This window comes from Corvus hawaiiensis, chromosome Z (assembly GCF_020740725.1).
Source record: "Corvus hawaiiensis isolate bCorHaw1 chromosome Z, bCorHaw1.pri.cur, whole genome shotgun sequence".
Taxonomy (NCBI): domain Eukaryota; kingdom Metazoa; phylum Chordata; class Aves; order Passeriformes; family Corvidae; genus Corvus; species Corvus hawaiiensis.
Window position 1 is genome coordinate 68,930,150 of NC_063255.1, and position 243,920 is coordinate 69,174,069.

Sequence of the window (243,920 nt, forward strand, 5' to 3'; positions counted from 1 at the left end):
GGTGGTAATAATGCCACCTGCAGCATCTCTGTATACTCTCTAATCTTCTCATTGCCCCAGGTAAAACTTACACTTCCCATCCTTTCCATCTAAGAGCACAAACTCAGGAAGAGAAAAGAGGCTCAGCAATAGAAAAGCTGTTGCCTTTAATCACAAAGAAGTCTCTAATTGAAGACCAGGGAAGAGTCTTTTAAATAAGACCACGTGTTAGAAGCAAATGCTGGAGATGCAAGGGGAAAGTCAGTCAGTAGTTTTTCAAACTAGCTCATATTAAGAATTGGTTACTACATATAATACAGAAAGCATCATTAAAAACCATTGACCTGCCATGAGCAAAAAAACCAGCTGCACCTTTTTCTGCCCTCTCTGATGCAAACAGCACAGTCTCCTGAGTCCTTCCGTAACCTCCTAGTTGAATTTCAGTAAATTTTTAAGCACCTATTTTTGTACAAGACAAGAAATTGATACAGGCTCCAGGAATTTCTTTGCTAAATTATCTTTGGTTTTAAAATGTACTAACTCAAGTTTCACTTACCTCAATCAGAGATGGCAGCAGCAACACTGCTATATGTAAGCATTTCTACCTAAACAGGTCTCTGCTAAGACATATAAGTGGAGGCACAGTAGCAATAAAACTTACTGTCCTTGTCCCCCTTAAAAAAATACCATCTAACTCCTTGCCATCTGTGTTGGGTTGACCCTGTCTGGATGCCTGCTGCCCACCAAAGCCATTCTGTCATTCCCCTCTTCAACTGGCCAGGGGAGAAAAAATATAATTAAAACCTTTTGGGTTGAGATAAGGATAAGGAGAGATTGCTCATGTATTAATTACTGTCATGGACAAAACCAACTCAACTTGGGGAAAATAAATTTCTTACCAGTCTGGACTAGGGAAATGTGAACTTAAAAAGAAACCTTAAAAAACCTACCTTCCCTCACCCCTCCCTTCTTCCTGGGCTCAACTTCACTCCTTATCTTATCTACCGCCTCCCCTCCAGCAGCACAAGGGAATGGGGAGAGGGGTTTGTGGTCAGTTCACCTCAGGTTGTCCCTACTGCTCCTCCCCCCTCACACTCTTCTCCTTCCCCAGCATGAGGTCCCTCCCGCAGGAGGCAGTCCTTCATGAACTTCTCCCATGTGAGCCCTTCCCACATGCTGCCCTTCTTTACAAACTGCTCCAGCATGCCTACCTTCCTCAGGGTGCAGTCCTTCAGACACAGCCTGCTCTAGCATGGGACCCTCAGGGGTCAAAAGTTCTGCCAGTAAACCTGTTCTAGCATGAAATCCTCTCTCCGTGGGGCCACAGGTCTTGCCAGGACCCTGCTCCAGTGTGGACTTCCAAAGGGGTTGCAGCCACCTTTGGGCATCCACTTGTTCCAGTGTGGGCTCCTCAGTGGGTGCATCTCTGCTCTTCCATGGATCTCCATGGGCTGCAGGGGCACAGCTGCTTCACCATGGGCTGCACCATGGGCTACAGGGAAATCTCAGCTCCAGCATGTGGAGCACCTCCTGCCCTTCCTTCTTCACTGACCTGAGACCTACTGAGCTGTTTCTCACAGTCTCAATCCGCTCCTTGCTGGCTGTAGTTGCTGTTTCCCAGTATGTTTTTTCCCTTTGCTAAATACGTTATCCCAGAGGTGCTACCACCGTCACCATTGGGCTCAGCCTTGTCCAGCAGCAAGTCCACCTTGGAGCTGGCTGGCACAGGCTCTGTCAGACATGTTGGGAAATTCCTGACATCTTCTCACAGAATGCACCCCCATGCTCCTCCTGCTACCAAAAACTGATCATGCAAGAGCAGTAGACTTTCTCACTTGAGAAAATGCCTCATACAAAGTTTTGTGGTTTTTCTTTCTCCCTTTGCTAAAAAAAATTGGTATTATAAAGATTAGTATCCCTTAGCCATAGAAAATGAAAGAGTTTTGTAGCCCTGAAGAAACAGGACCAGGATAGAGTGCGTAACTGTCAGCTTGAAATACTAAACAGCACTGGGGTACTTTCAGGACAGATTTACTGCATCTTAGTAACAGATCACATTATTCTGAAGTATCACTTCTATGAGTGGAAATTATCACTACCAAGAACAACCAAAGGTCTGTAAAAACACTGAGTTAAAGCAGATATTATACCTGAAATAAAACTCAAGGTCACACTGTAAACACGCATTAGTGTGCCCCATACACTCCACATTTACTGCCCTAAAACTGGTTTTCTTATGTTTATACATTCTGACTTAAATGCCACAGTAATGACATTAAAGTAATAGAAATACTCAACAGGCCAAGTCTGTTTTAATTACAATTACAGATTAGATGTCTAATTCCTAGTCTTTCCTTTCACATCCTTTTATTCCCATGTCAAAGAAAACACATAGTGAGGCATTTATGTTTGTATATACTATTCTCCAGACTCCATGTCTAGCCTAATAAATTCATTAACAAGACAAGTAGTACAAATGTTGGCTCTGCATCTCTTTCACTAAAGCTCATTATTTCCTTTTCTTCCTTACTTAACTTGTCAATGTTGGAATGCATTCAGCATTTTTGCTGTTTTCAGCCACTAATAAAACAGGGGGCCTGGACATACACACCAGTGCTGACAGCCAGGAGCAGTACTTGTGCCTGGCTCATGCATCCTTCCTGAATGGGAAAACTAGGTCAACTGATAGTCCAGATTCTCCATGTGACAAGCATGGGGCAGGGGGGGTAGAAGAAGGCCAGCAGAACAATGCAGAAGAAATCAGTACGTGTAAATGTATGTGTACTTCAAATTTGTGAAATAACTTACAAGAGGGATCTCTCAGAAGTGAGGAAAAGAATAAAGAGGAAAAGAATATCTAAGCTTTACTAAGGAAAACAAAATGAAACCAACAAACAAAGAAAACCACCCAAAAAACCCCCGCAAACCATGTGAGAGCAGGTAAGTGCCTATAATCTAAGTTTTGTCTCAAGTAAAACTTATTTGTCTTGCCACAAACTAGGTTCAGCCACTTTCCTCACAGGTAATTTGTGGATCATGCCGTGGGTCCATTTTAAGCAATGGCGGACCTACCTGTGTAGAGAGCAATGATGATGATGAAGGTGTTACCTACTTCTACAGTCTAATCACTTAACTGTGATACAGGCATCAGTATGGCAACACTACTGAATGCAAAGCCAAAAAACAGAGACAAAACTATTCAAAAGTTAAAACGCTTATATTTTTACTGTTCTTGTCTTTGGAAACAATGGAAAGCATTCCTCCTTCCTTAGAGATCTGCAAGAGTCCCTGGAAAACCCAAGAAACCCAGCTGAAATTTAGTGTTGATCCTGTTGTGAGCAAGAGGCTGGACTAGAAGATCTTCCAGCCACATCAATCCATGATTGATTTTCATGAACTGCCTTTCTACAACCCTGAATAGCCTCTAAAGTTACTTTCAGAAAAGCAGAAACATCTAGAATTCATTAGAAAATCAGCACTTCATAAAGTTGCAACTATGTCTGTACATCTCCCACTTCCCCACCCAGCAAACACACTGCTTTAATGGCTGATGCTGCATCCCACTGTGCCACATCCACAGCTGCTTCTCCACCACCTTGGAAACATGAGGTGCCTTATTTAAAACTAGTTAAATGACAGGCATCATTCAAACCAATTAGTCAATTAAAATAGCACAAAGTTGCATGTTAATTAAAATTATGTATTTTGATGAAGTTTAATGTGCTGGTGGATCATTTCTATAAATTTATGGTAGATCAAACAACTACAATTAAACCCAAATGTGTATGTGTGTACATACATACATAAATCCAGTTTAAATAAATACAAAATTTCAAATATATCATTAAGCATCAATTTATATGTACAGAAGGCTGTAGCTTGGCCCTCTGGGATCCTAACATTCTCTTTTTTTAACCTTTTTACCACACGGGGAGTCTATTTTACATGCAAGTATTAATGTATGAATCTGTAAATACTATCAATATTTGATTTTCTACAAAGTGTCTATAAATTACATCAAGTCGGGACAGCCTTGGGTAGACATGGCATGTCACTGAAGTAAGCAACACAGACTTTAAAAATAATCCCCATTTATTTCAGAAACAGTACATTTAAGAAATACTTGACCTGTGCAGCCACAGACTCCATAAATAGTTTGATAAATAATTAGTACTGTGCAACCAAACCCACAATACCCACAGGTTTCAAAGTGCTTAGCAAGACAACAGAATATTATGGTTCCCATTTTACAACAGGAACAGCTGAAACAGAAAACTCAGGTGGCTTGTCTGAGGTCATACTGAAAATCAGTGTCACAAATGTGGAAAAAGGCCTGAGAATCCTGACTCTCAAACCAATCCTAAGCCACAGATGACTTCACTGTGACTAAATTTATAAGCAGAAACTGAAACCAAAAAGTAACTTGGCTCATTCAGGTCAAATGAGGAACAAAGATTGCCTATAGATACGAGTCATTACTGCAGCAATCTGTAGATCAGTAAGACCACATACAGATATCCCAAAGTCACTCATGGGGACAGGCCCCTCAATAAAGACAGGTGGCTAGAAAGAAGAGAGTGGCATGGAGAAAGCTAAACCCCAGGGTCCACTGAAACCACCGAAACGGAACTTGTGGCAGAACAACACACCAGGGAACCTCCAGCAACACTCCAACTGGCATGTCTGAGTTGCAGGAGTTTCTGTGGGGACCCGTGCTCTTGCAAACACTTCCCTCATTCTGTAGCGTGGGAAGCCCAGCTGCAAGAAGGCTCCTGAGCCACTTTATTACCAGGAGGCCTGGTAGGGCCATGGCAAGCAGGGGCTGTTGGAGAACTCTTGCTCTACAGCTGAACCAGGGCCCATTCAGGCACCTGTCAGCCTGGGATCATGGTAGTGCAAAGCCACAGGACTTGCACAGAAAAACACTTCATGCAGGGTCTTCTGTTCTGCAATATGGCTATTCTTATGATTACTGCTCAATTTTGTGTGTTCTGCACTTCAACAAAGCACCACACTGCTGAACACTAACTAGAAATAGCACTTGTTATCCACGGTGCATAGACATACTGTCTCAAGATGACTGGGATTTCACAGAAACATATTCCTACAGGCAGACATAGAAATGAAGATTGACCTCTTTTGGCACTGATACCTCCCCCAGGTGGCTGCAGAGACTGCCCTTAGGGCACACAAGTATTCTGCCTTTGGAGAACACACAACTGTGTGCACTCAACAGTGCACAGCTGTTCCAACCAACTTTCACTGTTCATGAAACCAGCAGTGTTGGCACAGCATATGCTTCGTAGAAGGAAAAGCAATGCACAGGTTAGCGGAGAGAAGAGAAAAATGGTACACACAATGCAGTATATATAGGGATCTTCTTTCCCTTATAATCATCCAGTCATATTCACACTGCAAAGATCTGTGCAGCTCCCCAGATGAGAAGAGTGGAACTTTCAGGTGAGGTCACATGGCTCATTTGGTGTCATGCTGATCTCTTGGTTTTGTCTGTGAGATGGGCACTTGCAGTTTTCCTGAGGTAGCAGGTGCAGAGGTTTTTGCTTTATTCCCTTAAGAAAAGCAAAAGTGAAGGAAAAGAGGACAGGCAGACAGAAGTGCTGGAGTTTCTTACAAAAGATAAAAACGCACTTTAAGTAAAATACATTTCTGAAACACTCCACTGGGACAGACAGCACAAGAGCCTCCAAAAGCAAACTTCACCATCTCAGAATCACCCTGAAGACAATTACATGTTTATTGTGGCAAAACAGTTAATCAGAGAGAAATAACTTTTCATAAATAAATAGCTGAGCACCTGGCTCTGCAGGGCCCTGGACATTATATAGAATGGACGTTTTTCTCACTGCCATCCTGCAGCAGGTCAAGGCAGCAGAACTGCAGGTGCTGTGCTACAGCACCACACAGACAGCAGAGAGCACAGCACTGCTATATCAAGGCCTTTGTAGAACTTAAGTGCAGAAAGTGTTCATCAGAGGACAAATGCACCCACTCCTTCTGTTGTTCTGCCACCTTTTCTGCCAAGCATTTTACCAAGACAGGGTCTACTTTGGAGTCGATCTTGTTGGCGAACCAGTGCCCATAATTCAGAAGCCATCTTAATTCTCCGGCCCCGTAGATGCAGACACTGCGAAGGTGAGTACCAGTGCATGGAGGATACAAATAGTCTTCAAAATAATTCCATTTCACCAGACGAGTTTTGCTTTGTAAGTCTGTTACATCTTGGGATGACCTGGGAACTTCCCCAGGGACCCCGGGAACACGTACAAGAGTGGCCCAGAAATGTTCATCTGGAGAGTACGTGTCCCTTGACCACTCAAAAAAATCTTTTGCAAGTGAGCTTTCAAGGGTATATTGAATAAATTCTCGGCTTAAAACAAAATAGGCACTGCCTACAAATATCTCAATATTATGAGGTGGCGGATTCTTGGAAATGTTGGTTTTTACAGGCATCTGCATGTATTCATAAGGCACTTTCATAAGTTCATAGTGGTAAGTAAATCGTTCTCTTTTGCTACTGCTTGGCTTTGAAGTTTCCAGCATGTTTCCTCCACTGAGTTTCTTCAGTTCAGCGACCAACTCAAAATTTGATCTCAAAGGGAAATCTTGGCCACACAAATTGATAACATACTTCCAAGGAACTGGAGAGTCCATCAAATCAGACAAACAATTAAAATCTGCTTGCAGACGTGAAATATGTGCATAGTCCACTGTCTCCAATTTTGATGCAATGAAAATATTTGGGAAACATTTAGCTATATTGTTCAAAGCAGATTTGAAACTTTTTGCTGCTTTTCGGTCATAATGGATGCAGTAAATATTTTGACGACTGTACAATGAATGTATGAGTCTTTCTACCATTGCTGCATCTTTGTGAACAACCAAAGAATAAGCAATTGGAAAACTCTCCTCCTCTGGAGAAACAGGTTTTAGGTGGTATTTCCTAAGTGAACGATACACATGGCAGTCACTTGTCATTGCTACAACATCTTCATCAGCTAAATCAACTATTTCTTTTCTTCGTATCTCTAAACTCTTGCCAATTTCATGAGGATCTTGTTCATATATAGATGAACAATTAATTTCATACTGGAACTCATTTCTAGGGTACGTATACCTGTTTCTAACATAAGGAGAAGTGCTCAAGAAGTGCTCAACCAAGTAAATGTCTTTAGAGGGAAAAAAGTGTCTTTCAACATGGAGGAGCTTCAACAGTGCAATCAGCCACCCAGTAACACACAGAATCAGGATCTTCCTTTGTGAGGGACATTTGTAGGACCACTTGCATCTCTTCATTCTGCAAGAAAAAAGAGACAAGGTGTTATTTTAAATCAGAAATCATCAGAGACAATTCCAACCTCTAAGAAAGACATGAGTGCACCAGTCTGCCTACAGCATAAACACCACGTTATGAGGACGGGGCACTGGTAATCTCTAGTTTCTTCTTAATCATCATTTTGAAATTTCATTCCCCAGAATGAGCTGAGTGCAGGCAATAAACCAGATGATCTCCAGTTAAATAAGAGTACCAGAACAAGACTCCCACTGGTTTTTTTCCAAACCATTTTAAAATTTATAATGAGCCACAAAATGAAGTACAGCAACCCCTGTACTGGCAAAAACATTACTGTCATCCATTTGAGTAGGAAGTATTGTTTATTTTCCTGAGTAACTACAAGGGATTCAATGAGAGCAGCACAGGGATCTCTAATAAGTCTGCAAAGAATATGTGCTTAATGGTAGATATTAGTATTGTTTTTAAAAAAAGGCATGAAACAGAAAGCTTTAGAATTCAAACACTGCATCCTCATTATCTCTAACACTGGAGCTGGCTCATAAAGATGTCCAAGGGGAAATTAATTTCCTTCCTGTCCTATGCCAACAGGATGTGATGAGCCCAAAGTCCTTTCTCTCTTCAGATTTCTTCTGGAAAATACTTCTAACTTGCCCTGAAGATAGAGGTGGATAAAGACATAGCACTTTCATGCACTAGTGTGAACATATAAGCAATGTACCATTCTAAAGGCAGAAGGGTAGTAGTAAGCAACAGTGCATCTGTCCTGCTCTCTGCCATGTGACCCAACCTTGGATGTGACCACAAAAATACACGTGGCCCCTTTTTATACAGCGTGTTATTTAAAAACATTCCTGTGTAGCACATTAACAACTGAGGTATCACCACAACAAAAGCTAAACACCAAGATCCTCCTCCATATAGCTTTGCTTTACTGGCTGATTGCAAGCAGCATTGTTTCTATCCCTGAATTAAAATTATACCAGAACCACATACAAGGGCAACAGTAAACTTAGCTCTACTTAGCTCAAGCAAAGCTCTACTTTGTCTTTCAATTGAACAGCTCCCAATATTTTCTTTCAAATAGAAGATGTTCCAGCATGCTTCCAGAGTCAATAAAATGGTGAGGCCAGTGGAAGTGGCTCAGGTGACTGCACATCTCACGTATGCATGTAAAATCAAGTACTGAGATGTGCATTCAAATATATTGCAAGACTAACTTGGGCATCTTTAGCATCCCCTTAAATGTCAAGTCTTGTAAGCTGTAGCTACATTTAAATTGCAACTTGTCAAGGCAGAGCTTTTTCATTTGTCTGTTCTCCCTTGACTTTGCCTTTTTCTGTGCATCTTTGTCCTTAATATTTCTATTCCAGGGCAACAGAAAGAAGGAAATCTTCTTGTTTCACCAGGGGGTGCCATATACAAACCAGGGTAAGCCAACACATACCTATTTTGTAGAAACCAAAGCTCAGCAACTCTCTGCAGGTTTTAAACACAGTTTCCAGGTATGCTAACAAAGAAAGAGAAAAAACAGATCTATCTCATAGAATCATAGAATAGAATAGTTTGAGTTGGAAGGGACCTTAAAGATCATCTCATTCCAAAATCCCTGCCATGAGAGCAGTGAACCTTCCACTAGACCTTGAATACTGTCAGGGATGGGGAATCCACAACTTCTCTGGGCAACCTGTTCCAGTGCCTCGTCATCGTCAAAATGAAGTGAGGCATTCGTATCTCTACGAAGCCAAAAATCCCAAATTCCCTCACAGCAAGAGGTGTTTTCCTCCATATCTTCTTCAAATTAATCCCAGCCCAATGTCTAATCTTAGTTTCCCCTTTACCTACTTCCTTCATGTATCTGTGTTCCTGGAGAAAATCACTCTCAAAAGCTGCTCCTAACCAAAGGAAGGTTTTCAGCCATATGATAAAAGCCCTGTAGAGGGAAACACAGGTAACCTGCCCCATTTTTTTCTCTGGAGGGAGAAGACCTGTGTGATGTGGCCTTTCTGTGAAGCCCACCCCATGCCTCTGCCCAGTGTCTCCCTGGCTACCAAGGACAACACCTACCACCCCTGGCTGAACAGGGATTGCCTAATTCAAGGAGCAAATCTTCTCTTACTTTCTCCTTCAAAAAGGTGTGTCTGGACAAAGAAAAATGAGGCAAAAAAACCAACACATTCCAAACTTCTCCAAAACCTCTCTATCTGTGTGGCCAGCTTCTGCCCAGTGCCAAACATTCTGTTGCTATGAAACCAAACAACGCCATAGAATCTTAGAATGTCTTGAGTTGGAAGGGACCCACAAGAATCATCAAAGTACAACTCCTGGCCTGGCACAGGATACCCCAAGAGTCACACCATGTGCCTGAGAGCATGGTCCACCTCAGAGTATTGAACTCTGTCAGGCTGCTGCTGTGACCCCTTCCATGGGGAGCTTCTTCCAGGGCCCAGCCACCCCCTGGGTGAAGAACCTTTTCCTTATATTCAACCTAAACCTCCCCAACACAACTTCAGACTGTTCCCTCAGGTCCTGCCACTGTCCACCACACAGAAGAAATCTCAGTGCCCACCCACCCCTTTCCCCTCACGAGAAAGTTTTATGTCATGGTGAGACCTCCCCTAGTCTCCTCCAGGCTGACCAGACCAAGTGCCCTCAGCTGCTCCTCATACGGCTTCCCCTCCAGACCCTTCACCATCCTCGTGGCCCTCCTTTGGACACTCTCCAATAGCTTTATATCTCTCTTATCCTGTGGCACCCAAAGCTGCCCCAGCACTGGGGGTGAGGCCGCCCCAGTGCAGAGCAGAGGGGGACAATCCCCTCCCTTGCCCGGCTGGTGATGCTGTGCCTGATGCCCCCAGGACACAGGTGGCCCTCCTGGCTGCCAGGCACTGCTGACTCATGTTCAACTTGCCACTGACCAGGACCCACTGGTCTGTTTCCACGGGGCTGCTCTCCCAGCCTTTTGTATCCCAGTCTGTCTGTACCTCCAGGCTTGCCCTGTCCCAGGTGCAGAATCCAGCACTTGTCTTTGTTAAACTTCATAGGATTGGTGATTGCCCAGCCCTCTAATTAGTTGAGCTCTATCTGCCTTCAACAGCTCCTCCCAATTTAGTGTCCCAGTTTATACCTTTGAGTCCTGCATCCAAGTCATCAATGAAGATGTTGAAGAGCACAGAGCCTAAGGTGAAGCCCTGTGGAACCCCACTGGTCACAGGCCACCAGCCTGATGTCACCCCATTCACTGTAACCCCTTGTGTCTGACCCGTCAGCCAGCTGCTCACCCATGGCATGACATATCCAGAAGGATCCTGTGAGAGACAGTACCAAAAGCTTTACTGAAATCCAAAAAGATCACATCACCTGGCTTCCCTTGATCAGCTAGGTGAGTTACCTTGTCATAAGAATTAGTTTGTCAAGCAGGACCCTCCCCTCATGAAGCTGTGCTGACTGCAACCAATGATTGCATTGTCTTTCAGGTGTTTTTCAGTAACTTCCAGAATAATCTTCTCCATAATTTAATCAGGCACTGGACTGAGACTGACAGGCCTGTAGTTACCAGGGTCATCCCTCTTGCCTTGAAGGAATTCTTCCTCATGTCCAGCCTGAACCTTCCCTGGTGCAGCTTGAGGCCATTTCTTATCCTGTTGCTGGTTGCTTGGGAGAAGAGGCTGACCCCCACGTTGCTACAGCCTTCTTTCAGGTAGCTGTAGAGAGCAGTAAGGTCTCCCCTGAGCCTACTCTTTTCCAGGCTAAATAACCCCAGCTCCCTCACTCCTCATATGACTTACTTTCTAAATCCTTCACCACCTTTGTTGCCCTTCTAAATCATTTTTCTCTCACCAGTATAAAGCTAATTTCAGTAAAAGGCTGAGATTTCTTGAGGAACAGTGTGAGACCAGATAACTAAATCTCTTGGGACAGAAGGGTCATCACAAACCTCACTGGGTTTTTACTCAACTTCAAAACTCTTTATTTTTGACCACATGAAGACTCAAAGCCCTACTCAGACATCGAGGTGTACTGTACGCACCCTCCTCTTCGGAGAAGCATGGAATGAATGAACATGGCACATGAGAACAGGAAGCTATTGCTGCCCAAAGTGCTTATCTTGGGTAGCACTGACCAGATGGTAACTCTGGTTATCTTGCCCACAAAAACATTTTCCTCGGGTGATGCCATACAATACACAGGCAAGGTTCCATCTTTTGTATCAAGATTTTCTATTATGATTTTATACTATGAGCTTGGCATTGACATGTTGCCTTGTTCTGTAAAAGGTGTTACTTGTCTTTTCTACATGTGAGAAGATTCTTGAGGTACACTTGCTTGACCCAGGACTTGAGGAGGGCAGAAGCCCCAGGTCTTCACCCAGCATAAGACTTCTGTCCAGATCCTCCCCAGGTTATACAGCCCTTTGATGAACCTTGGGTCCAAGGAAATCCTCTTCTCCTGCCTCCGCACCACACTATTAATAAAACTCCCAGATTTTACCCTCTCCATGTGGGCCAGAACAAACACATGCACTTGTATCTGATTAACAGATCCATTATCAATTTATTATGTCAAAAAACCTGCACTTCCCTTGTCACTAGCAGTGTAATGCAAAACACAAAAAACCAATTTTATTAAAGTCTGGCAGTTGTCTCTCCCTTCACAACTGCTGCTCAAGTTCAGAGAAGATGTATGAAGGCTAAGTATCCATCCCTCAGGACCAGCTACAGCTCAGCCTCACAAAGATCATGCCATCAGCTGCAAAGTCTGCTGTCTCAAAGTTTTATGAATTCATAAAGCCATGCCCACTACTCAGGATCCAATTGCAAAATGAAAATGGGTGAAGTTGTCAGGAAAAGCAGGAAATCCTCTCCCCGGGTCCTCAGACTTCACATGGGAGGACTCCCACTTCAGGAGTGTGGTCACTGGGAAGTGGCCCAGCAAAAAGCTTCCAGTCATGAACCACAGACACTAATTGCAACTCTTCTGATTAACAGCAAGGTTCTAAGTGTGTCTTCTGTGATACTGAAGTTTAAAAATGTTAGGCAAGGGTAAGGTGTTCTGCTAACACCAGATGCAACCTGGTTGAAAAACTCTGAACATGCTGCTCTTTGAATCATGTGAAAAACTGAATGATTTTGCATTTCACTGGCACCCCCAAGAAACACACGCATTGCCTCACATCAATGTATGTCTTATAAACTCAACAGAAATACTTCCTATTTCAGGATTTTTTGTTTAAACTGAATTGAGTTCTAAAAGAAATTCAGTTTTGAATGAGAACAAAATTTTACAGAGGGCAACAGTTCACATATTGGCTTGTTTTACAAATTAGGGTATTTTCATCAAAATTAGGATAGATTAGAACAATGTTTTCTTCTTCATTTGCATCTTTTAATAACTAAAAAAGCATTCTTTTCTGTAAAAATTTATAAAAGCAGCAGTGGGACTCCTTGCCTCCAAGGCAGACTCTAAGAGGGAGTGATGATGTGCCCAAAAAACTATTCTGCTGTTTCACCTGAGCACTGTGTAATTTTTGTTGCATTCTGATCTAAATACACAGGCTAAGGCCACTGTGCACTATTGGTTATCAAGGTTATTGCAATATTGAAGGTATGATTCCTATATTACTTAATTTTTGTTATTAATAGTTCCATAACATTGAATATCTAAGATGCTGTGGAAACAATACCAATCAGTGTAGGCTAGCTTTAAATTGGTTTTGAGTGTGCCCACCAGAATGCTCACTGTATTTACCAAATCAGTGTAAAGTGAGCCTTATAAACTTTGCATCTTCTCAGTGCTATGCAAAGAAATTTTTGTGGGCCAGCTGGTAAACTGCGTATCTGGGTAGCATTGGATACCTCTTACCAGTCCAGCATCTTTTCCCTGGAGGGAAGCAAACCACACATACAGAAAGAGGAGCAGAGAGAAGTCTTATCCACCACCTCCATGTAAGCCCACAGCCCTTGAAAGAAAAAATAGGAACTGCTGTTGCTGTTAATTGGAAGAAGAACACAGCAGTCAGGTGAAACTGTACATTATCAGATCTGGTGGTCCAAACTGCTCTGAAGAACCTCATGTGAGCACATACATTAATTCATTTGGAATAACATTTGTACAAAGTGTACATCCCTTCCTTCAGGGTAAAATTAAGCTCAAATTAACACTCCTACTAAAAAACTGTACACCCTCACACATTGTTTCATAGAATTACAGAAACATGGAAATACTTGAATTGGAAGGGGACTTTAAATGTCATCTAGTCCAACTCCTCTACCATGGGCAGGAACATTTCCACTAGACTGCTTGAGGTTGTCCCACAACATCTGGTCATACTTTATGCTAGGAAGCAGAACTTAATGTGGTGAAACTACCCAGACTACTTCTAGATTTGGTCTTGAAAAAACCAGCAGAGAACCTGTTCTGCATCCTAGTTGCTCTACTATGCACATGAGACACACCTTGCCCAAGCTAAGATCTGAGGCCCTCTGCAGGTGCTGGAAAGATGTAAGATACAAAAGGATCACCAATTCGTCCCAAAGCATGAACCATGAGATGGGCTGGATGAAGCATCCCTGGTAAAGTCACGGTCACAACAAACAGAAGCCAGGAAAAAGCCCAGCTTTTGCATGACAACTGCCAGCTCTGCCAGCTCTGCTTGCAATGGCACAGCCTTGTTGCACCTCCAGTGCGAAGAATTACAGGAGCAGCAGTATTTCACCCATCTGTGATCCTCTGCCAGGAACACCCAGCAGCTCCTCCATCCCAGAGTGGCACTCAGAAGCAACGGAGAAAAGCCAGGAAGATGCTCTAGCCAGCGCAAGTCTGAGTTAGCTCAGAGAACCAAGATCCTGCTCTGGCTGACCTCCAATGTCTCATATACACCAGCGCTGCAGCAGCTTCAGCCCTCCTTCAGGCCACCCCTCTGTAAATGTTTAAGGAGACATTTGAGCAACTCAGAGGAATGGACAGGTTCCATTCATGAGCACAAAGAAATTGGCAGGCTTTGGGCTCACATTGTGTCTCTGAAAGTGTGTTTCCACTTTAGTAAGACTCTAATAATATATATATGGAGACCTTGTTCCTGTGAGAGACCAGGGCTTTACTGCAGCAGCTCACACTATTATTTTTGTTTTTTCTGTAAACTCAGTGAACCCAGACTCCCAGTCTGTGCAACTTTGTGATACCAATGTCAGTCTTCCACAGGAGGAGTCTAGAGCTCCCTTCACATTGAGCAGGAGCAAATTACCAACTCTCACATTTCTCTTGCTCTGCATGGTGAGTCTCACCTGCCATCCACATAGTGCAGAGTTCCCAGTTTGTTTGTATTCAGAGCACACTGCTTTATTAGCAGCTTCTGAACTACCTTGTTTGAGAAAATACAGAATTTTTCAACTCCCTAGCACTTCAGTCCCTTTCCTCATTGTGTCTTTTCTGATACAGCTTGTGCTGCATTAAACTCAAGTGCTTCAGAGATTAAAGGTAGAAGCTTCTTACAATGGGTGGATCTGCAATGCCTAGAAGATCCCTGAATGTCGCCTGCAGGTTGGAGCCACTATGAACCATCCGGCTCCATCACAGGAAGCACAGAGCCTGGTGGAGCCAAGATACGAGATGTACCTCCAGGCAGAAGGAAAAAACTCCTGCTTTGAAGGTTGGGTTTTGTTCAGGAAAAATGAAGGGATCCATGCTCAAAGAGGGCTGACACCATGGAGAAGGAAAAGCATTCCTTTGATGTTGGAAGCAACAGGCTCAGCAGCAGGCATGCGGGCAGGGCTACCTGAGGAAGACTGTAACTTGTCTGCCTGTAATAACCAATGCATCACAACTTTCCTGAGGAGCACAAGGCATGTATCAATGTCCACTGGCCCCTCTGCTCTGCCCTCTCCCAGTCCTTCCCAAAGGACCTGCTCAGTAGCAAGCAAACGTCCAATCTCAACCACCAGCTACACTGAGCTACAGAAAACAAAAGGCAGGCTCTCTCCTAATGCATAGTGCTACCAAATTTATCATACTTCTTTTCTACTTTAGCAATACTGATCAAAGAAGTCTGTGACTTTCGATAGATGCCACAAATTACTTTTGGTGTCATGCCAGATGGCCAGCTGGAAGGAACCATCTCTTGTCTGTTGTCACATCAGCTTGGGACTGGTTTACCCAGGGCACAGACTGACAAGAAATGTTGACTGCTACTAGAATAGGGATTATTGGAAAGTTCAGGCTGTGAGGAGGCAGTGCTCTCTCCTCAGTGGATCTGAAATACATAGTGCTTGCTATGAAAGCTGTTGTGAGCCAGCCTACTTCTCTGCTTGCCACAGAGCAAGAGTTATGTGAAAAGGTCAAGTTTGAGTGTAAGTCTGTGGAAGGAGACAAAAGAGAGAGAGCAGATGTAGGGGAACAGAAGTGCTTTTACCCCATCATGTGATTTTCTCTTGCATGAAGAAACCCTTCTGCATATGTACAGCATGAACCAAGCTCCTTGCTGTCACCTAGGTAAAAAAACAAAAAGGGAATGGGTGCTGAGAAGAGCAGGGGCAGCAGAACAGAGGTTGGGAAATTATGAAAAAGGAGAATGGAGAGAGGCAAAAACAGTGTCTACACCTTTCCTTGGAAACCAGGTCACAGTGTATTTCAGCAGCTAACACCATTACCACATAAAGCAGGAACTATGGGAACAATTCCCTCTCCTCTGGGTAAAAACACTTTAGAAAAGTTCTCCCTGATAAAATATCTCTGTTTGCTTAATACACACCTGCTCCCACAGCAATGCAAACTTGGTGGTTTGCATGACCAACTCCGTGGAAAAATTTAGTTAGCTCCTCCTGGTTTTCCCTCTGGTCTATACAAATCAAGTCTGGGTCTTGATAGGTCTATGGGAAAGACAGAGGGGATGATGTTCCTGGGAAACTGGGGAAGTGGAAAAGTAATCATGTGCTTTCCTAAGCTATTTATTTTATTTTTTAGTAAACTGTCTGTCTGAATTAAACTTTTAACACTACTTGACTATTCAATGCTGCTAACTAGAAAAGTTAATTTATTAATGTGCTAATTTTTTTACTGCTGCTAGCTGGTTATTTCCATTGCAAAATTATCTATTGATAGGGATCATGGGATTTCTGTAGGAGTACTTTTTATTGGCATTAAATCTTAATTAGTTGATTCTATCAAGTTTGTCTGGTTTTCCACCCACTTGCCCTGCATGGGAGCCTCAGCCTGTGCCCCTCTAACACAGTCACACCACCAGCCTCATTCTACACAGCTCACCCCCTTGTTTTGGCTTGCCTAGCTGATGTAAGATTACTTACTTTTCACTTACAGTTTCTCTGAATGATGAACAACTAAAGAGCTAAGTAACTACAATTACTTACACACTTAATTGCAAGATGCGGAAAACTATGTCACTACTTTTAGACCTAATTAAATGATAAACCTGCTGATTTTAAGACCCTGAAGACTTAAAACAACATAATGTCCCAATGAAAAACAGTAAGAAAAGACTACAGTTAGCAGAGTATGGTTTGTGCTTCTGGAAGAGGAAAGACAGGTTCTTGCCACACACATGGGAAACACAGACCTGGCAATTATGAATATTGCACACGACTTTGTCCTGATATTAATCATGAGGAAGGACTCTTTCTTGCATAGGATCTGTATTTCCCAGCAGAACTTTCTGTGCAGACACTAAGTTGCTTTGCTTGTCTGTTTGCCACTCAGTTCCAGCTCTCTGTATACTCTTTAGAAAAGCTGGATTCTCCTTTCCAGTTGCCTCCAGTGGCAATCTCCATAGTTTCAGTAAAATATCTTACATTAATTTCAGCGTGTTCATGTCCCAGAGATATGCCAAGGTAAAGAAAGTCAATGTCTCAGCTCTTTGGCTAGGAAAAGAGGCAAGCAACTTCTGCAGGGTCATACACGCAGCACAAAAGAGAATGTGGTTCCTCTGCAACCCCAACTAATCTGAGCTGCTTTACAGTAACTTTTCATGAAAGCTCTTTTGCTGGAGGCCTGAAAAGAAAAGTCTCTCAGCAAATCCCTTGGTACACCTCATACTACTGCACCATGCCAGTCAGAGGATTTGCAGCCCTCTTAAAGCAAAAAAGTGTTAAGAAGGCCCAGAGATAATCAGTCATCAAAATTCCCAAGCGTGATGCTCATACATTCAGAATTCTAATTCTCTGGCTTTGTGAGATGGGGGTGTCCGTGCTTGCCAAGGACTTAGTGTACTATAAAGGCAGAAGTCAAGAAAACAAACAAACCATCAAATCCCACTAACAGAGTTTACTCCCTTCTGATTTGTGGCAATCTAGAGTTTAACAGCTTTGTTCCACCTATATGGGAGTTTAAAGCAATAGTACTACAGTGGAGACAGGGTTAACATTTAAACTATAGTATAACACAAAAATTAGGCCCAAAGGGACAGAATTTGTGTTCATTGGCAAGGAGAAGCACTGTAAAAGATGGTGGAAGTTTCCTGTTAGACAGGGAAGCAGGAGAAACTGCACTACACTGCAGAAAAGCTCCCATTAACAGCTCAAAATATTTCTCCATTTCCTTCACCTCCTCGCCAAGCTGCCTGCAAAGTCTTCTCTGCAACCCCCCACTGTAAATCAACCTCTTTAAGTCATTTCCTCCCCCTCCTCCCCCCTCACCAAAGTCACAGCTTGTCATATCAGCAAGATCACATCAAAGAGAGCTGCACACCTACCTCCTGGACTTAGCTGTGGTCTCTTCCCCTCCTTAGGATGCTCTGTCCCAGGACATCAATATGGGCACAGCCCGCTCAGTGGGCGAACAAAGTCGTGGTGTCTGCTCCATTCTGCCACTGCCTGCAGCCTCCACCAGTATCAGTGCTTCAAGTCCATATGAAGTTGGACATACAGAAGTAGTAGGGATGACATTATTTCTTGCACAAATTACAAAAGAAAATTGTAAAATGTTAGCTGAAAATTAATGAACATGGAGGCGTTGCACGGTAAGTACTAGGGCGGGTGGGCATGAAGGGTAGCAATGTCTGCAGTTGTGATATAAAAAGCCTCTGCTTTTTAGCAGGTTGGTTGGGAAGGTTTTATTATTATTATTATTATTATTATTATTATTATTAAGCTGTGGAAGGCATTATCTGTATAAGAAGCATGTATTTTTGTTTACTCACGTAGCATTTCTAAGCACCAAGAAGGCAGGGACAAAGAAACACCATAAAAAGAGCAGATCACATCAAAGCAACGTAATTTCCTTCTCCACCAGAGTAAAGAGGACTTGGGGAGAGGCAGGAAAGCACTGGGACATGAGGAATCTGTCAAAAGCCTCACCAAGTTTAAGATACACACGGTACTTCTGGTACCAAGACTCCAGGTCTCAGAGGCCTGCTCCCTCCACAAATAAAATAGCTCTGACACTAAGCCAAGGTGAGAAGTTTGGGCTACTGTTATGACACTCACAGTCCTCATGATACTTCCTGAAATTCTCCTTAGATCTGATGACCTGCATTGCAAGTTCACCTATACATAAGTACTTTGTATGGTATACAATGCCTCTGTGGCAAGAAATACATTTCTGGGTTATTATACCTAACTTTTCTCTGTGTGATGCTTAAAAAGAAATTTGAGGAACTAAACACTGTACTATTTGCGTATATCACAAACAACTATCATGGTATTTTCCCTCGAGGAAAGCAGCAGTATTCCTAAGGCATATGTAGCATTCTCCTCCTCTCCATCCACATTTTGACCAAAATACTGTGCACACTAGCCTCCTCTTCATCACCAGTCTTCCAGCTGATACAGAATTATAAACTGCACTTTTGTGACTGAAGTAGGCTGAGTCTCATAAGCCCCAAAGAGGGCTCTGGGTGTCACAGATTCAAGGGATCCTGCAGTCCTGCCTTAGCTTGTTGTCCCCAGCATTGCAAAATTATACAGAGAGAACAGTATCCAGATTCCTTAATATGGAATATTAATACTTAGTATTGGCACACTGTGTTTGCATAAGATGCAATGTGGCAAGACAGTAGCTGGGTCAACTTTACCTCTTTTCAGTGTGGTGGGAGGGTACAGTGGCCAATTGTACCATGTATTATAAATTGATTAAAAAATTAAGAAAATGGGACATTTTCTGTGAGAAAAAAGCTCCCAACACATACAAAACTGGAAAAGGTCTGCAGAGGGCTATGCATCTTTTGAGTAAGATTTAGGGTGCTGACTTGTCCCTGCCTGGAAATTAAGCATGCAGAAAGACCTCCACCAGCAAAGAACAATGCACCACAAAAACACACACAGGCCAACTGCACTCCACAGTCAATCCAAAAGGAAATTGATTGGCACCAGGGAATCCTGCACAGGCCAGGGGCTAGCTACTTGACCCACCAGACAAGCCATGCAGCAGTTAGATACTACAACAGAGCCCTGTTGTAGGAGGATGGGTGGGTCTCTGACAGGCTGGTATGTACCCTGTCACCTGCCTTTGTCTGAGTGTGGTGCAATTACAGAGCTCCTCTTTCCTCACAGCTGGCTCTCTTGTACTAAAAGCAGAGGGACCTCTGCCTCACACTTGGTCACATCACAAACCCTGGTGAAGCCTTTTTCATTTTTTAGTGTTTCAGTGAGATGTCTGATGAGGCTTGACTTGTTGACAATTACGCAAAATGCACTCCCTTGCTGGATTCGGCACCCTGCTGGTTATGTTGCAGAAATGAGCTTTTTATGACTCATCTGGTACATTTCTTAGTTCCTTTATCAGTATTTCTTGGAAGACCTCAAAAGCTGGAGTCACCATATGACTCCTGATGACTCTTTCTGTATCTGTAACTCCTACATAAATGCTTTAAGCTGAATTCCTCTGAACTCACCTGGACTACTTATTTCAGGTACAGTCTCTTGCCTCTCACCAAGGCATTTATAGGATCACAACCAGGCTGTTGACTGACTAGAATAATTTGCACATATTAGGCCATAAAATAGCATGCATATTATAGGTTATGAACCACAAAACCCACAGAACCAGGTACATAAGCAGTTTTCAGTGTGTGGATCCCATTCTTGGGGATCTGGATCCCCAGTGTAATATCACACAGAGGTGGTGCTAACACAAGCATCTGAAACCTGAATGTATTCCTTATCACCATTACAGCTTTTCAAAAAGTTATAATCCTTAGGAATTACTAATTTATATGATACATATGTCAAAAAGCATTAGCCAGGTTTGTTGGTAATCTTTAAATGCCTTTACAGCTGGGCAGTATACACAAAAATACAAAAAAACTGGGCCAAAACCCACCACTAACAGATGTACAAAACCAGAAACCACAGTTGCACAAATGTAGTAGCATTTCACTTCGCTGTCTATGACCATCTCAGAAAAACTACATGCATGAAAGAACAATCACATCATATCCATGGAGCCCATCCAGCCCAGGATGTTGTCTCATAGTAGTCAAAAGCTGATACTTTCTCCTGGAAACAGCAGAAAGGACAAGTATTCTTGAACAGTTTCTCCGCATGCCCTTTCCGCTTCCATTTGCTTACAGCTTAGAAGTTTTCAAAGACAGTTTACAAATGTCTGTTTCTTCAGAAATTTTGAGCTCTTTCATCTAGTCATTTTTGAACCTACACAAGCTTTCTGACATACAGAGACTAGGGAGTGTGGGGGTGGGGGGCAACATGCTACAGCTGACTTGAGCATGGTGTAAAAACCACTTTCTTGTATTTGCTTTCAATCTTTTGCCTTCCAGTGTCACTTGACTGTTGTAATTCCCTGTCTGAAAGAAGCAAACAGCTCTTCCTTGTTAATTATCTCCACTTTGGTTGCAAGTTTATCTACCCTCTCTACCTCTCAGCTGTTTCTCTTACAAGCAAGCAAATGCAAAATTTATTTATGCAAAAAGGCTACTGTTAAGGAAATGTGCCTATCTCAAAATGAAACAGACTGGTTTATGGATTAGATGTTTGGAATGAGTTAGAGGATGTTCAATGGAGCAGAGCCCCAGGTGGGACACAGTGGAGGTTCCCCATAAGGTCTTCTTTTTCTAAGCCTTACTCTGGTATTAGTAAATTTGTTCACCCGCTAATGAGGGGCAAGATGCTACTGTCTCTCTTCGAGAAAAAAGAAGAAGAAAAAAAAAAAAAAGGAAAGAGTTCTGACAGATTCTTCCTGTTCTTACTTTCTGTTTTCTCACAAGGAAGAAGAACCTCTTTCCATCCTAAAGAAATGACTAAGTGCACTTGGCAAATTTGAACATAGCTACACGAACGTTTTGAGCAATTTACTGAGAAACGAAAAAATGCCAACATCACAGCAACCCTGACTCCTCTTACCAAACCTCACTCTAAGTTGGTGTAACTGTTGCTTCTGGAAAGAAGCTTACGCGGCTGCAACATCTGGGCACGCCGCCTACCAGCCGGGCTGCAGGCAGGTGTGTTCCCCGGCTCCGGACACCCGCAAAATCCCCCCGTAACTAACTTTTAAAACAAACGGCGCCTTCTTACCGGAGCTCTCCCGCAGCACCAGCACCGACCCTCCTCCTCCTGCTCCGGCCGCCTCCAGCGCCGCGCCCGGCCCGGCCCTCTCGCCCCCGCGCAGCACCGCCCCGCCTGCGCTCCCGCGGAGTCACACAGTGCCGCCCTTTCCTCCCCCTCCCCCTCCTCCTCCTCCCAAACTCCGCGGCCGCGGCCGAGCATCCAAGTTTGTGCCTTCGGCGAAGCCCCCGGGAGGGGGACGGGAGCTGCTGCGACCCCAATGCACCGCTCCTCGAAGTTAGGGCTCAGCTTCGCGGGCCGGGACCCCTCGTTGCCGCTGTCCCGGGACGTGCCCACCGGCCGCGCACTCACCCGAGCGGATCGCGGCCGTCCCGGGGCGGCGCGGTGCTCGGCTCGTGTGTGAACGGGTGTGTGATGGGTGTGCGGCACAGCATTTTCCTCCATGACGTGGAGGAAAAAAGAAGAGCCGCCGCCCGCCCCGAAACCTGGCGGGCAGGAGGAGGAGGACGAGTGGGAGGTGGCGGTGAGGTCCCCGCCAGCACCTGGGACCGGGAGGAACCTGCCGCCTCCACGCCGCCCCTCCGGCAAACGCGGCGCCGAATTCCTCACGGCTGCCCTGCGGAGGCGGAGCAGCCGAGGAGCTCCGCAACCTCGGCCGGGAGGCAAGACAGGGCTGCGAGTGGGCTGGGCTGGCGACGAGCCCCCGGCCCGAGCTCCTCATCCTCTGCTCGGCTGCCCCGAGAGCGCACAGCCCTGAAGCGGGATGAGCTGCAGCGGTCGGGTGGGCACGAGGGCGGCAATGGCTGCAGTTCTGAACTGATAAGCTGTAGCCCGCCGTTAAGCCTCTGCTTTTGAGCAGGTTGGTTGGGGAGGTTTTATTATTATTTTTTATTTAGCAGTGAAATAACTTGCCGCTGCACTGGAATACTGCAGCTCCCCAACGACTTCCAGGCAAAGGTGTTTTAAGGTCAGGCCGAGCTGTTGGCTCTGCTCGCAGAGAGCCTCGGGCCCTGGTGCACTGGCTCGGTGGGAAATGTAGAAGACGCCACCACACCAGAGAGCATCTGTCTGCTGCTGTAGCGCTGACCCTGCAGATGGGCATCGCTGTGACAGCTCGGCTTAAGGCTGGTAATTGATTGCATAAGCCACCGTGACCAAGTTGTAACTGAGTGTTTGAGCTCTCACTACAGAAAAGTGTAAGTGAAATCAAAAGGCCACAGATGATACAAAACTCACCTGTGGGTTACTCTGCTACAGCAGTATTGGAGTAAGTGATAAAACCTTCTGCCACAGAGAAAGCCAAAGCCTTAGTAAAAACAAATACCCCAACAAACAAAAAACCCCACATCCATAACCCAGAAAAACATATAGATACAAAAATCACATAAAAGTTTTTTGAATCCTGTTCTGAAGTCCCATTCCTTAGAAATGTTTTACTCCCTTCTTGTGTCATGTTTTTCTTGCTACAGCCAGTAATTTAGCAATTCAAATTTCAGATCACCTAGATAATTTCCTAACCAACTAGTCAACTGACTACTGGTGACCAGAAAAAGGGCCCAAGTCTTATGTAGGCAATGCTCGTTCTCTTGATTTAAACAGTGTATTTTCCTCCAGTATAGTATTAAGGTTTGAAGACCAGGAAAAAAGTCTTTGTGTCATCATGACAAAACACTTGCCAACTGCAACTGCTTCAAGAATTTATCCAAACTCCTATGGCAGCATTATTCATCTCTCTCCCTCCCTCCTAGCTGCATTTCCACCATCAAAAACCCAAGCAGTATTTGTGCCTTGAGTACTGTAAGTACCTCTTCCAAGCTGGTTTTCGTTCCTATTATATTCCCCCCTGACCTGCTCTGCTTTGCCTGGCAAAAAGGTGCAATGTTTTGTGTTGATCCTCTGCTTAGAATCAGTTTAGTTCTCTTGGCACCTGCCTTTACTTCTCTTCTCTTTTCCATGTGTTTCTCTTGCTTACAGAGCTTCATGACCTCTGATCTGTGTTACTCAGGAGGTCACATTGGTTCCTGCTGGCCTTAAAATCTATGGATGTTGTGTTGTATCATCTACCTCCCAGCTGCTTATCTTCCTCTTTACTCATTCTTTTGAGTCTTGCATTCTTCCTTACTGGTATTAATCTCCCCGCTTAATTTTTTTTCAATTCCATCTCAGCAATAAATAAATAGATAATTCTGTGGAAATATGAATCTGAATTCGTGGCTTTTGTTCACTGCATCATCTTTTTCTCCTTCTATTTCCCATGTGAATATTGAGAGCAGTCAGAATGCCAGGAGTTTTGTCTTACTATTTGCATTATATCCTTTTTTACTTTAGCCTGTACCACATAAAGTAAGTGCTAACTTACAGCCTAGAAATGGAGAAGAGGTCTACTAAATAAAAGAACTGAATCATGAAAGCAGCAGGAGGGGCTGGGAGAATAAACTGCCACTTGTGAGTCGAAGCTTTTTTACTCTGCTGCAGTTAGCATCACTAACAGCTGCCTATCTTTGACCAGTGACAACCACTTACAGTTTTATGCAAAAATCACTTAAAAAGTATAAATTTAAAACGAGAAAACATGATGGTTTAAGTTTTTTCTAAGTCTTAATAGGTCTTTACACAAAGACCAAAGGATTCCAGCAGGGAGATTAGAGAATATTCACAGTTTTAAGATTTGGGGAGCAGAATCATATATTTGTTAGTCATATTAAGCCATATATTGTCAAGCTAATGCTTTTCTCAAGATGCTTATATACAGTTTAAAAACTGAAAAAAGCCTCACTGGTAGATTACTTTTACATACAGCATCTGTACGAGACAGTGGTTTTCATGTAGCACTTTGCATTTTTACTTCTTTGCTCAGCTTGAATCAATTCAATTTTCTGTCACTGCATCTTAGGATTGCCTTAGGTCATGTAATCACATTAATATAATGGACCAAAATATTACTGTCAAATTCTCTTGTACATTAATTTTATTAGACATCTTGCAACAAAGAAAAAAATGTCAAACAAACAGGTAATTCAGAGGTCATTTTAACAGTCAAATCTCTTTTACTTTTCAGTGAAAGTGCAGTATTTGAATGAGCACTTCCTTTGAAACAATATGCCTTCAGGTTTGTTTTGCTGCTGCAGTTGTGAGACCACTCCATTTTCTTTCTTTGTGAAACTGACTTTACAAAATACCTGTTACTAAGGAGCTTTTACCTTTTTTGACTTCCAGGCCATTTGCATTTCTTTAATATTACAGCCCATGAGGCTATGATTGCTCATGCATCCTAGGGCACAGTACTCTAGCTCTCTGCACATCAGACCCCTCTCACTTCTCCAAACAAACTTCTGTTTAAGACACTAATAAAATCTTTGCAGAAGAGCTCTTCACACTCCAAATAGCTTGCTGACGTTATGTATTAACAGGAGATACTTCCCATCCTATTCACTGGAGTTAGGAGCAGCAGATACTATTATTCCATCTCTTCTTATAATCCAAAGAACGAATGAGCAAGAATGCCACTTGAATGCAAATTAACAGTCAAATGTGTTACAAATATGCTGCTAAAGCAGATTCAAACACTGTAAAATTAAAACAAATAGAAATCCTCCAGACATTGGGATGAATATGTAAGATACTGTTAACTGGCGAAATTCGTGTTCAGCAAACAGGCTAATAGCATTTCCTGTCCTATGCCAGCACACTTTCTGCCTATCAGAGAGATTTGGCTGGAACATGAATGGAATTTTCCTGAGCACTTCCAGTAGCTAAGATTCCCCTTTTAACCTCTCTGAGAACCTGCTCCCATTCTCAAATGTTTATATATATATATATATATATATATATATATATATGCCACATAAAACAAAGCTGCTGATGATTTTGAAGGCTGCTTATCTTGATTTTTTGCCTAATCAACAGGTTATGTTTTTACACAAATATGGACTGCCATTTCTGATAGCCCACGCTCAGCCAGAGCAGTTCAAGGTTTCAGTGTAAGAAATGACTGTCAGTGTTGATGCCTGTCTGTTTCTGTGCTGCCCCATCAAGCATGGGCAGTTACTTTATTCTTAAATTAAAACTTAAAAGTTCATACCACGTTATCAACCTGGAGTATAATTCACAATGAGCATCACTGTGTAAGTCTTATCTACTTCCCCATTTCTTAATCTTGCAGCACAAAATTAAATATTGACAGTTATCCTTACTTGCTACTCAGTACTTCCCTGTTCCTCACGTACCCAAACAAACTTTCCATCATTCCAAGTGCTGGAAAAATGATTTATCAAAATGACAGTAACAAAGTACTTAGTTCTAAAAGCTCAATTGTTTACTTTTAAGTGATGGCAAAGAAAAAAGTTTCAGCACTCAAGAAGTCTTCAGAATCCAAAATTTTTGCATTCTTTGTAGAAACTCCAGTACTTTTCCATTGCAGAGCATGGTAGAAATTCCTCTTTATGTACCAGTACTGTCTCATGGAATTGAAGATAATGTGTCAGGCTTTCCACTGAGTTGAACTGGACAGAAGAGCCTGTTGAAAAGGAATGCAAATGATTACAGAGTGTAAATTACAATAATGGAAAGCAATCACTGGCACTATTACCTAGAAAGGTGTTTGCAGTTTGTTAGAACCTTGTAAGCACTAGTGATCCCTAAGAATCTGTAATGTCCTCTAGGAATCTTGTGGGGTAAGGCTTGCGACATCTTACCACTACACCTCACTCAGACTCAGCCTTCAATGAGACAAGGGTCATACTACACTTCCTGGTGCTCAGCCTGAGAAGCCATTCCAGACATTTCCAATTATATAATAGGAAAATGCAGTTGTTCTTTGATACTGCTTGAATTTCACGTATTATGTCCACAAAGAGACACGTTTAAAGTACTTTCCCAAAATAAGGAATCTCTCCCATAGAGAATGACCATCCTAAAACGACTTTATAAAAAGGAAAGTGTACACCTGTACAGAAGAAACTGCAGGACTGAACAATAAGTATTTGCAATATTCAAGTATTTGCTGGACTGAATTAACTATTGCAATGCATAAGTTCAGGGCACTTGTGTCAGTACAGGAGAAGTGGAACTTTTTTCACTGTTAAAAATCAGTAACAAAGTAACTTTGTAAAGATCCACCAGTAAGAAATATTAGAAGACATTGCTCCATAACAGCACAGACTCCAAAAGGCACTTGGAACTGTGGATTTCAGAGTTACTTTAATACATCTTTCATCCCCACTTTCTCCCTTCAGTATCCTTGCACAAAGTAACAGAGCTGCTGAGCTGCCACAACCAGCCCAACACAGAAAACTGCCAGTGAGGGCAGAACTGTCACACATAGCAGATGGTGTCAAGAGAGAGAACTCTCATGGAAGTGGAGATGGTTTCTGTTTAAAAAAACAACAAAACCAAAACAACAAACCACAACAAAATACTGCGTCTAAACAACATTCAAGTGTCTCAAGAAGCAAAACAGGATACGTATTTCAGGATTATTAGATCAGTCAAGATAAATCCTTGTCAAAATGCAGAGAAAACATGTTTGAAATGACATCAGTTGGCCATTTAGCTTGTACTTATTACTGGGCGCTCATATGCCATCCCAAGAATCTTTCTTTGTTACCACTGTTTTTCATTTGTGTCACTACACTGATTCTAAAAAGCAAAATATATTCACTGAATGGACAACATCATTGGTGCCAGTGATAAAACAAACAGTGCTACTTGGCAGGTGTTAGACCTTTTAATTCCATGTCTTGGTGCAATTTCCCTGCCATTTCCTGAGTTCCAGGAGCACACCCAAAGCCAGCGAAGTAGCAAAGTGCTATTAGAAGGAAAAAGCTGGTGTTCAGGAGTACAAATAGAGTCTGGTGTGTGAGGATGTGTGTTGTTCCAGATCCATGACACTCAGAGCAAAACTTCTGACTCCAATGACGACAGGATTGTATTTGGTATCTTACAAGCTCGGTACATGTTCAGTACACATAACACAGTACATAATGGGACAAAATGTATGATCTGATGTCTGGAATATATTTAAGTATCATTGACTGCAACAAAGATGGTCAGGCTGCACACAAGACCCACGTGAAAAGTTACATCACAACACTCCTCACACTTACAAAGCAGCAGTCAGTCACACCAGAAGAAGCCAACTTATACACTCATTTAGAAGTTATGTTTTAAAGGGCACAAGGAATACTTGGATAAAAAAAATCACATAATAGTTTTAAGGACAAGTTCACCTAAAAATGATCTTAAAGTATGTCTAGGATTCTTTTTAATAAAATAAACTGGCAGAAATTGAGATGAAATGTTTTCATTAATGCTGAGTATATGGTGACATGATAGGCATGACTTCAACCTGCTCTAGTTTGTTGAAAAGAATGGGGGTTTTTGTTCTGAAATGTCCACATTTTGTATGCAAGTAGAGGGAAAATTCTTAGCAAAGCCCAAAGTTAATTTAACATCCTGTATTGATAAGATAATAATTGAAGAAAAGATGTTCTTTTCTGTACTGCAATGATTTAACTTACTGACTAAAAATTCTCAACTCAAATATGAAAGTGTAAGAGAGGTAAGACCAAATAAATCTAATGAAGTAACTTTTTTTAGCAGCAGCTAACAGCTCTCTTTGTTGATTCCTTTGTGTCAAATTTATGTTTTACCTATTACGGATTAACATTTTGTCAAGTAAACATCAGTATTCCACCACAAATACTTCGCCTGAGTGAATAATTAAAATATCTAATCTCTATAATCTCTACTTTTCAGTAATTTTAGATAACAGTCAACATCTAGCAAAACCACAGTAATTTATACATTCTAAAACTGCCTTTCTCAGTTCTGACACCAGTGCTTGATAATGAAGCTTCTATATGCATAGACAGTAATTTTTCCCCAGTAGGTATGAATCAGTGTTTTGGTCCCCATGTTTCTTCCTCTGACACAGATGATTAATGGCCTTTGCATTTTACTTTCTCAAGTCTTTCTCCCCTTTCTCTCTCCTTTTGCTATTATATTTAATCTTCTGATACCCACTTTGATGTTTTCTTCCTGCATTTTGCTGACTGTTAAGTCTTATCCCCTTAGAAAAGACTGGCAGTTTAGAGGCTCTAAGCAGCCAAGAAAGGTTCCTATACTGTTATCCAAAACTCAGTACCTCGGGTACAAAGCAAACTTAGTAAATTTAGACACACAGGCAGGGTCTTTCTCTGCTTTCCTAACCTTGCTGTCCTATTCTGTCAGTTTTCTGTAATCTTCATGAACTGTAAGATAAAGTATCAATATCAGAATGAGCTTTTTTTCCAATAAATATGGGGAAAACACATGTGTCTCTTGGTAGTTTTTCCATCCTACTTATCAACATCTCTTCTGTCTTTGAAGGCATCTATTTTAGTCTTATAGTTTTGAAACCACTCCGAACATTTTCAACTTCTGTTTCCATTTTGTTGCATCTCTACCAGACTTGTCTGCCATGGCTGCTAAGAATCTGAAAATTGTATTTAAGGAGAATTCCCATTAATGGTGCAACTACTGAGTGTCTAAAGGTTGCATAAAGGTTAGTCAGTGAAGATAAGATTGCCACGTCAGAGCAGAGTCACTATTTTCTCATCATTAAAATAGCTCCTGAAAGATCAGGTCTTAAAAATCCCACCAGTATCTACCTTATTTTTCCCAAGCAAGAAAGTACTACGGCTATCCAAAAACACAGTTAAGCATTTTATAACTATTTTACTGGTGCAAATTATCTGTAAAAGAATTTAAATGCTCTTGTAGTTTAGGTAACATGTTTGAGTAAATTTACAGGCATCAGTAAATCCAGTTTAAATACTTCTGTAAAACAGGTAATGATTATTATCAGATCTGATGGAAAGATGAACTGATATGCAATATCTGGCAAAGTCACAGGATATTTCATTCTTCTGACTCAAAAGGATCTGGTTCAGCTCAGCTAGTCTAGACACGGGCTACAGATGCGTAAGCAAAGAGAAGATCTAAGAACAACACACTTGAAGGTGACAGCATTTGATCTAGGGTGCCAGAGAGAGGTATTAATAGAACAAAAATCTGTCTTAAGTGCTTTCAAGTTTCTTGGGCCTTATCCACACTCCCCTCAAGAACTTAGAAAAGACCTGTCACAATCCAGGAGTTCCAATATGCATTGCCAATTCCAGCCAAGAAAGGCCTCAGAAATGACAGCCAGCACTTCACGTAAACAACATTTTTGGGCCATCTGAATCTTAAAAAAAGGCTGCTACTGAATTGAGGCAATAATTCTGCCCACGCTGGTGATAATTTTGAAAATAACTTTTTTTTTAGATTAAGTGTTCCCATTACCTATTACACTGAACCTGGACATTAGGACCCGGATTAACACCTGAAATTTACTAACTAAGGTGAAAAGCTTATCAGAGCAGTTCAACATGGTACTGGTTTATTATATTCTACAATTATTAAGGATGAAGAAGAAATCTCAATTAGAGGAATATGAGCTTTAGGCCGGTTTAGCCTGAAACTAAAGCTTTCCTATGCCTTATTTCCCTTTAACCCAGATATGTAGTGGCCTGGTATATAGCTCTTTTTTTTCCCTAAGATTAGAATATATCAATGGTTCCTGTTACAGACACATCAATAACTTATTTTACTCAATATTTTACTGAGGCTTGAGTGAAATCAAGTAACTGCCTTTTGTGTTCTTCAGGGTTTTTTTTAATTTGTATTCATAACTTATCAAATGGAAAGAAAAGTTGATCGAGACCTGGTATTTTGGAAAGAGATGTGTGTGGACAGATTGCCATTGTAAGACCAGAACTTTCTCTGACAAAATACAATGTTTTCCCAGTAATTTAATAGTTTTTCCCCTTTAAATGCATTCACTTTTCTTCAGGTATCCCCACAGTTCTTGATTCACTTCTCATGATATAGATGTCAATTCTTTTTTTCTCTTGTAAATGCTGGAGTCCAAGGTCTCTGTCCTTACAAACCAATCAGTAAGGAGTCATCTTTTTCTAATGATCAGATTAACCATGTCGGTCAGACACCTAAAGTTACGGTGGTGTCCACCCACTACAGGATATGGGCCAGCAGAGATTTTGGCTAATTGCATTGTGATCCTTTGTGTCCATCTCCATCCCAATGTTAAAAGTACCTTTTCCCCAAGAATTAATCTATCAAGAGACCTAAATTATGCACGCTGCATTTTTTGCATTGGTAATTATGAACCTTTGAAAAAAAAATCAAAGGTTATTTATAGCATCGTTATAATAAATAAATCATTTCAGTTCGGAAGCTCCTTAATGGACTATAATGACCAGATAATTCATAGAACCGCTATAACAGTGCCAGAAGGACATAGAGCATCTCCTGATAGTACCTTAGCCTATGTTTTTTTCCTTTACATACCAGGTATGACTCACCATGGATGATCTATAGGTTCAGTTCATCATCTGCCTATAACGGAAATTTTTATAGCAGTAATGTGGAATTTAATTCATACTTTCACAATTCATCATCCTATTCCACTGCTTCTAGATAAAACACTATATTTGAGAAAGAAACATTTCTTTCTCCACTCAAGGGATAGTATTCCTCAGAAATTCATGTTTTCTTTTTGTCCTCCAGTGAGATTGGCAAAACCAATGTCATAAAGCAGAAAAAAATACTAGGTGTTTAGAATCATTCTTCTTTCAAAGTATTCCGTAACAGTGGCCTTTCTTGTTGCACTGTGTCTGCATGGGAAAAGGACTTGCAGGTATGATTAAAGACCAAGTATTCATGACTTTTATTCTAAAGCATCAGTTTCAAGGTTTACGCTGAAATCTCAAATTACTTTATGTTTTATGTGGTAGAAAGTATGATTCTCACAAAAGCACCCAAAGATGTTATACTTTTTCAAGAGACACAGTTAATAGCTCATCTGTTTCTAAATGACTGAAAAACGTATAACAGAAATATTATTTATAGCTTTCTTTAAAGCATTGTCCAGATAAGTGAAATGAATATATTATTTTCCATTAACTTTCTGCCTATATCATGATCTTATACTATAACTGTTTTTTGTCTTCTCCTACATATCCTGGAGTATATGGCTGTTCCACAGTACCAAATACTTAGTATGTGACACATTCTGAATGATTATTTTTCATGGACCTTGGATTGGTGTATCAAGATATTGTTAGGTTATTCATTTAACAATGGTGGCAAAGTCAAGTCCGCCAAGGTACTGTAGAAATCCAGCAACGTTTCAATAGCTGTCTCAGAGAAACAAAATAACAATTTAAATCTTAGTAGCTCTTCTTTGATATAGATGTAACATGATTTCTTCCCCAGAATGTGAAAAAGGTATAATTGACATACATGCCAATACTGAGAACTGTGTACATCCTCCCATAATATAATCTATATTCAAGACTGAATTTATAAAGAAATAAAATAAAATAAGTACTTCTAAAATGAAACAAAATGGCTGGTCCCATTTTTCTCACAAAAAATATTTTTACACAGCTATCCAGATGACCTTTCAGTTTCTCAGTTAAGTCAATCACCCTATTTAAATATCAAATTACCGAGTTTGAGCTCAACATCAACAAAGGCGTATACTAGTATCCTTTCTTAAAAGGCACAAAGATTGCACGAAAAATAATTGTAGGAGACTATGTTTTAGTATGACTAGAAGGGTGTAGGTTCCCAGCATATGATTCTTTCTTTTTAACTTATTATGTTATTGTTGTAGAGTTGATTATATAATGATTCACTTGTATACTCACTTGAAAAGAAAATGGTTCTCTAAAATTTTTTCTAGTCATTTTAGAAAACCTGAACTTCATGTGCCAAGATAGTACATAAGAACTTCCAGGTCCAAACTTGGGTGATAAAAGCCAGAACACTTTAAAATTCTTGCAGTTTATAGCAGACTGAAATGCAGATTGGAAGAACCAGAAGACAAGTTATAAATCAAGTTTCAGTTCAGGTCAGAACAGCCATTTGAAAAACCAACCTCTCCTGTTTTTCATGCACTGGCAAAATCTACAATGGCTGTGATTCATTTGTTGAGTTTTACGTACAACCTCAGAACAACTTCTAGAGCCTTCTCCTACACTATAATCATGTGCTGTTTGAAACACTGAATTGTTTTGTTTAAAAGCTTTGTCCTAACACTTTGTTAAAAGTGATTCCTGAAAGAAAACAAGATAAAAGTGTGATAAAAATCTGAACACTTCCCAAGGTAAAATCATCAGGTAATCTCCTAAATACTTTCACCTCAGATTACCAATGTGGTGTCAAAATAGTCTGTCTTCTCTGTTTAAAGCAAAGCAGCAGGTGAAGCCAATGCCTCTTGAAGCTTGATGTGTATCACACTGCCTTGCATTTATTGCTTTCCTAAGGAAGACAAGAAAAGATGTGTTCTAGGAAGATTATCTACAACATTTCTGTTTGCCTCAGTCTTTTCGCAGTCTCCATGGGACCACCAAAGCAGATGAAAATGTTATAGTGCACCTGATGAATTAAGAAGATGGGTCAGTTATCAAAGGATTTTTTTACAACTTGTTTCACAATGTTAAACGGCCAGAAAGTCAATGTAAGTTCAGAAAGTTCAAAGCACTCAACTAGCAGTCAGTTTCAGTACTCTTAGCTGGATTTAGGGGAACACAGTTTCTGTATCAAACAAAAAGGAACAATGGTTACAAGTGTTAACAAGCAAGTTTCCAACTAGATATATGGGGGAAAATTCATCAAGAGCATGGTTAAGCATAGGAATACCCATGCCTGAAAATAAGCAGAATTTGACTGGACAAGGCATTGAGAAACCTTATCTAACTTGGAAACTGGTCCTACTTTGAACAGAAGGCTGGACTAAAGACCTCCAAAGGTCCCACTGAACCTATGTTAGCCCATGATTCTGCGCAATCACATTATCATCTGGTTTCTTCTGAAGTGATTTTCCAGTTTCAGAAGAACCTGGTTTACAGGTAAGAAATACAGACATTAAATACTTAGAATTGGCTTCCATGATATGCAGTCCCTAATAGTCGTTTCTTCCTCCACCCCCTCCACCTCCCCACAATTTTTGGCCCTCTGAAATGTGATTTTTGTTTGACTCTTGCTGGCCACATACCTCAAGTCTGAATCAGTCATGTGACATTCTACCTTCTACCCTGCTAATAGTCAAATAACAGCAGGTAGAGGATTTTGGAAAGCAAGAGGAAGGAAGCCTATACCTCAGCCATGGTATGCAGTTACTGGAAAATACAGCTTTGTAAATTCTGCAGACAGAACTGTGTACTTTGCAAAGTATGTCAGTACATAAAGCAAATGCCTGGAACTTTACAGTATTGGAAAGTACTTTCAAGTATTTTGTCTGTAAGCCATAAAGAAGAGAAAACATTTTAATAGTTGCATCTTGAAATACCCCAGAGACTGAAAAATATTACAGATAGACATTTTTGTCTACAGTCTCACTTTTCTTCCCAAGTACACAATACAAAGAATATATACTTCATCTCCTTGTCTTTCAGAGTCACATAAATGGGGACATAGTGTAGTTGGTGAATATTCTACTACAGGTAAGGAGGAGAAAATATATATTAGATGTCAGGGTTTTATTTTTGTTTGTATGTGGTTTGTCCACTGGGGGTTTTTAAATATTTCAAGTACTTCTCTTTCACATTACTGTCGCCATTATTGATGGTATGATAAGATACTACTTCAATAATACCCAGTCCAAAAAATTCACATATACAGAGTCAAGCTCCTTAAACCATGCCATTTTCCCTAGAAATAATAAACTTGAGGTTCTCAGTTTACATCTTGACTTTTCAACCACTAATGTTATTCATCATTTTTTCCAGCTTTCCTCCAAAAACATGAAGATGAGAATAGTAAAGTTTTCTAGTGAACATAGTTTCTGACATAGTTGTCTAAGCCTAACCAGAACTCGGGGTTCTGATGTGGAGTACACTACAGCACAAAATATATCCTTGTACAATGGGCTAGATTTGTCGTTTGGACTATGTTACAAAGTATCTTTGATGGTTCAAATATGCATATGAGATCCCTGTCCTGAAAAGTTTACAATTTAAAGTATAATGGAAGACTGTTGCAAATATGCACCTGTAGTTTTTTCTAGTAGCTTAATTTTACGCTTGTCTAGGATGGTACTGACATACGTAACAGCTAAGTTTCATTTTACTGGAATGATTCACATGGATTTAAATATTCTCCTGTTAAGTCAGCCATTTCAACATCACAACTTGTACTGGTGCACAGTACAGGTAGACTGACTAGCAAAAACCCTGAAATTAATTACTTTTCTATCATTTTCCAGGACTAGTAAACCACACAAAGTAAACTAGTTTAAAGCCAATTTACACAGTTGAGCTTTACATTCAGATTTTATTTAGCACAAAGTAAAACAGCAATGGCATTGTTTATGTGTCCAATTCTCTGGAAACAGAACTAGAGGGCAAACCAATGCAGCAAATCCATCAATGGGTTATGGGCCTTCTCATAGCACTTGCAAAATTTCATTTAAGAAACTTAATGAAACACTAACCCTGAGACATTTGCTTGCAAAGGAATTTCCTTCTGAAATAGGAGTTTGCTTTTTACAGTTTATTTTTAAAAATTTGGTCAGACTGTGAAACTTGAGGCGCTTCTCCTCAGACCTGTATGCCAAAGATTTGAGATCCACAAGGCAGAGATGTCAAAACTGAGATGGTGATTAAGTTTTTTATGTATTATACTGCGTGTTCAGCAGCTTTTTTTCTTCAATTGACAGAGTAATTATAGTAGGTATGAACAAAAACTTATGTATGGAACAACATTCCTGTAAATTTCCAATTTATTAATTTTTATTATAATATATATCTTTAATTTTGCATTATCTCCACTGTCTGTTAATAGTTAGTTTTGCTGCAATATTTCTCTACACTCTTGCTGTAATTTTTCCATTTAGGACTGAGCACGCAGATGGTAGGATGGCAAAGACCATACATGCTACAAAACCATTATTTTGTGGCCATATTTTCTGAAATACGGCTACTAGCCAAACTAGTAGCAATACTGCAGAAAATATCAATGTGGCTGTTCATTTGTTCAGCAGAGAAACATAACTCCTATAAGCATAACCTTTGTTACTGTTCAATTCATATCAAAGAGCAGTTCAACCTGGGTTTTTTGATATAAGTAAATGTGAAAGCAATCTACTACATAATCTATTTTTTGTAACTTCAAAGACCACCTTCGTCCAAATATTCTGCCCTGTCATTAAAGATACTAAGCCTGTTTGCTTCTATTGAAGAAAAAAAAAAAAAAAAAAAAAAAGTGGGACAACAAAGCATTTTCTGCAGAGGTTTCTCAGCTTAATTCTTTGCAAAGTAGTTGTTCGGCCAGTGTACAGAAGCATTAAGAATTACTTAAAAGTGTGGATGCACTTTCAGTTTACGATGACCGACAAAGATTAGATTCACTTCTGTCTTACTGCCTCCCACAGCAGACCTGGTTTGGCACTGATACCCATGCCAGTGCAGTGTTATCTGGCACTGGGGTTTGAGCTGGTCACTCTGACTTTGCACTGTGGTCAGTCAAGGTTGTCCCTTTGTAGTGTAATCACAGGTGGTAGAAGCAAAAATACCAAATCAAGTGCAATAGACACTATTCAAATCATATAAATATTATAGATAGGGTTGAATGAGCAATCAATGTAAAAATGCAATTCTGGAAACACAAAGTTACAAGCTTGGTCAATTACACAAAGGTCAGAGCATCTTCAGGAGTATTTCCACATCACCCTTTAAATTAGATTACATGAGGTTATTTAGCAATGGTTATGTATCATATTTCTCTATCTAAATTCAGAAGACATTTCTCTATGCTATTATTTTTTTGAGACATTTAACTGAGTACTCAAAATTACATGAAGTTATTTTGTTAACTACATCAAAATAGCAAAATGTTTCTAATTTGGACACAGGAGAGTCGACCATACTGAGCTCTGAAAAACGTTGCTATTGGGTCATTTAGATCAATCCAAACCCTCAGCAGCATCATCATTTTTCCCCAGTACTCTTTCCCTCCCACACACAAATCAATTCCATGCCACCTACTTTCCTTTTTCCTTTCGTATCTGTTTCATAGCCCTTGCATCCACCATTAGGTTTTTTAGACTGCTAAAAAAACACTTACTCATAAATTCCCTGGCAACAGCTGCTTCTCCTGCAGCACACACCTCTCACAACTTGTGTTTGTGGCAAGGATGGAGTGTTTGGCTGCATATTGCTCAGGTCAAAGCTCCTAAGAGGCTGAGCAATGGAGCCACTACCAGGACTCTGATAGTGCTGGGGTCCCTTGTGATAAAATTCTTTCCTGAGAGCATGAAAAGATACTTTTGCTCAAGAACAAAAAGTATCACTGAACACTGAGGATTCAATGCACAGAGAGCTATGCTTTTTATTTTTCTTAATTCGTTTCTCTATATTTTCACTTAGCCTTACACCAGCTAACACTTTTAAGGGCAGACTCGACTTAGCTCCTTTACCAGCCCAGCAGTTGCTGCTGTAAGATGATTGGGGCTTTCTTTTTTTTAAATCTGTATCTTCCTTGGCAAAATTACAATAGACACCACAAAACTCTCAGTTGAAAAGTAGCCTACTAAATGTATGTGTTTCATTGCTTGCCTTATGGAAAACAGAAACATACCATATCACATATTATCACACAACTTTCTTACTTGCTTTCAAGCATTCCTACAGAGTTCAGTTGATCATTTTATACTCCAGACATGAAATAACACTAGCATAAACCTTCCAAAACAGCTTATGGTTCAGCCATTAATAAATTGTTTGGATTCCCTTAAAAACACTCTTCTTCCATACAGCTTTGGGACCTTTCACAAACTAAAGGTGAACACGAGCTGTTTTAATCTTTACAGGTGGCTAATGGTTATTAAAGGCAGTAACGGATTGCATCAGCACAAGAATTGGACTAGTCATGCTGTTTTCCAAAGACTGTCTTTCTGAAATAGCAATCTGCAAAATGAATGTGCATATCACACTTACTGTAACAACTGAATAAGCTTTTCTTTTAAGCCACTTTCCTGGAATTTCAATGTGAAGTATCTAACTCCAACATTTGATCTGCAACTTACATCTGTTCTTCAGCCGACATCTGCTTCTGAATCCTTGTTACTCTTGGTCATTTTTAGAAAACAGTATGTCATCATTACAAGTATCAGAAAGTTCAGAGAAATTCTAAGCCATATAATAACTGTTTCTTCTGTTCTTCTATACACAGATAATCTAAAAATACTGCTTATTTGCTTAATGTTTAGTTTTCACTCAGGCTTAAATACAGTAATTCTTGCTTTCTGCTAGCATGATCCTAGAAGAGACTAAAGACTCAGACTCAAATAAGGGACGTACACTGAAATTTAGTTAGGATTTAGATGACCAATTCCAATATTGCAATCTCTAATGCTTCTATTAAATAACTGCATTGGTCTGGGACTGCTTTACTTCATGGGCTCTTCAAGTTTTTTGTACTAACACCCCTAAGGTAGCTAGAAGTCTGATGCTTTATAAATCTTATTAATCTCAACCAAGCTGAAAAACTGGATAATTTCTTATGTTGGCCTCCACAGAACAGTAACTCTTCTCATCTTGACATGTGGCCTTGATTTGTAGAGGTTCCTGGGACATGCTTCCTAAACTGGGCTGTACAAAAAGTTCATTGGTAGCTGCTTCTTTCTATTACAAGATGGCTAGACGCAGCCACTACATATATAATTTTCTTCCCACTTCTCTATGCTCTTCATACAGCAGCTCAATGAACACTGGACCAAGGTATGGGAAGCTACAAGGAGAGTGAGGGAGGAGTATTTAAAGTAATAGCATTCTCCTCCAAAATTGCTCAAGGCCCCAGTCTTCTTTTTTAACAATGCTCTGGGAGGCACAGAAAAAAAATTAATTCCTTAATACAGTAAGAACAAAAGAAGTTTCATTCTCTAAAAAGCAGAAAAAAATTCTACTGTATCATACACACAGATTCTAAGCATATTAGGAAGATAAAAGAGTGCCTGGGAATATCTCCAGGCAAGCAGTACAGAATAGTTCATATCCATACCAGCAAACTTTTGTCTGCTTTTGAACAGGCTGGCTGCAGGCAAAGTACCTGTTGGAAAGAGTACTTGGAACAAGGTAACTCAGGAACAGAGTGCTTAGAAACTATTTGAGGGTTGCCCAATGACCAGCCAGAACTGTACTCACAAAACAACAGGTTAATCCTCTTCTAAAGCAATTTAAGGTACTGTTTAATGTCCTACATATCCATGTAGTATCAGAAACGGAACTGAAACTGGGAACACTTTGACTTTCCCTCTCTCAACTTCTCATCTAAGACTAATGGCTAGGCAGTGGTTATTGTCATCTTAAATTACACGTTGCAAAAAATCCTCCTTAAATACTCTTTTCCACATGACCCTGGACTACTTGGGAAAAACACTTACTGATCTTCAGGCTGATTTTTGTTTGTCAGGAGTAGGTTTTGAATAAATTGATTTCTCTGTTCTAGAAGTTACAATGGTTATCATACATTTTTCAGAATACAAATAATTCAGAAGAACTAGTGAAATTTTTAAAGGCCTATTAAAAAGTTAGGGAACTAAATCCCGTCTTAAGTCACTTACACCTGGTACAAACTGAAGTTACTGAGGCAAGGCAAAATAAACTCATCATCTGGATGCTCTTAGCCAGAAGCAAATACCAGTAGAACATGGTAGTTTGACTATCAAGTTAGTTCTTTTGAACTATTATCTTTTAATTTACTTTCAGTATGTTAACAACAGACCGACCCTGGTATCTCAGTTCACATGAATTGCAGCGTCTCTCCAAATCAACAGAACCAATCCCAAAAGCCCTAAAAGCTTTATGGACTCCAAGTACAACTGGCTGTCAAGGGGACTTGTGTTTCCCTGAGAACACACTGCTTATCAAAATTGGACTGAAGTTCTAAAGTCTGAACAAATTGTTCAGTGTCATTTTGTCATATCAATGCACTTTGTTTCTTTTCACTATTTATTTTTAGAGAATAAAATATCCTCCTAATTATTAGCGTTGCGTGGGCATACTGGGATTTTCCACCACACAGGTAATTCAGTATGATTTGAAGATGTGTATGAGATTAAAGTTTATGCTAGTGTATCTGAGATTGCAATAGAATAAAAAATATTAAAATAGCTTACTAGAAACTTCACTTTATAGTAAATATTTTAATATAAAGCATTACATAAAAATTTTTTACATAGCAACCAACTAATCAGTAACTATTCTCTTCACACAACAAATTTATGGAAGAAGTGTACATTTTTAGATTTCATGTACAAGTTCTGGCACTATTTACATTTCAAGATCAAGATCTGTGATAACCATATACTGCAGAAAAAAAATCAGAAAGCAATACAGGAATTTGGGGCTTTAAGTTCTTTAGAAATCACTTTCTGCTGCTTTTGGTCATGGAGAATATTAGATTTTAAGTGGTACATACCCACAGGCTTTCCTTCCTGCGTTGGTAACTCCAGGTCACTGGAATCTGATACTTCATCAACACTAAATTTTGACAATTCTGTCCCAAGATACGTAACCTGTACAAAGAAATCTAGATGGATAACTGATTGTTTTAACTAGTATTTTTGGAGGGGTTTTTTTGCTAGTCGTAAAAACTTTTCTTATAAAACTGAGTTTATGCACTTATAAGTCTAATTTGCATCTGTCAAGATCAAGGAGAAAATATGCTAATTTGAATTCTAAATGAAAAAAAACACAAGCACAATACAGCCCATCTGCAAAGCCCTTTAAACTCTGCCAGTGTTTTTGCAACAGTCGTGCATGACACCCTGGTATTTCAATAAGTTTGCTCCTTTTTATTCCAACTATCTTTCAGCTTTTTCTATCAATCCTTATCATCTTTAAAGCTACTCTTTCAAGTCCCTGCTAGTTTACAGTGTGAGCATTCCACATCCTTTCAACACTCATGACTAGTTCATCACTGTACAGCTACAGCTATGTAGCTCTTTCTTTGCTGTTCATTCATTACGAGTTAGAAGACATTTAAAATTTAGGCTTGCACCCTCTTCTGCTTTAAGAACAGTAAGGAGATCTAGACTAGTGAATCTTGTTATAGCCATTCATTATTGTGAACTTTGGGAATCAAATCAGGCATACCTTATTCCACACATACTTCCACGTCACAGAAATATCACTTCCTAGTATATCTTTAATCCACTGAACTGGATTCTGCAGTATTTGTCCCTTACTGGTTCTGATCTTGCCATTCTTTAAGAGTGTAGCTTTATAACTAAATTCCTAAAAAATGAGTAAGAAATAATTTCAATTCATAAATTAATAAATATGGAATAAAATCCTTGAAACATGAAAAATTACGAAGAACAATATAGCTGAAAATTGCAGCTAATTCTGTTTTTCTCTGAAAAAAGGTTAAGTAATCTAATGCCACCATCAAAAACTGTGTAAAATAAGATGATTTATTCCACCGTAACAAGATGCTTTAGCCAATCAGAGGACAAATCTCCCTGTGCATGCTTGTCAGAACTGTATTTGTATCTTAGTTCCTCTTATACATAAGGCTTTGAATTCATTTGCAATAGTGAACTCAGGCACTTACACAAGGCAAGTCTGTGCAACAAGAAACTGCAACAGGAGGTACATGTATGTCAGAGTGAAGTTTCAGCAACCATTCAAACATGAAACATTTGCACAAAAATTTCACTTATATCAGGGGATATCACTTACATGTTTTAGGAGGAACCTGACAGCCCAACCTTATGCAAAATTAAGTACAAAAGAACTTACTGTTAATGCCTCTTTCATAATGTTAATACAGCCCAGTTCTGCAAACATTTACACCTCTCCAGAAGCACAAGTTATAGTCATTTATAGTTGAGTAAGTCGTGATTTTGTCATATTGGCCTCAGTTGGACAAACACAGTTAAATAATGCAACCATTTGCTGTTGATGAACTCTGTTAGAACTTAGTAAGGTCACTTACCATTCATAAGGTTAAACAATCCAAAGAGAATGATACACTAGCAAATATTGAACCATCTCCTACCATACCCACTGGATTGAGGTGGCTTTAAGAATTTAAATTAAAACTATTAACTCAAATATTTCAATGAGCACTCAGCTGAGTTCACAGTTTCACAACCTAGGTCTACAGCATTCAACAATTGCATTTTGCCTGCAGAAAGCTAACCTTAAGTAAGGACTATGTACCAGCTGTATGTTGTTACCAAGTACATCTCTATAATGATAAAGAAAGGAAATTTACTGATCATCTCCTCTTTGCAATGCAACAGACACTGGCTTCTAAATTTTGATTTCTATAGCACTGTCTTACAAGACATAAATGAGTGTCATTTTCATCCTAGTAAAGATCACTGACTTCTCTACATGCCAAACACCAGTATTTACAGCACAGGGTTATAATTCCTTAGGATCCCCATGCATCAAGCTGGTGTCACAGACAACTGTCTTGAAAAATTACAGTACACATACTGAACTCTTCATCCTTCCACTTAATCATCTTGCAGTTCAAAGGAATATTACATGTTCTTTAAAAAAAAGAAGCATGTCTCCATACCTATCATATGGCCTAATGTACAGCCTTCTGACCTACACTATTCTATGTTCCAGAACACAAGACCACATGAAATGGCAGCTCTCAGCAGAAAAGCATTCCTGAGCAGATTATAGGTATAGGAAAAGGAGCTCTTGCTACATTAACTAAACTGGTGAGTTGGTTGAAAAGAACTTTTCATGTTTTTATCAATATGCTGCCCTGGAAATTACCTAGCTGTGTTGGTTTTGTACGGCCTGGTTTTTGGTAGCAGGGGGGCTACCGAGGTGGCTTCTGTGAGAAGCTGCTGAAGTTGCCACCGTGTCCAGCAGAGGCAATCCCTGATGGCTCTGAAGATGGACATGCTGCTGGCCAAGGCTGGGCCAATTAGAGATATTGGTAACTCCTCTGTGATAACATATTTAAGAAGAAATAAAAACCAAAGTGGGACACAGTTTTTTCCTAGCCAGAGAAGAGGAGGAGTTGAGAACATGTGAGGGAAACAACATGGTGACACCAAGGTCAGTGCAGAAGGAGGGGGGGTAGGTGCTCCAGGTGGCAGAGCCGAGGTGCCTCTGCAGGCCATGGTGCAGACCATGGTGCAGCAGCTGTGCCCCTGCAGCCCATGGGGATCCACAGGGGATGCAGAGATCCACCTGCAGCCCATGGGTGAGGTGCCCCTGCCAGAGTGGGTGGATGTCTGGAGGAGGCTGTGATCCAGTGGGAGACCCAGTGGAGAGAGGGGGCCCTTGCTTCCAGGCCAGAGCAGCCTGTACTTGGAGAACTGCACCCCGTGGAAGAGTGACCCATGCCACAGCAGTTTTGGGAGGACTGTTTGCCCATGGGAGGAATTCCCATTGCAGTAGTTTTGACAGGACTGCTGCTTGTGAGATTGGAACCACATGGAGAGGTTCACAGAGAACTGTCTCCTGTGGGAGGGACCCCATGGGGTAGCAGGGGAAGGACTCCTCTCCCTGAGCAGTGGAAGAAGATCCTGGGTGATGAACTGACCAAAACCCTCACGCCCTGTCTCCCTTGGCTGCCAGTGGGAAGGAGGGAGGGGACTGGGGAAAGAAAAGGTGTTTTAAGGGCTTGTTTTTACTTCTCATTATCCTCCTCTGATTTTTTTAGTAATAAAATTCATTTTGTACTTCTAAGTTGAGCCTGTTTTGCCATTGGAGTGTTTTCTCCTGGTCCTTCTCTCAACTCATGAAGCCTTCATTAAATTTTTATCTTCTCTGTCCAAGCTGTGGCAGAGGAGGGCAAGTGAACGACTTTCATGGGTGCCTGGCATTTGGCCAGTGTCAAACCACAGCCCTAGCTCATATCTGGGAATTCAGTCAATGATTCCCTCATATGCTCACTACTAAGCCAGGACCTTGGCAGTTGCTGTGCAAATCTACTCTGCATTTGGAGGGACAGGGACGTGCTTTTGTATTAATAAAAAAGGCTTTTCTTTTTTTTCAAATATGGTTCATACCATACCGCAAGCTCACGGAACCAGCAAGCATGTAAGCAAGTATTTTTGCATGTATTTGTGCCTATTACAGCACTATGAAATCTTTGATGTCACATTTTTTATTTGAAGGATTTGACAGTTGTTTCCAAGAATGACATTAAGTCATAACAACAATTACATTCCTGCTCCTTCCAGTATGAAAATCAGGTGTTACACAATGTAAATCAGCGAAAGATTCCACTCAGGTTCTATCAATAAGAAATATTAGCAAACCGGTCAACCAAAGTTAAACACAAATTTTACTTATGCAGTATTTTGGGTCTTAAAATTATGGACTGACAGAAGACTTCATCCCTAGCATTTTCCTTTTAAACTTACGAACAGTTATCTATAACCAATGAATAAAAATATTCACTAGTTAAGTGCTGAAGATGCAGACTAAACCATTAGAACTGCTGTTTCCCCATTTTAGTGTGTGGGGTATTTTCATTATCCACTAATATTATTTCTCAAAAATTACCTGCAGTTTGAATTCTAAAACATTTTCTCCTGGCTTTATCCTTCCCAATTCAAGCAGATCTATCAATTGATGCTTTTTCCTAGTCCTCTGTCCATACCTCACTTGGCTTTGTTCCCATTCCTGATTGCTATAGCTCTGTGAAGACTTCTCACTGACATTTACTGGAGAATCTGTATTTGAGGTAAGATTAGTAAGAACCAGGTTGGCATTAAATGAATTCTCATTACTCTGAAAGGCCATTTGCTGCAAAGTATTAGAGAAGTTCTTTGTAGATGCTAACAAAATTACTTGCTGTGTCTGCTTCTGCTGGAAAGCTTCTTTCTTATTCATGTATCTGTGTAGATCCTCATGTGAAGGAACCTGCTTGCAGTCACTGGTTGTCTGACAGACATTGACAACAGTGCTTCGGGGTTCTACAGTATTTAATGTGTGGGTCATTGAAGTGAGATTTAAATACTTGTTTCCTTGTTCTACAGTTGCTACACAATCAATGTCTTTTTGCTCTGAGCACTTTGTTTTAATAGTGGAAATAGCAGGTTCTGAAGGCAATGTCATCACTTCCGCAGCATTTGTCAGCTTTGACATGTTGTCAAAGGGATATTCTCTTAACCTGTTTTCAGATGCCAAAGCATGATCAGAAGCCCCTTTGCTTGTAAGTGCTTCTTCATCTGCTCCTGTCTTATTCAAATAGATGTGTGGCTGCTGGATGCATTCCTGAGCTGAAAATCTTTTTTCTGGAGAGACATGTGCTTCTACTCTCTTTCCATTAGGTGTGTTGGCACCAAGCCCCATACTAAATGTTACTGCATTAGGACACATGATTTCATCAGCAGTTAAACTTTGTCTTGTATCACTTCCATGAAAAATAACTAAGTTTGAGATTTGCTTCTCTGATGATGAACTGAACATTTGCTTTGTTTTTCTGTAATTTTGTATTTTCTGCACTAATTTTTCCTGGTTTTGGGCAACAGTCAACAGGCTCTTTTGCCTAAAAGCAAGGTTAACTAATTGTTTTCTCAGTGCACCTTTTTTAAATGATTCCACTGAAGCCCTATGGAAAATAAAAAATAAGGACATTTGAGTTACTGTAAATACAAAATTAAAACATTTTAATAGATGTAACCCACAAAGAACAAGAATATTTTTCAAAGGACTCTGCCAACATTTAAAATCTGAACAATATTTTAATCATGTATGAAGTTTAATGTTCAAACCCCAGGTTTATGGACAACAAATTGCAGAATCTCACAATAGGATGCAGAATTAAGATGCAAGGGGGAATCCCATGGAACTGGGATGTTCATCATCAAAACTTCAGAAACAGCCTTGCTTATACCAGTCCTTAATTCAAAGGATATATACTCCTATACCACCCTCAGTTCAAAGAATCAAAACTGTGCCTGTATTATCGCCAACTGCTCTTTTATCACCACAAATCATAGTAGTGCATTGAATTCAATGTCTTCAAAGGTCTACCTTGGAGCCTTTTAAAATGAACTCAGGATAAGCTACTGAAGGATGATACTATAAGGATTTTTTTGTGGTGTACACAAAAGATTTCAAAAAGTTTTCAAAACAAAAGATTTCATAAAGCTACAATTGTAATAATGCCACATGACCTTTAAGTAAACAGGCCAGAACAGTTTAGGATGGTGCCTGTGTAATCTGGGAATGCCGCATCCCTTCATCAGACCCTGCTCCCAGACTGAGCCTCCTTCCTGTGAGACTCATTCCCTGGGGGACTTTACCTCCTTTCTGCTGGAAGGGAATTCTTTATTTACCCCACGTTCTTTAGCACAAGAGCCATCACCTCAGCATAATACTCTTTTCTCCTAATTCCCCCTCATGGGATAAGTCGTATCACTACTGCTCTGGCACCATTTTGGGAAGACAGAGAAGTAACATAAGCTGTGGGAAAAGGAATTGCAGTATGGTTTGCTTTTCAGCCCACCCACTGCAGAAGTGCCACACAGGTAACACCATCCCAGTCTCAAAAGAGATGGTTGAGGGGATCAGGACAAAGGTACACTAAGACAAGATGGTTCAGAACAAGGACAGGAAAAACACAGCTTGACAGTGTTGCTGTCTGCACTGTGATACTGCTTGGTATCACATGTGCTTAGAATACATGATACTATCAATATATCAGCATACAGTCAATCACTGAGTAGTCCATGACAACTATGGACTTCAACACAGACCAGTGAGGCTTCACACACTTTTCTAGAAGTTTTTCCTCTGGGAACTTTCATTGCTTTATTGCTATACAGGTACAGAAGACACGGCAGTGTGACTAAAATTACAAAGTAGCTAACAAATATGATAGTTATTTTTTTGCTAATTTTTCTCAGGTAGGAGATATATCTTAGTACCTTAGTACAGAAGATGCTAGTACCTACATCTTAGTACGGTAAAAGGAACAATGTTAGTAGTACTTCTCCCTGAGCCAGCTGATTGAACAACTGGAAGACGGAAAATGTGATGATGCCTCCTGATCTTCTATAGCTTGTGTGACAAAAGTTATGAGCCAATAATTAAAAATAAGATGTTCCCCATGTAAGTAATAAAAACGAAATATAATGTGATTTGTAATATAGCTCATTACTATTGATGGATGGCTGTTGCATTAGCTGCAGGGTATCTGCAATACCCAGAAATATTTATCACTTCACTCTGGAACACAATCTCACTCTCAATATTAGAAAACAGGTACGTTTGTGTAGCTATTAATTTTACTGTCCTTGTTTCTTAATTCAGTCACTGTTTTGCTCACAAGGATGATTTGGAACCCTAACTCCTCTTCTCATAAAATCCGTTTTTTTGTTTTGTTTTTTTAAATTATCTATGTAAACTGTGTATCTTACATTTTATAACTGGCCAAATGGCTTGTGACAGAAATATTTCAGTCTCTTTGCTCAACCAGACTCTATATTTTGCCATGGGACTACCTGAAAGCTGTACATTGGTTTTTCATGACCAACCAAATCCTGCCCACACAAACAGAATGGAAACATCCTCATCAGCTGGCCTAGAAAGAAGCACCTGTTGAATAGGATACTACATTGTTAGGTGAGCACTTGCCACATGACCAGCCTTGAGGTAGTCCTTCTCAGAAGGAAGTAAATGAGGCCTTGTGAGACCCAGCATCATAAAGCTGATAATTCACACAGTCCACGCTCACACTAAGATAAGCAATCCTAGCTCATGTTTTAGTTGTTCTCACAAAAAAATGAATGTCTGAAAGAGCACTTCAAACCATTTCTCTAAATTGCTCTTGTGGCTGTTGGCTGAACACTCCAAATCTAGGAGTGCTAAAGAAACAAACCAGTGGTAGGGACACTCCAAGTAGTGTCTTGAGTTGCTACTACTCTCCTCCATGATGCTGCAAAATGAATGTAATTGCTCAATACCTCCATTTCCTAATTTCTGCTTAGGTATCATGGCTCCATGGGGGGAAAGTCCTGCTTATCAAACCTGATCTATTTTTACAACAAGAAAACCCACCCAGTTATCAAGCAAAGCCAGGTGATGTAATCTATTTGGATTTCAGTAAAGCTTTTGATACTGTCTCTCACAGGAGCCTTCTGGACAAAACGTCCAGCACACAGCTGGATAAACACATCATGTGATGGGTGAGCAGCTGCCGCACAGGTCAAGCACAAAGGGTTACAGTGAACGGGGTGACATCAGGCTGGTGGCCTGTCACTAGTGGGGTTCCACAGGGCTCCATCTTAGGCTCTGTATTCTTCAACATCTTCATTGATGACTTGGATGGAGGACTGGAAGGGATACTAGGCAAGTTTGCAGACAATAAAAAACAGGGAGGAGCTGTTGACTCCCTTGAGGGCAGGGAGACCCCACAGAGAGACCTCAACAAATCAGGGGACTGGGCAATCACCAGCCGTGTGAAGTTTGATAATGAAAAGTGACGGATTCTGCACTTCAGACACTTCTGCACAGGGGCAACCCTGGATGTATGGACAGACTGGGGAATGAGATGACGGAGAGCAGCACCATGGAAAGGGACCTGGGGGTCTTGGTCCATGGCAAGCTGAATTTGAGTCAGCAGTGCCTGGCAGCCAGGAGGGCCACCTGTGTCCTGGGGGCATCAGGCACAGCATCACCAGCCGGGCAAGGGAGGGGATTGTCCCACTCTGCTCTGCACTGGGGCGGCCTCACCCCCAGTGCTGGGGCAGCTTTGGCTGCCACAGTATAAGAAGGACAGTACTAGAGAGTGTCCAAAGGAGGGCCACACAGATGGTGAAGGGCTTTGAAGAGAAGCCATATGAGGAGCAGCTGAGGTCACTTGCTCTGTTCAGCCTGGAGGACACTGAGGGGAGACCTTACTGCAGTCTTCAACATCCTCATGAAGGGAAGGGGAGGGACAGACTTTGATCTATTCTCTGTGGTGACCACTGACAGGACATGAGGGAAAGGCCTGAAGTTGTGTCAAGGGAGGTTTAGGTTGGATATAAGGAAAAGGTTCTTCACATAGGGAGTGGCTGGGCACTGGAACAGGCTCTCTAGGGAAGTGTCACCAGTAACAGCCTGACAGAGTTCAAGAAGTGTTTGGACAATGCTCTCAGGCACATGGTGTGATTCTTGGGGTTGGTGCTGTGCAGGGTAGCAGTTGGACTCGATGATCCTTGTGGGTCACTTCCAACTCAGCATATTCTGTGATTTTGTATTTTTCCACACCTTTTGTATTGTTCCCTACCTATTTTCAATGCTCACTGTGAGCAGAGCAACTGATAAGCATGCATTAGCTAGATCTTGAAGATCTTCCTTCATGTAATAGAGGTAACTGAAGCCGATACCGATCATGCTTCCAAAAAATCTGAATGACAACCACATATATTTACTTTCATGCCGTTATATGCTGATCTCTTAACAACTACTACTACAAAGAATAGCTTTCTTTGAATAAAATACTTGTATTCTACTTACCTGTATTTTTTAGCAAGGGTATCCCTCTCTGTTTTCTGGTTTGCAAGTATTTCATTCAAAGTATGTTGTATCTGAGACAGGCTTTGCATATACAAATCTGTTTAGTATTTTGAAATAATCAAAATGATGATGGCAATAAACAGTAGAAAATAATTACATTAATAGCATTTTCAAATACACAGCTGAAGTATGAAGACACTTTTAGAGCAGTACCTTATACTGTAATGCATACTGGTAGCTCCTTACAATTGGAGTACTTTTAATGAAATACTTATAGAAAGAGTTAAATACAAGTTTAACTTAAAAAAATAGCTGAAGTACTGGAAGATTTGAAGTGCAAGTACCTTGTTAAGGAAATTGGTAAGAGAAAGAAGAATAAATTAAAGAACTACCCTATGGACGATAAGCACTGAGTATTTTCAAGCTCTTTGTGTTGCAAGTAGCTACATAACATGACAATCATATTGAAGCTACCTGCAGAAGTTACACAATCTTAACAGGTGCCTAAAACTTCCATCTGAAGTATTACAAGATTGTTTCAAGTTACACACAATGGTATAAAAGCATATCTATCCCAGTTTTACATCATTTCTAACTAATATAGTTAAAAGATAAATTGTCTCTTTTTGTTAGTTATATTTTTCTAAAATAAGAAGAGCAATTATAAATTCTTCTTTATACACCCTATCTCTTAGACATATAACATGAGGGTTAGAAGTCACATCCAGTGGATACCACTGGGATAATTAGCTAAAATTTTAATCTAATTCCTGAGATTCTAAAAGTCAATGCAAGCTTTACATAATCAGGAAAAATGAGAAATTACAGGATTGAATTGGAATTTATAAAATGTTTCCCCAAACCTTTTTCACAGTACCTACCAGTATTTGCCTACATAGTAATATGTGAATATTGTTTTTATTAAGGCAGATTAATAGAAAATTTGAATCTGTTACTTATAGTAGGTTCCACTTCATGGAAATACCTTGAGATATTACTCTATGTTTTAAGTTTGTCAGTGTACTTCCATGTTCTTGTTCAGTCTTGTGCCTCATCAATAGTAATGACTACGACTTAAGTTTAAGAGGTGCTATATTACTAATGCTTTTGTCAGTAGTGGTAACAGATCAGCACATTCATTCCTATCATACCCCTGAACAAGAGAAGTCTGATTACCCCCGAAAAGGAGAAGTCTGGTAGTTCTTTTTGCTTATTTATGGAATTGCGCAGATCTCTGTGCACAGGCTTCTGTCTATTGTATCATCTACCTATTTGTCAAACATTTTTCAAGAAAACACCTATTTTAATAAACAGTCCATATACCATAAATTTGAGTTGGAAGCTATCAACCTGCATAATTCCATATTGCACATTTACTTTTAAAGGCGTAAATTTACTCGTAAATATAATTTGAAAGCTCCAGCTTGTATTTAGGAACATAAATTTAAAACCAAACAGTTTCTTTCTGTCAGGAAGCAAAACTGTTTCATGAGTATGAGATGCTCCAGTTAAACAGCCCTGCCTAGATGAGCAAGGGCAGCTGGGGAGAGAGACCTTGGTCAAAGGCATTCCGGCAGCAAGCTATGCCTCTTGAAGTGTCATAACACGGACACAATAGACTCCAACAGCTACACAGCAGCAGCATCATGATCGTCTAGGAAGTCACTGTTGCTTAGTAAATTCTTGAGATTAATCTGAGCTGAGATTTGATAGCCTAAGACAAATTACACCTCTGGGCATCAGCATTTCTGAAACTGTCCATCACTCACAGTGTCTGCCATAAAGAATTCTCTTTCTTCCTCTCATAAATTATTTCAGACTCTTGGAAGTCTAGCCACACTAGAATGAAAATGCTGCATCTGCTACTTTACATCCAGACATAGCCGTTCTTGATCAAGCAGGCATTCATGTAACTGAATAATGCTGCCAAAAGTATGCATTCTTATCTAATGATCCCTTTTTATATAATTATGTTGACATGAGACATGCCTCCAAGTGGCATGCCTACCTTTTCTGTTATAATATTCATTCCTGTGCAACTGAAGTACTTCAGGAAGTGCCCATACCTGAGAAGTGTTATTAAAATCTTATTCTCTGAAGCTGTATTTTCCAGAGGAGATATTAAAATATATTATGTGCAAGCACATTTTAAAAACAATTATATTGCCAAAGATATTTACCCACTAAAAATAGGTGAAACACTTCAATTTATGTCTACCTGCATCTTTGGAAGTTCTCAATTCAAACAGCAACAGTTCTTCCTGCTTCTTTTCTGTATCTTGTATGGCAGCAACAGACTCCTGTTAATAAACACAGAAATTACCGTAAGAAGTAGAGCCAAGCGCACCATACAAAACAGGCCAAGATACATGGCCTGCAGTTTAAGTATTGGTGGACTCAAGTCATTCCAGGTTGGGAATTACTGCGTAAAGGCAATGGGGTGCTGGTAGGACAGAGGTATATAGTGCCAAGGACATGCTCTGCAATGGGCTGTCACAGTCTGGTTTTGCTGTGGCATTCAAACTAGTCCATGCTCAGAGTCCTCCAGAAACCTCTGAGAACACAGCAAAGATTAGACAATGAATTTCACCATGACAGCATCATCTAGACAATGCAGACATAGCTTACAGACATTAGCAAGAGCTCTCCTAACAACTTGTGCAAAAATCTTCCTTGTTGTTTTATGTTAAGATAAACATTATCTAAATATCTTCATCATCATCATGACAATTCATTACTGTTTCAAAAAGAACCATTCTGGAAATGTAATGGAAAGCCTCAGAACTCATGACCTTTTTTCTATTCATGTAAGCAGTAAGAAATGCGTGTCAATATTGACAACTTTTTGCACAATAAATTTAAATTTAAAAGGAATCGTGAACAGAGAGAGGTGATAATTAGCATACTTATATACGTAAACCATAACTTGTCTACTACAACTCTCTGCATGATGCTGTTTTTACATACATTTTAAAGGATTATTTAACTTGTATTTTTATATTTTTCAGTCAGCAAATGTCACTATGCAGTAGTATGCTACAAAGCAGTTTAACAAAACTCTGTTATCTATACTTACCACACTGTATTTCTCATGTTGTGGCTCCAAAGCTGCATAATCATTTTTATAGTAGTCGTAACAATGATGTTTTGATTTCCCCTCTCCATAATTAAGAAAAAATAAATAAAATTTTAAATTAATTTGCAGGAGCATCATAGGCTGGATTAACTAATATAGGTTACAAAGATGCAACAGCAGACCAAATAATGAAAAGTATCTTGTATATGCAAGTGAGATCAAATTTAGGTAACATAAAGAAATGAAAGGTACCACTTTCAAAACTACTCATTTCCCTTCCTGTGAAGGGAAATATGGATAATAACAAAAATCTGAAGATGCAAATACGTTCTTATACCTCATTCTCTCAGAAAAAACCAAAACCCATTCACGCATCCTATTTTCTGTAAATAAATAAACAAGTAAATATCATTCAATAGTTAATAGAATTAAAAATATCAGTGCCATAATATTTGGATGTATGATTTTTCCTTACAACTACAGGGTAATCCTACGATTTATATTTTAAAACTAACATACCAGTAACTTCAATATTTTGAACAGGAAGTAGAGAGTCCGTAGCACCATACGACTTCAGCAGATCTTTCATTTCTTCATCACAAGCTTGATTCAAAGCACTTTCTCCTGAACCATCCCTCTCATTGGGATTCGCTCCATGCTGCAGCAGAATCCTGACTGCCTATTACACATTTTTGTTATTTGTACAGTGGTAATTCTTGTTGTGGACTTATAATACAACTATATGTGTTATATCTAACACACATCACAAATAATCCAAATTCAAATAAGATACTCTACAACTGTTACACTTGGAATCCAAATAAAACAAATAATTGGCTATTATCAACACAGATTTCTATCTTACATTTCTTACATTTTTCCATTAAAATACACAAATAATTCACAAATTTTCATTAAACCTTTAATTTTTATGGTTTTTTTATGGTTTCATGGTCATACAGAACAATCACAAAACACCATGTATCTAAATTAAAGGGAGCTGGTCAATTACATTAAGACCAAAGTGCAGAAAAGAAGTGCATTTCTTTCTTTAATATTGGTTTTGGTTTCATGAACTGATAATTTTTTTCCTAATTACAAAACACTTGCAAGTTTGCTTAATTGCAAAATGTGGAAATTAGATTAGTGGCACTAGGGGAATCATCTACACCTTAAATTCAGATCATATGAAAGCACTGATGAGGTCAGAACTTGGATGGTAAAAGAATTTTCATATGTATGAGTTCTCAAGTTTAGCATTTCTTCTTATTTCTTACACTCAGAGTGCAGTTAAGGAGGAAAATATATCAGAAAGAGAATGATGACTTGAAGTTCAGGATGTTCTCTGATGTTTTTCCCCCAAAATATTGAATAATACAATTACATCTTTGCAAGAACCCTACTGATAGTTTAGCTCCAGGCCTGTGAAATCATCCCCTTTGTTTTACCCTGGCTCATAGAAAAAGATAAATGTGATGAAACGTGAATTGTCCTGACAGAAACAGAAGTAGTATATTTAAGCCAATCTGGCGTCACCTTTACACTTCTATTCCCCAGAACTCACTCTGCCAAAAGAACACTTTATTTATTTTTGTGCAGTGCTGGGCACCACAAGTTAAGAAGATTGTGAAGGTCCTTGAATGTGCCCAGAGGAGGACAACAAAGCTCATGAGAGTGCTGGGAGACGTGTCCTGTGAGGAGCCACTACGGACTTTGGGCTTGTCTAGTTTGGAGAAAAGGAGGCTGAGGGGTGACCTCATTGCTCTCTACAGCTTCCTGAGCACTGGAAGGGGGGAGGGTGATGCTCACCTCTTCTCCCTGGGATCCAGTGATAAATGAGTGGGAATGGGTCTAAGCTGTGCTAGAGGAGAGAGGTGGTCAGTGTCCCAAGCCTGTCAATGTTTAAGGAGCATTTGGACAATGTTAACATGATTTAACTTCTGGTTGGCCCCAAAGCAATCAGGCAGTTGGCCTAGATGATCACTGTAGGTCCTTTCTAACTGAAATAGTCTGTTTTCTAGAACCACAGAATGGTTTGGGTTGGAAGGGACCAGTTAATAAAAAATTGTTGATTTTTAAACAACAGGCCCAGGATCTTTTCTTCACAAAAAGAATTTTTTTACAATGAAGGTAAGGGGACACTGAAACAGATTGCCCAAAGAAGTTGTGGATACCCCGTCCCAAGAAATGTCCAAAGTCAGGTAGGACAGGGCTTAGGGAAAGCTGACCTAGTGAAAAAATGTCCCATCCAGAGCAGGGGGCTTTATGACTATGTGCTACACTCCTCTCCTGCTTAAGCCACAACCACCAGGGGCAGCTGTGATAGCTGCATCCAGTTTACTCCAGACTTTGGGGGACCTAGAGCACTGTCTGGAAAAGTGACACAGGCATCTTACTGGTATGTAAATATGACCGTAAGTCAATCATCTTACTTCAAAAATAGTGCACAGCCCAGGGCCCCTTGAGCTCTCTCACACAGCAATGGGCGGCACACCAGGACCCCCACTTGAATAGGGACACCTCTCAAGTGTTACTCCTCGAGGCTGAGAAATTCCTTGCCACAAGAGATTCTCCATAATTGATGCTGAACTTTGAAATCTTAGCTAAGTGATAGAAAGGACTGCTTGTGCACATATAGACCTTTAGACATAAACTGCTGACTAAGCCTGGGACTAAGTCTGGATCCAGCCATCTGAGAAGGAGTTTAGAAAGCAAGGGGGTCCCTTCTGAACATCATGAGTCAACAGGAGGGTCCTCCTTACAGTTCGGAACCTGTTCTCTATGCAGTAAATAACAGAATTGTGTTACACAACTGTCACATTTATCAGCGAACTTTGACAACTCACTGCTTTATATCAATAAAGTGTAATATTGCTTCTCTCTTAAGTGTGAAGTGCATCACTCCCATCTGCAGGAGCACTGAACTAATCAATGAAACTGAGAATGTTCAACTTTAACACTATTTTTAAGAAGCCCGAAACTGGGAAAGAACCACAGGGAGTTTCTGAATTTTTATGATTTGTCTGCTGTACTAAAAAAGTCAACAAACTGTACAATTTCAACTGTCACTATTGAAGAATATTTTTCTCTAATTTTGATCACTTTAAAGAATACTGGTTTATTTCCTAAATGCAAATCTACACTAAAATTGTGTTAGTAACTTTAATGAAATAGGGATTTTGCTTTGCTGATTCTCTGTTGGAAATTGGTGTCAGGACATCTCATGTAGAAGAAAAATATACCTCCAAATAATTGCCAGAAACAGCATCGTGTATTGGTAAAACACCACAGAGACTTCTGCTGTTAACATCAGCACCTGCTTTCAGTAATTCTAAGATCACATCAGTAAATCCTCTGTTGGAGGCTTCATGAATTGCTGTCCAACCTAATTAAAGAAAGATGACACATACAGTATGCATCTGATTTGGAAAGATCTCCAAGGTCACTAATTAGTAACTCTACATTTTGCTGCATTTAAGATAAGTCATACAAATAATAATCTTGACATGCCAAGGTAAACTATTTTGTGTGTAATTCAGTTTACTTCAGAGAAAAACTTGTCCAGTATTAAGTAGAAAAACACTGCTTTCTTTTCTACTGCAGTACTAAAAATAATAAAAGAAACAAAACACTGAAGTAGAAAAACTAAAAACTCAGAAGCACAATATTAATAGTCTGATTTCTAATACCAGTAGCATTTTATAATATCAAGTCTGTCAGGCATCTAGAATAAAACACTATCCATTTTGAGACTATGAAAACAGAAACGTGTTATACACTTAGGTAGGAAAAAAGAAAACATAATCTTGTCATCTGGTTTTTGTCTTACTTCCTAGGGAAAAAAGACCTGTCTGAATGTGCTTCACACATGCATACACTGTTGTGCATAAGCTCCACCAAACTTTCCAGTTCACTTCTGTACACATCTCTGAAAACGTCCTCTTCAGCAGAGTAGCAAGATCCTATTAAAGCCTATGCTGAGAAATAGTCTGCATTACCTCCATGCTGACAAAAAAGCCAGGTATTCATTCTGTGTGCTTGCATTTGCTCAATGAGCTTCTTTCCCCCTCAAAATTTTAAGTCAAGAATCCATAATTTTAATAAAATGACACAAATTATATAAACATATATGTGCTACAGATTATGTAAAATTGTAACATAAAACAAGCCTGTAAGAGAGTAATTTTCAAACCTGCGTAGTCCTGTTCATTGACACAAATTCCAGATGATATTAGAGTCTTCACCAAAGACACATCTCCTCTCCTAGCAGCAATATGCAGCTGAGTTTCCCCTTTCTCATTTCTCCTAATTTTCATCTTTCTCCCGGCTCTTGTATTACGGGCACCATGTACAATTACAGCTTCTTCCCTGGTAGATTCTAAACAGATATTGGGTGTTCATTAGAAATTTTTTTCCACAAAAAATGCTTAACTATAAACAGAAAATTTAACTTCATAATTGATTTGAATTGATGTAAATGTGTGCAATACTGTTGCTTTAATTATTCAATAACATCAACTGGCTATATCAAAAGTTTAAAAGGTACTGTAGAAGGTCCTGTGTAACAGGTCAGATAACAAACAGATCCTATACTAAAGAATTTCCAGTTAAAACCTAGATGATTTAACAAGGGTACAACAAATCAGGAATCCACAAGAAAGGTAACAAGGTTGAAATTTTATACTGTATAGAGGCAGGGAATATGTTAGGTTTCTCCACGGACTACTTTCAGGTTGTGAGGCTGCTAAATATATAAATTACACACACAAAGATATTTCAGAAACTATAAAAAAGTAGAGACTTGAGCATCACTTCTTATCAGTTCCTAATTCTGTATCAGGAAAAAGACAGCTGTGTGTATATGTGTGTGTGTGTATATATATATATATATACACATACACATATATAGTTATATATCTACAGCTGGAAGAACATAAATATACACAGACACACACGTTATTTTTACAGCCGTGATGTGAAAAACTACTGTAGACTGATTACAAGTCTTTGAGTAATGTCTAGTGGCATAGATAAACTGTCTTTTAATTTAAGCTGTGCACGATTGAAGCCATAATTGCAAATAAACTTGATTTAATCCTTATTGGTTCACAAAGCAAACAACATCAGCCATCCACTTTAATGATATCATGTGATCATCAGAGAGGTTCTAATTCTGAAGCTTCAGGTAACAGACCTACTAAAGTGTAAGAGATACAATGGAAAAAAGAGATTAATGAAGTACTGATTATGTGTACAGAGTTAAGGACAACCCCCTCTTCAAACTGCTACCAAAAAGACAGGATATGTAAATCCTCAAAAGCTCTATCATGCATGCCAACTTTTTAAAAACTCCTGTTCCTTCTATTACAATTCCATACCACCACGATATTTTTTAAAAGTTTACACTGTTCCTTCTCTGATTTCTTGAAAATACGTAACTTATTCAAAAACCACAAAAGTGTAACATTTTAAATAAGCATTCTGCAACACTTATCCATGGCTTTTTTCTTTTTATTCCTATGAACAGTTAGTTGTGAATCTTCCTCTTCTCATCAAACAAGCTGTTTCCTCAAGTATTTTCAGTCAGCATTATCCATTAGTATCAAACATCTTCTGTGCTTGACAGCTGCCTTTCTTCAGGTGCCTCCTGCTTCTGGAGAATTTGCTTTTCTAATGTTTCTTTTAAAGTAAACTATGGAGCTTGCCATACAAGACTATTTGGAGGAACATGAAAGACAGACTGAAGTGATACTAGAACAGACATACAGTGAGGATATACCCATACTGATTTTAAATGAGCTTGCTCACTGTAGGCTGTTCAAACCTGGGAGAAAGCATTCAGGAAACCCTCTTTGCACTGAGGGTGCTTGGCCTACACTGTATTGGCAACAAGAAAAACTCAAGAGTTCCTTTTTAAATGAAAATTTGAGACTCTAGAGCACACAAAGGCATCACATTATTAAAATACTCCTCGAATCTGAGACCTACTTTACCATAAGATAATGTATTGTGTTTTGTCTAAAAGCTTCTGGGTCTGAACTCCCAAAGCAATCATCCACTTTCTGATTCTTCTTTTTCTTCCCTTTTGATCTAGGGGAGAATGTCCTAGGGACTTTTTAGAGATGTTGAAGGAAAAAAAAGGCACACAACAGCCCATTAAGCTAATGAACCTTAGCAATATTGGCTGCAAGTGAACAGAAGTAATTGCAAAGTTTTCCAGTCAAATTGTCATGCACAACAGTTTGCTTCATGGCTGTTAGGAAACATTTGCAAAAGCATGATGGGACATTGGTTTGTGAATCACAAAATACTAGTTCTCTGTGGGATGCATTGCCAGGTGGGTCACGAGCAGGAAAGATCCAGATCTTGGCAAATACAAAGTCCAGTCAGAACAGTACAAAGATAAAATGAAGAGATTACCATAACCAGCAATCAGGTTATATTAGGCTGACATCCCTCAGCAACTTCAAGGACATTGTCCTTCAATACCTCAACACTGTCTAGGAGCAATTATTTCCACAGGTTGAGCTATAAGAGAAGAAGCAAGCTGTTTGTACCTTCCTTCTGTATAAGCACAATAGAAATGTTGGGAGCCTAGTAAGTGACTGACTGTAGATGAAAATGACACTGTGTTATTTGTGAAGAAAAGATTTTTATTCAAGAACAGAATAATATAAGGAAGACCAGTGAGACATAGGAACAATCAGATGAGATAAAAAGGTCAGTTAATGAAGAAAAAGCACCGGAGAGTAAAAACATCTCAAAACCCCACAAATCAGAAAGCATCATCCCATTTTCCACTTTATTTCTACAGCAATCTGAATGCCATTGTCCTGGACTCCAAATTTATTAAGGCCTTCAACTGTATAAAGGGCTATACTTTCTTGCACCACCTCTGAAATGGCAACACTCTCCTGGTATAAAGGGAATAATTAATTTTATCTGAATAAAATACTACCTGAAGAATCTCTTATGAGGAAAAAAGTAACTTGGGACATGCTATCCCAGAGGAGACCAAAAAATAAAACACAAATGTTTGGAATAAATCTTTTTAAAATAATAATTGTGCAAATAGGAGGCAAAAAAAAGGGTTTTAAGAGGGGAGGGATCCTATTGGAACTACAAGTTTTGGTTTTAGCAAGTCTTGAGTACTACAGTTCTCTGGTTCCAGAAAGAACCAAAGTATACATGATGAGTGCTAGCTTTATCAAAAAATCAGTAAGTGAAAATATTTAGAGGTTAAAGATGAGTTGGAGCAGCACTCTATCATGATGGTAAGGCTACAAGATAAATGCAAATCTTAGACATGGGATGAAAATGCTAAACAAAAAGCTGCATGTGCAGGCAGAAGAGAATACAACTACTGGAGTTGTATTCTCTTATTCTCATACAAGTAGGTTTGTATCTATACCACAGCTAAACCCAAAGGTACCAGTACAATCAGAGTCTATGCTAATTTGTCCCTGATGAGGATATAGCCTATAAAATAGAAATGGATCTTTGTGTGTCAAATATACGGACAGCCCTGTTCTTTGATCTGTGACACGTAAAACAGTTAACTAAAGACCAATCTAGTGTTACTTTAAACTGCCGTTTATGTAACATACTTAAGTAAGGATCAGCTTGAAGCTCTCACTTATGATCCTGCCTCCCCTCAACCACAATGCTGAAAGACTGATGAATGTAACATAAACAAAATGTGCATCCTGTAAAATGGAGTGCAGAAATTCTGGAAATATTTCAGGGTTTAGGTATTTAGTAGAGTATTTGCTCAGCATGCTATATATATCTTTTGTCAAGTTTTCCCTCACACATTTCAAAAAGCCTTCCTCATGTACATTTGGAAAAAGAACTCCATTGGTTTATAAAGTATTAACTTCTCACCTGACTTCTTAGATGTTTGCTGTTCTGATGCTTGACTCAATTGTGATTGATTAGATGAAAGCTTGTTGTTGCTGCTGCTGGAATATGAGGCTGCCTTTGCTTTTTGCCTTGTCTCCTGAGGATTTGCACATGCTGGTTCTGACTCCTCTGTCTGTAAGGAAATCTATCAAAACAAAGGCAAAGAGAGTTTTAAACTTAGGGCTGATCCATTTGGTTTTTTTCCATTAACATCAGATTACACTTGATTTGTCAAGTTTTGCAAAAAATCGTTCTGAAGGTGTTCTCGCATCAGTATTTAGACTCCTGTCACTCAAACTACTACTGCTACTCTGCATGAGACTATGCTGATCCCTGCCACATCCTGTTGTAACTTTAAAACACACACATTGTGAGAGAAAGCCAAAGCAAGTCAGTATTGACTGAGAATCAAGTTCTGTTAAATCAGCAGTCCTAGAAAGTTGTGCACACACTCTTTCTCCAGAAACCATGGATGTGAGACAACACAAACTGGTGATCTCCCCTTTACAAGCAAGTTGCTGAGCTTCCACCAGTGCTGCCCTTTTATTCTGCAAATGAGTTTCCACTGTACCATTGCCGCATTACATTCCTGTTACAATACCACCTGACTTAGTTCAGTTTCCCTAGAACATTAAGTAGGATGCTACAATTATGAACAGATACAACAGTAGTCTGGCCCATTTCATTAAGTCCATCATCAGTGAAATATGTTTTCTGTAAAGTTCCTTGGACTGTAAGTGCACTAAACTTGAGGTCCATGTAACATAAGACATTATTTCTGAATAGTTTTACTCTTGTAGCCTCTGCTATAACAATAGCCTTTTTGGAACTTTTTTCTTTTTCTGCCTTCAGAGAAGGGTTCCTGAAGAGCTTTATTCTTGTGTTTTTCACCAAAATCGTTTTTCTGCTTTGTTCATGTTTAGCAAAACTTCCTTTGATGCTCCAATGTTATCATGTTGAAGTACATCTGCATTTAATTCTATCTCTAAAACAGGCCATATACTTAACTTCATTTTCTGATAAATTGCTTTATTATATACTAAAAGAAAACTCTGCTGCCATAAAATTAACTGATTTTCTCTGTGCTGCTTTTTAAGACAGCAAGACCAAGAAATTAAGGAACTAAGAAATATGTGTAAAAAAGTGTAAAAATTAATGGGTAAAATCCAACAATAAATATTACTGAAGTGCTTTAAACTTTTATTTATTTTTGAAATTTGAAGTGAGTTTTAATTAATAATCTGCCTTCAAAACTTCCTTGCTTCTGTGGTCATAAACCAGAGCTGCAGTTTCACATTTCCGACAAGCCTGTCTACAATTACTCCAGGAAATTATAAAGAAGGGCAAATAATACATCAAAACCACACAGAATTAACTCATGGCAACCTCAAAACACAGCTGGTCCAAAGGCCAGTGACTAATTAGGGTTAGCATTATCCTTCTGATTACTTTATATTTGGGGACACACTGTAACATTTGACACAACTACTGAAATTATCAGTTACACAGTTACAGTAATAGGTTTACATAATTAAATGTTTACAGCACCTTCTTTTTCAATCATTTAATGTTTTAAAGCATAATCTAAGACTATACACCATGGATGATGTTACACCACAACATTTCAAAGGAGACATAGGCTGCATAACTGTGAGTAACAAGGACAGTTATCATAACCACATAAAACTTCAAAAGCTCCAAAAGATGTATCTATGCACGCTACACTCTACATCTGAGATGTTATCTGTTATCATTGTTCAAAGGAAGAAAACAGAAGGGGAGAATGCAGCTCTTAGCGCCAAAAGCTGTTGCATTATATCCAAACACTGCCCCAAGTGACTGATGATGGTGTCTTGTCTTCACGAGGCACCAGCTCCCTCATCCTACTGAGATCTCACAGCATAACTATGCAACCTCTGTGCAAGTCAGTGTCTTCCCAACCCTTTCCTCTCAAAACCCAACACAACTTACTCGACACAGAGGCAAGACATAACTATCCTACTGCTACAAGCCAGGCAACAAATGGCAGTTTCAGTCAGGTTTCTGCAAGCACAAACAGGCACTGCAGTACCATGCTTTCTGTAAATTAGCTCTGCAGCACTTGCAAAAACAGCAAGAACCACCATCCATGAGACACAGCTGATTGCCTCTGCCCTCCATCTTCATGTGGCTGTACCTTTATCCCAAGCACTAGTAAGGATGAGCATAACATTGACTATCACTCGCAGTCCCTGCTGGATGTCTCCAGTACATTGTGTGCTGGTTTTGAAACATACTTCAGAAACAGTCATCTGCTTTAGTTTACTGAACACTGTCATTAAGCCCGCAACTGTTCACCATGAAGTTAGAATTCTTTGTAAAGAAGTACCTGGTGCTGGCTTGCATCTTCTATACACTGAGTATTTAACATATTCTTTGAATCATCTCCACCTGATATGAAAATCAAAGACAGAAAGAAACCAGAATTGAAAAGAGATCATAATTTACTTTGCATACATATGATCACATGTCTGCAATATTGCATGTACATTACTTACGATATTCATCTTTCAAGAAAAATTATCAAGCCCTTAAGGGTTTTATTGGAATCTAAAACATATCAATATATAAAATATTTATCAAATTTTGTAGTCTAATCTTGGTTGCAAATAGCCTCTTGTTGAAACCAGCTTTGGTGAGAGTAAAGACTGGCACATACTTCCAAATTTTCTTGATGATTAGTGACCTGAGCAATTCTTTTTGAAACTTAGTGTAATCCCTGGCTCCTCTCCATAAGACTTAGTGCTTCAGGATACCTAAGGAATCTCAGAGCAGCAGGCTGAGAGCCCTCACTAGCACCCCATCCATCTAATCTTCATGTCACCTGATAGCTTCTCATGGGGAAGTCTTAAATTATCCCAGTCTCCCTTCAAGTCTAGTTTTGAGCTCTGTCCACGAGCCCTGCCATCTTATGAGCAAAGACCCTCTTCCTTCTCTGAGAAAGGTGAATGCCATCTGATGCCAGAAGGCCTGGTGACATCCAGACCATGCCTTTACTGAAACGCCCAGAATTTTGGCAGTGACATTAGCTATGGAGTCATGCATTAATAGACTGGGTTTTTCTGCTTCTTCCAACAGCCCTGCTCACAAGCGGAAGAAGAAAGGAAAAAACTGCCTGTCTACCAGATTCCCTTATCAACTATCCTGAGGCTTTGAAGTCTCTTTTGATTATCCCTGGACTTAATGTTACAGCTTTATTGCCATCCATGTGGAAAAACAGTAATGGATAATAGTCTACGGGATTGGGACTCCTTCTGACTTAAACATACTACTGCCCACACTGGCTCATGGGTGTCCATAGTCTTAATCCTTGCTCTAATCAAGGTTTATCTTGTACCTGCTTCTGATCAAACAGCCTCCTCCAAACTTTCTTCACAACTTAGTTCGCAAGACTGTACAAGACCCAACTCTCTCCTTAGCCAATCACTAGCTCTAATCCAACTGTCTCCTTACAAACTCACTGGTTGTTACCTACCGTAAAATTTTCCTGTACCCAGCCCTAACAGCAGTTAAGGCTTGGCAACCCCTAAGATCTAGATCTAATCCTAGTTTCCCATTTCTTATCTTACGGATCCTTCAAAATTCAGATTTTATGCCAATTTAAACCAAATTTTATCCCTACCTCTAAACCATACCTCATGCATCAGCAAGTCAAGAAATGCTGCATCTTCCATTTAGATAGACAACTATTGTGTTTCACACCTTCATTTCAAATTTAAAGGTAACCCCAGCCCAAGAAACAGCTGGACCTCACCATCTTTTATACTCTGTCAATGTACAGCAACCGCAGAGGGTAAGGAGTGCTCACTGGTAACTCTGGCATGAGACAGTGAAGGCCACAGAGTTACTAGAAGTAATTAAGCAAATACAGTTCAATAGATATTCTAAGTTTCTCCATTTACTGGTGACAATATGTCAGAATAATTCTTTCCTACCTGCTACTGAATATCTTCTGGATTTTGCTACATAACTTTTAAGAAGTTTCCTCATAGATGGGTCAGAAGTTTCTTCTAATGCACACCTTCCCACCTGGTTTTTTAATAAGGGATCAGCTCCATACCAAAGTAATAAGTTCGCCATCTAGAAGAATAAGTTTTTCAGATAATTTCTGTTCTGACAGTATTTTTCATAATCCTTATGGATTCTCTCTCTTTTACTTGATAACATGAGCAACTAAAATCAAATCCCTCTTTATTCTAGTTCATAAATGCCAAGCATTCCCCTAGATGCATCATTATCCTATAGTCTTATTATTTTTATTATTATAAATTGTTCCAGTTATTAATCTGATGCCATTAAGATAAGGTCTCCCAAAACACAGGGTAGGATTCATCCTCCATAGCTCTTAACTGGCAGAAAATAACAGGTGATTTTAGGGTTCGGATCAGCTTATACATTTAGGATATCTACTTTAGGAGAAAATAAATTGTGCTCTAGATGTGTGTATTGTGACTCCTGTGACTGCAAGGGAATCTTGTTAAGCATGGAGTGGTTTGAATAGAAATCAGGCAGGGAGGAGTTACTTGCAAGCTCCTGAATTTACCTATAATCCAAAAAGGCCAGCCCCATACAAAAACATTATGTGACCTTTTGGACTCAAGTACAATAATTTCTATTCCTAAATCATATTTTGTGTTCAATTTGGAATATACCTCATAATGACCTTCTTTAACTGCATCTTGCAAGGGTGTTATTTGCTCCCTTTGTGTAGCATTAACATCAGCTCCTGCTTTCAAAAGCAGATTTGCTATCCCATAAAAGCCTTCCACGCTTGCTATATGTAGCGCAGTCAAGCCTACGAAAAAGAAAAACATGTATTTCACATTTGGGTGAAAAAATTTCTAAAAATTTATGTCATTTTTAGGTTGTCTCTGATAAAGACTTCACAGAGTATATTGAAATAGTAAAAACTGATGCGTTCCAGTAAGATGTATGAAGAAATGTTTATGAAAATATCACAAGGGTTGGGAGACCTCATGCTTTTGACAAAATTCACACCTACTGAGGAAGTAGATGCTGGGGTAACAACATTAGTTTTAGATTTGATAGTTCCGCTATGAAAGGAGAGATTAAAAATTATTCATCCCATATTTTAGTAATTTCTCCTGGAGTAAAACATATATGCTGTTTTAAGGACAAGTTAATTTTTCACGGCACTCTTTTATTTTCATGGCTATACGGAAGAGGGTAAGTAAGAAAGAAGTGACAAAAATAAAGACATGAATTATTTACTACCAAACAAAAACATTTTTAGGACTATCAAGAATGGTTTGAGTGTTCAAATAGATGAAAAATCCCTAGTGAAATTCCATATTCACTCCCAGGTATATGGAAAAAAACTGTAGGACAAGATATGACATGAATTCTACTCCATGAAGGACCTGTTTAGGAAAAATATGGAATACAAGTCTTTGAACTGGGTTTAGCATAGCCATGCATCAGGTCCTTAAATACGCAGGGTGAGAGACATAAGGGAAAAACACAGACGATTTTCCACTTATTATTTTCCAGCTCTGAAACTAACATGCCCTCCAGAAGATCACTTTCATGGATAGTGTCACTCTTCAACAATTTTCCATTATCAAAAGGTTGTCAGGGCCTAATTCACATACGAAATAGGTGAATTAATAAGGCTTAATAAGATTGTTTCAGTCCCATTATGCAAAATTATCTTAATTTCACTAGAGAGAGAAACTCTTGAGGCTCTTTTATACACAGCCTAATCCTGAATATTGTTTATTCCTAGTAACTAGGTTTATTATGAAATCTGTTAAGGAGATAATAAAAGTTGTCATTTAGGGGATGTACTAATTTCTCCCTCAGTAAAAAGTATGCTCTACCTGATATAATAATAAGACCCAGAAAAACTGCACCTGCAACACATTCAATTAATAATCACTAGAGATTACCAACATGAGCATGCAAGGACACTGTGCAGGCTCCAAATCAAGGAGAAACACAAGTCTCACTGCAACTGTTTCTCAGATCCCTTGGGATACTGTGAGTCAAGACTCAAACTTAGAGCACACGACAGTATCTCTAATATGCTGTCCATATCCTACACGCAGATGTCCAGGAAATACAAAGGAGAAAAAAAACCAAACCAAACCAAACCAAAACAAAACAAACAACAGAAGATCTCAATAATTCAGTTAGGTACTGAGCAGAGTACCAGAGCATAGGAATAAGGAAAAAATACTAGACTAAGAAGCTTTGAAGAAGGAGAACAGACACAGAGGCAGAATATAATATTCAGAACAATGATTTAAAGAGACCAAGATGAAAGTGCATGTCAAAAGGACATAAGCCTGGTAAGTCTACTTCTTTCTGATTACACCTGCCTCATGGAAAACAAAGGAAGCAGGGCCAGGTCAACCTCTCATCTCTTCAGGGAGTATAATTAAAAGATATTTTGTGCAGCTCTGCTCCTTTTGCACCAAAAAACCAGCAGGAAGAGTCTGGGGGATGAAGAAATGGTGGCCTAGCAAAATATGCAAAGGCAGGAAAAGGAAGCAGCTGTGACATCAAACTCTAAAACCAGTGCACTTTAGTACACTCGCCTACTGTGGCTGCAGCTGAACCCACACTATCAGCACTTCTCGGTTGTCAACAGAGGGCTTTGAACCCCACCAACAAAATATTTTCTCATCTGCCTCTAGCACAAGTTAGAATATTGCAAGTCAATGTTAGCTCAAATGCCTGTTCTGTAAAAGTCTGAGGTTTGCCACTGACCCCATCTACCTCTCAATATATCCCAGAATACAGAGAATTTCAACCTTAATTTTGGTCTGTTATGTGCTTGCATTATGCAATAGCCTGTAACTGCAGAACGTGTGTTTTTTTCTTTCCCACAGGACAGTTGTGAAATCCTAGCTGCTAGCACAATATGGAAAGACTGTAAGAATGAAGTTTTCTAGCAGAAGAGTCTGCAAACTCCTTGTTACAGGAATTTTTCAGAGACTAATGGATGAGACAGGGAAGTGCAGATTAGGAATAATCTTATATTTGAAACAACCAAGTAATAATTAAGGTGAAGTCTTTGGCACAGAGTATCACCCACAAAAGTGAGTAAGGTAAATTGCTTGAATCAAATAGCTGGCTGCTATTTGTCGAGATTTTTTTTTTCCCTGCCCAAGATGAAGAAAAAATGGAAAATACCAAGTAATCACAACTTTAAAAATTTAAAACAGTGCTCAACTTCACTCAAGATGTAAAGGGCGAAATCAAAGTTCCTGAAAAATTAAACTGGAAAATCTATATCTTGATGTCTCAAGTTCGCCACTGAAATGGACAATGAATGGACCCCAACTTTAAAACCTATGAAGTTGATTATTTAATTAGGGACTGTTTTGTTATAAGCATGCATGGAATCATTGAATTAGGGCTATGTAAACCTAATTGCATCACTCTGTAACTTTTTTAAGTGCTTACTTTTCCCTCAAAATTTTCTTTTCTTGTATACTTTTGTAACTAGATCTACCTGTTTTTCCATGAACAAGTACTAAGTTAAACCAATAAAAATTCAATAACCAATTGACCAGTCACAAACCTACAACCTTGCCCACTGCACAAACTTGTAACATATGGTTTTATTAGTTATAGGCAGGTACTTGTATTGAAAATAGTATTTTAGTACAACTGCAACTTACCAGCATAATCCTGAGCATTTACTTTTCCACCGGCTTTTATTATCCTACGTACAAGATCTATGTCCTGGTGAATAACAGCTCTATGCAGTAAGTTCTCACCATACGCATTCCTCCTGTGGATTGTTGAAAGTGAAAGGGGGCGAGTTGGATTTACAGAATTCCTACCAAAGGCTTCTCGTTCTGAAAAATAATGTTAAAGATCAGTTGCACAGAAAAGTATCTTTTCTCTTTTATCTTGGCTTCACTTTATATTACAGTTAGTAAATAAGCTTTCTGAAGAAACAAATGTTCATTCAATCTAGTAAAAATGAAAATCTCAAAAAACACATCACAAATTGAATAATAACATCATTTAATAAAAGATGTCATAGTGCATTTCATAACAAAACTCCAATTGAAATTCAACACACAGAAATATGACTATGTAGAAGTGTTTTAACTTCAGACTTCTTCCTTTCTAGTGACATTTTTGCAAGGTGTATTGCTTACCAATGGATGATAAAACCACTATTCCACATACAAATCATTATAAGGTGATCATTTCAATAACTAGTCAGTAATTCAATAATTTAACTTTTCTTAAAAGTCAAATTTATCTACCATTCTTTTTTACTCATCTGTTTTTTAAAACCTCTGGTTTGTGAGCAAGTGATTGAAATTAACTCCCTCAGGTTATCTTTTCTCATTACTTCACAACCAGCTCAGTCATTTCTGTAAAGAGTGAATATGAGGTCTAAATGTAAAAAAAAAAAAAAAAATTTAAGAGACTGTTTTTAATGTTTAGCTTAGTATTTTACAAAACAAACACTATTTCCCATTATGCAGTCATCACAGTTTTCAGCTTGGCTGAAACTATATCCAGTACATAGATGAGCTGTCCTGTACTTCACCAGCAGTGCCATTCCAGCATCCCTTAAAACTGTGGAGAAGAGCATCCTGGCTACTGCCTCTGACAAAAAACAAGGAGGGAAGAAAGACGGGAAGGAAAGAACAGGAGAACCACTTGCAGATAAACATAGTGCAGGCCTAGGCCATTAATTCATCTACTAATGAAAACTCTTAGAACAGCAGGCTGTTTTACATTGCTCCTCTCCAGAAGCTGTAGCAGAAACGCCCCATTGGCTCTAAAACTCCACCCTGGTGCCAGTGATGCCTTAAAGAACCTAGAAATGAAAAAACACACTTTTGAGATAATATTAGTACAGGAGGTAATATAAAGGCTGGCCTTTATTGGAGGCCTCCAGGGGCAGATATGGAAAATGCTGCCCCCTGCATGGGGTGAATACAGTTTTATAAGTTTAGCAAATTAGCATAACTGACAAAAATCCCCATTTAGAGACATAAGTGGTGAGGTAATTCCCCCCTGGTTCAATCCTTTACTAAATCCTCTCCCCTTAGATAGGAACTAAACTTTGTTTATGAAAATGTGTTTTGAAGAGCTGGTTTCAACCTTGGCTCCCAGGAAGAACCGAGATAGGATAGGGGCCTTGGACTCCCAGCTTGGAGCCTCTGGAATGTGTTTTGTCTTTCTGCCTATCGGGATAGGGAAAAGGTAGGGAAAAGCACTGAGGCTAACTACAAATACAATAATGGGCTACAGAGCTACAAATACATGTATGAAGAATATAGAGAATACATAAAAGCAAAAAAGGCAAAAATCAATTCAGCATCACCAGAAATAGACCTTAAAACCCATAGCTGTTCTAGAGCTGTAACTCACACAGCTTGATGTTTTGTGCATTGCTATACACTGTGAGCTCGGACTAATTCCAAACATTCTTAAATTCTTGAGTCTGTGTAGATTTTTACAATCTAATAGATAGGGGTTTCCCTCAGCTAAGCACATAGTCCCTCTCCTTTACCTGTCCAGCCTTGCAAGAGATCAATCATTTAAGACATGCAGTCACTAGTCAGAACTGATCTAAACCAGCCAAGCAGTTCAGGAGGGATTAGACTTCCACAGACACAAACAAAACAATGTGCAGTTCTATGTTACACTTTACCTCATTAAAATCTTCCTTGAAGGGATCTATTTCCCATCACTTCCACTTGCCTTCCCTAGAACTTTCCATGTGCCTGACCTTGTGCAAAACAAGTGACACACACAGACCCAAACCAAAGCTTATCATGGTGGTGTTTTTAGACTGAATTACCAAACTAAGATGACCAATGGGCTCTTGATAGGTCTGATGTGAAAGGGATGTAAGCTTGCCAGATTGGTTTAACATGAAGCTACCTCTATAGGCAATTAAACTCTTTCTGCAGAAACCATACTAAAGAATCAGTAACTTGTTTATTGAGTGGAAACTAGCAAGTCAATTTAAAAGAGATGAGCAGTTAGTCATTCAACTTTATATCTCATCAAAATGGTGCTTCTACCATGAATTATTAAAATCCTACAAAGAGAACTAAATTCTGTTAATTGGAGGTGGACTTCTTCATGTTTTTTCAGACCTATAATGTAGCTACAATTGAAGTTACAATTCAAATACTTACAAGCTTTGTAAGACGTTTAAATGATTGTAGGTAAATGGAAAAACCCTATCCGAGTGGACTTGAACAAAAAAAACCCAACAGATAAGACCCAATCTTAAAGGTGCTGGAGTGAACATTTAAGTCAGGAAATTCTTTATTCTCCCACAAAATTCCTCTTCAAGGTCAAGAATCTCTCTGCATGTACCTTCAAAGGATGAAAAATAGCAATCTTTCTCTCTAACAAACCGCATTGCAAATAAAAATACTTCAAAAGAGTGCTCTGCAACTGTGGTAGTAAAGGCCCTATAATCTTGTAGATAGGGTAACAACAGCAGGCATTCAAAATAGAATAAACTGTTTTGTATAGGTCAGTTCTTGAGGATGGCACAGATGCTCTGACAATGATGTTGCACTCACAATACTAAATGGCAGAAGGATATATAGATGTAGCTTAGGATCTACCTTTTCATTCTGCAGAAAAATATTTCTCCTTTTCAGAACACACCATATTTTTTTCATACAAAACACTGCAATAAGAATCGCATCCTGAAAAAAATCTCATTATTCTTAAGGAACTTATGCAAACAAGTTAACTGTTAGGTTGCTAATATAAGGGTTTTCAGAAGAAGGGAAATTATCAATAACTTTAATTATTAAAATGAATGTTTATACAATATTTATAAAAGAAAACCATGCTATAGTTTATTGGAAAAATTATGAATTATATTTGATTCAGTATAGTTGTTCAAATAATAATCTGTATGATAACAGCACATATATCTTACTCCGTTTGTTGTCGATTCTCTTACTCCGTCTCCTCTGCTTAGCTTCTGCATACTCATTCAGAATTATTTCTTGCCATATGATGGTTTCTAGGTCCTGCTTGTCTTCAGAAGTAGATTTCTGAATTTTACTGACAAGAGATTAGCTTAGAATCAACAAAAATTCTCTATATAAATCAATGTTTTCAGTAGAGCTAAGAATATGAATGCATTTGATTTCAAAACAAACCCTCGCAGCAGGTAAGCACATAGGCTAATTTAGGTAGTACTAAATAAGGAGTAAATCAGGAGAGAAACTAACTCCCAGATCTGTAAATAGCAGGTAAAACCTTTACTTTTGATCATTTAAAGTCATTCACATGACAAATGAGTACTCCACATGCATCACATCTATTACATTAATATATTAAAAATTTAAGAATTATTACGCATAATTTCTCATACTCAAAATACTTAGGTTTGTTTCTTGTTATACTGCCGCTGTGAGCCATTCCCTGCTGTCTGTTCTAGTATTTGGTGGTGAGAGGAAACAATCTCTGTACTTTCCTGAGGAGGTCTCACTTACCTTGATGTTGTTTGGGCTGTTTCTACACATGCTGCAGACTTCACTGAATGTGAATGTCCCTCACCAGTTTGCTTTTCACTAAAGGTGGCATCCAAGTAAACTGAAGTTACTTCTTTCTCTCCCTGCTGACCACCCACAGGCTGTGACAAAAAAAGAAATATCAGAAGCAACTGGTACGCATGAAGATAAAACAAAGGCTGTATATAAAAGAGCTCCAAGAACACTCTTTTTTAAATTGTATGTGTGCTCACAGAGAATTAAGGGGTTGCTTAAGTGAATAACTGGAATTCTACAGATATGAAAGACAGACACTGCCATAGGAGAGGCAATCCTGAAGTAGTATGCCATGCAATGTGTTCCTGGCAGAATTAGCTGAATTAGGCTACTAAAGAATCACAACTTAAAACATAAATCTAGGCTGGATGACAGCAAACAAAAGCTGTTCTATCTGAAAGTTATTTGATTGGACACTTGAAATGACAATAGATTAATTTTAGTTTCCTATGGACATGAGCTCCTGTCCTAAAAAACAAGATGCTGCTTGAGATGTCTTAAAATAGCCCATCCCATGTCACTGTTGCAGAAGCCTAAAAATTTACACAAGCTGAGATCTATGTTTCACCTGACGTTCAGCAACTCCCAGCTGAGCAGTTATTTCTAAAGACATACCATCCCTGAGCTGCAGCCACTACAGATGAGAGTCAGTTCACTTACCTTCAACCTTCTAAAAGCCAGCCATGTAGATGACACTAGGCATGCTCATTACTCCACCACTTGTAAAGAGGAAGAGCTACTCTGAGATTATAGTGATTCACCTCATCCTATGTTGTGCAAAGGAGAACCTAAATGACTCATGTACACCAAAGACTTACCTCTAATCCCACCCTAAAGATAGGTCACCACATGGAAGTTAATTTGACTTACTTGAGTTTATTCACTGTTTTAGCCATGTGAGTGTGACATGCTGCTATGTGTCTCTCAAGCTCCTGAAATCTGGGTACTCATTAGTTTATTACATAATTGAGTAATGCTGAAAGCTTTTAGGATACATCCTCAGCACACATGCATAGAAATTCTTTCACAATGATGTGGGAGAACTGGTTAGTCCTTTCTTGGGATACAAATAGAAATGGAGAATGTGCTGATTAATCTTTTTAATTGACATATTTAGCAGAGAGGTTACTGAAGAGGGGAATTGCCTTCTTAGAAGTGATCCCCCTGGGTCAAGAGACAATGCATGTTAACATGGGATCTGGGGTTGTTTAGCCTGAGGAAAAGAAGTCTCAGCAGTGACCTTATTGCTCTCTACAACTACTTGAAAAGAGTTTGCAGTGAGGTGGGGGCTAGTCTCTTCTTCCAGGTGAAAAGCAATAGGTCAAGGGTAAGTGGCCTCCAGCTGTGCCAGAGAAGGTTTAGATTGGGTATGAGGAAAAATTTTTTCATTGGAAGTGTGGCCAGGCACTGGAACAGGCTGAATAGGGAAGTGGTGGAATCACCATCCCTGGAAGTGTTCAAAAGACATGTGGATGTGGCACTTGGGGACACGGTTTAGTGGTAAACATAGTGGCTCTTGGTTGGACAATTGGACTCAATGATCCCAGAGGTCTTTTCCAACCTTAATGATCCTATGGCAGCTGGGGAAAATCAAATATATTAGCTTAGAAAACTATCATAGCAATACTTTCCATGGATCCACACCTGTGATGGGAACAGGGTTAGAGAAGGAGAAGAAAACATTTCAAAGAAAAAAAACCCACACTTGCTTTATAAGAGACCATATACTAAAATATATGGGATATTCAGCATCCTGATTGCCTCTACAACTCAGTACAGGCTTTCCTCTTTTGGATACTTGCTTCACCACAAAAATACTCTGAAGAAAGAAGGGTGAGAAAAGACTACAGTTAACTTCAACAGTTACTAACAAATTAACTGGGATTTTTTTCCTCAGTCAATTGTCTCCTTACTTTCTGCCTTCCAGAACACCAGATAAAGGCATAAAGAAAAGCTGAAGTTGATTATTATTTGACAAGAGGTTAGAGATCTCCACTTCCACAAGACTCTGCTTCACAATTTTAACTGCAATTTTGAGTAAATCTAGACATGAATCTTCACGCAGCTGTGCTACAAATTTCTTCACTAAAAGAGCTTTGTAAAGTGATGTGGTTGTGAGACAGTTGGCCTACAGCACATTGAAATTAGCCATCTTTGTGGCACATTTAATTACACGCTGATAGTAGTATTCAATTAATACTACTAGGAAAACACAGAATGAACCTATAGCTTTTGGATGCTTTATGCCATTGTGGGGATGTAAAGCAGTTGTAAAACCACCTGAAATAGTCAGCTTTATATGACTGATCATTGATTTGCAGCTCCAGATTATTCAAAGACAAAACAGAGCAGAGAATCAGGTTACAGGTTTACAAGACATGCTTAATATACTCTGCAGCATAAACCGATGTCTCCTATCTGTCCTTCTCTTTCCCTTATTATAATCTAAACAAAAAGAGATTATGGCTGTCCTTTCATGCTCCTCTCTGTATTTTTGCATTGGTGTAATTGAATAGAAATGACCTGTTACAGAACACCTTCACAGCACACGAAGTAACAAGAAGGATCACATGCTGTATCCATACATACCATCTTCAGGGGAGGACAGGAACATAAATAGATGCCTCAGTTTTTTCGCAGAACTAAGCACAATAAATACACTTCTAAATACATGTGTAAAAAATCCTCATTGAATAGTCTTCCTAGTCTACAGAAAAGACATAGCTGTTACCTATTTTGTAATACTTGCAAAGCATTTACATGTTACAGCAGTGAGAACTGTGACAAAAGAAAATAGCACACTATTGCCTGGATCAAAACCAGAACAGGATGCAGTAGGAACCTGGAACTGGAATTGGCTGGTTAATGCTGGTATGCTACAATGAAATAACAGAATAGTGTTTTGGAGAGAACATGAGACACAGAAGACATAGAGGGGGTCCAGGAGTTTTTAAAAATCCCATGGTAATTCTAGGTTTCTACATCAGTGAATAAATTAATTTTACTAGGATTTCCCATCCCAGCAAGCTCAGCTATTTTCATAACATGGATACATCCAAACAGGAAATACAGTACCCGACTTTTAAAACAAAAACAACTGAAATTATTTAAACATGCAAATTACTGATGCTAGTTTATTCTTTACTAAGATTCCCATCTTCAAGTAATTTGGCTACTTTATATATACTATATAATACTTAATGATAAACATAAAATTTCAAATATTAATTAAAGTGTGGGTATACTTGCTGATTCGTTGTGCTCTGTAAGTTAGATCCTGTGAAAGCATTTATTTCTTCCATCTGAATTGTACCAAGTTGAGGCTCCATCACGTTTATTATTTGCGTACAGTCGTCATCTAGCTGCAGAACACTGGGTTCTGAATTTACCTGCTCTTCCTTGGCGTTAAGCTGTCCTTCATTTGGCACTGCAGGAGTGGCAGCCTGTACCATTGATCCTGACAAGCCATTCAGAGGTGCCACAAGCTCTACTGGCAGGGCATCACTGCTCTCAGATGCTGATGGGTTGATGGAATAGTCATGATCCTGACACTCTAACTTGCCAGGCAATGGGTTTTTAACTTTAAGACTCTCAGAATCACTAGGGTATCTCAACAAATCACTGATGTCAACTTCACTAGTCTCTATATTCTGTTCAGTGAGTACGTCCATGAAAATCTTCCCTGGGGATGACAGTGAAAGATCTGTATCATTATTAAGGGAATGCTCTTTTACTGTGTTATCTGTGCCAATAATGGTCATGCAGGTTCTGTGGCAATTATCTAAAACATGTGGAAATGTATCTTCTGGTATCTGTTCCTTTAGAACTGTCACTATGTCTTCGACAGGAGCATCTAGACAGAGGCTGCAATCTTCATTACTTAATTTTTGTGATATCTAAAAATTAAATAAAAAAGTTTACAAAAAGGAATGAAGCAATTCTTTCTAAAAAGCATTTAACTAACATTCACTTTAGAAGTCATCTCTCTTTCTAGATATGTGTGTACATTTATTATCAATTTTTGCAAAATCTACAAGACTCAAAGCCTTCCTTCATACAATCTATTAACAAGAGTTAGACTGAGCTCTCAGTTTCAAAAGAAGTTTCAACTTCAGCTGTTGACTTCTATAGCAGTGAAAATCCAAGCAAAAGAGACTAAATCTGTTCTAGTCAAAGATATTATGCCATTGACAATAACCTGAGGATTTCACAAGGCTTTAAAAAAAAAGTCATTAAAAGTTGCTGTCACATAGGAATAATGAAAGTTAACATAGTCACAATAACTTAAAATACCTTGTTAGTAAAACACAACATAGGAGTTTTGATTATGTGTTTATGTGGATCCAATATAGGTATGGAGGATTTGCGTCTCACAAACTTCAGTTCAAAACCTGAGGATTTTGAAAAGTTTGCTTGGTGTGGTTTTCACACTGAGTACAGAACACGAAATCGTAATTGTTCTTGGAAAAGTAATATTGCTACTGTTTTTCTAATCCCTTTGAGCTACATTCAACAGATGCACCCATTCTTACACGAAGAAATAGCTCTTCCATTTTTTTACCTATCCCTGTTTTAAATGCTCTGAAGAAAAAAATATGATGGCTCTACAGACCTAAACCATATTTTCTTTCTATATAACATTTGTATATAATAATGCTCGTACTTAGAAATACTGGATCTAAGAAAATCTCTTTCAATGCATTCTTAGACTCTTGCTGCCAGCAAGTGGCAATACTGGGCAATGCAAGAAACCTTTAATCACTGGTGACATGATTTAGATAAAGCTCACACACAGGGAGGCAGAAAGGGCAGAAATCTGACAGCATAGACTCACATTCAGTTTGCAAGCCAGTATAAATCCCTGATTCTTTGTTGAAAAATTATCCCTCCACCAGCTATTTCCTATCTTTTACATGCACATCAAATTGTTTCTAAGTACTGTCTACTTCTTACTTTGCTCTATTGAATTACACTTTATTTTTACACCACTTCTCTAATTCATCCAGACCTTAAACAACTGGGGGAAAAAAACCAACTCCACTGACGAAACTTTGTCTGCTTGAAGAACTATGGTATAAACAGCATGTGGATGTATTATAAATTTCCCAAGAAAAATGCTCAGTGCATTTGTCGAAGGGCGGTGAAATTTTCCAAAATCCTAAAAACCCCAGCGTCAACTGAAATTCAACCCTTAAATGTGACATTTTCACAAAACTCCAGACACAGTAGTCCAGGTGGAGTCTCACAAGAGCAGAGCAGAGGGTCCACCAGGATTCCAAAGTCCTTCTCGGGCAGAACTATATTCCTGTCAGCTAGTCTCAAGCTGTACTGGTGCCTGAGCTTACTTCTCCCCAGATGTAGAACTTCGCACTTCCCCTTCATAAATTTCATCTTCACCCAGTTTTCCAGTCTGTTCAGGTCCCTATGAATGACAATACACAGCTATCTGGTCTATCAGTCATTCCTCCCAGTACCACCTCTGAACTTGCTGAGGGTGCAGTCTGTTCCATTTTCCAGGCCACTAATGAAGACATTGAACAGTACGGGTCCCACTATTGACAGACTAACTGCAACAGAAATCAGTGCTGCTACGTCATCAAAACCAAGAAAACTCAGCAAGACTAACTGTGTGGTGTCAGAATTCTATGCATAGATAATCTTAATTTATAGATTTATTTCGTATTTTCAGGGATACACAAAACTAAGATATTCAGTGACTCACTGCTGATTGTCAAGGTGTGTCTCTGTCCTGATCTTGCTTCAAATCAGTACATGGAAGCCTGTGATGGCCATTGATTCATCTCACTAAAGATCTTTCTGCAAGACTCAGATCTTGCTAGTGCCAACATCAGCCAATAACCAAAAAGTAAAATTCACTGCAGTGATTATTTCCAGCCTTCTTACTCCAGGCTCCTAAAATATCCTCTCTGGAGATACTCTCAATGCATTCAATCTGCCTATTCTCCAGAAGCTATTAATAATAGGCAATCTGTGTTTCAAGGCTCTATTTTAGAGTTTGTTCTATTGGACTAAGTCTGTACAGTGAGAATGTTTCATTTAATAAACTTATAGTTCTATATTAATAGTTGTATATTTTTCAGAAAAGAATATCCTTGGAGATTTCATTTTTTCTCTTTGTTCTGAGATGGAATACTTGACCCTGTCATTGCTCGTATTTGCTGGAAGACGTGGACAAGAAGGACAGTAGAACAGAAACACATTTTACTCTGATAAGGACAGTAGAATAGAACAGCACAGCCTTGGAGAAATAGATAAAGGATGTAACTTAGGCAAACAGAAGCCATGCAAAATGCAAGCAGGATGCCAGCTCAGCTCTGCAAGGCTGACAAAGTAAAAGTTATGCAAAATAATGATATTATGCCTACTCAAAAGCAGGGGTCAAGGAACAGTCACCTAAAAAGGACACGGGACGCTGAGTAACACCAAGGAAGACTCCAAAAAACCATGTAAGGACTTCTGATAAGGGGTGCAACTATGTAAAATAAAGTAATAGACACACATCAAGTAAGGGGGGATAGCTAATGAATGCGTGATCAGTGTGTAAGATAAATACTCTGTTCACCGGATGCTCAGGGAACTCAGTTGGAGGAAGGATCCTCCAAATGACCACTGCTGCAGTAAAGATTGTCTGCTCTCTAATACTCAAAACTGTGTTAGAATGTTTCTCTCTGGCCAATTTTGGTATCAATACTGGTCTCAAATCTGCCTTTCGTGAATTCTACCAAGTACTGCTTTTTCCCTGACATAAACCTCAATCAGGATCCTTGAAAAAAGCCAAGTAAAATTGATTTATATAGAATCCTAACTTTTTATTTGTAGGTACAAATCAATGGGACTAAATGGAACAGTCATAATGATATGATATCTGCATTAAGCAGAGTCTTTCACAGCAGAAACTCTGCTACTACCTATTTCTGGCCACAAGTAACACTCTCCCAAATGAAAGGACAGTTACAGATAACCTGTTCCTCCTCAGAGACCTTCCAAATGCAATGCCTGTCTCATAGCTTTCATTGGTGGGAAACATTTTAAACTGCTAAGTGTCTTCATTACTTTAGCTTAAGTAACAGCCCTCACAGATTCTGTCTCATGATGATGTCTTTTCCCACCTCACTGCTGTGCTTCCACCCTTGTGTTCTGCAAGCTTAGCAACTACAGTTCTTACCTAAAAAACAGAAAATAAACCTTATCTTCAAAGTTTTTTCACCTAATCTGCTCAGTGTCAGTGTCAATAGCTACGTATTTGCTTACCTTTTCTTCTGAATCTTTCTGAAATCCATTCAATTTGATATCTAAATTGAGGAGAGTAGACAAATATTTCAGTTTTACTTTCCACTCCCAAAAGTTCTCATAATCTCTAAAAAAAAGGGCATCATTTCTTAATTAAGGCTTAAGTTTCAAACCTTAAAAATTACTATAGTCATGTTCCCTAAGTGGAACTGACAATAAAATTTCTAGTTAGGCTCTTTTAGTCACCAAATTATATCCCAGAGCTATTTTGTCACATTTCTTCACTGTGGTTTAGAGTCCTGTGTTGCCAAGGCTCTCAGCAGGTGAAACTGCCACCCATTTCACATGATGAGACCTATCCTCTGCCCTCTCTAATTACAGTGCAGTTAGACAATACTGCTAAAACAATCCAGTAACTTACTGCCTCTGGATAGGGATGATCCCAGACCCCTGCCCTCATCACCCTGCTTCATTCATGTGACTCCCTGGCAATTTCCTAATCAGAAATAAAGTGAATGTTTTACTGTTGGATTACCAAAAATAAGCTCAAGTGCAAGACAGCAAAACAGATGGGGCAGTCCCGCATGTCTGGGAGCACTGAGGAATGGAAGTACAACTTGAGTAGCAGCACATGACATACAGATCTGGGGAATAGTAGCATTTTTGTTTCTCTTCTCTTACAGATGCCTCTGGTTCCTGGACATGTTAGAAAGAAGCAAGTAGGAAGCTTCTACGACCTTTTTACCTTACACATCCATAAGGCATTTAAGCACCATGTGGCCTGTAACCTTTGTCAGAAAATTCCACAGCAATGAAATAATTTTAAACTGGATATATACCACTGGCTTGAGGAAACAGTTATTTCTTCAAACAATTCTAAAAGATACTTACAGAAACAGAATTTGCAGTCCATGACTACAAAAACTGAACAACTGCTGTAAAAAACACGTATAGTCAGATTCTATGTAAACCTACATGGATACCCATCTTCAGCTTCTCAAATTATTTTCTCAAATGACTTTGCCACAGCCAGAGCAACTCCTAGTTTTGTACAAATACAACATACCTATAGAATTATTCTGCTGTTCTTCTTCTGCAGAATTTAATGAAAAACCAGGCTTAGAAATATTTTCAGTAGGTGATGAATGGTTTATCCAACCCCTAGAATTAAATAATACAATAAAAAAGTTCTTAAGGAATTGCAATTTGCTCATCTTACAAAAGTTTTTACAGTATTTTGAGGTGGCCACTACCTGTGGAAACAGCTGCAGTTATTTTAGAGGTATACTTTTCTTTACAAGGACATGCAATCAGTAAGACTTCTGGATTTCCCACATGGAGCCAGCTATGTTTGCACATTTGTTCTCTAAGTGAAAAAAATGTCTTTTTCTATCCTTTATTACTTTTTTCTATATTTCTGTTATAAACCTATCTTCTACTGAAATCTTTCTATACTTTCTAGATTCTGGAAAGACTTCATAGAAATTTTTTCAGGACAAAAAGGCTTAATATTATTTATTACAAGTTCTTGTTTATTTGTCTAATGGTTTTCCCCAAGTTCTGTTATTCTTGTTGGTTATGTTCTTAAACCATTTAAGGTAATATCATCAACAAAAATAAATCCAAGTACAGCTTGATCCATACTAGACACCGAACTACTGCTGACATAAATATAGATCCTTCACTAAGTAAACATGAAAACTGTTTCTCAGTAGAACACTGGGAATAAAATATCATTAAAAAGTATATTGTACATATACAACAGAGTTATTTAATTACATTATGCCTGACTGGAATTCCTGTGTGATGTATTATACTCACTTCAATAGAGACTGAGACTGGTCAGACATGTGTGCCTCTTGAAGTATCTGAAAGAAGAAAAAAATTAACAAGTTAGTAAACGAAATACTTAATTATGTATTTTCTCAGTTTTATTGTAGGCTTATCTTCTTCCTTCTGTAATTTAGCTGGGAAATGGAAGTCTTAGATCCAATCATTACATACACTACTACTAAGATACAAAAGCATTCTGCTGAAATCTATTTTTCATTTGGACTATTTGACAAAAATGTTGAAAAATAAATCAAGACTATAGAAGAAAATGTTCACCCACAAAGAAAACAGACTGTTGCAAGTAAGATACAATTGCTTCAAACTTAAGATGTTTATACACCAAAGGACCAAAACACAAGGTATTTTAATTTCAACTCACAGTTTTAATCTTTTTTTGTAACAATTACTTTTTTTCATTAAATAAGATGGTGCTGTTGCAAAGACTGTGATGTTTAGTATACTGCTCTCAATATCCCTGTAAATATCCTATTAAAGGAACTTCAAGACTTGCACATAAGCCAGTTCTGAGTGGCAGGGCTGCCACAAGCAAACACAGGAAAGAGCAGGTGGGTAAGGAGAGAACTGATGTCACAGGAGGAGCCACATTCCAACTCTTTATTACAAAGACCTTGGATGTGCTTTTTGTGCCTTTGCCAATAACGCAGAGATCTCCTTCAGTATGGAAAAAGAAGCCAGTATACAAAGTCTAAGGCAAACTAGGAATGATTAAGATAGTCAAGTGAACTGCAGAATGGTTCTCTCACTGATGAGCTAAGACCGGGTTTTGCTGGTGAACTATCCACACACTGGCTGCAATTTTAAACAAATCATTGTCTTACAGTGGACAACATTAACAGCACTAGAAGACTCTGAGAAAGAACACGTTGGTGTGGACACTAAGTGACAGATTCTCTGGCTTACACAGGGTACTAGCCACACAGTAAGAACAAACATCTTAACAATGGTTTCAAGAGCAACACATGGAGATTGCCCAGTAGCAAGGACTGCTAAAAGGCTCGCTGGAACAGGACAGACTCTTTAGTTTGTGCAACAAGTATTGACTGATGTAATTCCAAAACATGGCAATGAGATAGTTCGCAGAAAGTTATTTATTTTGCTTAAACAGGCCCTTCAGGCGAGTCAGCCTAAATATTTACACAGAACATTATCCAGAGACCAAATAAAGTCAGAAGAATAATGGAACAACTACTAAACCTCTCTATCTGGCTAGCATTGCTCAGACAGATGCTTTAAAATTTTAGTTAACTACCATTACAACTCAGCAGAAGAAGCTGTTTTGTCTGCTAAAAAATTTGGTTCTAAGCAAAATCAGTATATTGCTCACTGGTTGAGAGATCTTCTCAAACCATATACGTTACACAAACAGTATTTCTGGCCACTGACTGAAGTACTGGGAACGGCCTTTCATCCTGCCCTCATTTTTGGTGAAGAAATTCCTGCAAAAATCTCAATAATTTTTCTCACTTGAAAACTTATTTATACAGACAACTATATGAGGGTACTCTGGATGTTTTCCAAAAAAAGACTAATGCTTAAAAGCTGTTAGGTATTACCTAACAACTTTTGGTGCACTTCATCAAACACTGTAAGACAAAAAAAGTATAAAAAAGGAGAAAGCACTCACTTAACAAATCTTAACAAACCTGTCTGAACAAGCCATAGAATAGCATCTTAACAGTTAACGAAAATGACTTGTTGAAAAGAACCTGGATCCTACAAAATCTGTATATATGTCTACTGCATCTCTGGTAGAGAAAAATTCTTAATTACAATTTTTTACATGATGGAATCAAAGACAGGACTGCATATCCTAAGTCTCCCCCAACCCATCTGAAGTACAAAGAAAGCTAAGACTCTCTAAAACAACTGGAACAGATGTTACATTTCCTGAAAACATTCACAGCTATCCACTCTGTACAAACACCATACCACATCACATCTTAATGCTTTATTCATATATGATCATTTCTGAGGACAGAGTAGAAGGAAAGCTTCTATGGAAGTACATTCCATGTTAGCTCTTGAAGTGGTTGAAGAACCACATTGGTGCAATGTACATGTGTGGGTATCAAAGACAACAGGCCATGGCCATTCCTTAGAGTATTCAGTAAGAACTTAACATTTTATACTGTCCCCGAGCTGTACATGACCAAGCTGCCAGTGTCTTGCTATACGGGTTTCACCAAAACAAAAAATACTAAGAATTGCCCAAACTATTTGGTGAAAAGTACTAGGTTTCTTTGCTTTTCTGACTTTTTCTTTAGTGGACTAGGCATTTGGCCTTAGATTTGAGATTGGCTAATCTGGTGAGAACCATGAAACCAAAGACTAAGGTTAAGAAACAGTTAGTCTGATCATCTCCCAGAGGGGAAAGGAAAGAGCAAATGTGCACTTCTCTCGTTCCGTCCATCCTTAGAAAATGATGAAAAACTTCAGTCAAGACAACCCTCAGACATGCAAGGAGCAAAATAAAGTTATGGAAAGAAGTTTTTGAAATAACAGCATCTTTTGGATTTTGTTCACTGTTTCCCACACTGTCAGTTGAGACAAATTTATTTGCAATTCTAGAATGAGCTGTAAAAACATTCACTTCAGTGGGAAGCCTGTCTTTTTTCAGTGTACCTTTAGTTATATAGGAGGCAGTCTAGCCCTTTTTAGAAAACCTCTCTTTTACTGGAATAAGGATACACATACTGTGGGCTTCAGACTGGTGAATCCAGTCAGTGTAACGGTCACAGTTAAAAGCAGAGAACCTGTTTGTCTCTAATTGTTTCATGACCCTGTCATATGCAGGTGGAAAGCTAATTGCTCAACTGAACAGAAGTTTATGGGCTAGCTTCCAACCACGGTAAGTACATTAAAAGATACGATAATTAGCAGATTAGGAAATGCAGAATTATGCATAGAGTAAAATAATTACCCCATCATCATGCAAGTAGACATTTTATTCTGCATTTTGGATTATTATCTTTCCTTTTGAAAGAAACAATTGATCAATCATTGGATCACAGCTAATCTCATCATGAGTAACCCAGGGCGTATTCTGGCACAGTCAACCCTTATGATTATCCTTCAGCTCCTGAAAGGAATACGTTAAAAAGTCTGTGCTCCACAACTTCTTCCTCTTTGTCCTGGGCTTGTTCCTCAAATTTGAAAGGTTATAATCTCTTGAAATAGCAGAGAAGAGTCTTTGATACATTCCTGCAGACTATGTGCTACAAAGGTGACAAGATGGAACCCAATTCTGCTGTAAGCCATGGGACTCTTTTGCGCATAATCAAGGGGAGGCCCAGTGGGTTTATTAATAATTACTCATTAGATATGCTTAGAGAAGACATTGTCATTGCTGAACTTACTGGATTTATCTGTTCCTCCTTATGATAATATGCGCGGTCACTGAATTTCTGTGTAAAACAGATTTCTGGTGAAAAAGCTCCTAGAAAAAAAAAAAACAAACAAAAAAATCCCCAGTAATTAAAATTTTGATTGTCTTAATTTCTTTGTAATCTTCCATAATTGTGTAACCTTTTACATAACTCAGTAACTGAGCTACATGCATCAAAACTTCTGATATGCAATGGATTCAAGTGGCTAAACAGTCTATCACACTAGATTTTGAAACTACGTGAATGAAACAGAAATTAATAAAACCAGCCAGCAGTGGAAATTTATTTCACTTAGTGTTCCAGGACCCTCCCTGAATTTACATTGGAGATTAAGTCTTTCCTCTTATTTTTTAAACTAGCAACTGCTATTTTGGTAACCTACCAGATCCATATGACTAAAAATATACTTCTACTCCTAGATGGCATATTTTCTTTAATGACTACACAAATGAAGACCTTCTCTCCAAAAAAAAAAAAAAAAAAAAAGAGAGAAACCCTTAAGGTTGGACCCTGTGCTTGAGAACTAAGGTGTTGCTACTGACACTAATAAAACACTAATCAAATTAGTATTTACGCTATGTATCTCATCACCAAATTATTACTATACAAGTATGCATGAAAACATGAATGATGAAATTCTAATTCCAACTTACTAAATGTAATATGATGCAGGCAGAATGCTAAAAATACCACAGTCTATTACAGTTGCAGAGACAAAACTCCTCATTCAACCCTCAGACAAATGCCCATTCCACAAACTGAACAGAGTCAAACAGACATGGCTCAAACCATGTATGTTGAATGTTGCGAGGATTTAATTCCAGTGGACAACCACAGGGAAGTTCAAAATGGGATGATGCTTCCCTCCTCACTTAAAACTATTAAGCAACTATAAAAGGTTCAGCATTAGGAAATCACAGCCAGTGGAGCTTCTGCAGATTTCAATGGGCTGAAGATAAGATTTGTATTAACTTAGAGAAGGTTGATAGAAAAAATTATGGTCCTCTCACATCTTCAAACTGGCAAAAAGATAAACACAACCAAATGTGGAAGAACATCATGTGTCACTTAAAGAATACTCAGTCTGAAACATTGCTGAAATAAAACCTATAGGATGCAAGTCAAATGGATTATATAAAAATGTCGAGGAAGTACTGTGAAACTGTTATGTAACTAAAACATGCTTGCTTGTGCAGTCTGCTCTATGGGAGTTATTAGCAAATATTTTAAGACCTTAAATGAGTGTGCATTCGTTTATGCCAAAAGTAATTTAATGATACACTAAGCATAATGGACTGAAATATCCCTACTCAAACTTTTTATGTTAAAGAGAATAGATATACTAACAATATAAAAGAGGTTTTTAAAATAGCATAAGCAGCTATAGTTGCAGATGACTTATGCCTATAGAATCCATTTATTTTATTCTGCTCAAACACGTACATACAAATATATACATGTAAATAAAAGGATATTCTTAAATATAGCTCAAATGCTTCCCAAGCCAGGGATTCTCAGTCATAGTATACACAGGAAGAATAGAGAACTCATGAGCAAACCTAATCAGATATTAAAAATGTGTTGAAGAATCATTTAAAATATGAGCTAAAATTATGGATGTAATAAAACAGCACACACAGTTCCTAAGAATGAACTTCATGCAACACCCAAGTTTAAACGTAGACTTAGGCAAAATCCAAAGCAACAGTTTAAGGAAAAAAACAACACAGACTGAAAAAAGAGTTTGTCCTACCTTTATTAATACTTATCTCAGCTGTTAAAGCAATGTCCTTGTTAAGAAAAGCCAACCTTAGCCAAACAAATAAAATAAAAGGTCGTTAAGCAGTTGTAAGCATTACAGTCCTATAAACTCAAAGGGCATCTGAAAGCACCCATCCCAGCCTCTGCCGTGGGGACACCCCTGGGCGAGCGCTGACACAAACAGTAAAAACCCCCCAAACCGTAGGGATGTGTGTGATTTTCTGCATAGAAAATCATACCTAGTGAGGCACATCGCTCCTTTAAGTATTTCCAAGAACTATCGTGCCACAAAGCCGGCATAAAGATCTGCATGTGGTTTCAAATCTTTGCCATGTCTTAAAGGATACAAGAGATAATATCATGAAAATGACATCAAGGCAAAGCTGCAGGGAAATAGAGTCAGCACAAACTGTATTTAATAGTGTTTATTTTCTCTGAGTTGTTTTCTGGGACACTTCACTTCTGCTGACTAAAATGTTACTAAAATGATGGGTCCGGAGGCATAGGCTCCACGGCACACAAGGTGTGTGAAAATAAACGGAGCTATTAGCAGACCTAAGAAATACTGGGTCGAAGAGCATATAAAATGGCTCTGAACAGAGGGAAGGAAAAAAGAAAGAAAAAAAAAGGACTAGGGGAATGAGAAAACAAAACCCTTCAGCTCGGGCGCGGCCCCCCTCAGCCGCCGCCCTCGCACAGGCAGGTGGGCAGGTGCCGCTCGCAGCCACACCGTGTTACCACCTCCTCCTACGGAACTCCTCTTCCTCCACATCACTCTCCGTCACAGAGCCCTCCACGACGGTCTCGTCGCTGTCCGTGTCGCTGTTGCCGCCGCTCCCCCGCCGCTCCATGGTGCGGCCGCTCCGCTCCCCCGGCGCCTCCTCAGGCGGCGGCCCGTCCCCCTCAGCTGCGTCCGCCATCTTGTGGCGGCGCCTCGCTGCCCCTCGGGCGGCACCGGCCTCGCAGCGCTTACTAGACCACAGAGCCCTAACAAACAGCGTCCTGCGTGTCATAAGATGGGGCTCACTGCTCCGAATTTGTGCGCTTCTGACGCTGACATCTCAAGAGTCAGAAACGGTCATTTGCCTAGAGAATTACAGAGAGTGAGAAGGGGGTTGTGAAACAATGTCTTGCCTTACCAGTGAAAAAGGCCGCACCACCTCAAAGAGGGGAACCCTGAAGGAAGGATTACTTAGCTTTTACCACATAGTGGGGTCTTAGAATTACAGAATGTTAAAGGATTGGAAGGGACCTTAAAAATCTAGTCCCAACCCCCTCTGCCATGGGCAGAGACACCTCCCACTACACCAGGTTGCTCAAGGCCTTGTCCAACCTGGCGTTGAACACTGCAGGGCTGGAGCATCCACAGCCTCCCTGCACAACCTGCTTCAATGTCTCACCACCCTCACAGGAATTACTTCTTCCTAATATCTACCTTAAATTTCCCTTCTGCCCATTTGTACCCATTACTCCTTTTCCTATCACTACAGATCCTGACAAAAAGTTCCTGTTGAGTTGTTGGATCCTGCTGTGCCTATTGTCACCTGGCTGGCACCACAGGTTCCCGTGCTGTTTGTATGCAAGGGACCGGTGCCAATTCATAGGCTCTTAAGTCTCACAGTGAGAGATCTCGACTGCTGACTCACAGACCACCATCTCAAGAAAACCACCTACTTGAGAACAGGTGAGCATGCAGACATATCGGCATGAGAAACAAGAGAATCATTCAACCAATAGAAGGTAGAATATTAATTAATAAGGGAACTAACTTGTAACCAATGAACTGTGATTTCTTTGTTTGCTACAATATATATATTTAGTGCGAAGTTTCAAGAATTGATGTCCTTTATTTGTGGAAAACTCCACTTTGTACCCTGTTCAGAATAAACAATGTCTCCTTTCTAAACTAGGCTCTATGTCTGTGTTTAGATAGTTCCTAAACTGGCAACACTTCTCCAGCCATGGTTAAGTAGCTTACTTCATTGCTAACTGATGAACGGTTCATGTGCTTGTGAGTGGGAACAAGTTTGAGGTAACCAAATTATTAATTGACAGTATTTTCAGCATTTGCAGCAGCACTCTTCAGTGGTGGTCTGAATTATAACAATGTTTTCCTCAGGCAGAGCGGTTCTGGCTCAGCTTTGTGGGTCACCTCCTGTGCAGTGGGGCAGCGCTGCTCCCGTGGCCTCTCCCAGCACGAGGCCTGGCTGCAAGCAAGCCACCGCCAGAGCTACCGATGCGAGAACTCAATGTCAGCACACGTGGTGTCATGTACTTGCAGAGACTACAAACCCCAAATCACTGTAGTGACTCCTGCTCCCAATGACCTTGATAAAATTAGCATTTTTAGTATTTGCCAAATCATGTTGATGGAAAAAGTAGGAAACACAGCAAAGATACTAAGGATCATCTTAAATTATATATGAATTACACATAATTGTTGAAACCGTATGAATTGCTGTTTTGCTTTGTCTTAGTCATATACGTATGCAGTTACAGCAATTGCTGCACATATTAACAGACGAGTCTAGAAATCTCACTGCTAATACTTTACACTTTTCAGCTAATAAAGGTGAGATACTGAAAAAAGCACTAGTGTTAAGAAAGAAGCTATCAGGGAAGATGGCTATACCGCAGTAAATTAAGATTTATAAAAATCACATCGAAGATGAGAATGAAAAGTGTATTTACATGGTAAAAGACTGCGCTGGCATGATTTCATCATTGACAACTACTTTGGGTGAAGTTCTTCAGAAACCTTTTCATCAGCACTTTCTTTTTTGAGGATCACATTAATGCTTCACGGCACAGTGTCATGTGGAGCTACTAGAAATATTTCCAAGTGAGGTTGCACATGCAAGATGCAGTTTGGGGAAGAGCCAGGGCGCGGATCATCCACTTCAAGAACTGCTGCAGGTATTTGTTTCGCAGCTGAACATGCTCAGCCCCAGAAACACGAACGGCCCTGCCGACCTGCAGTGCTGTTTTGCAGCCACCCGACTAGGTGCCCAAGAGAATCACACAATCGTTAGGGTTGGAAAGGAGATCATCTAAAGGTCACCTAGCACAGGTTACACAGGAACGCATCCAGGTGGGTCTCTCATGCTTCATGAACCAAAAATTGCACTTCCTCTCTGGCCGAAAGGCACAAATACAAATACATTGCTTTGCCTTCCCCCCCCCCCCCCGCCCCCCCCCCCGGGAGTCAGGGGCACCGCTGCTTCCCACAAGCAGGATCTGGGAATTTCCACGCTTTTAACACCTCAGCAAAGCGCGTTATCACCGCGCGGTAATGCAGGCGCACAGGGCAGCTCGCCCAAGCCCCAAAGCGGCGGCCCCGCCGGCCCTGAGCGCGGCCCAGGGCGAGCCGGGGAGGCGGCGGCAGCGCTCCATCAGCGCATGCAAAGGAGCAGCTACCGCCGCCCAATCAGAGGCCGCGGGGCGGGGAGCGCGGAGCCCCATTGGCGGGCGGCCCATGGCGCGATGGCGTGTTCGGCGCTCCTGATGGCGCGTGGGGCCGCGCGGCGCTCGCCGGGCCGTTGCCGCGGCGACTCTCCGGGTGACGTCCACGGGCGGGGCGTGCCGCGCGCTCGCCATTGGCCGCGCGATCGGGCGATGGCGGCGCCGGCGTGTCCTTACGCGGGGGACGGGGCGCGGCGCGGGGCGGGGGCGGCGGGGCGGAGAGGGGCTGTCGGTGCAGTCCGAGGCGCGGCAGGACGGACCGGGGAGCGCGGCTGGAGTGAGGTGGTGAGCAGGGGCCGGCGGGGCTGCGGGCGGTGGGTGTGGGGCTGGCAACGCGGGTCCTCCGTGCCCGGCGGGCGGGCCCCGGCTCTGGGCCCCGAGTGCCCGTTCGGAGAACGGGAGGGTGGCGGCGGCGCAGGACGGGAAAGGCGCCGTCGCCATCGCCGCGCGTGGGGAGCGGTGTCCGCCCCGCCTCACCGCGGCCCTGGGTGGCGTGCGGGGGATGCCCGCGTCGCCGTCCCAGTACCTTGACGCCGCCGTGCTGCCCGCGGGCTGTGGGGCGGCCCCGGCCGCGCCGCAGCAGTGCTGAGCCCCCCGCGTTTCGCCGGGGGGCTGCAGCGATGGGCCTGCAAGGGGGTGGCTTTCCCCTCCTTGAAAAAACTGCCTCCCTGGCAGTGTGTCAGGATCTGAGTGCTGTCCTGTAGGTTCCAGGTGAACTCTGCACAGGTTTTCGCTTGGCTGTTTTTGCCGCTTGATTCCTGTAGATATTGCTGAGTCAGGTGGCAAGAGATGAGAAATTTGTGCTGATCTAATAGATGGTGTTGTAGAGGATGGCTCTGAGGTTAGTGAGAGCTGTGTGACAAACCTTAGGAATTTTAGAGGCTAGTCGTACAGTTACGTGGTTGATAATTGCTCTAAACCATTACGTACAACCGGTCTAGTTTGCTTTTTACACTCTGGTTAATTTTTTGAGGGGGCCACATTTGGGGTTTGTTTGTATTTTGCATTCTGTTTTGATTCCCAAAACGGATTGCTTTATTTTCTAGTCTCATAGAAATTTTTGATTGAAAACAAAGGCGAGCAGGATTTATGAAATGTCCCTTTTGAACCACCATTTTGAAACTCAATAGAATTACATAAATGTTAAATTTTAGCTTTATATTTAGTGTTACATCATGCTACAAGTCAGTGTGTGTGTATAAATATTTTAAACAGAGTTATCAGCTGATGTTATACGCTGAAATTTTTTTTTTTATAGTTGACTCTAAAGCAAGATCAGCATGTGAAATCATCAATATTTTCTAGAAGAGTCAACTGCATAGCAAAAAGCATCTTGCACTTTGGGCAGGTTAAATAAACACGAAAACTTAAAAGAATCCTTTTAGGTTAGGAGCTAGTATCACTCAGTTAACTCCAAGATGAGTCATGAGACATAGCAGCAGTTAATAATAAAAGTAAGATATTATGGATCATTATTGTAATAAATGAATTAATGAGTTTTCCCCCATAAATGTGAAAAACAAATTCTGAAGAAAAGATTTTGAAATCTTTCTAGCCCTCCTAATGGTTTTTTTTGATTGCCAGATAAATTGTAATTCCAATTTGCCAAATTAGTTGTATTAGCAGTATTACTAGGTACAGGACTGGTAGAACTCTATAAAATCATTTAGTAACTACTAGTTCTGATTTTCCTGAAATAGAGTGGTATTCAAAATTATTTGTATTTTCAGAGGATGTTGCAATGCCTTTTTTATTTTTTGTGTTGTTTCAAAATCTTCAGCACAGGTATACTTCTGGCTGGGTTATTTTATTTTTCCTAATTAAAAGATAACTTCCATTGTGCTGAGGAGAAATGATAATACTAGTTTGAAACAGGTTTGCAAGAACATAAATATACAAAACAGAATGTAGATTATATGATATAGGGGAAAAGAAGAGATAATATCAGCTTTAAAAAGAGGAGTTTGGTTTTTAATTTTATTTTTTAAAAGCATTTGATCAGGAAGTGAAATAATTTGTTCATAAGGAAGGCAGTCTTCTCAATTATTTTCCCCATTTGACTCCATGAGCCACAAACATCCTGCCACACCTTCATGGTGGAAGGATGAAGAAAAATAGTTAAGTGCTGCTGGTGCTCATGTGAGTCAGATTGGTATTGGTGGGAAACCAAGATGATTCTGGTATCTTCAGGAACACTTAAGCAGATAGATTTGCCCTATTATTTTCTCCATTGAACGTCACCTTTGTTTTTAACGTCCAAGCAAAAGAAATAATGCCAGAAGCCCTATGGATGGATTGTTGCATTTAGGACAATGCAAAGGGATTTTTTTAATCCACTTTGAAGTGGCCCAGTGTAGAGCCCTCAGTCCTCCATGGAAATCTTGCAGTGTTAGGTAAATACTGAATTATAGATTTTTGCTGTTAGCCAGGCTATTAAGCATTTTTTTGAGCTTTACAATGCAGTTTTGTAAGCTATTGTTTTTGTGCAGTGAGGAAAGGAAAGTGCATTTACTAATGCATGTAAGAGAGAATGTCACGCCATTTTGTTTCTATGCTATAAAACACAAGTAAACATCTTTGATAAGCCTGCACAGAGCAGGTAGACCAGGATGTGGTCTGAAGGATGTGTTCAACATTCATGTTGTTAGTTACACGAAATACAGCTGTGAAAATTTCTGGTAAATGTTTGTTATCTGTTGGAAGCAAAGGAATGATGAAATGCACCAGTAACCAGGAAATAGTAATGGGTAGAAGAGAACTACCGCAATACTGTTATGTGAGGACTTGCATGCTTCAGATGAAGAGGGAATATTTTTGAATGTAATTAATTTGTATCACGGAATAATACTGAACAGAAAGTAGGGAAGACACAGTCAGAAATGCAGTTCCTGTTGTTGAACATTACCAGTAATGGTTAATTGATAATTTTTATAGCTCATCCGTATTTTTGATAGGAAGAATGAGTACAGAGAAGTAACGGAATTTGGTGAGTGCTTACATAGATGGTAAAAAAAAGAATTTTGAGTCACAGCAATATCAAAATTGTATGATAGGAAGATTCTGAGAGATCTGGTGAGAGTAGGGAGGCCTTACTGTTAGAATCACAGAATCTTCCAGTTTAAAGGGACCTGCAAGAGTCATTGAGTTTAGCTGTTAAGTGAATGGTCTATATTGGGATTGAACCCTCAGCCTTGGTATTATTAGCACCATACTTTATGAATGACCTAATCCCAGTGGCAAAGACCTTGAAGAAACCAGGGAGATGTGTATTACAAAAAAAAGGTTGAGAAGACAGGAGCAGATCATATTATATTTCGGAATATTAGAAATAGATGTGTTTTACATGGAAGGTTGAAGGAAAGGTGAAGATTAGTTTCCTTACTCATCTCTGACTTACGTGGTTTTGCCTTTTATTTCCTGAAGGATGTCTTGTAGGAAAGTGTAGAGCTCTGTCTTTTTTCACTGAATCTTGTACTTATATAAAATATTCCATTTTTGCAGGTTTGCTAAGTATAGAAAAACAGCCTTGAAAATGCTGTCCAGACTCTTCCGAATGCATGGCCTTTTTGTAGCCTCTCATCCATGGGAAGTCATTGTGGGAACAGTGACTCTCACCATCTGTATGATGTCTATGAAGATGTTCACTGGGAATGATAAGATCTGTGGCTGGAATTACGAGTGCCCCAAACTTGAAGAAGTAAGGATTTAAATTAATTTTATAGTACTTGGTGTTAAATCAGTAGATCCAGGGTTTTCTATGGAATATGATCAGGCTGATGTATTAGGAGTAAAGTAGCCATGCAGAACCTTCTTCATTGCCTTCTTTTCTCATTTTGGATATTAAAGCTGTATGCAAACAGTGATGTACTAATGAACAAGCCTTTTAGTATTTTATTTTTTAAGGCAAGACTAGCAGTGGTATTTATTTTATTCTGAAACTTCACTTTTAGTGCAGCATCACAATGGATTTTTTTATTACTGAAACTTAACAAGTTATTCCTTAGTGTAAAAGCTAACTAAATTGCTTTATATTTCATACAGGATGTTCTGAGCAGTGACATCATCATCCTGACAATCACACGCTGCATAGCAATTCTTTATATATATTTCCAGTTTCAGAACCTAAGGCAGCTTGGATCAAAATACATTTTAGGTATTGTATCTGATTTTTGTATTTGCTGTATGTGTTTTAATTGTTGGGGAGGGTGACTTACCTAAATTGGTAACAAACAGTAACGTTTTAATCCTTATGTTCAGAACAGGGTTATTTTAATAATTTTCTAGATAGCAGAAAAAATGTTTTGCCTGTATCAAAGTGTGGGTTTTTTTATGAAAGGTTGTGTAGGATTATATAAACACTGAAAATGTCGTTCTCAAAATAACTGTTTATTGTGTGAAATACTTAAAATTACAGAGCTATTTAAGCCAGTTTTAATTTTGCTTAAAATAAATTGAGAGGATTTATGGCTTTTATTTCTGAGACTTACTTTGAATGCGTTACCAATTTTAGATTTTAATATCTATAAAAATAGCATCTACTTCAGTTTGTATCTTGACTGCTGTTAGTGCACTGAGGCAGAAATTCTCATTCGTCATGATTGATCTAAAAGTGGGTTGGTTCTTTATCTTTTCCAATATATATATGAATGAAAAATTTCCTCTTCTCTTGTTTTTTAAGGTATTGCTGGCCTCTTCACAATCTTCTCAAGTTTTGTTTTTAGTACAGTGGTAATTCACTTCTTGGATAAAGAACTGACAGGTTTAAAGTAAGTAGTGGATTGGTATTCTGGATTTCGTGCTTACTTTTTTTTTTTCCCTGTACCGTAAACCTTGAATTTTAAAATATGCCTCTTTTTTTTCAGCGAAGCTTTACCATTCTTCCTGCTTCTGATTGATTTGTCAAGAGCAAGTGCATTAGCCAAATTTGCACTCAGTTCCAACTCACAGGTCAGGGGAGTTATTTTTGAGGATTTTTTTGGTTGGATGGTGTTTTACTTTGGGTTTTTTGTTTGTTTGCCTTACAATGGAGATTTTTAATTTAATGTTCAAAACTGAACTTCATCCCATGGCAGGGGATTAGAACCTAGGCAATCTCTAAGGTGCCTTTCAAGACAAACAATTTTATAGTTGTATGAGTAATTCAAGTGGAGAGACATACAAGCAAATACTGTCTTGGGGATACATAAATAACAATTGGATTCTATCCAGATTCTGTGTTCTCTTGTCTTCAAGCCAGATCAGTGTTCAAGTGAACAGTAACATGGTAAAATTAGTGTGCATAGCCATGTGCACTGTTAATTGTCTGCATGAGCATGACTTCATAAAATTGAAATTTTAAAGCAGCAATGCTTACAGCTCTTCTAAGGAGGCTAGAGTTCCTAGGCAAAGTCTGCCTTAAAATGGGTATTGACAGAAAAAAAGTTAATTTCTAGGGCACAGGAACAATATATAAAGACACATCTAGTGCTACAGTGTTGCTACTGAATAAAGCGTATTTCTAGGCCAAATGTTGGCAGAATGAATGTAACATATGTGCAAACAGGAACATCCATGCTCTAATACATTTAGTGCTGCACAGTAGGAGAGATGGACAGGACATCTTGCTTGTCATAGCCAGTAATGTTTGTTTCCTATTAGTCCGAGTTCAATCCCAAAGTGGGAGTAATTAATACTTACAAAACCCTGTACATGGCATTTGCACATACTAATTCTGACAAAATATTATCTATTATATTTTAATTTAGTATATATTATGCTGTACAGTTTCTATATATGCAATATAATGTGTTCTGTATTATTTTATGATAACTGCAAGTACAGAATTTTTACTAATTTTCAAGAAAATATTTTACAAATAGGTTTACTCTACAGGTTTTTTTTTTCTGTCTGTTGCCCCAAAAACACCAAACTCTCTAGAGCAAACTCTCTAGAGTTTATCATGCTTGCCTTCTGGAGGAAACCCCTTTTCCCCTAGCAGAAAGCTTTATGCCTTTTTTGACCTCTCTTCTATCAGCTGAGTTAAATATAAAACACTGAAGTAATAGTAGTGAGGGTACAGATATGTGGTTATAAGAAATTTTGAAATGCCATGGCACAAGTGCCTTCTATTTCATGTCTTCAAATTTAGAAGTGTTCTTTTGCATTTACTGTAATTAGTGTCTCTGCCCATCAGTGTTGAAGCAAAGGTAGAGAAATTAATCAAAATGAAGTAATTTTGTGTCAATAGGCTGTCAAAGTATAATAACTTAGAGAAAATAGAACACATTCTGTATATGCTTTCTCATAATAGTTCATCTTCAATGTATGTTTTTACAAGGCCTTACTGCCATAATACTACTCAGTTTACTAGTCTTGTTATGTCTAACTCAATTTCGTTTTTGTCTTCATATTAATGGACAGAAATTTTTCTTTTTAGGATGAAGTAAGAGAAAATATTTCACGTGGGATGGCAATATTAGGCCCTACGTTTACACTGGATGCCCTTGTGGAGTGTCTTGTAATCGGTGTTGGTACCATGTCAGGTGAGCCATACGGTCTAGGGGTCTAAGTGCTTCCAGTTAAAAAAGGCTTTTTGAGAGACATTAGGATATGGAGAGTTTCAAATAATAGGTGTTACCCATGAGAGTGGAGTGACTTAATCTATTTATTTATCTTCTAATTAGCTTATTTTACTGGTTTCTTACAAATACGAATAATACGTACATGTTGGACCAAAGTTTGAAATACAAGTAATTTTTGTATTTCTTGAGCATTGCATAGTAGGAATGAACTTCTGTGCATCTGCTTTCATAAAATTTGTTTGGGTTTTTTTCCAGCTATATTTCATACTTTAACAGCATGTTCCAGAGCACTTGCTCTTGCTCTTCAAGTAACTCCGTTTTTTTCAGGGTATTGTGTATTAATAAGCTGTTTTCTTCTTTATATCTTCGGGACAAAAACTCATTTTGGTATGGCAAATAGGTTTTTTTTAAATAGTTTATACTGTTAGCTCTTTCATTCTTACTAAGGCAGTGTTGTATTCAATGTGCAACATGGCTAATGTGGCTTTTTCTGGATACTTGTGAAGGAGTAGGCAGGGTGTATACTGTTTCTTCTTGCCTGAACTTCCCATCTTTCAGAAAGGAGTTGAATACATAATGTTGGCTAGTTTTTCTTTGCTTGGTTAAGTAAGGAGTTTCAAGCTTTCATTGTGAAGTTTTAAAATCTTGGTGAACTTTATTTGTATTCATTTAGAATTACACCTTAAAATACTTTTCTGTCAATACATAAACACATGTTGTGCTTAGAATAAGATAGTGCACAATTACTAGGGATTAAGATGCTTGTTTTTAATTAATCTAGATAGTTTCTTCTGTAATCTGCAATGTCAGTTTAATGGTTTCTTTCTTAGTTCTGCAGCACTTCTTCAAGTATAGCTAACTGCATATTTAAATGTAAAAATTGTCTTTTTATTTAGGTGTACGACAGCTTGAAATTATGTGCTGCTTTGGCTGTATGTCTGTTCTTGCCAACTATTTTGTCTTCATGACCTTCTTTCCAGCTTGTGTGTCCTTGGTATTGGAGGTAAGACCAACTTCAAGACAGCCTCAAGTTTAGTATTCAGCCCTGTGCTTCTGTAGGCTATAATTTTCATCCTGGAGTTACATGCCAGCATGTTCGTCTTCCTTTCAAATATTACTGTAAATGAATCACACTCAGTAGTAGTTCTGATCTAAAGCAGAATAAACAGATTATACTGTAACTTACTGTCTGTCCAGGGTTTTTCACAATGGAAGTCTAATGTAAGCTGAACAGTAGACTGTAGACTCTTGGTAATTTCTCAATGATCAAATAAAAATGCAGTGGATCTTATTTATTGGTTCTTCTAATATGTACTATATATGACCTAATTTTAAATTTTGGGGGTTTTTTGCAGCTTTCAAGAGAGAGTCGTGAAGGGCGCCCTATATGGCAGCTTAGTCATTTTGCTCGTGTTCTGGAAGAAGAAGAGAATAAACCAAACCCTGTAACACAAAGAGTCAAAATGATTATGGTTTGTGGCTCTTTCTTCTGTGGTTACGCAAATTAGTGAGGTGTCCTTGTGCAAAAAATCAAGCTTTTGTTTCCTATAGGCTTGTATTCTCCAGCCCATTAGTCTGATTTACCGTGGTAGTTTTTATTAACTTCCCCTCTATCTACATGTGTCATTTTTCCTGCCTATGCCATTTCTGTGCCAAGCACTCGGGGCTCTTTCATGTGTACTAATTCCCTCCCTCTTACCCCTGCAGTACCCGCAGCTTCCTTTGCTTAGTTCTTGAGTGAGAGAAAAAAATATGGGTGGGACACATCCAAAGCTACTATACAACAGTGTAACAGTAGGCCAAAAAGGGTGTTAATAAGAGGTGTGGAAAATCAGCTTTTAGACTTTAGAGGCATGGGAAGCATGGGGTAAAAAACACCAAAAAAACTCCAAACAAGAAGAGGACAATATTTACTCTTAGTAGGTTAGATACCAAATTACATTTGAGAAATTAATACTTGTTTTGTGTTTTTGGTACAGTCGCTGGGTTTGGTTCTTGTTCACGCCCACAGTCGTTGGATAGCAGAACCAGCTGCTCAAAACAGTACTGTTGAAAATTCAGTGGGATTGGATGAGAATGCACCGAAGCGAATTGAACCTAATGTTTCACTGTGGCAGTTCTACCTTTCTCGGTGGGTGGCTTCACAGAAGTGTGATCATGCTGTGTTTCTACTGCTGCCAGGCTAGAAGCTTGTTGTCCTAGAGCACAATACTTGTGGACTTGCAGGTCTGACCACTGTAGGATTTCTTGGAACCAGAGGTGACATTTCAGAAGACATGCCAATATTAGGCCATTTGTCCAAACCCTTGAAGTAGTCAAGAACATGATCAAGAGCTAGCTGTCCTGTATGCATCAAAACATTGTCTTTTCCCACTAGCATCTTTCATAGCATACTGGAAGATAAACTTCAGACTGCATTAGAGTAATTACTTATTCAGAGCTTCTGACCATTCACACAAAAGTGCAAAACCCATTTTATACTACGGCTTTTCCTTCAGCTTTATTCAAGTTAGTGTCACCTGTGGTTTCATGTTATTTCTGAGAACTCAGAACCTTCTGATTTAGCCAGGGTTTTTTTTCCCCTCTTAGCAGTTCATCTTGCATCATAGTAGTCATTAGTGGTAGAGGATGATAAATGAAACTTTCTGTCTTGTCATTGGGGTACAGGTGTTAAATCAATTTGATGTAGCTGTTAGTGAACCTTTTACAGTCATTTTTCCTACTGGGGCTGCTTTTTAGCCAGATTTAGCTAAATTTAGCTCTTTAATGACATCTGAAGATTTTTATGTTGATAGTAGTATCCTAGCCTAGCATACTTCGATGTCCTGGTAGAAAATATCTTTTGACTGGAATTTCTTTAACTATAAATGATAATGGAATTACTACCCTTTCTGAAGCAAAGAATGTAAGAATGCTGTTATAAGCAACAAATTTTATGTACTGTGTATTTACTTTTTGAACTTTTTTAGAATGGCCAGTATGGATATTGAGCAAGTAATCACTCTTGGATTAGCTCTTCTCCTTGCTGTCAAATACATTTTCTTTGAGCAAGCAGAGACTGAATCTACCCTCTCACTGAAGAATCCCATAACATCTCCTGTGATGGTACAGAAAAAGGTCTCTGAAAATTGTTGCCGGAAGCAGACTGGACTTCTGAAAAACAATCACAAATCTAACACAGCAGAAGAAGCTTTCATTCCCAAAGATGGAAGTGGTAGGTAATTTTTACAAATCTAAAGACTGGACCCCTTCATGAGTATTTGGAGCAAACAGTGCAATCTGTGGTAGCATGTTAGATTTGGTATCAAAACTTCAGGATTTTGTAAACCGGAGTTCATTTTGATTATCTTTGTGCAGCTGAAGTCATAAAACCTGTATTAGCAGAGTCATCAGCCAAGGCTACATTTGTGGTTGGCAATTCCAGCCCTGTAGAAACTTCTTCATATCTCAGTGGAAAAGAGGAAGAAATTGAGTTACCTAAAGAACCACGTTCTATTGAGGAATGTGTTCGTATACTTGGAAATGCACAGGTATAGAAAAATAACTTTTTTTTATTTAACCTCTACTGCAACATCTGATTTAAGAATTGTTAGAGTTCTTTTCCCAGCTTTTAGATTCTCCCATTGGTTTTGATCTCATTCTTCAGAAAATTACATGGCTTTAATAACTTTGGGGGGGTGTGGAGGTCATGAGTTAAAACAAAACCCTTTAATGAGTTACTTCTCAAGTCAGTTGAGAAGGGTGGGGGGAGGGAGCAGCTTCATCATTCATAGCATACCAAGTCTTTGGAGCTTCATCATGTACACATACAAGTGTGCGTCTGATCATGAAAGTTCTTGATCATATTCCAGCCTGCTGTAAAACCTGATGTTTGTAGTTGACTCCTTTAGCAAAGTAAAGTTGTTACCCTTTTTCTTTTGGAAACATTTAAAAGGATTTTCACCAGGAGAATCTGTGTTTTCTCTCCATCCTTCATGTTTCCAGGAAGGAGCAAAATTTCTTACTGATGCTGAGGTTATCAGCTTAGTTAATGCAAAGCATATTCCTGCATACAAACTGGAAACCCTGATGGAAACCCAGGAGCGAGGTGTATCCATTCGCAGACAGATGTTATCTAAGAAACTTCCTGAACCTTCCTCTTTGCAATATCTTCCTTATAGGAATTATAATTATTCTTTGGTAAGTACTAAATAGACAAGCAAAACTCAGTGTAAAACTGTTTTCCAAACACGTGAACAAGGCCTGTTGGAATGAGTCCAGAGGAGGCCACTAAGTTGATCAGGGGTTGGAATACCTCTCCTGTGAGGACAGGCTAAGAGAGTTGGGGCTTTTCATCCTGGAAGAGGAAGCTTTTGGAAGAGCTTATAGCACTTTCCAGTACCTGAAGGGGGCTTAAAAGAGAGCGGAAGAGGGACTTAGCACAAGGACACGTAGTGAAAGGACAAGGGGGAAGAGCCTTAAGCTGAAGAAGGGCAGATTTAGATGTTAGAAGAAATTCTTTACTGTGAGTATGGTGAGACACTGTAACAGGTTGCCCATAGAAGCTGTGGATGCTCCAACCCTGGCAGTGTTCAAGGCCAGATTGGATGGGACTCTGAGTAACCTGGTCTAGTGAAAGGTGTCCCTGTCTTGGGCAGGGGGTTTGGATCTTGATGGTCTTCATGGTCCCTTCCAACCCAAACAAGTCTATGATTCTATGAAATAAATCTTTAGTGATGTATGTGAATTGACAATGACCTTGGTCAAAACTGATGTAGAAGGAAAAAAATAAAAAGCAAACATAAGGCACCCCCTTAATTGCTCTTGATGTTTTTTAACCTAGGGCAGTGGGTGAGTTTTGTAAGTTATCCAAAAAATATTTCCTATCAAAGTATGCAGCTGCCTTATCTCAGAAATGCAGTCCTACTAATACTGAGCCACAGTTCAACTGAATGATAATACTACCTTGAGCTCAAGTTAAAGCTGAAAATTATTTTAAACTAATTTTAAAATTTTAGGGTTATTTAAATAACATTTAGTGCTGTATAGAATTAAATACATCTGCCTGGACTTGAATAGTGATAGCTGTTGATAGCTGTAGCTGTTAACTTTTTGAAGTAGCAATGAGTTGCTTTATGGGTAAATTTGTGGGTGTATTTTGCTAAGATACCTTGGTGTAGTCATAGGCGTAGTATATAGCATGCTGTACTGTACCACTGGAGTGTAACCTTAGTGATTGTTTTGTGGGTTTTTTTTTTTTAAGGTTATGGGAGCTTGCTGTGAAAACGTGATTGGATATATGCCTATTCCTGTAGGCGTAGCAGGACCACTGTTTTTGGATAACAAAGAGTTCCAGGTGCCAATGGCAACAACAGAAGGATGTCTTGTAGCAAGCACAAACAGAGGATGTAGAGCAATATGTGTAAGTATTGTTTGACTTGAAAAGCTTGAAAAGCTTCCTATATTATAAAACATATTGAAGTTTATATTGTTGGAGTGAAAGCTCCTCTGGACTCAGGCCCAGAGGGAAGCCAAAGCACAGGGATTCAATTAAAACCTTTGGACAAGCTGAGATACATGAAACTACACCAGAGTGAAATAGAAATACAGATTTTTAACTTTTAGTAGAAATATATGCTAAGTGCCTTAAACATTAAAAAGCTGTAGCAGAGACCTTAAACACAATTCTTGCTGCAGCAGTGTTACCTTTTGACAGAATTCTTTACTTTAGACAAAATACAGATAGAATTATACTGTTCACATTTTTTAGATAGAGTGTTCACATAAACAGTAAGAACTGATAGAAATTGTATATGCAAATCTGTGTGATACCTGTGTAGCACTTGTGTAAGACTTAGGATTGTTAGAATTAGAGCGGGGTAGGTTAAGAAAAGGAAAACTAGAATCGTGTGTTAATTTTATTGGTCAATTAACAAATATAATCCACACTTCTGTAAGAAAAAATATGTGGAGCATATAGAGCATATAGAAGAAGAACCTGGTTTTGCCTGCTGTTGCTGCTTGCCTTTATCGTGTAACCCCCTTCGAACTCTGTCCTCAAGAAAGCTGTGAGACTATGAAATAAAGAACTTAGCAGAACAGCAGCCTCCTCTGCTCTCTTACCCTGGTCTGAGAAAGAAGGGTAGCCCGTCAAAAGCTCAACATTATATAATGCATATTTTTGACTTCCTGAAAACTAAAATTTCAGTAATCTTACTCTGTTCCTCTTCTGCTTTGGCTTTTAGCTTGGTGGAGGAGCAAGTAGCCGCATTCTGGCAGATGGGATGACTCGAGGACCTGTTGTAAGGTTGCCCACTGCTTGCCAGGCTGCAGAGGTGAAAGTCTGGCTTGAAAGCCCTGAAGGTTTTAAAATAATGAAGGAAGCTTTTGACAGCACAAGTAGGTTAGTACAATGGCTGTTCCAGCTTAATTTCCAGACATAAGACTTCTATGGATGGTAGAAGACTTCTATGGATTGTTTTTTTGGAGTACTGCAATAGAGGAAATTACATCTTTGTTTTGGCTAGCCCATGTAGTGAGTATCTAAAAGGACAAAAGTCACTCTGGCTATGTACCAAGGCTAGCAATAAGCATTTTTCACTGACAGTGGTAAACTACTGTATATTAACAACAAATAGATATACATTGTGTAATAATTAATAGAATATTAGTTTGTCTAAGCATTTTAAAAAAATCCTAAGCTTATTTTGATTTTTACTAGGCAAAGTAACTGTAACTGTAGTTACTATGCAGGAAAAAACCCTCGAAGTTTGGTCTTAGACCTTTCAGATGATAATATTAATACTTAATCTGTGAGGTTTCAGAAAGTACAAGATAAACTAATGCTAGAGCTGAAATGCTAAAAAATGTAAAACAGTGCTAAGAATAAGTCTGTTTCGAAGCTTAGAATTTTTTCTAAGGCTTATGATTACCTTCTTACTGTAGGAAGATTCAGAGAGAGATTTCCTTACTTGTTGTGTTTCTTAACAAGTGTCAGCCAAAGATACATCTGTATTTTGGCCAGAATCAGCTCATGCTGCTTTTTAAATGCTGTATTTTCTGCGTTTTGAGCAACCTGTGCAGCTTGCACTGTTGAAGATAGCATGCTTTTTGCCTTGCTGTAAAACTGACATCAGAATTTCCAAAGGCCTCATTGTTACTTTATATCTGGTAGTGAGATGTTTTAAGGAATACAAATGAATAAAGTTGATGTTAGCAGTTCAGGATATTTTATTTCTTGAAGTCCAGAAAACAAAAAGGCAGTGAACACTTTTACAGTGAATATTTTTAAGGTACTTATTCAAGAAAACACCATCCCTGGAAGTGTTCAAGTAATGACTAGGTATTGCACTTGGTGCTGTGGTGCTTTTGAAAAGATGGTTGTCTGTCAAAGACTGGACTTGTCTTACAGATCTTTTCCAAAGGATTCCTGAAGGAATGTGTGCTTCTGTATTTAGCAGCACAATTTGCAAAGGTTTACTGTCATTTTGCCACTTAAAACTAATCTTCCCTTGAGGATTGTAAGTAATAGTTAAATTTTCTTGCAGGTTTGCCCGCCTACAAAAACTTCTCATCAGTTTGGCTGGTCGTAACCTTTATATCCGTTTTCAGTCTGGAACAGGGGATGCAATGGGAATGAATATGATTTCAAAAGTAAGGACCAGTCCCCTTAAGTATTTTTTTAAAATGTGTATTCCTTTTAAAAATAAAGGTAGCCTAATAACCTGTGACTACTTGACATCTGAAAGACAGATAAGACACAGTGCTCTTTGCACAAAATAATAAAAATGTTTGATTTTGTCAAGTATAGACTAGAATAGGCAGAGAATGATGAAAGAAAAAAGTAATTTTTTATTTTAATTTTTTAATAATTATTTAAAGTATTTTTGATAATAGGAGAAACTAAGTTGGTTGCTCTGTTGCTTGGAGCAAAAGATTTTATCCAGCAGTAATTATTCTGTTACTGTGTTTATCACTTCCCAGTAAATAAAGGATTAGGAGTGGCAGCAAAAAGGTGTTCTCTAGTTTTGTTTGTTTGTTTTTATGCAAATATGTGGAAGACATAATCCTTAGATTACTGGGATGCCTTAGGCTATATGAAATGAATAGTCGTAAACTTTTTATAGGCAGTCAAAACCATTATATAAGTGGATCCGATCATAGATGAGTCCTAATATAGCAGATTTTCTAGTCTGATTTCTTGGTGTAGAGAAGCTCTTTGCACTACATTTGAAATTAACTCATTTCATGCCTGTAATGTTTCACTTGGTTCATGTTGTATCTTCAGTATGGTAACTATATGTCCATGCACCTAGAGTGGATCCAGGGAGTCTGTATGTATTGGGAAAAATCATTTATTCCCCAGTATAATTCCCAAAGTGGTTAGAAAAAAGACAGTCATAATTGTTTGGGTTTTTTCCCTCCTGTTTCTTGTTTCTTCATGAAATGGTGTTCTTTTCTTCCACTGTACCTGATTATCTGTGGATGCAAAAATGTTGCTAGCAAGAAATTTTCCTGCTTCTTTCTAAGTCCGTGGGATACTTTTCTCTCTCACAGAAGAGGCAGCAGAGTTCTATAAACTATGAACACCTGCGACCTTGCTGACCTTTGTTTATAGTACAGTAGGAAAATATTCTGACAATGGATGTTTTAGGATTTTAGCCAATCACCCCCAATGGGTGGCTGATCCTTTGTCCAATTGGACTATGAAAAAAAATGTCTATAAAAGAGTTTGTAAAATAATTAAATAAATCAGTCTTGCTGCAGAATTCCTGCCTGCTGGATCTCTCTCCCCTCTCCTCCCTACAGCTGTGGGATACAGTAATAATTATCTGATTAGAGTACTGTTCCACTGTCCTTGAGTAGCTTGTTTTACACCCATAACGATAAACGTAGCCTATTACGTGTTTCTCTCTTACAGGGTACCGAAAAAGCACTGGCAAGGCTGAATGAAGAGTTTCCTGACCTTCAGGTTATAGCTATCAGTGGTAACTACTGTACAGACAAAAAACCTGCTGCTATAAACTGGATAGAAGGAAGAGGGAAGTCTGTTGTCTGTGAAGCAGTCATTCCAGCTAAGGTTGTTAGAGAAGTAAGTGTCTGCTCTCTTGTTTATAAAAATGCATACATTTTGCAAAACTGATGCTCACTTTATATCGTTACATATCAACTGAAAGTTGTTTTCCAGGTAAGGATAGTTCTTACATGTCTTTTCAGGTACTTCTGTAGGATAAGCTATTTTTCCTGAGTCAGTAGATACTTTCTTTTTCATTGTGTCTGGTGTGAAATAATGTGTATGTGTTTAATGATGCATATCTAGTCAAAGACATCAGGATTTTCATGGTTGACCTTTGAAAAATTACGTCACATTTTGACAGATGTTTACATGTGGTGTTCTGCCTGTCATTAAACCCAGTCTTTTTTTAACCCTTTCACTCATTTTTTTGTCTCACATGCACCTGGCTTTCTCTTCAGTTTTTATATGCTTCCTACTACCATGAAAACAGATATTCAGGTGGTTTACATTAATTCAAAGCTGTCTTGGCATCTTGCATGACGAAGGGTAATAAGCAATGCCAGTTGTATTCTCTGGCCAGCTTGTCCTCCGTGATAACAGGATCTTAGTTTTTCCTCCACCTGAGTTCAGAAGATGGCCTCTGTGTGTCAGACAAAATCCATTGCCTGTTACCTGGTTGCCAGCACTGGCCATGAGAGACAATATCCAGGGAGGAGTTCACTACATTGTAACACTTGTTTGAGATCTTATGGCTGGGTGTTTGCATATTTGATAGGGGGTTTTTTTGTTTGCTTTCCCCTTGTGATTTGTCCAGTCCCTTTTGGAAAACTATGTAAACTTCTAGGAGTAGTATTCTGGGCAGAATTCCACAGTCCAGCTCCACCTTGTGTGAGAACTACTTTCTTGTTGATTCTGTTTGATGATGCCCCAGTTTTGTACTGGGTCAGATACTTAAGGCTTGTATCTTCACTCTACTGCTCTAAGATTTTACAGCTGTGACATAGCCCTTCCACATTCTCAGCTATTCTCTTTTTCAGATTGAAAAGTACTAGTTTCTCTATCAGGAATGAGTAATCAGGCTTCTAGCATGTCTTTGCACATCCTTATCTCTGCATCTTTTACAGTTCTAACATTTCTAAAATTCTGGGTACAGAGTTGGACACAGGATTCAAACTGTATGTGCAGAATGGATTTATACATTGACATAGTTTATGTCTTCTGGGGTAGTTAACTGTTTTTCAAATTGTTGGCATTTTATAGCTGAGTCACTGGCAGTATCTATTACAACCTCTGGATTTCATTCCAGAGTAGTAATGGGGAGGTAGTCCTTTTATAATGGACATTGATCATTTGTAGGTAAATTTGGGAAGGTTTTCCTCAAACCCCAGTCCTGTGTGTCACTACATTTACTTATACTGAACTCTTAATACATAAATGTTCCATTTTTGTCAATGTTGCAGACTTGGTGTAGAGCTCCGTAAATAACTGTTCCTGCTATGCAGGAATATCCTAAATTTTGCTCAACAATACTATCTCTTTTGACCATCTTTGATCATTTTTATATTAAATTCAGTATAAATCTCTTGAAAGTTTCAAAATACAGTCAGTATAGTATAAATGTGCCACTTAATTTTATATTACTGTGCATAGTGTTTATTTACCTACATAGCATAGTGGCTTGTGTTGGAACTTTTCAGTTTGGCTCCATATTTGTATGCAAACAAATTTGGGAAGAGTTTAGTGTCTGGAACAGGTTGACAGGAACATTACAATCGTGTCAAGCATATCCCCAAATTAATGGGATATTTCTGCCAAGATGATTTTGCTTGTTCCATTCCAAATATAAGGAAGACTTTGAAATGAGGTATGCAGCTGTGAGCTTTTCTCAAAGGCCTGTACAAGTACAAACCCTTTGCACTGACTTTTCCATTGTTACTTGGACATCTTACGTTTGAAAGTCTCCTTTGGAAGAAAAATAAAAGGTATCTAGGACAATGATTGAGTCAAATTCCATGTAGAAGCAAACAAGGGGTGAGGGCCATAAATAACCATAAATAGAGTATTTCTACTCCTGCCTGAGGAGAGGGATAGTAAAAATGTGTCTATCACCTTGTCCAGGTGCTGAAAACAACTACGGAAGATCTAGTTGAAGTCAATATAAACAAAAATTTGGTGGGTTCTGCGATGGCTGGTAGCATAGGTGGCTACAATGCACACGCAGCAAACATTGTGACAGCAATCTACATTGCCTGTGGTCAGGTAGGTTTGTTTTACACCAATTCAGATTTTCTTCAGTTCAGTAATCTTAATCAAACACTGATTTAAGTGTCTGGATTGTTGTTTTGTTTCTCCTCCTTGATCTGAAGGATGCTGCGCAGAACGTGGGCAGCTCCAATTGCATCACTTTGATGGAGAGAACTGGTTCCACCAACGAAGACCTGTACATCAGCTGCACGATGCCTTCTATAGAAATAGGGACTGTTGGCGGAGGCACTAACTTGCTCCCACAGCAGGCCTGTTTGCAGGTATAGTTCTGAAAGCTACTTACCTTCTTAATCAAAGGTTGCTTTCATGTGGTGTGCAAGCAATATTGTGGGAATGGGGCTGCTTGAAACTTGGTGTATTTTACATGAAAATGTTAGAAATGTGTAATGAATTGTTTTCATATATCCAGTTTCTAAAGCTTAAGACATTTACAGTATTAAAGAGACTCACTCATTGGATATAATTTGGAAAGACTTACTTTAATACTAAATATATCAAAAATTGATGTATATTTCATAGCATAATACTGCCTTGTATTTTTCTCCAGATGTTAGGGGTTCAAGGTGCAAGCCAAGATAACCCTGGTGAAAATGCCCGTCAGCTTGCTAAAATTGTCTGTGCTACAGTGATGGCAGGGGAATTATCACTAATGGCTGCTCTTGCAGCAGGGCATCTAGTCAAAAGCCACATGATCCACAACAGGTAAAAAATGGAAAAATTTGTGTATTTCTCTGCTGTTTTGATCCCCTTACAAGTACATGAGAGTCAATAATAATTATGTGATTAATTGCAATACATAAGACCAGTGTAACATTTTAACTGTCTAATGTAGTTATCTTGCTGTTTGATTAGGTCAAAAATAAATCTACAGGATCTTCAAGGAACCTGCACTAAAAAGGCAGCTTGAATACTAAAACGGCTTTGAAATGAAGAATTGTTCTAGTAACTGACCCAGGTGCACAAGGAAAAAAAACCAAAATCTATGAAGTTTAGAATAAAGATCGCCTCCAACTCAATGATGTCTGTGTAAGAGAAACTAAGAGATCAAGACTTGAGACTAGTAATACTTGACCTTCTTCAATGTTTAGAGATGACTGTGAAAGAAGTCCTATCAGATGTCTTGAACATGGCTTTTGAATTCTTACTCTTACACATCATTTTCTAAAGAGTCAGTCTTATGTTTTTACAAGTCGAGATTATTTTGCCTAACAAGGTCCTGGTAACTACTAAACTGAAAAGTAATGTAATGTACTTTGTATGTTTAAAGTAACAAAACAAAAGAAGTTGGTGTAAGCTTGGCTTGAATGCACTGGTCCTTGCCATCTCTATTTTCTGGTTAGACAAGCATCTTTTTTAAAGTGATGGCAAGCCTAATCACTTTCTATAAACTCCCAGTTTTAATTTGTTCACATGTAAACAGGTCTTAGGCTATCAAACAGTTTAATTGAATTTTATTAGTTTATATAGTCTATATATAGTACGTAATTTGCTGCTGCTTCAGCTAAGCAGTGTTCAGTGTTGAACTCCAAAATTTAGGTTGTTCCTTTATGTAAAATTTGTGATCTGTAAAGTTCTAAACTGTTAAATATAATCTGTACTGAAGTAGGGAAGAACAGTATCTTCAACTGTTTTGTTACTTTGTAGAAAAAATGAAATGGTAACTTCAAAACCAGTTACGTGTCAGACAGGTGTTTAAGTAAATGTAGTTTCTCAAATTTTATTTTATAGGAGTGCATTCAAACAAACAAGAGTCAAGAAGAGATGTTTACACTTACTTAAAAAGAAGTCTCTTAAGGAATCTACATACACATTGTGTACCTTATGTTGGGGATTTTTTTATAAGGTGTTTGACACTTGTTCTCCAAGAATAGGTGCTTGTCCACCGCTTAAGCTGAGATACAATGAAGCCAGAAAACCACACCGTTCTTGAAAAAAAAAAAGGGGATTTTCTTCTTTTCATTTCCTTTTAAACTTTTGTTGGGGGGGGGGGGGGGGGGGGGGGAGTATTTATTTTAAGAAGAAATCTTACCTTTTTTGTCAATGAAAAGTACTAATTAAGGGGATTCAATGAAATGACATGTTAATGTAAGAAGCAGTTTTTGTAATAAAATACTGTACTTGGACCAGTGAAGCAGTCTCAGGTGTTGTTACTGTAATAAAGAAAACCCAGGTTTATTCTGGTTTGATTCACCTTTGGGAATACTGCTAAAGGCATAGCCCTGCCTAGTTAATCACAGGATGAAGATTATCAATATGCTTGATGATTTTTTTGATTGGTTGGTTTGGGCTTTTCTTGTTTGACTTTTGTGGGGGGAATCTGGATTGGGCTGGTATTCCTGCACCATCATTCCTGAAGGGGTGACTAGTAGAGGTGCTCTTCTAATGTGCAGATTTGATATACATCATGGTGGGTTGCTTTGTAGTACATCTATGCATTAATATCCATTGTAATGAGCTCATAAATGTAATGTGCAAGCATGAAGACATACTACATGCTAGATATGTTATAATGGCATGTAAATAGCAAATGCCATGAATGTTTATCTTCCTGCAGTATTGTTGCTGATCACTACTATTTTTATTTAAGAAAACTTGGAATTACTTTGTTTCTATGTTCATTCAATGATTTATTTAAAGTAACACTGGTCGGGCAATAAATGGTGGTTCAGTGTTCATTTTGGTGGATTTTACTGACATTCTGTCTGGCAGAATTACCTTTTTGTATTATTACTAAACTGTGTACATTTTGGTACAGAACTACTTTCTCAGTTTCAGTAAAACCATGGAAAACACATTGGCATAATTGTGGTATTTTAAGCTTACTTCATGACTTAGTGACTTATATTTGTAGAGAGTCTAAACTAAGAGAGTTAATGAAGAGACGCTGGCAAGCAGTGCTAAACACAGTGGGGCTGTGACACCAGAACTTCTCCCCTTGTTGCAGAAGCCTGTTGGCACTCATTTATTCTCCTCAAAGCTTAATTAGGCAGTTTGCCCACGGGGGAGAACTAACTCACTGCAACGTTGGAGATACCTTCTGCTGGGGCCTGTTGGGCAAAATCAAACCACCTGTCTAGAATCTAATTTCTAGAGATGCCATGACTTCAGTGCTGTACTTTCACTATTGATAATGGCTTTCCAAATTTTTTGAAACCCTAGGGAAAAAAAAACCCAGTAAAAATAGTGAGTTTGACTCTGGTACCATCTTGCTTCTCTCTTTACCTCATTTCTCCTCTTTGTCCTGAATCTACTTTACCCTGTAACACACCAAGCCCCCTTCTGCTGCCTGGGGTGGAAGTTTCAGCGCTGTGACTCTTGCAAGCACTTCAGCCCCAGCTGCCTCTAACCACACAGTCGTTGCCCACTTTGATTTCCCCAGCTGCTGTAAGGCCCTGTCAGTGAACTGAGTGTTACTGAACCTTCCTGACGGAGGGAGCAGCTCCGGCACAGGGACGCACACCACCACTCCGTGCACAGCTGTGATACCGGAAGCCTGGTATAGCAGGTGCTTATCTGGGGGGATGTGGCTCTGCCAGGCTCCAGCACAGGCATTCCTAGGCAGGCACTCTGATTCCTGGAAAAGAGCACAGCTGGGAGACCACTTTTTGGGTGCAGTGAGAGCTCTGGCTACTACTCGGAGTGCTTTTCAGGTACATGATCCTCTCTGTTTCTCTTAGAGCATGGCTTACCATATTCAAGGTTGTATCCTCTTTCTCCCTATGGCTTTGGTTAGGGAAGGTTCACATTGCACAATGACACCTGCTGAAACAAGATGATGGTTTGGGATCCTCTCTGTTGCCTCAGGGCAGGCCTCTCAGGTCCACCTTGCCTTGCATGCAGAGCAATGACACTGCTGTGCATCCAGTGACACCCCTAGCACTGACAATTCTGTACCTTCTCCTCCTGCCCCGGGATGACTGCTGGCCCCAGGCTCACCCTGCTTACCAGCCTGTGGGAAGGGGGAGGCCTGCCTCCAAAGTTAACCTCATCTCAGTGCTCCAGGGCTTTAGCAATCTGTTACACAATGCAAAATTACTTAGCATCCTATCTTCACCACTGGTTTAACTTCAGTCTGCTCTTAGGGGACTCCAGGAGCTTTGGCCCCAGCTTTCACAGGTGTTCCCAGTCCATTCCCACTAGGACTTAGGCCTTCTAGAAGAACAGGGTGGGTTGACCTTGTTTTCTGCCCCCACTCCAGCAGGACAGGAAAGAGAAACTGTAAAGGCAAAAGTGAGAAGACATAGATTGAGACTGCTTAAAAGGTAAAGTGAAGCTACATACGGAAAGCAAAACAATTTATTCACGATTCCCCATCAGCAGGCAGAGCCTCAGCCCACTAACAGTTACTTGAGAAGACAAGTGCCACAGCCACAAATGTTCCCCTTTCCTCATCTTTTTCTCGGAGCTTTTGGTGCTGGGCACAATGCCATCTGGTATGGAATATCGCTGTGGTCAGTTGTGATCAGACGTGACTCCCTGCATTCCCTCAGAGCCTCTCACTCACCTCCAGCCCACTCACTGGCAGCAAATGCAGGAGAGAAAGATGCACAAAAAGAAAACCTTCATGCTGGCAAACCCTGCTCAGCAACAGCCACAATGCTGCTGTGTAACCAATGCCCTTAGTCACAAATCCAGAACACAGCCTCATACAGGCTGCTATGGAGACAGCCACAGCCAGTACAAAAATAGAAAATCTAGATCTTGGCACCAGTATCCACAACAACTGAGATCCACAACAGCCAAGTAAAGACCAGCTCTTAGAATCACAGAATGGTTTGGGTTGGAAGGGACTTTAAAGAAAGCATTAATTTTCAACCCCCAAACTGTGGGCAGGCACACCTTCACTAGACCAGAGAATCACGGAATCATTTAGATTGGAACAGACCTTTAGAATCGAGTCCAACTCTAAACCTAACACTGCCAAGTCCACAGGCTAAAAAGGCATCGACCTGGTGGACCTGTTATGTTTTCAGGGTTCTTCCTTCCTGTTATGTGGCCTGATGGCACACATTGAAACAGACATGATGCAATTCTCTTCCTCTCCCTGTATCCTGGAGGCCTTTCCCATAGACATAATACACCAGACACAACCTGGGTGTCAACAGGAGCCAGCCCTGTTTCCTTTCTCCTCCTTGTAGTGATTAATCTCCAGCTCATACCAGGCAGCAGTAGCAGAATGGAAAAAATTACCTCTTTCTTTATCCACTACTAGAAACATGAGATCAGGTTGCTCAGAGCCTCATCCAACCTGGCCTTGAACACTTCCAATCATAACTTCCCTGTTCCAGCATCTCGGCATCCTCACAAGAAGTAATTTCTCCCTTACCCACTTGATTCTTCTGGAGAAGAATTCTACAAGGTCAGTCCATTTGCACAAGCTGCAACACCAGGATGAATTTAACCATGCCATAAAATGATGCCAGTTACGAATCTCATGTAGGACCGTTGAGCGAAGGACCACAATTAGGCAAGTCTATCATGCACAGCACAAGACAAGACACACAGATCTGTAGCTTCTAGCTCTGCACCTGGTACCACAACACAGTTTGCCAAATTGCCTTCTACCTCCCCTTAATGGGCCGCTGGGCTCCAAAAGCAAATGGAGGACAATACTACAGTGTGTGTATGCCATAGGCTGCGTTATCCTCAATCCACATTCTCAGACACATGGTCTTCCATGGAGGCAGTCACTGCATAAAGCTGCCCTAAAAACATTCCCTCACTCTCAAAACAACTGGGCAGTGTTGCTACTTTCTTTTGCCTAGCACTGAGTGCCCCACCAGTGTTTTACCCACAGCCCACACCCACCCAATGCATGGGTTTATGCACAAGTATAACGATGCAGCCAAGGGTAAAAACGTTTTTAAAAAGGTGCTTGAAGCAAGCCACGTACAACTGTAATGGTACACAGAGCAGCCCATCTCACTCCCCATCTTTTCTATGTGAGAGCTGGCATAGCTCTGTGTGAGCAGGTCTGGTTTAACAACACTAGAAGTTAAAATTAGTTCAACTTTTGGGAATACTGGCTCTAAAATATGCTCCATTATTGAAAAAAATGGGTAGGTTATCAGGTGCACAGAGTGATACCACTTTTGGCAGAGTTTCTGGATAAACAGAATTGTATTTTTTGCAGGATAATCTTGGTTTTCCCATATGAAAATTGTTCCTGAGTAAGTAAGTCTGAAGAGTTGAAAATTCCAAATAAATTCCTCACAGCAGTTTCTTTTAATATTTAACAATGCACCCTACATTTTGCATTTAAAATCCAGGTAACACAGGCACATAGCATAGAAATCCACATGCAACTTTAGTTTTTGCTTTGGTGATACAAGCTTAGGAACAGGGCCAAGTCTGGAAGCCACCAGGCTGGCCAGCTCACTGAAATATCTCACTTGGAAACTGTTCCTGTTTTGTGAGGTGGGGAGGAATATATTATAATGCGCATTACTGAGGCTGATAATAAATCATCAATTACCTGATGTATATTATGGTTTTCTCTGTCTGCACTGTAACTTAATGTAGTCCCTTTATTTATGATGGTTCCTCAACTATTGACATAAAACGCAGCCCCTGAGTTACCTGTTAACACAGAAGATCACTTAATGAGTAATTCCAACCTTGAAATTCTCTCAACAACTTTTCAAAATTATGTAAAGAATTCATTATATAAATTGCCCATTACATAACTGAGAGGAGTAATTGTCCCCCACTACAAGAAAGACATTGAGGTACCGGAGTGAGTTCAGAAAAGAGCAACAGTGCTGATGAAGGGTCTGGAGCCCAAGTCCTGTGAGGAGCAGCTGAGGGTGTCTAGTCTGGAGTAAAGGATGCTCAGGGGGGACCTTCTCACTCTCTACAGCTGCCTGAAAGGAGGCTGCAGCCAGGTGGGGTTGCTCTTTTCTCCCAGGTAACAAGCACAAGGAGAAGGGGAAATGGTCTCTACTTGCAGCAGGGAAGAGCTAGACTGGATATGAGGAAAAAGTTCTTCACTGAAAGGGAAAACAAGCACTGAAACAGACTGCCCCGGCAAGTGGTGGTATCACTGACCCCAGAAATGTTACAGAAGGTGCAGATGTGGCACCAGGGACGTGGTTCAGTGGTGGACCTGGAAGTGTTAGGTTAACCACTGGACTTGATGAGGTTTGAGGTCTTTTCCAACCTTAATGATTTTACGATTCTAGGTAGAGTAGCCTACAGGGAAGGAATGAAGCTGAGCTCGGGAAAAGGGGCAAGAAAGCTGTGCTAGTGTTTGTCCTTCTGTCTCCCATTAATTTCCCATTATTTTAAACCAGCAACAATCTGATTTTCCACATGGCAAGAATGTTCTGCCATGACAAAAACCAGGCAGCAATCTTCCTGTCTTTCTCTTGACCCATGAGCTTTCTCATTCTATTTCTCTCTCTAAGCTGAATACGTGGTGAGCACGTCACTCTTTGCCAAGGCTATCCCACCATAATTCTAGTTATTTCATTCAGTAAAAATTCTCCTCTTCCAAAAGGCTAGCAAAGGGTGGAATACAAAGTAATGACTTCATATACTAATTAAGGTACTTTACCATGTGTCTTGGGGTGACCTTATGATGTGTATCCCACATTGCTGCTTATGCCCAGAAATTAATTTTTGTGCTTTCTGTGCCTCTAAACTGAGCCTGAGAGGGGGAAGGAAAAACTGAGCAAAACTTTTTCAAAGCAGTTTGCGGCTTGTTCAAGGTCAAGTAGAGATAGTGACTTTTTCCCCCCCAGCTGCGGCAGGGGAGCGAGGAAGCACCCGGCTTGCTGCTTTCCAGTCAGCTTTTGGCCAGTTGTTTTTCAGTTTCTTGTTCTCCGGAGAGAGACTGAGAGTTGGACTTTGCTTTTCCTTCTCTGGAATTCCGGATTTTCTCCCTTTTCTACTGGACTGCTTTCAACCTCAGAGCACATCGGGAGGACTTTCCACCAGGCACAGAGGGCCTGGCCCCGGCCCAAGCCCCAGCTCCGAGGAGACCAAAGGGAGGACTCTAACACTTTCCCAGGTTTTTCCTCCACAGTGAAAGATTTTACCATTTGACCTTATTTTCCTTTTCCTGTGTGTTTGGTAAATAAATAGTTTTATCTCCTTCACTTTCCTTCGAGGAAAATTTATTTTTTCCTGAACCTGGGGGGGGGGGGGGGGGGGGGAGGGGTTTGTGCCTTCTCTCAGAGGTATATTTCTAAATTTGGCCAAACCGGAACACCATGCCTGCCCTCTAAACCCCAGAAAATGTCATTGACAAATGGGACTTTTTGAAAGTTGCAAGTCTGCCAAAGCAGAGCAAGTTAAAAACACTGATGTTTCAGGAGCTTTTGCCCTTTTAATTCCTGGGGAAAGAAGTTGAAAGAAGTTTGTGAGCCCCTTTAAAATGTACTTACTCATGCTGTATGAGCTATTAGTCCCATGAGACCCCAAGTGAAATTCAGGTTTGAATTTGTTAACCACGTGCATCTTAAATAAGTGCTTTGAAGTTAGTCCACAGGCTCAGGAGAGACCTTATCACTCTCTATAATCGCCTGAAAGGAGTTTGTAGAAAGCTACAGACTGGTCTCTTCCCACTGGCGACAACTGACAGGAAAAGAGGAAATGGCCTCAAGCTGCACCTGGGGAGATTCAGGGTGGACATTGGGAAGAATTTCTTCACTGGAAGGGTTGTCAAGCAATGGAATGGGCTGCCCAGAAAGGTTGTAGAGTCATCATCAACAGAGGTGTTTAAGGAAAAAACGGATGCAGCACTCACTGCCATAGTCTAATTGACAAGGTGTTGTTCAGTCATAGGTTTAACTTTATGACTTTGAGGTGTTTTCCAGCCTAAATGATTCTGTGATTCTTTGCATTAATTTCAAGAAGCTCATACAGAGATTTGTGGGGTGGAAGACTTTTTGCTGTTAATTTACCACAAGTGAATGTAGAGTGCTGTATGCTTAATCTGAAAGCATTTTTGATTGATATATGTAACAAAATTGGATTTGGACCTCAAGCCTGTGACATGAGTGAGAAAAAATTCTGAGTTTTAGTAAAAGGGAAGAAAAAACCCTTACATCCTGTTTACATCTAGCTGACCCTCGCTTCTGCTGGTATTATTTCAATGTGATCATGGCTGGATCACTCATTTCACCTAAGGTTTCCCTGCAGAGCTCTGCTCTGAGCACTTGGCACGTGACAGAGAGCTGACATAAAGGCATGGTCCCACATAGGCATCCCATTTCCCTGACACAGACAGGTGAGTGAGATGGGTTTCCAAGGCAGTTGAACAGAACATAGTTAGGTGGTTGGGAATAACATGTTTACCCCTCATTTCTCTCTCTGTTTCTCTCCACCCCCTCCATCTGTCTGACCATCTGTTGTCGGTGTCTGCTGCATCTTATCTTCAACAGCTGCAGAAAAAGGTTCTGTAGGATATCTTTAAGGTATGTAGGTGCACCACAGAGCTTCCAAGCCCACAGCAACAAGCAGCTCAGCAGCTGCAGAACTATGGTGTCTTTTACACTGCTGGTGAGGGTACTTGGAGATGCTGTGGTTGTGGGGCAAAGCCACATTTGCTCACCTACTTTTTTTCCAGAAGTACAGGGGGATGACCACTTTGGGACAACATTTATTTTCTGGATTGCACTATTGCACAGCTTCTCAGACTGTGGAGCAAAACAACTCAGGGTAGCTTCAGCTGTGGAATTTGAAAGAATTTGTACTTCAAGACAGAAAATTGCATACTCTTAGGTTTTTTTAGGCATTTGTAGTAACACTATCATGTACATCAGCTAGACAGAAGAGGCAATTTGTATCACCACAGAGAGAAGTGAACCTCAGAAATTACCCCTTTTGAAATGCTAAAATGATTTTTCACTCATTTTTACTTTTCCTAGGTATCTTTCTCAATATCAAGTTTTCCATGCAAACTGTATGATGACCACACTAACTAAAGCTGATCTGTATATAAGAGAAAAACTTTTTTTTGCTTCTTGAAGCTTAGGAAGGCTTTTAAACCATTACTCAAACCTTTTGTTGACTAATTTCTTGCTTTATTTCAACACAGGCATCTTATCCGCAATCTGGGGAGTATGTGCAATGTGTGTCCAGTGTGCCAGATCCCTGGGGCATGGTTCCCTCCTATGTAAATACACATATTCCCCCCATGGACTGCACTGCACCCCTCAGGTCACCCCTGCTTGGCAGTACTCCAAACTACCTCTGATACATCAGGGGTGATACAAACCATTACTTCCCTGGGAGAGCATGATTATGCCATTTCTTATTTGCAGGTCTTTGGTTTGCACCAGTATTCATGTAATTTTTGGGGGGGGCAGGCAGGGGACACCACTGCTGCGTAGATACTGATAAAGGAAAGACAGACATACTGTTCACTGTCTAAGTGGCACAAAGGTTTGTTACACAAAAAAGTGCTAAAAGAAAGGTCAAATTTATAACTCTCTTTTGGGGATTGACAGGAGCAAATTCAGCTGATGCATACTGGGCATTTCCACTACTTTTTGAAAACAGAGGTTTTCTGCCTAGAAATGGTGTGCACCCTGCCATGCCCAGATGAGATTTCTGCCTTTCCAAACCAATGGATCATGCCTGTTGCATCCCTGATAACAATTTTTAACCCCAGCTGCTGCAGGAGCTGAAGCCCAACCCACAACGCCCCAGAGCCTTGGCCCCCTTGCTGTTGCTGTCAGAGACAGATTGGAACATTTCCTATGGAGATTTTACACAGAATTAATTGCATGTACCACTTCTCCCTGTGGAGGGTTGTGGGGGCAGCCAGGATGACTCCTGATGGCTGGTCCTGCCCACTGGCCTCCCACTCCCCTCCACTGTGCCCCCTGCACTGGGGTGAGGCTACTAGTGAGCCCCTCGAGATGTGGGCCCCTCAAGATTTGAGCTCCTCAAGATTTGAATCGAACTTTGCTGTAGCTGAACAGTTATGTCTAAGCAACTGCACTGCTGATGTCACATGCTTGGCTCATCCTTTATTTTGGGGAAAAGAGAAAACAATCCCAACATGAATGAGCTCTCTGGATGAGAGCCACCAGAAGTGAAGTCAGCAGGACTGGGCAGTAGCTGAGGGAAGGTAATTCCAGCAGTGGATGACCATGACCACTGTCTCATTCAAAGGAAGGGAAGAACCCTGCAGATTAAAATGACTCCTCTCTCGGAGAAGCAAGAGATACAACTAGCAAATAGGGGTTTGAGTACTAATTAGTAAAAAAGTTATACAACTTACAGCCAACAAATGCTGATGCCTTTGCTTGTTAAAAGGTATAAATAGTGTAGGGGTTTGATGACCACAGAGCCAACCTTTCGTGGGTTACCTCCCGACTCCTTGCTTTGAGCAAACTAGAATAAAAGACAGAAATACAGAATCACAGAATCCTTAGGGTTACAAGGGACTTCTGGAGGTCATCCAGTCCAACGCCCCTGGTAAGGCAGAATCACCCAGAGCAGGTGACACAGGAACATACCCGGGGGGGGTTGGAATGGCTCCAGAGAGGGACACGCCACAACCTCCCCGGGCAGCCTGGTCCAGGGGCCACCCTCAATGTAAGGAAGCTCTCCACCAGGCCAAGCGCAGGCGGAAAAAGCCGCGTTTCCTCCCTTCAGGGCCTGTGCTCCGCCTCCGAAACGCGCCCAGGGCGTGTGGGGCGGGGCGTCCCCAGGCCCCGCCCCCAGCGCCGCCCTCAGCTCCGCACCGGCCCCGCCGAGCCGCCAGGGGGCGCTGCCGCAGCTTTGCCCGCCGCTCTCCGTCTCCTCCCCCGCGCCGCCGCCGCCGCCGCCGAGGCCGCGGAGCCGGTGCGGGAGCGCACGATGGAGGCGCCGCCGGTGACCATGATGCCCGTGACGGGCGGCACCATCAACATGATGGAGTACCTGCTCCAAGGTGGGCAGCCGCGGGGCCGAGCAGCGCGGGCAGCCGCGGGGACGGGGGGAGGGTAGGCGGCGCGGGGCGAGCGCACGGGCGGGCTGGGGGGCGCTGGGGCGGGCGCACTGCGGAGGGAGCCCAGCTCGGCCGGGAGGGTAGGCGATGACCGTGGCGCTGTCTCCGCAGGGAGCGTGCTGGACCAGAGCCTGGAGAGCCTCCTGCACCGCCTGCGCGGGCTGTGCGACAACATGGAGCCCGAGACCTTCCTGGACCACGAGATGGTGTTCCTGCTGAAGGGGCAGCAGGCCAGCCCCTTCGTGCTACGCGCCCGGCGCTCCATGGACAAGAACGGGATGCCCTGGCACCTGCGCTATCTGGGACAGCCCGAAATAGGCGACAAGAACCGCCACGCCCTGGTGCGCAACTGCGTGGACATCGCCACGTCCGACAACCTGACGGACTTCCTGGTGGAGATGGGCTTCCGTATGGACCACGAGTTCGTGGCCAAAGGGCACGTGTTCCGCAAGGGCATCATGAAGATAGTGGTGTACAAGATCTTCCGCATCCTGATGCCAGGAAACACGGAGAGCATTGAGCCACTCTCCCTCTCCTACTTGGTGGAGCTCAACGTGGTCGCACCAGCAGGGCAGGACATTGTTTCTGATGACATGAGGAACTTTGCTGAGCAGCTGAAGCCTCTAGTGCACCTGGAGAAAATTGACCCCAAAAGACTAATGTGATTGAAAATGTGGGCGATTAAGGCACTGGTGGTGTGTTTCAGAAAAGGATGTTTTTCTGAAAAGCTTTTTGAGGGCAAATCAAAACAAAGAGAGGGGAATAAAGTACTATATATCAGTTTTGATAGTTGAAATTACTGAGTGTTTTTTCCCTTCACTTGTGGATATGAACAAAAGTGAACACTTTAAATTAGCACTGTTCAAAATATCAGTAAATGTTAATATTGATAATTTTCCTTCTCTTACGGGGAAGATACCTTAAAAAGCCTATTGTCTAACATTCTAAACATCTAAAAATGTCAGACTTACTGGAATTCATCCCTGTGTGTACCCACACCCCATTGCTATCTTTTAGTTTCTTTAGAGCACCATTTGTATATCCTACCTAGTCATCCAAAATGTCTCTTTTCAGTAATAGACGAATACCCTTTAATGCAGGAGATGCTGTTTAACACAAGCAGAAACAGAAATTGCTGTATAAAAGAGCAACTAACTGTACACCTCTTCACCATAGCTTATGTGACAGGAAGAGCTACTTGTCAGTAGCTTCTGATGTAACCAAAGTTAGAAGTGGAAGAACATCTGGTAATATTAACATTTGCAAGTGGTTGTCACAGCTTTTAACAGTGTTCCATTATTTTCACTGGAATTGGTTAGGGCAGTCTTAATAAGAAAGTAAATTACAAGGTACTTTTTATTACTGGATTTCTCACAGCTGACAGCCATATTGAAGTGTTAAGTCCTTTTTATTAAAAAATTAATTCACAAGTTTTCGTTTAAAATTTATTGCAAAAAATTAGCAGCTGCTAGTTGAATTACTGATGATTTTGTTTAGCACCTCTCTTGATAGTAGGATGGTTAGTTACCCTAGTATTGCAGTGATAATTCAGTGTTATTTGAATTAAGTTTGAGTTTTCAGATACAGTTCAGTCAAAAAAAGGTCGGGAAAGATAAAGGAGTTCATTTTAAATTTCTCAGGTTCTCTGCCGGGGACAACCATTTTACCCACTGCTCAAATGTGCCAACCTCCGTCAGAAACCCTTCAGCACCCCAAGTGCTTTATGTAACAATGAAAGGCAGGGGCCACTCCCAGAAAAACCTTCAATCAGCTACATTTTCAACTGGATCAGCGCTAACAGCCCACTGCCGCAGGCTCTAGTGTGGGGCGTGGGGAACACTCGACTACTTGGGTGGTACTTGAGTACCCTTAGGCTGAAGACAGAGCAGTGATTTCCCGCAGGGCAGCAGTGAGGCGTCACCAGCGTGACTGCTCATTACCTAGACTACAAGTACTTTCTGGAGGGTACAAACACACCTACAATTCTGTTCATACTCGCTCTCTATCCTGGGCCTCCAAGCTGGAATTCCTTTACATACAGGGCATAACTTCCTAGGAGCTGCATGTGCCAGGTTGCTCCATGGTTGGCTTGCAGTCCTACCCCAGTAGGTGGGAATCCTTAGGGCTGTTATATTTTGCCACTCTTAGCACTGGTTAGGAATCACTTGCCATAGACCTGTACAATCTGTGGCTTGTCTCTTGGCACATAAAAGTTTAGGAAGTCCTGTGGATGACAATAGGTCTGACTATTGATCGATCCACAATTAATAAATAATAATAATTTTAAAAATGTTCTTTTAAAGGAGAATTAGGTTAAACCTTGAAAACTGCAGCAATCCACAGTACCAGGCTTCCTTATTCTGGCTATAGTCAATGCATAGAAGAGGCAGGTGTGCAGAGAGAAGAGCTTACTGCATCAAGGGCTACAGCTGAGGACAGTTTCAGGTAGCTAATGCTCAAAGTGTGTCCCTTTGTGTAACAAAATGTATTTTTCTCCTCCTATAAAACTTAGCCTATAAAAGGTGGAGACTAAAGGTGATTAGCATTAGTAATACACTACTAAATTGCATGGCATAACCCTAATTATCATTCATCATCCAGGGTCAAATTACATTGTAGTTACACAGAAATGCTCAGCCTCTCCTGACTGGAAAGTATGTAGTTTTTAAACTACGCACATAAGTTATGGGACCAGGAATATGAAATGTGATCTTTTTTTTTTTTTTTTTTTTTTATTTTGGGGGACTTATTATTGCCAGGTAAAATAGCTGCATTCTTCAAGGTTGGGGGTTACCTCAGGACTCACTATTTTTTGCACTATATTACATGATGTCTGATACAGCTGAGCTTAAGGTAAGTTTTGTTTCTGTGCAAGTAATGCCTTCTCTTATTTCAGGCTGTTACTCCAGTCTTGCATGTAAGGTTTCTACAGCTTTACTGATTGCTATATAAAGAAGTAAAAATCACTGTGAAACAAATAAAGGTAGGATTATTATTGATCCATTAGGCACCACCTGTTTCTACTATTAAGAAACTTGCTCATAGAAGCTCATCCTAGTTACTAAAAATTATTCTTACTTTGAAAAGGCCACAAGTTTACCCTTTGGCACATCTCCGTCCCGGATCGCTGTTCTTCCCATGGAAGTTCCCAGAATCTTGTTAATTCTGTACAAATGAAGAGCTGGCACACTCTGTAAGTGCTCTGTATTATGACTACACTGTACAGGAGCACCTTTTAACACCCCTCTGACTATTCACACAAAATGAACTTCTCAATGTATAAACTAATGTGGCATTCAGGTTTTCATCCCAGTAACCTCAGTAACACAAGTAAACTGCTTTCCTGTTAAATGTTTTTCATGCACTAGAATATTGTATATAACTTTATTCATGATTTAAAAGTTGGTTAAAAGGTAAAATATTTTAAGTAAGTTTCTCCAAACACTGGAAAGTCAAAAATAACAAAGAGCCAAGATTTTTCTTCATAATTTTAATATTTTTAACTTTTAAATACTGGTTTTAAATTTGTGATTGTAACATGTAAGAGCCAACTTCTTTTAATTTTTAAAACTTATCATTAGGATCATAAAGCTATTATAGAACAGTTACAACTCTACACACTCAAGGTACTCAAAAATATGATTCATGTTTTAAGTCTGTAAATGAACAGTGGCAATTCAAATACAGCGTTATCTGTACAACTTGACAAAAATACAGGTGGACAATCTGATTAAAGAGAATCTGCACAACTTCAGATAAGCCAGCTCAGCCCAATTAAGTAAAAGGTAAGTTTTTTCAAAGTGCATCACATTTTTCACAGATAAATTTTTCAAAGATTTTCAGGTTCTCAGACAGAATAACAACGACCATCTCATCTTCATTCCCAGTACAAGTTCTACCAAGTCACGTGCTTCAGAACTAGTTTGGCAACATCCAAATTCTCCGAACAGATGCAGATACCTAGAGAACAATATCTGATGGAGAAGATTGCTGTATTTTCTCCCTTTTCAATTGGTTCAGCTTACAAAACAACCATTCTAGAGTCAGAAGCTCTTTCTGCAAAGACTACCACAGCTGCATAAACACTCTTGATCTGTTAACAGGAAGAAATGAACTCAGACCACTCAGACGTGGCAGTGACTGACAAGAGGGATGGGCTCAAAAGACAGGGTAAATTGTATAAAACCATAAAAGCAACATCCCTTCCAGAAGAAAAGATCTAATGGCTACTCACACAAGGACAATCTGAGAGGCCTACTGCCTTTCGAAATTATTTTTTGAGAGGTCCATTAATAATGATTTCTCAGTCATGTAACTCCTTCCATAGTCTTTAAAAAGCCTCTTACAAATCTGATTGGGCAGGGCTAGCTACAGTGAAGTACCAATGCCTTTATCTAAAAGTAAAACATATTCTTTACAAATAGTATTTGTAGTGTCATTTTATTTACAGAATAAATCGCAAAAGTACATCACATTTAGTGCAAATGCAACTAATGATATAAGTTTATATACTGCTTTGTAAACTTTCCATACCTTTGTAAAATAAAGCTATCCTATTAAATTAATAAACTTGCCCGCGTTCCAACAATTACCAGAAATGGCAAATAAGGACTTAAACTCTTTATATTTTGGACTTTTTTTTTTTAAGTTCCCATCAGTGGCTATGGTGGAATGTACCACTGCTTGGTTGATTGTAAAAAGATGAAGTACATTTGAGGTATAAGATTTTGTTTTCTAACGTTGGTATATAAAATGCTCACTGGTGATATAGTAAACATGTACAAATTTTCATCTTATTTGCCTAATATTACCATGTAGGCACTTTTCTACATATTCAAATGAACAGAATAACTCTGTAATAAGGCATATTCCATGCACACCATAGAGAAAGGCAAATAAAAAGGGAAGAGTTACAGAGTATGAAATCTGCATGCGTGTGTAATCATGTGTTAGGTACGGTTTCATCTCTACAGAGATGAAGAGAGAAGTTTTTCAACACTGTGCAGATCACATTGAATCATTTACCAAATCTTCACTAAGTTACTGTATTATATCTCTTTTCAGGCACCTAGCACACTATATAAAATAAATTTGACTTTCAGCTTTCTTTTGAAGAAAATATATCTGAAACTTTTTTCTTCAAGATACACGGTTTAGTGAAACACCGAGCAGCCTCTGAAGAGTTTCCAGCTACAGGACATGGATAAAAGACCTCACAGTCAGTACTAGCCCAACACAGTCCTCTCCTAACAAGTATCTCCAGAATCAAAGATAGGCAAACATCTGACATTTAAATCTTCACAGCAGCTAAAGGGAACTTGCCAGTAAGAACTACGCATTCTTATAGCTCTGATGGGTTTTTGATCAAGAGGCAAATAATTTCCTATATGAACCTCACAGCACAGCTTGATTGAGATGAGGAAAACACATGCAGGATCTGAAAATAATGTACTCATCCTCAATCTAGTCTGGGAATGTTGTTTGATGCAATCCAAATTACTTCAATAAATATTATAGTGTACCTTCTCACAGCTTTGGGAAAGCCCCGGATATCATGCAAGAAAGCAGTCCACATATAGTATGGACAGGCGTCTGCCAGGTTTTAGGCAGTCTCTTGCCCTCTCATACAGAATCTTTCTAGATATTTCTGGATCATGTTTAATAACAAAAATTCTGCAGCACATATTACATAACTAAAAAATACAATAGAAATATAAAGATATCTGGAAAAAATAAAGCTTTTCACACTCTTACTCCTTCAGAACTAAAGATCGTCATAAGAGTAAGACAATAGAAAAGGCAAAGTCATAAGGATATTGACAGCCCTCAGTTATTAACTGGCATTTTATGTAACAAGATGGTTCATTATAGAAACCAGCAGCAATGAACTGTGATTATACAAAGCAAAACAAAACCTACCAACAAGTTACCTAGGTTTTACTGAAGCCAGTCCTCTCACACCCCCAAAATACCACACAGATTTTTGTGCATATAAAGCACATACAGTATGCTATATGTGCATTTGTCTCTTGTGCTTTTCACACATGCACAAAAACTGCACAAGTATCTTGGGATGGTTGACAATGAAATTCTACAACTTGTTCAAAATTAACACAGTAGCCCATGTTGGTGATTCAAAGTTGTATACACTCTTCTTTTAAAGCAAGCAAATAAAAATAGAGCCATATACATGTTATCAGTACATGTATTTATAATTACACACTGATTCAGCAAGAAAGATAGCAGGAGAGAGCTATTGTTAAATATTCAGCCTCATGGTGTTGTACCACTTCTCCACTTCAGTATACAAAGCCTAGAACTTGGGCCATAAAAAGACTGTAGATCCTTCGTTCCAGCATGGAGTGCTCTATGCATGGTCACTTCTCCAACGTGGAATGCTCACCCAGTCTTGTTCTGATTGCTGCAGGTAAGCAAAGACAAAAATACAGCCCTGAAAAGTTTGTATACTACTAGTACAATGAACTTGTTAAAACACCTTAAATGTCATCAGGACTGCTACAGTCGTGTTAACTGTTGGCTTGCGACATTGTGTTTTAAATGCTTTACTTACACTAGTTCTCTAACAATTTACATTTAAAACTGTGAATTATTAAAGGAATATCTGTTACAGCTGAATGAAACAACTAAGACTTTTGGAGTCTGACACAGTAAATAGAACCCAAAAATAGAGGTAGCCTATATCACACATAGAAAAAGAGATGGAGACTCATTTTCAGATGTGACTGAATGATGCTGTAACACTAGCACAACTAAACATAATTCTGTGGTTTGACATGACAGTTATAGAAAATGAAATACATAGGAGTCTAACAAAAATTAGGGTAAGCCTTATTTTAAAGCCTTATATTATAAACACTAAGCGGCTCAGATAGCCTCCAAGTGACCAAGAAATCCTCTTCTAATGTCATATCATCATCTAACTGTTCAAACAAGCCAAAAACCTATACCATTAAAAACATATCCATTGACTTCAGAAAGCATCTGGAAATCCCTTTTCTTTCTAAGGTTCATCAGAAAGGCTAAAAACCTAAGTCACAGCCTTCTGAATACTCTAGTAATTCATGTTGGTCTGTCAGTGAAGTTCCATTAATAACTTGTGCAGCCTGTACACAGAAATGACATGACTATTTTAAGAAAGTATATTGCATACTAAAAACAAGCACTGAAGCCATGCTAATCATGCAGGATATTTCTAGATCGCATACTTCCATTTGGCCTTAAATTTAAAATGGTGAATCAAGAATTTTAAAAGTATATATACCTGCTAATACTAGAATAAAATAGGCTTTCCTGCCGTTTTCTCTTGCACGTATGATGTAAAACGCTTTAAGAACTTTGGATATTCTCGTTTAGCCACTGCCCGTAACACTGATGCTGGTGCCCATCCTCCTGGGTTCACTAGAAGTAAACAGGAAGAAGGACATTGTAATGAAGCAACTCCACTAAATGCTGAAACAACAAATTTTAGTTCATTACTCCTGCAACTCTTCCTGAAGTAACAGGAAAGAATAACCATCAGCAGATTTTTTTTAATGCCCTAGACTTGTTGTAGCACTTTCTTTTTGTAATACTCAAGCTCAGTCCAGATCTATGATGCCATTATTTAGAAAACATTAAACACGCAGTATGGTGAGTCTTAGAAAAATGCCCAAATGGAAGAGGATATTCTCTATGGGCTTTCAAGAAACAAAATAGAAGGAGATCTGAGTAACTTCCTATTTCAAAAAAAGCAAGTCAGTATTAACTTTTCAATAATTACTGCCTTTGCCTGCAGAACTGCTACATAGGCAGCACCCTGCAAACAATTATAAACCATTTAAAGAAAATTTGAACTGATTCTTAATTACATTTCAATTCACAGTGAAAGTATGTTGCTGAAAAAGCTATCACTTCCCATATAGTCACAGTTCAGAATTTAGCACTGAAAATGTACTTTTTAAGTGAACTGGAAACTTTGAAAAAAAGTAATAAGCAGAGTGAGCTACTTTGAAGTGTTTTGCTGCTCTGGGAGAGAGGATAGTAAGTATGCATCTCCAATACCACAACACCTTGCTAAATACTGGATACAGCAACAATACAATTTGGCTTTGACAATTTTTTAGTCAATACCAAGGATTCTATCAGCTAAAAAACATAATTAAGAAATGTAGGCTATATTATACAGCTTTCAAGCATCTTCATACACAATGTGTTTACTCCTTCTTGGCACCAGGAGATAAGAACCGTATCTTTACTATCAGCAGCTTTTCAGCCTAATGAGATGAACTGGGAGGAAAAAAAATTTACAGTAGTACATGAAAAAACCCAACATACCATTACTGAAACTAAAAGCTATGCCAACTCATTCCAGTTGCAGGTATTTCTGCCCACCTTCCTCCACCCCAAGGTTGTGTACTTAAGACTGAACTACACAGTTCTTCATTTATTCCTCCCAGAGTACTACATAATGAATGATCCCATTCACCAATTTATGTAGCACATTAATTTGAGACCTTTTGAATGTGATGAACATAAAGGTGATGCTATATATAGACTAAACAGAAAAGGGCATCAAACCGTTTTTCTTTTGTGCCAGTATTCAACTCCCCAAAATTAACATCTATCATGAATGTCATACTGAAAAATTTTATACTTACCATTAGCTACATATGTAATCTTGCACAGAATGTTGTCCCTGCTTATTTCTTTGTTCCCCTCTGGTGGGCTTACTAATGTCTGACAAATCATAGCAATATTTATTTTGGCACGGACACAGCGATTGTTCAGCTGCCAAAAATAAGAAACATTGTGAGCCTCAAACTAAATCCGTTTCATCATACTTGAGCATGAACATTTTTTCATTATGAAGTCTAAGCCACTCTAGAAACTGTGTTTCTGAAAGTCTGCATTCTAGCACTTACATGGATGTAACACGGAAGTGAGTAAAACAAAAGATATGTTTGGGAAAGGATTCAACTGAAACGTCTGAATCTCAAGTTTCTGCTTGCTTAACACATAGTAAGTGCATTATTTCAATTGTTGTGACAAATCACAGAAATGTTTCTTTACAGAAACATTTCAAGAATAATGTATCAACATTTAGAAATATCAGTTAACTCTTCCCTTGAAAGCAGGCTATGAAATTGCAATCCAAGGAAAACAATCATTGCTATTATCTGATAGAACCAAGGCAAACCTGTGTAAAATGGAGACTTAGCCCTACCTATAATTATACAAACCTACTTTTATATTTGACAATACTGAAGAGATACTGATTTGATTCCATTAAAAATAACCTCAATTCTTTAAAATGTTTTCACATCTCCAGAAATTTTGCTTCCATTCTGCTGAAACACCTTAGATCTGCCAACTGAGAGATCCGGTAAGAAAGCTTCTGGCTCAGAATGCCTTCATCAGGTCAATTTATCACCTGGTTTAAATCAACTGTATTTTTGTAAAAACCCTCTGTGAAGGCATTACCACAGAACAGAAAAACTATCTTAAAAGCAGAACTTCACAGAATCAAAATAATACTTACAGGAGCACTGTCATGTTCTACAGAGAAATTGCACACAATCCATGTTTCTGGATCATTTTCACTGAATGCTGGTATCTTTCTGATGGCAGACAAATACAGCACATCCCTTTGAGAGGCTGGCCACACTCTCTGCAGAGAAACACCTGAACATAAGCTTTTCCAAGTTTGTAAATTAAGTACTCACTATCCTTAGTTAAAATAAAAAACCAAGCAAGGCAAACCAGGTCAGTTATATTATTATGTTAAAGCATCTTCAAGTTAGTAATTTCATTTTCAAAACTGAAAGAGAACATAACTGTTGTAAATAGGCAATAGGAGTATCAGGTTGGCTACACTTCATACCAAAAAAATTAAGGCAAAACTTTAAGACCTTTGAAATGCAGAGCGCCAAACTGCAGTGAATTTTTCATTTAAAAAAAATAGGAAGAGGCAGTTCCCCTCCTGTTCCCTCAACCTCAGTTTTGCATTTTAGTTAATACTTGTCAGCTACAAACTGTACTAATGGTTAAGCATATAAGGATAAATCTACAGTTACTTATGTCTCTGGAGAGAAAGAGAGAGGAAGGATGTATTTATAACAATTACTACTTCAAAAAGCTACTGTTACTGCTACTACTTCAGTAAGACAGATATAGCAAACTGATACTATACAAGAGGAAGTTTCAGAAGTGAAATGTCTAAAAATATAAGAAAATAGACAGAAGTTATTTTCCTGACACTCAATAGGAGAAAAAAGTTCTGGCTTTTACCACAACCAATACAGATGACACAACTGTCTTACTAAAAATTATGAGTCCTGTATTAAAGAAGTTTTAACTTAACTGCACTACTGGTAAAATTGTCAAAGAAAAATACTTGTTTTAACATTTGAATATACTAATACTTAGAAACATGCAAGACTAAGGATGAATCTCTGTATTTCATTCCTATATATTTTTTAAATCTTTACATTTCAGTTGCTGGGTTATAATTCAAATGAACATTTTTATAAACTGACACCAGAACCATTTTGGGGGAAAAAACAATGAAGGTACAAGAACAAACGTTGTACCAACAATTAAAAACACTTGCATTACAAGGTGGTATGTCAACTAATTGTGGTGAACAGTAACCTGCATTTTTGCAAAAGAAACATCTGACACAGTGGTGTAGGTTTCTTCCTTGTAGTCAGTGGTGATTTACTGCTTCCATTTGCTTTGGATGACTCTGGCCTTGCTGGCAGTGATACAATCATGAGATTAAAAGCAGGCCTCACTTGCTACTACAAGCTCTATCAGACACATGCACAACCAATTATGCTCTCAAGAAAAGTTTGAAAAATTGATGGAAGTTGCAGTTTAATAGAGAACTTGTTCTGGAATATTGTCTGGAGCAGTATTTTGTTATGCCAGCGAAGTATTCAGAATAACACTGGAACACACGTGCCTCAGACTGTCTCAGTAAAGTATGCAAATGAAGTGTTATTACCTTATGTGTCTGGTAAATGATGATTGCGTTATCAGCTAGATTTTCCACAACATGGAAATTTTCAATTGTTGCTAAAAGAAGGGGGGGAGGGGGAGAAAAAGAAAATCCATCAGCAAACAGTCACAGACAATAGGACAATGTTATCAATACTATTCTTGCTGATAAACATGAAAAGCTGAAGAATCAATTCCTTACTTTCCCAGTCATTACGAACATCAACATTCCAGAAGTAGTGGCAAACTTCATGCCCTGTTACCCCTTTAACGGCATGGGTTGCTTTCAAAGGATCTAGAACTATTCCATTCTCTTCCACTTCTCGTCTGTATACCTATAGCCAAACACAAAGAAAGAAACGTAGAAGAGAAACTGTCTAAACTGTTCATGTTTTAACTCTTTAAATTTAATCAGTTTACAAAAACCCAAACCAACAAACCACTTACCTAGAACACTGTCACATGAATAATTTGCCATGAAAGTGTTCTCTGGTAACTACTGTTGAAGACATTCTTACGTGGCAATTCACATTAAAATACCAGTACTTCAAGGTTTCTACTCCAGAAATGATTAAGCTACCTTATTTATCACCATCCACATGGATTCATAAGCACAGTAGAGCAGCCAACACAGTAGCTTGCTACTCTTGTTATTTTTGTACATAGAATTTACACATTCCTTTGATACCAACCTTTAAGTAGGAGGGAATGAGAAAGGACTCTGCAAAGATGAAGCTATTGCAAGACTTACACAGGATTTTGTATGAATAAATATATTAGAAGCCACAGCTCTCATGAACCCCAGCCTCAACCTAAACAATGCTATTCCCAGAGAGAAGTTGCAACAGCATAACTTGGTGATTAATAATATTAACAGAAAAGCATAGACTGATTTAGATTGGAAAAGACCCTTAAGATCACGGGCTCCAGCGGTAAAGATAACACTGCCAAATGTACACTGGAAGTATCTGTCTTCACAGTGTATCATCTTACACAAATTAACCAAACCCGAATAGTTTACCTTCATTTCTCCTTCTTCTACCACTAGCTGCCAATTGGCATCTCCTCCTACATCTTGCAAGGAGTATGTCATGTGGTTTTGTACCATCTCTTCCACCTGTAAAGGAAAAAAAAATAGGCATTTTTAACCAATTCCTTCCATCTTTTTGGGAGGATACTGTACAGCATTAGAAGTCACAAGTTAATACTTCAATTCCTGTGCAGGAGCTGAATTTGAACAAGAGAGCTCTCTGTTAGGTTAGGAACAAAAAAATAACGCTGGCCTTCAGAAACAAAAGCCAAAATCTTGACTCAACTTCCAACTTCGTTCTTTGTGGGTACTTCCTATCCTGCCTTTGTGCCTTTAAACTGTCAAATCTCACCACTTCTACCTAAACCAGTTCTTTATTTCAGCAGATAGGAACTGCAGGTATCTCTAAATAGAATTGCAATGCACTGTAAGATATTCACTGAAGAGCATTTAAAAAGCTGAACAAAGGCAGGGGGTTAGGGAGGAAGACTGACAAGCTCTACAAAAGCATATGCATATCAAAAGTCATATTGGAAGAGCAGTGAAGGAAACAGTCACGAGCAAAGAATGCCTGCACTGTTTCAATGCCATCTTTGCGCAGTTGACAGCTAGAAAGAAACCAGAAATGCCTACACTCAAAGGATTACGACAATAAAGATATTCTATAATTATAAAATGCTAATTCAAAACTTATTTAACTAGCAGCTGTGCCTTTTCTTTAAGGCCAAATATTTGCTATATTTTTATCAAGTTATGTGAATACCTCATTTTTTATTCCATATAATATGCATGAAAACGGGTATTGGGAAAGGAAGTGGATTTTTATTTTAGATCTAATATATTACTCTGTTTCCTTGGTCCCCCACCCTTTTCCAAATGCCCAAATAAAAACGGAAGCAAAATCATAGGGTATGCATTGCTGTGTATTGCTTCAAGTATTGGAAACACTTTAATAACTTTTTTACACCCAAAAGGTAGATGACTACTAAAACTTGTCACAGCAAGCAAGTCCACATGGTTCACATCATTCTCCTGAACTACTGGAAATACCTTTTTTTTTTCCCAAAAGGAAAAGCACTACAAACAGAATTAGTTAATGGGCCAACATGAAGATCAGTTGAAGACGTGCAGAATCACAAGATTAACAGTCTGAACCTTATGGTGCTTTTGTACAGTTTACAAAAATATGAAGCCTAGTGTGCAGTAAAATATGTAAAACATACTTAAGCAAGTATGAAAACAAGTAGAAAGCAAAACTAATAATAATTAATCTTTTTTTATACAATAAAGAATTGAAAGATGTTATTTATTTTTAATTCAAGGCAGTAATTTTGTTTGTACTATGTACAATACACTTAAGACCAGGAAGAAAAAAGGTAATTGAATCAAATAAAACTCTCAAAGCACAACATGAAAAAAAAAATTCCACTGGATGGAAATCCTTTGGTTTGTCTTACTTTAACTAAGTATAGACTTCTCTAGACAAGGACAAGTTATCATTCCGGGTTTTGGGTATTTTGCTTTTGAGTTTCAGTGAATGAAATGCACCACCAAGATATCTGTTTCAGCTTCTAGACAAACCAGCTTTTGCTGCCAGTTACTAGCAGGTTTCCTACAAAAGATTCTTCCTTTTTTTCCCAGTGAAACAATGACAGTACAATACAAAACAGGTAAGAATGTGGGCTATTTAAATATTCAATGCTTCTTTAAGAAAGGAATCCTTGCCATGCTCCCAACACTTACTTACCATACCTTCAGGCCCTTATGTATTTTCTGTCCCACCCTAATTTATTAAGGACAAAACTATGCTTTATACATTTACTTTTGTCTTTTGCTACATTTGCTTTATGTCCTAAATGCAAAGGAATGAGGGAAATATCAAGGACTGAAGAGAAGAAGGTACCCACAGGAACACAATCTAAACAGGCTCCTGCTTCACCAGGAAATGCAGTATTTACACAACCTGCTTGTGCACACTCTCTCTCCAAACTGTATTTAGTCTATGCACTGGTCACCATCTGTCAACCTGCACAGTCAAGATCCACAGATTCTCTCCCACTTGAGACACTCACTATTACCTCTGGGTTCCTAGTTGGCTACAGGAACAGTCTGCAAAAATATTGCAACTTGTACTCCATACAGTCTTGACCTGAACTTTGAGTGGCAAGTTCTTCCGTTTAAAGGGCTTCAGAGCAGCTCAAACTATGATAAAGCTTGTAGATGTTTAAAAGAAAGTGATCTGAACTCTCACTCAACTGGCAAAGACAAATCAATACCTTACTAGAGGGACACTGAAGAGCCAACTCCCATCAGAATACATCTTTATATTTCTCAGTCTTAAAAACAGGGTTGCAAGTTGCTACTTGACCTTTTACTGATACCTTTCATTCCCTTCATTCACATTAAGTCTAGGAAAAAAGTCACATTCGTTAAGAATCAAGGTATTAGCTTGCCTTCCCAAAAGCCAAATTGTCAGCCTGGTGACAGAGGCCAATTTTTTATACATTTTTTAATAAAGTCCAGAGCAGGTAGAATGAAAAGGTCTGCTTTTCTCATCATGCTCTCTGTTGTCTTGTTCAGTAGACCTGAAACTCCAGAGCAGGTTAGAATGACTTGTTGGTCTGGCAAAAATTTGTTTTAGGGAAAATACTTGGAGGTTGGGGCTGCATGTGGGGATACTCGTACTTTCTGCAGTGAGTCCATTAACTTGAAACTGGATTAGGAGGGACTCCATAGTAACTTCCATGTAGTATAATCCATGCAGCAGGTGAAAAGAGCAACTTTACTCCAGTCCATTTGGTCCTGATACTTAACCACAATTTGCATTACTGTGATAAGGACTTCGTCCACCTCAGGTCTTTAAGTGATTAGTTCTGCAGTCACACTGGTGCTCTACAACTCAGGTTTATCATATGAATGCAGAAATGTTTTATGCCAATCACAGGCATAAAAGAGGTGAAAATGAGGACACCTGCATATCTTGGCAAATATGAGTTTCCCTTATGCTGAATGATCTCTGCACCCACAACCTGACAGAGTACTATTTCCTGTCTTGGCAAACAAACTTGCTTTCTATTACTTATTATTCCCTTACTTTATTATGCGCTCACTTTACTACCCCTCCTCCCAAAGTGAAAAAAAACCTTAGAAAACTAACTCAACTACTGGAGTACCAGTAGATGAGCCTACCACTGTTGTGCAATAGGACTTGCACACTTCTTCCCTTGCAATAAGTCCAAATTTCAGAAACAAACTGACTGCAAAAGGTCTTGGAATTTTAGTCCACTAGCCAAGTCCTTAAGTGTTGGTCCTGCTCATGAAGCTGGTTGTAAGGTCTGCAGGTAATAAAATTCCAGGCTCTGTTTAAAAAAAAAAAAAAAAAAAAAAAAAAAAAAAAAAAAAATCTATTCCTGTTTGAGAAAAAAAGGATTGGTTGGAGCTTTTGTTAATACTTTAAAAAACCTCCAAAAGAGCAGATCCCAAAAGGAAGCTCCATATTGACAACCACATATGGACCACAGCAGAAGGAAAGTAATAGCATGAATAACATGGTTAGTTTTGGAGACTAAAAAGCAAACATGTGAACACACTTATCTTATTCTACCCTAAACTATCATCTTCCTAGCAAGCACCTAAAGTGATTTTGTACATTACTGGAATATGTCATTATGGCTACATTGACATATTCAGCATGTCAGACTTATTTTCTGAAGGACAAGTGAATATATATAAACTCTTCACCATGATTTGTCATACCCACAGTCTTGTAGGTCAACATGTTTAAAGGCCTTTTGGTAATCAAACTAGTCATAGAGGTAAAAAATAGTAATAGTGAACCGTAAGATTCAGTATATTAATATCATTGTAAACAGACACTTTAGAAAAAACCAAACCTTTGACTTAAAAGCAAGAAAAGCTATTCAATCCGAAGCAAAGACCATCTTCAGCCTCTGTACAACATATGTTATTCTACTTTCATTGTAACTACAAATACAAATTTTTCAACCTATAGGCATTTTTTTAAAGCTATTGAAGTAAATCAAATAGTTTCACAAGATTTGGGCCTCTGTATAAGTGGTATGCATGCAAGCTGGATGTAAAGAAAGACAACCATTTAGTACAGGAATAGAGAACTCCTTTGTTTGTCTCAATGTACTAGTTCAAAGCAAGCAGTGATTGACATAACAAAAAACCCCCCAGGTTCTAGAGAAGAGGATGAAACACAGCAAAGACATGCAACCCCCACTTGACACATCAATACAGTACCTGGGCGCTGAATCTGTGAACATCATCAGAGGCACTGACTAGATCAATGGAAGACATGGAGGAAGAGCGACTATAGGGCTACCAGAGACAGACAAAGAAAAAACCAAGTAATCAGAACAAAGGCACAACAGAGCATTCAGTACCAACTTGCAAGCACAAGATAATGAAGAAAAGGAAAACAAAAGCACCATAAGCAGCAAGCACAGCAGTGAATGCTGATTTCATGCACCTATTATATATTATGCTCCCAGTGTAGCCCTGACAGGAGCATAGTGTTTCCAGTAATACTAAAAAACAAGCCAACCGATTCGGATGCAACCAACTGGATTTTTGTTGTTGTTTTTTTTGTTTTTTTTTTTTTTTTAAATAAAATCAATTCAATGAATTTGGGTGAAGGTATCTTGAAAACACTGGGGTTAGCCAGTTGGTATTTTTCCTTTATTTTCTGCCTGACAAACCTGACACAAGTAAAGAATATCCTAAACAGGTTCTCAAATCAGTATTTTTGAGCCAAGACAAAAAGCAGTCCTTCTTCAGTTCCAGCTACTTTATTCGAAGATGACTAGGCCACTGGAAGTTACTGGAAACACCTAAAAATCTCACCTGCCCACACAAAATATAACACAGAAACAGCACGGACCAGCCCAATATTCTGAGAAGATGAGGATAAATATCCTACCGTTTGCACAAACCGATGAGTCCCCACAGCAGAATATGCATCTCCAGAAGGTAAGGATGTTGGCCAGTGTAATCTAACCTTTTCGCTTTGGGACTGCAACAACATCGGTTTAATTATTATTAGTCAGCTGCTACTGGGTGGACTGTGAAACAAAGTGAGTCATGCTCAATCTACATAGTTACTACAACAACTAATGCTGTCCATGACAGGCATGAAGCTGTCATCCCACTGGAATTCACAGTGAGTGGGCCTGAAGACTGAATTAATCTAAACTTCAAAGTGTATTTCTAAGTTAAGGAAAACACACTGGCAGCACTAAAGATCCATGTAGTACTGTCACAATCACTCAAAACCTTTACTCTTTGCTAAGAGATCCCAACATAGGATAAACTCTGTTGGGTACTATAGGTCCACTAGAGAGTCTTTTAATTCTCAAGTCATTGTTATTCACTATATTCCTAAGCATAAACCCTTTTAAGACAAAGGACGCACCACTTTGTTATTCCCTCTCATTTTATATGCTGCTATACTTTCTCATATGCTATATATTTTCTAGAATGCATCTTATCCCTTTTTGATCCTTGTCACTGAAGTGTATTTAAGAAATGAGTTAGTGAAGTAGCCAGAGACTACAGAATTTTAAAATTAAAACAAACACTAACAAAAGTATGCCTTTCCTACTCCAAATACCACTAAAGTAAAAAGAAACTTCAGGCCAATAATTGGATTTTGAGACAGCTGTAGTGTTTGATATTTTTATTTTAACACAGCATCAGTCACATATAAAGATAATTTTCATTTAGGAAACTCATTTAGGAATTAGAATCTAGAGACATTCAATAAACTTAGCACTTATACTATTCTTTTCTTGACAAGCTGTGAAGTTGCTTTCTCAAAATTAGCATTAAGCAACAACAATTTATTGTAAAAATATTAAAGGAAATTCCCTGATCAGTGTCAGAATAAAATAACTAGAGCTTCAGGAGATACACCTCAGGACAGAGTGTAAGTCACAGAAGTCTCTCAGGAAGTGCTCATCACTAAGACATTTTTCAAGTATCAGTACCTGTTCTTCCATTTTATCCTGTCTATCCAGAGCAGCCTCAACAGCATCAAAGAATTCTTCTTCATTAATCAGACTATTAGGACCCTCCTAGAGCGCAAGAAACAAAACTAGTTAAAGTTTCTGCAGACATAAAAGTTCCACTTAAATTTAACATTAGAAATACATATTTATATTGTATATGTAACTGATGGAAGCAAATTTCTTCTGTAGACCTCAAATATTTTCACCAATATTCTTGGATTACAATTTCTCTGAAAATCTTTACTTGTTAAAGGAAGTGTCTCCCTCTAACAACGATTTTATGATAGTTGCATAAAGAAGAAAAAAACCAAGGAAACTGAGTAATGCTTTGACACCAAATTTAGGGTTTAATTAATAAATATCTTCTCTTGAAAATGTTTACAGTGTCAGTAAAGTACATCTATTAACATAACTGTGTTGTGAGACTCCTTTCAAGTATTTCAGTGCCTTAAGGCACTAATATTCAGGTATGCGCTCAAAAATATAACAAGAGAAGACAAAATTTTGGGGATCTCTATTGAAAATTCTTGGAAATAACAGTTTAACACTAAAGAGCAGGTAGAGTTAAGTCAAGCATTAAAAACTCTAGTCTACTAATTAAAATAGTAATTTCGTAAAATTAGGTTTACTGCTTTTACTGTATTGTAAAACAACCTAGTCCTCCAAACTAAAAAAAAAATCCCCAACCTGTGTATCAGCAGTGACACCTGGAAGAAGCAGCTGGGTTCATAATCAAATAGACAAAGTCCAGCTTCCTATTTATTTTATTCTTTTACAGTGCATGTCTCAGTGACAACAGTTAATCTAAGATCAAGTGCCTTAAATATCTGTACAGTACTATTTCTCAGGCTATGACTTGCAAGCAGAAATGTGTTTGATTAATGTACATGAAAGGGTCAAGCTCTTAAAAGTTATGCACACGTTATTACAGGCGCACTAGCTTACATTAGTGTGGATGCCTCACCTGTGGAAGTGTTCAAGGCCAGGCTGGATGGGGTGTTGAGCAACCTGGTCTAGTGGGAGGAGTCCCTGCCTATGACAGGGAGATTGGAACTAGATGATCTTTAATGTCTGTTCCAACCTAAACCATTCTATGATTACCTTCAAAAGGCGGTTTACGAATCTCAGGATAGAACTAAATAACTCACCGAGGAGAATGCTGATGAAATGAAATTTAACAGAACAAAGGAACCTAAAATCTGAATTTGACAACACGATATTTCAAGTGGCAGTGACAAATTAAAAATTAATTGAAGTTAAACTTCATATTCTAGGACTGCCTCTGCTGTCAGAGTTTTCATATCTTTGCTTTACTTATCTCTACAGCTGAGCCAATAAAATGGGAAAGTACAATACAATTACATATAAGCAGTATCAAATCTATGACAAAATAACAAAAAATCAACAGAAGTATCTGTAAGAAACATACTTCAGACAAAAGCAAAATATCAAAGGTAAAGATATACTTCCACTCTCAAGAAATTAAGAACTGAGATTCTTCATACAGTTGCAGTTTCCAAGGTGAAAAAATAACTGTGGCATGAACACACTTGTAAATCACGCTTGCACTGGCTTGTGAAACTTCACTTTCCCCCTTTGAGAAACAACCCAATCTCAAAAATGTACTGGGTTGGTGTAGGTTTCTGTAGCTGGAGTGGCTACAGGGGATGGCTTTTGTGAGAAGCTGATAGAAGCTTCCCCCATGTCCAACTGGGCCAGTGCCAGCTGGCTCTAGGATGGACCTGCTGTTGCCACTGCCCAAGGCTGCACCCATCAGCAACTATGGCAGCACCTCTGGGATAACATATTTAACAAGGGGGAAAAAAAAGAACCCATGCAACTGCAGCTGCAGAAGAGCGGAGTGAGAGTATGTGCAAGAAACAGCTCAGTAGGTACCAATAGGTACCAGTAAAGAGGGAGGAGCAGGAGGCGCTCCACATGCTGGAGCTGAGACTTCCCTGCAACCCCGGGTGCAGACCACAGTGAAGCAGCTGTGCCCCTGCAACCCACTGAGGAGCCCACACTGGAGCAGGTGGATGCCCGAAGAATGATGTGATCCTGTGGGAAGCCCACACTGGAGCAGGCTTCTGGCAGGACCTGTGGCCCCATGGAGAGAAGCTCATGCTAGAGCAGGTTTACTGGCAGGACTGCGATCCCATGCTGGAACAGCCTGCTCCTGAAGGACTACATCCTGTGGGAAGGATTCAGGCGGAGCAGTTAATGAACAATTGCAGTCCATGGGAAGGACTCATGTTGGAGGAGTTCATGGAGAACTATCTCCTGTGGGAGGAATCATACACTGGAGAAGGGTAAGAGTGTAAGGAGTGCTCCCTGTGAGGAGGAAAGAGTGGCAGAAACAATGTGAGATGAACTGACCACAACCCCCATTCCTCTTCTCTCTGCACAGCTAAGGGGCAGAAAGCAGAAAATTTGGAAGCAAAGTTAAACCCAGGAAGAAGAGAGGGGTAAGGGAAGGGCATTTTTGAGATGTGATTAGTAATTCAGCCATATTTCCCCAAGTTGAGTCTGTTTTGCCTGTGTCAGTAATTGGTGAGTGACCTATCACTGTCCTTATCTGAACCCAGAAGATTTTCACAGTATTCTCTCTCCCCTGTCCACCTGAGGGGAGTAGTAGAGTGGCTTAGTGGGCACCTGGTATCCAGCCAGGGTCCCACCGGAAAAAGTCAGTGTTTTAAAAAATCTCAAAAGCAGAATTCGTACCTCATAGTCTGGCCCTCCGAAGTGGGACTTTTTCTTCAGTTCTGTCACAGCATTTTTGTATGCTTCTTCAATTCTTCTCCTTTTCTCTGTCTCCTGTAAAATTACATGACCATTTGATGCAGTGAGAATGAGCTGTCAACATGCCAATAAATGGAATGACCAGGGTAGTTCTTTTTTCCAAGCAGCAACTGCAAAGCTGAGGAGTGTCTGAATTTATTTGCATATATGTTCCAATACACATGCATATATAATAGAAAGCTTGGGCAACTAAACTACCTTGAGGATGCCTTCTAAGTCATGTGGAAGAAACCAGATCAGCAAGCAAAAATTGATTTCTAGTTTAAGCATAGTTGTTCATGGTTCATTGGGGGTCATACTTTGTGTCTGACACTTTCCATAAGTCTCCTTGACTCAGGTGCTTGGGCGGGGATAGCAAAAGGTAAAAAGTAAAACTGCTAAAAAGCTAACTTGCTGAATGTAGTGATACACTAACAAGTCATACCCTGTAAGTCTGCATCTATAATTAGGGCAGTGTGAATAATTTTGTGGACTCCACGCAGAGAGTGCAACTTGACTTCCTTCTCCCATAATAGGTTGTGACCATACTAGCAGCCAGTCTATGTAGACACCAGATGGTGACTATAATATTGTATACTTTCAATAAAATAGTAGTAATGCCAAAATCAGATTAAGTCTAGTATTTCCTCTACAAATTCTGCATACTGCCAGATACTTTCCATGAAAAAGTTACAAACAATTATGAAATCCTTGCAAAATTTTTGCAAGATATTTCTCTGTCCCCTTTCAAAATCACTTCAGGTGAAAGCAAGTTAAGAACAGGTGGACAGCACACACTACTTCTTGCAGATATGGGTATAATTATTCAGCAACACAAATTGAAATTCAAAGATTCAGTGGAAAACCCTGAAGCAATACTCAAAGGCTGAGTTTATCAACTGGGAATTTGGTGGTAACATTCACTCAAACACATTTTCCAGTTTACAATTAGGCAATAGTTTTGATGCAGAACAAGGTAGTATAGTTTTCCACAGGAAAAAAGAAAAAAAAGCACTTTGATGGAGACAATATTGTCTTTAACTGTGACTGTAGGCTTTTCCCTTCTGAAACTATCAAAGAGGCAGTACCTGCTAACAGATTTCATAAAAAATTATGCATGTTTATCTTTTTTGAAAGGAACTGGAGAGTTCTGAAGATGCATAAAACATGACCTGAGTATAAGTCACTGAGAAAAACATAGAAATTTTACCAGACTTGGAATGAAAAACAAAACAAACCCCACCCAAAACACAATTCCTCCTCCCATTCACCCCAAATCCCCACACCTTCTGTACTTCTGCAAATTAGTTACAATTCACATATGTCAAAATACAGCTCTCCAAATTTCCAGCTTCTCTTGGCAATAATATTAAAGAAGGCAGAAACAAGAACAGAAAAATGCTGCAGCAGTCAAGACAACATGAAAAGCATTATCACAAAGACTTTGCTGCAAGTAAAACAGTGGATCAAATACGACTGACAAAATCCTTTCCTTGTGTATCCATTTTTAAAAAAAGTCTATTTTAAAATACATTCAATGTATTATATACTGCACTGGAAACAAAAAGTCAAGCTCAAGATCTTAAGAGCTAAGTGTAAAAGGTGGAAAGAAAAGCTGTAACTACAATTACTTTAGATAATATTACATGCTTAATATTAATTTCATTCTGGACATTTGACTATTTTTGGTAATGAAAGAAAACTAACCATAGAATCTATACTTCTATCATCTCACAATATTTATTTCCTTTTCACAGAAGTTTACACACATATCCAAGAAAACCAAAAGTACAAAGATCTACACCATTCTCATCCCACATCTATCAGAAAACAAAGTCTTTTGATCAGGCCCATAGTTATAAAAGCTACTCTTACAAAGTGATGTTTAAGCACTAAAACAAAAAGATAAAATTAAACTAAAAGCAGCTCTACCACTGTGGAATAGTGGTAGCAGGAGTCAATTGCTGTATTTAAGGGTATAGGCATCAAGATGCTGCTCACAGGGGGAGCATTTGTGGGAGGAGAGTGGGGTTGCCTTGTGGCAGACACAGGTGGGTCTTGCTAGCTCCAAAACAGATTCACTGCAACACACAGCTGAGCCCATCCACCATGTATGTGACACTTCTTGGGGGGGGGGGGGAGCGGTGAAAGAAGTAAAAAGCACTCAGTGGAGAGATGAATTGAAAGAAAAAGTGAGGAACCACAGAGGAGATGCCAAGACAAAGAAGATGAGGAGATGCAGCTCCACGGCAGAGAACATATATATCCACACTACAGGCATATTTCCTGAAGGAACCCTGTCCCATAAAGGATCCACACTGCAAGAGATTTTTCCCAGAGGGCTGTCACTGATGGAGGCTACCTGCACTGGAGCTGGGAAAAAGCATGAGGAGGAAGGAATGGCAAAGATTAAGTATTTTGGACTAATTGCAACCCCCTCCATTCCTCACCCTGCACTGCCTGCTGCTAGCAGGCAGGAAGGTTATGGAACATACTACCTTCAAGTGAGAACACACAGCATGTACTAGACTATCAAGGCATCCAGCCCAGCCAGCAGGGATTTGTGAAAGGCAGGTTCTGCCTGACCAACCTGAACTTCTATGATAGGGTGACATGCTTAGTGCGTGAGGGAAAGGCTATGGATGCCATCTGTCTAGAGTTCACTAGAGCCTTTGACACCATTTCTCATAGCATTATCCTGGAGAAACTGGCAGCTCATGGCTTGGATGAGTATACTCTTTGCTGGTTAAGAAACACCTGTCTGGATGGCTGGGCTCAGTGAAACTGGCAGTGAATGCAGTTACATCCAGCTGGTGGCCAGTCACCAGTGCTCTTGGCAGGGCTCAGCACTGGGGAGCAGCTCCTGTTTAGTATCTTCATCAGTGATCTGGATGACGGGATTGAGTGCACCCTCAGTTAGTTCAGCAATGACACCAAGCTGGGGGAGCGTGCTGCTCTGCTGGAGGGCAGGAGGGCTCTGCAGAGGGATCTGGACAGGCTGGATCATGGGGCAGGGCCAGTGGTGTGAGGTTCAACAAGGCCCAGTGCCAGGTCCTGTTCCTGGGTCACAACAACCCCAGGCAGCTCCACAGGCTGGGGCAGAGTGGCTGCAAAGCTGCCCACAGGAAAAGGACCTGGGGGTGCTGGTGCCAGCAGCTGAACATGAGCCAGGGTGTGCCCAGGTGGCCAAGAAGGCCAATGGCATCCTGGCCTGGATCAGCAACAGTGTGGCCAGCAGGATCAGGGCAGGGACTGTCCCCCTGTACTCAGAATGGGTGAGGCCACACTTCAAATCCTGTGTTCAGTTCTGGATCCCTCAGTTCAAGAAGGACATTGAGATGATGTTCAGAAAAGAGCAACAGTGCTGATTGAAGGGTCTGGAGCCCAAGTCCTGTGAGGAGCAGCTGAGGGTGTCTAGTCTGGAGTAAAGGATGCTCAGGGGGGACCTTCTCACTCTCTACAGCTGCCTGAAAGGAGGCTGCAGCCAGGTGGGGTTGCTCTTTTCTCCCAGGTAACAAGCACAAGGAGAAGGGGAAATGGTCTCTACTTGCAGCAGGGAAGAGCTAGACTGGATATGAGGAAAAAGTTCTTCACTGAAAGGGAAGACAAGCACTGAAACAGACTGCCCCGGCAAGTGGTGGTATCACTGACCCCAGAAATGTTACAGAAGGTGCAGATGTGGCACCAGGGACGTGGTTCAGTGGTGGACCTGGAAGTGTTAGGTTAACCACTGGACTTGATGAGGTTTGAGGTCTTTTCCAACCTTAATGATTTTACGATTCTAGGTAGAGTAGCCTACAGGGAAGGAATGAAGCTGAGCTCGGGAAAAGGGGCAAGAAAGCTGTGCTAGTGTTTGTCCTTCTGTCTCCCATTAATTTCCCATTATTTTAAGCCAGCAACAATCTGATTTTCCACGTGGCAAGAATGTTCTGCCATGACAAAAACCAGGCAGCAATCTTCCTGTCTTTCTCTTGACCCATGAGCTTTCTCATTCTATTTCTCTCTCTAAGCTGAATACGTGGTGAGCACGTCACTCTTCGCCAAGGCTATCCCACCATAATTCTAGTTATTTCATTCAATAAAAATTCTCCTCTTCCAAAAGGCTAGCAAAGGGTGGAATACAAAGTAATGACTTCATATACTAATTAAGGTACTTTACCATGCCTGCCCTCTAAACCCCAGAAAATGTCATTGACAAATGGGACTTTTTGAAAGTTGCAAGTCTGCCAAAGCAGAGCAAGTTAAAAACACTGACGTTTCAGGAGCTTTTGCCCTTTTAATTCCTGGGGAAAGAAGTTGAAAGAAGTTTGTGAGCCCCTTTAAAATGTACTTACTCATGCTGTATGAGCTATTAGTCCCATGAGACCCCAAGTGAAATTCAGGTTTGAATTTGTTAACCACTTGCATCTTAAATAAGTGCTTTAAAGTTAGTCCACAAGAGAATAAAAAAAGTGACAAAAAGGAAATCTAAATAAATTCAAATTATATTTTAACATATATTCTTCATTAAAATATACTGAACTACAGGTAAGGAAAACATCGTTTCATCCATGCTCTAAGGAAAGTCTCATCAACACAAAGGTAGTGTGTTTGTCCAGCACAGGGAAGGCTTTTGCTAGGGGGACCTAACAACAGCCTTCCAATATGTTCAAGGGAGTCATAAAGAAACTGAGCCAGACTCTTCACAGTCTATAGGAGAAGGCTGAAAAATAAGCATCAGATACTGGAATAAAAGTTACTTCAACAGGATAGAAGGCAAAACTTTTTCACTCTAACAACAGGTGAGCAGCAGACCTGCTCTGAGGAGCTGTGCAGTCTACAGCCTTGATAAAGCCTTGATAAAGCCTTGAGCAACCTGGTCTGACTCAAGCTGTCCTTACTTTAAGAAAAAGGTTAGAGGAAGATAGACCTCTTGAGGTCTGTATCCAGCCTGAACTCCCCTATGATCCTACAAACAGGCTTCAAGTTTTGGACCTACTGTAATTCCCCCAACTGCCCAGCTGAGCCAGTAACGAATTGCTGACAGAAGACACAATACAGTGAGACAGGGCCAGGCCTTTGACATATGCACAAACAATACAGAAGACAGGGTTTAAACATGGATGCATTTTGTCTGAAAATGTTCATTCTTGAATAGTGTACCACTAAATAGAGTAAGATTTGATACATGATTTGTATCACATGGAAACACGTGAAACGAGAACAGAACAACAGCTGCGCTGCACACCAGCCAGCAACAGCAAGATTCTAGGAATTAAAGCCTGAATTACAACCTGCCATGCCTCCAACAGCAGATCTCAGGCAAGAACACATGGCTCATTTAGAGGTGTTACAGTGGTTGAGTAAGTTCAGCATGAACTATCACTGCCATTAGAATAATAGATATTCTAACACCACATACAGAAGATTTAGCCGATTAGTGTAAAGCATAACTTAATCTCACCAATCTCCTAAAGGAGATAATTGTATCTTGAGAAGACATTTAAAGTTAGAACTGGTTGTTCTCCCCAGTATTGTCTCCATCTCTTACCATACTAAAACATTTCAGAGACTTGCACATCATTTTGCATGCATGGATAATTAGGTCTGTGTTAAAAGGCTGCAAGCAATACACTTACTACTATGAAATAATTCCAGGTTCTTTGCAGATATAAAGAACATAAGACTACCATCTGAGGAAGCGCTATGAAAAAAAGACTATGATGAAAAGACCTACTGTACCACCAGTCAGAATGAGGCTCCTTAACATTTTATAGGGTTAATAATGAAAGCACCTGAAATTAATAAATGTTGTACATAAAAATAAAAGCAGTTGATGGAATACAAAAGTTAATAACAGCTTATGTGAAATTTCAATTTCAAGCTAAAGAAACTTTTTTTTCAACAAAAATAAAAGGAAAATGATCTTACCTTATCTAGCCTTTTTTGCCAGCTTTCTTCACGTTTTACCATGAGTTCAATACAATGAGAGAGCGTAGCAAGGATTCCAGCAGTAGTTGCCTTGAAAGTTATAGCTTCTCCTTTAAAATCTATGCCATTAATTCCTTTGGGTGTCACATGCGGAAACACTAAAAACACATGAATGAGATCGCTGATAGCTGTCTTTAAATCAAACAAGCGCTTCACATGTATGTGTTATATTTGAAGACAACAGACTGGCTAGAAAGTTAATTTAAAAATAAAAATCTAAAGTGGTAATAATGTCCACAGCTATCCACAGGATAAGGAAAGAGATTCAAAAGGAGAAACAGATCCTTGAAGCTTCATCTTGCTATACTGTATTCCAAGCCTGCTTGTAATGCTGTATTACTCTGCACTCTGCAAATCATGTGGGTGGAGGGAGTGGTAATAGTTTGTAACAATAGCAGTTTGATAGCTTGAAATGGGGCCTAATTAACACAGAGCAACCTTAAAACATATCAGACTCAGAATTAAGAAAGGAACAATTTCAAAATGTCATCAAACCCAAAATGTAAAATTCAAGGTTGTTTTAAGCATGTAATTACAGATTTTAAAACCTCAAAGTAAAAAGGTATAAGATAAAAGCATCAAATGTGCTGAATTTTCCAAGTACTGTGAGTTTTACAGTTCCAAGAACTACTTCATGCTGTCAACCAGGCCATCTGTTGCTAAGGCTATTTAAACAAGTAGTTTAAAATGTGTGACAAAAAAAAGTACCTATTATATGTCAAACTGGTATGTAGGTTGACATAATAACATATCAAGCATTGCACATGAATATCAGAAAATATTACAAAGCAGAAGTAACACTCAAGTTGAAGCTGACTGAACCCAGCAAGTTAAAGTAACTCCTGCTATGCCAAAGTGCAAGCTCATGACTTATCACCTAGCTTGATATAATTTTTTTCTCTGGTCTGTCAGTTTGTCAATGTACCACTGTTAAAATTTAAAAAGTACAATTTAATATTTGAGTAAGTTTATCTGTCTACAAGAGCAAAGCAGAGCTTTCGAGCAGTTCCATTCTGTAATTATAGAGCAGAGTGTCTGCACTTGGGAACAGAAAGCAATCGTCACATGGTCTTCAGCACTGGTTTTATATGCTCCCCCTTTCAAAAGGAATCAATCTCTTTTTCAAACAAGTGATTACAGACTACACACTACTCCAAATACCTCAGACGCACAGATACTATGGTAGAACACAACACTTTTTTTTTTTTTCATGTTAATCAAGAACATTCCCTAAAAGGTAAAGGTGATGGGGACTGGAGGGGAAAAAAAAAGAAAGCAAGAGAAAGAAAAAATTGTTTCAGAAATGATAATGAGAAGACCAGCTCTCCTACCCCAATAGCTGCAAATGGAACACAGAGGGGACTGAGACTGAAAGTGGCATAAGCTGGCAAGAAGGTGATGCAGTGACTCCACTGGAAATAATTAGAATTATACAAGAACTTTTGCCCATAATACTTCACAACTGAAAAAGACAGTTTTACACCAGTAATTCCTCCTGTTGGTGTAGGCTATGTTCACATGCAGGCTTAACAGCACAGCTATAATGCTTACAGATGTGATTTTTCTCTCTCAATTAGGAAATATGTAGATGTCCTGAAGAAACTGCCACCAGCTGCAACACTGTATAAATAATTTCAGAAATCTCTATGGTAGAATTTAAGGGAAATACAGCAACACAGGTTAATTTCCTGGAGAAGAGAGCTTTTGTCCCTTTCTAGGTCTCAGCTACATCTCATTAACACTTCCATACAATTTTAGTCATCACATATTCTAAGCCATTCTTTAAAGAATAGCCTCAGAGTAGCTGTGATAGATGCAGAGCTGCAGACTTAAAGCCAGTGCGCAAAGCTTCTTTCAGCCATTATAATAATGGGCAAAAATGAACATGTTGCAGAAGGATGTAAAACCTATTTCTTTGAAGAGATGGTCACTCAATAGGTTCCTTGTGATGGATACAAGTATTTTGATTCATTCTTAATCACAGGAAATATCTGTCTTTCTGAAATGTGTTGGGAGATGACTTCAACCCTCACCTCAGGAACAACTGAGCTTCAGCACTTTAGAAGAACTTTTGAGGAGATTTTCTGTTTGGAGAGACCAAACATCTTTCTGATTCCTTTTTTACACTTTTTTTCATGTCAGCTATAGATTGATTACTTCAAAATTAAATCAGGCATCTGGAGATCTATATTGAAAGGTAAAGACTAATAGGAAAGTGTTCTTACTGTTGCAACTTCTCTTTGGTTATCAAGCTCCATGCCATCAACTGAAAAAAGCAGGATAATTTGTCCCCACCTTAACTTCAATTTCAACATCTTCCAAGCAGTTCCTTTTTCATTATCCCATCTATGCTCTATTTCTGATTTATTTTCTCTTGTGTTTCATACAAGGAATTCTTCATACCATGCTTTAACCTTCAATAGCTCTTCAGCTTTTCTCTCCTAGACCTCTGTGTCTGTTAGGATATCCCTTCTTGTACCTGAGACTCTGCTTGTAATAATTTCCCACTCTTTGATCAAATCAGTTTTCCAGTGAAACAGGAAAGTATTCTAAAGATAATAAGTAGAAAGACATTCTTTCATCTTTTCCATTTTACGCCCCCTTAACATATTATGTCACTAAACTAATTTTAAGTGAAAAACAAACATTTGTGTCCATGACCCACTTATTGATACCTGCTGTTGTTATCTTCTGTGGATAGCAATAGGATCAATATGATTCCTGTAAGAACAACCCCAATTTTTCAGCAATATTTTGGCAAATATTCTTCCTCCATTGAAAGCACAAAAATCCAACAAATCTCTGCAGTAATTTACATCAAATTTCTCTCCTTCAGCCTTGGTACCACTTCCATCTTTATAGTTCCAGTACAAAAGACACCTTCCATATTCAAGGAGGTTCCTTAAGTAGGTTACACCTGCTCTTCCTATTCTTAGAAAATTTAAATCCAAGTATGTTCTTTTTCCAGAGGGGATGAATGGGAACATTTTGAGATGAAGAGTCTACATTCCTAAATATATAAGATCCCAATGGGTAAATATGCATCAGCCAGACACCATACCTTGGTGTTTTATATAAATGATCACAGTTACAGTTACCAGACCTTTTAATTGGAAAGTGACCAATATATTTAAACAACTTCATAGTACTCTACTTAGCTCTTCACTTAAAGATCTTGGAGAGCACAGAAAAGAAAAAGCCTCTCTATCCATATCACCTTCAGAGAAGTACACAAATGTCCATACTCACATTAACTTTCTCATCCCGCCCAGAGAACAAACTGCAAAAGACAATGTGAATATGGTCCCTTAGGTCAGTCTTAAATCGAATGATTTGAGCTTCAGATTGGTGCACTAGTAGTTTGAACAGTAGGCTTAAACACTCCTCCGTATCACAGTAAGCTAAATTAAGAGGTTGAACCTATGCCTCACTTCCTGAAGCACCGAGTGGAGAAGAGTCTCAGAATAAACAGGCAATCACTTGTCAGCTACAGTTAAGATTTTTACAGTCCTTCCAGGACTGAACAGAAATTTCAAGAACAGAACCTGAAATCTGAGAAACCAAATTTTAACAGCTGCTCTGAGGCTAAGCTTTAAAAAAGGGTGAAGATAAATCTTTCATTGCCAGTTAGTCTGAACTACTTTTCTGCCTAATACGTGACCATGGCTGTCTCAACCTGAGACATCTACTTCCCCCACTGTATCACTTAAGATTCCACTTAATTTTTCATTTCTAATCAAGCTTTGCAGCACTCAGCTACTAAATATTTAATGAATTTAGCCATTAGAAATCAAACTGAGGCACAGAAAAACTAAAATGGGGACAAATATTTTCATAGAAATAATTGATGGAAAGTAAATTTAATGGAATACAGGAGTCGTAACAACTGGAATTAGAAGTTCTGCAGAAGGCAATTATTTCCTGTAGTGACCTATAGTGAGTGAGTTTATATACAGGTACCCATAATACCAAGTATCAATTTCTTAGCATCTAAGTTCCCAAAGGTTTGATGACCAGCTGCATTAAAAATACAGACTTTCCTAATGACATTCCCCATAGTGTATGCATACATATTGCAGATGCACCAGAACAATGTAGATATGAAAAAAATTTCTACGGGTAAATTAAGCTGAAACTCCTACATAACTGTACAAAAATTAAGTTTGACAAAGACATCTCCTCCAAAATGAATCATGCAGTAAAATTAAACTCTTACTTAACATTTGTTAAAGAAGGCTTTTGCAGTTTTCTGAATTCTAACTTAACAATTCTCAAAAAGAAAAAAAAGTACAGTTTCATACAGACAGTAAGGTTAGTGGAACCATACACTTCTTCAAAACTCCAGTTATATGCTACTTAATCTCTGAAATCAGCATTACAATCAATCCTCAGTGATGAATTCTGGAAGTATCCTGAAAAGCTCCATTTCCTTTCCTTTCCTCTTCCACCACAACAGTTTTGGCTATGGTCTAGAAAAAGCACTTAAATACAACAAGGAAATATGTAATACATGGGAACAACAGCCAATTAAAAAGAAAACAGAAGACACAGAAAAGGCTTATTTTGTCCTGTATTTTCCAGGTTCTTGATGAAAGCATTTACATTTTTAAAAACATTTCTGGAAAGTACTTCGGGAGATTCCACCACACTTGAAACTGGAAGTGCAACTTCCAAGCTTCGTGAACCAAGTCTAAGAAATACCTTAGGACTAAGTGAATTGTCAACAAGTAGAAAGTGTAAACACTAGAATACTTCAGTCAGAAAACATGAAAAGGTCTAAGAAGAACGCAATTTAAATGCATACACAACTTCCTCCAGGCCAGAACTATCAGATTTCTCAAACAGCAAGACTTGCATGAGTTCTTCACATTTGCTGCATGGATACAGTGAGTACAATAACTATTTCATTTATGATAAGAATAAAAATCCAAATTCTGCTCATTATAACAGTGAAAAGGACAGCAAAAAAGCACTAAAATTATGCTAAGTGAGAATCAGTAACAGTATTGTCTTAACCATTCCACAGCCATAGTACTTGGGAAAACCATAGGGGGACATCCCTAAGTGGAAAAGCACCGAACTCCACCAAACTCCTAAAGCAGGTAACACTTATAATAACCTGTTAAAAAAATCTCAGTTCCGAATATTTAAATAATGCAGCTGTTTCAACAGAATTTTGTAGCGACATTGACTCTAAACAGAGAATAGGAAATTCCAGCTTGACAAGCTTTCATTAGTATTTGTGTGAATTAAGTGTAACTCAGAGAATCATGAAAAGCTGCTAAAGAATTATAACATGACTAAGAACTTCCATTCACATACACTTAAATAACTCTTCTTGCAATTTTCTGCTTAGAAAAGAGCATAAAATACCTGTCTTGTACCAATGATACCATTCATTTTAATTTTCATCAGTGAAAAAATTGAAAAATACTTACATTTTTCCTTACTGCTGTTACTGTTATGTACAAAATCTCCATCAGGACGTACTGTAGGGAAATCATCTTCATCATCTTCTACCACTAGATTTGAGAGAGTGTATTACGGGAGTGAGAAAGCTTTTCTAGTTCTTTGGTGTGCATGAAAGAATTAAGAGCATCTTCATGGCTAGCTAGCACTTTTTCCTATAACAACAGTCATGAACCCTCCCTCCCTTTTCGGTTTTTTTTCTTTTTGACCCAAGACCACTACCAATGTAAATGTCAGTTAACAGCAGAATCTAACATTGCTCAGCATTGAAGTTTAGCACTCAATTCTCTGGCAAGAGCGACATATTTTGGTGTTACAAGTAGGAGCCATGATTCAGTAGCTATTTAATCTTCTACACTGGAAAACTAAAAAAAAGTGGAATTGCACTTCTCTGGTGTTTTATTACTACCAAAAGTTTCACACTGCCAGAACAAACACAGAGATGAATATAAATGCCTCAGCAGAGTGCACAGATATGGTGACAAGCTGTACTCTGATATAAGCAATTCAGAGATATGTTGACATCCACACCGTAGTCTAGTATGGTCTCAAGTGTGCATTCAGTGCTCTATTTCCAGCCAATATGTCTCAGAAGCATTACTTAAGGCAGCACTTTTGACTTTTTCAAAACAGTGTATTGTTTCTATCAAAACTAATATCCCATTTGGTTTTCAAAATAACAGGTAAGAGACAGCAATAAACTGAATTCACGAGGGTTAGCAATTGGTATTCTATAAAAAAACACTTCTAAAAAGCATTGCTTTTGTACAGTTGACAGCTACAGGTTAACATCAAGCAGATTTTTACGCAAATCTGAATGCTAAAGTAAAAATAGTTAACATGTTTATGCATTTATGCAAATGATTGGTCCTTTACTAAAGTAAATTTAAGATACATATTTTATTTATATGACATTAAATTTTACTGTAACTGTATCAATCTGTTTCCTAGCTAAAAAGCTACATTCTGTGAAGGGAAGAGTTTTCAGTTACAGTGTTACCTTTATCCCTCTGGAGTTCATCTTTGGAAACTGCATCTGCACAAGCATCGAAGTATTTCTGTAAAGTATCAACTTGTCTACATAAAATGTCTCTAAAGGTTTCCATTTCTGCAAGCTTCTCACGTAAGCTATGGCCCTTCTGAAAACACAAAAGAAAAAAGCCTGGAATGTTTCCACATACTCAACAATAGCTTGATTCATTAAAACTAAAATTTAATTTAAAAATATATTTCTGCAGCTATGAAGAGAAACTGAAGTACATTAAGGGCATTTTAGATACCAGCAATTATGAAATACTGTTAAATGTCAGAAGAAACCATATCCAAAGTATTTCTTACTCATTTTGTCACTGGTCTCAATGTTTCCTCTTGACTCTATCTGCTACTTCAGAGCACTCCACAAAAGCTTATTAAAAATGGGATCTTACATGCTACCAGCTTTATACATATTTGCCTGAAAGCAGTCAGCTCTAGTTTAAGATCTTTGTTCCGATTCTTATTCCCTTTTCTTGTGTTGTTCCTCTTCTGCTCTCCCAGAAGTACAGCACACCCAGTTCATATATTAAATATTCATATGGATGACACAAGGAAAGCCATAATTTGTCAACCAGTACTATATCGTATTTATTAAGCTATAGAATTAGTGTTTGTTTTCATTTGGAGCCCAGGATATTCTGGTGAGTAAACTAGAAAAAGTTAATGAACGCACACACAAGTTTCATTTTCTTGCCACAGAAGATGACACCACAGTTTAAAAGGGATGACTGCACAGAGGCACAAGAGAGCTTACTGTATCACCTGTTCACCATCATATGATGGACCACTGTTATTTAAACTAAATATTTTGCATTTTTTCTATAATTATGTGAATGAGTCTTCACATGTTACTTCTTTTCCAGTTGCACATTATTTACGCACAAATACTAGGAAAACTTTTTGCACCAACCTTGAATGAAGAGGTGGATGTTGCAGAGTATCCACTTGCTCCAGAGACAAGAGACACCATGGAGCCATGGCGTCGCAAACTTGACTCTGATCCATAGCCAGATTCAGTCTAAAAAGCAAACCACACAAAAAGCTTGAGGCCTTTGATAAAATAGAAATAATGAAAACAAGATTAACATCATTTTCTCTGAAACACACCCATTTGTTTTTTGCAGTAGAGGTTTAAATAACTCAAACTGTGCCTGCACCTAAGATGTTGATGCAGTATCTGTAAAGTTATTATAAACTTATTTTTTATTATCAAATTGATTTGTAAAATAATTTGTTACCTACAATGAATTATGTGCCCCCGAAAGGACACAGCAATATATATTTAATGGTTAAAAAAAGGCAGAGTGTTTCATTATTTTGGTTTACGTAATTCCTAAGAAGTAACTTTCACACAGCCTATTAAAAAACTTACATTACTCTACAATTAATTGGGGGATTAACATGGTTCAGCCCCAAGACAATCAGCTTCAGTCAATCCTTCCAATCACACAAATAGTACCACTTTCTTTTTAAAAGCAACAAAATAGATATCAAGGAAAATCAGACTATTACTTCTATCAAGTTTTTTGATAGAAGTAAATTATTTTTTTACTGAGAACAAAGGTCTACATAAAACAAGGTAAGACACTGAAAGTAAGAGAGGATACAATAACAGTAATTAACTAAACAATGAAAAAAGAAAAACATCTCTTGATTAGAGTAACATTTAAAAGATCTAAAAATAGAGTTTGACAAATTTCCTCACAAGTCAAACAGAAGCAGATACTGAGAAACTGGAGGAAAATAAATTTGTCTAAATGTTAATGTAAATGACATGTGCATGGCAAAGGAGATGAAAAATCCTGATAGAGAATATAAACAATAAACAGATGGTTCAGAATAATACATGAAATACTGTTAGTAGATAAGCTTGATCAAGTAGACAGAGATAACTGTGAAGAACTTTCGACAGAAATAAATTCTGCAGTAGTACCAAAACTCAAATGGGGTGAGGAGAGGGGAGACAAAACAAATGGTATAGAACAAGAAGAAACAATAAAATTCCAGTTGTTGCACATTTTATGGAAAAACTGGAAGCTGTATAGGCCTTAGGAAGGCAGGAGAGCGTGGATAAGTTAAAAAGCAGAGAAAGGTAAGTGTTGATGTGTTGGTTAAGAATTTGGACAAAGTGGGACAAAGTATGTATGTCTGAGCTACAAGTAAGAGTTTAGGCATACAACTGCTTTGTTTCAAAATCATGTAATAAGAATAAATCTGAAAAGAACGTTTTACAAGAGTCACCCAACACTTTGAAACATTTCTTTTAAAGCTTCCTTTAACCACAAATACAAAAAGACTTCACTGTTTAATCAGTACCTTCAATATTTATTTAAGCATATACTACAGATCTTAAGATGATCCAATATGCTTTCATTATAGTCAGTTTGACAATGAAGATTCATTTAATTTTCTCTGTCAGCTGTACACACCAGGAAAGATGATAAAATTTCATTTCAATAGGATATGGCTTAAAGAGCAGATCAATTTTAAAATGAAGCCGAAATAGCAATCTCATTGAGGTCAGAGTATTTTAACTAAGGTTAGCAAGTGTTTTCTGATTTTCTCCAGTAAGTGAGAAAGACACACCTATGCCAGACCTTGTTTTAAAAGCTTAGGAAGTGAAATTTCTGGATTTCTTTATCTGAGATTTAGTCAAAGCCACACCTTAATAGTCCTACTTTAGAACTTCCAAGAATAGATGTAAACTTACAAGTAGAAAATCTGATGCTTTATATTCTACATCTGAATTAAATCCTTTTCTTCCAATATTATGCATACAGTCAATGCTCTGCTAATTTAGTTCACAAAATAAAAGCTGAAGGTGAAAAAAAAACCTCCAACCCTTCTTTCCATATCAATACGTAAGCTTGATTTTTTAAGGTACCTTTTCAGCAGCATATTTATTTGTCTGTCATTTATGCTTGTGATTATTAATTCCACTAAACAATTTATCCACGCTACAGAATCATACACACAACAGCATACATGATTATATGGATACAGCTATCAGCTTGCAAAGTCTACCATAATAAATAAAAAGGTGCAACATAGGTAACTATTTGCTATTGAGAAGCAAATTCAGCAGACATGAAGATCAGACTGAACAGTACACAATATGAATCGAAAGCATGTGCATTTACAGACCATGTTCACAAAACTGTGTCAGACATTTATGTTCAAATAGCCAAGAGGAAAAAAAAAATTACATTGAGAACACTTACTACAAGAACCAGAAAATAAGTACTCATTTCTAACTGATACACAGACAAGCCATCCCGCTCACAGCAGACATATGCAGGCAGATGAACACAAACAAAGCAAGCATGAATCATGCAAAGCCCCACCATTCTACTACCGCAACATCTAAACGAGAGCAGGTCACTGCCGCATTTATGTCTTGCAAAGCAGATCATCATTAACTATTCACTGCAGAAATAATCAATTACATTGAGAAGAGGAATGCAGACACAAGTTTCTTCTGTTAATACAAATTTATTTTCCCAAGATAAAAATTAGAAAAGCAGGTAGAGTTCATATGATAGAAATCAACAGTCTCTGCTTGAAAACAAAATTACTTGTAGAAGTCATATCACTTCATACCATCAAGCACTAACACTAAATTGCCATACTCAGTAAAAAGATGCAGTTCTTTGAAATTTCATGCATACATCACAGCTTCAAAGCTACATTAAAACTGGCATTTGATAGTATTTGCAACACCTTCAGCTTTCTAAGGCAATGCACGAAATCCATTAATCCTTTTGTTACAACAGACAAGAGGAAAAAGCCACATGATCCAAAGCTTCATGTGATCCTTTAACTGGAGCAGATCAGCATATCAGCAACATCAGAAAAGCTGCTTTCAATAAAAAAAAATTCAATAAAAGAAGGTAAGTATTTGCAGAATCATATTGCAGATCTCTTGTTACTGCTCACACTGATCCTTAAGTGGAAAATAATACCCTTGAGCAAAGCACAGACTCACAGCAAAGTTCTCCCACTTAAAAAATCGAATGAAGCAAATTATTCTCACATCTTCAAGGAATTATTTTGATTATGTCTCAATTTAGTGCCCGTGAAGCACTTCAGTGTAGGTTTGTCCAAGGCAGATATATTCAGTTAGCATTATAAATTATTTATTATTTTACATAACAAAAGCAGCAGGCAGCTCCTCCCTCTAAGGCATACAGCTCACCCTAGAAGATGATGAAACAGATATTAGGACACAGTGACTCTAATCTCATTCTCTACAGTAGTTGTGAAAAATCCCACCAAACATCCAAGAGATCAAGCCACAGTATCTTATGAAAAAACCCAGAATACATGAAAAAGTAGTAACAAAAAGGAGCTGGAAGGTACTATGAAAGGCTTGGTGGAAAATAAGCAGATAAGCTCTGTAAAATGACTATGTTCCAAAGGCGATTTTTAGACTAGCTGGAAGTGCTTCAGCAAGATGGGTTAGTTCTAGGATGAGCCAAGGCAGGGCTACCCTAGAAAATGACTGCAGACAGTAAGAACACAACAGACACTACAGGCAGGGCAGTACAGGATGCATTTCTGAGGACTGAAGTTGAAGATACAATTATCATGTGACTGTAGGTCTGATTTTTCAATTATTCTGAAGCTGCTGACAATGGAAATTTAAGGTTGCAAAACCAAGCTGGTAGTTAGCAGGAAGGCAGAGACAGAAATTCCACAATCCAGGTCAGAGCAGCTGGATGATGATCCCCCGCCCACAGCCCTCCCAAGCACAGTGCACATGACTACTTAAAAGGAAAGAGCTTCTAATATGACCTTTCTTGCAACTGCAAAAACAGGGAAAGACATTGTAGACATAACTTTCCTCCAGCAGTGATACATGTTGCAATTCCACAGTAAATACGCATGTTATGTGTACAGAAGGAAATCCCAGGGATTCCAAGTTGAAAAATAAGTATAAAAATAAAATTCTTCACTGAGCAAAAGTACCAAAACCCAAGCTGACAATAACTGCAACGCTTAGTGGACTTAGTAATAAAACTAAAGCAGCTTGTACTGCTGGATCATGAGACTATAAGCAAGACTGGGAGAGGCTACACTCATTCCTCCCATGAATCTGGGCTGTCTGGAGAGGGACAGGTAAGGTCTGTATCATCATACAAAACTAATAAACTCCGTTCTATTAGACAGTGGCAGAAAAAGCACTGACGTTTTGGCCTCAGCTCCCAATGCACTGAAGTAAGTATTCTTACTAGTTTTCATGCTTTGAAAGCTAGTGGGAATAGTTGCAGATTTTAAAGAATTAATTAATTCCATTACATATTGTCTGATCTTGGTTTAAGGCTAGCCCTTGTGCAACTGTGCCTTTAAAAATAGGAACAGTTCTGATCCCAACTGAAAGCACTAGTCACATTATTCTTTTTAGCAGTTATACAAAATTGCGTAATAGTTATATTAAATATTATTACATCATCAGGATGCGTAAAATTCAAAAGGGAGTGTTGCCAGGGTTAATGCATAAGTGCCAGCTAAGGCAGATGAGCCAGGAGGCAGTAGAAAAGCTGCTGCAGGCGTCCGAGCACCGGCTCTCCCATGGAGCATCCACTAGGTGGAGGGAAAGCCCGTGCCTTGCAGGCACTGAGCACACAGGGATATAACCCAGCCCGTCTCAACAGCGGGACACAGCAAGGAGGACTAAGCCACACACCGTGTTCACCGTTAACAGGCATTTAGGCAATCTTACCTATCCTTCAAAACGGCAGGGAAGGAGTGATTGCTTCTTCCTCCAATTGTTGCTTTAGGTTTATTTTTTAACCTAAGGTAGTTAAGTATTATATTAATATTGCCTCTGTAGAACTAGAAAAACACATCCACCATCTGTATTATGGTGAAGAATCTTGCGCTAAAGACCATAATGGAATTTTGAAAGAGCATGGTTAAACAGCAATGGAGGAAAAGGTACTTGTTGCAAGCCTGAGCCTGTTCTGGATATGGACTTGAGAGGCTTACACTTTGCTTAATCAGAATAAACATTTTATTAACAAGAAACCCTACGATTCAAAGTACACATGCAGGCAAGGTTCTTACTTGCACTAAAAGAAATGGAGTATAAAAAGCTTTACAGCAACACAGAACACATATATCAACAGATAAATATGCTTAGCTTCTTGTCAATAAGAAGAAAAACTGCCAAAGCAAATGCTCCTGCAAAACCCTTGCAAAACCCTTTGCTCCATAAAGTCCCTTGTTCATCTAGTGCAATTAGCAGGTATCTTGTCACTACTAAACTCAGATGGGTTTTTTCCCCTCCACTCAATCCTTAAAAATTCATTTAGCCATCAGAATAGAAATATCTATCAAGTGGCTGGCATACCCCTGAGTATGAAATACACTCCAAGCTTTGGAGGATAAAAAAAGTTGGAATTGTCAAATTCCATAATATATTTGATTTAGAATTCAAGGAAAACTATCTTACACCCATGAGAATATGTGAGAACACGGGCTGTTTAAACTGCAATCTCCTAACAGTAATTTGGGAAAAAACAGGGACAAAGAAAGGTTCACTTTTAATACACTGCTTGTTTTGCATCTCACACCCTATTAAATCTAACACAATTTTCTTCATATTCAAAACCTATTACCTATTCTTATTTCCTTCTTGCTGTAGACCTTATCAGCTCTCAACACCTACTTCCCTCAAAAACAACAGACGCTCACTGCACCTCTTATACATTTGAACAAAAAAGTTATATGAAATAAGGGACTCCAAGACACACAACTTTTTGTTATGTTCCTGATACAGCTTCAGATTCCTGAAATTGACCAGGGTTGAAAATTCATAAAAACCTTTGACTTCTATTAAGTCAAAACCATGTTTGTTTAAAAACAAAGCCCAGTCTGGTTTACAAGCTCCTCATGCATCAGCATTCTGCCGTCAGTAGAAGCTTTACCTGCATTTCTAATCATACATCAATTGGACAACGTAAAGATTCCGTATGTTAAGCGCAAACTATCTAGGCAATAATTCTGTCCAACGGTAATTTTCCTTTTAAACAAAAGATGAACATATTGGATATAAAGTATCAGAGTTCTGAAGGCATAATTCTCTACAGACAAACTCAACTATTCTGCATGATAGGCAGAAAAAAATCAGAATTATTAAGGTTGGAAAAGACTTCCAAGATGATCAAGTCCACCCTTTGACCTAACACCACCATGCCAACTAGACCGTTACACTAAGTGCCACATCCAGACTTTTACTGAATGCCTCCAGGGATGGTGGCTCCGTTACTTTCCTGGGCAGCCCATTCCAATACCTGACCACCCTTCCAGTGAAAAAATTCTTCCTGATGTCCAACCTGCAGAGCCTTCCTACTCTCCAGCAGATCAACACTCCCACCCAGGTTGTCACCGGCAAACTGAGTGAGGGTGTCCTTGATCCCCTTATCCAGATCATCCGTAACGATATGAAACAGAACTGGCTGCAATGCTGAGCCCTGGTTAACAGCAGTGGTGACCGGCCACCAGCTGGGTGTAACTCCATCCACCACCACACTCTGGTCTTGACCACCCTGACAGTTTTTTACCCAGTGAACAGTGCACCTGTCCAAGCCATAGGCTGCCAGTTTCTCCAGGATAATGCTATGAGAAATGGCGTCAAAGGCTTTAGTGAAGTCTAGATAGACAACATCCACAGTCTTTCCCTTAGCCACTAAGCAGGTGACCCTATCATAAAAGGAGATCAGGCTGGTTGGGCAGGACCTGCCTTTCACAAATCCATGCTGGCTGGGCCTGATGCCCTGGTTGTCCTGTGTGTGCCAGTCATCACACTCAAGATACTCTGTTCTATGACCTTCCCCAGCACTGAGGTCACCAAGGTCAGGCTGACAGGCCGTAGTTCCCCAGATCCTCATTTTGACCCTTCTTGAAGGTGGGCACCACATTTTCAAACTTAGAGTAATCTGAGACATCCCTGGTTAACTAGAATTGATGATAAGTGATGCAGAGTGGCTTGGAAAGCTTTTTCATCAGCTCACTCAGTCCCCTTGGGCAAATCTCATTTGGCCCCATAGACTTGTGAGTGTCTAAGTGACACGGGAGGCCACATCCTCCTGAGTTACAGGAAATCTATTCTGATCCCCATTCCTGGTTCAGCAGCTTGGGGGCTGCTGGCCCTGAAAATATTTGGTCTTTCTGTTAAAGACTGAGACAAAGAAAGCATTAAGTACCTCATCCTTTTCCTCATCCTTGGTGACAGTGTTCCCCATCCTCATATCCAATAGAGGATGCAAATTTTCCTTGGTCCTCCTTTTTTTGTTAATGTATTTGTAAAAACATCTGATCTTATACAGCAGTGACCAGACTGAGTTCTAGCTAAGCTTTTCCCCTTCTAATTAACATTTTTCTCTATGTGACTTACCAACATCCTTGTACTCTTCCTGAGGTGCCTGCCCCAACTTACATAGGAAGTAACTTACATTGCAAGATCTTAAGTCAAATGAAGCTGGTGAAGGGTCTGGAGCACAAGTCTGATGAGTGGCTGAGGGAGTTGGGGTAGCTCAATCTGGATAAAAGGAGGCTCAGAGGAGACATTATCACTCTCTACAGCTACCTGAAAGGAGGCTGTAGTGAGATGGGTGTCAGTCTCTTATTCCAAGTAGCAAGTGACAGGACAAGCAGAAATGGCTGCCAAGTTGCAGCAGGGGAAATTTAGTTTAGACATTATGAAATTTTTTTCATGGAAAGGGTTGTAAAGCACTAGAATATACTGCTCAGGGAAGTGGTGGAGTCAACACACCTGAAAGTGTTAAAAAATGTGTGGATATGGCACTTGAGGACATGGTTTAGTGGTGAACATGGTGGTGGTGCTGGGTTCACAACTGAATGTGGAAATATTAAAGGTCTTTTTCAATCTTAGCAATTCTATGAAACACTTGATACACAATGGCTGTAAAGTTACACGAAAACAGTTTTTTTACAAAGAATAGCACGACATGATTCTATAATTCCCATTTTAGTTTATGGGTTAAGAACAAGTCTAACATCACATGAAACAAAATGCTAAAGGGATAAATTATCTGAATACATTCAATGTTTAGACATAAGACCTAGCCTCAGATAAAGAACGGCAAAGATATGCATATAAAGCAGATCCCACATCAAAAACTTCATAAACAAACTTAGATTATGCTAAGAGTTTTGTATATTTCATGTAAAAGACACATTTGGATATCTAAAAGGATAAAAATTCAGGTAATTTCCAAAACCTTGGTGAATCACCAGTTCAAAACATGAGAGTATGTCCTCCTGTCACAAGGTTTCACAGTCTCTGTGGTCAGGACTGGGAAAATTAAGTTGTCATAAACTCATATTACTTTTGTGTTAAAAGCAGTTCATCTGTTTAACCGCCCCAAATCAGTGTCGTGTGTGACCACTAGAGGGAAATAGCGAAAAGGAAACAGATACGGCTGGAGGTTACTATTGGTCAAAGACCAACAATAACCCTTACCCTGTTTCTGCTTCAGTCCCTGGACATAGAAACCTCCTTTTCATGGTAGACAATTAAAACCAGACCAGTTTTACCTTTAGCCTTTATAATTACATTTGAGACACACTGCTTAGTGAAGATAAAGTTTTCCACACAGTATGCAAGTAGTAACAATGACATTTAGTCCTGAATGGATGACAGCAAATTAGAAATTGTAATAGAGATTAAAGAAATTATTCTGAAGTTCTATTCTATTCACACTTCTCAGCCAGTTCAAAACAGTGAACCAACTAAGAACATTCATTTTCGGTTAAGATTGTCCAAAGACATAGTACAAATCAATCTAACAAATGTTCTGGCTCAGATTTTTTAGAACTTCATCTAACAAGAAGTAGTTGGGCTCCATACAATTTAACTTAAAAAAAAATTTAATATTTGACATGGAGAAAATTGGGCACATCTGTCTCAAGCACCATGTCCAAGTAGAAGACTTTTCTTTACATTCAGCTGTTCTCGCATTAGTCTACAAACACACAGCTCGTCATGAAAAGTAGTTTTACATACCAGCCAGAAGAACAGGCACAGGATTTCTTCATATACACGTTATACATTAAGTAGGCCCTCACCAAACTGGTTTTCCCTGTACGTATGCACACTTCGGGAAGCATCAGAAGAAACAAACTTTTAGTTAAAGCCTACCAAACCCATTAAAAGTAATGAAGTAATATACAGACATATTTCATGTGAAATAAGTTATTTACTCTATTCATAACACTTAAGTTTATACAGGCTTACTTAGGAGTTTGTAATTATGAAATGCAATTTTCAGAAAACTCATCTTTGAAAATTAAAATATTAACTGATATTACATACAATATTAACAAACGCATCAGTAAAGACATTAAACTCAGCCAATACAAAAACAACCTCCACACTATTATTGTTCATTGATGCAAAAAGAAACAGACTGTTTTTATTTGCTGAAAGCCAACACCCACTGTGTAATAGGAAAAACAACTTCAAGTATGGCACAGGTGTCTACAGTAAACTGACCTACCCTGTCCTTGAAGGAAAGATCTGGAAACTGTTTGGAAAACGGCTCACAAAAGGCTGCTTCTAGTACATTAGAAGAAAGCAAATCAAAGGATCTATGCCTTAAAATGTTCAGGACTTTGAAGATAAATGTTATCATGGGTTTTACACAGAACTGTAACACTGTTGGTCCTTATTAGGCTGTGCACTAAGCTTTGGGACACCATTTTGGTCATACTTTTCTTTCCAGAGGAGTAGAAAGTATGAACAAGATAAAGGGTGCCAGCGCAGCACTGGTACCAACATGAAAACCTCCCTGTGATAAGCATTAGCTAGAGAATAGTATAATAAAATAGGCACCAAACTGCTTGTATTAACTCAAGTCTTCTACAGTAACTAAATCATCCTATTTCATGACAGCATGTTTGTTTTGTACAAGCTGTAGAGCCCTTTCTGTAGGAACTTGTGCCTTAATCAGGCAACTGCAGAAACACATTCAGTATGTCGGTCATCGATTATTTTGTAGACCCATATTTTCTAAATACTGCTGAACTCCAATCCCATTGTTGGTTTTCTCACAACAGTGTACCCAGAATAATTCATCGTGAGAAAGCTACACATGCGTTAAGAGCTGACAAACTGAAACACTAATGTTATTGCCTGCAGAGTAACAGTGTGTATGGGGGTGTGACATAAGACTTCAGGAGAATGGCCATATTCCTGCTGTTAACTGCTTTGAACTGCAACACATTAAAAGCTGACTTCACCCCATTGTGAAGTGAGGGGAGGGAAACTCCCACCTGACAGTAGGTAAGGTGTTGTTTCCTGACCATTCTGCATGGCAGTGACAAAATGTGTATTCTGTCAGCAGATCTTCATAATCTGACAGATCTGCTTATAGCCCGGTTCAGACATTGAAAAAGCAGCAGCCATAAAAATGGCAAAAGCGAAGCTATTGTATCTACATCCAAAACCACTCCAGACTCAAATCTGCCTCACAGTTGAGAACAGTAAAGAAAAATGGCAGATTTGCTGTGTAACACAGGGCTCTTACATCAAGACAGTGCAAATCAACAAGGAGGGCGGAGAACCTGTCCAGTCTAGTGTAACACAAGTTTTTCTCCTAAATGCAGCCTCAGATCCACATATTTCAGACTTTCTTCCCATACGACCAAGTTCAAACTCATAATGGAGCATGTTTTTTACTCCAGGTTCTGTCTACTCAGGTGGATACTCCAAGAGAGACTACGTATCACTAGCACTGCCAGCTGAACACTCTCCATCTGTTGAAGATGTGTCTAGCCAGCATGATGGCCTCTTTTCAAGAACTAAAACACAAACAAGTCCAGTAACTCTCTGAAGGTCAATTAGATATACTTGCAAAAAACTTAAGTCCTACGTATTGTTTGATTAGATTATGGGAGCTATAGTCTAAGTAGCTGTTATCTTTGCACTTTTCTTGGCGTTTTGCAAAACTAGCAGGTTTACCTAACAGATTTCCTCAAACTCACTAAACACATGAATTATATATTTTCTGTTTAGCCTTGCTTAGTATTTTTGGGGAGAGGTAGAAATAAGCATGGAAATAAGTACATGCTGCACTTTTTGAACTGCACAAGAGTAAAGCAAAACGTGAAGGAAACAGAATTTAACCAGACCTTTTATTTACATCTGAAAGTCTGAGAACCAGCAAATTGAGGCAAAAAAACTTCATCTTGTTAAAAAAGAACTGTTTCAGGACAGAGGAATTCTGTTGGGGTTTTAGTTTAGTCTTAGTTTTTTTTTTCTGTTAAAGGAATTTTCTCCCATATGCATGTTGCTAGGGGACAAATAGCTGTACTTAAGAAAGACAAAAAGGGGGGTGGGGCGGGCCTGGCTACTCCTTTGTCTACACCTGGGTGTGGGGTCAGTTCGCTCTGAGCGTCCTGAGAGAGAAGCTGCAGGGAAAGGAGCTGCTGCTTCTTTCTTTTTGGCCGTTCTTTCTTCCTGCTGGAAACAACGCCGGGACCCCAAAAGCCGCTTTCCCTGCCCTGCTGGAGACCGAGCTGTGGCTGCCCTGCTCCGCTGCTGCTTCGAGCTTTCGCTACGCTGTAGCCCTGCTCGCCCTGCCTGCCTGGGCCTCCGTGGGGTTCTCCCATCTGGATACATCTCGCCTGCCACCCGGGATTTGTGCTCGTCCCTGCTGTTCCAGCCTGCTGTTCCCGAGGGCCCGGCCGGACACCGGGATCGGCTGCCCAGGGGTTTGTGAAGCCTTTGTCCCATCCCTTCCCGGGACCCCAGGCCGCCATTGCCGCGTGCTCCCCGAGCTCGCTCCGGAGCGCCCCCTGCAGCCGCGGGGGAACCATCGCACCTGCCCTGCTCACCGGGAGCCGCCAGCGCCCCTGCCGGCTGCGAGCGGAACTGCACCCGAGGGGAAAGGGCCCGACAGCCGAGAGGGTTTTGTGATTGTTTGCTGTTACTGCCATAGTCATTGCTGTTTGTTTGACTGGTTATATATATATATATATATATATATACATATATATATATATATATATATAGTAAAGAACTGTTATTCCTATTTCCCACATCTTTGCCTAAAGGCCCTTGATTTCAAAATATAATAACTCAGAGGGAAAGGGGTTATATCTGCCACTTCAAGGGAGGCTTCTGCCTTCCTTAGCAGACACCTGTCTTTCAAAACCAAGACAAATTCTTTTGCTGGGAAGCAGAAAATATTATAACACAAGCAAGGACGAGTTAACTGCTATATAAGAAATGTGCTTTACCATAGAATCAGAATGACTAGGATGCAAGATCTCTAGTACCACCTCCTGCTCAGAACATGCCCATTTACATACTCAGGCCTACACCCCACAAGGATGCATTCTTCAGAGAATTATAATATCTATTTTCAAAGCCAAAGCAATTGTTATGAAACGTAACTAGAACACACAGGCAAAGAAAGACTGGGTTGGTCAAAGTGAAACAATCTGCTTTGTTTATAATTCATCAAGTGTGTTGGGCTGGAATGGACAAAGCTTTAGTCCAGCTTTCAACAGTACTAACTGTAACTACTTACTAATAAAGCTGCAATTTAACAGTTGCTGTTCGAACATGGGCCCAAGAACGGCAAAAGGGTGCCAAGACAGACAAAGAACTGTTGTCTTTTGTCCTGAAAGGGAAGTTTCAACAATTTGGAAGTGACAACATTTAGGTTTGCTGCAGCAAACACGCTTGTGTAGTCAACTGAAACTGCTGATTCACTGGCATTCCCCTAAAGTCTTCTGTCAGGAAATACACAGTTTTCAGCAATAAGTGCACTTAGCAAATTTAGCAACATCAAATGACATGCACTATCACATGTATATATGCTGATATATACAGCTGATACCAGCACTAAAATAATGGAATGTACAAGACATATCCAAGCTTAATTTTCCTCACTGAAATTTAATTCATATTTAATTCAATTGTAAAGAAAGAACCCTCTGTTTTTCACAGTAAAGGAATAATAACTTGAATAATTCATTTAATCTTTCCCTGAAAGTACAGCTTCTTACAACATTGACAAGTTTCAGTACCAGCATCGTACTGTACATCAGGGCAAGTAATTCTTATCAGCTGAGAAGCCTCAAGTGTATTTGTTTGCTTAAACAAGCAATTTTACAGTAATACACAAATCCTCACAAATTATTCCAGGTTACCAAGGGGGTAGAAGGATGGACGCCTTTCTCTATTTGACACTCCATTCCCCCAGTTTTCTAATGCCTATGTTCATATCAGGCAGTATGGGATATTTAAACATCAGCAGTTAAATATTAAACCCCTTCTTCCTCACCTACTATTTAAAATATATATGCTCAAGAGCAGGACTTTTGTTTCCTCTGCAGTCAGTCTGTACACAGATGACATTAAAATAACAGCAAATGCATATTTTCATGCTTGATCTGTTTTCAGAGGGAAAAAGGATGTTTCTGCTGACCTACAGTGAAAATTATATTGGAAGAATTACCTTAAGGGGTTCCGATAAATGCCAAGGACATTAGATTAAAAGAGCAGGTGCCCCAAGCCATGTCATGTTTTCAGAAGAATTCTGCCAGCTCTTTAGAGTCACATTAGCTTCTGAAGTTACTCTCTTTTTCAGGAATTTCACTGGATGGTGGTGGTGTGCGTGCCTCTCTCCAAAGAGCCAAAAAGGTTACTACCTCTGTTCAATGTTACTACGTCTCAGTCTCATTGGTACTTGTGCACTCCACCCATGTGGCTGAGCACTCCTCCCTAGAGCAAGAGGATTAACTACGATCTGTAAATATCACCTCACTGAGTTTCACTGTAATGAAAGCTCACTGAAGAAAAGCCTTTCTTTTAGAAAAGTTCTTTTAAAAAGCAAAAAAGACTGACTTTGGTAGATTGAGGCATACAGAGTATCCAAGATTTTTCTATTAAGCTGTTAATGCACAGTATTTTTTTTGAGGTGATGAGTAATAATTCTGAGTAAGCAGCATACAGCATTTGGCAATTGCCAGCTTTTAACTAGTCACTACTTTTACACTGCAGCTCTCTACTTTCCGTTCTTGATACCAAGAGCGTACCCTTATCTGAAGGGGCATTTATCAAGCTTGACACAGGTCTGTCTCAACGAACAATACTGTTTTCAGGGAGACCTTGTAAAAACATGCTATCATTCTGCCGTGGAGAACTCAGACTCCTAAAGATAACTGCATGTAATTCTGCCAGTGACAAACTTTGACATTCCCCTTACTTCTATTAAATGAAAGTATACACTATCAAAATTATTTACCACAGTTTTTACAAAGTGAATTAATAACACTTTTGGCCTTACTACTGGAATCACACTTGTTTACAGCAGTAAGACTGGCTATTTACTGCATAGCCAGCTGCAAGTTGACTCTTCTAGAAGTCACCTCAAGACTGAGCATTTGTCTTGAGACCAAGTTTACTTTAGCCATGTACATCACCCTTCGTTAAATAGCACTGCAAAAATGTTGACTGACATACTCTTAACAGCTTAGTGGAGCTGTAGTGTCACAAGCCTTTCACATTATTTGATACCGAGTTAGCAGTTTTCAAGTGTTTTCCTTCACACAGTATTGCACCCAAAAGGCAACGCTCTGCTAATCTGCAATTTGAACTGTAACTTTCAGGCATCCATTAGCTATTTCAGAACATTCTGGTTCACCAGCCTGGCTATGCAATTTACTTTAACCTTTCTGTGCATTTGAATCTTGAAACAATTAGCATATTTAGCTAATTTAAGGGAAAGACAGGAGTAAGCCATCTCAACTAAGTTCACTACCTTTTGGGGGCAGGGGCTTGAGAGGAGAGTTCAAGACCTCTACTAAGACTATGAAGACTACCTGTTAATGCTCTGACTAGATAGGAGAGAACAGTTTTTAATTAGGAACATACAGGTGATCACAGCTTTCATGGATACAAAGATTTAAAATTATCTTAGTGCACATATATCTAAGTGCACATATATGTACAGCTCCAGATTCAGATAAACAGCTCCCAACAGAGTAACAGGCAAGCTCAGCTATGAACTGAGATAGATTAGATCATTTAGCAGTTTCTTCATGTAGACAGGTGCCCATACTTTACAAAGTACTAGAAGAAGCACGATCACTTAAGAAACTGAACCAAACCCACACAGCACAATAATTATTACCCAAAACAGCTGAGCTGGAAAGACTGAAGTTGACAGAAGAGCAGTATAAGCTTAACACTTATGTACACAGGAGAAAAATGGAGTTCAAAGCTTACTTGGTTACAGGAAATATGGTACTGTACACATACAGGATAGGTAATGATCTGCAGATAGTTCTAGAGACGAATCAGATTTAGTGGTTCTCAAGCTGGGTAACTTAAAAAAAACCTCATGGTGCTGTAAAATGGTAGCATACGAGATCCACGAAATAATCCTACATTCTATGCAACACATATAGGATCCTAGTGGGAATGCTGAGTTCTATTTTGGTGCTACACTTCACGGAAAGATGAGGACTGAGTTTGGAACAGAGACATACAAGGTATCAGAAAGCTGTAAAAAACATCCACGTGAACAACAACTGAGGAATGGGGAACTGGTCTAACAGAAAAAGACAAATTTTAAGTGTTTCAAAAATGAACAGAGTAACCTCTCTAGATTTACTGTAAGACTACTTAATAAAGGAGAACTCATATTTTATGAGGATGGCAAGAAATTCCTCTGACAGCAGAAACAGGCTAAAGTGATTCCATAAGCCCTTACCATTAAAACACTTCCCAATCTAACTTACAGTGAAACATAGCACCTGGATGCTATGTTTCACTGTGGATGGTAAAGGATGACTTTAGTTCATATTAGGGGAAGAATTACAATGAATTTTATGACTGTTCCTTCAGGAGGGTACTTCAGTTTATTTCTTTGCTGATATCTATACCACTTAGATGTCACTGAAGAGCAAAAAGAAAAAGATGGTATTCACAATTGAAGGACGAATGAATTTGAAAAGCTAGACAGGGTGCCCAGACTTGAGACAGCCACATCCTTCTCCTACGTATTTCCCGCTCTACCTAAGGTTCTGGCCAAAATCCAATAAAAATAAGCTTATTACTGCCAAGTTCAGAAGTCTGTGCTTGAACATATTTTGTTATTTAGTTATCAAGGAGCAGTTTTGCAAACACTTCAAATTCAGCTTTGCTGGGAGATGTCAAATGTGAATACACAAGAACTTAAGTTACATATTTAACGTCAACATACAGCAGTGACAGAACAGCAACAAAAACACATCTAAGTTCCTGCATAAGCTTGAGCAATAGTTCATGGCTTTTTAGTTTCAAACTAGTACAGGGTGTTTTTGCAACACCTTTAAGCGTGTGTCTCTGCCACTCATCAGCAACTTGCCTACACATTTCAGTCTTTTAAACAGGTAAATAGGCTTTAAAAATAGCTTTCAACAGTTTAATATAGATATCTGAATGCTGTCCTCCAGCCTCCTCTCAGGCAAGCTGCACTACTGCTGCAAGCCAGAGCCTCACAACGCCACAGTGACAGTGGGTGACTAGCTTCTGGAGCAAAATGCATTACCACAGAAATGGTAAGAGTGTATGCTACACAATCCATGTCAGCATCAAACAGAAACATTTAAGACTTTGTTGTGTGCTGCAGAGCATTAGACAAAAGAACAAGGAAATTCAAATCAGGTTAATAGGAAACAATAGCTGACATCAAGATTACTTAAGAAACTTGTTTCAACACTTAGGACATGGATATCAACACAGGCAAAAGGAGGCCTCATCATCACACTCCTAACAATCCTCATTATGTACTTGATAAATAAAACCAAAGTTGAACAATATATATCTACTCCCATATATCCCATGCTTTCCTTCATCTGCACTGTTGCTTCCACTTATGTCAGTCTTATTTTTGAATGGGTACAGGTGAAATTACGGCCAGAGGAACTAGTATTAGTAAGAAACACCAAAAAATTAAAATACTAGGGAGCCACATTCTCTTTCCTTTTCAGATCTCAGCAACAACGGCTGAGGAAGCAAATACTTTAAAAATCACACATTACTGAAACAGCTGAATGCCAGGAGAGGAAGTAGATGGGGATATGGCAACAGAGACTGCTCCTATTGCTCCCTCCTATGATGTATCTGAAGTTACACTGCTGGAAAGTTTTTATTTTAAAATAATTAACAAGACTGTATTTATAATTAACAGTCACTCATCAATATTAGAATATTTGCCATTGCTAGAAATTGACAGTGACTAGTTGTCAACAATATAGTAAGCTGATTAAAAAAGAATAGATTTATAAAGGTCATAACATAAAAAGAGACTTCTGAAGACTATTTGCAGCATTTCACTATGCACTTAAATACAGTCTACACAAACATCTTGTTTCAGTAATTCCACAAAGGTCTGCCAGAAGATAGGAACACTAAATTTAATGTACAAAACTATTTACTGATGGCAGAAATTTATGCTTCTCATTTAATATCTATTTTTAAAGCTTCATACATTAATATGCTGAGTCAAAATGTTTCTGTATCATTCCTCTGCATATACTTTCCTATTCATTCTAATTATCTTACTAATACTAATTTCAGTCCAGATCAGCTTTGGAGTGATTTATTTGCATGTCTTTACTGCCATTATCAGTATACAAAATATAAATCAAATCTAGGGCAAGATTAGAGAGGTGTAAAAAAGGAGGAAACTGCCCTGCCTTCACAGCCTTCAATGTTACAGCTCTACTTAAAATTACTTAAAATTGCTGCGGGTAAGTTAAACATGTACTACCCTTCTGTACTGTTGATCACCTGAGCTCATATTTCACAAATTGAAACTGATAATGGTTTCTGATTAATGGGTCAAATTTTTTTGCTCTACCACCCACTGCTAGTAAAATATTACTTTGAGAAACTTACCTCTATTTGCATTTTTCAATGTTTTTTTAGAGCACCTAAAAAAAAAAATCTCATAGATCAATATTTACATACAGTATTCAAACAAAAGCTTGACTTTAAGTATAGTTAATGTGAAATTTCTTAAGGCATTAATAGGTTGAAGGAACAGGTAGATGCACTTGGGTCTCAGTCTGAAGCTGACACAATCAAATAACAAAACAAAAACCAGGAACTGAGAAACTTTGGGTGCTTATAACCAAGTTTGAAGTGAAATTTAAGGCTTCCTCTGAGTTTGATAAAAGTTACTCATGCAGAAGCTCTTATACTTAAGTTCATAAGAGAAATAACACAAAGATAAAAGGCAAATTAAATTTATAAATACTTCAATATTTTACCTGAAATCTTTCACTCTGTTTATCCAGAAGCTGACTTGTATTACCAACAGATTTAAGCAATCTGACATTAACTCAACGTTTCAGAACAGGAACAACTAGAGCAGGGGGTCCATTAGCTCTGGGTAGGGTACTCTGTGATTACTTTGTTATTAAGATGCTTCTCAAGTGCACAACATTGTGGTGCTCTGGTTTTAGCCACCGGGAGTTCTGCTTTTGAATGGTTTTGCAGTCCTGTTAGACTAGCAAAAGCCCACCTGTACCCCTTGTCCTCTCAACCTGGCTGCCTTTTCTGCTCCAACATCACAATTACTGTTATTAGCAATATTTTTCAATGTGTAACAGCACATTCAGTAATTCTTTTAGAACAGTGCATTGACAAGGAAAAACAAAATATGCAGCTGACCGTAACAGTGAAACTAATGACTCTTATAGATAAGGTAACTGCTAGCTTTTTTCGCTTACTTGGGAAAAAGGAACTCCATTTTATGTAGTGAATTTTCTTAAAATTTCAGGCTGCTGATGCTTTTAGTTTTGAAGTTTCTCACAACAATATCCTGAAGTGCCCTTATTGACTGCAACCAAAATTATGCTCTTTCAAGTTTGCTCTACAGTTTTCTAAATTAACTTGTGAACTAGGACCAACAGTCAGAAAATAACCACCTCACAAGTAAATATCTCAATTCTAGCTTACTGGTGTGAAAATATATCAGAGTTTAACAAATGAAATGAATCAAACATTTCGTTTTAATAAATGAAATGAATCAAGTTAATAATTACTTAACTTTTTCTTAAATTTGAATTTAACAGACCACCAAATCCAGTGTTTTGGTTTTTTTCCACCATTTTAACTAGGTCTGCACTTAAACAATGCAAAAAATGGTATCCAAAACATCTTATTTGGTTTGACAACTGGTATTTTAAGAAACAAGTTGTAGTATACAAAGAATTGCACAAAATTAGAATTACTTAAAAGCTAAACTATCTTTGTCCCCAAGGTTGCCATGTCTCCTCCCTTTTTTAGCAAAAAAAAAAGCTAAAAAAAGAGATGTTTTACTCTTCTTGATGTTTTTGTATACCCCTATTCTAACTAGCTAACACCTTCCCCAGTATCTAATCAAGAGTAAAAACAATAAAGCAGTAGTCACCCCTCAGTCAAAAAATTTTGACTGAGGGAGACAGGCCACCTTCATTTAAGGGGGACAGGTCCCTTCATCCCAGAAAAGGGACAGATGTCAATTAGGTTTGGAAAATAGCTACCTGATGCCTTTCACAGTCAAACTTTGAGATTCATGCCTCCTGCTCTAGATATAAATGCCTTGTACATCATCACTTCAAAATGAAAAAGAAAACCTACCTAGTCCTGATGCCTTAAGAGGCCCCCAAGAAACGGAGACTAGACAGGAGTAAAGGAATAAAAGTAGGTATTTATTTGAAAGGCCTTCAAAGTACCCCCTGGGGAGCCAGAGGCTACTGCCAAGATGGACCCCAAGATGGACCCCAGGTCACGAGTTCTTCACACTTTTATAGGTTTGGTTCATTTGCATATCAGGGTAAATTCTCCAATTAAAGCTTCAGTTCAATGATGTCATTTCCCCTCCACTCGCCCCCCTTAGAAGCTCTTTGGATTATACTTTTTAGGTCTAGGACAGTCTGGGTGACCTTGGAGAGCAGGCCCGGAGAGGCTTTGTTATGTCTACCCAGCCCAAGTGGGCAGAAATTAGCAAGCCACAAGAAACTTCAGAGTTACACACACTAGACACAGGATTTGAAAAATATAAAAGTTAAAACCTAAGGCATCAGTCCCTACATGCCAACTTGTTGGATATCTAGGTATCTCTCTGAAAAATTTCCAGTTTTAAACAGCAAAATCAGATATTGTAAGAAGTTCAGCAAGACTTAAAACAGTATTTTGGTTTGACAAACAAAAGATTTTGCAAATACAAGACCAAAAAAACTATCTATTTTGCTGAGGAGCCACGACGTCAATAATGAAGACATGAAGAGTCCGTGTGCAAAAAATAAAAACTATGATGGAACAAAATGGGACAAACCTTAACTGATGTAGTTTCTCATGAAGTATTAATTTCGAAATAAATTCTCATCAGGTTCTCAAGTAGAAGATTAGTATTACAAGAAATCATTATATGGATCTCAGGAGTTCATTTGCTCAAAATAAGCTTACTTATACAGATGTTTCTCACAACAAACAGCAATTCACTCCCCTCACTTTCTCACAGCACTGAGCTAACAACCTTTAAGCCAGTTTATCTAGTATTAGGTTAGAAATTCCAAACTACATTTTGAAACCATGGGAGAGACCTGGAGGAGGCAGTCCTTCAAATTATTATTAAGAGAGTAGCTTTCGAAATACGTCAGCACTGTGGTGCTCAAGTACCATCAATGTTTAGACACCAGAGAAACACCAGATCAATACATTTAATGAAAAGTTTAAGTAGAAGAACAGACTCCTGGTTACACGTGAACTATTTCCTCGTTTGCCTCACTGATGGCTTTATAGTAGTTTTAGATGTATCATTCCTCCAGTTCAGGGCCATGAATAAACATTTTAGAGCGATACTTGAAACACTTAATGGGGTAAAGATCCAGGACCTCAATACAAGAAAAGAAAAATACAATTATAACCCCCTCTGCAAATTCTAATGGTTTTTATGTTTGAACATTAGCTGTTTTACATTTCTCAGCCATCAGCTACTAATTGGTTCTGCTAAGCATGAAGTTTTTCTATGTCTGCTTATACTCATATTTAATATAAAATTAATTTTAAATCAATGTTCCCTCTGTTTGGAGCACAATGAAACACAGTCAAAGTTTCGGTCTATTTTTCTTACTCCGAAGATCAACAACCTTGTGACATGCTACTTTAAATCTCACAAACACCCTTTTGTTAGCAAATAGCTTAAGCAGCCTACCAAAACTACCTACCCACTCAGTAAGCAACAAAGAACTTCAAAAACAAACAAAAAAAGTACTTTATGTAGCAGTAGACTAATGTTAATAAAAATAACTGTTTAGTACAGGAAATAATTTCCTCTCTTGATTTTATTCAAACTATTATATGTCAAAACACATTTCACCCGGAAGGAACAGCTTTTTAAGGAACTTTTTCTTGAGGTTTAGTAACCGGACCAGAAAGTTCCTTCAGAAAATGTTAGAGTAAGCAATACAAATCAGAACTTTTCAGTGCAATGAGATATTTTGCCCATCTTCTCCCACCCTCAGTCAAGTTTTTGGTTATAAAACTTGCATGAGCCAAAATAAATTAAAGGATGGATGAAGAGTTACTTAAAACTAAGGCTCACTTAAGTGTTGTCCATACAAACTTGAACAAAAAATGGAACTAACTTCCAGACTCCACGAATTTTTTTTTTTTTTCAGATCCTATCAAAGTTATATTGGAAAAATGTACTGTTTCTTAAATATTTTCCATACAAACTTATATAAAAATTACAGGACATAGCAGTAACCCCTCAATGAAAATACAGAAACAAGACATTTGGAGACATATTCTTCAAGAACCACTTATAATAACCTGAGTGAAGACTGGATTTGGACACTTCTGTGTTGTGTTTAACTGTATCGAACACCTATTCATGTAAATACAGCACTTTTCCAATGTTTCTGGTGATAAGATTACTGTATATTTTTCTAAGATCAGCTAGAAGAACAGATGCACCTCTATACCTACAACAGTTATCACACAAAACTACTACTATTATGAAGGCAACGGAATATTGCACTGGAAAGAAGATGTTAGTAACTCTGATATTCCATTATATACTTTCAACTTGAGTCTAACTTATTATTACAAGATTGCAGTAACTTCTGCTGTTTTCCTTGCTTTGTCTTGATCATGACATTCATGATATTTAGTTGCATAATACAAAAAGGATGCTTTTAAATAATGTATTGCTTTAACTACTAAATGTTTTGATGGTTTATTTAGAAGTGATGTGCCATAATATTTTCTACTCCATTTAAGAATGAAAATAACTGCTATTTGCCTTAAATATTGCAAGAACTAGAGAGCAAAAAGGAGTATGAAAGAAACTGAAAAATGTCAAATAGCCATGAAACTGCAAACTACACATACTGAAAAAGCCGTAAGATTTGGAACAGTCAAGCCCAGTGTTATTATCTTAGATGCAAGATGCAAACTGAACTGTTTCTTGTCAGTTCAGCATATACAAGACTTATTACCACTTCCTACTTCTAGACATACTTTTCTTCTGTTTCTACAACATTCCAAAACATCCTCACTCTTTAAAAAATAAGCTGAAAATAACTTTATTAAAATAATGAGAAACGCTCTCATTAACTCTATCCCTATAATAATTCTAAATACAGGGAAAAAAACGGGTAGTGGAAATAACCAACCCTTCATTCTACTCCTTGAAGCATAAAGGCAGAGATCTGGTACAATTTATTTATTTAAATAACTACCAAAATCTTGCAAAGCATGGAAGTTTAAACTGTCCAAACTTAAATCAATGCTAAGATATTATTTTTTTGAAGTGGAAAAACTGTATAATTAGCCAGGCATCCTTACAAAGGGAGGTCACTTTTGGAACGCTAGAATTTGTACTCCTCAATACTCATTCATGATCTGAAAAGGAGGTTGAATAAGACAACTTAATCTTACCAATAATACCAGACCAACAAAGCAAAATAAACAGATACCTCATTACAGGGGCTGAGCACTAATGGAGGTAAAAAAATCAGTGTTGAAAAACACAAGATTTTTTTTTTTTTAAAAACAGTTCAGAGAAACAATTCCAAATTAACACTTAAAATGGCAAACTCTAAACTACTACCATTCAACGATCACATATTATAAGTTGGTGATTCCATAAACTTGCAGCTCAGAACTCAGCAATGCTTAAGGTGAGCCTTACAAAAGGGAATAGAAAAATAGCATGAAAAAGGTGATGAGCAGACTTTAAGACAGGATCTGTGTTTTTTCATCACTCATTCCTACAGAGGAGCATGCAATGACACAGACCGCATTTCTGCTTATCCAGCTTCCGGTTAAGTTCTGCATTTCCCCAGCTAAATGGTTCGGGAAACCTAGTCTGAATTTTAGCCTAGAGCTATCAAGTTCCATGACTAAACTAAACCATACCTGAAGACTCCCAAGCCTATAAACCAGTTTTTGAAATGCCAGTTCTATGGATATGCAATCCAGTAACTTGTTCAGTGTATCCTCCTGAGAAATTTCTCTCAGGTATTGCACTAGGAATAAATTGCAGTGTTGTTGTCTCAAGAACACTCCACTGTTAACTATATTTTTTCATTAGACTACAGGAAAGAACCCTGACTTTGCAACTTAATTCCATATGTTTTAATGTTACCTCTGTATCAAAATGAAGGCAAAATGCCAAGATATAAAGGGATGATGCATAGTCCAATTGAGATGATTTTTTTCTTAGAGAACCATTATCAAAAGGCAGCACTTTAAATTTAAGAACAGGTACTGCTTACTGCAAGGAATGGCCAATAGGTGAAATGTCTTAATTGCACACAGTACCTATACAGACAACACTTCAAGAAGCTCAAGGTAAAAACTCATACCTGCTTGGATATCTATAATAATTCGTATTCCTGTAATACCTATGTAACCCAGATTGAGAGGCCAGGTATTGTAGGTTACTGCTACACCTTGGGACAGTACCTATCTTGTTCCTGAAAACATAATGGATGTTTTGTGTACTTTCTACCTGATCTGAAGGGCTTGAAGGTCAGGTACTTTGAAAATGAAATTAGCTGAGTTCATTGGAAGATACAAGGAACAGATCAAGAGCTGAACTAAAATGCTGATGAAGAGTAGTGCCTTAAAAGACAAAGAGACAAAAGCCAGTAAGCAGATACAGTAAAAGTGGTCAAATGATGAAAAAGAGGAGCCTAAAACCAGAAAGATAACCTAGAGAATTGACTCTAAGACTAACAAGTTAACATCTAGCATAGATAAGAAGCAATTCAATAATCAGTGAGAAATGGACAAAACCATGAAAACGTCACTCAAACATAATGAAAGCTTTTCTTGTTTCAAACTAGAGAGCTCAAGAAAGGCTCACAGTTGTTAGCTTCCAGTAAAGTCTTATCTATGAAGAACAAGTAAGCCAATTCCTTTGAAACATATTTAACACACAGCTTCAATCTTGAACTTTTATCTGTCATAAATACTGTGAGTACTTCAATGACTGTACAGAGAAGTTTAAACTCTCTGCAAGCACTATGCTTGATCTAATGAGGGAATGAGAAATGAAATTAGAAAACAGAAAATTACATACCTTGTGTTGTTCTATTGCATCTACCCACTGTTGTCTGTGGTCTGGGTCCTGAGCCCGGAGGTACCAAACACTATCATTCACGCTGATATCAAATCTGCATTCATCAAAGTCATGGGGCTGTGAGAGAAGAGAGTGTAAGAGTAGCTAAAATTAGAACCTTGATCAAAGTTACCTCACATTATTTTGACACTCAAACACTGATTAGAAAATCTGGTCTATACTGTCTCGAATTCACCCTATATTCTGAATTCTGTGTTGTGTAGCTGTCTCAAATAATAAACATACACTCTCATAATGAAAGATGCCGGTCTTCTGAAATAGAATAGCCTGTGTGATACATTCTTATTAAATAAAATTTTCGTAAATAAATTCCACACACAAACAAGTTCCATGTTTTCAAATACTTTGAAACAAATCCTTCAACAAAGTATCTACTATGTTGGAAAATATGCCTATATATATATTTTAATTTCAAAACAGGACAAAACTCTGTAACATTACTGTTACCAGTACTAATTTTAGATGAAATACATACATCACAGCAAAAAAATACCAGGATAGAAACATAAAAGCAGAGTATATCTAAACGACAAGCCAGAGCAGGAACTTAAGGAAGCTGTGACATGTACTGCCTCAACTATTTTCACCATGAGTATTTCACAGATAATTGGAAGCCACATGCATTCCTTTCACACATCTCCACTCAACTGCATCTAACTTTCAGTTCACATGCCTTAAATACTAATAAGCTTTTACTAATGTAACAATGAAACTGTTAAGGAAAGTACAGGGAAAACAATGATCTAATCTGCCCTATACCCTGACACTGTCAGTTCAAAGTTACTCCTTAGTAAACATCCAACTGAGCCCAATATTCCCCACTCTCTTCATCTTTGAAAGCCATTCTTAAAGACACATAATACAGGTGTAGCTGAATGCCTTTTTGAATTTGAATACAAAGAAAAAATACACATGAAAATAATTGCAGGAGGTTAACTGGCTCCAGGATAAAGGCTAGTGACACAGTCTGAAGGACCACAAATATTGATACTAGACACTGAAGACAAGTCTATGCATGTTAGGACTATCCTTTACAACACATGGACCACTCTGCCAATACATTCATCTTGCAGACTAAAACATGGTGAATCTCTCATGTAACACTCCACAAAAGAAAACCTAGAAGTAAGTCTCATTTGTTGTCATGCACACCATTCCAGTGTTAGTGAGATTTTTTTTCAAAGAATTGGGAAACCAGAAGCTACCTACACATTAAAAAAACAAACCAAAAAAACTCCAAACTTTCTCTTTTTCTGTTTTTAATATACTAAGGAAGAAGAAAAGTATAACATAATTCAAATTACCAAATAAAAAAACAAGCTAGAAACAGTTTAACAGAAGTGCATTAAAAAACCAAAGTGTAAGCTTAAAGCTTTGTGTATTTGGTCAAGCATCTGAATGCTCAATTTTAAAGAAATTTAAATTTCCCATAGGAAAAGTCTCCAGCAACTCTAAGAATTCACAATCAAGTCAAACAACTACAGCTACTAATTACCTATCTCAAGTTAATTGAATTCAAAAAACTTCCAAAACTGGTTCTGTACACTCCTTTGCCTTCACTGAACCAGGCAAAGGGGTGTAAAAAGGGACATGAGGTTGTTTGACCCCAGCTGGATGCCAGGTGCCCACCAAAGCCTTAATCGTTACTCTCAGCAGGAGAGAGGAGAGAGAATATGACGAAAGACTAATGAATTGAGATAAGGACAGGGAGATCACTCACCAATTAATGCCACAGGCAAAACAGACTTGACTCAGAGAAAATAATTTCATTTATTACCAATCAAATCAGAGTAAGATAATAAAAAAATTAAAGGCATCCCACTCCTTACCAGCCTCAACTTCACTAGCTATTTTCCTCTACTTCATTCCCCCAAGCACTGCAGGGCAACAGGGAATGGGAGATGCAGTCAGCCCAAACACTTTCTGTCACTCCTTCCTCATGCTTTTTCCCTGTTCCAGCATAAGAACTTTCTCATGGGATAGAGACCTCTGTGGTCTTCTCCAACATGGGTCCTTCCTAAGGGCTGCAGCTCTTCATGAACTGCTCCAGTGTGGGTCCTTTCCACAGTCCTTCAGACACAGCCTGCTCCAGCATGGGTCTCCCACGGGGTCACAAGTCCTGCCAGCAAACCTGCTACAACTTGGGCTCCTCTCTCCATGGGGCCACAGGTCCTGCTAGGAGCCTGCTCCAGCATGGGTTTCCCACAGCCCGTAGATGCTCATGGGCTGCAGGGAGACAAGCTGCCTTACCACCGTCTCCCCCACAGGCTGCAGGGTAATCTATGCTCCAGCACTTGACCATGTCTTTCCCCTCCTTCCTCACCGACCTCTGTGTCTGCAGAACTGTTGCTCTCACGTATTCTCAGCCCTCTTTCCCAATCCCTGTTGCACAGCAGTTTTTACACTTCCTCAGGTATCTTATCACAGAGGCAATATACCATCATCACTGATTAGCTCAGTTTTGGCCATCAGCAGGTCCCTCTTGGAGACAGACAGAACTGAGCCTGTGAGATATGAATGCAACTTCTGCATCTGCACATAGAAGTTGTATCTGTAGCCTCCCTGCTACCAGAACTTGCCACATAGACCCAATACAGGACACCAAGCCTCCTAGTCCAAGCCCCTCTTCTTCAAGCTGCATTTTCTATTATTACTATATATGTAAAAGAAGTTCCTCTGCTTTAGAACAGCAAACTTGCCAAGGCAATGTGTCATGCTTATATGCCTGTTCCCAGCCGCTCGTCTGACAGGCCCTCATTCAGTCATGTGATGGGGGACATGGATCTACAATAATCAAAGATATTCCAAAAGATCAGCCAAACAGAAAGTGTAGGAAGATTAGCTATCAAGGTTTCTCCTGACGTGACAGCATTCGTCAGATTGATCTCTCATTCTTGAAGTCTTTTGGGAAGAGTTATAAGCAATTACATTATATGTGATTAGAAAGACTTGCCAAAATTAACCTTAAAAGCCTGCAGCACTACTGATGCCACACTTCCATACAGTGCACTTACTTCAGTTCACAACCATCCTTGCCGTCCCCTGAATCTCATCTCTAACCTAAACATTTTCTAATGCAACTTAAGACTATCACCTCTGTTCTTTTCAAAGGCAGGTTTTTGTACTCCCCTTCTTTCCAAAGCAGCTTTTAATATATTTGAAAATCCATGCCTCGTTGCTAAGACACGGAAAGAAAATGTTTTCTCTGAGGTCTAGCTAAAACTTTTAAACACTTTTGTGGGCCATTTATGGCATACACACTTCTGCATTACATGTAGTTAAGAGACTAAGTCATCTCTTTCCCTCTCTCTCTCTCTCTCTCTAATTGACCAGCCAGTCAAAGGAGGAGATTGTCCCGCTCTGCTCTGCACTGGTGCAGTCTCACCTCCAGCACTGTGCACAGGTTCAGGCACAGCAATATAAGAAAGACATAAAGCTATTAGAGAGCATCCAAAGGAGGGCCATGAAGATGGTGAAGGGATTGGAGGGGAAGTCTTATGAGGAGAGGCTGAGGACACTTGCTTTGTTCAGCCTGGAGAAGAGGATACTGAGGGGAGACCTCATTGTGGTCTTCAATAGCCTCACGATATCCTCACGAGGGAAAGGAGTGGGGCAGACACTGATCTCTTCACTAACATGACCAGCAACAGGACCTGAGGAAATGGCATGAAGCTGAGTCAGGGGAGGCTTAGGTTACATATTCGGAAAAAGTTTTTAACCCAGAGGGTTGTTGGGCACTGGAAGAGGCTCCCCAGGGAAGTGGTCACAGCACCAGCCTGACAGAGTTCAAGATGTGTTTGGATGATGCTCTTGGGCACATAGTGTGATTCTTGAGGCTGTCCTGTGCAGGGCCAGGAGTTGGACTCAATGATCCTGATGCATCCCTTCCAACTCAGCATATTCTGTGATTCTATAAATCAGGTCTAGGGTTATCCTGAGCTCAGTGTGCAGTTCCATGTTATAAAAAAACCAGCTGATCAGGTGATCCTGTTAGACCAAGTTGCTTAAAGAAAAAACCATTAACAAGGTTAAATATGCTTCAAAAGGAAGTTAGGCAGGTGATACATTATTAGCTGTTTACATATTTAACATCCTATAGTATGTATTAATTGACTATATTCCATATATTTTTGGCAACTGAAATAATTGTTCATCATCCTTTTCCTCTGTTTTTTTTTTTTTGAAAACATGCTTTGTTGGAAGAACCCTGAATTAACTGAACACAAAAGACAAATAAATCACCTGAATCATGTGATGTGTTTTTTTCTTAACACAAATCAGGTTGTTGTCGATTAACCCCCTTCTCAACCAGTACAGAGTTCACATTTCATTTTCACCAATAACTTGGCAGATTTCTGTATGTAACTCTTTGGCATCATCTGTTACGTTCTCCTCCCCGCAAGCTATAGACAAACTTCCTTGGTCTACCTCTGGCTGTAAGTGCGTATATTGTTTTCTTTAGCTGCATCTAGCAAAGATCACAAAGTGTTATTCACAACTTCTCAGGTCTGTCCTTTATTTTTCTAACATTCTCATTGTAGCGGGTTTGGTTTGTAACGGGGCAGAAACACCAATTTAGTGTAGTGGTTTGGTCCAAAATACTCATTACTGTTTATCTTCTGTGAGATGAGAATTAGGAGAAATGCAAAGCAGGCACCAAACTTGAAAGAATATAAGGAAGTTTAGTAATAGACCTAAAAGAAGGGAAAAAAAAAAAATCATACCACACTGTTGCAGTGGGGATCCTGCAACACGCATATATCAAACCAGGAGTCCCGTGGAAAGGAAATATATATGGACAGACAGATTCTTGATAGCTGTTTCAGAGATGTTTATTTCTCCAGCCGCATGGCCGGAGCTCTGCCCAGGAACTGTTCCAGTCACGGGACCAAGGGTCCTTCTGCCCGCGCAGGGAACACAAACCAACCAATGGGAACGAGGCTGAGCAGGGACAGGGAAGCCCCGTGTCTGTGCCCTCAGGGCCCCTCTCCCAGGGCTACACGGCAGGGGAGGGACCCCAACACCTCACCCGTTTTATTTTAATAAAAGGAGAATGAAAACAACTGGATAAACATAACAAGAACAGATTCAAAACAAAACAAGCCACCCTCCTGAGTCTTTAACTGTCCAAACAGATTCTGTGGAACATCTTAGGGCTGACAGAAGGGAGACAGAACTCTGAGCATGCTTTGTGGGGAAACTGAGGCAGGAGAGGGTTTAACTTCTTCCCTCCCCCTTTTCATCCCCCACTCGGCATTGGAAAGGGATTTTTGGGGACACAATTGGCAAAAGCATGGTTTTGTGAGGGAAACCATGGATGAAAAAACGGATTGGGAATACACTGGGGGTAATAGGACATAGGGTAAAAGGGAAAGGTGGGATTAGGAAAGGGAGACTGTAGGGGGGGCTTACAATGGAGATATTGTCTAACATGACTACGATTTTTTGCATATATACTGCCTTTCACAGAAACACCATCAGGCCCAGTGACCTGCGATGCTTGTAACCCTTTTCTCCCTAGTACAATATTAAATTCCACCACCTCTCCATCTCCCAAGCTTGGGATCCATTTTTCAGGGTTATTCTTTTTAATAGCAGTTCTATGCACGAATATGTCTTGCTGGTTGTCACACCTTGTTATAAAACCATAATTTTGCTTAACATTATACCATTTTACTATCCCTAAGGTCTTAGTTGCTATGATCTTTTCCTTTTTCCAAGTGGCTGCTGTTTTCTGTCTCGCTGCGTCTTTGCTCTCTCCTTCGGTCGCTCCCGTGTTGGAATTGTCAGGGCTGCTGGTGCCTGCGCGCTCTTCCCGGGGTCGCGTTCGGGGCCGTGCGGGCCGGGCCGGGCCGCGCCGCTCAGTTCTCCGTGTGTCGCCTCCCCTGGTCACAGCTTCGCTGCCGCTGCCGGGCGCTGCACCCACGTCTCGGCCGGGCCCCCGAGCAACGACCCCCCCGCGCCCTGCTCCAGCGCGCGTCTCGGCTGGGCGCGGCTCCGTTCCATTGCCACCGCCGCCAGCCGCCGCCCGCGTGCCGCCCCTCTCGGCCGGGCGTTCCCGGGGCTCGCTCCACCACGCGCTGCACAGGACCGGGCGGGCACTGCCGGGTCTCGCCGCTCCCCGCTCCGCCACCGACACTGCGGCTCGCGTGGCTCCGCCCGCGCGCGGGAACTGCCTCGCTGCTGCTCGCAGAGCGCTCGGTGCACGTGGCCTGGGCCGCACGGTCCCTGCGCCAGGCTTCCCTTCGCCAGGACACAGCTGACATTGCTCAACAGTCTCGGTAACTAAATAATATTCACGAAAATATTCTTCCATCGGCATATATTTTGACTCCAGTATTAACTGTGTCCAAACGGTTTTCCAAAAGCCCTTGGTAAGAATTAAATCCCAAGAAACATAGAAAAAGTTCTTAAACAACCATGCCAGGAAGTGTTTCAGTTCTTTTTGAGCTTGAATCAAGCTAAAATTTACAAATCGTTGTTCAAGAATCATTTTAAGTTTAAGATAAATGTCCATATGCGGCTCTGAGAGCCAAGAGTCTTCCCACGGTTCCTCCATAGTTTAGATATGGAATAGCAAAGCAAAACCAAGAAGAGGAATCCAAAGTTTCCAGGGTTTACTCACACAAATCAGTCGCTTAGGGATCGGGGATCGTTCTGCTCACATTCTCCACCATTTGTTGCAGTGGGGATCCTGCAACACGCATATATCAAACCAGGAGTCCCGTGGAAAGGAAATATATATGGACAGACAGATTCTTGATAGCTGTTTCAGAGATGTTTATTTCTCCAGCCGCATGGCCGGGGCTCTGCCGAGGAACTGTTCCAGTCATGGGACCCGAGGGTCCTTCTGCCCGCGCAGGGAACACAAACCAACCAATGGGAACGAGGCTGAGCAGGCACAGGGAAACCTCGTGTCTGTGCCCTCAGGGCCCCTCTCCCAGGGCTACACGGCAGGGGAGGGACCCCAACACCACACCTTCAGAACACTTCTCCCCCCACCTTTCTCCCTGCTCCCAGTGACAATGTAAAAAGACAACCCTTGAGATGTTCAGTCTTTTTATCACTTCCATAATAACCTTGTTCAGTCCATTTAGGAAGAGGAGTCTCTCTTGCCCATGCTATGAAAACCTTATCACAACGAGACAGCCGCCCGGGTTGGTTCTCTGCTCACATGTGAGTCCCTTCCCACGACTTGCAGCTTTCCCCACAGCTGCTTTCGAGGGTCCACTCTTGAAATTACTGGGGTATAATTTTAAGGTTGAGCCATTCAGAAACAAAAGTTCTCTTCACCCATCTCTGGGAGCATTTCATCTCTAAGAATAGAGGCCCTCCTCCTTCCCTGGGAGCAAAGGGTCCTCCTCATCTTCATCTTTAGGACTATCTCTGGGAGCATCTCTAGGAACTGAGGTTTTCTCCTTTTCCATTTGGAGCAAAAGTCCTCATTGCTTCCATCTCTCCCCGTTCAAATTTCTCATGAAATTACAGCTGCTTCAGCATCTGCCTAGCTCAGCTCAGGTGCTTTTGCTCTCAAGTACAAGTTGAAGGCTCCACCCCCCATGCCTTCATGAAATTACAACAGGTACTCTGATGCATCATAGCTTTACAACAGAATTTCAGCTCTAAGCATCTCCTCCTTCTTCTCCCTCAGGTTTTCAGCTCTTCACAGCACTAAAAGGGTTAATCTCACCTAGGCCTTGCAGCTGGAATGTCGCTTATCTCTGTTGCTCACATGATCTTTTGCCAGACAGAGGTGCAGCTTCAGCTGAATCTTGGCCGCACTGGAGAGGGGGAGCCGGGCTGCTCTGTCTGCACATAGCAGGGCTGTGGGGGGGTTCCACGGCTGGAACAGGTCCATCGGCTCCAGGATGGCCGTGGCCCGGCCCGGCCTGGCCCAAGCAGGGCCTGCTGGGCCCGCTGGCCCCCACACGGGGCCCGCAGCCACCTGTGCCAGCGCCGGAAACGAGAGAGAGCTTGGGGGGGAGTTTGCCTATTCTTAAGTGTGCGTCACAGAGGCAGTCACAACTTTAAGTGGCTTAAAGAACTGTCCATATTCAAACTGGACAGCTGATAGGTTCTGTCAGGTCACAGAGGAAGCTGTAAGCACCCCTTAGCAAGGACATCCCTTCCGGGACTATGTTTGCTAACCCATGACACTCATCAGACTAGTTTGACTCTCTCCTTTACGCTCCCTGGAAGTTCTTCCATTTCTCTTCACTTTCTTTCCTGTAGACCTCAACCCATTTCATTTAGATCTCTTTTTTTTTTTGAGGCTCACTGTTTCCAGCCTAGTGTTCCCTTTCCCCTTTCCACTCAGAAGCTGTTATAAAATGGTACAGTTCTTATCCAGTCACATGACAAGACTTTGGAGGATAAATAGGGATTTTCATCCATAACAAGCTAAGGACATGTGCTGAGGCCAGGATATGTCCTAATGACCTTTCACAATCAAGATAAGGCAAGAAAGAGGAATGTTTTAGTTATGCAGGGAAGCAGGAAGCAAGTAGGAGTTCACCATCTACCCCTGGGCTTTAAAGCACCTTGGAGAACTTCAGCTGCTTTTTCCCACCCCACAGCAGTCTTAAGCAACAAACATAAATTGAGAGGGCACTGGGGAATAAAACCCTGATCAAGACACTTTGAATGGGGGCACCTGAAAACATTTACAGCATTTTCAAAGCTGAGTTGGACAGACTTAAGAGTCTGGGGCAGAGGCAACCTCTGTGTATGTCAAGGGCTCCTTCGAGAGCCCACATGAAAAAAAACCAAAATCAACAAAAAGGCCCCACAGCTAAATCATAACTCCATTCAAGCATGTGCTGCAAGAAATAGGCCCCCAGCATCCTCAAACCCTCTTTCTGTATGACTCCTAAGCTTTTTTCCAACAGAGAATCCTGCAGAAACAATGGCAATTCCAAGTATTCAAGCATCCTAGATCCTTCCAAAACCAACGGATAATAGCTCTTAAATTTTAAACTTTTCTAAGTAAGAACAGTTTACAGGAAAAAACACTTACTTGGCTACAGTTACTGAGGAAGTTGGTAGCCAGCTCAGGTCTCATGAGTCATAGCTGATTGCATTGCCACAAAATCCTTCCTGCTATAGAGCTGTCAAGCCTGAGATATTCATAAAACAAGCTTCAGAGCAGTATCTGCTTGAAAAATACTGGTTCAGGTGCTTAAGGCAAATCACACAGGAAAGATTAAGTGTTTTTATATACTTTATAACCCTCAAGAGTACTCTGTGGGAGAAAAAACCCAAAACCAAGCCTTGAATGAAGAAACTTTCGCTTTCTCTCTCACTACTCCAAATGGTGTTCATGGCATTTTGTCCTTTCCTTACAGAGGAAAGCCAGCGTGATTCACAGCAGATACAACTCACGTCTGCATATTACAATTATTAAAGTGTGCTTCTGCCACTATTCTCATTGCAGAACTAGAATTTATCTAAGCTAAAATTATTTTAAAATTTTGAAGGTTTTTCTTATTAAGAAAATCCTGAGCAGGGAACTATGACACAAGACAAACAGTAGAGGCCTACAAAAAATGAAAACTGCAATTCCTTAGTTCTCAGACATGAATGTCACTAGCATAAATTCAACAGAGGCTCTCATACAGCCTAAGCTGAAACACGAAACCTGATGTTCCCCTTTTGCTTCTCTTAGTGCAACTCAAAGCAAGTCAAGAGAACTTCACATTCTTTTTTCCGAACAGGTTTGAGTATGGTGTCAATCAGAAGTTACTTAACTGAAAATTGAGAAAACAAACTCAAGTTTTGGTACAGATTTTTTCTTTAAAAAATAGCCTACACATATATGCCTTAGAGTACCTAAAAGCTGAGTATTGGCATTTTTAGTAGCTTTAAGAAACAAAAAAAGCCTTATCAAATAAAACTGACTTAAGTAAACTGTTTTGCATATATTTCATTGATGCAAATGCTGTAACTCATGCCTGCAGACTTTTTTTTTCTGCATGTAGCATGTGTATAGGGACAAATCACTCCACAATCATTTCTTTTCCTCTTAGAATACAACTTGGTGCATTCTGCCCTTTGCTTCATCTGCTGAGGAAATAGCAAAACACCACTTTATAACTCTGATTTGCACGCATCTTTCATGTTAATACGCCTGTAAATCTTTTAAATACAGCAAACTTCACCAGTTTCAACTTAAATACCTCTTATGAAAGTAGACATGAAAAGTTATACCCTGGGAGACGAGATACAAGCCAGACTATAGCTATTCATAACCAATGTTTCCAGCTCAAAAGAGCTGAACACACAACTTTTTCCACATGAACAATGTCACTGTGCTACTATGCAAGGTAAAATTTATCTATTGGTTAGTTTTTTTCACCATTTGCATGGGATTGAGGAAAGAGTGTCCTTTTTGCACTGTTCTTGAACTTCCTGAAATCCTCCAGTTACAAAGTACCTGAACAAACTACCACTTCCTCCACAAAAAAACCAACCCCCCTCCACCAACAAACAAAAAAACCCTACCCCCCCACCAAAAAAAATTAAAAAAAGAAAAAAAAAGAAAAAAAGAAATATGTTCAGAGTAGTTACCACAAACCTACGGATTTGCTTGTTTTCATAGATCATTCAATAGGTTCTGGACCTGGATGTATTCATTCAAATTCCAAAACCACCTCTATCCTCTCAAGTTTTCAACAGGAAATTCAAAAGATCACTCCAGGATAATATGGATAGGACAAGAAAGGACAGAGAGGCACAAGCAATGATCAGAAAAAAATAAATTGCATCTGTAACATGGTATTACTTTCAAAACAGACAGAAAAAGAGCACTGTATTCACCCATAAGCAAGGAAACCTCACAACAGAAGGCAGCAAACTGGACAAACGGAGAAATGCGCATGCGATAATTTAGGATGCAATGGACAAAACCAGTATCCTATGTTAGAAAAAGAGAAGACACAATATATGATAAGCTATAGAAATAACATACTAAGCACCTTACAAATTAGTTTACCTGATGGAATAAGAAAAAGGGAAAGCAATGCAATGTAGCAGGCAACAACATTAAATAAAGAAAACAACAACAAAAAAAATTACTCCATAATTTTCAGTAAGCAACGTGTATCAAAGCAAAAAAACCATTGCAGTTACTGAGAATTGAGGCCAATACCAAAGTGCGTAGTTTGGCTGTGGGAATAAAGGCAAAAAAGAACTTATTTGATACCAGGAAAAAAAAAAAGCTATATGAACACATTCTACATGAACCTACATTGAGACGCTAACAAAAACCCCAAAATAAAAAGTTTACTTTTAAGATTTGTGCTGTACCACTGAAGGAATTAGTTCTAAAAGCACACATGAAAACTGTATTTCAGCTCCCATGCAAAACCAGTTTGGAACTGGCAAAAGCTGTGGTAAGTTAACTAGAAAAAAGCAAGTCAAAAATCTCAGCCAAGTTTCAAAAAATGCATGTCTTAAAATAATTTTTTGAAAGCATTTAATTTATGAGAGATCCAAACTGAGAAGAAATTGTCCTCTGCTTCCAAAATCTAAGATGTCTGAAAACATGCTAACTTATGAAAAAGCTTTGAACAGAAAGATAGTGAAATGAAGTACCACTGACACGATTTTGAATTTGCATTCTAGGTGGTGAATAATACTTAAAGTCATCAATGGAAAAATTGTATCAGCCGAATCACAATATGTATTTTACCAAATAATATAATGCATGGTTAGGATTTTACCAGACAAGACCAGTCAAAACACTTTAGTGCCTGTGTTGGGTTGACCCTGAGTTGATGGACAGTCTTTAAGACCAATTACGCTTCTCACAATTTACATATTTAAACCGCACGGAAAGGCGGGACTTCCCCTTTGGTCGGCGCTCGCCTGCTGGAAGGTGGGAGGGCTCCGAGCCTCCCGGCCCCGCTGGGCCGGGCCGGGGCCACTGCCCCTTTCCCCCTTTCCCATCGCTGCGGCACGGACCCTGGGTCACTGAGGGGGACTGTCCCAGAGCCGCAGGCAGCTAAAACCAGCCATGGACTGCTCACAGCTAAACCCATCCAGCGCGGCTTCTGGGGACAGGCGGGTCCCTCTCCTCTCCATGCGGAGCCAGCGGGAGCCGGCAGAGCCTCCTGTCTGCAGCCAGCACACTCCGTGCTGAACTGAAGAGGACACCACGCAGCCAGCAGCACAGAGGGAGCGAGGCTTTCCCCACCGTAAAGCCTGAACGGGAGCACTCTTCAACATGGCGGCTTCAGAGTCAGAGAGAAAGAGAAGTGAGTCACGTGGGACGGAGCTGAGCATGGCGACAGGAGAAAAGAGGGCGGTGCCGCGATTCTGGCGCGCAGCTTAAAAGAAACCTTCTTGCATGCCGTGGTAAGAAACTGTAATACCACAAACTGTTTGTCTCTTTAATCCATTTGAAGAACATGGGGGGGGGGGGGGTGGAGAATCAACGTGTGCCTATGAAGTTTGTGAAGAGTGCCTATGCCAGGCTATATAGAAGTAGTAAGAGGCTGTTAGAGACTTGTGGCGAAGAAAAGCCTCTGTGTGCAGGCCAAAATAACTTATCTTTAAAAAGATGAATAACCCCATGTGATGGCCCATGTTCTGTAGTGTGAAAGAACTGTGAAATTCTTCATGGGAGAGATGTTCTACCCATAGCAGACTGTTTGTTTCCGGGCGGGTCTGCTATTGGTGGCAGTTTGGGAACCACGTGCAACTGAAGGAAAACCCTTTTTTCCTTAAGCATAAGAGAGAGACTTTTCAAGAACTGCAACACTGACTAACATCCCATGTTCTGTTATCCCTTGTGTGAGCTGGATAAAAGGAGAGAAGTGCTGGAAAGAGGGGGGGGGGGGGGGGGAATTTACTTTAATTTTGTTTTGTTTTCTCTTTACTTTTAATTCTGTTAGTAATAAAGCTCTTTCATTGTACTGCAACTGTTTAAGGTTTGTGGCCTGCTTTGCTTTTCTCCTAATTCTTATCTCACAGAAGGAAAATAAGTAAATAATGAATATTTTGAATCAAAACCACTACATTTAATTGGTGTTTCTGCCCGGTTTCAAACTCAACCCGCTACAGTGCCTCATTAAATAGTAAATAGTGGTATTTTTCAAGTTAGACTATTTCTCTCCAGAGCCAATGAAAAGCTCGTGGGTCAAGATAAAGACAGGGAGATCACTTACCTACTGCCAGCATTGTCAAACAGATTTGACTTGAAGAGAACTGACTTAATTTTTTGCCAAGTAGAGTTGGATGGCGAGAAACAAGACAGAACTAAAAACACAGGGACGAGGGATTGGGAATGAGGGCTATGGTCAGTTGGTAACAATTTAATTCTGCCACTCCTTCCTCATGCTTTTACACGCTCCAGCAAGAACTGTATCCATCAGTGCAATTCTTCAGGGTAAACTTGTCACAGCATGGATTCTTTGGAGGCTGCTGTCTCTGCCAGGACATTTCCAGCTGCCATGGCTGGGTTCAAAACAGGTTGCAATGTGGTCGTCTGGTCTGGTGTGGTTCTCTACACAAGTTACACAAAAATGCCTGCACAATGCTTTCCTATACAGGCAGCAAGGGATCTCTGCTCGGTGGCTGGAGCATCTCTTCCGGCCCACACAGCTGTTTTCTCACACCTTTTCCTCACTCCTCTCTTTCTCACACACTGCTGAGCAGCATTTTTGCTATTTAACTCTTTTTACCTTGAGGTATCATCACAGTGGCGGTGGGTGGGGCTCAGCTGTGCCCTGCACTTGGTCTGCTGAAGCTGACCATGTTCTGTGCAGGACAACCTGGAATCTCCTCACAGAGGCTGCGTGACACACACCAGCCCCACCAGGTACGCTTAGTGCAATCATAAAAGGTCATCAAGATCCTTCTGTAACTATGACTTATTTTTGAAGACACTTGGCTTTAAAACTATAAACATAGAAGTTACTAAAGTAATTAATTTTGCAAGGATTTTTTAATATCAATATCTATCCTAGATCTAAGTCTCAGGATGGAACAACTTAAAGAAAGCATTATACTTCATTGCTTATAATACATTTTATTTAAAATGTACTGAAGTCCCAAAAGACACTGCAAGTTCTAATTTCATATATTTTTAATATTTGCCCCCAGTACTACCCCAAGAAAAGCCAAGTGGATCCACAAACCTGGTGAATTAAGGTCTATCAAGAGTCACAATACAAAATTCTGGTTTCCCTTTCTGAGTTCTAAAATCAGTAAAAACCTAATTGAAACACTGGACTACAATGTCTTGCCTTTTCTTGTTGTTATTCTTAAGCAATAAGAACCCACTTTTTAGTTACACTGACTGGCTGTATTCTTTTTACATTGATATGTACTGTATTTTTTTTACAACAGTATAGGAAAACCTTATTACAAACAAGCAAGAAGTAAACAAGACAGTTCTATGCCTATTGAAAGTGATAAACCTTTAGCAGCAAAACATGGGATATCTAAATGCTTGTTCATTACCACATTAAAAAGAAAACTTTCTCATAATGGTATATTTACACATGTAGAAAAAAAGCTTATCAAGAAAACAGGCTTAAAAATATAAAAGCATATTAAATGTTTTTACATTCTTTGCTACTACCCAAATATTCCATTTCAGGTCTTTAGCCAGGGTATTTTCTTTTCAAAATGCCTTTCAACACTTATTTTCCTTTTAAATAATGATCTTACCTTTTCAAAACCTAGTTAAAGTAGAAAGCAGTGAAAGCAGAAGCATGGTAAGCCGAATTTAAAATTAGTTTGATAGCATGGTATGCAAATTTAAAATTAGCTTGCTTTAATCCATTGCAAAGAAGCTCTCTCATGGGAGAACTGCCCTTTTAAGTCTGGATCAAGTATACATTGTACGTTACTTTAGTACTGAAACCACATTTAAAATTTGAAATCTAGAGACCTCAGGTGTAAACCTGGTCAATCTGGTTTTCTGCACACCTGCTGAATAGATTCAGATGCAAAAGTGATCATATAAAACCAATTTTCATATTTTTTGTGAGTAATCATCTATCTTACAGGACAGTATCTTACAGCACATGATTTTTTAGATTAGTATTTTATCAAATTATTTCTGTGTTAATGAAGTAGAATTAGTACATAGTATCAAGTCATACTGTATTAGTTTATATGTAAACATACCCCTGACACTGCTATTCTCAAGTGCCTATTAAAAAACCAATTGCTTGCAATAGCAAGACCTAAAGTATAACAAATGTGCACTTGAAGTGTCAGCTAAACTTGTTCAAGACATGGAATGGCACTATGTTACTAGAAGAAAGAGGGCAAGACTGAAATAGTTGTAAACCAGCATGTGCTTGCAGCCATGACCTTAAGCGATCTACTAGTGAGTACGGATACATGTAAAAGCTCCACGGATTAGTGAGTTGGTATTAACAGATTTAGATACACACAGAGAGAAATCAAGATATAACTAGTGGGTCTGTCCTGTTTAAACATAGTCTGAAGAACTTGAAACTTGGTCTAACTCATAAAACTTACCTTTAGAGCTAATTATTAGTTACAGAAATTGAAGCATACACGTTATTGTTTTGGTGAGAACCAAGTCAAAGCGAATCCCTTGCAGATAAATCCATATGATACTTCTCAGGTTTCCAGTTGGAGCAAAATGTTTGCATTATCCAACAACAACATGCGTCAGCCACAGGAAAAATAAAACCCAAGATAATTATATCATAGAAAAACATCAAGCTAGAATTGATTAGAAATCACCACATTAAATTTCTTAAGAATCCCATAATATACAGCAAGAAGCTAGAGTTATTAATCAGGAAGGAAGCCAAGCAATTTTGTACCAACTTTAGAGAATGCAGAAACACTGTATGAGCCACTTTTTTTAAAGTTTATTTTTATTGGACATTCAAATATGGGAGCAGGAATCACACTCGCACTCCTAGAAATAACTATCTGTATATTATTAGTTTAGTTGTATCTCACACGATGTACTGCCGTGTGGCACGGGAGACTCAACACTCTCACATACACCAGTGGCAACAGAACAATATGGATTTCACAAGAAAATGATGAGTATCCAGAGAAGGTACTCTACCCTAAGAGAAAAGCCATGCTTCACAGCACTACATTGGGCTGATGGATAGAGTAGAGCATTCTGGACTTAGATTCAGAGTCTTGGGAATGGAAATTCTGATTCTATGAAATCAGTGGTACTCCAGCTAGAACAGAAGCCTGCTGTACCTGCAAAAGCACCATACTAAGACTTAAGATTAGCTTGGTTTGAATCCAAACATAAGCAACTTAACACAGTACAACTGTATAAGCATTTCTATAAATGCAGTACTAACATTATTAGCAACAGGACTTATGCTAACTATGCAATTCCCCGTCCTGTTGATCTCATTATTAACTTGTTATGAAAACTGGCTCTTTGAACTAGACCTTGGAACCAGGTGTCTCTTGTTATGATATGAAATTTAAGCACGAGCTATCAAAGACCTTGAAACTATAGACACAGATGAAAAGCAGAGGCCCCAGAACCATAAACAATTCCTTAATGGTCAAATACTGGTCAGTGAAGACATGCAACCTCCACAGCTGGGAAGGCTGTTCTTGCTCTTGGTAGCAGCTGCTACTTAAAAGAAAAAGCCCCGAACAACTGAGCAACAGGGCAAGGAAGCAACAAGGCTGCAGCCTGGGAAAGGAACACCTCTCCAGCATCACACCACATGCAGCCCAGCGTCAGGTGCCTCAATCATATATTAAAACATGCTTACAAAAGATCCTAATTTAGGCCTGTATGTGTGTTTTGGCAAAAGATGCACACTTCAGTTCTATACCTGTCCTGTCATCCACCTCCCCATCCCTCCCTGATGAGCTCTTCAATTAGGTTACCTTCGCCTCAGCAACTAGCACCATCAAGAACAAAGATATCAGGCTGGAAATATGGTACTGGCTCTATGGCACTGCATAGTTACAGATAATTTAGGATGTAAGTCAGACACAAGTGACGGCTTTGAATACCTAATGATAATGGTTACTGTGTAAGAACTAATATATAGCAATAATTAACAATGTGTAAGAACTAATTAAAAGGACAAGGCATGTTGCTAATGAATGTCAGTCTAAAAGCTTTCATTCTGAAGTTTAAAATTGACCTGAATTGTCAGTCTAAACTCTGCCATCACAGCTACCTCTTATTCTTTTTTTGTTTATATATATACTTGCATGTGTGTACATATATGGCTATATATGCACACATAATTAGTTTTGAAAGAGCTGAAAAAGAGAACTTAAGAAAGAGCAACACTTGTCCTTAAAAGACAAACAGCTTAAAAAGCTTTAAGACACCAGTTACAATACAGCCTCAGTTAAGTACTTGGAGACCTGGGGTAGTAAATTCTGTTCCAACTAGTCCTCTTAACTACGGAATAATGGACTTCAGTTGACAGGAAAGACACATCAAACAGATTTAAAAAGTGGTGAAGTTGGCCACACTATTTGATCAAATTCACCCTGACTAGAATTCAACAAAAACAAGGGAATATAGCCACTAAAGTATATGCCTAAAGGAGGAGGCAAGAAGATGAACTGGGAGAAGAAGAAAACAACACTCAAGCAGTCATCTATGACAAACTACGCTGAATGCATGAACAGAAAAGATGGTTAAGCTAGCGACTTCAGGAAGCACCAAAAAAGAGATGGCCAGCTGCAGATGCATATTAGTAGATAAAAAGTATTCTGACTTTTTAACTTAGTATTCTATGAATGCATATCCAAAAGTGAGGTCTAATATTGTACAAATCCTCAATAGAGCTGTTGAAAATGTCATTAATGGCTATCACAAGACACACCAGCTAATCAACAGCAAGTTGCCTAGGAGGACTATTGAACAACACTACAGCCCTGGGGGGGGTGATATATGAACCAACTGTATTCATGAACAAGAAATCAACTACAAATCAATCTTATGAAAATGCATATAAATTCAGATTGAGCAAGAATAAGGATTGCAAGTAGCATAGAAAAATTTGCTGAGTTATAAAATCATAGCTTTAATACCTAAAGCAAACACTGAAATTATTTAAGACATGGTATATATCTGTAAGAAATACTCCACAGCACGAAACTGCTCCAATATAAAGCACAGGCATGAATTATGACCCTGAAATGTATGTCAAATAATGAACCATGTTAGCATTTAATTATCTTAATAAAAAAGTCATGTGGGAGAATAATATTCTCACTGATAATAAGATGACAGAAGTAGAGCTGGATTACAGCCCTTATTTCAAGTGTGTGGTAATACATAGTTATATTCAAGTACTAAAGACTAATTCTTCAGCAATATTAAGTAGTGCTAAAATATCTGTTTAATGTACATTATGGATTTTTTTAACATCTTAATTATTATACAACCTGCATCATAGTACAAAGAACAGCCTCACTGAGCTGATATGGAAGTGTATTTCTCCATTTCTGATTTAATTTCTCCAATACACACTACAGAAGAAATCATCCCTTTCTCTACCATGCCAAATAATTGTTTTTTTGCTTGACAAGGATATTAGCACTTCATAGAACTTTGATATATACACACCTTTTCACTTCACATCAACCCATCGATGGCTGGTTCAGATAACTCAGAGGCATACATAAATTTGTACAGAGGATGTGAATGCCAAAACTAATTGTCCAGGAGAAACCCATATTTCAAGAAACTTCCACATGCTGCACTGCTGCACCAGCAGCAGCCCAGTGTCATTACTGCCTAGGCATTTACTTCCTTTTCCTTCCTTACTACCCTGTTGCTCTTTGGCATTTTCCTCTCCAGAACAAAATCACCTCAGGCCTTTCACATATGAGTAAGTATTCCTAACCACATTTGCCTCTATTTAGAAAATCCATTTCCCATGTAGGCAAAATCTCCCACCAGTCTAGATTTAGCTACTTGATTGAGACACAGACCAAAGCCTAACAGTACTAATTGCCACATGTCCTAAATAAACGCCGACATAGTTAGGGCTTGTATTATATGTCTTAGTTTACTCAGGTCATGTTTTTAGTAGCAACTAAGGCTGAGGAGGCACTTTATCAAATTACAGAAAATTAATTATTCAATTAAATGCCCATCACATCATACTAAAATAGATTGTTTTCCAACCTCAGACAGTTGGAAACAGTATTTTCCCAAGTGATTAGCAATTACTACAAATTTACTGCTAGTGTTTCTGCCCAGGGCATGGACTTCTGTCTTAGCTTTTTAAATAAAAACTTTCACCAACTAAAACCTATCAGTTCCCATTCAATTTAACTAGCAGCGAACTCAAGGAAACCTAACAGTAGACAAAAACTTCAATTACAGCATTCTTTTATCATAAGCGGGTATGTTAGCAAGATCAAATTTTGAAGCAGTAGCTAGAAAAAAAAAAATCAAACTTAATCCACATTAGTCCTCCAAGGGGGTCCACTTCTATACACTACTGCATCAACTGAGTCCAAAATACTGTTTGATTTCACACTGTATAAAATGTAAAAGAAACACAACAATATACTGTTAATGTCAAGGTGAATTTTTCAGTCTGTTTTGCAAGACATGATTTTCATGCTACTAAGAATATTTCTCTAGCACTGATATCTTCTTCAATTAAAAATACACATCTTTATTATAAAACTTAAGAGATTTGTAGGGTCTAATGTTTCTGTGAAAAAAACTCATAGGAAGGTTCTGCATGTGTTTTAACTGATGAACATACAAAGCATTTTCTGCTAACTTGCCAATCTATTTTTAAAAATGTCAATCTGTACTTCCTCTCACAAGTGCCCAATTATTAATGGTGGTCAGTATCATTCTATAAATAAAACAGAAATACTACTACAGTGAGGAAAGGTGGCTGTTCAACTAACTATCTTTAAAAAGTGGAGTAAATTTTTTTATTTTTAGTGGCTGATTACTGGATACAAACATTTCAGTCTCTTTTCAGACTATATATAAGGAAATGAGAAATTTAAAATTGAAAACTGACAGTTCAGCTCTTTCATGTATAGTGTTCTTGTTCTTTTTGTAAACTGAAACTAACACATGCTTACATCTGCCCTAATTTATAGAATTAATATTTATGAAGTTCTTTACAATAACAATTTATTACTACTTAGGGGCAAAAAAAGGCTAAGACAATTCACTAAGCTGTCCCTCAGACAGATTTCCATTTTCTATCTTCTTGCTTGTCCTGAGCTCCAGATATTCACAACAGATACTCAACTCCCACACCTTTTAGAAGTCCATTCTAAAGATAAATGGCTGCCTAGCAATTTGTATACCAATATAAAATGTCATTACTGCCTTCATTAAGCAACTGTGCTTTCCAATTGCTGTAACTGGAAGAAAAAAGCCCCAACAAACTAGTTTACTTGAAAGTATCTCCACTATGCAAACTGAATTTATTGCTCAGTCCTAGTTCAGGCAGTTCCACAGAGCTAATTGTCTCTTTGCAACACAATAAAAACCAAGTACTCCAAAAACCCCAAGCTAAAAACCAATAGCAAGTTTGCATAAAGGTTTTGATATGTATATACATCATTGCAATATAACCAAAGCCAAGGAAAACCATTGCATCACAGCTACTGCATCTTGTTTAAGCAACTAAAACCAGTAAGTTTTTCTACATCAATAACACACACAGGAAAGAAGAAGAATACCAACCACTGGATTAAAGCAACATGGCAAATATAGATTCTATCACTGGAAAAGCTGAAGCTTTAAACTGGAACATAAGCTTCTGGAACTCTTCCTGTGCAGGCAGTCACCTCTAGTGACAAAAAATAGAAAGTTCGCACTTAGCTGAATTTAAGCATTCTTAAAACCTTATCATGCATTATGTTTCTCTAAGCATTTTTCAAGATGTTCTGTATAGATCCATGAAGAACTATCCTGACCAGGCAAATCCTTTCTGAAAAACCCCTAGAATTCATCAGATAAACACTTTTTTTTCTTATAAAGAGATTTGAGAATCTATTAATAGAAATTGCTACCATGATTAAATTAGTGCTGGCCTTCCTCTCAGATTGCCTGAAGTGAGGGCACAACATACCATGTTATTCTTAATTTATCACACTATGACTACATGAATTAGTGCAAGTCACTCTGTACAACAGTGGTGATGGCACTATAAGAATAAACACAGCAATCAAGGCAAAACCAGTACCAGCTTAGGGACCAGATTGCCTGAAAGTTGGACTTACAGCTCTGCGGAGCATTTTCTTTTTGTTCTTTTAATAACAGACCCTAGATCTTCCAACTCCAAAACCGTGTCCCAGGGATCCACACTTACAGTACTGCCATGAACACTCATTCTTAATCTCGTATGCAGAATTCCCCACTGGAAGTTTGACTTCAAGAATGAAAGAACTACAAAGCTTTAAAATAAAGAAGGGTATCCTTAATAAAGACCAACTGGCACTGACTACCATCAACAGCAGTAATTTAGTATGCCCAGGCTAGATTAATCTAACAAAGCTTAAGTTTGTCCATATATGAACTTTTTATAATATCCATAGTTTCATCTCATCCATTGACCACATAGCAGAATGTTTATCTTCAGTTTCAGCCTCCAGCCTGCTATAAACCAATTAAACACCTTTGAGGTGTTTTATCTTACCTGGATAAAAGCAACTCAGTTAGCATCATACACTGACTTTCATCAACCTTCCCCAAACTTAATTCATGTGGCTAGTTCATTACTTGATGTAATCCAGTGAGTGTAAAATATTCATCCTGTGGTTCCCTACTCCAGAGAAATCAGCTCCTTTCAGTCCCAGTAGTCCAACCAGATCCCATATTTTTCATTCAATTAAAAACTACTGTCACAAGGCCATACCTGCTCTGGACATATGACAATATAATTCTGCACTTGAAACACACAAAAAAGCTATGCTAATAAGTTGATTTAACCAGTATTCTTCCATCAAATAAAGAGGAGAGATGAGTGTCTTACAAAATATCCCAGTAAAATTATCTGTCTATCAATCCCTACCCAGTGCAATATAAATGATAAACAAGAGCAGAAGCAACTGTGGGTTTCGGCGTACAACATTCATGTCTCAATTAATACTATGACTTATAATTAGACTCATCTTCATTGCTAGAAGTACAGTAAGACTACCGAGTGACAGCAGCTTTCCAAATTTATGCTTACACACTAACAAAATTTGGACATTCTATAATAACAGTAGAATTAATTACACACAGAAAATCATTACATTCCCCATCAGATTCAAACATGCACACCTAATCTGAGTGCCTAAAAGAAAGCTTCATGAAAATCCAGCCACCTTTTCCTACAAGGGAACATTACAGTTATCAATACCATCTCATACTACTCATGTCCTGCATCATGCCAAGGAAAACTTCACTGAAATACAACAGGTTAAGATAGAAGTAGTTAATATGCCTGACTCTGGATCAGCAAGATCAAGGGAACTTGAAAGATTGCCGAAAAATATTAAAGATTAAGATCTCAACTACATCAAATCAGGGCAACTGAACATAGAGCCAATAAGAAATCTGACGTTCCCTCCTTACCAAATTAATCACAAATCATTCAGTAAATAGTAAGTTCCACTGACAACAAAAGTAGTTTTCACACGTTAGCATTTCAACACTTATTTTATCAGCTATTGGTGTTTTCCTATGCATTTAAATACATGCTAGAAAGCTTACTATTAGTGAAGACTAATTATAATCTATAATACCTAAGGATACAGAAGTACAGATCAACTGTGTGCCTCAAGAAGAACATTTTAAACATTTATCTTTGAGCATAATCAATTTTCGATTTAAAACATTAGTTAAAAAAATACAATATTTGCCACTAAACAACTATCAAACTAGAAGCATCAATGCTAAAACTCTGGCTTAAAAAGTAAAACTTCTGAAAAATAAAGAGAGAATAATTACAGGACAGATTTCTATATCTGAGAGACATGAAATGATCCAATAGTATTCCTCAAATTCTAAAATTTACACAATAATAATTTTAATTGCAGCTACATATAATTAACTGGAACTTACTAGCTTTCAGGGATACCTTCTATCAACTGAACTGTCAAATACCATTCACAAAGCATGAGCCTGAACAAAAATGGAACTAAAATATCAGATTAACCTTTAGAATTGCGGCTGCCTTTGATTCCTTCTCCATGTATTCAAGAAGTTCAAGAACTTAAAAACAGATGCATCAATTCAACTCCAAGTTACCAGATGTAACAAGTGCCAGGGAGAAGAAGAAAAAAGTTACACATAAGAAGTTCCAGTGTTACATACATCCTAGTCTGAAGACATGCTCGCCAGCTTCCCTTTATAAACTGCAATGTACCAAAACATTCCAGCAGCAATAGCAGTGTCACTCCACCACCACAACTGGAATTCAGGCTGCTGAGATGTGCTGTACAGCATGCCTGCAGATTTCCTTTGGCTACATCCTTGCTAACACCTTCCTGTCTCTGCCTGGTTGGCATGCTAACTCTTGCTACTTAATTTGAGAGATTTTTGGAATTTCTGATCATAGCCTCAACAGACTGTCATAGGTACACCTCAGTAAGAACTCCTAGAGACTGTAGTGTACAATAAATTCCTGATTAAGCTGCATCGTGAGGAAGTTTTAGAAGTTCAAACAGTTTAAAAAAATAGCATAAAATAGATGGCATGATCTGTTTAAATTTTTAGATGACTACAATACTTGACAGACATCTAAATGTAAAAACCTTTTCTTCACAAGCTTTTCTCCAAAATGCATCTGGCTGACATAATCAATCCAGTCTTTTTTTTTTTTTCCCAAACCAAGAGGTGTTTAATAAAATTCTATTTGTAAGATGATAATTAGTAGGGAAGAATACTTTTTGTTTGTCATCCTTTAAGTCAGCTTGAAAAAACTCCACATATTTGGTGGAATAAGAACATACATGCTAAGATCTAACACTACTACTCTAGGAATTTGTGTGCTACCTGAAAGTCCGGCTATTTTTACTCTAAATCGCATAACTGGACTGACTATTTAACGGTATTGCAGAAAGACTACAGCACGCTTTTTGACAAGCATTAGTCATAATGTGTATCATAATTCTGAAAGACAAAAATGCGGATTTTTTTCTTTATCTTCTAAGGCCAATTCATCTTTGTAAGATTTCATGGAGTCATAAAGGTTGGAAAAAAACCTGATGTCATCCAACCATCAACCCAGCACCACCTCCACGTTCACCATTAAACAATGTCATCAAGTGCCATATCCACACTTTTTTTGACGCTTGCAGGGATGGTGACTCCACCGCTATCCTGGGCATCCTGTTTCAGTGTTTTACAGCCCCTTCTATGAAGCGTTTTTACTGTGTAATCTAAACCCCCCCGACATAACCTGAGGGCATTTACTGTCATCCTTCCACTTCCTATCTGGAAGAAGAGACTGAAACACACCTTGCTACAACCTCCTCTCAGGTAGTTGTAGAGGGCAATAAGGTCTCCCTCGGCCTCCTTTTCTCTAGATTAAGCAACTCCAACCCCCTCAGCCACTCCTCATAAGACTTGTTGTGTTCACTTACAACAACTTACAGGCTCTTTATTCTTATCAGTCTATTCTGAATCTTTTAGCATTAGACAAAAACAGCAACAGACTAACTTGTTCAGAGAAAGAAACACAGAGAAGAACATTTTCTTTTGGAAACCTACAGAGTTGTGTTCAGAAAGTCAAGAACCATAGTCAAAGAACCACTACCCTCTTGCTAGAGAAAAGATTGTGAAGGATGGTACCTCCTCTGGAAAGTTGCTCTGGGGTCTTAAATTGCCCCATGGAAAAAACTTCGCAGCCTTCAAAGGCAGACAGTTGTCTATTCACCCACAAAACCCTCTAATGAAACGAAAAGCTGCTTGCTGAAGCCACAAATTAAATGAGTTTGTTTTCACATTAGGAATTCCTTGCCCTGCTGCACAGTGTTCCACTGAAGCCACTAAATGTCATAAGTAGATGATCTAACAGAATTTGCCATACCCATGTTTTCTTTCACCAGATACAAATATATAGCACCTCAAACATGAATAATGGCAATAATAAAAATGTACTTACTGTAATCTCAGCCTTGCTCAGACAGATAGAGCCTCTGCAGCCATACTCTGTTTCATCTTCAGACTTGTAATAACTGAGTGTGTTGCTTTTCAGAACTACCCATCGATCCTGCCACCCATGAATGTAGTTGGTCCACTGTAAAAAAATTTTCCAGAGATCAGCTAATGGAAAGACAACAGTAAAAGAAGCATGATGGATAGTTTCTAGGCTTTTGAACACCCAAAGAAAAAGGCAACTTATTTTTACAAGTTCTTCCCAACGGAGAACTTTTTTCTGCTCAGAGCTTCTAGAAGAATTTTACAAACTCCTAAAGCCACAAAAACTCAGGTGTTTTGAAGGGTCAGTAAGACAACAGATGTCTGGACTCCAACTGCATTGCCAAGGCCAGCTAAAATAAAGGCAATAAACACACAGATAACACAAATTGAGGAAAGCGGGGGAGGGAAAAAACCTGAACATTAATGACTAAGGTGAGTTTAGGCACCTGATTTAAAATCAGGAGCTAGGCCAAAAGATTAAGTGGAACACAGAATAATTTATTTTACATAAAATGTTAGATAAAGTTCTCTTTATATACATATAAACACGCCATTATCCCATAGTACAGTAAATAACTATTGTAGTGCTTAGAGAACTCAGTGCTTTATCAATTTAATATTGCCCATAGATACTGCTTTAGATTTTAATTCTAACTACTTTCACTAAGAAGATACTTGCTTATCAGCAGACATCCAATCATGTTTTTGCTATTCAGATTTTTCTAGGGACTCCACATTCACACATTGAATAAAACCAATATTCCAGAACAAAGTGTGGATTAATACTAGCGAGATCTAGTAAGAAGTGACCAAAATTTCTGATTACTAGTCTTATATTTGTAACATCTTTCAGACTGCACTTTGTAGAATCATATGAACTTCATAAAACCATCTGATACTGATAGGAAATCAGGACTATCCTATAATTCTGACAATACACAGATATTTATTAATCAATCAAGGTGCAAATTTTATAAATTTGATAAAAATAGAAACAAAAGCATCAAAACCAATCTTATCATGCAAGCACTTCTTTGATTTTATCAAATGTTCTTTGACGAAAAACTCTGGTTAACATTTAAGTCTAACCTTTATTCAACATTTCACAATCTAAAAAACGAGGGGGAAAAGTCAAGTAACAATCTTGCTCCCACTTCAAACTACATACATTAGTTAACACATTCCATAATTACATGTTAACTTTAGTAATAAGGTGATGAAGTCTAAGGAAAAAAAATATAGCTGAGAAATTCCTAACAATTTTCAAATGTAGGCAAGACCTTGATTTGTTCTCCAAATAGAAAGCCCTTTTTCATTTCTCAATACATCTAATTGCTAAATACAGCATTACTTAAAGAAAGCCTCAAGTGTGCTTAGTGCATGAAGTGGTAGCACAAGCGGTCATAGAGGTATGTTATTTCCTGCCTTCCTCTTTTCCTATCTCTCATGTTCCCAACTCCACCCAAGATGTGAAAGGCAGAGTCCAAAGTTATCTGGGGGAAAAAAAAAACCAAGGAAAAGCACCTTTCCTTCTCTGAAAAAGTTCGAAGAAACATATACAGCAGTGAATCTTGCATCCGCTGTTGCAATCAAACCTTGCTGTTGCAATCCAAATGTGCCATGAATTAAGAGACTCCTTAAACTATACTTGGGTAAGCACGAGGTTTCAGCAGAGAAAAGATCAGTGTTTTTCCAAGCATCTAGATTCTCATGCCTCCTGAAAGCCTCTTCTACACTGAAGTTCTTTCTTTGTATCCCCCTTAAAATCATTAGCAGGAAACACAATGGAAAAAAGCCTTGAGTTTCAAAACATTTCAGAAGACCAGCAGGATATATCTCTAACAAGTTTCTCTTACCAAACTACTCCATTTCCTTCAAAACTTTTCTCTTTACTGAAAGGCAGAACTACTGAAACATTACTAAGCACACAGTGAACTACAGCCTATTTCTGATTTTAGAACTAAACTATACACAGTAAGTTACTAAAAATAGATATTTCCTTAGTAGAAAGTTCAGTATGCTATCATTCCATTTTAATTAGTTTACCTCAATTATTACTGAGGTATCAACTAACAAAAGGTAACCTTACCTCTCAAACATATTCAGTGCAACAGGTTCTGCCATCCTTTACTATTCAGATTAAATTCCGGGTTCTCATGGGAAAGACAGTCTCTGCTACACTCAGCATAATCATCCAGAGAAGCAAAAAGTTTGCAGATACCTCAGCTAGAATGTCTGAAGCCATGGCTTCACCTGCCACGCCACTGAGAAAGAGCACCTGGACTTTGTACTTAATTTGCTAACACAAGAATTAATTATATCCCACAAATTACTTCCCTTCTAATGATGGAAGCATCTTACCCAAGGAAAACTTTGCTGTGAGAAAAATGCAACCAAAACAGCAAAACAACACCAAACAAAAACCTCTTATTGTAACTGCCCTAATACCATCTCACATCCATCTCATCCCCTCCTTCCCCCATCCATTATTAGGTAAGATCTTGTAAATGAAAGCAGAGATCCTTCTTTTCTCCTAACCATTCCTCTTATCTCTGGGGTTAGAAACATTTTCAGGCTGGAAGGAGTTCACAAAGTCCTTCACAATTGTGTGAGCTTAGTTATGGTTGTTTTCTACTCTTCTAGGGCAGTTTAAGATCTCTGTATCCCGTGCCTCCTACGTTGGCTTGTGCCTAGCCTTATCGCGTAGGGCAGGACAAAAATTCAAAACACAGTGCTTTAATCTTACAGATATTTCAACGTTATTCTGAATATACTTTCTGTAATAAAAAAAATTCGTACTCAAACGAACTAATTCAATATTCAACTGCAAAGTACTTTCAAAAATAAAATTTCCCAGTATAAACCCACACATACTAGGAAGTCACCTTATTATCAGCAACAAAAGAGAAAATAATTATGGTTATTTTTAAAAGGGGAAACAAGGCGTAGAGCCATTTTCCCTTTCCGCTCCTCCCGTTATCTCTTGCCGCAGGAGTATTTCATTGCCCTGTTTTGATACTTGCAATAAAAGCCGTGCCCGCTCCCGAGGAGCCACCACTGGCCGCTGGTGCCTCCGGGAGCTCCCGGGTAGCCGCGACATCCAGGCCCGGCGCCGCTCCGGCCGGAGACCGAGGCGCGGGGAGACGCCCTCCTGGCGCGGCTGCCGGAGCCCCGCGGCGTGTGGCCGGCGGGCTCGGGGGGCGGCGGGGAGCGCGGCTCTGCCCGACGAAAGGCTCCCCCCGGGCGCGGGGGGCGGCGGGGCTGAGGGAGGGGGAGCGCCGCGGCTCTGCCTGGCAGCGGCTCCGCCGTCAGGTGGCGGTGCCCCGGCAGTGCCAGCGCCGCCCGCGGAGCCACCCGGCCCCCCCGCCACCGGGCCCCTCGGCCCGAGCCCCCGGGGCGGTCGGGGCTGACAGCGGAGAGGATCGCGGGCAGCAGGGCGCAGGAATGGGGTAGAGGCGGCTTACCTTGCTGAGCACCCCGCAGAGCTCAACAGGCAGTCCGAGCTCGGTCTCGGGGTCCTCCTCGGAGCCGGAGGAATTCCAGCTCTGGTTGTCCGACATGGAGACCGGAGCCGCAGCCACCGCCGAGCTGGGAAAGAGCCGGAGAGGCCCCCGCCCACAGCAGCCTCCTCCTGCCGAAGGGACCGGAGTGCCGGGCTCTACCCGAGCGGGTGCCGCCACCGAGCGCCGCCCGCCCCTGCCAGCGACCGGCCGGCAACCAGGCTCGCAGCCCCGGGCTGCCCTCGCCGCGGCCCCGCAGACCCCGCCTGCGGACAGAGCCACGACACCGGGCAGTGAGGGGAGGAGGGGCGAGCGCGCGTCCGCCTGCCGAGCACCCGCTCAGTGCGCCGCCGCCGCCGCCATCTTAGGTGAGGCGGGCGTTCTATGCCACTATCCACCAGCACCCCGCCCCGCCGCGACACCCCACGGGAGTTGTAGTCCTCCCCCGGACGGCCGTGAGCCCTGGAGCCATTGCTCTTCGCCCGTGCCGCAGGACGTGCTGGGAGATGTAGTTTCACTCCCGCTGTGAACGGCCGCCATCTTGGTTCTGTCGTTCCCGTGGCGGCGCCCGCGGGTCTCGCCTCAGTGCCCCCAGGTGAGGGGAACTGCGCTACCAAGGGCGACGGTGCTGCCCGGGGCGATGTTTGCTTTGTCTTTTGCGCGGAGGTATTTGCTTTATCTTTAGCGAGGCGAAGCGTCTCTCCGGCTCTGCTTGCTTTCAAGGGTGAGGAGATGTAGCCTCTCTTCCTCGCCTCAAACGGGCGGGACTCGGGGAACGGGGGGACAGTTGAGGGGGGCGAGCGCCAAACTTTTCCCTAATCAAAGATGGTGGAGGCGGCGAGAAGGGGCGGGAGATGCTGCCGGCTCTAGGTGAAACGTGAGGGAAGGGCGGGCCGTCCGGGCTCCTCCGTGTTCTGCTTCCCCGGCGGTGCCAAAAGGCGTGGGGTGGGCAGAGCAGGCGGAGTGATGGGTTAGCGTTCGGCTTCGGCTGCGAGGTATTATCCTGTCATCCATTTATTAAACTGCTTTCGTACTTTAGGGAACAAAACAGTGATTTCTTTCTTCAGACTTAGTCTGAAATACGTTTTTTCGTCGATATTTATGGGTGGAGATATACTTGTAGAAAGGAAGAGAGAAAACCCTGTTGAACCTGTCACTTCACGATTTGTGGATAGTGACTATAGTGGTTTGGGAAAGACTTAAGGTTTGTACTAACTCATCTCCTTCCTCGTGATATCTTGGGCGGGGGAAAAGCGTGTTAAAGAGTGTTGGTTGAGGAAATTTCAGTTTTGGAAGATAAACTTCTGTTTATGTTGTAAGAGCAATGCTGCACAATTCTACTTTTTCTGACTTCCTCCTTATGACAAATCATTGTGTAATTTTCCCATGTTAGGCTGTTCGAAAGTTTCCATTGAGGGTTTATTATTTTTTTGAAAGAGCATTGACACAGCTACTTATGTGCATTCTCTATATATAGCAGCTAAAAGTTAAATAATATTTGTACCTTCTCAGAGTCTCAGATATAAAGATATCTACAATGAATGCAGAACTGAGTGTGATTCAAAAGGCAGCATCATTGTCCTAAACTATTAGAAATAAAGAATTGTCACAGACATCTTAATATTTGTGTAATCACTGTTATGCACAGGAAAAAACTTCTACAGAAGTCTACTGCGGGTGCTACTTTAGACAATTTTCTAATATGTAAAACGTTGCCAAAAAACAATGTTCTTTGGTTCACTACGTGTTTGGGAAGAAAACAAGTGCAATTTTTTCTCCTTAGCATTGGTTTCAATGTACTATATTTTTCAAGTAAGCTTTGTAAGTGTTGGTATGTATGCAAATAATTTATAGTTCTTCTCTGCAATATGTTGTTCAAGTTAATTGGCATCACCTGTAAAACCAGTTGTGTTTTCCCAGCTAAACTCTGAATGAACTTCTTTTCAGGAGCTGAAGAGACATGTCTGAGCAAGTCCTTTTAGCAGTGGCAGTGGTGTGTACACAGACATTCCCTGTCATACTTTTGATCTGAAACTATTCACTTAGTTACAGAAGTAGCTTGCTTTTTTTTTCCCCCCTCCAGAACATTGAACCAATCAAGTGTTAAAAACTAAAAGATGCCTTGGGTAGATATTTTTTCAGGTTGTTCAACAAACATATCCATCCTTTTTAGAGAGGATATTTGTTTGGATTATTGATTGTGGCTAGCATACTACAAACTTTAAATGAAAAAATACTGGATGCTAAAAGGTTTGCCTTTTCAACTTTTCATTTAATGCATTGGCTGTGCTAGGTAATAGGTTTTTGTTTACATCTGTCACAAGCTCCTTATTTATCTTGTTTTTCAACAAAGTGTCGCCAGTTTATGTTCTTCCAAAAGCTGTATTGGGATTGTGAATACCTTGAGTACATTACCCCTTCTTTCTAATGTTCTGGCTGTTTTTTTACAAGTATAGCATACTGTCTGTTACTCTTAATGAGATCAGGCCATATCTGTATCAGCAAGCATGGGGTGCAGTGGGTGTAGATTTGTAAAGGAAAGATTTAGCGCTGAGGACTTGAAGTTCTTCTTACATGTGCTTTGAGAGGTGTGTTTTTCAGACTACAGTAGTTTGATCCCTTGGAGGGCACCTACAATAACAATTGTTGTTTAGCAGGTGTGCTCTGGAAGAGCAGTCATCCAGCTGTGTATAGTTTGAAAACAATCTGGTTTGCCTGTGCCAAGACCAATCCAGGATGCAAACCAAAGCGTGGGAAATGGAGAAAATCATACTAGTATCCTGATGCCCTTGCTCCTCTTTAGGTCCTTCTATACCTTTTCTATTGAACCTTTGTTTTGTGCTTCATTGCTGTATTTGTTCTTTCATAGCAAGTGCCCCTGTACTCAGTCTGTTCCCCTTCTAGTGTCTTAGGGATTGCAAGAAGTTTACAAATTACTTTTTTAAGTGGAAATAGTCATCAGCCTTTTTTAGAACATTGGAACAGGTAGTGTTCTGTATTGCTGATATACTACTTGTAGTACAAAAATGAGGGATGTTAAGTTTTACTTCTAGGGATGGCAGTCATAATAAGCACTGTCAAGTGGGTAACTTTATAAATACCTTTATTTTTCTACTCCCTTTTTGTATATGTTCTTTCCACTGCCATATCTTCTATTTTAGGGTGTTGATTTTATGTTTTTAAAACAGTCACTTTCTTTTAAAACATCACTTTCTATTGTGTTCATTCTTACCATTATGTTTCTTCTGAAATTTAAGACTATTTTTCTTAAGAGGATCCTTAAAGGAGCTTTGTTCTGCCACAGCATATTTCCTAATAGCATAGGCTCAGAAATATTAATGGTTCAGACACTTTATTCTAGAACAGTTTTGCTCTCTGTGAATCACTGTATTAGGCTTTTATTTCTAAGTAAAAAAAAATTAAATAAACCATATATGAAACCTTATGTGAATGTTGGCACTAAACATGTCTGTAGAAGCCAGGTTGCAGATAACTACTAATCTGCAGATTGCTACCTCTGGTATAGTTTTTACTGATGAATGTTCAGTTCTTTCATTATTTTCTTTATGGATTAAACTGCTAAAGCTTTTGTTTTCAGTAATCTAGAACTGCAAGGAAAACTTAAAGATTTGTGATAAATCTTTGAGTTGAAAAGGTCTGTAAAATACTGAATAGAGGCAGAGGAAGATACCACGGTTCTTTCCCCTTCGAATAAACTTAGATGTTCTAAAGACATGAGGATTTTTTGACAGAGAAACTGAAAGCAGAATTTAGAACAGAATTGCACTGTGTCTTGCCTACAGAAAATTGATAGGGAATGAGTATTCCACTTGTTTTACTTGTGTCACTCTTCACATAAGCAGAGAATTATTCAGACAGTTTGGTGAATGGCATAAAATATTTTGACATTTATTTTTGAGCATTGTCAGAAGCAGTCTCTATTAACTGTTTACTTTCAGTGCGAATTATTTAATTTTTAAGGGATGGATTTGTCTGTAATTTGTTACATCTTAAAGTCAGTGAATATACAGAAGACATAATTCTAGGAGCTTTTTTTTTAGGGCTGATTCCAGGTGCTTGTATGGGATCTATGTTTTTGTAAAATGCTGAGTCAGCTGCTGCTTTAAAAGTCGTCTCATTCATCTGTGTCAGGTTGAGCATTTGGAATTTTCACTTCCATTAATTCTGGCCAGTTTTCTGTTCAGTATTAATTTGTTGTGTGTTCTGGCTTATTACATTTGTAAAGATACTACATCTTTATTGGAAGATTCTTTTTTCTAAGGATCTTGTTTGTATTGTATTTTGAGAGAGAGAGAATAGTGAAACAGTAGCAGTTTTGAATGCACTAGTTGGGAATTTATGTGGTTAACGCCATGTTAAATGTATATGTATTAAATGCTGACAACACTTGTGCAGTTCCTTCTGCCTGTTCTTTTCTTGTAAATCACTACAGGATTAGAGCTTCTCAGGGCTATTCAGAAACCAGGCCTCTAGTAAAAATCAAACCCCCTGTGGCTAAAAGGAATTGAGCAGATAGGACAGTCTGATGTGCTTCCTTGAACATGTCTTTGGTGATGATTTGCCTGCTGAGAAAGACTTCAGAGCAACTGATACTTAAAGCATTATCAGAGGAACATGTTTTCACAGGAAATGAGAGTTAAAGAGTTTGCTAAATTTGATCCAGTCAGCCAGAATGTTTCCTTGCCAAATGAATGCTTACAAAAGACAGGTGCACTTGTTTGAAATTATGCAATACGCATACTTTATATATGTATGTATTCTCCCAGGTACATGGTGTGGTTCTTAGGGTTGTCCTATGCAAGTCCAGATGCTGGAGTTTGATGTTCCTTGTGGGTCCCTTCCAAATCAGGATATACTATGATTAATATAATATTACTGTGTTGGCATAATGTCCTTATCCAAGGAATGGATAAATGAAGTAGTATGAAATAAAATCAGTTTGCAGTGCGACCTTTGAAATATCCGAAATGTTGAAAATACTTGAGCAGGGTTGAATTTTCCTATTTTGTTGAATTTATGTTTGTTATTACCTTAGAAATTCAAGAAATAAAGCAATGCATTTGTGGGAAACGTGTTGTTCAAAGGGCCTAACTATGGGTACATGATTTTCTTTACCAAGGTGAGTTAGATGGGTTTTAGTTATTTAACAGTGCATGTGTTGCATGTCCAGCATGGATGAAGATACTTCTCTGCAGTGAGTGGAATAAGAAGTGTAGTACATGGCTACGAGTTCAATCTGAATTAACAACTGGAGTAAAACCCAAGTGTTGTCCATTAAAAATGCTTATTTCGATGAGTTCTGGCCTTATTGGGAAGGTCTCCTGTAGTCTTTCTTTTTTATTATTTATAGTACTGTTTCAGCAGTACCCAGAAGCTTTGTTTTGAGGTGGCTTCCAGCTGCAATCATTTCCAGTGCAAAGGAGACATTAAAAAGGTTGGGAATGAGAGTTACTCTTGAATCAGTCTGCATGGTTTTTTTGTTCTGCGTATCACTGTTCGGTTCACTGTTCTTTTGGTACTGGCCAATGCTTGGCAAAAAGTAATGAAGTAGATAAATTATTTCATACTTTCTTGTGGAGTATAGTCTTTGGTAAAAGTGAATTTAATTTCTCTCATGGAGTATCCCCATTCACTTATAGTAGAGTGTAACAGCTTTCCAACATCTCTTGTCAAAACAATTTTCCCTAGGTTGGTTGTTTGTTTTCTTTTAATTTATTGTTTGTGTTGGCACTTTGTAGTTGGTTTGTCTGTTTGTTTTTGAAGACTGGATTTCCTGTACTTTTATTCAGTATGTGTATAATTTTCTACATAGTGTCTTTGGTGTCGATTTTATATTTTACATTTATATAAACCAAAAGGTTTTGCAAAAAGGTAAATATGAGATGTCCCGTTTGAGATGTAGAACAGTAATTTCCCATTAGTTTAAGGAGTTTGGTAGAGGAACCTGTTTACAATGCTAAGCTGAATTCCATGTCAAAACAAAAGAAAGTTACTGCAGAGAATGCTTATTAGTAACTTTTTTCTTGGTAGCATTCTCACTAGGAAAATGCACTTATCCAGCTTGCTTATTTTATTAATGTTATTTGTTTTGGCTTATGGGGTTTTTGATTGGGGCAATTGTTTGTTGTGGCAAAGTTTTTGATGTAACTGAAATTGGGTGTTTTGAGTCTTAGACTACTGAATTGCCCTTTTACTGAAGATATAACAGAGCTGGATTATTTAATATTTGGCTTTTCAGGATCTGTTGAATGCTTATGAAGTGTTCTAGGAGTTTCACATTATTCACAACTGTCTTCTACATGGATGTGATTATCTTAATTGTTTTAAGAAAGAAATTTTTCCACCAATGCTTGCAGTGCGTGCTCCAAACTTTAGTAGATTTTGATAATCGGTTGGTTTTTAAGTTACCATAAGAAAAGTAAAAGACATGGGATATTTGACAGGAAGTTTTTTTCTGTCTTTTTCTTCTCTCTGGTGTTTTTTGGTATAGTCCTAACTTTAATGGCATGCAACTTTTAGACATGGAGATCTGTATTACACCACACTTGATTTTTGTCAAAACCCTGAGGAGTGATTCTTTGAGGTCAAAACTGGATGAAGTCTTAACTTTATAATTGTTTGTTGTGCTTTTACAGAACTATTAACACTTTGACCATGTCATCGAAATGATGGGTAATATTGGTTTTCTTCTGATGTAGCCTATGTAATGACAGGATTCCAGAAGCTATTGCTTTATCCATTCTCTACACTTGCAAATCAAGTTAGGTGTTATAATTTTGCTTTGTTCTTGCTAAAGTTATAATAGAAGAGTTTAAATAAAGGAATCTCTGAAATATTTTAATTGAGAGAGAATAGGAAGTTTATTTTGGGCTCCTGCTACAATAAATGATGTATCAGATTTTGATGAAATGTTATTGGAGGCTTTTATGTGTTTTACAGAAATTAAGAAAAATATTTAATTTAGATCCTTGTTTTACCCATCCTGAACATAATAATAATAAAAAAAATCATTTGGGAAAGGGTCTCTAATATTTGTGTTGCTATTTGCAACACTTATTTAAATTTTTTTTATATACCATGAAGACTTGCTCAGGACAATTAGGGTGTAGAAGATGGTCCTTTATGTCTGTACTGTAAGTTTTGATTCCTATGTTTAGCTTTTGAGCTCTGGGCTAAGTAGGCAGTTGTGTATCTTAGTAACTGCTTTGCACCTCACATTGTCATGAGCATCTGTGGTAACAAAGATATCAGAATTTGTTTTATTTATGAGGACAGGTACACAACTTACATGCATTAAATAATAACTCGGTATGTGTTACAGTGTGGATACTGCAACACGCGTATCAGACAACGAGTCCCATGGAAAGGAAATATATATGGACCGATTCTTGGTAGATGTTTCAGAGATGTTTATTTCTCCAGCCGCATGGCCGGGGCTCTGCCGAGGAACTGAGGCAATCACGGGACCCGAGGGTCCTTGCCTGCGCAGGGGAACACAAAACAACCAGTGGGGAATGAGGCTGAGCAGGGGCAGGGAAACCCCGTGCCTCCCTCCCAGGGCTCCTCTCCCAGGGCTACATGGCAGGGGGAAGAGACCCCGACAAGTATGGAAATAAATTATTTTTCAAGCTTTTCCATGCTGGTGTCGTTTTCCGTCAACAAAAGATGAACTGTTAACGTACTTTGCAGATATTAATAATGTGCATAATAACACTATGTCCACTGAACTGAATATTCTTAGAAATATTTCATGTATTTTGCACTATTTTATTACATGGAAATTGAAATATAAAGGCATTTAACTTTTCACACAGCACACAGGGTTTCTGTTGCTGGAATTGGAAAATTTTTAATGAAGACAGGTTGGAGGAGTGGCACACGATCAAATACAAGCAATTTCCTTTAGGTTGTTTCAGTCAACAGTTAAAAAAAATGCTAGATATGAATGAAGGTAGAGGCACTTGAAATTAAATTGTTGCTCTAATTCTTTTGCTGTGTCAATCTCCTGACACTTTCAAATAATGTATAACCCTGTCTTGCTAGTTCAGTTGAGTTTCTATGCCTGCTTCTAGAAGAGCTTGATTACAGTTTTATTAGTGATCTTTTTCCACCTGTAGGCATCCCAGTTTATTCACAAAACTTTCTTCATGGTAATGGTATTTTGTTGTTCCTTTCAAATTTTTTGTTTGTTTGTTGGTTTGCTTTACATTAACTGTTGACATTCACTCCCTAAGTCTTTATATGTAGAAGTCCTTCTGTAGTAATTGGAAAGTTATCTCCTTCCACTTTCATGTGATTTTCCTGCTTCCTCTCGTTTCCCAATCACAGGAATAATAGGGTAGTATATTATTGTAGACTGCCTTCACAGATTTTTCTGGTTTCACACCCGACTTGCTCAGTATCATACTGAGAGACATGTCATGTTTTCTATTAGAGGAAACAGCTCAGTCTCGCAACAACTTCTTGAGATGGCAGCATGCCAAAAGTATGTCACTCTGCATAGACTGTTTTATTAGTTTCTTGACCTTTACCCACTTTTTCCAAGTTTTTTTAGGAAAACAATTTCTAACATTGTGTCACCACAAGTTCAATGTTTTCTCTAGCATAATTGAAACAGTTGCTAGATTTCTACATTGACATTGTGTTCACATTTTGCACAGTTTAAAACTCTGCTGCTTCTCTGTTATGTTTAAATATTTTCATTTTTGTCTGTGGCAAATGACCACTGGTCTTATCTGACAGTACTATATCAGTTGTCTTATTGTAGCTATTGTGATTCATTTCAATATTTTAAATATTTTATGGATTTTTTTTCAGACCTCTAAGTGTGAAGCCAAGATAATGTTCAGGTTCTCTTCATATTAAGTATTAAGTAGCTGGAAGTTGTATCACCTGCTATTCATGTTTTCCCTTCTATACACCTGTAAGCTCTGATGGAGAACTAATGTCATGTGCTCAGATAAATATTTTCTTCTTAATTTCTGCTAAGGTACTATTTGATATTTATATCTTTTCTTATCTGGGACTAGCAGTGTATTTTGTTCCACACAATAAACTCAAAAGATAAAATACATCAGGTGATCACCATTTATGAGACTTTATAAAGACGATTATTTCTTCCATCACTGGTATCATCATGGTATATTTTTTTTTATTATTGGTTACGTAACAATGAGATAAAGAAGGCTTTCTTTTGACTAACATAAATTAGTTTTTAAAGCCTCTGCTATAAACTGAGCCTTTAAGAGTGCTCTCAATGAGGAAGGGGAAAGATGTGTACATGCTAGGGAGAAAGACTCTTTCAGGAATAAGGAACAGCTAAAAACATTTTGAAAATATTAGAATAGGAAATGGAAGCAATCATGTTCATTCCTGTTTCTTGAAGGCAATGAGTGAGAAAAGAAGCAGGGAGAATAGTGGAGGGATATTTACTTTGATGAAAGTATTTCTTGGAAATATTGCCCTTTACTTTCTAGAGATTGCCAGTAACAATGGAATTACTGGGACCTAATTGATACAGGGGTGCTTATGAGCATGAGATGAAGTTTGGAATGTTGTTTGGGGTGCAATGCTTTTTCCTTTGATTAAAGTCTACCAAACCTTTTCTGATAAATGGGCATGCTAACTGCAAGAGATTGTCCTACTGTAGCTGAAAAATTTATGAAGATGTTCAGCATTGTAGTCTTTTATTTGATAAATACAAGTAAGAGCTGTGAAGCCACTCCTATTCCCAGAAGCGCAAGTGCTACTAAAGGGTTAAGAGAAGAGTTCTGGTCTCTACATCAACTTCTGTTCTTTGTGATACAACACACTGTATATAAACACAGCATTATGTAACTGATCTTGCATTTTTCAGCAGACACCATGAATAATAATCTGAATTAATAGCCTATGATTAAAATTTGGATATTTTTGACAGAACTTTTTTTGTAAACATGGCTTTCTTTAATATCTTGACTTCAGTTGGCTAGTATGTTTCAGTAGAAGAACTTCAGGAAAATATGGACATTGCCATCATTAATTTGTATAAGTTACTCATGTAGTTCTTTAATAACAGAAATTCATCTCTAAATGCAAAAATACGTAACGACCTTCTTATGTTTGGTTGCTAATGAGGCCCACTTAAATTCTGGCATGGGAAAGTGGCATTTAAAGGAAAAATTACACACTCTTAGACTTGTGTAATTTGTGATTGTTTAATAAAGCTGCTGGTTTTGTCTGAAAGGGTCGGGCTTGTCCAAATAGGAAGGGTTCCTGTCACAGGGAGCAGCATAAAGTTGAGGAGTGAATGTCCATTCTGCATGACATAAACCTGAAGTCGTTTATGAGTCAGTGATTTGGGATAGGAAGAAATTATTTCTGTATGCTTTTTCAGTAATAAATACATGTTAAATAATTCATGCCATTATCACACTTGGACTTTTTGGCAGGGCCTGCTGCAATATGACAAGGAGTAGTGGTTTTAAACTGAGGAGGATTGGTTTAGATTAGATTTTTTTTCTTGTTACAGTGAGGGTGATGAAACACTGGGGCAGGTTGCCCAGAGAAGTGGTAGATGCCCCATTTCTGGAAACATCTGATGTCAAGTGTGACAGGGCTCTGAACAACCTGATCTCTAGTTGAAGATGTCCCTGCTCATTGGAGGGGGTTGGACTTGGTAACCTTTAAAAGGTCCCTTGCAACTCAAACTATTCTATGAGTCTGCTTGTTTGAATCTGGCAAAAATAAGACCACCAGTTCATGCTACAGAAGATAAAATTTGCTTTATTTGCTTGAGACCAATTTAATAACTAAACAGTTTACCATCTAATTAGAGCCTACTGAGGATTCGGCAATTTATTTTCATAAAGAACAATGGAAGATGTCAGAAGTTCAGATATCAGAAGTGTCTGCATGTATAAGAAATTACCAATGGCTGTAGTTGAGTAGTACAGGCTTGGTAAGTTCCACTAGTTGGATACCATGGCTCAACACATTAATGGCAAAAAAAGAGTGCATGATTTTTATTCTGAATTAGGATTTTATTCAAAACTTTTAATTGAAGCCATCTGTTTTTAAAAGATGAGTTCTGACACAAACAAAGATTCTGAATTTGAGCTAGAAATTACTAGAAAGGATTCTACAGCTTGTCTCAAGCAGGGATGATGACCAAATGAGCGGCGGTTTTCTTCCATTTAAAAATATTCCGATTTTTTTTCTTTTAATGAAATAGTGCTAAGTATTTTGTGTTTAAGGCAGTAATGTTTCATCTGACAGGATGATGTACAGGCATAAGTATCATGTTCACATGTAAGGTACTAGCCTTTATCTGAGGTTGGTTTGTGCTCAGTTATTTCTGTAAGGGAGGTTTTAAAAGAAAATGGTTTTAATTTAATAAAAAAAATAGAGTCTTACTGTCTCCAAACACTGATAGAGTTACAGGTAGTTTTATGTGGTGAGTGTGGCAGGTCAGACACTTTGCAGGAATACAAGTCTTCATATTTGTAATAAATATGTTATTTTCAGAGTAAGTATAAAATGCTTATTCAATAAATAAAGCAAATAAATTCCAAAATTTAATTATTGTTATTGTTCAGTTGGAACATAAATATTTGATTGCTTTTTTTTCAGATATTATATCATAAAGCACTTGTTTTCCAGAAGTACAATGGATGACATGAAAAAAGCTGCCAACAGCTCTTGCAATGATGGAGTTCTACTCAGAATGGGCCTTAATGATAACAAAGCTGGAATGCAGGGTTTGGATAAGGAGAAAATCAATAAAATCATCATGGATGCTACTAAGGTTGGTTTGATTACTTTTTTCCTGGTGCTTTATCTGTGGCCCAGTATTGTAAGGCTCTCTTCCTCCCTTCCCCAAGCTTTATCCCTCACAGGTGTATATGGATGGCATCTTCTTAGAAGAAATTCATATGTGGGGAGGAAGGGGAGGAACCGTAGTTTAGCATGCTGTAGGGTATTGTTGGATTCATCCACAAGGACATGGAGGAGTACAACTAAGTATATGCTTAAGTGCTCCCTTTTTGTCCAAGGCAGTACATAAATATCACAGCATATTCCAGAGGTAATTATGAGGGCTGCAGCTTCCTCTTTCTCCCCCTTTCCATTCCTTTTGTCCACCCTATCATTAATCAGACAAGCAGATTTACTTCTTTTGTTCACCTTCCTGTAACATTTGAACTTGATGTAATACAGTTTTTCTAGTACTTTCAGTAGAATTTCTTTGTGCTTACTGCCTGTCTTTGTGACTGTGTTCTCAGTATTCAAGAGAGGTGACCAGTAGCGTGCAGCTTTGTACTAAAGGTCCACAGAGGCCCTCACAAATCTACAAACCACTGAAATGTTAGTCATCCTAGTTGTTATTGGAGAGTTCATATAGAACAATATAGGAATAGCACTTTATCTGAGCAACTCAGATAAACTCAGGGTTTTCTTACTTTTCCTTGGACAAGTGTGTATTTTATTTGGTGTCACTGTGGCCTGAGATTATGTACTTTGATGTTTTCCTCATGAATTCTGTGTTGGCTACTATTGTGCTATGGTGATCTGCAGGGGTGGGGCAGAGGGAATGACAAAACATTCTGCAAACAGCTCTTATTTAACAAGTCTTTTTTTTTTTTTTTTTTTTGCTTGTAATTTCACATTGATGATATTTTATATACTATCAAGCTCCTTTTGATTAGATATTTCTTCTACTTACTGTGTTCACTCTTTCTTGAAAACAGTGCTTTGTCAGACATATCCCAAATAATTATACTTACATAAATAATTTCATTATAGCAATTACTTTTTCATTTCCTGGTAGAAAACAGAATGATCTGTAAAATAGGCTTTCAAAAACTGACATACAGGCATCTAACTAATTGAATATATTTCTGTCAAAAAAGTGCAAGAGTTTATAAATGCCAGATACACTTCAAGAAATCTGAAAAGAAGCCTTGATTCTTTTCCTTAAGCTTTTCTGTAGTCTTTAAAATGACACCTACAGACAGTACCCATAGCTGTATTGCAACAAGATCTATGGCATTCCAGCTGTGAAATACTGCAGGAGATGTAAAAAACTTAATAATAAAAAAACTTAGTAATGTATTGGGTTGCTTTCCACACTTACATTTTGGTACTCATTTCTTTAAATGAGTCTCAACAAGTCATAGTTGATGGCATAGGGGAAGAAAGGTGAAAGGCGTATCTGATAGTCAAAGAACACACACCCTAATTTGTTCTAATTAGATATTTCTCCTAATGAAACACGACATATTACAGCCCTGCCATTCATCTCTTTTATAATTATTGTAAAAGTGAATAATTTTGCTTTTTATATAAATGCCTGAATCTGACTTGACTATGGCTGAATTCTTGGTATCAGTGACAGTTTGGTAGTCAGACACTTTGAAACTTGTTCATTTTTGCCAATTTTACCAGGTAGTTCAACAAAAGCCTTTTATTGCAAATATTATTTTTACTTATAAGCTAAGAGATGTGGCAAGAGAAGTATTTTATTTCCTAGTTATGAATTTTTGTCTTTTCTACTTCATTGTATGCCCTCCTTTCTTTGTTATGAGTCAGAAGGGAAAGTCACATTATACACATTGTCTTTTCGTTACATCTTCTTATATTTATGCCTTTTTTTGAAGGAGCAATTACATATTTGAGAGCAACAGGGCTTTTTTATACCCATTTGATTTTCATGATCGTCTTCCAAATAGCTTCTGATTCTTCAGTGTGCTTCAAGATTAAATGGCGAACAAAATACTCAACATTACAAGTGGATTTGACTTATGCAATATCATTGTGTATTTCCATATATATTAAGCTATTTGGAAGTGTGAAAAAATGCTTAAATAAATTTTTATTTGAGTTCTGTACTCCACGCCTTGGAGGTGTTGCGAAGAATAGTTTGACTTTTATCTATTCTTTTTAAATTTTCCTTGTCAGGTGTTAGACTGAATAAACATATGAAGTTCTCTAAACTCATTTGAGCAGGAGAAATATATGTATGTCATTTGAAGAGAGAGATGTAAAGAACCAGTGGTCTCTTTATGTATTTTTATATGAAAATCCAAGGTATGCATTAGAAACCATTTCTGTGTTTAGTGTTTTCTGTATTTAAAGATCGAATGTGGTTGCTTAAAGATAAGATAAAGACAAAAAGAAAAACACCGTGGTTTTGTGATTCTTTTCTTTCAGGGTTCTAGATTTTATGAAAATGAACTTAAGAAAGATCAGCAAGTTAACCAACGAATTGAAAAAATGATGCAACTAAAAGAGAAAGTTACAACACAACAGCTCTTGAAAGCACAGCTGCAGGTACTAATCTTCTAAAGACTTACTGGACTAATTGTAGGATCATAAACATTTTTGTGTGTTCTGGTTTATTGCATTAAATTTTGTGATAGGCACAATGTTAAACTACCATTTTGACGTTAGACATACAAGGAAAAGTACACAAAGTTTTGATGGTGTCATCTTAGTAAAAACTTGCTGGAAAAATAGTTCGCAAAATTACTCTGAAATGTTCTCTAAATGAGTAAAATGAAACAAATTAATTCCTGTTTTTCCAAGTCTGATCAGTTTAAAGTGATGTCATTGTGGTTTATGTAAAGGTTTGCTAAATACTTTGCTATTAAGTATCATATCACTAATAGGTTTAGAATTTACATATATTTGTGTTCATGGCCTGCAATGGAATGAGAAAGATCACAGTTGACAACAATTCTGGGTATAATTGATGCCTTTGTTAAGCTAATTAATGAAAAATCATCATGGCAAGCAGTCACAAGAAATACAAGCCTCCTGAACTAGACCGATGAAGAGGCTTTTTCTCTTTTCAAATGCTAATGGTAGATAATAGTCTCCAAAGTATTACAGTGTATGAAATGTTAAAAGAAAGGTTGCACATCAAACATTAACTAGGCACAACAGAATTAAAATTTCTTATAGGAGCTGAATTCCTTTCCACTTTCATTTGTGCTATGATTCAGTCTTTAATTAAATGATTGCTTGCTAGTTTTCCTTAACAGGATTCCTGTTTTATTTGGTGCGCATTGCAGACAGCGTTCACTGAGGGGGATATTATTCAATATTTTCTGATGTCCTCAGTATTCAATGGGTGGCCCCAAGCTTTATTTGTTGAACTCTAGTCTAATCCAGTTTTGAGTGCAGAGTTACTGATTCCCTAATAGAGTTTTTTATGTGGTACAACACATGCTGTGAATTCTTAATTCTTGCAATATTCCAGCAGAGCGATATTTTGCTGATTTTTAGATGGGGAGCTGAAGCACATGAAGATTAAACACATACATTAATTTTCAGTGCCATTGTGAGTATTAGAGGTTGAGCTTTTTTTGGTGTACAAGCTTTTTTGTTCATTTCAGATTTGCAAATCACTTCTGTACTTTAGATGTCAGTGTTTCAAATTTGTGCCCAGAAAAGTTTGCCATTCTGAGAACCTCTGAAAAGTCTGTTGTAAGTCTGTATGCCACAATTTTTTTTAGTGAATCTTTAACATGGATTAGTTACGACTCTGCTTGTCCAAGTTTTTTTTTAGTTTACTAAGGTAGCTTTTAGCTTTTTTTTTTTTTACAGAAAAAAACCTTCTATTTCCACCCTACCTTCACCAGAGAACTATTTATTTTACAGAGAATAGTCTTTCTTATAAAATGAATTACATGAATGACACAAATCCTATAAATAATATTATTGTATAGTTATATAATGAGAGTATATGTAGTGCACATAGTGGAAGCCAAGAAATTTGCATTGCTTTGTCTACCTTCATGTTGTCTTTTTCGGAACTTGATTCCTTGATATTGCAACATAATTTTATAGCCTTTTAATGTTTCTTATGAAAACTAGTTTCTACAGAAGAAAAAAGAAACTTAAAGAGGTAAATTCTTTCATACGTGTCTTACTGGGACCCAAGTTTCAAATTCCATGTTTGAAATCTTTATGCTGCTTGCTGAAATAGTAGTTGTCTTTGTTTCCAGTAGATAAACTGTAAAGTCAGCTGTCATACTGCATGAAAACTGTCATTAGAGGCATATAGCATACACACTTTTTTGCTGGCTAATTTTAGGTCTTTGCTGCTATAAAAACATCTTGAAACCTTGGATTTTTGTTCTATTCCCTGTAAGCACATAAACTCTGGTTCATTATTGTTGTTGCCCTCATTCTCCCATCACAAATTCTGACCATTTTGGTCTTTCCTCTCCTTTCTTTTAATTTACCATATCATGAATTTTCCTTTCTTGTCCCCCATCCAGAGATTACCATCAGTCCTCTTTCCAAAGCAGTCCTTGTCCCATAGTACTCATTGAAATTTGTGGACTTGGAATCAGTCTTCTCTCTCTGTATCTGATATTCTAAATACCTCACCCTTTTTCTGTTACTTACCTGCCAGCTACATCTCCCCAGGCATCCACCTTTCACTTTTACAAATCTTTGTCTTGTTTGGTTTTCTTAATAATTGCTGTGTATTGTTTAATCAGCTCCATTCAGTTATGGATATAGGCAATTCTTATTATCATCTTCTCTATTGTTCTTATCTATTGAGTTTTTAACTCTTCTTTTTAGTACGACCTTCTGATAAGAGAACCTGTTCCCCTAAAATTTTAAGTGGGAAGTATTCTGGAATTAGAAAGGTATCTGTATATCTACCTCTATGAACACTGCATGTTCTCATCTGCAGATGAATTCTTGCTTGTAGAATGGTTAGAGGTTCAGGTATGGTTTCGTAAGCTGGCAGTTGATTTAAGTACTGTAAGGTAAAAGCAAACAAAAATGTCTCCACTTACCGGACTTTTGGACAAAATCCTGGTTACGTGGTGGAAGCAGTAATATACATAAAATGTAGAATCTGCAACATGATGCTCTCTTTTTTGCCATTAGAATGTGTGGAACTCCTTTAGATTCTGCAGTAATTAGTAATATATTAAAAAATATACACCTGCTACCGGATTTGGAAACTGCTGTACTGATGTTTGCTGTTTTTTTACATCCATGCTGGGTTTATCCCAGATGTTTATTCTCTAAATAGTTACCATTGTCTTGTTTCTATTGACTTTTCTGTTATGCTTTGAAAATTTATATATTCTACCATGGAATAAGAAAAAAGGAGAAGTTACTCTTCAAATTGTCTAAAAGTTGCTAGTTAAGCAGCTAGAGCAGCAATTGATGGTATTAATTAAACAATTTGAATTTGAGAGCAACCTAAAATTATCTGTGAAGCAGAATTTAAAATAATGATGCTTTTGACAGTTAAAATGTGACATGAATCCTTGTGAATTAGTAATATAATAGAAATAATGTAAACACCCCACTTTGTTTGTTTGAATGGCTACCCCTTTGTGCTTTTAATTTGTATGAACTAGTTTTCTCAGCCTCAGAGGCCAAACATACTGTGCTCTTCTGTGTTGCGTAGCCTAGTCTAAGGCCCCAGTCTAGCATTTCATCTCTCAAAGCAACTTGGAAAAAAACAAAGAAGAGACTTTGTAAATCATTAATCAGCAATTTAATTAGAACATTCCAGGCTCACTTGCCTTGCTTCAAGTGTTTTGAGTTCAAAGATGGTCCTTCTGGATAAGGTTTTTATGGTTTTTTATTAAGCAGCTCTGTTGAGGGAAATAAAAAAGAGAAGAACCGTGCAAATTGCATGTAAACATTCATCTCCAGGGCCATAAATGCGTCATAGTAAGTCTAGAGACATTTCTGTACTGGCACCTTGATGTCATGAGAGTGTGTGTGTCCTTACGTGTGCAAGCAAAGTGAAACTTTGGTTCCTTTTTTCTAAGTCCCTTTCTTGCTCTATTATGCCATCGGGATTTTTTACTAGCAGTACCAGCCTTTGGTTGTGTAGATTGAGGTTGCCATAGTCATCAGTGTCGTTAAGTAATCTTATTTTGATAGCACATTCTTTTTTTTTTTCTGTTTTTTCTCTTCTAGAATGATGTGTGATGCTGCTGCCAACATAGTCATCTTAAATCAGTAGGCCTTAAAAAAATCCCATGTCAAATATTTCACTTACATTTTTTCATGACAGCATAGCTCATGCCTCATTCATAGGTCAACAGTATTTCAGGAACAAGCATGTGATCTGCGTGACTTTTGGTAAAAACACATGTAAATTAAGCACAATCAAAGCCTCTGCCTCACAACACTATGAAGCTGATGAAGTTGTACTGCTCACAGTCTACTAGTAGACACACATCTTTAACATTTGGAGTGAAACACACTTTGTGTATAGGCTATTCTTTAAATAACTTGTAGTTTTCCTAGCAATCTAGCCTTACATGGGTTCCTGTAAAAAAAGTTGAGGAATTTTATTGAGGCTTTTACAGTAGCTTACTTTGTGGCAAGTGAACAGGTGTGTTTGAGACCTTATTTCTGACAAGACAAGATAGATGGATGTGTCCTGTGAGCTGCTGGTCTCCTCTTCACCTTTCTAGGCCAATTTTTTAAGTATGATAGCTTTATTTAGGAAAGTTGGAAATTCTTTATTACCATGTTTTCATTTTTTTCAAATAACTTGTATTTCTAAAACTAAGTGCTTTAAGTAAAACTTCATATTCAAGGGTCTTAAAAACTTTCTGTCTGAATCAGATACGTCTTTTTTTTGTCACATTATGTGGGGTTTTGTTGTTTGGTGGGTGGGGTTTTCTGCTAGTTTTGGCTGGGATGGAGTTAATTTTCTTCACAGCAGCTAACATGGGGCAGTGCTTTGGATTTCTGCTGAAAGCAGTGTTGATAATAAAGAGATGCTTAGCTATTGCCGAGCAACATTTGCACAGAGCCAAGGCCTTTTCTGCTCCTCCCACCACCCCACCAATGAGGAGGGTGGGGGTGCACAAGGGCTAGGAGGGGACACAGCCAGGACAGCTGTCCCCAGCTGACCACAGGGATATTCCAGACCGTATAACATCATGCTCAGCCTACAAAATGGGGTGTAGATGAATGAAGGATGGATTTTCGCAGCTATGGCATTTGTCTGCCCAAGTAACTCCTATGTATGATTAAGCTGTTTTTCCTGAAGATGGCTGGACACCTGCCTGTCATGGGTAGCAGTGAATGGATTTCTTATTTTGATTTGCTTGCATGCACAGCTTTTGCTTTCTGTGATAAATTGTCTTTATTTAAACCCATGAATTTTCTCACTTTTATTCTTCTGACTCTTCCACTGTGAGGAAGTGAGTAAGTGGCTGCAGCAGCTCAGTTGCCAGCTGAGGCTAAACCACAACAACTGTGGTTTTTTTTCACAGGGTTTGGGGTGTTTTTTGTACCAATTACTGCAGTAGTATTCTCTCTGAGAGCAAGTTTCATCCAAAGATTTGTTGGGTTTTTTTTGTTGGTGCTGGTTTAGTGGGGATTGGGTTTGTTGAGGTTTTTTTCTTTAACTATATGCAAGATGCATTTGAGTTTTTAGGATCATCTATACTGTTGCGCTTCTGCCAGGTTAGTAGTATTTCAATTACTGGTTTATTCTGTTCAGGTGGACAAACTTGTGATAGAATTGGAACGGAGTCGTAACCTTAGCAGTACAATTGTACACGTTGACATGGATGCCTTCTATGCAGCTGTGGAAATGAGAGACAATCCAGAGCTGAAGGAAAAACCTATAGCAGTGGGATCAATGAGTATGTTGGTAAGGCTGAGTGTTAAACTAGTACAGAAATCAATGACATTAATCTTAAGCCTAGTAAACCATAGAATAATAGCATAAATATAATGACAATGTTTTGTATGAAGTGTGGAAAACCCAAAAATAATAAAGGAAGCAGCAGTTCTTAGACTTGATCATGTAAGTTGGATTTTTCAGTAAAAAGTGTACTAATGCAAATTTAGATTGAAAGGCAGGAGGAGGGAGAGTGAAAATGCATGTAAACTCTTCGCTTTGTCAGTCTTTTCTGTATGGAGATATGTGATTAGAACTTTATTATTTAATACTAAAGAAAAAATTGATTACTGAACACTAAACTGACCTAATCTCTCTTAAGTCCACCTCAAATTACCATGCTAGGAGATTCGGTGTTCGTGCAGCCATGCCTGGATTTATTGCTAAAAGGCTATGTCCACATCTAACTATAGTACCACTAAACTTTGAAAAATACGGCAAAGTGAGTAAAGAGGTAAGTCTGAAAGTGGTCTCTAACCAAAATCGAGTGTACTTGTTTTTAGACTGTATCAATAACATCAGTTCTAGATAATATGGAAAGTGATAATTTAAATATTAAACTCTTCAGTAATGTGGCTTTAAACATAAGTCAAACAAAATATTTGTGCTTTTGGGTAAGGAGATGAAAAAACAGTGCACTTACCCAATCTGACAATTTTACTGAAGTTAATAGTGATGCTGACAGAAGTTTTGAAAACCTTTGTGTAGTGAGCTAGTGGTAGCACTTGAGCTTTATTATTCTTAAAAGTTCAAAAGCATGGAGCATCATCTAGTTACTAGGAAGTTGCAAGTATCTAGGAAACATGGCAATGATAATTTCATGCAATGCATAGTCATACTTTTGAATATGAATTACTGGAGAGAAAAACGAAGAACATTACTGACTTATAAATGCAGATTAAATATTTTTAAAGAAATTACTTGATAGAGCAAAAGAAATAGGGAGAAAAGAAATCATATTTTGCTTTAATGGAAGTAGTTTTACTTAGTGCTGGGGGAAATAGCTGTGATACCTAAAAGCCTGTTTAAAAAAAAAAAAGGAAAAAATGTGTTTTGTACATTTTAAATCAAACTAGTGCATGACATAAGGCTTTAATAAAATTATGTCAGGCCTTCTTTATTTTTATGAAGCCTCAGTCTCTTCACATATATGAAGTAAGGTTGATCTTACTTGATTTTTTTTCACTTCTGTAAAAAAAAAAAGGCATATATAAATGTGCATATTTCAGAATGGGTTTGAACTTGTTAAGGCTCTTGGATTTCATGATATGTATTTCACGACGTGTATTTCATTTGTTGTTTGATAGGGTAAAGTATTAAAGTATTAAAGATTTGATTTGGTCTGGATTTTTAGTTATGTTTTGCTCTCAGGATTTAGGTTGAAAATATGTAAATTTATTTCACTTTGTCTTTTAAAGTTCAGTAGTGAATTCTATCTTTATTCAGTTTCAGAAAGATGAAGTGCATGTGGACAAATGTTGTAATGCCTAAGAACTTGACCCAAACTGATAGGAAAAAAACATGACACAGTCAGGTTTTCCTCCAGGTTTAAAAAAAAAGAGAGGAGAGAAGGTAGAGCTTTTATTTTGACCATTTGTTTTACTGTTTCCTTCTAGAAAGATGGACTTATCACTAGAGATTTCCCAACAGGTTTTGTCTGTGGCATTAACCACTGCTCTAAAACATTGTCTATAACTTCAGTTTAATGTAATTTAAAACTTAAAATTTTATTGTTGCTGGTGGGATTTTTTAACCTTTGTGTATGTGATATCTGACACACCAAGCACTGAAAGCTGCATCAGTTTATCTGCTTTGCTGAGTTTCCAGGTCCCCAGTGTTTTATTCAGTGGATGTGGACCTAGTAGGCATGAAGTCCTTATACACTGATCTTAGTGTCCTTTCCAGTTAAATACAATGCTCAAAATCTGTTTAGTTCTCACTAAGTATTAGTATCTTGCTACTTGGAGAAGCACTACTGTAATTTTACAATATAAACAAATAATTGGTACTGTAAGTATCTTTAATAGTTATTGATCATCTTGAAGTTTCAAAGTACATTTGTTCGTGTTCTAATTTTGTGTCAAGATCTGCTCTTACAGAACAAATTTCACTTTGTGTTTATCAAGGTTAGAGAAATACTGGCTGAATATGATCCCAATTTTATGCCTATGGGCCTAGATGAAGCCTACCTGAACATAACAGAGCACTTGGAGGAAAGGCTGAACTGGCCGGAAGATAGGAGAAGATTCTTTTTTAATACAGAAAGCACGACAAGAATAGGTAAGCAAATTACTCACTTTTTTCATGAGGTCACTAGACACTGAAGAGACAGACTTTCTTTCTTTTAGGGATTTTAGGCAGAACCTAAAAAGTACTAAAGTACTAAAGAAAGTACTAAATTAGTTAGAATTTAAGCTTTATTTTCCTTATTAGGATTTCATTATTACTATAGTACAGAATGTATTAGAATGGCGCAGGATTTTTACAAGCAGAATCTGTAAGAGTGCAATCTGTAAGTAGCAAAATAAAGAATTTGTAATACAATACAACCTGGACCCTCTGCAGATTGGGTGGATAGCACACAGTTTGGAGTATCAATACAACAATCATAATCTAGATTCAAAAATCATATAAAAGAATATAAGCCACTCCCTCAATCCTCAGAGGAAGCAGATGAAGGCAGAGGTGTCCCCCTGGCCATTGGGATGTCCCGGGTCTCACTGTCCAGCGACAGCTCTGGTCCGAGTTCCTCCTTAGGACCCATCAAAGGTGGAATTTAGAGACACTGCTCTGGGGGCTGCAGGCAGGCACTGCTCTGGGGGCTGCAGACGCTGCTCTGGGGGCTGCAGGTGGGCAGTACTCTGGGGGCTGCAGGCAGACACTGCTCTGGGGGCTGCAGGCGGGCAGTACTCTGGGGGCTGCAGGCAGACACTGCTCCGGGGGCTACAGACAGGCACTGCTCCGGGGGCTACAGACAGGCACTGCTCCGGGGGCTGCAGGCAGGCACTGCTCTGGGGGCTGCAGGCGGGCAGTACTCTGGGGGCTACAGACACTGCTCTGGGGGCTACAGAAACTGCTCTGGGGGCTGCAGGCAGACACTGCTCTGGGGTTGCAGCTTCCCAGTGCTGCGGCAGGGTCATCCACAGCACTGGACTGGCCTCGTGCTGGGACATGCAGGTGGGCAAGGAAGGGAGTGAACATGGCAGCAGAGAATGGCCGCTTTCCTTGTGAAATGGCGTTGGGCATTCTGACCACATTACATGGGGTTGGGAGCAGAAGTTGCCACTTACATGCTTATAAGCTTCAGATAAGCTGCACCCACTGAAAGTGTAGATACCTAAGTCCTTCCATAGTTTGTCCTCCCATATATTCTCTACCTCCAATTTAGTTAGTTTACAGCTTAACTTTCTCTACTGGTTAGCTGTGAATAAAAGATACACTGCTAATGATTTGGATTTGGAAGATTTCTTTAATGTGAATAAAACGTTTGAAAAGTGGTACTAAGTTCTGTAAACCAAATGGTGTCATTTAGGTCTGAATTACAATTCAAAATGGTAATTTTGAAAATAAGTAGCAGGAACACTGCAGGATTTATCGTAATGTTCAAGATATTACTGGATTTCACTGGCTCTGGAAGACAGAGTTGGAACTACATCCACAACTGTATATCCACTCGAGAATAATAGAAAAGAAGGAGTCATACGGATGGCTGAATGATGCACAGACTGGAATATTTATACTATCTGTATTCAAAAATTTCTAAGATCTAAATTCTATTTAGATCTAAAATATCTAAAATTCAAAAATTGAGGATAATCAAGCATACACAACTACAGAAAAGTGTTAATAAAATAGAAAGCAATAAACTGGCATAGTCTTTACAAAATCAGTATCACTGATGCATAGTCATGTGCTTCTTCACACTTGCCTGATACCTTTGTTCCTCTGAAACACAAACAAGTGCTCAGAATGTGAAACTGTAATAGTAATGTTTGTAGAGTCAGACAAAGGGCTGCTGACATTACTTGTTCTACTATGACTGCAGTTCAAAGTGAGAAGCTCACCAGGCTGATCATTCTAGAATCAGATATTCTAGAACCCTAATTTTATTTGGAGAATATTGAAAAAAAATCTGTGGAAGAGGGCATGTGGCCTTCAATATGGTATGAAACAAAAATAATGCTAAAATCTTGATGGTTTTGCTACAGCAACAAGCCATTAAACCTTTTGCTTTTCTGAAAGTTATGTCCAGTGTACTAGCCAATTCCTCCAATCTCAGCCTAGCTGAAGTTGTGTTCAAAATGAAACCATTACATCTCTCTGGTCTTTAAACAAAAAACCAATGCAATTGCTTTCTCTAAATAAAACCAGAAAAGAAAGAAAACTGCTAGTGAACCCTGAAGGCACTGAAGAAGGAAATCAGTCTGTATGTATCCTACGGATGTATTAAGTGTTTGTGCTTCTGTCTTACTTAGATAAAGATGGTATGAATATGTCTGCCAAATTTAATGAAGGTGAAGTCTCTTCTTCACCAGTACTGTTCGAAGACAACACATCTCTGATGGATGATGGCTTTGAACAAAGAGGTCTATCAGTGGAAAACTCAGTTGTCTTTGGAACTTCTGCAGAGGAAGTTGTGAAGGAAATACGCTTTAGGATTGAGCAGAAAACTCAGCTGACTGCTAGTGCAGGTATTCAGGCACATATGAATAATAATTTATCTTTGTATTTCCATAATGTCTTCTACTTTAATCTCAGAGGGTATTAATTAAGAATTTATGCTTGCCACAGCATTCTTCTGCTGCAAAAAAATATGCTGTCTTTGAAGGTCTGCAAAGAATTTCAGTTATTTCAAGAGATGTCATGGCTGTCAAAGCCACTACTGTTTGTTTTCTTTTTTTCTCTTTTTTAAATAATTGAAACAGTTACATCATCTTTTTGCTTCTTTCTACTTGAAATAAGAGTAAGCAGTGAGGAGGAATGACCAGTGCACTTGAGCTGATCTTAGCACAGGTGGTTGTTGTTCTAGTGCATCATGTAAATTGTTTTTGTCAGCCAGTGGGTCATAGTGAAATCAGTCACTGATTTCTAAACGGCTTTTAGTTTGAATAGCAGGTCTGTGCTGTTATGTATTTCTAACTTCTCCGCACTATTCCTTGCTTAAAACAATATCAAAATTCTTTAAAATGTTAGTCCTCAGAGAAGTAAATATGTGCTGAAGCTAATGACCTCTTCAGTAGCTTTTTAATAATTACCCATCAAGTTTTATGTCTTGACTTCAGGCAAACCACCTTTAAATCTCAGCTATTTTGATTGACTAAAACCAGTGTATGTCCCTAGCCCCACTTAGTTTGGATGCCATCCAAACTGCTTTATGAACCAGGTCAGTGAGGCATCAGGCAATGGTGAGCTTTATGAAGCAGCTGCAGAAGGTCAGGAAAGTGCGGAATGTAAGCAGAGGTGAAGAAACAGCTAGTAAGAAGCAGGATGAAACTCCCTCCCATGTATGTTATCTCATGACTGATGGCAAAATAACAGTTTTGTTTACTGAAGTTTTGTAAGGATAGGTTAGTGTGTAGAAAACAGGCATAGCTTTTATAAGTGGAAACAGGAGTATTAAGCCCAAAACCTAAAAACAATTAGAAGGGTAACTGAAAAAGTACTGATAATCAATAATAAATAGAGTTATTTCTACCATCTCGAATAATCTGTTATATCAGTGAGCAAATGAAAATTTAGACCACTAAGGCTGTAGGACAAAGTTCTTCTTTGTTTTGCTAAACAAATTCCAGAGTTCATTTGTAAAAACTTTACTTTGATAGAAAAGAGCCATCCTTCCTCATTCCTCTGATGTCTGTGAAATATATATAAATTTCTAAATGACTGCATTCCAGTGGTAGCCCACAAAATAATAAAATGTGTTAAATTTCATCCAAAAAAGTGTTTTTGCTGAAATACAAAGAAGAAAGGTCTCCTCCTTACTGTGAGTTCATCCTACCAACCATTGTAAGCATTTCCTTTCCTACCATGATCACCATCATAGAAGTGTTGAATCATGTAATTGATGTTATTTTTAAGGACTTGGTATTTAACCCTTCTTGACTTACTGGGGCATTTTGTTATCCTGACTATATTAAAATAGGAAGTACACTTTATTTAAGTTATATTTAATCTATTACATATATTTATGTTCTTTCATGATGCTCACAAAATTTCTCTGCAGAATTGTATCAAATCTAGTCATCAATTATCATAATTCTTTTCCTTATTTTAGTCTTTGCCATGTGCATAGGCTACTCTTTTGCTTTTAAATATTGGATAGTTGAAATTAAACTTTGTCTTATGTTTTTTTTAATTACCATGTTTGTTTTTTTAAAGGAATAGCACCAAATACAATGTTAGCAAAAATGTGCAGTGATCGTAATAAACCTAATGGGCAATACAGAATTTCTCCTGAGAGACAAGCAGTTCTAGACTTCCTAAAAGATTTGCCCATTAGAAAGGTAAGAGACACAATGACATTTACTGTTCTGTCATGTAATATTTTTATGTTCTAGAAGCAAGATTTCTACTGAAAAGATAGAATTTTCCAGGTAATCTTCCATGTTGTGTTTGATTCAAATTGTTCTCGGTAATGGATCTACAAGTGGAAAGTTTCCAATTTCCTGTTACATACTCTCTTTTAGGTGCCAGGTATTGGAAAAGTCACAGAGAAGATGCTAAAAGCCCTTGGAATTGTGACTTGCTCAGAACTTTACCAGCAGAGGGCGCTGCTTTGTCTTCTTTTTTCGGAAGTATCTTGGCGTAATTTCTTGGATATTTCCCTTGGTTTGGGTTCAACGCATTTGGAAAAGTATGCCATGGGGTTGTTTTCCTCCTGTGTTAACATTTTTCTTAATGTTTTCTTGTGTATGTTACATACTGAACCTATTATTTAATTGACAAATATTATGGAAATACACTTGTTTAATATATTTTTTTAAAATCTCTGATGCCTGTTATTGTTATATTTATGTCTAAGATGCAGTAGCCAAACATGAAAAAACAAAGGTTTTACAGCCTTGTCAAAATAAGAAATCCAAAGTCTTGTCAGGAAAGTTGTACATATGTGTATGGCAAGAAATCAAGGTAGGATAACCTTATAATTATCAAAATAGCTGAACATAACTGAGCTGTCCTAAGCAGAGTTGTACACTTCTTTTTCTTCAAAAACAATACACATACACTGGTGTTTATGATTATTGGATTGTAATGAAAATCACAAAGGTATTTGATCTTCTCTGGTGGTAAATTGTCAGTGAAGTTCCTGTGTCTCCTATCAGGATTACATATTTGTAATATCAACATGTGAATTTGGTGGAAGAGAACTAATTATATTATTGTATCCTTCTTAGTATATGTTCTTTTAAGGTTCACAGTACTTTAATGGTTTTTAGCCTCCTTTTTAGGATGGGAGAAGTCAGTCTTAGTAGTGCATATATCTTTTCAACAGTATTTGTCATTTCTAAGCCTGTCCTGGAGACAAACATGTTCTTTAAAAAAATCCAAAAGAGAGCATTTTACTATTTGTGTAACTAAGATCAATTAAAAAGATTCCCTTTTAAAAAATATTCCTTCCCAAAGTACGGAAATTCTATTTTAAAATAGCTTGACAACTATTTCATTTCATTAGAAGTTCCAAAATGTCTTATGTACTTCTGAAAGACCTATTCTATATTATATCTGTAACTTCTCTGACAATAATCAGCCCTTTTTTCCATTTGACTACAAAAAAATATATGTAGTTAGCAGTTTGAAGCCCAGTAATGTGCTAGCACAAATTTTTGTGTTGTTTTTTTTCTATTCAGAGTTTATTGACTTGTAAAAAATATGCAGTAAGACTGACTTCGTGAAGGTGACTTGATAAAAGATAAAACACAGTTTTCAAAATATTTGTTTCTGTTAATATATAAACAGACCGTGGATAGTCTTTAAATAACTGGTGCGCTCTTTCTTCGTATTCACCCTAGTTAGGTGTTGTACAGCCTGGGATATCTCCCAGTACATTTTTTAAAAAAGGAGCATTTCAAAGGTCAGAGTTTTTAGTGGTTTTAATGTCTAAGAGACGTTTTTTTTTTATTTTTTTTTTGTCATCACCAACTTCATTTTAGTGTAGAGAAAGCAAGTACTTAATATATTAACACCTGCGTCTTCAATAAATAGTTAAATAGTTCATCTTACAGTTATTGTGTCTGACTACCTTCTTTTAAGAAAATCTGACAATACCAATTTGTTATTTCCAATACTTACAAACTGAAGAATGCCCTAAAAAGCAATTGCTCTGAGGGATCTCCTTATATGCCAAGGAGTTGTTAAAGGATGCTCAATTAACAGTGAAAAGAAAGAAAGCAACAAACAATTGTTGGTTCACATTTAACCTGAACAATCATCTAGACTGAAAGCAAACTATTTCCTCAGATCCTCAGATAAAGGAAATATTCAAATATATATATATGTATGGGATTCTAATAGCTGTGCTTCACAGTTATAGCTGAGACAGTATAGGATTTGTAGTTTGTTTTGTTTTTAAATGAGACTCACTCTGATATAAGAGCTGAATTTTGAGAGAGTTTTTTATTTGGTTGGTTTTTTAAACTGTTTTTTTTTTTTTAAAGACGTCTATGACTGATCTATGTCTTTACTTAATCTACAGTAGTCTGAGTTTTTTTTAATTCTTCTTTTTGCACTTGCATAAACTTAATGTACAAGATTTTTAGAAAAAGTTAACATCCAGACTTTATAGAAGAGACTGCTGTTAGTTATTTAAGCATGATTGGTTGACTCTGAGTTTATTGGAAAGATAACATTTCTGCATCAAGTATAATAAATTGTTTTTCTCTTTAAAGGGATGGAGAAAGAAAAAGTATGAGCACTGAAAGGTATGCTTATTTTATACTGAAAAAATTACATTAACCATTAGAACCACTAAATACCCAGTAATGTATACTTTTATTAGTCATATAATTTCATTGTGTATTTATTTTAAAACCCACATGTATAACAAGCTCACTAAATCAAATTCAAGCTTGCATTGCTTTTTGTCCTTGGCTCCAGAATTCCCATGGAGGTATTTTTGTCAGTTTGTGTGTTCTCTTATCAACCAATTCTGCTAGTGCCTTTAATGCATCAAAGTGATCTTTAAGCCATAAGATAAGGTGGAAATATATAAGGGCTTGAATTTATTTTATCAGTTTAAGTTTAATGTCAATATCAGTGTAGTAGCCTGCAGTCACATGTATTTCCTAACTGAGGTTTTTACTGGTGTAAAGTTCCGTAAGAAAGTAGTTCATTTTTAAAAAATAAGTTCTGCCAGAAGAATCTGTAAAGCACTGTAATAGTTATCCCTGTTGTCAGGTGTTTTCTTAGAAAAGGTGGTAAGAAAAGCTGGAAAATTTATGGCTTTAGTCTTGTGCTAGTCAAACAGATATTTTGGGCATCTTTATAGTACCTTTCTGCATTGCTTTTCTTCTTTCTTTTTTTCCTCAAAGAGAACAGTTTTAGACCAGAGATGTCTACAGGCTTCTGAGATCATGCAACTAGTTTATATGGGGGAAGAGACAGCCCTGAAATAGCATTCTGTCTATGCTGTCCCTTCCAAGCCTTGGACTTTTACAGCTTCTCAGTCACTGAAGTATGGTCTGAATAGCATGAGTTACTCCTTGGATAGTGCTATGGGACCCACAGTGAAATATTCATCCCATTAGTTTGGCAGCATGCAAACATTCGTAGGGGAATATGAATCATAATAGAGGATGACTTTTCAGTACAATCGGGTAAACCTGACTATAACTTAGAGATGTAAAACCCAGTGTAATTTTATCAGCCTTACACTAGTAAATACAAAGCTTGACATGAAACAGTATACCTGTGAGACCTTTCCGAAGCATGTGCTGTCTGTAAGTTCTGCTTTCCATTTCTCTTAAAACCTCAACTAACTGAAGGTTGCTTTTTCTGTCGTGTTATTACTAAAAAGCAAATATACAACAAAAAGATAACACTGTAACTTCCCTACTGAGAAGCTCTAGCAAAGGCAGTTGGCAACATTTTTGGCAGAAAGATAGCTTTTTCTCCTCTGAGGCTAGATGTAATTATACTAGTAATTGTACTAGTTGGCATCTTTTTCTTAGCATCTGCATTATTTATTTCTGATAGTTGGCTCTGATGTTGACTTCCAACTCCTGGCTTTCTTCTGATGTTACACAGTACACAGTGTGTACAAAGGAGATTAAATACAAATAACTGGGCCGGCTCTATGAATTCACTTACTGTTAGTATTCTGTCTTGCAAATACTTAAGCATCAATGACATCAAATGTGAATCATTTTCAAATAGTGCATGAAAAATTGAAAGCCAAATTATTTCATTATTTGAAAGGCCTTTCAAACATTTTCCAAACAAAATATTCCTATTAATAATCATTGTTCCTTGAAGTAAGAACTTGAACTTATACAACATTCTTCTGATTGTAGTATTGTTTAACTGTATAAAAAGTACTTTTAGACTACAGGTACTGAACATATTATAGGATTCATACTGAAAAAGGTCATATTTTTGTCTTAGAACATTCAGTGAAATAAACACAGCAGAAGACCAGTACAATTTGTGTCGAGAGCTCTGCAGAGACCTTGCTCAAGATCTACAGAAAGAGGGACTTAAGGTATTTATATTATTCAGGTTACTTGCAAGAAGGTGCTTTGCACTCCAACAGTTCAATGCAGTTTTAGTATAAATGCTTTCAGCTGCATCATACCATGCAATCTATCTTCAGAAGTCTCCCTTCTTTAATTTGCAGATGTTTAGAATGACTTAGGCTGCATTTTGTTGTTGGACAGGTGGCTATCTAGCAATATGTGTGGGATAAAAATTAAATTGATTAATCAAGTTATTTGGCATGTGAACATTTTATGCTAAAAGTGATGTTTATAAGGGAATAATAGAGCTGATTGTCTGCAAGCCATACTTTGGTCCATTATGTAATACTAATGTATTTAAAACACTGTTTCTCTCCTGTATACATACAGGATCCAGTCAATAGCCTGTTCTGTAGTTTAAGAACTTGACATGTGCCAAACTTGCTGACAAGTTATTCACACCATTCAGTGGTATGAATAGTAGAAACACTCACTTTATTCCTTCTCCCCAGATACCTGTTTATTACTTTGAAAGAACAGTTCATATTTTCTTTGAAAGTCTTATAGTAAAGCAAGGAATAACATTTAAGACCTAAAAGAATTGTCATTAATCTTCTTCAGCCATAAAAGATTGTTTCAAAAGATGACAAGTTGATAGGGAAATGATCAGCCAAGAAGGACAAGGGGATAAGCTTACAAAAGCACCAGAACAAAGAGAATGCTGTTTATTTACATTTGGATGGACATGATAAATCACACAAATGGTTTGGGAGGTGTTGCCAGGGAAATATCTGTGCCAAACATAAATACTGTGTATGACTGTGATAGCACTATGCAGGAGGAAGTAACTTTTCAGTGAATCTGGATTGGGTTATCACTTTTGCATTCCTAATAGTTAGGATATCTAGCATTGAAAATTTCCAGATGCAGAAATAATTTTTTTAGATGGGATGGAAGTTGTGCCTGTAGCCAAAACATGAACTCTGTTGAACATGCACTGGTGGCAGATGGTCTGCAGAGAACCACAGTCAAATGACCAGTTCAGAGAACTTGACTTCGGCAGAAATTTAGGGGCAAATACAGAATCTTACAGACAAATTCTTGGGAGTGCCCCTCGCTGTGCACAGATAAGCACACAGTCTTAACTGTGGCTTACGGGCCCTTACATAGATCCTACATAATAATTGTTTTTATGCCATATATGACATACATGGTGAACATTTTTTTATTGTATTTTTTTTTGTAGGGTAAAACTGTTACATTGAAGCTTAAGAATGTGAACTTTGAAGTTAAAACAAGAGCTTCAACTGTGCTGTCTTCTGTTTCTACCGAGGAGGAAATATTTGCTGTTGCTAAAGATTTGTTAGGAACAGAAATTGATAGTGTTGCTCCTCACCCTCTGCGGATAAGACTCATGGGTAAGATATTTCAAATTCATTCTTCCTTTTCAGAGTTAGGATATCTTATAGTGTTTTGAAATAACACACCATACTTGAAAGTAAAACTGGTGTAAATGTATTCATCTTTTTCTATTACCCTGGTAGTTTTTGCAAAGTGAAACAGATCTGGAGTGCTGAATGGTGACTTAGGAAGTTTTACTAATTGAGGTTGTACTTTTTTTATGCAACAACATACGCATCAGCACAACAGTAGAATCTTGACTCATAGCAGTGTTTAATTCTGCTGCTTTAAAAGAGCTTTTAAATCTGCTTTGCACCACGGCAACAGAAGTGCTTATAGATCTGAAAGCGCAGAGTTCTGCAGGAGATGCGAACATTTCTGACAGCAGTAAACTCTGTATTTTGACCCTAAGGTGTGTGTTTCAGGTGCTTATACAGTCTGCTTGAAACATTCAGTGATATATAAAACTTACTTGCCTAAGATACTAGAATGTGCTGAAGAAAAACATATTCTGATGGGTAGAGTTCATGCAAAACTTTCAGACTGAATTCTATGTAACTATATTAAGTTTATAGCTTCATGTTATAATGCAATCAGTTAAAACTTCATGGCACTAAAATTAGTAATATGGTTGGGTTAGTGCTTGGGTCTGATAAAATTGTATTGATGTTGTGATGCATTTGGAGGTAGCCTAGCATCTTTTTAGAGATAAATTGTGCCTTTATTGAGTGAATGTATACCTCAAAAGGTGTTAATTAGGAGTTAGTATCAAGCTTTCATAAAATTTTTATTATATATTGATTTTCATCATTAGGTGTACGAGTATCAGGATTTCTAACTGAAGAAGAAAAGAAATACCAACAAAGAAGCATTACAAGTTTCTTAAAATCAGGAAAAGAAATTGGTTTCCTTAGGCTTCAGCCAGAGAAGTCCAACCAAGAGTATTTCACAAAAAATTCGGAAGCATCTCATAGAGGGAGTTTTTTTGACCAAAAGCGAGCAGCAAGACAACTAAACAGTGAGAATATTTCTCCAAATGAAAGCAGAGGTAAGCAGCTCTTTCATGATGATAAATCATCAGCAAATTTTGTGGAAGAAAGAAAGAAAGTCACAGATTTACAGAATTCTAATGCTCGTGAGATCTTCACCTGTCCTGTTTGCTTTGAGGAGCAAAGCAGCAATAATTTGGAAGAACTTAATAGACACATTGATGAGTGCCTCAGTGGGATGCATGTTAAAGATACTGTGGAAATATCCAAGAATGACAGTTCAAGAGAAAATACACCTAACTTTCTTCCACAATTTAAAAATGAACATGTTGATGAACGTGAAAAAAATAACACAGATCAATTAGCAGGAACAGACCAGTCTGCAAATGTATCTGACAGCTCTACTAACAATAGCACAGAAAAATTTGGTCAGATAATACCTGATAAATCTCCCAGAGAACGACAGCCTAGCAATCTCAGTGACATTGTTAGAAACATGTGTATGAAACAGTGTCTCTTCCCCAAAAGAATATCACAAGACAATGAAGACCATTTTGACAAGACTGAACAAATAGAAGGAACTAGTTCATCCCATTTCTTTGACACCAAAGAAGACACTGCTCTTGTTTGTCCAGTTTGTAATTCAGAACAGAAAACCACCAATCTTGTGTCATTTAACAGACATGTGGATGTCTGCTTAAATAAAGGCCTTATCCAGGAGCTGACAGAAAAAGAGGATTTTCCTACTAAGACTTATAATATGGAAAACTCAAACAGAGTTTTCTCTGGTAAGTATATGCATTAGGATATATTTGATTATTCATATTGTCTGCTTGTGCAATTAAGATACTTTGCAAATGGTGTACTTTGAACTTTCTGGGACTTCAAAATTTTTTCTCAAGAAGCTCATTTGAGTAAGACCTATATAGGAGTGAACATTTTTATTTAAAAAATATCAAATTGGTTTTAATGACAAACTAGATTTTTGAACGTGATACTAGTTTGACAGAGTTCTCCCATTTGCCACAAAGGTGACATAGGAATTGCTGCTCATTTCTGGAGATTATACGGTTGTTACACCCAACCATATTCAGAAAGGTGTTTGTAAGGCCACTGAGATTAAAGTGAAGATCAATGAAAACATCTTCAGAGATTCAGTTAACAGAAAGGCTCCATTATGTCATGTGCTAGCAAAAACAGGGAGATAGTGAACTAGAGCTTAGAGGAAGAAACCTCCAAGTATGTTGTAGAGCTAATAAAATATATCACATAACTGCACCTGTAACATGCCAAAGCAGTAGCGTGTTTTCTGAAGTAGTTTCTCTTTTTGATGAAGATTTTTATCTTCAGCCAGATTAGAGGGCATGTGCAGGTAGTAAAGTTATCTGCCTAAAGTAGTCCCCAATCTATTTTGGGAACCTTATAAAAAGAAATTAAAATGCTAGTGTGTTAGAATTTTCAGAATACAATTAGGATTTAGAATAAGAATCTTTTACACAGAAAATTTTCAAAGTGCTATTGCTGTTGCAAACAGGCTTTAATTTAAATGGAAGACTTATTTTATGTGAAGTTTCTTTTTTTCCCCCTGCAGAATAAAAAAATTAAAAATGAATTTTCAACTATTTCTGAAAACCGTTACAAGGTTCAAAGTAATCCCTTATAATTCAATACTCTCAAGGCTTTTTGTTTTTCTCTTTTAAAAATGGTGGTATAAACTACAGTATTCAAGGTGCAGATAATAAAATGTTATCTGCTTCTTGAGACAGATTAAATTTAAAAAAAAGTTCTTCCTGTATATAATTTCTGAAGCATTTTTTCTTTACTGAAGTAATTAATTTTGGTTGTCTTCAATTACTTTTAAGGATGTTTAAGCAAAGGACAGCAGTGCGCAAATCCATCACAAGGAACAAAAAGGTAAGGGTTTTCTGGAAGCTTGAGTACACAACTTGTTTTAAAATAATAACGTTTAGAAAAATATTCAGTGTTGTAAAACTTGTGTTGGTATGCATTGTGTATTTTAACCTCTCACTGTTTTGGTTTTTTCCCTTTCTTTAACCTTAGGTCTGGACTAACAGCTTCGCAGTCAGTATCAAAAAAGGCCAAGTCAAGCAATTCCAAACATACTATTGAAATGTTTTTTAAATGACTGTGTAGCAACATGTTCTATATGAAGCATTTCATAGAGTTTTATGACTGCAAGTTAATTTATCATTGGCAGTAGACTGGATTCAGGTGCCTGTCTTTTTGGAACCATTACATGTCTGTATAGCAGGAACATGATGTCTGAGATAGAAGAAAAGGTACAAATGAAGGGGTTTTTTTCCTTTTCTTTTCTTTGGAGAATAATACTTCCCCCCCCCCCCCCCCCCCCGACTGGTTTCCAAGAATCAGAATTTGCTAGCACTTTGATGTAGCTCCCTAGAACAGAAATCACGAGCGAGGGTGGAAGCTATCAAGCTTTCATTGTTGTTACTGAAAATTACTTCAGTAAGAGTTGATGGACCAGATCCAAAGGACTCATTGTGGTGCACAATGACTTCACTTACTTAAAAAAAAGTTAATAAAACTGTTGTTTGAGAGAAGGATTCCTTTAGGATACTCAGACAAATGCTGTTTGATCTTTGGCCTTTCCAAAGAGAATGAAAACTTCTTTAAAATTTGAAATTGTTACCAGTCAGTAGCACTAAATTTACTCTAAATAAAAGCTTTCATGGTGCAATAATAATCAATTATGTGCAAATGTAAGATAATGAAGCTTATTGTTTAGCTATCTTTCTCTTTAAAATTATTTTGTGTTTCTGAATAAAGTATATTCTGTGAGTGGATATGTGGAAAGAGGAAGTTAAATGCAAATATTTTAAATACTCTGTTTAGATTTTTTTCTGTTCGCACCAAATTGTTAAAAGACACTTTATTATAATTAAATATTTATCAGACATATAATTTATTATGACAGCATATTTCTTAGATGTTATACAAACAGTGCCAAATCTTGTATGAAATATAAATTGCTTTTTAACTGCTAAGTCTTTTAAAGAAGTGGTTACTGTAGAAGCGTCTATTTTGTTGTTTAACTGTATTGGGATTTGCTTGGTTTTTAGACAAACAAGTCTATACGTGATATGTCTTAGATGCCCAAGCTCAGTTCAGAATGTTCTTTCTTGTTTCCAGAACTGCTGGAATAATTACACCATCTCTACCTGCTCATCTGTTTGTTTGTCAGATGCCACTGTACCCACAGCTCAGTCATTTGAATTCATGTCAGTGCTCCCTTATCTGCTTTGAACCAAATCAGCTGGACTAGTTCAGATTGTAAATTGATTCAGTTGACTTTTTCTAAACCGGGTCAGTGAGCACTCAGCATGAGCTGTTCTGTTGACAGAGATGAGAGTTGGTAACTTTCAGTAGGAAAGACATAAAAGCAACTGAGAGAATGTAAGGCCGCCAATGCTGTTTAGAAAGTGAACACCTATCCCTTTATTATTTTGTACTTTTGATTCAATAAAGTGTAGAATCTAAGTATTGCCTTGTCATTGTGTGTATATATCTTTAAAATGTCTATTTTTACATAAGCATTACATAGCAAAAAGTAAGCTACTCGTAAGTGCTTGAAAAAATTAAGTTGGTTGGCTTAGCTTCAAAAGTCGCCTTGCCATCTGTTTGACCTAGTGTCATGAAAAGGTTGTGGATGTGTCAGTGTTAATGTGAAAATAAAACTCATAGTGTGGTTGTAAATTATTTATTGCAATTCCATAGTGGGTTGATGCTGGCTGGATGCCAGGCACCCACCAAAGCCGCTCTCTCACTCATCTCTGCAGCTGGACAGGGCAGACAAAATGTAATGAAGGGTTCATGGGTTGAGATAAGGACCAGAAAAGATCACTCATCAAATACCATCATGGGCAAAACAGGCTCTGGTTAGAGATATTGATTGAATTTATCACTAACAAAATCAGAGCAGGATGAGAGGTAAAATAAGACCTCAGGAACATCTTTCTCCCATCCCTCTCTCCTTCCCACCTCTACCGCCTCCGCCTGTGGCACAGGGAGACAGGGAATGAGGGTTATATTGTTTCTCCCACTGCTCAGGGAGAGTCTTTCCCGTGCTCCAACATGTGGGGTCCCTCCCGTGGGAGACAGTTCCCCATGCACTTCTCCAATGTGAGTCCATCCCATGGGCAACAGCTCTCTGAGAACTGCTGCAGTGTGGGTCACTCTTCCATGGGGTGCAGTCAAGGACAGGCTGCTCCAGTGTGGGTCTC

General features: G+C 38.9%; 6 protein-coding genes and 1 long non-coding RNA gene across 33 annotated transcripts; 3 read left to right on the forward strand and 4 right to left on the reverse strand.

Annotated features, from left to right (window-relative positions):
• Positions 1 to 4,050: 4,050 nt before the first annotated feature.
• GCNT4 (glucosaminyl (N-acetyl) transferase 4) lies at positions 4,051 to 22,195 on the reverse strand. Of its 9 annotated transcripts, XM_048292328.1 has the most exons (5): positions 21,766 to 21,841; positions 17,991 to 18,188; positions 15,699 to 15,774; positions 8,739 to 8,801; positions 4,051 to 7,294 (listed from the first exon to the last, which is right to left on the reverse strand). In XM_048292328.1, exon 5 carries the CDS (start codon positions 7,291 to 7,293, stop codon positions 5,926 to 5,928), a length of 1,368 nt encoding a protein of 455 aa, XP_048148285.1. In that variant the 5' UTR covers position 7,294; positions 8,739 to 8,801; positions 15,699 to 15,774; positions 17,991 to 18,188; positions 21,766 to 21,841; the 3' UTR covers positions 4,051 to 5,925. The 9 variants fall into 9 exon arrangements, 8 of the variants coding, with proteins under 8 accessions (XP_048148285.1, XP_048148281.1, XP_048148284.1 ...); XM_048292324.1 differs by lacking the exons at positions 8,739 to 8,801; positions 21,766 to 21,841 and adding an exon at positions 22,108 to 22,195; XM_048292327.1 differs by lacking the exons at positions 8,739 to 8,801; positions 21,766 to 21,841 and adding an exon at positions 22,108 to 22,155 and having other exon boundaries at positions 17,991 to 18,135.
• A 2,500-nt stretch (positions 22,196 to 24,695) lies between these two features.
• On the reverse strand, positions 24,696 to 89,444 carry ANKRD31 (ankyrin repeat domain 31). 3 transcript variants are annotated; one of them, XM_048292119.1, is made up of 25 exons: positions 88,781 to 89,444; positions 86,831 to 87,175; positions 86,082 to 86,137; positions 84,299 to 84,378; positions 80,910 to 80,956; positions 80,155 to 80,249; positions 79,110 to 79,150; positions 75,083 to 75,733; positions 71,784 to 71,923; positions 71,222 to 71,349; positions 67,962 to 68,141; positions 64,965 to 65,107; positions 64,248 to 64,392; positions 62,642 to 62,703; positions 60,256 to 60,418; positions 56,564 to 56,749; positions 55,614 to 55,756; positions 52,891 to 53,050; positions 52,372 to 52,454; positions 51,514 to 51,595; positions 49,296 to 49,392; positions 44,349 to 45,399; positions 40,956 to 41,096; positions 40,279 to 40,375; positions 24,696 to 26,272 (listed from the first exon to the last, which is right to left on the reverse strand). In XM_048292119.1, exons 2-25 carry the CDS (start codon positions 87,100 to 87,102, stop codon positions 26,121 to 26,123), a joined length of 4,395 nt encoding a protein of 1,464 aa, XP_048148076.1. In that variant the 5' UTR covers positions 87,103 to 87,175; positions 88,781 to 89,444; the 3' UTR covers positions 24,696 to 26,120. The 3 variants fall into 3 exon arrangements, with proteins under 3 accessions (XP_048148076.1, XP_048148077.1, XP_048148079.1); XM_048292120.1 differs by lacking the exon at positions 88,781 to 89,444 and having other exon boundaries at positions 86,831 to 87,264; XM_048292122.1 differs by lacking the exons at positions 40,279 to 40,375; positions 40,956 to 41,096; positions 44,349 to 45,399; positions 49,296 to 49,392; positions 88,781 to 89,444 and having other exon boundaries at positions 86,831 to 87,024.
• A 294-nt stretch (positions 89,445 to 89,738) lies between these two features.
• On the forward strand, positions 89,739 to 110,163 carry HMGCR (3-hydroxy-3-methylglutaryl-CoA reductase). 2 transcript variants are annotated; one of them, XM_048291509.1, is made up of 20 exons: positions 89,739 to 89,836; positions 93,053 to 93,248; positions 93,593 to 93,704; positions 94,230 to 94,317; positions 94,414 to 94,498; positions 95,967 to 96,072; positions 97,008 to 97,114; positions 97,467 to 97,583; positions 98,091 to 98,242; positions 99,081 to 99,325; positions 99,469 to 99,641; positions 100,096 to 100,290; positions 101,354 to 101,512; positions 102,336 to 102,493; positions 103,638 to 103,743; positions 105,011 to 105,181; positions 107,225 to 107,365; positions 107,473 to 107,631; positions 107,919 to 108,073; positions 108,224 to 110,163. In XM_048291509.1, exons 2-20 carry the CDS (start codon positions 93,084 to 93,086, stop codon positions 108,276 to 108,278), a joined length of 2,649 nt encoding a protein of 882 aa, XP_048147466.1. In that variant the 5' UTR covers positions 89,739 to 89,836; positions 93,053 to 93,083; the 3' UTR covers positions 108,279 to 110,163. The 2 variants fall into 2 exon arrangements, with proteins under 2 accessions (XP_048147466.1, XP_048147465.1); XM_048291508.1 differs by having other exon boundaries at positions 89,763 to 89,833.
• Positions 109,330 to 119,001, reverse strand: LOC125319835. Its single transcript, XR_007200909.1, has 3 exons — positions 118,843 to 119,001; positions 118,605 to 118,717; positions 109,330 to 111,587 (listed from the first exon to the last, which is right to left on the reverse strand). It is a non-coding gene; the product is annotated as an uncharacterized LOC125319835 (long non-coding RNA).
• A 117-nt stretch (positions 119,002 to 119,118) lies between these two features.
• MED18 (mediator complex subunit 18) lies at positions 119,119 to 120,100 on the forward strand. Its single transcript, XM_048292824.1, has 2 exons — positions 119,119 to 119,258; positions 119,427 to 120,100. The coding sequence occupies exons 1-2, from the start codon at positions 119,186 to 119,188 to the stop codon at positions 119,978 to 119,980; spliced, it is 627 nt and encodes a 208-aa protein (XP_048148781.1). The 5' UTR covers positions 119,119 to 119,185; the 3' UTR covers positions 119,981 to 120,100.
• Positions 120,101 to 122,790: 2,690 nt separating this feature from the next.
• Positions 122,791 to 207,245, reverse strand: CERT1 (ceramide transporter 1). Of its 5 annotated transcripts, XM_048292818.1 has the most exons (18): positions 206,876 to 207,245; positions 203,374 to 203,508; positions 178,232 to 178,348; positions 153,538 to 153,645; positions 152,593 to 152,731; positions 151,562 to 151,645; positions 146,064 to 146,221; positions 140,097 to 140,189; positions 137,355 to 137,441; positions 136,289 to 136,381; positions 135,610 to 135,687; positions 131,335 to 131,430; positions 130,516 to 130,648; positions 130,321 to 130,391; positions 128,854 to 128,982; positions 127,973 to 128,102; positions 126,598 to 126,734; positions 122,791 to 125,736 (listed from the first exon to the last, which is right to left on the reverse strand). In XM_048292818.1, exons 1-17 carry the CDS (start codon positions 206,969 to 206,971, stop codon positions 126,607 to 126,609), a joined length of 1,875 nt encoding a protein of 624 aa, XP_048148775.1. In that variant the 5' UTR covers positions 206,972 to 207,245; the 3' UTR covers positions 122,791 to 125,736; positions 126,598 to 126,606. The 5 variants fall into 5 exon arrangements, with proteins under 5 accessions (XP_048148775.1, XP_048148776.1, XP_048148779.1 ...); XM_048292819.1 differs by lacking the exon at positions 135,610 to 135,687; XM_048292822.1 differs by lacking the exons at positions 178,232 to 178,348; positions 203,374 to 203,508; positions 206,876 to 207,245 and adding an exon at positions 171,550 to 171,576.
• Positions 207,246 to 207,403: 158 nt separating this feature from the next.
• Positions 207,404 to 243,180, forward strand: POLK (DNA polymerase kappa). Of its 12 annotated transcripts, none has more exons than XM_048292806.1 (15): positions 207,404 to 207,506; positions 218,543 to 218,717; positions 221,120 to 221,239; positions 226,416 to 226,568; positions 226,921 to 227,052; positions 228,725 to 228,878; positions 231,074 to 231,289; positions 232,977 to 233,101; positions 233,285 to 233,451; positions 235,484 to 235,516; positions 237,198 to 237,294; positions 238,515 to 238,686; positions 239,484 to 240,446; positions 241,521 to 241,572; positions 241,720 to 243,180. In XM_048292806.1, the coding sequence occupies exons 2-15, from the start codon at positions 218,580 to 218,582 to the stop codon at positions 241,802 to 241,804; spliced, it is 2,607 nt and encodes an 868-aa protein (XP_048148763.1). In that variant the 5' UTR covers positions 207,404 to 207,506; positions 218,543 to 218,579; the 3' UTR covers positions 241,805 to 243,180. The 12 variants fall into 12 exon arrangements, with proteins under 12 accessions (XP_048148763.1, XP_048148768.1, XP_048148764.1 ...); XM_048292811.1 differs by having other exon boundaries at positions 207,429 to 207,506; positions 218,573 to 218,717; XM_048292807.1 differs by lacking the exon at positions 207,404 to 207,506 and adding an exon at positions 207,555 to 207,635.
• Positions 243,181 to 243,920: the final 740 nt, after the last annotated feature.

Bases quoted from the DNA above. Each gene is read 5' to 3' on its own strand.
- ANKRD31 (XM_048292119.1), bottom strand. From the start codon at position 87,102: ATGACACGCAGGACGCTGTTTGTTAGGGCTCTGTGGTCTAGTAAGCGC. The intron at 84,379-86,081 runs GTAGGACAAACT...TTTTTTTTCTAG, and splicing joins TGAGATAAGTATTAATAAAG to GAGCTTTTTCACCAGAAATC. The intron at 60,419-62,641 runs GTACTTCTTTAC...TTGTTTTGATAG, and splicing joins AAGATGCAAGCCAGCACCAG to ATTTCCTTACAGACAGAGGA.
- HMGCR (XM_048291509.1), top strand. From the start codon at position 93,084: ATGCTGTCCAGACTCTTCCGAATGCATGGCCTTTTTGTAGCCTCTCAT. The intron at 93,705-94,229 runs GTATTGTATCTG...TTGTTTTTTAAG, and splicing joins TGGATCAAAATACATTTTAG to GTATTGCTGGCCTCTTCACA. The intron at 99,642-100,095 runs GTATAGAAAAAT...TCATGTTTCCAG, and splicing joins GTATACTTGGAAATGCACAG to GAAGGAGCAAAATTTCTTAC.
- MED18 (XM_048292824.1), top strand. From the start codon at position 119,186: ATGGAGGCGCCGCCGGTGACCATGATGCCCGTGACGGGCGGCACCATC. The intron at 119,259-119,426 runs GTGGGCAGCCGC...CTGTCTCCGCAG, and splicing joins GATGGAGTACCTGCTCCAAG to GGAGCGTGCTGGACCAGAGC.
- CERT1 (XM_048292818.1), bottom strand. From the start codon at position 206,971: ATGTCGGACAACCAGAGCTGGAATTCCTCCGGCTCCGAGGAGGACCCC. The intron at 151,646-152,592 runs GTAACACTGTAA...TCTCAAATCTAG, and splicing joins TGAACTCCAGAGGGATAAAG to TGGTAGAAGATGATGAAGAT. The intron at 135,688-136,288 runs GTAGGATATTTA...TGTCTCTGGTAG, and splicing joins CTCATCGGTTTGTGCAAACG to CCCTATAGTCGCTCTTCCTC.
- POLK (XM_048292806.1), top strand. From the start codon at position 218,580: ATGGATGACATGAAAAAAGCTGCCAACAGCTCTTGCAATGATGGAGTT. The intron at 218,718-221,119 runs GTTGGTTTGATT...CTTTTCTTTCAG, and splicing joins TCATCATGGATGCTACTAAG to GGTTCTAGATTTTATGAAAA. The intron at 231,290-232,976 runs GTATTCAGGCAC...GTTTTTTTAAAG, and splicing joins TCAGCTGACTGCTAGTGCAG to GAATAGCACCAAATACAATG.